The 271,820-nt window shown below is 41.6% G+C and overlaps 39 protein-coding genes, 1 long non-coding RNA gene and 1 pseudogene across 106 annotated transcripts in view; 20 read left to right on the top strand and 21 right to left on the bottom strand.

The window, feature by feature from the left end:
- The window catches only part of LOC100122665 (5-hydroxytryptamine receptor 1), a 128,018-nt gene extending 81,033 nt beyond the window's left edge, over window positions 1–46,985 (top strand). For both annotated transcript variants that reach the window (XM_001606225.6, XM_031920760.2), the window contains exons 2-6: window positions 919–1,397; window positions 1,729–2,024; window positions 7,033–7,276; window positions 8,688–8,891; window positions 44,812–46,985. In XM_001606225.6, coding sequence (XP_001606275.2) covers window positions 1,248–1,397; window positions 1,729–2,024; window positions 7,033–7,276; window positions 8,688–8,891; window positions 44,812–45,543 — 1,626 coding nt within the window. In that variant the 5' untranslated portion in view covers window positions 919–1,247 and the 3' untranslated portion in view covers window positions 45,544–46,985. The remainder of the gene's footprint in view (window positions 1–918; window positions 1,398–1,728; window positions 2,025–7,032; window positions 7,277–8,687; window positions 8,892–44,811) is intronic.
- On the top strand, window positions 319–817 carry LOC100114235 (cysteine-rich/TIL venom protein 2). Its single transcript, NM_001161550.1, has 3 exons — window positions 319–397; window positions 474–580; window positions 658–817. The coding sequence occupies exons 1-3, from the start codon at window positions 334–336 to the stop codon at window positions 736–738; spliced, it is 252 nt and encodes an 83-aa protein (NP_001155022.1). The 5' UTR covers window positions 319–333; the 3' UTR covers window positions 739–817.
- Window positions 46,986–56,262: 9,277 nt separating the features above from the next.
- On the top strand, window positions 56,263–60,485 carry LOC100122652 (U4/U6.U5 tri-snRNP-associated protein 1). 6 transcript variants are annotated; one of them, XM_016981334.3, is made up of 10 exons: window positions 56,312–56,599; window positions 56,688–56,921; window positions 57,007–57,092; window positions 57,178–57,687; window positions 57,764–57,895; window positions 57,968–58,520; window positions 58,588–58,865; window positions 58,941–59,221; window positions 59,318–59,659; window positions 59,740–60,485. In XM_016981334.3, the coding sequence occupies exons 2-10, from the start codon at window positions 56,756–56,758 to the stop codon at window positions 59,765–59,767; spliced, it is 2,376 nt and encodes a 791-aa protein (XP_016836823.1). In that variant the 5' UTR covers window positions 56,312–56,599; window positions 56,688–56,755; the 3' UTR covers window positions 59,768–60,485. The 6 variants fall into 6 exon arrangements, with proteins under 6 accessions (XP_032451904.1, XP_016836823.1, XP_032451906.1 ...); XM_032596015.1 differs by having other exon boundaries at window positions 56,338–56,599; window positions 56,692–56,921; window positions 57,183–57,687; window positions 59,740–60,476; XM_016981337.3 differs by having other exon boundaries at window positions 56,338–56,599; window positions 57,183–57,687; window positions 59,740–60,476.
- A 768-nt stretch (window positions 60,486–61,253) lies between these two features.
- Window positions 61,254–63,695, top strand: LOC100114193 (transcription factor BTF3 homolog 4). Its single transcript, XM_001607273.6, has 4 exons — window positions 61,254–61,909; window positions 62,433–62,804; window positions 62,921–63,047; window positions 63,136–63,695. The coding sequence occupies exons 1-3, from the start codon at window positions 61,832–61,834 to the stop codon at window positions 63,029–63,031; spliced, it is 561 nt and encodes a 186-aa protein (XP_001607323.1). The 5' UTR covers window positions 61,254–61,831; the 3' UTR covers window positions 63,032–63,047; window positions 63,136–63,695.
- Window positions 63,441–66,043, bottom strand: LOC100122640 (RING finger protein 37). Its single transcript, XM_001606200.6, has 2 exons — window positions 64,798–66,043; window positions 63,441–64,727 (listed from the first exon to the last, which is right to left on the bottom strand). The coding sequence occupies exons 1-2, from the start codon at window positions 65,436–65,438 to the stop codon at window positions 63,920–63,922; spliced, it is 1,449 nt and encodes a 482-aa protein (XP_001606250.2). The 5' UTR covers window positions 65,439–66,043; the 3' UTR covers window positions 63,441–63,919.
- A 466-nt stretch (window positions 66,044–66,509) lies between these two features.
- Window positions 66,510–73,261, bottom strand: LOC100114151 (CCHC-type zinc finger protein CG3800). Of its 5 annotated transcripts, none has more exons than XM_001607216.6 (3): window positions 71,802–71,958; window positions 70,729–70,978; window positions 66,510–70,433 (listed from the first exon to the last, which is right to left on the bottom strand). In XM_001607216.6, exons 2-3 carry the CDS (start codon window positions 70,969–70,971, stop codon window positions 70,209–70,211), a joined length of 468 nt encoding a protein of 155 aa, XP_001607266.1. In that variant the 5' UTR covers window positions 70,972–70,978; window positions 71,802–71,958; the 3' UTR covers window positions 66,510–70,208. The 5 variants fall into 5 exon arrangements, with proteins under 5 accessions (XP_001607266.1, XP_001607260.1, XP_003423940.1 ...); XM_001607210.6 differs by lacking the exon at window positions 71,802–71,958 and adding an exon at window positions 73,008–73,261 and having other exon boundaries at window positions 67,559–70,433; XM_003423892.5 differs by lacking the exon at window positions 71,802–71,958 and adding an exon at window positions 73,008–73,188 and having other exon boundaries at window positions 68,274–70,454.
- Window positions 73,262–73,992: 731 nt separating this feature from the next.
- Window positions 73,993–76,613, top strand: LOC100122629 (peptidylprolyl isomerase domain and WD repeat-containing protein 1). Its single transcript, XM_001606191.6, has 7 exons — window positions 73,993–74,336; window positions 74,408–74,510; window positions 74,590–74,786; window positions 74,865–75,058; window positions 75,130–75,467; window positions 75,548–76,310; window positions 76,389–76,613. The coding sequence occupies exons 1-7, from the start codon at window positions 74,237–74,239 to the stop codon at window positions 76,530–76,532; spliced, it is 1,839 nt and encodes a 612-aa protein (XP_001606241.1). The 5' UTR covers window positions 73,993–74,236; the 3' UTR covers window positions 76,533–76,613.
- On the bottom strand, window positions 76,554–78,038 carry LOC100122616 (mitochondrial pyruvate carrier 2-like). The gene is made up of 3 exons (XM_001606178.6): window positions 77,087–78,038; window positions 76,826–76,967; window positions 76,554–76,747 (listed from the first exon to the last, which is right to left on the bottom strand). The coding sequence occupies exons 1-3, from the start codon at window positions 77,181–77,183 to the stop codon at window positions 76,624–76,626; spliced, it is 363 nt and encodes a 120-aa protein (XP_001606228.1). The 5' UTR covers window positions 77,184–78,038; the 3' UTR covers window positions 76,554–76,623.
- A 690-nt stretch (window positions 78,039–78,728) lies between these two features.
- On the bottom strand, window positions 78,729–107,551 carry LOC100122604. Of its 3 annotated transcripts, none has more exons than XM_003423890.5 (9): window positions 107,281–107,551; window positions 105,114–105,418; window positions 101,550–101,810; window positions 100,162–100,411; window positions 91,289–91,515; window positions 90,137–90,318; window positions 86,089–86,180; window positions 84,751–84,943; window positions 78,729–83,691 (listed from the first exon to the last, which is right to left on the bottom strand). In XM_003423890.5, exons 2-9 carry the CDS (start codon window positions 105,305–105,307, stop codon window positions 83,456–83,458), a joined length of 1,635 nt encoding a protein of 544 aa, XP_003423938.1. In that variant the 5' UTR covers window positions 105,308–105,418; window positions 107,281–107,551; the 3' UTR covers window positions 78,729–83,455. The 3 variants fall into 3 exon arrangements, with proteins under 3 accessions (XP_003423938.1, XP_016845609.1, XP_008215332.1); XM_016990120.3 differs by having other exon boundaries at window positions 107,364–107,551; XM_008217110.4 differs by having other exon boundaries at window positions 107,373–107,537.
- Window positions 97,129–99,404, top strand: LOC100122593 (voltage-dependent anion-selective channel-like). Its single transcript, XM_001606155.6, has 4 exons — window positions 97,129–97,447; window positions 98,031–98,256; window positions 98,580–98,792; window positions 99,020–99,404. The coding sequence occupies exons 1-4, from the start codon at window positions 97,304–97,306 to the stop codon at window positions 99,283–99,285; spliced, it is 849 nt and encodes a 282-aa protein (XP_001606205.2). The 5' UTR covers window positions 97,129–97,303; the 3' UTR covers window positions 99,286–99,404.
- A 5,791-nt stretch (window positions 107,552–113,342) lies between the features above and the next one.
- LOC100680314 (uncharacterized oxidoreductase TM_0325-like) lies at window positions 113,343–116,754 on the bottom strand. The gene is made up of 8 exons (XM_003423889.4): window positions 116,516–116,754; window positions 116,236–116,428; window positions 115,816–115,945; window positions 115,598–115,719; window positions 115,347–115,523; window positions 114,608–114,747; window positions 113,877–114,021; window positions 113,343–113,764 (listed from the first exon to the last, which is right to left on the bottom strand). Exons 1-8 carry the CDS (start codon window positions 116,605–116,607, stop codon window positions 113,663–113,665), a joined length of 1,101 nt encoding a protein of 366 aa, XP_003423937.2. The 5' UTR covers window positions 116,608–116,754; the 3' UTR covers window positions 113,343–113,662.
- Window positions 116,755–121,206: 4,452 nt separating this feature from the next.
- LOC100122548 (15-hydroxyprostaglandin dehydrogenase [NAD(+)]) lies at window positions 121,207–126,744 on the bottom strand. Of its 7 annotated transcripts, none has more exons than XM_008217103.4 (7): window positions 126,539–126,744; window positions 124,567–124,713; window positions 124,372–124,495; window positions 124,184–124,290; window positions 123,939–124,112; window positions 123,506–123,660; window positions 121,207–123,429 (listed from the first exon to the last, which is right to left on the bottom strand). In XM_008217103.4, the coding sequence occupies exons 2-7, from the start codon at window positions 124,657–124,659 to the stop codon at window positions 123,315–123,317; spliced, it is 768 nt and encodes a 255-aa protein (XP_008215325.1). In that variant the 5' UTR covers window positions 124,660–124,713; window positions 126,539–126,744; the 3' UTR covers window positions 121,207–123,314. The 7 variants fall into 7 exon arrangements, with proteins under 7 accessions (XP_008215325.1, XP_016836538.1, XP_016836540.1 ...); XM_016981049.2 differs by lacking the exon at window positions 126,539–126,744 and adding an exon at window positions 125,481–125,597; XM_016981051.2 differs by lacking the exon at window positions 126,539–126,744 and adding an exon at window positions 125,481–125,572 and having other exon boundaries at window positions 124,567–124,708.
- On the top strand, window positions 126,459–129,234 carry LOC100122534 (succinyl-CoA:3-ketoacid-coenzyme A transferase, mitochondrial). The gene is made up of 9 exons (XM_001606092.6): window positions 126,459–126,643; window positions 126,786–126,982; window positions 127,057–127,501; window positions 127,583–127,944; window positions 128,040–128,148; window positions 128,228–128,444; window positions 128,523–128,734; window positions 128,833–129,007; window positions 129,092–129,234. Exons 2-9 carry the CDS (start codon window positions 126,896–126,898, stop codon window positions 129,108–129,110), a joined length of 1,626 nt encoding a protein of 541 aa, XP_001606142.2. The 5' UTR covers window positions 126,459–126,643; window positions 126,786–126,895; the 3' UTR covers window positions 129,111–129,234.
- LOC100122519 (ATP-binding cassette sub-family G member 5) lies at window positions 129,020–134,254 on the bottom strand. Its single transcript, XM_001606077.5, has 8 exons — window positions 134,166–134,254; window positions 132,459–132,916; window positions 131,969–132,362; window positions 131,695–131,879; window positions 130,636–130,906; window positions 130,340–130,554; window positions 129,919–130,246; window positions 129,020–129,843 (listed from the first exon to the last, which is right to left on the bottom strand). The coding sequence occupies exons 2-8, from the start codon at window positions 132,841–132,843 to the stop codon at window positions 129,507–129,509; spliced, it is 2,115 nt and encodes a 704-aa protein (XP_001606127.2). The 5' UTR covers window positions 132,844–132,916; window positions 134,166–134,254; the 3' UTR covers window positions 129,020–129,506.
- Window positions 134,255–134,492: 238 nt separating this feature from the next.
- Window positions 134,493–142,816, top strand: LOC100122508 (ATP-binding cassette sub-family G member 8). 2 transcript variants are annotated; one of them, XM_001606063.5, is made up of 8 exons: window positions 134,493–134,857; window positions 136,543–136,790; window positions 137,227–137,593; window positions 138,436–138,819; window positions 139,096–139,274; window positions 139,526–140,040; window positions 140,112–140,578; window positions 140,653–142,816. In XM_001606063.5, the coding sequence occupies exons 2-8, from the start codon at window positions 136,669–136,671 to the stop codon at window positions 141,289–141,291; spliced, it is 2,673 nt and encodes an 890-aa protein (XP_001606113.1). In that variant the 5' UTR covers window positions 134,493–134,857; window positions 136,543–136,668; the 3' UTR covers window positions 141,292–142,816. The 2 variants fall into 2 exon arrangements, with proteins under 2 accessions (XP_001606113.1, XP_031789467.1); XM_031933607.2 differs by having other exon boundaries at window positions 134,700–136,491.
- A 2,129-nt stretch (window positions 142,817–144,945) lies between these two features.
- On the top strand, window positions 144,946–156,436 carry LOC100680219 (dual specificity protein phosphatase Mpk3). Of its 2 annotated transcripts, none has more exons than XM_031921378.2 (4): window positions 144,946–145,197; window positions 150,814–150,999; window positions 151,092–151,334; window positions 152,273–156,436. In XM_031921378.2, the coding sequence occupies exons 1-4, from the start codon at window positions 144,984–144,986 to the stop codon at window positions 152,668–152,670; spliced, it is 1,041 nt and encodes a 346-aa protein (XP_031777238.1). In that variant the 5' UTR covers window positions 144,946–144,983; the 3' UTR covers window positions 152,671–156,436. The 2 variants fall into 2 exon arrangements, with proteins under 2 accessions (XP_031777238.1, XP_003423935.1); XM_003423887.4 differs by having other exon boundaries at window positions 144,949–146,561.
- A 1,193-nt stretch (window positions 156,437–157,629) lies between these two features.
- Window positions 157,630–159,701, top strand: Or180 (odorant receptor 180). 2 transcript variants are annotated; one of them, NM_001190775.1, is made up of 9 exons: window positions 157,654–157,797; window positions 157,876–157,998; window positions 158,072–158,189; window positions 158,254–158,512; window positions 158,597–158,719; window positions 158,795–158,885; window positions 158,966–159,102; window positions 159,178–159,310; window positions 159,394–159,453. In NM_001190775.1, the coding sequence occupies exons 1-9, from the start codon at window positions 157,654–157,656 to the stop codon at window positions 159,451–159,453; spliced, it is 1,188 nt and encodes a 395-aa protein (NP_001177704.1). The 2 variants fall into 2 exon arrangements, with proteins under 2 accessions (XP_031789389.1, NP_001177704.1); XM_031933529.2 differs by having other exon boundaries at window positions 157,630–157,998; window positions 159,394–159,701.
- On the bottom strand, window positions 158,027–166,909 carry LOC100122476 (phospholipase A-2-activating protein). Of its 4 annotated transcripts, XM_001606032.6 has the most exons (9): window positions 166,488–166,909; window positions 165,383–166,249; window positions 164,997–165,315; window positions 164,687–164,921; window positions 164,187–164,608; window positions 162,632–164,085; window positions 161,563–162,447; window positions 161,171–161,492; window positions 160,861–161,089 (listed from the first exon to the last, which is right to left on the bottom strand). In XM_001606032.6, exons 1-6 carry the CDS (start codon window positions 166,622–166,624, stop codon window positions 163,765–163,767), a joined length of 2,301 nt encoding a protein of 766 aa, XP_001606082.1. In that variant the 5' UTR covers window positions 166,625–166,909; the 3' UTR covers window positions 160,861–161,089; window positions 161,171–161,492; window positions 161,563–162,447; window positions 162,632–163,764. The 4 variants fall into 4 exon arrangements, with proteins under 4 accessions (XP_008215324.1, XP_001606091.3, XP_031777232.1 ...); XM_008217102.3 differs by lacking the exons at window positions 164,187–164,608; window positions 164,687–164,921; window positions 164,997–165,315; window positions 165,383–166,249; window positions 166,488–166,909 and adding exons at window positions 158,027–160,296; window positions 160,365–160,783 and having other exon boundaries at window positions 162,632–163,106; window positions 163,551–163,974; XM_001606041.5 differs by lacking the exons at window positions 164,187–164,608; window positions 164,687–164,921; window positions 164,997–165,315; window positions 165,383–166,249; window positions 166,488–166,909 and adding exons at window positions 158,027–160,296; window positions 160,365–160,783 and having other exon boundaries at window positions 162,632–163,106; window positions 163,390–163,913.
- On the top strand, window positions 166,701–168,927 carry LOC100122464 (exosome complex component MTR3). 5 transcript variants are annotated; one of them, XM_031921392.1, is made up of 5 exons: window positions 166,701–166,810; window positions 167,613–167,894; window positions 167,973–168,226; window positions 168,301–168,447; window positions 168,527–168,927. In XM_031921392.1, the coding sequence occupies exons 2-5, from the start codon at window positions 167,741–167,743 to the stop codon at window positions 168,824–168,826; spliced, it is 855 nt and encodes a 284-aa protein (XP_031777252.1). In that variant the 5' UTR covers window positions 166,701–166,810; window positions 167,613–167,740; the 3' UTR covers window positions 168,827–168,927. The 5 variants fall into 5 exon arrangements, with proteins under 5 accessions (XP_031777252.1, XP_008215319.1, XP_008215320.1 ...); XM_008217097.2 differs by lacking the exon at window positions 166,701–166,810 and adding an exon at window positions 166,877–167,019; XM_008217098.4 differs by lacking the exon at window positions 166,701–166,810 and adding an exon at window positions 166,888–167,119.
- Window positions 168,838–169,705, bottom strand: LOC100114118 (splicing factor 3B subunit 5). The gene is made up of 2 exons (XM_001607042.6): window positions 169,394–169,705; window positions 168,838–169,186 (listed from the first exon to the last, which is right to left on the bottom strand). The coding sequence occupies exon 2, from the start codon at window positions 169,183–169,185 to the stop codon at window positions 168,928–168,930; it is 258 nt and encodes an 85-aa protein (XP_001607092.1). The 5' UTR covers window position 169,186; window positions 169,394–169,705; the 3' UTR covers window positions 168,838–168,927.
- LOC100122451 (U4/U6.U5 tri-snRNP-associated protein 1) lies at window positions 169,566–173,300 on the top strand. 2 transcript variants are annotated; one of them, XM_001606005.6, is made up of 10 exons: window positions 169,566–170,128; window positions 170,213–170,298; window positions 170,379–170,993; window positions 171,078–171,209; window positions 171,302–171,854; window positions 171,926–172,203; window positions 172,291–172,571; window positions 172,664–172,850; window positions 172,934–173,088; window positions 173,168–173,300. In XM_001606005.6, exons 1-10 carry the CDS (start codon window positions 169,966–169,968, stop codon window positions 173,193–173,195), a joined length of 2,478 nt encoding a protein of 825 aa, XP_001606055.1. In that variant the 5' UTR covers window positions 169,566–169,965; the 3' UTR covers window positions 173,196–173,300. The 2 variants fall into 2 exon arrangements, with proteins under 2 accessions (XP_001606055.1, XP_031777234.1); XM_031921374.2 differs by having other exon boundaries at window positions 169,898–170,128; window positions 170,194–170,298.
- Window positions 173,301–173,385: 85 nt separating this feature from the next.
- On the bottom strand, window positions 173,386–176,621 carry LOC100114083 (peptidyl-prolyl cis-trans isomerase). 3 transcript variants are annotated; one of them, XM_001606988.6, is made up of 3 exons: window positions 176,244–176,621; window positions 173,864–174,289; window positions 173,386–173,770 (listed from the first exon to the last, which is right to left on the bottom strand). In XM_001606988.6, exons 2-3 carry the CDS (start codon window positions 174,264–174,266, stop codon window positions 173,676–173,678), a joined length of 498 nt encoding a protein of 165 aa, XP_001607038.1. In that variant the 5' UTR covers window positions 174,267–174,289; window positions 176,244–176,621; the 3' UTR covers window positions 173,386–173,675. The 3 variants fall into 3 exon arrangements, with proteins under 3 accessions (XP_001607038.1, XP_032451901.1, XP_032451900.1); XM_032596010.1 differs by having other exon boundaries at window positions 176,002–176,246; XM_032596009.1 differs by lacking the exon at window positions 176,244–176,621 and adding an exon at window positions 174,556–174,947.
- A 24-nt stretch (window positions 176,622–176,645) lies between these two features.
- On the top strand, window positions 176,646–181,010 carry LOC100122440. 4 transcript variants are annotated; one of them, XM_008217091.4, is made up of 12 exons: window positions 176,646–176,849; window positions 177,432–177,744; window positions 177,809–177,953; window positions 178,024–178,247; window positions 178,313–178,497; window positions 178,903–179,068; window positions 179,146–179,190; window positions 179,269–179,449; window positions 179,519–179,895; window positions 179,964–180,262; window positions 180,346–180,453; window positions 180,545–181,010. In XM_008217091.4, the coding sequence occupies exons 2-12, from the start codon at window positions 177,658–177,660 to the stop codon at window positions 180,636–180,638; spliced, it is 1,911 nt and encodes a 636-aa protein (XP_008215313.1). In that variant the 5' UTR covers window positions 176,646–176,849; window positions 177,432–177,657; the 3' UTR covers window positions 180,639–181,010. The 4 variants fall into 4 exon arrangements, with proteins under 4 accessions (XP_008215313.1, XP_008215315.1, XP_008215314.1 ...); XM_008217093.4 differs by having other exon boundaries at window positions 176,708–177,015; XM_008217092.4 differs by having other exon boundaries at window positions 176,709–177,346.
- Window positions 180,344–183,546, bottom strand: LOC100122413 (eukaryotic translation initiation factor 3 subunit G). Its single transcript, XM_001605970.6, has 4 exons — window positions 183,317–183,546; window positions 182,591–183,038; window positions 181,520–182,494; window positions 180,344–181,449 (listed from the first exon to the last, which is right to left on the bottom strand). Exons 2-3 carry the CDS (start codon window positions 183,036–183,038, stop codon window positions 182,067–182,069), a joined length of 876 nt encoding a protein of 291 aa, XP_001606020.2. The 5' UTR covers window positions 183,317–183,546; the 3' UTR covers window positions 180,344–181,449; window positions 181,520–182,066.
- LOC100122398 (acid phosphatase type 7) lies at window positions 183,523–186,333 on the top strand. Its single transcript, XM_001605954.6, has 6 exons — window positions 183,523–183,788; window positions 183,966–184,070; window positions 184,252–184,446; window positions 184,517–184,844; window positions 184,932–185,114; window positions 185,194–186,333. Exons 1-6 carry the CDS (start codon window positions 183,752–183,754, stop codon window positions 185,696–185,698), a joined length of 1,353 nt encoding a protein of 450 aa, XP_001606004.2. The 5' UTR covers window positions 183,523–183,751; the 3' UTR covers window positions 185,699–186,333.
- Window positions 185,969–191,640, bottom strand: LOC100122383 (RAC-alpha serine/threonine-protein kinase). 2 transcript variants are annotated; one of them, XM_003423881.5, is made up of 8 exons: window positions 191,200–191,640; window positions 190,787–190,922; window positions 189,518–189,785; window positions 189,205–189,436; window positions 188,935–189,132; window positions 188,594–188,864; window positions 188,272–188,508; window positions 185,969–188,198 (listed from the first exon to the last, which is right to left on the bottom strand). In XM_003423881.5, exons 2-8 carry the CDS (start codon window positions 190,863–190,865, stop codon window positions 187,861–187,863), a joined length of 1,623 nt encoding a protein of 540 aa, XP_003423929.1. In that variant the 5' UTR covers window positions 190,866–190,922; window positions 191,200–191,640; the 3' UTR covers window positions 185,969–187,860. The 2 variants fall into 2 exon arrangements, with proteins under 2 accessions (XP_003423929.1, XP_003423930.1); XM_003423882.5 differs by having other exon boundaries at window positions 191,319–191,502.
- Window positions 191,641–192,447: 807 nt separating this feature from the next.
- Window positions 192,448–195,446, bottom strand: LOC100122367 (eukaryotic translation initiation factor 3 subunit D). 2 transcript variants are annotated; one of them, XM_001605922.6, is made up of 4 exons: window positions 194,707–195,446; window positions 194,467–194,625; window positions 194,342–194,387; window positions 192,448–194,119 (listed from the first exon to the last, which is right to left on the bottom strand). In XM_001605922.6, the coding sequence occupies exons 1-4, from the start codon at window positions 194,722–194,724 to the stop codon at window positions 192,666–192,668; spliced, it is 1,677 nt and encodes a 558-aa protein (XP_001605972.1). In that variant the 5' UTR covers window positions 194,725–195,446; the 3' UTR covers window positions 192,448–192,665. The 2 variants fall into 2 exon arrangements, with proteins under 2 accessions (XP_001605972.1, XP_003423928.1); XM_003423880.5 differs by having other exon boundaries at window positions 194,900–195,064.
- A 197-nt stretch (window positions 195,447–195,643) lies between these two features.
- Window positions 195,644–198,594, bottom strand: LOC100114043 (eukaryotic translation initiation factor 3 subunit G). Of its 4 annotated transcripts, none has more exons than XM_001606822.6 (3): window positions 197,563–198,594; window positions 196,665–197,121; window positions 195,644–196,574 (listed from the first exon to the last, which is right to left on the bottom strand). In XM_001606822.6, exons 2-3 carry the CDS (start codon window positions 197,119–197,121, stop codon window positions 196,174–196,176), a joined length of 858 nt encoding a protein of 285 aa, XP_001606872.1. In that variant the 5' UTR covers window positions 197,563–198,594; the 3' UTR covers window positions 195,644–196,173. The 4 variants fall into 4 exon arrangements, with proteins under 4 accessions (XP_001606872.1, XP_016845208.1, XP_003423932.1 ...); XM_016989719.3 differs by lacking the exon at window positions 197,563–198,594 and adding an exon at window positions 197,400–197,554; XM_003423884.5 differs by lacking the exon at window positions 197,563–198,594 and adding an exon at window positions 197,436–197,540.
- LOC100114009 (phosphoglycerate kinase) lies at window positions 198,399–201,260 on the top strand. Its single transcript, XM_001606793.5, has 5 exons — window positions 198,399–199,201; window positions 199,581–199,929; window positions 200,008–200,346; window positions 200,423–200,642; window positions 200,806–201,260. The coding sequence occupies exons 1-5, from the start codon at window positions 198,981–198,983 to the stop codon at window positions 201,081–201,083; spliced, it is 1,407 nt and encodes a 468-aa protein (XP_001606843.2). The 5' UTR covers window positions 198,399–198,980; the 3' UTR covers window positions 201,084–201,260.
- LOC100122352 (peroxisomal biogenesis factor 19) lies at window positions 200,700–203,288 on the bottom strand. The gene is made up of 5 exons (XM_003423879.5): window positions 203,010–203,288; window positions 202,529–202,717; window positions 202,296–202,462; window positions 201,809–202,054; window positions 200,700–201,732 (listed from the first exon to the last, which is right to left on the bottom strand). The coding sequence occupies exons 1-5, from the start codon at window positions 203,071–203,073 to the stop codon at window positions 201,493–201,495; spliced, it is 906 nt and encodes a 301-aa protein (XP_003423927.1). The 5' UTR covers window positions 203,074–203,288; the 3' UTR covers window positions 200,700–201,492.
- Window positions 203,289–203,290: 2 nt separating this feature from the next.
- LOC100122338 (hsp70-binding protein 1) lies at window positions 203,291–205,776 on the bottom strand. Of its 3 annotated transcripts, none has more exons than XM_001605890.6 (6): window positions 205,467–205,776; window positions 205,312–205,342; window positions 205,006–205,234; window positions 204,432–204,834; window positions 203,996–204,233; window positions 203,296–203,904 (listed from the first exon to the last, which is right to left on the bottom strand). In XM_001605890.6, exons 2-6 carry the CDS (start codon window positions 205,317–205,319, stop codon window positions 203,694–203,696), a joined length of 1,089 nt encoding a protein of 362 aa, XP_001605940.1. In that variant the 5' UTR covers window positions 205,320–205,342; window positions 205,467–205,776; the 3' UTR covers window positions 203,296–203,693. The 3 variants fall into 3 exon arrangements, with proteins under 3 accessions (XP_016845187.1, XP_001605940.1, XP_016845193.1); XM_016989704.3 differs by having other exon boundaries at window positions 205,423–205,675; XM_016989698.2 differs by having other exon boundaries at window positions 203,291–203,904; window positions 205,312–205,675.
- Window positions 205,777–206,735, bottom strand: LOC100122321 (DNA-directed RNA polymerase II subunit RPB9). The gene is made up of 3 exons (XM_001605873.6): window positions 206,382–206,735; window positions 206,169–206,242; window positions 205,777–206,087 (listed from the first exon to the last, which is right to left on the bottom strand). The coding sequence occupies exons 1-3, from the start codon at window positions 206,511–206,513 to the stop codon at window positions 205,898–205,900; spliced, it is 396 nt and encodes a 131-aa protein (XP_001605923.1). The 5' UTR covers window positions 206,514–206,735; the 3' UTR covers window positions 205,777–205,897.
- An 830-nt stretch (window positions 206,736–207,565) lies between these two features.
- Window positions 207,566–220,890, top strand: LOC100122310 (broad-complex core protein isoforms 1/2/3/4/5). 14 transcript variants are annotated; one of them, XM_032596006.1, is made up of 5 exons: window positions 207,566–208,027; window positions 209,749–210,405; window positions 214,948–215,358; window positions 215,757–216,273; window positions 217,108–220,890. In XM_032596006.1, the coding sequence occupies exons 3-5, from the start codon at window positions 214,978–214,980 to the stop codon at window positions 217,386–217,388; spliced, it is 1,179 nt and encodes a 392-aa protein (XP_032451897.1). In that variant the 5' UTR covers window positions 207,566–208,027; window positions 209,749–210,405; window positions 214,948–214,977; the 3' UTR covers window positions 217,389–220,890. The 14 variants fall into 14 exon arrangements, with proteins under 14 accessions (XP_032451897.1, XP_032451899.1, XP_031777248.1 ...); XM_031921384.2 differs by having other exon boundaries at window positions 207,629–207,646; window positions 215,757–216,276; window positions 217,108–219,513; XM_031921387.2 differs by having other exon boundaries at window positions 207,638–208,027; window positions 209,777–210,405; window positions 215,757–216,276; window positions 217,108–219,513.
- On the bottom strand, window positions 219,248–229,088 carry LOC116415863. The gene is made up of 2 exons (XR_004226420.2): window positions 228,799–229,088; window positions 219,248–227,284 (listed from the first exon to the last, which is right to left on the bottom strand). It is a non-coding gene; the product is annotated as an uncharacterized LOC116415863 (long non-coding RNA).
- A 108-nt stretch (window positions 229,089–229,196) lies between these two features.
- LOC100122286 (ankyrin repeat and SOCS box protein 8) lies at window positions 229,197–236,243 on the top strand. Of its 4 annotated transcripts, XM_016990366.3 has the most exons (7): window positions 229,351–229,452; window positions 231,767–231,901; window positions 232,899–233,242; window positions 233,314–233,554; window positions 233,749–233,886; window positions 234,410–234,653; window positions 234,713–236,240. In XM_016990366.3, exons 3-7 carry the CDS (start codon window positions 232,899–232,901, stop codon window positions 235,264–235,266), a joined length of 1,521 nt encoding a protein of 506 aa, XP_016845855.1. In that variant the 5' UTR covers window positions 229,351–229,452; window positions 231,767–231,901; the 3' UTR covers window positions 235,267–236,240. The 4 variants fall into 4 exon arrangements, with proteins under 4 accessions (XP_016845854.1, XP_003423926.1, XP_016845855.1 ...); XM_016990365.3 differs by lacking the exon at window positions 231,767–231,901 and having other exon boundaries at window positions 229,197–229,452; XM_032596004.1 differs by lacking the exon at window positions 233,749–233,886 and having other exon boundaries at window positions 234,713–236,243.
- An 899-nt stretch (window positions 236,244–237,142) lies between these two features.
- Or158 (odorant receptor 158) lies at window positions 237,143–239,649 on the bottom strand. The gene is made up of 9 exons (NM_001190622.1): window positions 239,488–239,649; window positions 239,229–239,351; window positions 238,973–239,087; window positions 238,179–238,443; window positions 237,893–238,018; window positions 237,725–237,815; window positions 237,489–237,625; window positions 237,268–237,400; window positions 237,143–237,193 (listed from the first exon to the last, which is right to left on the bottom strand). The coding sequence occupies exons 1-9, from the start codon at window positions 239,647–239,649 to the stop codon at window positions 237,143–237,145; spliced, it is 1,203 nt and encodes a 400-aa protein (NP_001177551.1).
- Window positions 239,650–239,839: 190 nt separating this feature from the next.
- LOC107982226 lies at window positions 239,840–247,141 on the top strand. Of its 7 annotated transcripts, none has more exons than XM_031921389.2 (12): window positions 239,840–240,230; window positions 240,328–240,539; window positions 243,895–244,030; window positions 244,108–244,779; window positions 244,857–244,973; window positions 245,061–245,177; window positions 245,259–245,517; window positions 245,622–245,756; window positions 245,835–245,925; window positions 246,006–246,142; window positions 246,311–246,443; window positions 246,574–247,141. In XM_031921389.2, the coding sequence occupies exons 6-12, from the start codon at window positions 245,120–245,122 to the stop codon at window positions 246,661–246,663; spliced, it is 903 nt and encodes a 300-aa protein (XP_031777249.1). In that variant the 5' UTR covers window positions 239,840–240,230; window positions 240,328–240,539; window positions 243,895–244,030; window positions 244,108–244,779; window positions 244,857–244,973; window positions 245,061–245,119; the 3' UTR covers window positions 246,664–247,141. The 7 variants fall into 7 exon arrangements, 4 of the variants coding, with proteins under 4 accessions (XP_031777249.1, XP_016845850.1, XP_031777250.1 ...); XM_016990361.3 differs by having other exon boundaries at window positions 240,328–241,562; XM_031921390.2 differs by having other exon boundaries at window positions 240,328–241,562; window positions 246,311–246,405; window positions 246,574–247,052.
- On the bottom strand, window positions 244,621–246,663 carry Or184PSE (odorant receptor 184 pseudogene; annotated as a pseudogene).
- A 158-nt stretch (window positions 247,142–247,299) lies between the features above and the next one.
- Window positions 247,300–251,334, top strand: LOC100122257 (protein SMG8). The gene is made up of 14 exons (XM_001605809.6): window positions 247,300–247,487; window positions 247,607–247,751; window positions 247,829–248,103; window positions 248,186–248,416; window positions 248,490–248,683; window positions 248,761–248,864; window positions 248,937–249,130; window positions 249,210–249,449; window positions 249,529–249,732; window positions 249,803–249,906; window positions 249,981–250,353; window positions 250,425–250,736; window positions 250,806–250,985; window positions 251,095–251,334. Exons 1-14 carry the CDS (start codon window positions 247,447–247,449, stop codon window positions 251,213–251,215), a joined length of 2,718 nt encoding a protein of 905 aa, XP_001605859.2. The 5' UTR covers window positions 247,300–247,446; the 3' UTR covers window positions 251,216–251,334.
- Window positions 251,335–251,669: 335 nt separating this feature from the next.
- Window positions 251,670–255,722, top strand: LOC100122244 (protein brambleberry). Of its 4 annotated transcripts, none has more exons than XM_001605797.6 (9): window positions 251,670–251,871; window positions 252,208–252,617; window positions 253,160–253,345; window positions 253,425–253,572; window positions 253,652–253,948; window positions 254,024–254,236; window positions 254,314–254,556; window positions 254,640–254,991; window positions 255,065–255,722. In XM_001605797.6, the coding sequence occupies exons 2-9, from the start codon at window positions 252,231–252,233 to the stop codon at window positions 255,192–255,194; spliced, it is 1,956 nt and encodes a 651-aa protein (XP_001605847.1). In that variant the 5' UTR covers window positions 251,670–251,871; window positions 252,208–252,230; the 3' UTR covers window positions 255,195–255,722. The 4 variants fall into 4 exon arrangements, with proteins under 4 accessions (XP_001605847.1, XP_016845847.1, XP_032451894.1 ...); XM_016990358.3 differs by lacking the exon at window positions 251,670–251,871 and adding an exon at window positions 251,949–252,128 and having other exon boundaries at window positions 255,065–255,715; XM_032596003.1 differs by lacking the exon at window positions 251,670–251,871 and adding an exon at window positions 251,965–252,137 and having other exon boundaries at window positions 255,065–255,715.
- Window positions 255,284–256,972, bottom strand: LOC100679393. The gene is made up of 5 exons (XM_031921393.2): window positions 256,676–256,972; window positions 256,458–256,614; window positions 256,115–256,214; window positions 255,925–256,050; window positions 255,284–255,870 (listed from the first exon to the last, which is right to left on the bottom strand). Exons 1-5 carry the CDS (start codon window positions 256,809–256,811, stop codon window positions 255,706–255,708), a joined length of 684 nt encoding a protein of 227 aa, XP_031777253.1. The 5' UTR covers window positions 256,812–256,972; the 3' UTR covers window positions 255,284–255,705.
- Between the last annotated feature and the right edge of the window lie 14,848 nt (window positions 256,973–271,820).

Raw genomic sequence — 271,820 nt, 5'->3', positions numbered from 1 at the left:
TCAAAATATATTGGCAAACGCTTAGAACGATTTATATTTATACGAAAAATATTTGCTCGTTGAAGAAAAAAACGATAACTTCACGCAGCAAATTGAATTTTTCTGCGTTGTGTAGAAAAACAAGCTTTAAGACAAAGGAGGAAAAGTATCGAAGGAATACTTAGTGAACAGATTAAAAAACAACAGCGCTATCTTTACGATTGCATGTGTGCGTTATGGAATACTTTATCGGACGTGCCGTCATTGAATATGTTTCTTATGCCGAGTTTTTGTATATAAGCTCCTACTTTCTTTTGCTAAGGTCAGTCTCTTGCAAAAAATATTTGAAGCAAAATGTCCAAGCTCATCGTATTGTGTCTCCTCGTTCTGTGCATCAGCGCCAGTCTGATTGCCGTTGGTGGGTATAAATTCAATACTTTCGTATACATTATTAGTGACTAGATGTCTCATGGAAAAAAAATGTTTGAATACAGATGCTGAAAGTCGTCCTTATTGCTCTAAGCCTAATCAAGAATGGACATCTTGCGGTTCTGCTTGTCCGAGAAGGTGCAATCAGCCACCACCCCGAATCTGCACACTGGTAAGTTTATAACAATGATTTATCTGTAGAAAGCACAAGGAGCGTTTTAAACATATTGCGTTTATTTCTTTTTGCAGCAATGCGTGATTGGATGTCAGTGTAAGCGGGGATACCTTCTGAACAAGAAGGGTGATTGCGTGAAGCCAAGGCACTGTTGATTCCAATGCTCGATATTCGTGAATAAAGCGATACTATGTAATTTTAAACAGGTCTCAGAGGTCAATAAAAGCATTCAATAAAAACCAAATACACGTCTCAAAGCTTCATTCGCACCTGACCCAAATAAACTATGACAAGTTCAAAACATACAGACTAAAAGCTGAATTCTCTTGTTTCAGAATCAGCTAAGCTCCAGGACATCAGAGTAATCAAGTGCAGGATAGGTGGCTCGTCGTCACAACTGAGGAGGCTCTCGTCAGCCCTTGGTCGAGGCTGAGTATCATCAGCGAGAGATAGACAGTCTCGATGCTGCTTCCGAGCAGTCCGGTGATTATCCTGGGAAACGCCTGCGCAAAAGAGTCCCGCATCACTACGTGGTCATTGACGAGATGCCGCCGCAAGCGAGTCGCAGCTCGAAGCTGCCGCAGCTACTACTTGGAGGCCGATGAGGTTACTGGTGCTGGCTGGGCGCTTTGGGATGATGCTCCGGTCATCCGGTTAGAGTCGTATGGAGGGGCCAGACTTAATAAGCACAGAGAGCACCTGGCTTCTGAACCTGACGCCGCCGATCGCGGTTGCATCAGCCGCAGCCGAGCACAGCTCCGACAGCTTCTTCCGGGGATTCCCCGGCAAGAATTCGCCGTACACTACCACACGGGTTGGTATTATGCCTACGCTCACCCGTGACATACCTGCACATCCTTATCTTTTTCTGTTTTATTTGATGATTTCTTCGAGGAACGTTTTTGAGGTGAAATGCTCGCGAGTCGGCTTTGTTTGTTTTGAAAACGAGCGCTATATTTGTTCGCGTCTTCTAAGAAAGTTTTTGATAAAGATATTTAAGTAAGAAAACAGAATTCTCACTACAAGCACGACCTATACCGACGCAGTCTCAAACGTCATTCCTCTCAATTACAAAGCGTCATGAACTTGACATTGCGCTCGCGCGTATACACATCTGAACGACGGGGACATCCATCTGATTGCAGGCAATTCTACTAGCTCTGGTACTCGGAAGCATAATAATCGGCACGGTAATCGGCAACATACTCGTCTGCGTGGCTGTGTTCCTGGTGAAGAAGCTGCGCAAGCCCTGCAACTACCTGCTGGTCAGTCTGGCAGTGAGCGATATCTGCGTCGCTCTCCTCGTTATGCCAATGGCCATGCTCTTTGAGATAAAGGGCAGTTGGTCCTTCGGACCCACCATGTGCGAGATCTGGGTCAGCTTCGACGTGCTCAGCTGCACCGCCAGCATTCTCAATCTCTGCATGATATCCGTCGATCGGTGAGTCCATTCATTTAACTGCACTCTACTATATAGGTATATACCTGTGACTCATCTATTCGTTACGCGATGTCATTGAGAGTCTGCACGTCGCAAGCTCTCGTTATTAGTTCATTCGAAAATCGTTAAGGAATACTGATGATGTCATACTCGTTTCTTTTAAGCACCTCTTAAAAATGAGACATGTCCCGGAGCGATAAACGATAAAAAATGGCACATCGGAGCACACGTATCCTTGGAGAAGAACCTTCGTTTCATAGAAAAAAAAACGCCGAACAAAGACTGGAAAGATGGGTACGAAGCGTCATAACGCCGTGAAATTTGCATTTTACGCGCGGGACGCATCTGACCACGCAGTGAAAGCCAAAGTGTCGGACTGAGACTATAAAGTTTTATCGGGCGAAAGCTTCTCTTTATCCGACGGCTGCCTCATGGCCTTCAATCTTTGCCTTCGGAGATCTCTCCAATTCAATCCATCTACGAGATGTGTGTATAAAATAAATGTGATTCAGCGACTCTTTTGTACACAAGTTTATAACAACGATTTTACAAAAATACACGCATAAAAGCCAACTTTCCACATCCACTCAGTTCTCGAAACTTCTCTACACATGAGTCGCATCTCGGGCGAGCATCAGAAAATCCAAAAAAAAAATCTACTCGAAATCCCTCTCCTGAAACTCCACGCAAATCCGCGCAAACGTAGATCCGTATCACCAACAGAGCGGGAGAAAATAAAAAATCAGACGCGAGAAAAAGCTCCGAGAGCGTTTAAAAAATCACGACAAACTTTCGCCGAAAGATAAACTTTCCAAAGCTCCGAAGACGCGTCATTCGCAGCGTGTATGTACAAAAAGTAAACAATGCAATCCATCCCCCCTTTTTCCTCGAGTCCCCCGCATCTCAGCATAGGCAGTAGGCTGCGCGCAAGCCGCGAATTAAATACTTATTGGGCACAGAGCTATTCGGGTCAAACGGCAATTTGAGGCCGAGACTAGTCGCGCCGGTAATTGCCGGGCACGCGTCTGTTGTGCCGAAGCCGAGGTGTACCTATACACCGAGTCGTACACGCCGGTACCGACGATCCGCCTGGTCCCGTTTTTTGTTTGCTTTCTGTTATTCTTTACAGCCGCTGAATTATTATTCTTACAAAGAAGCTGTGTTACGTGATTGCTTTGAATTTCCGCGGAGCAGAAATAGACCGAGCGCACGCGGGACTGCAATTAGCCCAGAGCAACGAGTGCGATCTATTAATTAAATAAAAGGGGGGAGGAAAATGTTTGATCTTTGTTGCGAGGGAGAGAAAAAGCACCGGCACAGTGCAGAGAAAAAATTCGTCCCGCGAAATAATGGCGAAACCTCGAGTTTCAAACAACGTTGTTTATGCACCGTGCGCACACACGAGCGATATACACGCGGAGATACGCTTTTGGATTTTTTCTCGAGTTTCGCTTCAAAGAAATTGGAGCATACGCGAAATACACGTTTGTCGCGAGATATTGAGTTACAATGAAGGGGTGAGTTTTTTTTTTAATTTTATGTATTACATACAAAATTCTCTGCACAATGGAAGCTCAACTTTTCATATACTCTTATTTCCGTCTCCTCAGCGGTCTCTTTTTTCCACAAACTCCGGTATACATCAACGCGAGAAACTCGGCGAAAGAAAAAACGAAACTAGCCAAACAAGCTTCTCTCGCAGTCTAGCGCGAATATGTAGAGTCTCCGCATTGTGGAGGATGAAACAAAGCGCTGTAATATTACAATGACGAACGCGTTCAACAGTTGCCTCCTTGTAACACACACAGACAGAAGAATAGATCGTCGTCTGAATACAAGATAAGTGATGGCGCGAGGGGAAATGGAAGTTTAGTTGCAGCTCCAATCTTCGGTGCAACTTGCGCCGAATGAACAAAATATGAGAATACGACTCGACCCAGTTTCGCGAAATTTCTCTTATGCTCTCCGTATTGTCATTGCGCCGAGACGTCGCTATTAACGCTAGAAATATGACGTTCTTGCGCGTGAAATCGCTGCAATCATCCGAATGACAGAGTATAGTCTTTTGCGAGTGCGATAACAATGTTACGTCGCATTTAACGCGTTTGTATACATCGTCTTTTCGAGAAGCTTTAAAATTCGATTTCATCAAGTATACGCGTACACATCAGCCACTTGGACTAATTAACAGGAAAAGAACAGCAGCAGCAGAGTCTTGTTGGCTTAACGAGGGCCGACGAAGCGCCATGGAATAATATCTCCGACTTGACTGAGCGTATGAAAATTCCCCCTCGCACGGGGGGGGGGGGTTGGCAAATCACGTTGACGGTACACGTGTACGGTACACACACACACACACACGTGTATACGCCAGCTCGGTCGCTCGCTCGTTTGCTCGCGCGTTTAATTAACTCGATTTTAAAGCGTCGATGCCGTTGCCCGCGCTGCTGCTGCTGCTGCTGTTCTTCCTGACGCTCAATTCCAGACCATTCACCCTCGGTGTGTATAATACGCGTCCTTTCTTTGCGTTTGATTGGTTTTCAGTTGGCCGTGTACGAGAGCAGGTGCGGCTTGGGCTGTTAGCGGGGCTAATTGTTATTGAATAGATTGTGCTGGTTGAAATAGACAGTTTTGAGGGATTCGAATTGAGTCGATTTTAAGTAATCGATTACACTCTCGAAAAATTGTCCACTCGATCGATCAACAACAACGGCTATAATTATCCACACCGTCACCGTGTAAAAAACAAACAGGATAATCTCCAGTCAGTTTCGCTTAATTTTCGGCTCTCCTCACCCGAAAAATCCAGTTTGCTGCAGCTAGTCGTCACAGGTCCGCATCGTCGCATCTCCCTCTCGCTGCTGCTGCTGCTGGTGTGTCACGAGCACCACCAGCGAAACGTCAATGTCATCACGTCCGATATCGGTTTTAATTAACCCAAACTCAAGCGCGACGCTCCGCTGCGTCTCGCGTACATAACGCGCGTACGTCCATCTGTCAGCAGCCACGAATTACAATCGTCGTTCGCAAATGTCTGTATGGCTGCCCGAGCGCGCTCTATCGCTCCGGTTATTCGACGATCTCTCGCACTTTAATTTCTTAGAAACCTTTTCTCTTGACGACTCGAGTATTTTCCAATTTTAATCAAGGCGACACACGTCTGGGTACAAGTTTTATGGGCTTCCGAATTGAAACCTTCCCGTCTAACTTAGAGAGAGACAGAGAGGCGCATTTTTAAGAAAAGGCAATAAAGGATCTCGCGCAATTTCATCCAATCGAGCCGAAACCAAAGAAGGAAGGAGGAAAACAGAGATGAGTATGAAAAATACAGAGCGCGCGGGGGCGAAGCCGCATAATGTATTTAAGCGAGCGACGGAGGATCAGAGAAACAAGATATTCCGCGAAGCGTCGCGCATCTCGTCACTCGCGCTCGGCTATGAGTTCCGCCGAGAGAGAGAGAGAGAGAGAGAGGGAGGGAGAGGAAAGAGGATGAAAAACTCCTCGTCGTCTTCCTGCCGCGCTGACTCGAGTCGACGTGACGCTCGTCCGTCCCGGAATTTGACGGAATTCGGAAAAGTTCGATAAGACGAGAGTTGTTTCCTAGGAAGCTCCTCTTCGATTTTATAGCCGACGCTCGTCGCCACTCTCTCGGTTCTCTAGATTATAAAAGTACTTGTCGTTTGATTGCTCTGCTGCTGCTGCTGCTGCTGCGATGTCTACTCTGTCACGTCAGCCATACACGTATACGTTTCAACGCTGTATAGGCAGAGATATGGAGTTTATGTATGCTGGGCTTATACGACCCAAGTGAGTGATTTATCGCGACAATGCTGAAGTCGCTCGTAAAACGAATTTACACTCGCATTAGTTTGCGCGTTGATTTTCGCCTGTTAGAGAGATAAGTCGGCCCGATTTATCTCGGCTCTATACGTATGTATGCGTATGGATTGAAAAAGACAAGAAATTTTCATTTCCATCGCAGGCGTTCGACTTATTTTTTATCGCCTCGAGCTCGACGAGCTACACCGTCGTCCTCTTGAATGTTCAGCTACTCACCGGAATTCGTGATTTTTCAACAGCGAGCGAATATCGAGCGGACCCGCGGGACACGAAATTTTGTTTGCCGACATGCGCGTGATGCATTTTACGCGGCGCGAATATTCGTGTAATTTTTAGGTTCTTCTCGAGCTGCGTATTTTCGGGGTCGCTTGAATGTAACCGCGGATTTGCGCGTTCGGGAATTATCCGACGGATAAATATTGACGGGGGAAATATCGAACGTTGTTAAAATTTGAAAAGTGGCGCGCTTTTTAAATTTTATTGCGTGCTGTCGAAAAACCTCGTGAAATTCTCGCCACGGGTATAACGTTCGAGATTTTTATACGTAATATCGATGCACATTTTAAATTCGATAAATCTTCGGTATTCTCGCGTGTCACTTTTATGAGATCCACTCGAGTAAAAAATCGATCGTGATATTTATTAAAACGAATTTTACAAGAAAATGCAATAATCTAAGCGCGACGACGTGAAAGATAAAAATATCCCTCTCAAAATTAATTACCCCGGCAATCTGTCCTCGATTCACATTCTCTCGCGAGTACAGACTATACTCGTCCAAGTGAACAAGCATACTTTCGCTCGTTCGAATCGGACGACTCCGAGCACGGCGAGGCTATACGAGTGCGTAATTCTACCAATTAAGCTAGCACTCGTCGCAAGCCCTTTTCCGTCCCGCGCTCTCGGTAAAAGTGTCATACAGAGAGGCGCACTACGAGCTGCGCATATTGGATTTCGCGAATCAGTCCACCGTAGACGCATGAAATTTTTTCCCTTCGAGAGAGCCGCTTTTGCAAAGTTTTTTTTTCTCCCGAATTAGCGAATGAAATCCGATTTTAACAGCGCCGTATATATGCTCGTGTAACGGAAAACCCTGGAGGTTTCGAGTTCGATGCGGCTACACGATTCTCTGTTCTGTAATCATGAAACGATCGTTCACTCGTTGCAGGTACTACGCGATATCAAAGCCGTTGGACTACGGCGTGAAGAGGACGACGCGTAGGATGATCATCTACGTGGCCTTCGTGTGGCTGGGAGCGGCCTGTATCAGCTTGCCACCACTGCTCGTCCTCGGCAACGAGTACACCGAGACGGAGGACGGCTTGTCGCATTGCTCCGTCTGCCAGAACTTCGGATACCAGATCTACGCGACCCTCGGCAGTTTTTACATTCCCCTCTTCGTCATGATACTGGTGAGTAGTCTCAATAATGACGCCGCACGACGGCAGAACAAATAAACTCGAGTCACGTTTCGGCGACTTTTTTAATTAGAATTTCCGACGGTCTTCTGCGCGTAGGCGTCGATTGTCTTTCTTCTTCCACTAGTCTTCGGAGAGTAATTTGATCAGCGGATGTTTACCCTCGGGACGTTTTTTCACACTCCTTAATTACCGCGCAATTAAGCCGAGTGCAAACTTCCGAGCTCCGGACATCTGTCACGGGACTTAACGAAGATTACGCAAATTTTCACCCGCGAAATGTAGATCTCCTCCTTCTCCCATCTCTCTGTGGAAATCCACCGCAGGGAAAGTAGCGGAGAAAAATATCTGATTAAAGTAAATGCGGTCATCGCTCAAGCCAAATGTGCGGTGCGCGGCTCTCTCTCTCTCTCTCTCTCTCCGCGCGAGAGAAGCGCAACTCCGAGCGAATGTCCCGTGTAAATCAATCCAATTTTCCCGCGGGACGTAAGTTATGCGCTACTTCTTGAGTCACTTGCGCGGGCTGAAAGTGCTTCTGCGGAATATATCATAGAGATGATTCCGAAATTGTTTAACATGCGCGAAATGACGGCTCGCTTTGTTACGACAGATACGCGTGTCGGCCAATAACACGAAATGCTAAATCACAGCGAGGCTACGCGCATATCAATCTCGAAGGGCCTGTAAATTACCCCAACAATTCCGCGACTCGATTACGCGATTCTCGCTGTACTCTCCTATATAGAATATATCGGTCCACGCCTTATGAGCGGTGCAGCCTTCCTTCATTGTCCAGCCTCTGAACCCGAGATACGTATTGTTCGAAGCGCGCTGCACACGTGTACATCGAAGGTTCCGCGTCGCATGGCGGTCGATTTGAATTTCCTAATTGCTGTTGTTACTCTCACGACAGGGCTTTGCGACCCTTAAGCCTCATCCGGCTCCACTAGGGCTGAGTACCTTCAATGGGCCGTAGAACCGAATAAAAATCGAGAACGCGCACGAATATTCATTACGGTCAGCGAAGCGCGCACGGAAAGTTCCAGCTGGATATATACAACGTGTAAGCGAATTCACACAAGTGCGCGCGCGCGCGCGTCAGCGAGCCTCGCGCTCCGGCAAATACGGACAATGATATTTCGGCGACGCGTGCGTAAGCTTGCACTAATCCAATCTGATGGTCGTTCTATGCGATCTGCCAATCACGCGGGGACAGTGGCCTCTGCTCAACGCTCGGAAACATCTTTGCCCTTTGATTCGAGCACGCGATTCGATTATCGGCTTAGCACTCTGGAACGCGTGGGTGAATGAGTAAGAAGCGCCAGCCCTCGAAATCGGGAGATAAGCGCGTAATTGTGGGCGATTGATATGTTTTCAATTCGACGTTTTCTCCTCTCTTTTTAAGGTCTACTACAAGATCTTCTGTGCGGCTCGGAAGATCGTGCTGGAGGAGAAACGCGCCCAGAGCCACCTCGAGGCTTACTGTCACTTGGACATAGAGCAACAGCTCCCGGCACCAATTCTACATCCGAAGGCCAATTCCGACGGACAGACGAACCGCGTGACCTCGCCTACCGAGCATCACCGCAGTTCCAGCGCGTCAACCACGGTAAGGCAAATCTAATACTGTGGCTTTCACTGCGTTCGCTGTCTTTGGGTTTACAGTTGACAAGGAAAAATTGATTTTTGCTGTGAGGTGACTTATGTGCGAGTTTTGTAGAAGGTAACAATTAAACAGTAAAACTGAAGACTTGCGTACGGGAACCGAGCTTTTCCAATGCAGATGCAATAATTTAGAGTACTTCAATCGAACCATATCAATGTCAAAAAATAACATACATTATCACGTTATTGCTCTCTCCAAACCAAATCATTCTCCTTTAAGCTGATTTATATTTATTTATTTATTTATTTTTGGGAGAGTCTCAGTATATTATTGGGTTATTCAATTATTAAAGAAATATGCGGTACAATACGAGGCAATACTTCGACCCTTAGCAGCAACTGGCGGTAGTAGAGACCTATTTTTGCGTATTTTTGCGTCCCCTTTCAGCCTACGTAAGTTAGACTATCGAGAAAACGTGCAAACCTACCAAAAAAAGTACAGTGTGCAACAAGGGGGGGAGGACAATTTCTACCTTGAGTGAGATTGGAGCACTCGTCTCAAACGTGCTAGGTTCACAATATACTATTCTCCCCGCTTGACTAGTGGGGAGAAAAATGTTGTCTCCCCTCTGTTAATACCCGTTTTTCAATTCTCTCAAATTTCCTCAAATTTTTTAATTTTTTCAAATTTCTCAAAATTTTTTGCACGACTTGAAATGCACCATCTCCTACCCAACTTTCACGCATAAATAGTCCCTTTCATGCCCTTGTTGGAAAAAACACGGTGTGCAACACAGGAATAAGATCCTTCGGCGCCCTCGACTCCGACTCGTGCTTAACACCTCACCCACGCTTGACATAGCTGATTTTTCCCCTTGTTGCACAATGTACTATTTCCGGTTTTCAACTTACTCCACTCACGCTACGATCTTTTTCTTCTAGATTTTGGTTCGATGTCTCTTGCTATCTGATTCTTTCACTATGTGTTTTTATAATAATAATGAACTTTTTTTCGGGAATATTATCTTCTTATTTCTAACTACCTAAAATTCAGACTTCGTAACTATCCATTCAAATGACTCCTTTCGAAAGCTCTGGCGCGGATCCCTCAAAAGTACATTTCCGATGTCCCTTTGTTCCGGTGTCTGCTCTGTCTCGATGCAAGCAACCCTATACTCGACACTATCACTTTGCAAGCCACACTCGACAAACACGCAGCTTCTGATGCTGCGGATTCGGTATGAACGTTCCAAACAAAGGGAGTCCATATAGTCACTATCTCTCGGCACGTATAAGCTTGCGTGCGCGCCCGACAACGACAAGTGCGAATTCCAGCTGCTGCGAAACGTTATTATTGCAGGTTTAAAGGATAATTGGAGTGAAATCTTTGACAAACAGTTCGCTCTCGCGTTGCAGCTCTTTGTCCGGAGCTTATGGCGGCGTCTGTCGAGTTTACGAAGTCGCTGCGTCGAATTAACACCTGCGCTTATTTGCCCCAACTGCAGCAGCTGCTTGCATATGTATATCCACGGGATAAACGTAAATGCGCATCATTAACGACTTTAATCGCCGCGCCCTTTGCGAAAATGCTGATTGCGACTCCAATTTCGTCGAATTTGCATCCGTACTAGATTACTCCGCTCCAGAAAACTTATATGCCCCGCAAACTTCTTTCCGATATCAGAATGACAGTCCCAAGAAACCCTCCAAATAACCACAAAGGACGTTTGCGAAGAGAAAAAGCTATTACCTCGCAAGCTCGATTAAGGATTGCGCGCGATGTTTTAAAAGCCGCGCGCGCCGCTTATTGGATCAAGCGCACTATACGTTCTCTCGTCTCGACCAGTAGCCATCGAAAAATTCTATACGCTCTTCCGAATTCGAGCTTCTGCGCGACGTCTTTGTATAAAAATCTGCTGCGCGAGAGGCTCTCGCGCAATAGACGTTTACGAGCGATAAAGGTGAGTTCGTCCGAGGGCAGAAAAAAGGCGGGAGTGAGAGAGAGGGAAGCTTTCAAGCTTTATCGACACTCTGCGAGAGCATCGACGCGTTATAAAGTTTTCTTATCCTCCGCGCGCTGTGCCGCCCAGAGAGAAACAGTTTGACGGACGGACTAAGTGAGTCAGAGCGCGCGCCAGTTATGCCCAGTTGAATTCGCTTCTTATCCGACGGCTCTCTCGCTATATAGTGTAAGGCGACGAGACGTGACTCGATTCGACGAACGAATCGTAAAGATTTTCGCAGAGCCAGCTGCTTTCGGGGAATACTAAATTTTTTTACAGCTGCGCCGACCCGAGAGATAAGAACGACATGAAGCTGTTTACAAGTGGATTCTTCTATACTCGCTTTCTTAACTTGGAGAAGTATAGCCGGGGAAATGACGAGGTATGGTCAGAATATTCTGCTCGATACGGACTAGGTATTGTTATCGAGAGGCCGTGTGCATAGAGCGCGAACTTTGAAGCTCGGCCATTTCGATGATTGCTTCGGGCGACCTCTTCTCGATAAGATGCCGAGTTCGATAATTCCCCTATATAGGTGCAGATTCGCACGGCTGTTCGTTTGCGTGTGTCTTTCCAAGGCTCTCGACGCGATTTCGCTCGATCGTTTTAGTCGATATGATATTGTATTATCAATATACGCGAAAAGCCTGTTTTGAAATTAATTATACCCCGCGCATTATTTTCATTAGAGAAAATTGCGCCCTAATTACTGCACTGCGTCATTGCGCAGTACAACCGATCATCTGAATTCGGCATATCACATAGTATTAATATTTACATCGCAAATTTACATAATTCACCCGATTATCCGTGAGCATCGGGTTATTAATAATTCAACGGACGAAAGCCGTGTAATTTTAGCCCGATAAAACCTGTAACATTAATCCCCGACTAAAAGCCTAGAGAACTAATTAATCAAAGCAGCTGTACAGGCTAGGCTGCGCGTATGTGTACAGTCAACTAATTTCTAGGATTTCGGATTGTGCCGCCGTCGCTGTTTGACTTCGCTTCGTGCGACTCAGATTATTTACAGCTAGCAAACATAAATTCGAATCCGCTCGCTCGCTCGCCTCTGAATTACGCGTCCCTATGTGCGTGCGACGCAACTACGTTGTATAATATACTTTCTCGTCGATTAACTATCGCCACGGAGTTTGCGTGGGTACATGCGGGCTTCGTTAGGACTCGCTTATAAGTACGTAAAATCTTGTTGTGAATATCGTATCGAGAGAAACTTTTTGCTCGTTGAATGAAACAAAAAGTTTTGCTCGTTTACTCTTCGATATAAATATACGAAAGAGAGGACACAGTCTCTATAGGTGGATCTTTATTCTTTATACGGGATTGAAATCCAATCAATGGTCTGTAAGAAGCTATTTTATCGGAAGACAGGACGTCTACTGCATCGAATGCGACTCATGTAGAATATGAGCAAATGTAAAAGCTGCTTCGGCTCTCTCGCTCCGAGAGTTACAATTTTATCCCTTTTACGACTTTGATAGTAGTCCAATAAAGCGCAGCTCATAATGGTACGTTTCGAGTATATAGGACAGTGCGGATAAAGCTCCTCATCATATTTCTCTCTATCTCTCTCTCTCAGGAAGTTCGTTTTATTCGCGCGAAATTGAAAATATCACAGCAATAAATAATAATTCGTACGCCGCGCGCGAAAAGTGCTCAGTAGTAATTTTCCGAGCTCAAAGGATTAGGCAGCAGTACGCACCGCGCGGAATAAAAACAAGAGCTTAAGAAGAGTCTCTAAGACGCGAAGTAGCGCACAGCTGCCGCAGGTTCGTAAAGAAAATACCTGCCTCGGGCCTCAATAATAAATCTCCCGTTGGCTCTTTTCTCATCCCGCTGGCCCTTTCCACGCGCGCGGCTTTTGTGTACAGCTCTTTTTCTTGAAAAAAAAAAGGAAAAGAAGAAGCTAGACACTGGGATCGATGCGCCGACAATACGGCCATACGCTATACACAAAGCGACAAAGAACGTTACGAGGCATTTTTGTCGTTAACGGAACGGAAGGGGGGCGTGCATATAATTATAAAATAAGAAGAGACAAACCGGTGTATTCTGTGCAGAAAAAACGAGACTGTGAGAAAAAAAGCGGAGCATCGCTGTTGTCAGGCTCGAATAAGACACACTGAGAGAAAGATATCATTGCCGTAAACATGTACACACGTTAGGAGCAATGATTGTTAATATATTCGTGTACATCTTACAAATATTCTATACGAAACAAAAACAGTATATGTATACTATAGATTTCTATTGCGGGAAATATCTGTATGTTAATAGTTAACATATGAATTTCATGGCTATCGTACGTAGTGTTGCGTGCAGATGGCGTTTCTCTCGTACCGCCTAACCTCAAAATCCGTCATCCTCTTTCATACAAAAAATATTCTTGAGGGGTTATTTATCATGAATAATCAATAAATCATTAATAATAGAACAAAAGCAACTGAGTATACCTAAGAAAACATCCAAAGTGCCTTTGGAATGATACAAAATGAAAGACAAAATTTTGACGGAATTTGGAGTTTAGGCGGTACGAGAAAAACGCCATCTGCACGCAACACTATGCATGACAGCCATGAAATTCATATGTTAACTATTAACATACAGATATTTCTCGCAATATTTTGTACGTATACTATAGAAATCTATAGTATACATACAAAATAACTGGTTTTGTTTCGTATAGAATATTTGTAAGATGTGCACGAATATATTAGCAATCATTGCTCCTAACGTGTGTACATGTTTACGGCAATGATATCTTTCTCTCAGTGTATGAAAAATCGTAAAGGGCAGCCTAACTATTAACATACTCGGGCCGGAAAAGCCATAACCGTTTTCCAGATGCCGGACGTGATTGTAAAAGGACTAGGCTGAATTTTCCCGAAATTGCTCTGCTTGTGGATTATGGTCTTCTTAAAATTTTGTAAATGCCTTAAATAGACTCTTGTACTCGCAGTTTTCTCGAACCTTCCGGATACACTTCCCCATTTAGGAAAATTCTCGATCGACGCTACTGACTATCGCGGCAACACACCGCTACACTTTGCCATACCAAATGGCCAATTCAGGGTAGCTAATCAGCTTATCGAGCTCGGTGCCGATATTTATATAAAAAATTGCTTCGCCGAAACACCACTTCAAACGGCTGTGACGATCTTGGCTTCGAATGGAATGGGAAAGGCCAAGAACGCAAACTGCTTCGAAATTGTACAGATTCTTCTGTACGCCAGGGCCAATCCCAACACTACAAACATCCGCGGCTGCGCTCCGATCCACCAAGCAGTTGCGATGGGGCATTACGACCTGGTGGAAACACTTATTCATGCCGGTGCTGACATCGATTTGAAGTGCAATATCGGTAGAACCGCATTATTTTACGCTATTGAAGGCTGCAAAGAAGAAGTGATCATTTTGCTTCTGATGCACGGTGCCAGTGTTAATATCCAGACCTACAATGGCGTCACACCCCCCAGCTTAGCCGCAAAGTCGAACAACGACAACCGCTACGAGTCCATTATCAAGAAGTTACTGGAATACGGTAGCGATCTAAACTACGTGAACATAGAAGGCTGGACACCCTTTCACGACATGGTTGCCAAGTGCGAGTTTGATACCTTGAGTCTTTGCATAGATAAGGTCGACATCAATCGGCAGACTCTTGCCATCTCTATCCTTTTGCACAATGCTATTTATAACGAAGACAAGCGTGTCATACCTTTGATCCTAGATAAAGGAATCCCAGTGGATGTTAAGAACGATGAAAGTGGCGATACGCCGTTGTTTCTAGCTTGTAATAAAATTCAGCCAGAGTACGTTCGCCAGCCTATCGCCCGGGGTGCGGACGTGAACGTGAAAAACAAATTCGGCGTAACGCCACTTCTCGTGAGCCTACTATTCGGACTCATGGAAGCTGACAACGAACTTAAGAAAAGCACGATAAAGGTGGCGAAACTGCTTTTGGAGGCAGGCGCCGACCTCAACCAAAAGATCATCTATCGCGGTGAGCAGACAGTGCTCGAAGTGCTGATCGGGAGGAGACGAATCGATCAACATGATAATCGAACATGGCGCCATGCTCGAAGCTAGGAGGAACAAGCCAGTGTTCGATAAGTACAACTTGATGCTAATCAACGCTAATCCAGCTGTCGCAGCTTACTACGCAAGTTGCCGGGCCGAGCTGGAAGATATGAAGAATAAAAAAGTCGGCAACACGCTGATCAATCACTTGTCTGTATTAGTAAAGCCACTCGAGGTAGTGGCTCATTACATGCGAAACGAGGATATCGTGATAGAATTCATAATCGGCAAGTATCAAACGGCCTATCCGATTTATAGCCCGCAGTTGGAGATCAAATTTGAGGAGGTTAGGAACAAAAATCGTAGAAAGGAAGTGGTGTTGAAATTGTTGAGCGAAACCACGTAGTTGGCTGATCCGTCCAGTGACATATTTGAAAACATTTTCAAAAATTTAAGTCAAGCCGACGTGGACAATATTGTCGATAGTTATTAAGTTATTATGTGCTTTTAAATATATTGTAATTAAGATCATTTATTGTATTAAATTGTAAGTCGAATCTACGAATCTAGTCCGAATGGCTAGCCTACGTATATTTTTATACATAATTTTTGTACATTATAGGGTTTACCGAAGCCCGCAGATTTTAATTTAAATAAAAATTACATATTAAGAAAAATAAATATTTTTACCCTTTCTTTCCTCTTATGCTAAATCTTCGTAAACCCAATGCTGTTCAATAAAAATTGATTCGAGGCATTGATAATGGCAGTTCTAATGTAATCGCATGACATGCTCTATAACTGTCCAATAATACGCTCCTAGTAAGTAATAACACGTGCGATAAACATTATCCATCACGCGCGTCTCATCGAAAAGAAAATCACGGCGCATTGAATCTATAAATAAAAGCTCGTCCCTCCACAAAAAGCAAAGCGTGTATGTATATATGCAACCCTTATTATTGCGTAGGTGGACACTGATTTTTGACGATTCATCATCGGCCGAAGCGAGCCTAGAGCCTCTACGCGATCGGGATCATCCGTCAGGCGGAATCCGCGAGAACGCGCGGACATTAAATCAACGACATGAAATATTCATCAGTACTGTACGCTGCCACCGCCACTCTGATGCCGTCCGCCAATGCCGCGGAAGAGCAGCATCGATAATCCATGTCCCATTAGGCGCCTCTCGATGAAATTTCGTTCTCGCGCACGGCGACGACGCATACATTACACCGCGTGTATGATGGCGTTTAAAAATGTATAACGGCCGGGAAAAAAAAAACAAAGAATCTGCATTTTTCAATTAAACTGTCATCCGCGTCTACTTCCGATATATCAAAGTTAATCACAATCGTCGAGATTGGACCCACATGATCGAGTCGTTCAATAATAAACTCCCTGATAAATCTCGACAACGAGTCTTGTTCCCTCGCAATTCGTTAGTCCCTAATAAAACGTCCATCGAGGTATTCTCCGCGTATACGATATATCCGCGTCGCGCACGTACGCGCATACATCACACCCTCGAAAGCCTCGCAACTTTCCGCACATGAAAAATGCAAAGAAAGGTCGACGTCGTCGTCGCGCGTCACAGCAAAGCTTCTCGCGCGCGTGAGCGTCCTCGGAATGGCAAATTTTGCTTTTTTTGACACATACAGGCACGCCACCGCGAGAATTTGAAAACGAGATCCTCTTGAGCTTTTTTTACGAGCCGAGCGAGCGGAAATTTTTCTTCTCGCCAAAGATTCATGAGTCGCGATGACGAGGCTTCGGAGAATGGCTGGTATTTTCTCGGTCGCTTTATTTTTTTCGTCACACAAAGGCCTTGCTTCGATGTGCGTGTATATACATAAAGAATAAATTGTCGTAGCTGTTAACAAGGGAGAAAGAGGAGATCATTGGATTTGCATTTATATGGACCGGAGCGGAATGAAGTTCGTAAACTCGATTATTATAATCTTTATATAAGAAAACAGCGGCGAGCGCAGTTTCCCCGGTCAACGAAACAAATCGCTTTATTTTAATGCGATAATCGCCCCGCAGGCGCGCGTGGTCTCATTGGAAAGCCCGCCGTACAAAATGAATTCATCGCAAAAGTTTCGCTACTCCAGGAGAGAGAGAGAGAGAGAGAGAGAGCGAACGAATGAATAATTTCCAGCGGCTTTGAACTTTTATCCAGTGTGAAAGTGGAATGTAACAAGCGAGAATGAATTTGTTTAACGATGCGAAATGGAAATCAATTCTGACGCACGTTCCGGAGTATTGTCGGAAGATGTGAGATGATATAAATATTAAATCTGAAATTCGCCGAAAGTAATTGGATCGGTTGGCCTGTCTCGCTGCGGAGAAAAGCTCGCTCTCTTTCAAAACTCCGCAGTTATGACGCTAAGTGAATATAGAAGTACACGAGGCAGTCCTTTGCGTTTAGGATGCGACATTTTAGCTGAAACTGTCGAGTAGAATTTAATAGAATTTTAATTACAACGCAAATAACGTTTGTATAATGCAAAGCTCGCGTTCATTACTCTAGATCCCGAATACGCGACCTGTAAATATTGCGAGGGAAAAAAATTCCGTTAAAAGCGTCGCGTTAAAAGGTCTATTTCTGCACCCTATGCGCGGCAATTACAAAATTGATCGTACAATAGGAGCGTCTTCGTAATAAAAGCCGCTAATTGGAAGATGCGAGCGCGCGTCGCAATTAACATGTAGACGCGCGCTTTCTCCCGAAGCTCAAACGAAAGAATTCATTACGTTAACGAGTGTGCGTTATGCGCGCTAACGGTCCGATGGCAAACATTTCGCCCGGTCTATATTTCTTCAATTACGGACTAAATTCTAGATTTATATTTATTAATTTGTTTAGGACAGTCCGAATTTTCAAGTTATTTTTGAAGTAGCTAGAAATTCCGTAAAATATTTCAAATTCTTAAATTCACTCTATATCCCTGAGAAGCATCTCTCGCAGTGACAGTGAGAAATAAGAAAAATGAATTAAAGTAGAAGCATAATTCTCCGTGGAAAATGTTCTCTGAAAACTGGAAGTGAAATCAAGACGTTATATACGTCCGAAATTTCAAGTCGCCCGCATAAATAATAATAAATTCAAGAAAACTTTGGAAAATCCGCGACGGAAAAAAAATGTGATAAAAATTCCATTCCACGCGTCGCGGCAGCACTTTGGAAGACTTCCAAAAGCTCGTCCGAAAACTATCGCTCCGTTTTCCGTCGCATTAAAGCATTCACGGTTTAAAATAATATTTCACAGATATTTACAGCTGATGGCGCCGAGTGCTCGTTATTAAATATCCGCGGACGCTGTTCGAATTTTTCGAGTTAAATTTCGAGAATATTCGAATTTGAATCGATGGTCATCTGTTTGCTGTGTTTGGTTATACAGTACGATGATATTTCCAGGAAACGCGTCAATGGGGTATACCGTTAACTAAAACTTTACAGCGCCAGTTGTAATCCTGGTCGGCGCCTCGCCCATGCTGCACCTTCTACATACCGTTATGTCTGAGAACTTTTATGATATGGCAATATTGGTACTCACCAGGAAAGTACTCACCGATACAGTGAAAGTTTCATCTTTGACAACTGACCCCGGATTTCTCTGTCTCCGATTTTGATCGTAAAGACGACTTCTGTACCCTCAGTACACGGTATTTACGACGATTGCGAGAGTCGGGACAAACCGGTCTGCGGTGCCTGTTGACGACCCCCGCCGGCGCTCCGCACCTTCTGGATCCACATACCTGGAGGAGCCGGTTCCGTGAGATCTACACGGAGAGAAATGTATCACTAAAAATTACTATACAGAAAATTTAGTATGTTTGTGTGAAAATTTACTATACATTTATCAAAAATTGCTATACCAGTATAGTAAAAATTGCACTTCGCTCTGACTCGCTGTGTTCCGTCGGTAAAAAGTTATCGACAGAGCTCAAAAATTCGTCGTAAACTAACCCGACGACAGAAATTAGCCTGTTCACTTACTGCCGCTATGGGGTGTCTCGTAAACTGCACTCGCAAGTGACGAAAAACTGTTCGGTTAGTATATAAGGAACTTCCAGATCGGAACATAAATATAAATATAAACATAAATATAAATGCGATCAGTCTAGCGATGCGTTGTTAGGTTGCGACATGTGAAATGTGTAATAATTAGCTTGCGATATATGTAAATTAGGTTATCATATAAGAAATTCTATGCGATGCGACTTTCGTTCTTAAACTGCGAGATTGAATGTGACAAATAAATAATGAAAGAAGAAAGAAGAAACATTAACAGACGACAAAATGAGAGGGACACAAATATATTTTTAAAAAGATTTAGTATCCACAAAATTTGGTATGCGGTATAGTAAAAATTGCTATGTAGTATAGTAAAATTTGATGATTTGAAATTTTACTGTACCGTATACTAAAATTTACTATAAGTCGAGTTTGTGACCTCTTTACTATATTGGTATAGTAATTTTTGATTAAAATTGGACAAGACAGTGGCGTCTGCATTTTTATGGAACTGAGAAAATTTTAACTCAATAAATTATTTTAAGCAGAGCTTTTATGACGAGTCCAACGTTGCAAATATGCAGGGTAATTAAAGTACCCGCCCAAATTGCCCGACTTTGACCTGATACCGCAAAAGTTTCACTGATCCCGGCTTAAATGGATATTTTCACCCTCAGTCCTCGGTATAAATGGTGACTGCGAGTGTCAACAGAAAATTACCAAATATCATAAATTAGCCGCCCCCCGTGTGAATGATTCCGAGAATAGCCAGAGTTAACTGCACTAAATGGTGCAACGAGATCCGAATGGACGGATGAACGCGCATCCCTTAGTAACTCTCTCTTTTCTCTTTAAAAAATTGTGATTAATGCATTACATTTCGATTTTTCAACCGAAAACTATCCTTCCGTTGACCCTCACCTTAAAGCATTCACGGTTTAAAACTATCCGCGAGAAAAAAAGCAAACAATTAGTCGACAAGGCTGAAATATTTTCCACGAGCGAGATATTCGCCGAGGAATTTTAACGATCGCCCCCGGGCGTACAAGCGAAAACCGCACGCAGGAAAAATTATGCTCTTCGCCTATACATCCACTCTCGGAAAATTCTCTATATAAATTCGAGCGTCTTAGCGCGCAACGTAGTTCGTCCGCCGTTTTTACGAAGCGCTAGCGAATCAGCGAGTAGTGTCCGCGGGTCTGGGCGAAATTAATTACCAGCGCGCACAGGCTCTCTCTCTCTCGAAAAACTTTCCTCTCGGTTTTTCAATTCCCCGTTTCTTTATTCCGCGGCGCACTGCCGGCGTGTGGCGCCGGATGTGTATATGCAAATTTCGCGTTTGTAGCGCGTGTTCGCCGGCGGCGGAGGTACGAAAGCGGAAAAAACGCGGGCGTCTGTTTTGTCTTTGTGCGCCGCCGCTCGTTTTCCCGCCTTTTATTTTTCTTCCTCTCTCTCTCTCTCTCTCTCTCTCTCTCTCTCTCTCTCTCTCTCTCTCTCTCTCTCTCTCTCTCTCTCTCTCTCTCTCTCTCGAGGGGGGCAACCTGTTGTTATGCTAAAATTACAGGCGATATGTTCAGCTGTGTTGAAAAAGGTCCGTGCGCACGTGTGTGTTTACATTATACGGGAGGCTCTCTAGCTCTCCTCTCACTCTATTTAAAAGGGATAGTTGAGCTGAAAGGAGGCTACGAGATTTTCGCCCTTAATCATTTTATTAAGAAAAATAGCGCAAGAGACTCCATTGTACACGTGCGTCCAAAAGAATATTCTAGAGCAAAATATAGCAGCAAAACGCAGTCCGCCGCGGATTCACCTCTCTAAGCCCCGACAATTAGGCTTGCCGCTGCACGCGCGTACACCTAAATGCGGATTCAAGTGCATCGCCGAGGAAATTCAATTAATGGCTGTGCTGGCCCGCACTCGAGCCATTCGATTCGGCCCGAGTGGCGCTTAATCGCCGTGTATTTGTAGCGACGGACTGGGGGGTGGAAGAGAGAGAGAGAGAGGTATATTGGAGGACGTGCAGAGGGAAGGCAACGAGATAAGCCGTCCCTTCGAGCGAGCGCAGCCGAGTGGAATATCTGCGCGAAACGACGGGGATGCAGGCTTTTTCTGATATTTCTGCGTTTTAAATGTTTTATTCGCTCTCGTTGTTTTACGCTGCGCGGGCTGCGAGTGCAGCGTAGCATTAGTCGTGGGATTATTCCGTCAAACCGCGGTCGGCGGGCTTTTCGACGAGCGCGTTTTTTTTCTAAGTATCAAATATACTCGGTCGTGAATTAAAATATTAACGATGAAAAAAAATTCTTCACTCCAAAGAATCCTAAAGAGCAAACTCGTAGGAGCAAGTAGTAAAGCTCGATCTCGGGTCAGCCGCGCGCGCGGCTCGCTCCATTCACCGGGACAAATTACCCGCCATACAGCCCCGAGGTCGCGACCGATCGACGACTCGATCGTCTCCCTCCTGTTGTCTTTGCACACACAATCGGACTGCATATCGAGCTACACACGGCGCATCGGAAACGAATCTCGCACTCTTGACGTGTCCGATAAATTGTAATAAAGCCGCGCCGCGAGAAACGCGTACATTTCGCGTCGACGCAGATCACGCTTTCCTGGAATTTAATTAACCGACTGCGAGCCCGTCATGATCGCCTTCTCTATATGCTCTCTGTCGACTACTTTGAGGCGGCTGATGGACAGTCGCGCGCCATTCAAAAATCGCAATTTTAATACCGATTAAATCACGTTGAGAAGAGTTGATGTAAGGGCGACGTTTTTTACGAGCTCGCGAGAGAAAAATCAATTCTTCCTATATTTATACCTCCCGAAAGTTTTTTTTTAGTGCGGAGGCCGTAAAAAGCGCGAGATGAAATTTCAAAGAATAGCGCAGCTGCCGAAACTTATCTCAGCAGGTCGTCTAACGAGTTCACGTGCAGAGAGCCCTTACACGCGGCGTAAATCTCAATTCCTTAGAGCCGTGTATACATACACCAGTGCAGCAACACACGAGGATCTTAGGGAGCCACATGAATAGGCATGAGCCATTAAGCGAAAAATCCAGTAACACTTAAGAGATTAACAGACATTAAAATAGTCCGTAAATCTTGCAGGCTATACGTATACGCTACACCCCGTGTATAAAACTCGCTAGTTGCTTTTAAGCCGAATAATCGAGGCGCATTCGAATAGAGCCTAGGAGCTGCGCTGATTAAATTTAAATTTATGCCGCTTACACGCGCAAGCATAGACGGATCGGTGCGCAATAAAGGAGTGAGCATTAAATGCTTTGCCGAAGAACGAAGTTGGAGAAAGAGGAGAAGAAATGCCGAGCATTACGGGAACTCCTCGTCGACGTACACGAAGAGATATTGTAATAAAGTGCGAGAGTATAGCCGACGACCTTCTCTCTTTCTCTCTAGGCTCCATTGAGTTTAAGTAAATTATGCTCTTTCTTCGTCGCGATTTCTCCTGTTGTTGCAGAGTGGAAATGTGACCGAGTGTATAGCGGTAGCGCCTTCTCTCCGGGGATATTTCGCGCTGAAGTTTAATTGAAACGAAACTTTGCTCTCGTCATAATAAACCGATTCACTGTATCAAAACGCGGATGAATAAATTGTGCGATAAGCCACGCCACGTGTGTGTAATACGATGTATTCGAATTTCAGTCGATGTAACAGCTGCACGTATGTATGCGGGAAATTTATCTTCCGACGAGTGATAAAAGCTGTACACGGCTCGCGCTCCGATGATTTTCCGATAAATCGAGGGCATGTGTGTGCACAAAGGAAACGCGTCGATATTTTTCCATGCAGCCATTTATTTGCGGCGAGAGCTTACATTATGCGCGCGAAGACGGCTTTCTTACACAGAAACTTCGAAATCGGATGTATGCGTACACTTTTAGATCCAATTTCCTCATCTCCGGCTGTACACTCTAAATTATTCACGCGATCGATTACGATGTAATCCCGAAATATCATTCGACCTTACACTCGACTCGCATTGAAACTACCTGCGTCATATCGTCGAGTCTCCTTCGATGTGTACCCAACTGGCGCACGATACTCGAGCCGTAATTTTTCCGAAACTTCGGTTACATCGAGTTTGCGTGTGTGTGAAGAGCTGCATCAGTATAGCGTCGAAATCGATCGGCGCATGCGAGAGCTATTTTAAACCCATTTGTGCAGTGTGTCTCTCTCACCCTCGTTCTGCTCTTTTTTTTTCCGCTCGCGAAGTGTCGACGTTTTAATTAAAAAGCTCTCGAGCTGGAGCTTTGCCCCTTTCCTTATTTCCTACGTTGCTCCTTCGCGCGCTAAGATCTCTGATTTTTCGCGCGTGGCTTCTTTTGCCGGCGGCCTTTTCATCTTCCTCTTTGCACCGACTGCGCATATATAGATACGCGTCTTCCTGGGCCGATGCTTCGCGAGAGCGTGACTCTTTTACTCTTGGGAGTCGACGATCTGTTTTGTTTCGACTCATAGTGCTTACAGCGAGCAGTCGTGCGACTCCGCGAAGAAGATAGCGCTTTTGACGACTGGCAGCTTCTTTAATTAGAAGCGGATACCGAGGAAAAACTGCGACGAGGAGTCCTTATTTTTCAAAGAGAGCAGATAAAAACTTTCACAAAGTCTCTCCGCTATCTCGACGTTCCAGCTGCCGGAGCATTGTGTGCGCGAGAGTCGTGTGACTTTTCTTGAAAAACGAGGCCAGACAAAGGGTTGCGAGCTAGCGTTGTTTCTGAATTTGAAAAGAACGCACCGCCTTGGCGACTGATGACGTTTTCCCGAGCTGAGTCGCTCAGAAAACGCTCTGGCAGCGAAATGAGAGACGACGCGCGGATATTATTTCACTTGCTAATATAAAACGCGCAACCAGCCGTGTAACCAAAAATCGATACTAATGCACCTCGCTGCACACACGGAGAAGCTTGCCTTTCACAATGAGAGCCGCGAGGATAGTAAGCAGCGAACAAGAGCCATAGTGATGTAGGAGAAACGCGCAGACGTTGATTGAACGGCGAACGGATTGAGTTTGAGTCGGGAGATCTTGCAGTGATTTGCTTTGTTTGATCCGACGATTTCGAAGACGTATCGTAGATGCATTTGGGTGTATATAGTGGGAGAAATAAAGGGATGGCAGGATTCCGCGGTGCCCGCGACTGCAGCGCTTTTCGCTGAAATATTGAGAGAGCTTTAAGGTCCTTTGAGGATTTAAAATGCGAGCAGGTCGGCTTTGAGAGCTGTATAAGCGTTTTTTTTTATCCTGGAATTTTTTTTTCAACCCCTTGAATTTACTGAAGTAAATGCCGGCTTTGTGTGGAGTGTACAGTTTAAGGCTTCTTCTTTTATGGACGGAGCATTTAAGCGCTGGATTCAAGTGGTCCGTTTGAGAGACTGTGGTTTGGTTTTTTTGATTTTCGTGAGGAGGATGGAGGTCAGGAGAGTCAGCGGGAGGAATATACATGTCAATGTTGTAACATTTCACGTTATTACGAGACACACAGACGACGAAAGAAAAAGCTGACTAAAACCGGTCGAGGACGAAAAAATAAAAGTTAAGGGCATCCGGTTATATATAGATACGTATCCTTTTATTTTCATCGACCCTCATGCATAATACCGAAAGCTCTGCCGCCCAAGGAGATACACAGTTACGAGAGACAGCTGACGCTAGAGCGAAACTTCTTAATGGGCTATACGTGCGTGTGTGTGTATATGAAGCTTCCGTCCATCGAGGAGTGAAGTGTATACGTGCCGGCTTCGCGAATACGAAAATTGAAATTGTTTATAATGAATTTTCAACGCGTGTATATCGTTCTGATGCAGTAAACTTTCCAGTCTGCCTCTGTTACTATATCTCATCGAAAGTCAGCTCTCTCTCGGTACGGAAAATGAAAAATTTTTATAATTTTCTAATCAATCTGCAGAAAAGTTTCATAACGCCGGCGTAAAAGTGTATATACGCATCCAGTGCTGATTATGAGCCATGTTTACGAAATGCTTCTCTTTCTCTCTGCGCGTCGTATTCTCAAAATATATATATATACTTTTTTAAGCTTCGAGCTATATTTTAAGCTCGAAAGCTTGCGTATACCTGTACAGTAATTTTTGTTCACTCTTTGTACTGCCGGATCAAGCGCTTTGTGCCTTGGAGGACAAAGATTAAAAAAAAAGTCCGACGACAAATCCCTCGCCTCTTCCTTATATGAGCGCAGCGGCAAAAAGTCACATAGATTAACCTTCGATGTTGGTACATTATATGTACTTTTTAAAAGTTGACACGTTTTCGGCGAAATAGCTCAGCTCCCGGCGCGCTTCGCTTATACATAAGGTGGCCTACCTAAAAATTTTCGCACTATAATCATTACTCGAGAGTTCAATACATATTCGGATTTTCTAGGAACTACTCGCTGCTTTTCATTTCCGTTCGAAGTTGCGGACTACTTTGTAGCCCGGCTGCAAGGGGACACGAATAAAATTCGCTACCTCAACTTCTCATTTATACAGAAGAGGAGAAAAAAGAAAACTACACGATCGTGTGTCCGTTTTGCTTATTATGAAAGAAAAAATTTTTGGCTCTGAATTTTTCAGCGAATTTCTCCTGCCAGCCGTGCACCTCGTGTGTCGAGAGAGATGTTTCACAAAAGCGCATATTTAGCGTCAGCTCTCGATCGAAAATCTTTGATGACACTGCGTGCGCGATACCCGTTCGGGTGAAACTTCATTGGCGAAGCGCAAATTCACGCTTCGCCAGACGCGAAAAGCTAATAATAAGTAAGTCTGGAAATCGGGACTCGCGGAATCGAAGCTTCAAAGCAGTGCTTATAAATATCCCTACTCGCATTACGTTCCATTCGATCAACCTAGAGCCGCAAATTATCAATTCCACGAGTCGGTAGTCCCTCGAAAATTAAATCCTCAGCGATGAGATTAATTAGAGCAAGAGTGCGTATTTTTTTTACTCTCGAAAAAAAAAGTAATAAAAACCAGAGGAGCAAAACGCCAGGCGCACGAGAGGTCGGCTTGCATACTAAAACCAGCGGCGGTGGCGTCGAGAGAGCTAAATCTCCGGTAGAGATAAGGCTCTTTCTCCGGAGTTTTCGGCCGCGAGAGCGTTTAGAGGCCCGTAAAAGGCACCGCCGCGTGGCGAATTAAAGGATGAGAGAGAGAGAGAGAGAGAGAGCTGCCTGGTCGGGAAAATCTGGGTCACGAGAACCGACGCCGCGCACCTGCCTCCCCGCCTCTCTATGCATGTATATGTATAATACAGGTTGCGGCCCCTACAGTTGAGCGAATGGATGAGGACCGGGTCTCTAAGGAGCGAGCGATTGAGACAGATGGCTTTCGAATTTGCCGGAGGCGCATCGCGGCTGCAGTGTCTAATGCAGCGGAAGAATTTGGCAGGATTTTGATGAGAGAAGATCTCGAAGCGTATGACGAATTATGCTCCTGATGAGGAATCGATGAAAATTGTTTACACTTTTCATTACTCATGGCGAGATTCTTTGCGACGTCGCTTCCTCCCGTTTTCACTCACGATATCAGCCGATTCGATTTCACTCGGCAAAGGAAACGAGCGAAGAGTATATGGGGAGAAAAAAAGTACGGAGTATATAACGCAATTTCGACAGAGACGCGAAATTATTTTAGGTTTCTACGGTCGCGCGGAACTATGCTACACACACGCGCGCGCGCGCGCGAGTTACTCGAGAGGGGAAGGCTTTAATTCAATTTCGACTTTAATAGAGCTTTGTCGCCCGGTATTTATATTAATTTTTATTTGTCCCGTTTCTAAGAATTTCCTATACATTTTTTCGAGCCAATACACCGCTCGATTCGATATTTACAGATGGCGCGCGATGAGTGCTCGTTATTAAATATCCGCCTGTCGTCAATAAAATTTAGTCGTAAAGGTTTTTGTTTGTTTCTGTACCCTCAGTACACGGTATAAAAGGCGATTGCGAGCGAGACGAGACATAACGGTTTGCGGTGTCTGTTAACGACCCCCGCCGGTGCTCCGCCAATGCTTCGCACCTTCTACATACCTGGAGGAGCCGATTCCGTTAGGTCTGTGGACGAGACAATGAAGTCTGTAACGTTATGGAACTTTCCTTTATATTAGCATAGTATTGTCTCCATAAATTAAACAGAGCTTATGGTAAGTCCAATATGGCAATATGCAGGGTGTACTTATACTACCAAAGTATCCGTTTAAATTGCCCGATTATAAGTTTTACCTTTAGCAAATGATCCCGGTTTATTGTCTGTCGCCTGAAATGTTAATCTTACCCTCTGTATAAACGGTGACTGCGAGTGTCGGCAGAAAATTCCCAAAAATCATAAATTAGCCGCTCTCCGCGTGGACGATTCCGAGAATAGCAAAGCGAAAATTTTTAATTGCACTCTCAAAAATCTCTATTTCGAGCCACCATTATTGAGCGCGACCGATGCATTATATTCCGAGTTTTTCGATTAAAAAGCATCGGGGGTAATTCAGTTTCGGATTAATCAAGCTTTTTTTGCGCTCCGCTGATCGTGTCAATTGGGAAGGAGCCTTTTTTTACATCGCGCGCTTTTTGTCAATTAGGTATTTACGTTCGGCCAAACGCTTGATCCGATTAAGAGGTTCTCTCGCTTTTGTCCGGGTGTAATGCAGCAACGCAGTTTTATTGCGTTTCGGAGCGCGGTGCAATCAAATTCTCTTTTTTTTTTTCAAGAACTGAACGAGTGTCTTCTAATGAATTTTAATTATTTTATACGCTGAGCCATTAAATTTGCCACAATGGATGCGAGCGAATGTAGGTCATCCCTTAAAATTTCGTACCCAAATCATCCCCGCCATCTCATAATGCATGCCTGATCTCGTAGTTGAATTATCTATGATTAGTTCTGCATCCGAAGCCCTGATGCAACTCGATTGTATTATTCAAGAAATAAACTCGCTTAGTGAAATATTCCTTCGATCGCAGGATATGAATTAGAATATAACTTTATATATTTCCGCTATTAGTTTCACGACTCTTTTAAGATATAGGCGACTTCGAAATTGATTAAAGTTAGTACGCCTGACGTACTGAAGCAAATTTTAATTAACTCTAGTCTGCCAATTCTCTATTAAATTTTTAAGTTCCAGACTCTCTCGGGTCGCTTTTAATCGACCCTGTCAATGGCTTCAAAGCTTTCGATTAAAGCAAAACGTATAGACGCGCGCATTACCCCCGGCTTTTTCAGAAAACCTCTGTATACTCTTTAATACAACATAAATCGCCACTCAGCGCGCAGCCGCCGACAAAAGCTCTTTCTTCGCCCCGACGATATTTAAATTCTCATTTACACCGCCGGAGAATGGCTTCATTTTTCGGCTCTATACCGCATAGTCAACGGAGCGAATCCTCGAGAAAATTTAGCTCCGCTGCAGGTTCCAGCGCGTGTGAACCCCTGCGGGGATTTTCTGGAAAAGGAGTATAAATGTTGGGTTTACAGCTCCGCAGGTCCGCTTTTTACTCGCGCGAGACGATTAAGTGGAAGAGAAAAGGGATTTCGAGAGACGATGCGTGTTTTGTTTTTGCGAGATATATCGCGTATTAATATGCGATTTGGCGGATCGATATAGTCGACGACGACGGCTGTTTTATTTTAGAGCCGTGCGTGTAACCTCTCGATTTGCGCGCAATTCCACTTCAAAGAAATTCATTCTGGATGAGAAATCACGAATGCTAACTCGTTTTCGAGAGTATTGACAAAATATATAACGACCGCGTTCGAAAATTCAATTCAAAGTGCGTCTGTGTATTTCAAATTAAAAGAGCACTCGTGTAACACGCTCTGCGAGTTTTTAATTCGCGCGCGAAATGAATAAAGTCAAATAAAAGCATAGAAATTAGCATAGCTTTACATTACGCTCGTCGAGACTTTACGCCGCTTGTGCGCGCATTAAACCCGCAGCCATTAATTAGTACAAACACGCGCGACGAGGTGAATTTAATTGCGAAAGGGAATACCTATCTCGCTTCGAATTTTAGTGCGCAACGCGCGCGATGATTACCAAAATTTTCGTCGCGATGCATACGAAGCTTCTCTAAATTCTCCCAAAATATATAATAATAATAATAATAATAATAATAGTAAACATTTCTCTATATCGAAAAATCCTCCCTCGCGTTATCCAAACCCCGGCGGGAGAAATGTATAGAACATCCGATTCTAAAATTACTCCCACGTTCTCCCGACGTCACTCATCCATTTTTCATTTTTCGGCCAGCAGCAGCTGCACGCGAAAGCTCGCATCCGGATTAGAGCTTTTTTCCCGCGAGCAACTTTTGCGCTTACATCGAACTAAACATGATGGATCGTTGCTAGTTCTCGAGGTATCTTCTTCTTCTCCTTCTCCCGGCGAGGATATGCGCATGAATTTCTTGGCTTCTTTCGCGAGTACGGCTATACGGATTGCGAAGAAAACTAGAACTAGCTTCGCTAAATCATTCAGCCACGAGGATATTACTTTGCTTATTATACTCCGCGAGCGCGGATTCTCCTGCGAGCTGATGCTAAATTTTTGAGGGAAAAATTTGCCGCGAGAGGAATAAATTTGCGCTTGAGAAATTGCTGCGTTTTTTTTTTACGTACGTTTATATTAGCTAATGAACGGAATGAGATCGAGAAAAAGGAACAACAGCTGCGTGGAATAAAGTGTGGTAGAGAGTATATAAGCCCGAGGCGCAAAAAGAGTAACGTATGGTCGGACATAATGACTGTCTTAACGGATAGTTAAAAGGAACGTCGAGAGTATAGTTGCCGCTAAACTTCACTTCGGGATGATATATTATAGCTCTCATCCAGACGTATTCCGTTAATTCGACTGAGAATTTTTCCAGTTTTAAAGGATGGACTTTCCGCGTACAACGTCGAACGGACTGTGCGCGAGCGTTTTTTTTTTCCCTCAAAATATTCAACGCGAAAAATATATGCCCGCGAAAAAGGGAATGTCGCGTTCAATCTGCATAAATTTCCCGAATATGGAAATCTCGCCGCAAGAAATTAAAAATTCACCGATTCAAAATTTTTTCCTGCATCATAATTAATTCCTAAAAAAAAGTACATACCTTCACAAGCCCAAAACTATTTTTCAACCAAAAGCTCGCGCGTCGACGTTCTCGGTAATGTCCGAAGTAAAAGCAACGGCTGCAGCGAAAACCGTAAAACTAACCTAAGAGGAAGAAAGTGTCCGGCCATACAGCCGATAACTTTTTTCGCCGCCTGGGGCGTATGGACAAAGACGTAGGAAAGCTCGAAGCACAAAACGTCTGCTGCTGCTGCTCCGAGAGAAAATGATTTCCGAGTCGTCGCCGCTGCTGCTACGCGCAAAGAGTAAAACTCGAGGGGCGGAGAAACCTCTGTAATTTCGACAACCTGTTGGCGCAAATTACTCACCTCGCTGTCGCTCGCGCGCCTTTACAAAACGCGGCGGCTCGTCGTTAGCGAGCTAAAACAGAGAGAGAGAGAGAGAGAGAGAGAGAGAGAGAGAGAGAGAGGGAAAGCGTCGCGAAATTGGCTTTCCGGCGTAAGGATGGGAAATGGAAAACTTGCCCCTCAGGGATGAGAGCGCGCGAGAGAGAGACATCTGCAGCCGGAAACGTGTTTGATTGTCGTCGGCGCGAAAAACGTCACTGCGTGAAAGTTAAGGGGAACAATGCAATCGACTTTCAATTTGTCGACTCTACTCTCTCTCTCTCTCTCTCTCTCTCTCTCTCTCTCTCTCTCTCTCTCTCTCTCTCTCTCTCTCTCTCTCTCTCTGGCTTTCTTTTTCTTCCAGGCCGATGTGTTCTTTTTTCCTCCGCTACCGCGCGTATTATGTGTGTGCGCGGCATTAACTATGTAAGAGAGGGAACTGCGGAAGAAGTCGCTTTTTTATTCAGCGAGTTTGACGCCGATGCGGAATGGAAATTGAATCGATATGAATGGGCTGAATGGAATTTTCATAATTCAACGCCTCTAGCTTTTTCCCCCCTTTTTTCATATAACGCTCTCAGCTCTCGCGGAATTAATTCTAATTTAATTTTAATTATTAAATTATTGCCGCGAGAGAGAGAGAGAGAGAGAGAGAGAGAGAGAGAGAGAGAAAGCCGAGCGAATAATTCATCGCAGTTATAACGTATGTGCTTTATTGATCGATCGAAAGGAGCGAATCAACAAAGCCATCTGTGGGGCCAGTGTACTAGCGAGGGTCATTAGCGGTTAATGATCTCCGCCCCCGCGTGTCTTGTGAGAATTGCTCGTCTAATCGGTCCTCTCTCTCTCGCGGCTCAATTTGCGGAGAGATCACATATATATATATATATATATATATATATATATATATATATATATATATATATACAGTCTAGGCCGATTCCATCTCAGCTCGTGATGCGAGCTATCTCTATAGCGTGTATGTGCACTGGGTTATCCCAGGAGGAGGATGTAATTGAAGCGGAAAAGGTAAATGGTACCGAATGATTGGAATTTGTCACCTTTTGCCATTGTTCAACGGCATATACTCAGTAAATAGAAAAAACTTATCACTGGGCTGAAAGTACGCAAAAGAGCTTAGATAAAAACATATTTGCGAACGAATGCATCAGAATAAGAAAAAAATCTGTCCCACCGACGTAGCCCTTAAAATATCTTTAACATTTTGAACGCTCAAGCAGAATGTTTATGGTGGATTTCCTCGTGTCCCCTCCCCCCCCCCTCCCGACGACCCTTTCAGCTAAATCCGGCCTTAGCAGGGAAATCCCTTCGCCGAAATCCTGCGCGCACACCTGACGTGGAATACGAGATCGGGATTATATTGAACCTTATACCGTTTGATATACGCACACACAGACACATACTGACCTTAATTGAATTCGTGCGCGCGAGAAGCACCATAACGCCCGTCCTTCGCGTCAAAGTCGGTGCGTTGAACTTTGGGGACAGAAGCTTAATTCACTTTGCAATCCACTCGTACCCACTCCGAGCCTGAGTACATCATAGTGACGCTTATTATACTGTTCAGATTTTTCAACAAAAAAAATTTGCGTGCAAAACCTACGCAAAGGGCCTTTTTCCAAGACGAAGCACCCTTCACGCCTCGTGTGCGTTAACGAGGCAATTTGCTGAGAAATCACGAGGTGTTAACCTGCACACGAGGCGCGATATCGCGGCTGTCTCGTTAGCGTAGCGCCGGGGGAACGTTGATAAAACGCGGCATGACGATCGCCGCAATTTGGCAGATCTGATCTACGCTAAAATATACGCGATGAAGTTTTTATTCATGCTCGGAAAAATGAAAGCATCCCTTTTGCTTACACCAAGGACGAGCTCAATAACTATCGATACTCCATTCACGTATACAGGCGAAAACTTGCTTAACGCGGAGACACGTATATACTTGCGCTGTAAAAATAGCAAACAGCGGCGCCTTTGTAGACGATAATAAATGTCGTTATGCAAACGTGCGTCTCTTTTAACGCAGCACTATCTATACACCCTATAGAATATTTACTAAAAATATTTTTAACTCGGTTCGGAATAGCGAGCGTCTCGGTTAAAATTAGCTCCGAGCGAATCCCTTAAATTCTCGCACCGCAATAACGCAAGCGCGTCGAGTAATAACGTCTCTCCTTTTTCAATATAACGAGCGCGCGACTTCGAAATCCGCTTAAAGCCCGCGGTGCTGCGATGCGCGGGAATCACTGGTCGGCATGACAAAAGCTCGAAAGAAACAAATGCGCGAATAACCGGGGAAAATAGAAGCCGCAAATACGAGCGCGAGGGCGAGTGCATTCTCGTTGGGGAGAGGGAAAAAACAACGCTGGAAGCTAAAAACATTAAAAGCCGAAAAAGATTCCGGATAAAACTCGACCGAGGCCGTATACTCGCGGAATCTGATAAGTCGCGTCCTAAAATTCAATTTGCGAATCAAAAGCGCCTCCCTGGGTGTGTTGGTGTGTTTTTTGGGAGATATATTTCGTGCCTCTATGAGCAAAATGCATACAAAAAATAATAATGCAGTTGAATTCATTTATTCAAAAAACTGCCTACAAAACACAGTGCATCGCCCATATAATAAAACGCCTTGACATCGAAATTCATCATCAGTATGAATAACAAAAGTAAATATAATTCAAGTTCACAAGCGCGACAAACTCGACTTACACAGCATTTCTCAGCTAGCCAAAGTAAAACTCGCGTAAAGCCATAGAGCAACGTGTACACGCGACACACGCTTTGGAATAATTCAGTGCCGCGCACATACCTACAGAGAGCCACGGGAGAGTATAACGTACGACCGGCCGCGTAAACTGCCGGCAAGTAGAAAACGTCCGCGTACGGGGAGACGCGAGCGCGGGAGAAATATTATGATACGCGCGTACCTATAACCGCGTTTGTTTGGATTATGCGCCTCCGGATGTTGACGCTGCTGTTGTTATGCCGGGAGGAAGTTGGCCGGGCGCTGCGCAGTTTCGCGATTTACCAACTGCGGGATTAATCGTCGTGAATATCCGTTTGATTAAGAGACTGTTTGTTGCTTCGTATAGAGTTTCGAGAATTATTATATCGCCTCCTCTTAATGACTCGACCCGTAACAAACGCGTATTATAATCTTATATCGCGGCGACGGACTGATTTTCATTGAGCAATAAAGCCCTCGTAATCGTACACCTCGGCGAATCACCCTAATAAAGCGTTATCTCGGTACAGAGGGATTATCTCGCGCTTCGCCGCAGGAGTGACTCAGCTTCGGAAGAAAGAAAACCTTGAGGTACCGAAATCACAGACGTCCGTCGCTAGAGGCATAAATCATCGGGAAACAAAATCGCTTATCGAGCCGGCATTTAAAACGTCGGATCGGCCATTTCGATCTCTCGGCGCAGTGCTACCGATGGAAATAAAAAGTCGAGGAGGAGCAGAGCAGTGGCTCCAAAGTATAGCACGAACTAATTTAAAAGTCTGATATACTCGAGCGGGCGAAGGCACATAGAAATTCGATTATAGCAGCCCGGAATTTTTCGAGTGTCTGAAAGCCAGAGCAAACACTATCGCGACGGCTGGCTTTATTATAAGACCTTAAAGCGACTGATAAATCTGCGGAGAGGAAGGAAAGTCAGCTGAATTGCGTTTGTATCGTTGGCTTTTCGATTCTTTGATGGAGATGGTTGCCGCCTTTTTTTATAAATAGAAATAATCGAGTCGTGTTTTAATCGCTTATACGTATGATAATGATCGTAGAGGTCGCGAAGTCTTGATGATGAATAATCACCACCTTGAACTTCGCCGCTGGACACTATCGACTTTTCAATTCGAGTGAAATTATATTTAAAGACGTGACATGATATACGCGATAAATTTAGACGACTTTATTCACGATCGACGGAAGCAATCGTCTTTTCTTCCTACAAGCAATAATAGATATAATAGAGAACTGAAATACCATCAGAGCACTAAAAGCCAGAGCGCGCGTACTTCTGATTATACTTTATTGTCGTATAGCTATGCAAGCCCCATATACCCCCACATTTTATCGCGGTATACGTACGCGTTCGTATCTCCTTTGAATTCGAGTTTATATTCTCTTTGGACAAAATTATGAGTCGCCGGCAGCGAGTGACGTGGTTCTTACTGGTACAGATTCTATTCTATATAAATTTCTCGACTCTACTCTTTCTTTCTCCTTATCCTTTTATTTGCTCCCTTTATACGGCGGCTCTGGGTAGAAGCTGCGACGCGGACTTCCGTGTACTTCTGGACTACTAAATTGCTTTCGATAAATCGTCGAGTATGTTTGTTTCGGAAGGTGGGATTTGCACGCAGTATGGAAATATTATGCTTTTTGATTTTCATTTTCAAATAAATGTTTTTAGAGAAATTTTGATGAAAGACATTGCTAACTTCACTTATTGGTGGTCAAGGATGCATGGGATATTTCTGATCAAAATTAATTTGATCGTAATGTTTTTTTTTTTATAGAAAACGAAAAAAATATGATTTTTCAATTTTTATTAAAATTAATATGAAAATAGTCATAGTTATATATTCGGATTACATAAGCTTAGTCTAAAAAAAAGCGCACGCAAGATTTCACAATAAATCACTATTATAATGTATATAATTTATAATACCAGGTTTAATTTACCTACTTACCTGCATTACACGCACGCACGCACGCACGCACACTATATATATATATATATATATATATATATATATATATATATATATATATATATATATATATATATATATATATATATATATATATATATATATATATATATATATATAATCAAATATAAATTGTACAATTTATCAATAAATATGTCACATCTTTTCAAACTTTGATTCCTCAATAGCCGCACTACTAATAAGATAATTAACATCATCTTGGCTCAAATAACTACCAATCACATCAATAATATCACTACTTAGATCAGCAAATTTCGGCATATTGCTCAATATAGCTGACATTGTTTGTCTATCGTTTTGTCTACGAATAGCCTCTTCAACTTTTTTCGTCAACTTTTTGCCATAAATCGGAAATGCGGTTTTGTAATCGCTAGCTTGAACCTCTCTCACAAGTTCCTGGTTTCTCGCATAACAAATCACCACCTGCAATGGCTCCATTAATATGGAGAAGTATTTCACTAATGTGCCGTTGACCTTCCTTGCCTTCATGGCTTCCAGCTCAGCCTTACACCTAGAGTAGTAAATTCTTACATCCTGATTAGACTTGATCGTTGACAGGTGGTACTCGTCGAATAGTGGCTCGTTCGTCTTTGCTTCAAGCTTGACAACATAACGAATGATCAATTCGGTCAATTCGTGTAGTCTGTTGTCGATGGTCACATTAAGTAGCGATGCCTCTCCTTGATAAGTAATCTTAGCGGTTACGTCGCAACCAGCTTTCAATAGCTGTTTAATCACCTTTTTACTTTTCTGCACTAAATTTGGGTGATCCAGCGTATTGCGTCGGTACTTCATGAGCATTATAAGGCTCATAAAAACTGGTGTCAACCTTAATGAATTTTTTATGTTGATGTCGGCACCCCTGGCGATTAGCTGTCGAACGTACTCCACATTGAGGTAGTAACTGGCAAGGTGCAGCGGCGTCATCCCCAAATCACTGTCTTGTTGGTTAATTGGCAATCCTTTGTCAAGCACCAGATGCATCACGTTTACATCTTCGTTCCGGGCCACGCAGTGCAGGAAATTATAGGTTGATAAATTCTGTAGATCCATTTGCACACGATCGGTGTAGAGGTTTAACGTTTCAATGCTGCATGTCTCCAACATGAAGCTAAATGGCGTAAGATTCTTGTTATTCAAGCAGTTGATATTACTGCCAAAGTTCAACAAATTTCTTATGAGAAATTCGTGGCTGTGGTTCTTGTTGAGTCTAGCAGCCATATGCAACGGTGTATTGCCTGCCTCGGTTTGGACGTCTACATGAGCACCGCGGAACATCAGTAGAAGGGCCATATCCTCGTAGCAGCGATCGATGGCTATATGTAACGCAGCCGTTCCATTTTCATCCTGGATGTTGATGTCCAGGCCACCGTCGATGAGAGTTTTCACCAGTTCAATGTTGCCCGAACAAATTGCGTGATACATGACTGTATAATCGTCGCTGTCCGCGGTGTTAACTTCTAACTCTACGTTTGCAAGCATCTTCACGACACTTGATGCACGGGATATAAGACACGTGAGCAGAAAATTTCTTGTAAGTTAGTAGACTGAGCTCGGTGAGAGTTAACTCGAAAGTGAAATCTCTACGGCTACCGGCGCTAGACTCTCCCTTCTTCTAGGAATGGTCAGTCCTTTTTCGAGCTATAGGTGGCGCTCCTGCTGTTTGGGTTGGGCGCTCTTATTGGTCTCCCCCCTACAGCTACCGTTTTCCACTGACCTGACCCTTCCCCACCAACTGATTGGCCTAACGTCCACGCCCCTTGTTGCGTGCGCATTAGAGGTGGTCAGTTCCCTTTCTATTTTGCTGTTTTGTCCAGCTCTCTCATTCGTCCCTTTCTGCAGCTACTCGTCTACACTAACCTGACGACACATGACGTCCATCCACGCAAGGTTTTTCGTGTGAGTTTCGGGCCTGACGTCAAATTCACGGACACCTGTATCAGCTACTAAGAGCTCGGCTTTTATGAGAATATTTTACATACTTTGTTTAACTGTATATTGCGATAAATTAAGATTTCGGGAGTTTCTTCTTGGCTCTCTCAAGTAGTTTCTCACATGTGCGGTAGATGCGCATCAGATTGGCAGTATAAGGCTTCAAATGATGGTGACGGCCACGCCTCTTATCTATTGTATAACTATTATCTGACTTAATCTAGAATTGACCGTATAAGTTAGTACCTACGTAAGACAGTGACGTTTTCGGCAGTACTGCCAAATTCAGCTTTTGCTAGCAGGCTGCACCTAACCTCACAAGCCAAACTACATTGACAGCACTGCAGAAAATGCTACTGTATCCGCAGGCTGTAGAGTTTCATAATCTGAGGATTACGTACAGAAATGCAGTACAATTATTACGCAATAAGTCTGAGATGTAAACAAGTAAATTCCGGGAAAAATAAGAGGCGCGACCGGACGTCTATACATCAGACAGCGCCCGGGTTTTACCATCATAAACGAATACTTCAAGCCAGAGTGCGCGTTATTATGATTATACTTTATTGCCGTATAGCTATGCGAGCCCCATATACCCCTACATTTTATCGATGTATACGTAAGCGTTCGTATCTCCTTTGAATTCGAGTTTATATATTCTCTTTGGAGAAAAGTAAGAGTCGCCGGCAGCGAGTGACGTGGTTCTTACTGGCACAGATTCGATTCTATATGTATTCCTCGACTCTACTCTTTCTTTCTCTTTATTCTTTTATTTGCCCCTTTATACGACGGCTCTGGGTAGAAGCTGCGACACGGACTTCGACTCGACTCTCCGTGTACTTCTAGACTACTGAATTACTTTCGATAAATCGTCGAGTATGTTTGTTTCGGAAGGTGGGATTTGCACGCAGTATGGAAATATTATGATTTTTAGTTTTCGTTTTCAAACAAATGTTTTTAGAGAAATTTTGATGAAAGACATTGCTAACTTCACTTATTGGTTGTCAAGGATGCATGGGATATTTCTGATCAAAATTAATTTGATCGTAATGTTTTTTTGATAAAAAACGAAAAAAATATGATTTTTGAATTTTTATTAAAATTAATATGAAAATAGTCATAGTTATATATTCGGATTATATAAAAAAATACGCACGCAAGATTTCACTTTAAATCACTATTGATAAAAAACACTGCCCTCCAGCTGACGATCGAGCTATAATGTACAATTAATAATCGAAGCTGCAAACTAAAACGTGCGTCGACCACTTCAGTGCTTAAGACTCAATTTTTTTTAATAAAAAACGGAAAAATATGGTTTATAAATTTTTTTAAATGAATCTAAAATATACGCATAGTTATATTCGGATTACATAAGCTTAGTCTAGAAAAAAGTGCACGCAAGATTTCACAATATATTACTATTTGTAAAAAACACTGTCTAGCTAATGATCGAACTATAATATACAATGATTAATCGAAGCTGGAAACTAAAATGCGCGTTACCGTACATACAACAGAGTGGGATACGCCGTGTCCCATACAACATAAAAATCTGCAGCACATCCTGAAAAAGCTGCTTATCGCAAAAAAAATGTATAAAATTTGTAATATCAGGTTTAATTTACCTACTTACTTGCATTACACACACGCACGCACACTATATATATATATATATAATCAAATATAAATTGTACAATTTATCAATAAATATGTCACATCTTTTCAAACTTTGATTCCTCAATAGCCGCACTACTAATAAGATAATTAACATCATCTTGGCTCAAATAACTACCAATCACATCAATAATATCACTACTTAGATCAGCAAATTTCGGCATATTGCTCAATATAGCTGACATTGTTTGTCTATCGTTTTGTCTACGAATAGCCTCTTCAACTTTTTTCGTCAACTTTTTGCCATAAATCGGAAATGCGGTTTTGTAATCGCTAGCTTGAACCTCTCTCACAAGTTCCTGGTTTCTCGCATAACAAATCACCACCTGCAATGGCTCCATTAATATGGAGAAGTATTTCACTAATGTGCCGTTGACCTTCCTTGCCTTCATGGCTTCCAGCTCAGCCTTGCACCTAGAGTAGTAAATTCTTGCATCCTGATTAGACTTGATCGTTGACAGGTGGTACTCGTCGAATAGTAGCTCGTTCGTCTTTGCTTCAAGCTTGACAACATAACGAATGATCAATTCGGTCAATTTGTGTAGTCTGTTGTCAATGGTCACATTAAGTAGCGATCCCACTCCTTGATGAGTATTCTTAGCAGCTACGTCGCAACCAGCTTTCAATAGCTGTTTAATCACCTTTTTATTTTTCTGCACTAAATTTGGGTGATCCAGTGTATTGCGTCGGTACTTCATGAGCATTATAAGGCTCATATAAACTGGTGTCAACCCTGATGAATTTTTTATGTTGATGTCGGCACCTCTGGCGATTAGCTGTCGAACGTACTCCACATTGAGGTGGTAGCTGGCAAGGTGCAGCGGCGTCATTCCCGATTTCCTGTCCTGTTGGTTGATGGGCAATCCTTTGTCAAGCACCAGATGCATCACGTTTGCATCTTCGTTCCGGGCCACGCAGTGCAGGAAATTATAGGTTGATAAATTCTGTAGATCCATTTTCACACGATCGGTGTAGAGGTTTAACGTTTCAATGCTGCATGTCTCCAACATGAAGCTAAATGGCGTAAAATTCTTGTTATTCAAGCAGTTGATATCACTGCCAAAGTTTAACAAATTTCTTATGAGAAATTCGTGGCTGTGGTTCTTGTTGATTTTAGCAGCCATATGTAACGGTGTACTGCCAGCCACATTTTGGACGTCTACGTGAGCACCGCGGAACATCAGTAGAAGGGCAATATCCTCGTAGCAGCGATCGATGGCTATATGTAACGCAGCCGTTCCATTTTCATCCTGGATGTTGATGTCCAGGCCACCGTCGATGAGAGTTTTCACCAGTTCAATGTTGCCCGAACAAACTGCGTGATACATGACTGTATAATCGTCGCTGTCCGCGGTGTTAACTTTTAACTCTACGTTTGCGAGCATCTTCACGAACTTGATGCACGGGATATAAGACACGTGAGCAGAAAATTTCTTGTAAATTAGTAGACTGAGCCCGGTGAGAGTTAACTCGAAAGTGAAGTCTACGGCTACCGACGCTAGACTCTCCCTTCTTCTAGGAATGGTCAGTCCTTTTTCGAGCTATAGGTGGCGCTTCTGCTGTTTGGGTTGGGCGCTCTCATTGGTCTCCCCCCTACAGCTACCGTTTTCCACTGACCTGACCCTTCCCCACCAACTGATTGGCCTAACGTCCACGCCCCTTGTTGCGTGCGCATTAGAGGTGGTCAGTTCCCTTTCTATTTTGCGGTTTTGTCCAGCTCTCTCATTCGTCCCTTTCTGCAGCTACTCGTCTACACTAACCTGACGACACATGACGTCCATCCACGCAAGGTTTTTCGTGTGAGTTTCGGGCCTGACCTCAAATTCACGGACACCTGTATCAGCTACTAAGAGTTTGGCTTTTATGAGAATATTTTACATACTTTGTTTAACTGTATATTGCGATAAATTAAGATTTCGGAAGTTTCTTGTTGGCTCTCTCAAGTAGTTTCTCACATGTGCGGTAGATGCGCATTAGATTGACAGTATAAGGCTTCAAATGATGGTATACGGCCACGCCTCTTAGCTATTGTATAACCAACGAATATAGACTTAGTATAGAAGCACGGTCAGTATTGGCGCCGGGATCCCATTTTGAAATACACGTAGAGCCTATATTACACTATAGCTGTCCCCCAAGACTGCATAGGAGAGACCTATAACGCACTATACCTGTCCCCCAAGTTTTCGTCCCTTCAATTTAACCCGTGACCTTTCTTCTATACCAAGTCTATATTCGTTGGTATAACTATTATCTGGCTGCATCCAGAATTGATCGTATAAGTTAGTACCTACGTAAGACAGTGACGTTTTCGGCAGTACTGCCAAATTCAGCTTTTGCTAGCAGGCTGCACCTAACCTCACAAGCCAAACTACATTGGCAGCACTGTAGAAAATGCTACTGTATCCGCAGGCTGTAGAGTCTCATAATCTGAGGATTATGCGCAGAAACGCAGTACAATTATTGCGCCATAAGTCTGAGACGCAGACAGGTAAATTCCGGGAAAACTAAGTGACGCGACTGGACGTCTATACATCAGACAGCGCCCACGTTTTACCCTCATAAACGAATACGGAGAATATTCTTAACATATTACGTAGGTGCTAGCGTATACGGTCAATTCTATACGCAGCCTTATAGAACTCAAAATGTCAAAATCTGCAGAATCATTTGGAATAAAATTCCTTAGGTAATCATTCTGATTGCTTGATTTCAGATTTTGGCCCTAATTATACCGATGCCAAGCGAATTATGAAATTTTTATCTAATGTACACTTGACACGGCTAAACTTCAATATGGCTACGTTGCGAGTTTCCAATACGCCTTTCTCAGTTGGTGTCCACCTTGCGGCTGGATTCAGAACCATTGCGTCGCGCAGTTAAGTCTCACGCTTTTCAAGCCAAAACAGACAATAGAAAATTATTTACCAAATTAAACCTTTCTCCGAGGAGTCGAAATACACCATCACACAAAAAAAAATATTCGCATATTATCCTCGTCCTTCCGGACACAACGCCAGACTCGTTTGACCACTCGACGCTTTTCCCTCCCTCGAGACAGATTAAAAATAGAGAGTATTACCTCGCGCAGTTCTCTCCTAGTCCCTTTGGTCCTCGCCGAGACAAAGCGCGCGAAAAAGAGCGAAAAACTTCGTGCGCGCGCGCAGAACGAGATAAAGAGCCGCGCGCGTTCGCGTTCGCCAGCTGGGCTTTATTAACGCGCGGGTCGAAAAGACTTTCGTTTGTCTTCCTTTGTGCGAGCCAAACCGCGGCTTTTTTTTTTTTTTGCCCTTTGGCTCTTGCGGTGTTCACGCTATACGATATAGGATACTACTTCTCGAGTGGCAGCTTTAACTCCGCTCGACTGGGCGAATAGTTCGGCAAATTATTTCGCATCGCGCGAAGCGTCTTCGGACAGGGCGAGAAACGAGTAGAACGCAAATAGCTGCGGTGGGTGAAAAAAAAAAATATATAAACGACGTTGACGGCCTAACCGCAAGATAAGGGTCGTGTGCAGGGCTGTGTGTACAGTCGCTTTGACGCGAAATTAAAAATACCTCGAGTGTCTTGTAAGACCTTCGCTTTATGTGTCTCGTGGAGCTGATATAAAACAGGCGCCTTGTAAGATACCTGTTGAGCAGCCGTAAAACCAAGGGAAATCAGTGCAATAATACAAGGAGCTCCGCGCGTGTACGTATATAGAATTCAATCCTCTCTCTCCCGGATGTAAAAGTCGGAAGATAAAAGCTTCCGCTCGGTACAGAGTAAAAGCCCCTAGCCGCCGACTTTTAATCAAGCACATGATCCCGCGAGGCTCGGAATCCCAAGCCTGCTTCTCTCTCTCTCTCTCTCTCTCTCACTTCTAAGATGATTCCCCGTATCAAATGCAGAATTAGGCGAGTCGTGTATATATATATATATATATATATATATATCCGTCCATCCATCCTATAAGAGCGGCGCAGGTTGATGGTCTCTCGCACAAACGGCACGGGAAATACTGCTGCGCAGATAACTCGGGGGGAGGGCGCGCGCCATAAAGCTCGACGAAACGCAGCGCGCGAGGGAGAGAGTTTTTATCGCCGCAGTAAAATGCCGGCACGCTCTCTCTCTCTCTCTTCGGGTTTAATGATCCTCCGATATATATATTTGACCGATGACAGAGAGAGAGAGAGAGAGAGGCCGCGGAGAGGGCTTTGATCCCTTCGGTCTAAATAATTAAATCTTATCGTTGCTGTGCATCTGTACACCGCGCACATTCGTTAGAGTTTTGTGCGCATAAGATTGATGTGAAACGCGATGACATTTAATTTTGCCTATAATAATCCTCGGCGCGCTATTATCGCAACGCGATATATTTCGGTTATTCTCGGCATCGCGCACGGATCTTCGTGATGCAAATCGCGGGTGTGTAATATACACACAACGAATCTATCAATCAATCTGTCAGAGAGCTCGGCTTGTTTCTCCGAAATTCTATTTTTAGTTCTGATTAGCCTCAGCGCCTACGCGAAATCTAAAAAATCGCGGAACAATAGTTATACGCGCCGAGAGCAAGAGCAGTGTGGATATCGTGTATTATTTCGCGTATGATGACGATGTTATCGCGGCGCGAAATTTTATGGAATTCAGATAAAACAGCATTCAATCATGTATTTCGTATACGTATCTGGCAGTGTATACGCGGGCGAGTATATAGCAGAGGGAGAGAAAGTAAAGCAAGATTGATTGATTACCTTTATTATGCTCTGGCAGATAAGCCAAAAGGTAAAGCCGCGCGCAATGGTGCGAATGAAGATAGAGTAATTTTATGCAAACATGCGCGCAGCTCGCTCGGCCGAAATGTGAAAAAAATAACGTTTGTTTATTATCTATATTCGAATGATATTTTGAAACTCTAGTACATAATGCAAAAAGCAAAGCATTCCATCTCCCCCGAAAAAAGCTGAGTTATTTCGACGGAAACGGCTTCAAAGCCAACGAAAGCAAATTGCACCTGCCTGCAAATATTTACAAGTAAAAGCAAGCGTCGGCAGCTCGTGCACACACACACAGAGGGCCGAGCCTCTCGTCGTCGTCGTCGTCGTCGTCGTCGTCGAAAGTAGCAGTGCGGTAACTCGAGTACTCAGCCAGAGAGAAGGGCGTGAAGCATCGGAGAGTAGTACCCTCGTGACGGCACAGCGACTTAAGAAGCGAGAGGGAGAGAGACAGAGTATAGAGCGAAGTAAACATCGGTTGACTGACAAAAGGTCTACGTATATATACAGTCGGTAATGGGTAACCCACACTCGGCCGCGCGTAAATGGAGTAGTCGGCGCGCGCCGATCAATAAGACCGATGGTCCACAACGCATCAGCGTGGCATACTGCTTCCTCGAGTATTACTTGCTTCCGTCGTCTTGCCTGCTTTATCGTGTCCTTTCCCGACTTTTTCTCCAGATGCTTGACAGGTACTTTGCGCTAATTAACATTATTATCGATCTCGGCTCTTTTTGCTTGCAGCAGCCGCGCGAGTCACGGAGATAGAGAGAGTTGTAGGCTAATTATCCGAGCATCGGACGAGTCGTCGTCGCGTTTTCTCTCCATTAGCCTGCAAGCTCCCGCCTTTTTTTTCTGTCTAATTATGATTGATATACCGCTGCTGCTCCTCCGTCTTCTGAAAGGGAGAGATTCTGGACGATTTTTTTTTTTTTTTTGCTGTCTCGCGCGCTGCGCCGTTATTATTATTTTGCTCGGCTGTATAGAATATTTGCCGAGAAACGCGATGCGCCCCGGCTTTATTAGGTCGAAAGTCATCGTTTAATTGAAAATGGCAGCTTTCCCGGGGTCTGTGTGCTCTCCGCCGCGTTATGTAACGCCGCTGAGTACGGTGTTCATTACGCTTTTCAGTTATTGTACAGCGACTTTCCGAATAATTGTTACACATCCAGCAGCTCCCGCAGGGGCCAAAATTAGCGATTCGCTCGAACGAGCATTATTATCGTGTCAATTGCAGGCGAAATATTGGTCGATCGTACAATAACGACAGTTTAATTTTCTGCTTACAGTGCAGCGTGCACGCGGTCAAGTGCTTCGCGGGCGGTCCGCGCAAGAGCAACGAGTCCCAGTGTCCGATGCTCCAGCCCTGCCTGGAAAAGCAGCCGATCCTGGTATCGGCGACGACGGTCACGACGCCGCTGACCGGCAGCAGCGTTCCTCGTCAGCCGGCCAACAGCCGACAGCGCAAACACGCCAACAGCACGAGCAGCGAGGTGAACTCGCCCCACAAGCAGAAGCGACTGAGGCTCCAGCTGGCCAAGGAGCGCAAGGCGAGCACGACCCTGGGCATAATCATGAGCGCGTTCACCATCTGCTGGCTGCCTTTCTTCGTCCTCACCATGATCCGCATCTGTCTGAGCGATCCATCCCTCATACCCGCATCCCTGTCCAGCATGTTCCTCTGGCTCGGCTACTGCAACAGTCTCCTCAACCCGATAATCTACGCGACCTTGAACCGCGACTTCCGCAAGCCCTTCCGGGAGATCCTCTACTTCCGCTGCGGTAACCTGCAGCACATGATGCGCGAGGAGTTCTACCAGAGCCAATACGGCGACCCGGTTAACAACTACGTCGTCAGGTCGACCAACGAGACGGTCACGACCGGCGCGACCTCGGCCGCCACCGCCGCTGCTGTCAGCGCCGCAGCGGCGGCCGCCGCTAACGCCACGAGGATAGACCCCCACGAGATCGACGTCGTCGACCTCACCTCGGCCAATCCGCCCAGCGAGAGCTTTCTGTGATCGGGCTCCACGGACTCTACTTCTTACTCTTGCGACGCTCGCGCGGCGTCAGGTATACCTTAGGTTTTTTTAGGTTTAGTCGATACGAGCGCGCTCGCGACTCCCTGCGTCGAGGCTTCGAGAATTATACCGGTGGCGGATTTTTATTCGCGCTCGTTAACTGCTGATATAGAGGGTGTTCGTACGGAAGATCGTAATTAGTCGGGGCTAGTGTCATTGGAGATTTAATCTATGATAATGCGTTCACCTCCGGTATATTAGATATTCGTCATCATTATCGTCGCCGCCGCGGCTATATGCGTGCGCGTGGCGTGACTCTGGTGTATTTGCAACGCGCGCATGGATTACTTATTTCACCGGTTCTGATGAGGAGCCATTTATTAGCAGTTAACGAGTTTCGCGTTCTGTCCTCCGATGGGCGAAGAAGATGCTTCTCATTGCGTTTTCGAGATCGTCGCGAATGATGTGTTGTATACAAAGTGTAAAATAATTTATACGATATAACTTTGTTTCGTTTTTTCGTATATTAGTTGCGTCAATTATAGAAAAATATTAGGGTTGATCTATGTAAACTGTTGATTTGTTGAAGTAATAGGAGATATATTTTTATCGAGCTGAAGCTATGGTATATGCCGTTTGTTTGTACTATTATTTACGGGTACACGTATCTAGATTATATACTTGAATTCTATTCTCACTCCGTAGTACTGTAAGGTAATAGCTTTAAATACAACCACCGCCAGCAGACTGACAAAAAGTTTAAAACAGAGACGAGGGAGTCGAGATATTTGTAATTATGAACTGTAAACGAGCGTGTAATGCTGTAACAACTGAACTAGGCGAATTTAATCGAGAGAGTAAATATGCGAGAAATGTTTCGCTGTTAGCAAAAAATAAAAAAATTTTATGAGCAGACTTACGTTCTCATCCAGGATCGTCTATGATTTTCGATCGAAGCTACAAATTTTCTCGATATAAACAAGATAATCAACAACTCTTCAAAAAGCTCTTCGTGAACGTATTAAAGCTGTGAGAAAGTGGCGCGCGATTATCTGTGTCGTTTGACTGTGCTGAGTGAGTCGTTCCGCGGAACGATTATATCGTCTGGAAGAGCTGTCGAAAATTTCGATATTAATGATAATTCAGTGTCGACAACTTTTTTTACATAAGCAGACGTTATACACATATAAATATTATAAATATACGTATAAGTGAGAGGCGAGAGATCAGTGCATGCGGGATCCTCTTCTTCGTAGATAAATAATATAATATGAGCAGGCGCGGAGTAACAAAAAAAAAATAAACTTTTTCATGATGTACAAGCGCAAATACCGAAAAAAAAGTGAAAAAAAAAATCCCAAAAAAACTGTCGTAGTTAGCGCACGCAGCCTCCTTCTCACTCGTAATCGCAAGCTTCGCGCGGAAGTCTTGTAAAAAAAAAATAAAATAAAATAAAATAAAATAAAGTAAATTTAGCCCGCAGCGAGGGAAAACTGTTATTTATCGCTCTGCAATCGCGAGGGAGAGCGACGCGTTAAGCAAATTAAATAAGGTGTATAGAAATGTGTAACATGTTCACGCTTTCGAAGTCGGAGCTCGTATACGATTCGCGCGCTATATACGTATATACATACATACCGTCTTCGCTGTGTTGTAGCCTCGAGCTGTTTGCGCCCTCGTCGCTCTCACTTTGTCGCCGGCTCTTTACAGGCGTCTTCCTGCGTTGATAGCAATCGGCTTTTTGGTTCGATGTAAGCGAAATATATATATATATATATATATATATATATATATATATATATATATATATATATATATATATATATATATATATATATATATATATATATATATATATATATATATATATATATATATATATATATATATATATAAAATATACGTTTGAGATTCTGCAATGTACTTTGCGCGAGACCAAAAAAGATTATTTTATCAAAGAATGTACTCTACTGATATTTAAGTATGATATAGTTTATTTATAGTTCACAGGTTTGAAAATTTTATGAAATACGTTTTGTTTGATTACATAAATTTTGTTTTGCGCAATGTCTATATATTTGTTTGTATTAAAGAGAAAATAAAAAAAATTACAATTGTCCAGATTTATTCTTGTACACCATATGTATCGATTTTATTTTGAAATATGCTTTCTCTTTGCTTTAAAATATTGTTTATACAAGCGCTAATTTGGAAAATGCGTAGCATCGTCGCAGCGCGTGATTTTTTTATCATTTTCCCTCCTGTGTAGTTTCTCGATAAATCGTTTATCATGCACTGCCGCTCGTTAACAACGATAACCTTTCATCCTTTCGATTATTTATTTCTCTGTAAAAGTTCACCGAAGCACACCCCGAACTTTTTTCAACTTCCATCACAAGTCTCGCGTCTTTTACGTTTTTCTCCGCGCAACACTACTCGCTTCGTCGAGAAGAAAAAGAAAGAAAATTCGCAAAAAGTAGAATTACGAGAGTACTCGCTCTGGCAACGAGTTCGGTTTCGCAGTATTTCCCTTGAAATTTTCATCCCCCGCGATTCCGCCCACTCCTAGTTCCTTTTCTCCTCCTCCTCCTCCTGCTCGGCAGTCGTGATATAAATTCGAAATTCCTATTCACGGCTGGCAAAATTTCGAGCGCTTCCATATTTCGAACTTCTCGAACTTTGCCGCGCTTTTGAGTTCTCAGCGATGAATCGACGGGGGAAATTGTGCACGGGCTGCTTGACCGGTCGTAATATCTCTCGCTCGAAATTAACGCGTTCCACTAGCCGAGCGGAAACTTGGAATTTTCGAGTCATCGTTTGTAGGAAGACGTTCTCCCTCGGTGTAAATCTAACTTTTCTAATTTTTTAAATTACCGATCCCCTCGATTTACATAACGATTTGCTCGAGATGCAGCACGGAAAGGGCTGACTGGTTTTATTCGCTTTATCGATTGGTTCCTGCAGAAACGAAAAAAAAAAAATGTAAATGGAAGATCCGCGCGGGAAAATGAGAGGCGGAGTCGTTCACTAACCGCGACGGGGTTGTTATTGTAAATTTCGCTGGAGAGCCGCGGATACTGATGGTTATATCTTTCAAGTAAAGAGAATTCACATAATACAGCGAGAGATACAAGCGTTAGTTCATTAAATATTTCCATTTCAAGGTTCGCGTGCTTTGTGTTTTTCCACTCGGGAATTGAAAATATACCCGTCTGTACATAAATCGATGGGAACTTATACGTAACGATCTCGAGCGAAAGTAAAAAGTAGGTCAATTTTGTAATTCGGTTATAGATATATAGTTTCTCGAATAAGTGAATTAAATAAACGCGGCCGTGAGACACGCCAGAGCTGTTTGTTTTCGCAATCTGCCGAAGCGAGTTTCCGAAAGAAAAACTGTATCAATTAAAGCGAATATATAGAAGAAGTAAGTTGCACTGCTCGCGTGCGAGAGCTAGCTGCTCGTGCATAAAAGGGGTAAACAGGAGAACTCGATAAAACATCTCTCTCGCGCAAATCGCCAGCTCGCCATCTCGAATGTTGTCTTTGCAATGGATGCTGAAGTGTTGTATTTTTACAGGGAAAACTCTTCCGAGAGCGATAGTGCGTTGTACGGAGGGCGCTGATGCGCTGTTGCAGTTTTTCGGAACGCGAGAGTAGATCTGTGAAGAAACTGATACTGTGTGTGAGATAGAGATATTGACATTATATGAACTTTATCGTTTTATAGAAAACAAAAACGAAGGTTTAGAAATTTATTAACTCAAGAGGCAAACATAAATAGCTGTAAGATATAGTAGGTATATATATATATATATATATAACGAGCGGCTATAGAAGAAATGAACTAATATTCGAACGATCCATCCTGTGTGAGACAATCTGTGCAATAAAAAAAAAGAGAAAGACTATAATAGAAGAAAAAGGTGGGAAATAAAAATTATAAATTAGTATAAATATATGTGTCATAAAGAAAATATAAAAACGACTAGAAAACGAAAACTGGTATAAGTGTTAAGCAGTTCGTTATAAGGTGTATTAGCAGAAGCATTAAAAAAAAAACTGAAAAAAAACAGATTTTCCCAGCTGGACGATCTAAGCGTAAACCACACACTCGCATTTCCCAATAAATTTTATTACGCCCGTACACAGTCAAGTTTGTTTATCGCGCGACAGAAGAACTTATTGAACACTTCTAGAACTAGTGTATATAGCGTATACGCGACATTGTATTCGTTTCCTTCTGTATCAGCGACGGCTCATTTTTCTTCGTGAGTTCGCTTCTTCTTTTTTGCAAAAAAGACCGAGAGGCGTTATTACGTTGTCGCGTGGCTGCACACGCGCGATTCTCGATGTATCGCGAAAAATCGATGACGGGCTGCAGTCGCCGTCGCCGCCGCTGCTGCGGTCATTTTTTTTTTTCTGCCTTATTCGCCTCGACTGTATACAGGTAATGTACGATTGATGTGTAGGACATACCTTTGGGCTTTGTGATCGAACTGCGAGCTGTATAGCTGATTAATTTTTCTTTGATAAATTATCGAGGACGAAGTTGCGGAGAGACTGATTCGTCGGAAGAAGATTTATTGCTGTATAGATTATTTGTTTGTGTACGAGTTGAGTGGCGATGACGATGTGGATCTACATTTATGGATGTTGCAACTGTAAACGCGCGCGTAATATATACGTAAAATATGTGTAAATTGATTTCTCTGCTTTCATAAGCAACATTTGTAGGCTATTCCGTTGATTGCAGAAATTATTAAATATTTAAACATTCTATTAGATACGAACGGTTTCAGATGCGAACGTCGATAAATAAAGAAAAAATTTCTTTCAATTTAACGTCTCTCGTCAGTACTATCATACCTTCAATACGGACTTTTTTTAATTTTTAATTCTAATTGGACCCGATGATAACGAAATAGAAAAGTATCTTTGGGCTACCGCTGAAAGCTTGCGGCGAGTTTAAGCGGGCCAATTCAAAACTATGCTTTGCTCCTTTGTTTTACAGTCTACATACATAGCGGTCTACACGTGAGTACAGATCAAAATTACAAGTTCCATAATGTATTCGTACACTACACACACATAACCCATCGTGCGAAATTACGCGAGCTAAAAGTTCTCACACACACGCACACACACACACCCACTAAGCAAATTCGAAATTCCATTATAGGAATTCCCTCCTGAGCACTCGGTTAACTTGACCAAACATTTTGGCCGGCGAGCGTGCAAACATCTCTCGGCGAATTTGTACTTGAGAGAGCGAATACTTTAGTTTCATCAAACTTTGCCGCCAGCGACGTATAGCCGTCGCGCTGCCGAGCACTAAAATACCGACACACACACACACACACACCTTCGCGGGCTTTACAACTAGCGTGTAGGTGTGTACATGTATATATATATATATATATATATATACAACGCGATCGTAAAACGGGCCCTCGAGTCGCCTCGTAATTCTTATTTATGCGTTTAATACTACGGCGTAAACCGCGACGCTATAGCGTCGAAAATTAATCGTCCTCCGGCCGTATGGTCGCACGCGACAAATCCATCACTTTTCTCTACTCTATCTCCAGTACCTATACACGCGTCTTTTCCCCTTTTCTATACATAGAAGCAGCATTACACAGAGAGAAGTGAAGTGACTTCAATGTCGAGCGCAAAGAGAGAAAATCCTTGAGTTTCGAACGTGTCCTTGCCGCAAGCTCGTCGCGCGTGTTTTTCGAAAATCGCGCGAGAGCGCGAATAATTTTAGTCCCTGCGTAGCGGCACGGCCGTTGAGCGAATTCCGGATTCATACTTTGCCGCTTAAGGTCTTAAAGTAAGAAGCTCGCTCTTTATACTTTCCCGCGAGTTCGGGCCGACTAAAAGTGATTTTAAAACTTGCAGCGCGCAAGTCGTGAAAAATTGTTTATTCGCGGCCGCGAGCTTGCGAGCGCGGGGAATTTAAAACAGCAGTTTTCGGGATTAATAGTTCCAGCTCGTAACGCGCTCTTTATATACGCGGCGTTATTACAAGCGACGTCTATAGAGAGAAAGCAATTACCGGCTTGCCGGAAGTGCCAATATTTACCCGCAAACTTTTCGTCAACAGAAGCTCCGCCGAATAAATCATCGGAACGGATTGAAAGTGTCGCGGGTGTGCGTGTATCATCGAGAGCTTCTTCTTCTTCTTTTTTTTTTCGAGCATCATCTGTACGAGTATAGGCCGTGACGCGCATTAAACGGCTATCAGCGCGGGGTAATCCCGTGCGGCGCAGTCATGCAGAGAGGTCAAAACAAGCGACGCGTGCAATCGACTATCTCTACTCTTATATAGCTTCGTGTCCCAAATCAAAACTCCATCAATTAAAGTCCCCAATCTCTGCCTCCATGAGAATCAATCTCTCTCGCGTCTCTTCTTCCCCCTTCTTGTGCGGTCGACGCGAGGGACGAGTTGCGGGAAAAAAATCGAGCTCCTTTTTTGCCGCAACCGCGGCGGCCCTTTCGGTATAATTACTCGCTGCTTCATCCTATATACGCGCTTGCAGCGCACGTGCGGCTTCTCCGCGAAGTGGCCTCGAATTAGCACGCGGATTTCGATTAAAGAGGGAATTGATGGAAGATCGAATTTTTTTCTTTGAGCATAGACATTACGTTACACGCGGAGCACGCGTGGATCTAATTCCAGGCTCAATCCATAGCCGACGCCGCGGGCTGTCTCAGCTTGGATACTCTCGAAATTTGAAATATAGTGCGAGCGTATATGGAGCTCGGTATTTAATGCCCAGTGATTGGGGGATGTTAATTATCTCGATTGAAAAATAATTGCGGAAGCTGGGCTTGAATTTTCTCACTTCCCGGCGAATCTATATACATCTACAAGACAGCCTTGTTGAACCGCTCGTGCTATTACTGCGGCAGAAGCCTTTTTTCGATGTCGACAAATCAACAACTATATATTATCGATTATCGCGCAGCTCGTAAATCCAAACTGCCGTACGTATCGATGTAAGGCAGACTCGAATTCTGAATGGCAATCGACGTAGCTCCGCAGCAGTAGAAACTTACTCTCCGGAGAGTATGCGCAGCACAATCTTCGGATTCCCAGGACTAATGACGAGCTGAGAGAAGCTCGCGAGCGTACTAGTCGAAGGAGTCGCGAGTGCCTATATAGGTACCGTATAGATGTGATACATATATGTGTACCTGACGACGCGTATGCTTTTACCTGCAGATCTGTAACTCGAGAGAAACTCCATCTGGCAAAAAAATTGATCGAGAGATTTATTTACCTCGTCGGATGGCTTTTATCATCGGCAACTTTCGAGTATATAGCTATAACTACTACACTTTGGAGTTTTAGTTTGGAAGTAGTAGTAGTAGAAGAAGAAGAAGAAGAAGAAGAAGAAGTAGAAGCTTCATTATGACCCCCGCAGCTCCAGCGTGAACTTACTTACATAGGTATAATTATTTCGTAACTCGAGCTACTAATTTTCCAGAACGTCAACCTCTGCACTTTCGGCCCGTGTGCACTCTCGAAGAATTTTAAAGTTAAATTTTATACCGCGCGACTATATAATACAGAGCGGCGTTAGCCAAATTACCGATGAAATTTGCGTACGATTATCAAAGTCGAATTTTATATATATATATAAGTTTATATGCCTACATGAAATATGTAGTGCAAAAGGAGAAATAATAATTATCGAAATCGCAGAGCGATGTATGTCACCTGCTGCGCTTCGTACATACACACGCATAGAGTGGGCTGTATAATTAACGCCACGATAATCGCGATATCTCGTGCGCGACCTTTCGAAGAAAATTTATGCGCTTTTACACCGCCTCCACGCTTTTCTTGATTGTTTCCACTCTCGTGTCGCTGTTTTTTTCTCTCGTTTCTCGTTCCGCAGTCGCTTCTGGGAATTACGGAAATTGCTGCAGCCGGAGTTTTTCAGCGGTGCGGCATGGTGTAGCGACCGGAGGCGCGAGTAAAAGGAATAATTAATTGTTCGCGCGAAATTTAGGGGGAAAATTGTGAAAATTCTACAGTGACGAATATTTTAGGGCTGAATCAACCGCGTGTAAAACGCGAGGCACGAATTTCTCGGAGTCTGAATTCGCAATCTCGAAAACCAACATACGAGTTTGTTGAAAAAGAATAAATTATTCAAATAGTTTCCAGGATTTATAAATTATGCTGCAAGGTCTCTTTGAAAGTTTAGAGCCCGATGGTAATTACGACTCGCGATCCTGCTGTTTCGGTGTGTTGTAGAAAAAAAAAAAGCTCGAATAATTAATCGATCGAGATAGATCGCGCAGCTTCAAAGTCAAAGCGATTGAGAGGAAAAATTCTTATCTGAATAAAATATAGGTCACGATGATTAAAGTACAAAATAATAACAGAATAATTATATACAACTGCCGCGCGCGCACTCGATTTTTCTTTCAGGACACGCGCGCCGTTAAAGCTCGCGAGCTTATTAATAGCTCTGAGCTTTTAGAATCACATACGTGTCCGAAGAAGAGTAGCCGGCGCCGTAAATGAGTTATGATAAATCGGCCAGAACAAACATATCGTCAGTTTTATTTTCGTTCGGGTTTCCTTTTTCCTCCGCTGATGTGTGTACGCGTCGTTTGCTTTCAATTATAGTAAATATTTATAAGACACCGCGTGGAGTGTCTGCGTCTTCGAATATGAGTATATTAGAAGGTTGTGATTCCAGGGGTTGTGCCGAAGCGTCGCTAATGGAGTCGCGGTGTTTTTGTCTCGGATTGATAAATACCAAGGCTTTCAGATGAGGAAACAAATATTTTTATTACCGGGATTTCGGGCTTTTACGTCGTTATCGCTTAAAATAACCAAAATCACAGAAATACGTCGGGAGCACCTTAAACTTCGTCGAAAACTTAATGCAACGCAACTAACTTTGGAATACCTTGAAAATTCAATTTCAGATTTTCTACGCCAGTATACAAGTTACAAAACACAGTTATTACACCGGATGCTTCACACGCGGCGGGCGCGCGCACGCGCATGTAAGTTTTCAAAATAATTAGCAAACTCCGCGCGGTGTATCGACATCTTGATTAATTAAAATTTGATTAATTAAAAAACCCAATACGCTTGCGATTTTCGGTGGCGGAAAAAACGTCCTCCGCTTTCGATGAGCATCGCATAGGTACGACTCGCTTTCCCCTGCTATATACACATATATATATGCACTTCGGGAAAGCGAAAGATCGAAAGAAAATATTTGGGGAGCATCGCGTAAAAAAAATATGCCGTAGGTCAGAGAGGCCGTAGTGGGATGAGGTCGATATAGAAGTAGCTGTGCGGATAGGATAGGAGGTTGCGGCTGTTTACCTTGCGATGTTTGCGACTGATTAATGGATTCGACGTTGTACGCTGATTATGGATGAATTTTCGCGAGGTTGCTCGACGTTTCTTTGCCGGCTTAATCGATAATCGATGGGGAATAAAAACGGCTTCGATTTTGCGTTATTTCGCGCGGAATCGGCCTCTTGTGTACTTATACTCACCTGTACCGAACTGAGAGTATTATTACGAGTGTCGAAAGAGAAAAACGTACTTCGCGCGAATTAGTAAACCCATAGAAAAAGTGAGTGAGTCAAAGCGCGAGTTACGGTTATATACCATATTCAAAAGTCCCGCCGCGCTTTATCTTCATTCTTTCCTTCTTTCGTTTGTTCTCGCTTTTAAACTTCCTCTCTCTCTCTCTCTCTCTTTTACGTCTCGTCGTCGTTGACGTCGCTCTTTAAGCCTCATTCTCTGGCGGCCCGGCGTATTATTCGAACTTTTTATTTCGCGAGCTTTAATGCCTCCAAGGGGCAATTTCGCTGATCAATGAGAATGAATAATGCATGGCTAAGACCGTGATTGCTCGTAAAACGAGAAATTCCTTTTTTTTTTCGTTCGGCTTTTTGGCGAATTTATGATGCTACTCTCTCCTTGGTTGCGAGTTTGTTCGAAAGCTCCAACGTATTGGAAGATACTTCTTTGATAGTTGCGACGGTTGAAACAAGTTTTTGGGTTATTGGGCTCGATTTTATTAAGGATGGATGGTATATACCATTTTTTCGATGGAGAAAACACTTGATGCGGGATAAAATAATGAAAGTTTCCCACGAGTGTAACGTGTTATACAAGTCTATATTTTATTTTGGTAAAAAATGTACACATGTTGCAAAATATTTTCGCTGAGTTGAAGAATTATAGTATTTATAGTCTTTGACAAGCTATGGTTGTATAGGGATTCGCGAAAATATTTGTTCCCTTTGTGAAAGCTTTTCGTGTATTGAAAACGTTCTACACGTGCAATTCAAATGGCATTCTCGGAGTTGTTCATAGTTCAAATTTTCAATAAATTATCCTTGATAAATTGCTTTTTGCAGCGAGAAGTTTAAATGAGATTCAATTAATGTTTGTAATTTCATAAATAGCACTGTAAAGTTTATACTTAATATTAACGGTACACGCGCAGAACAAACTAGAGCTGCACGCGCATCATCTTTCATCAAAATTAAGGTATAAGAGTAGGCGTCATTTAAAACGCTGCTCATATCTTCTAGTTAGGAGTATAAGCATAAAAAATAGTTGTTTGTCCGCAGTGATATACCTAGTGCGAGTAAGTATTTGATGAGCACACAAGTGTAATAGCAGCCGAGAAAACAGTTTCGAATCTTACCGACGCGACTGCGAGCTTTTACCGACAAACGCTATACAGGACGTAAGTTACATGACATAGTTAGTGATAAATCTAGATTTATATAAAGAATTTTCTTAGTTTATTGAATTACGTCCGGTGGGTATTAGGCAAGTTTTGTGGGTGACGAGAGAAGCATTATACCGGCTTTAATATGCTGGTTCGAATGTTGAAAGCTCCCGCATGGTCGGTAATATCAAAACCTGCAGGAATAACTTGCAAATAAGACAACATAACATGAGACATAACCTTATTAGTTGACTTATGGTTTGTATGCCATCCGTAAATATGTTTGTAGTTTGTTTGTTGCTTCGAAATTTGAAATTATTTTGGTGAGATCACGTAAACCACTGAGTCCTGATTATTTGTTATTGCAAAATTTTTTATTTTCTAACCTCTCAAAATTGCATTTTAATAAAGCCAGTCTCATAGCTGAGTCTTGGAAACATTGATTCAGTTTTGCTAACACGATTTGGTAAATAACAAACATGGGATCAAGTAAACGCCACAAGTCCGAAAAAAGTCGGGAATCGAAAAAGAAGCGACACAGAAGTCGCTCCCGATCTGTATCGGTAGAACGCGAGAGAACGGAAAGACACTGCAAGCATCACAAGAAGCACAAGAAGAAAGATCGCAAGGATTATGACAGTGATGGTAAGTTACTTTGCTTTACATCCTTCACTTTGCAGCACCACAATTAACACTTACAGTTTTGTTAAGAAATTGTATTGATCTGCAGTGGAGATCGTTGGTGTTCCACCGCCACCAAAGATATCAAGGACAATACACCTGTCGACCCCACCACCACCTGAAATTTATCAAACTGTAAGTTACTATTTGTCATATGCTTCTGTAAATTTCTGATTGAAATAATGAATCATAAAATATTGTAATTTTTGTTTCGAATAAGTCCAGAGAAGAAAGAAGAGACTATAGCTTTGAAGACAGAGTTAGAGAAGAACGAGCTAGAGACAATAGACTTAGAGAGGATAGAGGGAGGGAACACAGGGAAGATAGAAGCAGAGAAGAAAGGTTGCCTAATAAGCGCAGATCCCCTTCACCACCAAAAAGTCGAAAATCCCACGAATCACTGTCTATCGAGGAAACAAATCGGATAAGAGCCAAGCTTGGATTAAAACCTCTGGAAGTCGATAGTGGTCCAAAAGAGGGTGGTCCTCCAAATCTTATAAAAGACGATTTAGGAGAATTCCTGCATAAACCAGCTGTTAATGCAGCTGAAAAAGTAAAGCAGGAAAAACTAAGAGAGAAGCTTGCCATAACTAAGCAAAAAAGAGAGATTCAATCATCGCTTGCTGCTGTTAAAACATTGGGTGAAGGTGACGATGATGATCTCAACACTGAGAAATGGGCTAGCAAGTTTGCTCAAATCCAAGAAGAAAAAAGAAAGGCAGCAGAAAGAGTATGTTAAAGATTACTTTGTATCCATGAAAAGAGGATATTATCTACATTTATTTCATTTATTTTTTAATTTTCAGGCAAAGATGTTGGACCAGATGGATGAAGCGTTTGGGGGAATTGGTGATTTAGTCAAGGAAGATATTCACAATGACTTGAAAAATGCTTACACAAACAAAGACTTGAAGGGTCTAAAAGTGGAGCACAGTTTGGTAAATACTTTTTTTAATAACTATAATTTCTACATTTTTTTGTACAAATTCAATAATATTTGTTTATTTTAGAATAATTTCAATGAAGGCGCTTCTGTCATATTGACTCTAAAAGATCAAGCTGTCCTAGCAGAAGAAGACGATGTTCTAGTAAATGTTAATATGATTGATGATGAACGTTATAAGAAGAACGTCCTAGTGAAATCCAAAAAGCCAGGATACGACGCTTACGACGAGAGTCATTACGATGAATACGGGATGCCTCTTGGTAAAGTTTTAGATAAATATGATGAAGAAATAGAAGGCGAAAAACGAGACAGTTTTGCTATTGGCATGGTTGATGCCAAAGAAATTAAAGAAAGACAAGTTGCTATGGTAAAAAATCGCCTAGCAAACAAGCGATTAGAAAGTTTGCAATTGGCTGAGCCAAAGATAGCTAGCGATTACTATAATGAATCGGAACTGGAGAAGTTTAAAAAACCAAAAAAGAAAATAAGAAAGTTCCGAACTAAAAAAACTTTAAAAGCCGATGATCTTTTAACTGGTACTAATGATTACTTAAGAGATTTAGGCAGTAGACGACGTCGGCACGCAAGTAATGTTATCGAGATTGATGATTTAGAAGGTAATTTACAAAAATATGTCTTATACCAAATGTTTCTTTATAAATTTATAATAATTCTAATTTATAGAACCCGCAGAAGATCTCAGCGGGGTAAAAATAGAGGAAGATGATCGCGACGTTGAACGAATAATTAAACAAAAATGGCAAAAAATAAAAGAGCCTGTCGTACCGATAAAGCCGGAACAAATCGCTTTAACATTGAAGCAAGAAGCAGATATGACCAGCGAAACAGACTCAGCAGGAAACATCATTCTTAATTCCACAGCCGAATTTTGTCGAACGCTGGGTGATATTCCGACTTATGGTCAGGCGGGTAATCGGGATGAAAATCATCAAGAATTAATGGTATGGTTTCGTTTAAAAAATATATGAAAAGAAAGATGTAAAACAAAATAAAAATATGATCAATTACTTTAATAGGATTTCGAAATGAGCGAGGTGAAGCAAGAATACATAGATGAGGAAATGAATGGTAAATGTGCTTGGAATTCGGTAGAAATGGATGATGACTCTGTCATACCTGTCGGAACGGAAGCGGCAATTTTGGATGCCGAACCATCCCTTGATCAAGGAGTTGGGGGAGCATTAAAATTGGCAATGAGTAAAGGATATCTTCAAAAAGAAGATAGTAATCGTCCCTCTGCATCAAGATTTGCTCACCTAAAAGCGCAGAATTATTCCATAGAAGATAAGACATACGGGTACGTTATTAATTCTTTTCAGTTTTCAGTTACTATGGGATTCTTGCAATTGCATGTTACAAAAACTGGATGAATCTTGAATCTATTTGATTTTAGTGATGATGACAAATTCGGGCGAAGAGACAGGTTTAGTGGACCAACGTCAGATTTCAAAGAAAAAGATGGATTCAGACCCAACGTGAAATTGGACTATATAGATGATGATGGCCATATTTTAAATGCTAAAGAAGCATTCCGGTATTTATCGCATAAATTTCATGGCAAAGGTCCGGGTAAAAATAAGGTTGAAAAGCGAATGAAAAAAGCAGAACAAGAGATATTAATGAAGAGAATGTCTTCAACGGATACACCATTAGGCACATTGAATCTTTTGCAAGCCAAACAGAAAGAAACACAATCACCCTTCATCCTCCTAAGTGGTAGTAAGCACATGCAAACGTACGTAAACACCTCTTAAATTCTAATTTGAATTGCTATTTTTGTAATAATATGTAACTAATACTTTATATTTGTTTCAGGGCTAGTATTTCGAAAAGTAAAAATTGAAAAAATTGTACATATTATATTTTTTGTTTACATGTATGATAAACTATATAAATAGTTTATTCTATCAATTATAATTTTGACGTATTTTCATTTATTGTTTGAAATTGCAATTCTACAGTCGGAAATGTGAAATATAAAAAAGTTCGGAATCTCCATAGAGTATTTAATCAAAAAAAAAAAAAATTGAACATGTAAATTGCAAGAAATACCGTTTGTTATGCCTTTGCAAGAGCTTTTGATTTGTTTGAAAGCTCTTACTTATTATAAAGCATACATATTTTCGATACTTGGTTAAATATCGACTGACGAAAAATGTAGAAAGAATTCATTATTGTTTCGATGTTATTAAGAAAATTTGATGGTAAATAAAGAGGTGTAATGTTTTAAACGACGCGGATAAAATTGTATATACGAAATGAAATAATGAATGAAAGGTTCCTATAAATGTAATGTGTTTTAGGTATATTTAACGCGCTCAACAAAAAATGTTATAATAATAATTCTAAAAAAACTTGTGGGCCTTATGATAATACAGAAAAAAAAGTATTGGTTTTAACCAAAAAAAGTAGAGTCATCCTGATATGACTCATATTTCCAGGTATGTTAGAAGCCTTAGGGCTATTACATCATTGAGGGACACTGGTGGAATATTTGAATATAAGTATAAAAACAATACATTATCAAGCGTAAAATTGATCTGATAATCGCATTCAAACAAGTGATTTGTTGATTTTTTATCATCACATTCCTTCCTTTATCTTTAACGTATCTTTTACATTAATTTTGATGGAAGAAGATATGTTAAAAAAAGGCGTGTATCAGTTTATTATACTTTAATGCGCGTCTTTATAAACTAACGCGTAATACCTACACAATGAAAATCAAATTTTTGAAAACTTGTTCCTATAATATAATAAATATATGCGTTCTAACGCATTAATCAAATTCAAATTTATTCAAATTCTGAACAGAAATTCTTCAAAAAATTAAAATTTAATTGATTTAATGATTAATGATAATATGACGATTGCCGCAAAGTCAGCACCGATGGATGAAAATTATGTTAAATTCATTAGCTAACAATTTTTATCATTTCCTTCAAAAGTATAAATTTTATGGTTTTGGGAATACGAAACCATTCAACCTTTTCCACATCCGGCATCTCAACGCACCATCGATATAACTTCCAAAAATGGTGTTATTATTCAGTGTGGTTTTTTCACTGTGGTTTACAAAGAGATACCTAGATAATTTAGATCCCCGACTCCCGTTGAGGAAATATAAATATAGAGAGCCCCGCCGAGACTGCACCGATCAAGCGAGAGACCAAAATTTTTTTTACACATTTCGGCGTTAAAACCGTTTTGAAGCATGTTTTCGCCGTAATTCTGCCCCAAAATTCGCCAAAGGATTAACGAACTCGAAACATCCCCAATTTATTCGAAAAAAGCGAATTTGCGCATTGTGATCTATCACGCTTCATTCGCGAATCTAACCTCTCAAAAATACACGATCACATTTCGAGGCCGTTTAAGGCGGCGTCACGTAGAAGCGACCACGTGACTTTGTTAACTCTATCGCGGGAATCCTCGAGTCATCGCGTTATCCATTATCAATATTTTTCCAATCAGTCTGCCAACTTATACAGACTTCGTAGATCAATATGCGATCGATTGCGGCAACTCGTCAACCATGGTAAATCGTTAAATTGAGTTTCCACGATCGAGTCACGCGACTCGAAAAAAAAACCACGCAACCGCGCCTTAAAAACCGGAAACTTTGACTCATCGCGACGACCTGCGCGGCCGAAGCATTGGTCTGCATGAGCGCGCATACGAATACTTCCATTTTCCTGTGTGTTCTCTCGGCGCTCTCTCGGCCCAACGACGGAGCACGTGTTTGGCTCTCTCTCTCTGATCGCCGGTGCCGCGCACATCGTACCGAGTCGCCCTTTATCCGCGCAACTGTGCTGCCTGCCTCCTTCTTCGTGCGTCTCGTCGCATCGTGTGCTTTTTCCTCGCGCTAGTCCAGTCGAAGCTTGTTCCTCGTCACCTAGACATCATCATGAATCCCGAGAAGCTGAAGAAGCTCCAGGCTCAAGTGCGAATTGGAGGCAAGGGTACACCCCGTCGTAAGAAGAAGGTGAGAGTGCGATACATACTCGTGAGACCGCGTAACGAATAGAACGAGCCTTGGCGTGCATCGCAGCCCGCGCCGCCCGCGTGTTTTTATCTCGCTTCCGTTTCGCACCATTTTAGGCCTGATTTGCCACGATTTTGCAACTTTTGCACTATGAGACGTCGTAAAATAGAACGCTTTTTTCGCTGTTTGTGCTTTCGTTCTTTATCGAACGGAAACGAGGCTCCGAATTCCCGATGGTCTGTACTTTGCACTCAGACCTATTATGAGAATCTATTTTTACTCCGACTTGTTTTAGAGCATTTTTTACCCTTTTTCTCGTGTTGTTAAAGTGTTATTATACAAATTTGATGCAAAACTGCGTATACAAATAAGGATTGTTGCGAAATATCTTTATTTATTCTGGTTAATTAGTTGTTAAATTTGCAACATTACGTAGAGTTACTTGTCAAAGTTATATTCGATAAACAATTTGCCTGTCAACACTGTATTTTGGTGGCTATAATCTCTTTTCGATGTTCCCAAGGTCGTGCACACCACCAACGCCACAGATGACAAGAAGCTCCAGAGCTGTCTGAAGAAACTGTCGGTGAACACTATTCCCGGCATCGAGGAGGTAAACATGATCAAGGATGATGGAACTGTCATCCACTTCAACAACCCCAAAGCACAAGCCAGTCTGTCGGCGAATACCTTTGCCATCACCGGCCATGGCGAAAACAAACAAATCACAGAAATGCTTCCTGGTATTCTGAGTCAACTTGGCCCTGAAGGTCTGACCCAGCTGAAGCGGTTGGCCAGCACTGTGGCTGGTAGCGGAGTCAGCAAGGCTGCCCTTGAGGAGGATGACGAAGTGCCTGACCTGGTGGAGAACTTCGACGAGGCTAGCAAAGAGGAGGTAAATATAGAATAAAATATCACACTGCTCTCAAATGTCTTTGAGTGCTTTGTCATTCGTGTGTTTCCTTGGGACTTAATCAAATTCTAAACTCTGCCTTACTTTCTATTCTCAAGGTTGCACTGAAGAAGGAAGCTGATGAGGCTCTTGTAGCTGAAGACAAGAAAGAGACTGCAAAAGTCACGGAGGAATCAAAAGACGCCCCGCTGGCCAAGCAAGAAGTTTAATAACAACAACCTGCAGGTGAGAGATTGTTGTTGTTATATAACATGTCAAAATTTCGTATCAATATAGTACGATATATAAACTGAGGATTTCTTTTTGATTACAGATTTTAAAAGGCGATACGGCTCTCGGCAATGAGCTAGGAGGTACACAGTAACACGCTAAAGGAAGGATTCGTTATAATCTACAAACGAAACAAAAAATCACATTTATATTGACATTACAAATGTTAAACACGATCGAGATAGCTTAAAACATTATATTATGAAGAATGATGGTTATAATAAAAATGCGAGAAAAGGATTGTTGATGGATGGCATTTCTACTGCAAATAATGTCCGTCATGGTCTTACTCGACATTATAATCATTTAAATACCTTTGTTGCATAAAACAAATTTCATTCCCTTCATGGCATTTTTTTTTTTTTTTTGATTCGCATATACTTGTAAAAACATATTCGAGGAAAGAGACAACAGAAGTCATTAGAGGTATAAAGTGAGCAAGAGAAATAAGCTTGCAAAAAACATGCGATTTTAGTCACAAACATAAATTAACTATAGAATGTGATAAAAATCTGATAACATACTTGGCCACCTGATCTTGTAGTAATTAATGTTATAAAAGTCTATTAGTAGTCAAAAGAAAGCAAAAAAATAGTTATCTAAGAATGTATTTTGAACATAATTTTAAAATCCCCAGTGACTACTAAAACATTTTTCTCTTTTGTTACTTTATTAACATAATTATGCTTAAAATATTGATTAAGAAAATGGATGATGTAATCACTGAAATATTAATTCACATTGCTGGTTTTTATGTAAAAAACGAAGTTTAATTTTAATAAATTACTTTCGATACATCAAATACAAAAATGAATTTTTTAATTATACTAATTACATAAATGAAACCTTTGTGGATCACTTGTTTTGAATTCTGACTGGCACATGGTACATTGATTTTTTTCTAGTGACAACAATGCTTTCCTACATATTATATGTTCACAAGGCAATTTATAAAATATTTTCTCAGAACAACATTTGCAAGTTGGCATAGCACCAACTTGAATATTCGAATTCAACTTTTCTTCAATGGCAGCATTTTGCTTAACAATTTCTTCTTTATTAACAGTTCTGCTTATTGAAACAGCTGAACTTGTAGTTTTTCCTGTAGATCTTTTAGCACATACACCAGAACTTCTAAGAGATACCAATGGCAATGAATGTCCATGAAATGCTCTCTTGACAGTAGTATTTGTACTATTTTCTTCTCTTGGCAAAGTTCTTTTCAGACCATTAGCATTATTTTTAACAGTATTTACAGTATTTATATTATTTACAAGATTTGCAGATATACAATTTATTACATTTACACTATTAGCCTGTTGCATAAATTTTGAACCCAATACTCTTGGTAGCTTCTTTATCGCCTCATCATTACTGTGCTCCAGCAAGAACATGTCTATCCTTGCTTTGAGGGGAACTGCAGCTAAAGGTTTGCGATTATCACTAAAGCGTATTCCTGTGAATGGATCCGAAACAGGTCTACCCCATATAGCTTCATTGTGTCCATGCCTCTCTAAAGTTTTTTGATCGATTATTTTGCCACTTGGAAGAATGATTGGCTGAGTCATTATTTCACAAGTTATAGGATCCAGGAAGTCCTCTGGCACTTTTAACAAATTTTTCTCTATGTTTGCTCTAAATCAGTGAATATACAAGTTGAGTAATTTTCAATTGCAAATAAGTAGATTAAATGTGAAATATTTACCTCCATTCTTCCTTAGATTCTTCCTGTTTCTTATTGTCGTCCACGGCGACTGCATCATCCGAAGAACTCGCAGTAGCAGGTTTACTATTAAACCGGTTCAGCCAAAGAGCATTGACGTTCATGGAAATATCTTTTGCACATTTTGAAGCCACTCTACCCCAAATTTCAATCTTGCCAAGTGCAGGTACTGAGTTTTCAGTCTTGAGAATGCTGAGCCGCAGCGTATTTGCATAATTTACAATATTCAATGCCTTTACGTAACGCTGAGCAAAATTTGGAGGTACATCAATGTCAGTGTGATAAGAGATATCCCTTCTGTAGAACAACACTCCTGACTGTTCTTTCTGCAAGAAAGCAGTTGAAACGTCTGTGAACGGCTGGTTCTTGACATCCGACGTTTTGACGGACAGCTGAAATCCACTTGATTTTTGCGCTCCGATTTGAGGCCACACGATGACGTGACTTATTTGTACGTTACAGATGAAGACAAAGTCTATGGTTACCGGAGGCTTGATGCAGGCGTACGCCAAAAAACCCTTATCCGAATTATTTACAAGATTTGTTACTTCATAACCTTCAGTGCTGACTGTGCTGCAAGTTACATCCGTTCTTAGGCATTTATCACAAAAATTGACGAGCATTATTTACAAAATTACTGAGTCAAGGCTTCGATCTCTTCATTAGATCCGTTTGTTTCGATAAATTTTCACGTTTATTCATTTACTCGTCATGTTTGGAATGTTCATTTTTTTTGTTTGTCCACGTCTGTGCTATCTTCCGTCTCTCTCTCTCTCTCTCTCACTTGCACGACTTGAGAGAGAACCATATGATGGTTAGCAGAGGTAATACGTTGGCGCAAATATCATCGGGAACGAAACCATCGTCCCCACCACGGATTTTTCGAAACTAAACTCATTTTTATCATAAATTTGAGATACGTCTAATCATATTTTTGATTATACGCGTACCTGTTGATATATGGAATGCTTAAAAAAAAAAAAAAAAAAACTGTTGATAATAGCTCGTCTGTGTTTACAAACGTATTTGATGAAAACATAGAGTCAATTAAGCTCTTTAGAAAATGGAAAACGGAAAACCTGAGTTCATAAATTAACAATATTGGACAATACAAAATCAAATGAAAAGAACTAAGGTTAAAACGAATAAAAACTATAAGAGTCGATAAATTGGGAAATAAGACACACAGAACAGTTAGAAAAGAATATTGAAAAAGATCTCCTCCTTTTCAAGCACAATTCGCAACGCGAAGGTGCCCTATTTATTATACCAATGTGTACTACGCTTCAATTTATACACGACAAAAGCTCACTGTCATAGACATCAGAATAACAAAGGTATAGAAACGAGTAAGTTTTTTCTTCTTCTCTCAAATTATAAAGAGGTGGTATGGGTATAATAAAGCCATGTTATAGAAATAAGACAAAGTCGAGTGTCTGCCTCATCGTACGCGTTATCTCTATTTCAAAAATTCAGTTTCAAAAACATAATAACTTTGAATAGTCCATCATCGTTATACTTGTAGATTACTTTTTCCTTCCTCTTCGTCCTCATTTTCTTCGTCATTCATTTATGTTATTTCTTTTTATTCCCTCAATTATTATATCAATAGATTTGGAGATCGAGTCGAGCGTCTCGACCGGCTGTGTTCATATACCGATCGCCAATTGATCAAATACACACCGTAGCAGTCGTAATTTTTTTCTCTTTTTTTTTTTTACAACATTCGTACTAAAGTCATGCAAAGTCGACAAAAGTACAGGAGCCCGTTGATGCGTGTGACATGCGTTAAAAGCTCGTATCTGGCTGTCGCGCTGTGTAAGCTAAATTTTTATACTGTATTCCTTCTCTGTCCTCTCGTAACAAAATCGACGCTAAAGTTCTATATTAGTTTTAAATGCAAGTCGCGCAATCCTCAGTTCTACAATAAATGAGATCAAGTGTGCATATTAGAAGCAGTGTTAGTGTGTGTGCGATTATTGGGCTTCCCGACTTTTGTACAATATACTATACGCATTGTCGCTGCTGGTTAAAACACTGACTTAGATTACCACGCACAAGTAACGTTACACATCGTCATCCTCCACGTTTCTTTTTTTTTTTCGTCGTCGTCGCTATTTTTTTTATCCATTTATCGTGTCTTTCTCGTTTAGATTAGAGGACTTATAAAAATGCACTCAACTTATGTGTGCATGCGAAACCCCATCATGCATAAACGCAGGACCATTATTTTATCAACTCTTTTGTTTTTTATAATCATCAGTCACGCACACTTATATGGTTGAGAGTCTATATGCAATAAACACACTCGTCGCGCGAAACTTTTACATCACAAGTGATTTCAGTCAAAAAAATAAGGCGGTTGCCCCATTATCGTCCTCATCGCGGTTCTTTCTCGCTTTCTGCTGCAGCTGCTTCCACCTTCTACCTGCTATTATTACTTCACTCCCCATTTCAACGAATCGTTATCTATTCTGTAAAAATATACCACACTGTACGCGCGCCTTTTCATCGTCGCGCATACGCATCATGTATTATCATCCTGATTGCATTTATAAGTAACATAGTTTTATCATAATCGTTAAGTATCTACAAATTTGATTCTCCTGTGCGACCGTCGATAAATAAGTAAATATTATTTTGTAAAAAATACAAAATATCACACGTCGTCACTATATAGCGAAAAGTTCATCGTCATGTTTCCTTTTTTATTCTTCATCTTTTATACTTATATCTTTCGTCGTTTTTTTTTTTTTTTTTTTGCGTTGGATGAAAACGAGTGCGGTACATCAGTCTGAATGAGAGAAAACGTAAGAGGAAAAATTGTTACCCTACAAAATAACATACAAAAGTGTACGGGAATCTATAGATGGCATTCCTTGTGTGATGTGGATCTATAAGTTTCTGTACAATTTTATACATGTAAAAAAAGGTGTACACAAATCGGCATCAGTCACCAGCAACGACCACAGTATATCTAACTTTTTACAATACAAAATACAGCTCCTGCATGTATATATGCACGTACTTAAATGCGATGTAGTAATAAGGAATTATTTACTCTCAACTGTAAAAATGTAATGAGAACTCGTCATCAGCGTCGTCGTCGTCGTCGTCGTCGTCGTCACATCGGCAATGGTATTTTATATCTTGTTTGCAAAACACACTGTCAAAATATAAGCCTGAAATGATGCATACACAGTAGATACTCACATTTATAGATCTAAGTAGTATAAGTATTACAGAGATGTGTCGATGGTATACACACACACACACACACACACACGAGACATATCTTCAGCGACTGCAATGAATTTGATCATGAGTATACACAGAATGTGAGAAATATGTACACAGTCATCATCTACATGCCATATATCATCACGATGAAAATCACAGAAATCGCCAAGAGTGAGTGAGATATAAGTAATAAGGAAACAAAAAACTATTGTCAGAGATGTTTTGTCGAAAAAATGGGATTTTAATGAAAAAAAAAATACACCTTCACTTCGATTGGACCCAACATTCAGCCTCACGACCATAATGTGGCTTCATTTACAAACACACTCGAGATATTGTTACACTGGATCTAATGACCTGCTAGCTCGCTTGCAGCAGCTAGAAAAAAATGCTTCCGCTCTCCATTACAGTACAATCTCATTACATTCTTACGAGCTTTCAACTGCGGACCCTTATTTTCTGTATATACCCTAACGTTTACATTAGCGCGCGTTTCTTTCTTCCACATCTATAGGGCCGACGCACAACTCGTGCGCTCTCGCATTATTTTCTTTTCTGTTTAATCATCTTATACTTCCGAATTTCGTCAGCTTTAAACAACTACTGAGCTTTATATAAGAGAAGAGATAGAGGGAAACTGGAACGACATTCTCTCTAGAACGAAGAGAGACATTATCTGATACAAGATGCATAGATATAATAATAATAATTATTAATTAATTAATTCTTTAATAAACGCGCGCCATCGAGCAATTAAAAGAAAAAAAGAAGAGGAAATTATCAGATTTCGCAAGTCACGTGTTATCTGTCATTTTGTACTAAATAAAAACAAAATTAAAACGAGCTCCATTACCGACAATGGACATAAGCTTTTTTGACTAAGTTATAATTCAAAAATTATAGCTCGTTCGACTTCGCTCACTTTCGTTGTCAATGTGTCATCATCTCGTGTCTTTCTCGTTTCCTAACTTAGCTATCCAAACACCTTGCATCGTACAAAAGAAAATATGATGGGGAATACAGAATAATTATTCCGTGGATAAGGTCACGGTATCAGGAGAAGGTATTGAGGGGGAAAGGTAAGGGGGCAATCCCAAGGACTTGGTTTTTTTCATTCTAAGCGCTACAGTTTTAAATCGAACGTTACAATATTATTACATCATTAATAATCCGAGTACGTGAAATTATTGCACGTACACGGTATGCCTTTACTTTTTTTTACTTTACTTATTATTATTTTTTTTTTTTAATTTCTTACTTAAGTGGCTCCCGGAGATTCACCTGTAAACATTGTATCATCATGCATTGCCAACGCCAGTGCTTACAGTTTACTCAAAAAAGAATATAATTATCAGTACATTAAAATAGAACAAATAATTATCTATTAGAAAAATGATTTTCTTTATTTCTCAGAACACACCTTACAATATTTTTCTTTGATTCCAAATTTTCGATATTTCTAGTCAAAGTTGTAAAAAATGATTTTCCTCCTAGATAATCATCGTTGCAACTGCAAGTCAACTGCAATCATCAGTCAAAAAAATTGACAGATCAACCGGCAAAGTAAACGACGAAAAATAACTAAAGACGTGTGAATAAAAAGATATAAGAGAAAGAGAGAGAGAGAGCTCCGGTATCCACTTAATCCTTTTAGATGTGTAAATGTATTGTGCGCGCGCACACGCATGAAGAGAAGGGGGCTACCTGCTTATCGGAAAAATCTCAAAGAAAGAGAATTAACAAAGATAAAAACTCGGACGCTCATTTATATATAGAGAACACGACTCGAGTGCACGAGTCGTGCGCGAACAAATTACAGGAATCGCATGAGGGTTCTGATGTTATTCTTTCTCTTGTTGCTGAAGAAAATATGAACTTGGGGAAATGGGATTTTGGACGAGGGCGGATTGGGGCGGGTGGGTGGGAATGGGCATTGAGAGAATAATGAGAGACGGAGGAACTGGTCCAGGAGTCTTGGGAGCATCGGAGAGAGATGGATTTTTGTTGCTGTTGTTGCTTCAAGATCATTCTCATAGCTTGTGTCTCGCATCCCTACCTAGCTACAAAATTCCTGGCAGTGGCGCGCGCGCGAGACACGGTAAACGACGACTGTCGTTATCGTTTAAGCGAGCGGCACGGATTCCAGCGGTCTCCTACTTCCTGTCGTCCTGGTCGCACTCCCGGCTTATGTGACCGGTCTTGTGGCAAATGTAGCAGGTCTTGCCGCCGCCCTCGGGACAGTTGCGCGCGATGTGTCCCGTTTTGTTGCAGGTGTAGCAGCTTTGCATGTTGAAGCGGCCCGAGTCGTTTCCGCTCTCTGGGCAACTGCGAGCCATGTGTCCGGTTTTGTTGCAGTTGTAACAGCTCATCTCGGGTCCCTGGTAACCAGTGTATTGGAACTACGTTTTATTTTAATTATTTTCAAGTACTACTATTTGGTGGGGGATGGATGCTTGCAGAAGGTTTTCAAACAAAATGTCTCAAATCAAAGAAAAGAAAAACCATGGCTCACCGCTGTCTCACGGACAACAGCAAGAACAAAAGTAAATAAAGGAAAAAATATGCATCAAAGAATAAGAGTAGAAAAGTTGTGTGGCTATTTAGTTATGGACATACTGAAATCTTTAGACATTTATGAGACTATTGTTACTACTAATTTGGATTGGTAATCACCTGTTGGCAGTCTTTTGCAATATGTCCAACTCCGTTGCAACGGTAGCAGAGATCCTGGTCCTCTTTGCACTCACGTGCGAAGTGTCCGTACTGGTTGCACTTGAAGCACTTTTCACGGCCCCTGCCAAAACCTCCATCGCGATCACGACGGTCTCCTCCTCGGCCACCAGTGGCACCACCCTGGGGACACTCCCTGGCGAAGTGACCCATTCGGTTACACTTGTAACACGCGCTGGAACTCATTTTTTATCTGGAAGCAAATACAACAAATTTATTACTCCATCGCAATCTCTCAACAGTTTCATTCCCTACTCGAAACCAAAATTGATCTTTGAACCCTGATACTCCAAAGTGATTGAATTTTCCAAGGACTACCCCCCGAGTGCTACTAAAAATACCCATGTCAAAAATTTGAGCGAATGTATGAGACAATCTAAAAAGGCAAAAAAAAAAAATCAATCCAGCTTTCGTAAAACAGCTGCCGCCGCATTCCGAACGCGTGCACGGGCAATAAAAGCCCAAAAGATAAGCCAGTGTAGAGAAGCGCATCAGTAGCAGCTCCCCAGAGAGAGACCGTGCCACAGAGTCGTCAAATACATATATACAGTCTCTCCTTGCTCACGCGTCCCGCTCAAAAGAGTCGGCCCGAGGCTTACGAGGAAAATTTTCAGAACACGTGCAGCCGCTCGCGCCGCGGCGTATTACACGGAGTACACACGAAGCATACTCTCTCTCTTTCTCTGTTGTACTACGCCGCGCGTCCGGCCGCTACGAATCAATACCCCGCGCGAGTTTTCGTCGCCGACAGAGAAAGAAAGGAAGAGGCAGCAGCAGCAGCAGCCATACACACACACGCATACGCTCGCTTGGACTATGAAGCCGCCTGTACTAGAATGACGAGCGTAAAGTGACGCGGACAGGGCCCACGCGGGGGAGGCGTCGCGAGCACGCGCACACAGACGCTTCTTCTCTTCCGCGCCGCTGAGAATAATCGCAAACCTTTCGCGCTTGTCTATCCGAGCCTCCCCCTTGACATACGATGTAAAATCTGTCGAGAGTATATCTCTCGTTACCTCTGTGCACAGCTTTCGACGAGTGAAGAGATCCGTGAGAGAGTGTGTCCGGCTGGCTGTGCAGGGCGCAACGGTGTGTACATATAAAATGGCACCGTGTGCATCTCTGGCGCGCGGCGGCAACGCGCGCGCACGAACCGAAGCGCGAGAGCCAGCCGAACTAAACGCGCGCGCGCGCGCTCTCTCTCCTCTCTCCCCGACAAGAAACATCTTCCCCGCAAGAGAGCCGCTGCTGAGCCGTGCACGGAAAAAAGAAACGTGCACGTGTTTTTTTCCCTGTAATTCTCGCCGCGGAAACAGGAGACTTTTTTTTCGGCCAAAGGGTAGACTGCCCGCGGACACGGAGCTTCTACGATTTCGGAGTACAATATGTATATAGTAAAATTGCAGCGGGGAGAGAGAGACGGGCGGTGCGTTGAAAGAGAGGGAGAGGCGAGCGAAAAAGCCGGATTCCAAGCAACGTGGCTGCACGCCGCCGCGCTGATCCTCCATCTCGGTCGCGCGCGCGCGCGCTCTCTCTCTCTCTCTCTCTCTCCTCCGTCTTGTACATTTTTCTCGAGCGGACAAAGGTGTTCCCCGAAATCCAAGCCCCGTGAAATGCCGTCGAACACGTGGAGATTCGACGAGCCAAGGCGAAGTCTCTTACTGCCTGCATCCGTACGCATCTCTCGAGCAGACTGAGAGAGAGAGAGAGAGGAGAGAGCCGAGCGAGGCGTCGCGTGCTAACATGGCATCCGTACACACGGCGCGGCGGAGTGACGCCGTAGTCCACGGCGTTCCGCGCGAAAAAAGCTTTCCGCCTGCCCGCGATCCCAACGTCCGGCTCCGAGTTCGAGTGCCGCGAAACCATCCGCGTATCGTCGTAACGACGGCCACGCATAAATACTACGCGACGATGTACGTGCCGTACGCGCGAGAGGGGGGTGAAGAGGGGAAGAGGCTGACTCGGACGCGTAATAACGCAGGCTAGCTAAATCGACGAGAGGATCGGATACCCACGCGGAGGACGATCGCCGCCACGAAAATACCGTCGACGCGTCCTCGCGACAGCGAAGACTCTACCCCCTTTCGGTACGTAGTGTGTATGTGTGTGTGTGTATGGCTGCGCATATCATCATATCACCCCGCGCGGCTGCCATGAGTATTCCACGATGTAATTTTTTCACGGGGATTTAGAGATGGATGGAGAGTGAAAAATCCGCTTACCTTTTCTCGAGCCCGTGGCGCGGAGAAGATGAGGACGAAGAGATGAGGTGAGTCGAAGCGACTCGAACGACTTCACGTTGCGGAGACAGACACACACCGCAACCACAAGAAGCAAAAGACCGGACCGGACGAGAACGACTGCGACGGGCTTTACCGGGGGCTGGCCACGGACTAGGACCTCAGACGTAGCCGAGGCGAAGCTCCTTCGCTTCGCGGGCAACCGCCCGTCACGTGGCGCCGTCTGACGGCCCGCCAAAACAGCGCCCAGGACACGCCTCCTTTCTTCCGGTTTTCGGCCCCGTTTCGGGCTGAGCTTGGGCCTGTTTTGGATCAGAAATCGGAATAAATTAACGACTCGCGCCGATGCATTTTTCAGACTGTCGAAAGACGGAGAATTAACGTTTTAAAGAACGTTTGTTCGAACGGGCGGCCATGTTGCTGTGCAGGTTGGCAGAAGTGCCCGGACGCCGAGCTTCCCCCTCGCTAGAAAACTCGGCGAGTCATGCGAGCCGCGCGTTCGATAAACACGCGCGTTCGTCGTTCACACGATAATACCCTTTTCGATTCTTCTCCCGTTGCATTCGATGGGAATAATCAAAGAGAGGGATATGACTATTTTTGCGATTATTGCTTGGGGCACAAGCGATGGCGTTTGGGAATTTTGGGACGAAAACGTGCGAGAATGCGTTTCTCTTTTGACCCCGGGCGCTTTGCGGTAGGGCTGCCAAACTTGGGAAAATTCGGCGCGACTTTACGAGCTTTAGGTGAATAAATTTTTAATCGACGTTTTACGACATTTTCTGCGAAAAATTTCAGTGTTTAAGCTGTTTGGGGTACTGTAGAATAGGTCTTGAGAAGATTTTGATGCTTCCGTAGATTCGTATATCCTTGAATTTGATGTACTTCCCTCGTCGATACTTTGTTAATGATTTACACGCGATTCCTTTTGAGCAGTTCATGTATCGCGATTTTTGCGATATGTAGAATCGCAATAATAGGTGGGTGACTGACATACACGTATTATTTAATAATAAACAATTGAAAAACAAGTAAAGAGCGAATAGCGGCCTCTGTTGTCAGCATTCCATAACCGAAGGTTTGTTGTGGCATCTATCGAACAGACGAACAGAACAGTTGATCAACGACTGTTATCAGTCAGTTGACAGTATAAGTCGGCGACCTAATGGTACTTTGATTTTGTTGTTAATAAAGTATTGTTCGTCTTTAATATGAGTGAAAAGAGGAAACACGAGGACTCGGATCCTGAAAATGATGAAGAGTGGATTGGTCCTTTGCCATCTGATGCAGCTGCTCCGAAAAAGCAGAGAGGTTAGTTTTTCGAGGTTAACTATGCATTGCATCGTCGATTATTTACAATGTTGAATTTTTCTGTATTACAGTTTTGGAGTATGAAAAAGTTTACCTGGATAACTTGCCCTCCTGCGAGTGCTATGAAAAATCTTACATGCATCGAGATGTCATTACTCATATTGTTGTAACAAAGTGAGTGTACATTTGTCCTATTTACATAAATTATGATTGCGAATAGTACTATCATTAATTGACAACTATTCTTTTTCAGGACAAATTTTATTATAACGGCAAGCTGCGACGGTCATGTTAAGTTTTGGAAAAAGCAAGAAGAACTTATTGAGTTTGTCAAACATTTTAGAGCACATCTCCAACCAATTCAAGCTCTGGCAGCCAGTTGCAATGGAGTTCATTGTTGTACAATCAGTGTAGATAAGTCGATTAAAGTGTTTGATGTTGTGAATTTTGGTACGTAGCAAAATGTTTAACCATTGAATGACATACAAGCATATTCAACTTTATACTAACAATCGTTTTCTATTGCAGACATGATCAATATGATGAAAGTTGACTATGTCCCTCAATGCGCTGAATGGGTGTATTCTGCTGGTGATGCGATAGCTGCTGTTGCTGTATCAGATCAAGATTCTAATAAAATTTATATCTATGATGGTCAAGGCACAGAAACTCCTCTTCACATATTTGAAACCCTTCACACCAAGCCTGTTGTAGCACTAAAGGTAAGAATCACAAGAATTTTTCACGAATGTCATTTTTCTCTGAATATTAAAAGTTATCCTTTGGTTTCCAGTACAATCCTGTATATGATACCTGCATATCAGTTGATAAACTAGGAATTTTGGAGTACTGGACAGGGCCAAGAAATGAGTACAAATTTCCCAAGAATGTTCTGTTTGAATCAAAGCTGGATACAGATTTATATGAATTTGCTAAAAATAAGACATATCCTTGTGGTCTTGCTATATCCAACGATGGTAAGAAGTTTGCATCTCTTAGCGGAGATAGAAAAGTGCGGGTGTTCAATTTTTTAACTGGCAAAATGTCTAGAGTGTATGACGAATCCCTGCAAAGGTTTTTGGAGCTGCAGCAAACAACGCAGCAACTTCCAAACATGGAGTTTGGTAGAAGGTATGGTTATGCAGGATAATTTTCACAACAGGTAAATGTTGAGATTTTGTTTAAACAACGATTTTTTTCTCTACTACTAGGATGGCAGTTGAAAAGGAAATGGACAAAACGGAAACGAATCTGGGTAACATCGTTTTTGACGAGTCTGGTCACATGATAATGTACAGCACAATGCTGGGAGTAAAGCTTGTCAACACCTACACAAATCGCTGTATAAAGATCTTGGCAAAACCCGAGAACATCAGACCTATGCAGTTGGCCCTGTTCCAAGGAAAGGCCAAAAAAACCGCCACCACCACCTTGGAAATGGAAGCATCGGAAAATCCGACGCTGGAAATGAATCGACCGGATCCAATACTCTTCTGTACGGCGCACAAGAAAAATCGTTTTTACATGTTCACGAGACGTGAGCCCGAAGACACGAAAGGTCCGGAATGCGACAGGGACGTCTTCAACGAAAAGCCATCGAAAGAGGATATTATCTCGTCGACGGAAACCTCCAATATGCAGAAGATCTTTGATACCGCCATCCTTCACACGGCTCTCGGTGATATCCACGTTAATCTTTTTGGCAAAGATGTGCCGAAGACAGTGGAGAATTTCTGCGTTCACGCGAAGAACGGCTATTACAACAGTCACATCTTTCATCGAGTCATCAAGGGCTTTATGATCCAAACCGGAGATCCGACTGGCACTGGCACCGGTGGTGAGAGTATTTGGGGTGGCGAGTTCGAGGACGAGTTCAGGAAAAATCTCAAGCACGACAGGCCTTACACGCTCAGTATGGCTAACGCTGGACCGAATAGTAACGGCAGTCAGTTCTTCATTACTTTGACTCCAACGGTGAGTTTATTCTTATGGCTGATTCGTTTTTTATTTAAATTCACATGACACTTACCTCTCCTATTCTTCGTTTCACAGCCGTGGCTCGACAACAAGCACACAGTCTTTGGTCGCGTAGTGAAAGGGATGGAAGTTGTACAAAATATTAGCCAAGTAAAAACAAATCCCAAGACTGACAAGCCATACGACGACATAAGAATCATCAGCGTGACGGTAAAGTAACCGGCGATATTTCTCACGGAATTGTACATAAAGCAGAAGAGATTTTTTATTGAAATAAAAGACGCGCAAAACGACAAGGTACTATACTCGATTACTTCTTGCCCTCGTTCATCTGGTGCGTGGCGCCCCTAGCAAAGTTGTACACGTTCGTCATGAACACGAAAGCGTTGACGCTCAGCAAATTGTAGTTTTTAGGTATTATCACGAGAGAGTATCTAGAAATCAAGAAAGTAGTTCGTGAAAAAAAAAATGTCATTAGCTTATTAGTTTTCACACACGAGAGAGGGGCTCACCTCGACCAAATGAGTCCAGTCAGCGCAAGGCTAGCTGTCTGACTCAAAGAAATAGTGTCGACCGGTCGATTTATATCTCCGATACCGGCTAAAACCAAACCCCACTTGAAAGTTGGCGCCCAAAAGAAGATCGTCGTTGGCCCTGTTTATAAAGTGCCCATGATATAAACTACTCTTTAGAACGACTCACCCTGACATGGTTTTCCAGAGAGTATGAGTATACGATTTTAGAATAATTCGTAAAATTACGCGTGTATGTACCTGCCGGATGTAAAAATACACCCCGAGCTTTTTCGGGCAGGACCTGCGCGATTCTCTGCATGAATTTTTGATACGCGGTTGGATTTTTCGGCACCATCGCGTTATCCGTAACTATAGCGTCTCATAGCCTCCAACGACTCTCCCGTTCCATGCCGCAGGGAATTGTTTTGTTCCGAAAACCATCCAACTTCACGATTTGAAAACTATGTCAACTCGATGCAAAACCGCGCGAGGGTAGAAGCTTCTCCGTTATATCGCGATGAGCGGCTGATAATCTAGAAGCAGAAAAAGCAGCCCCGAAAATATAACAAAAGGGAAGCTAAAGACAAGTGCTTGTTTTCCTCGATTATCCTGGCCAGCCCCGGATTCTCTCTCGTCGAGTTTCACCTCGGCCCCGCAGGCGCGCGCCGTCTCTCACTTATCCACGTACGACCCTTTTTTTGCCCTAAAAAGTCAGACCGTCAACGTCTTTCTCGCTTTCTCTCAACCCCAACTTGAGAAACTCTCCTCGTATGGATATATTATTCCCAGAGACATGCATGTATACATCTCTTCTGCTTCCTGGCTCTGATGTCGTCATTTGTCATTGCGGAGAGCGAGAGAGACCTGGTATACGTAAACGGCGTCGATGTAGGCGTGTACGTGTGTGCGTGTACCTTCATTAATTTTCGCGGAGCGATTTGATGCTGATGCGGCTTGGGGGGGTAGTCGACTGGAATGAAAGTCGGATTTTTCATAGCGTGATATGTTCTATTGAGCGAATGTTTTTTCGTTCGCCCTCTCGCGGGGTTGACATATTTACTCGTGCATTTGTCTTCGAAATTTAATTTAGATTGTATTGGATGCTCGAGTGGGTTTCATATTTATTCGGAGCGATTTTTCTGTATTCTAAAAATAGCTTGCTTTAGTAATTACTTAAAAAAAAAAAAAAAAAAAAAAAACAATTGCGTTAAAAATTGTATACTACGAGAGTAAAACTAACATTTACAAAGCCTCCTCCTCACCGCAAGCAATCACGCCGAGAATTTCTCCAATCAAGCCGCTCTCGAAAATGATTAAGAAGAACGTGTCTATACCCGCATCGAAGCAAGTTGAACTTCCAGGATCGAAGCCATAAGGGTTAATTCCTCGAGCTCGGGGCGGCTTCGCATAGCCCGAGGAATTTCGCCGCGTGCTCAACGCCTACGCAAATTTACGCCGAAATCGTTTCCTCGACTCTTTCAAACTATAACATCTATACATACACAAGTTCAATGCATAATTTCGCTTCGCCGACGAGAGGCAATTAAAACTGCGAAACGCGAGGGAAACCGTATAGAATAATGAGAGCCAAGCGCGCAAGAAAATTACATTAGCATGAATCCATCGAAAGTCGGGCGTAATTACAGTACGGCCAATGATTCAAATTAATTCAAGAAACGGCGCAATCTCGTCCACGTGCGCTGCAGTTCTGTGCTTCCTGCCGTTGAATAAAACAATAGCCGGATAATACGAACCCGCGAGAGAGAGAGAGAGAGAGGGAGTACTTAGCTCTAAGTATAGCATAAGAAGCTCGGGTATGGAAGGAGAGGGATAACAGGAAGCAAAACGTGCACGTAGACACGTACATCGTGTTTTGGGGGGAGATTAAAGTCAAAAACTCTCGAGTAGAAAATTCATGTATATTTCAGAATAATCTAGCCTCTAATGTCGCATGAATACATGGTATTTTTATATTGATTGTGTTGTAATTGTGGTAAAGGATAATTAAGCTAATGCGATATACATTTTATCTTAAATTCGCTGTTCTATAATTATATAGTAGATATATAGGAGTATAGTGACAACACGGTAAGTTACGGCAATCCAGAATAGCGACTGCTTACAATATTCCCGCGCAGTTTATACATTATACTATATATAATATACGAGGGACACGCGTATATACGTGTAGGTATAAAGATAAGCGAGAAAGAGTTTCTCCATTGGTCGAAAACTGCAGTGAAATCGCGTATACATATCTTCCATGTATATGGTATACATCTCGCGAGTAGAGAGCACCTAATATAGAAAGTGATATGCTGGGAGTCAGGCGATATACATTTCTCATCGCGTGTCCCAGCTTGTTCTCTCTTTTTCTCGCCGAGAGACCGAAAAAGTCGCGAGAGACGAGGAACTCTTAGGAGCATAGGTTATATATCTACTTCATACGCCGACGGTACCGAAAAAGAAGGGAAATCATTATTTCCGCTCTTCTGGAAAAGGCAGGAAAAATGTCGGGCAAAAACAAAGTCATAACGTCTTGTGTTGAAAAAAGAAGGTAAAAAATACAACAAGCTGCTCATCAAGCTCGGTGTAAAGAGAATTAGCCTCAGTGTATACGCTTATACGTGTGCATAGACGCAATTTTCGCCAGAGCGAGATAAGACGCGTCGTTGCATCGATTGCAAAAAAAAGAAGAAGGTTCTCTCATTAGGAGCTTTTTCTCATGTCATTACGACGCCTTAAACGTCTTCTTATACCGGGCTCGCTTTTTTTTTTCATGCAGCTTCTTATCCCTTTGGCCCCTTTTATCGTGCCGCCTCTCTTGAAGCTTTTTTCTGCTGCGCTGGCTCCACTCTTAGCCTACTTTACATTCGCGCTCCTTTTTCCGCGAGACCGATTCGCGGCGACTTTTATGTATTTTTCTTAATTCAAAAAAAAAAAAATTCCCATACATTCTCTCGTCGATGATCGCACACAGGAGAGGTGTTTATATCGTATCGGAGGGTCGTTCAAATGCAAAGTGTCTATAGAGAGGGGGAGTACATTACCGTAACGCTTATTTGCTAATGAAAGTTTAACGCGAGACGATCTTATATCTTTTAAAATTTAATCCCCCGACGCGCAGTTACGCGAAAAGAGTAGAGAAGAGACGTACAGCCTATATCAAGGTTTTTTTCCCTCGAGGCCGCATATCGGCCGGCGAAACACAATTCCGCGGTGACGCGGGGTCAAGTGCCGTCCCTTTTTTCGACAAAGGCCCCTTCAGAATATTCCGATACTAAGCGAGCTGTATGTACAAGTTCGTCTCGCTCTGCGAACCTACACTCACACGCACACACACACACACACATGTTTATTTATAAGCGAAGAGATATTCGCGTGAATTGTGGGCGTGTTTCGAAAAATTTACATGATTGAGAGAAGGGTCTGCTGTTCTCGAGCGGCAGTATCTATAATACATAGCATCGCCGTCGTGTTTCTCCGATAAATAGAGCGTTTTCGCGATATAAACAGAGCCGGGAAAGAAACGCGCTTGACCTACATTCGCGCGTGTAAACAAAGTCGCGATGTGTTTCCAGATGCATATATAATAGAAGACGCTGTATATAATAGACAATTTTCTTCGGAGTATAATGTGTATACCCGAGCTTTAGCGAGAGTCGAACAAAGCACAGAAAAAGGGAGCAACAGCTGCGCGCCCTGGAGAACCTCGAGTTTCTGATGACTTACGAAATCTCGCCCTTTGAACTCGCCGACGAGTTTCTCCGCTGAGGATCAAGAAGCATAACGTATATGCATATACTAGAGTTCACTTCTGCGCAGCATTATATATATATATATATATATATAACGTATTAACGAAATTCACCGGCTTTGTGTACACGCAGCAGCTGCAGCCCGACCCTGTACTGCGCAATTGGATCCGCGAGAGCTGAGAGAGAGAGAGAGAGAGAGAGAGAGAGAGAGAGAGAGAGAGCAGCGAATTGCAGATTTAGCGAGTAGCGCTGATTAAGACGCGGATTTATCGGTCACCCGAGAGAGAACTCAAGCTTTACTTTAATAAAATCAATTGCAGTAGTGTCTATAATTCGATCGAGTTAAAGCACACTTTTGCATACCATCACGTCTCGGAACGTCTTGACAGAACTTGCCATACCCGCAGAGCCCCCGGGATAAAGTTAGTTTACGTTTGTACACGCGCGCGGGGTGAGTTTTGTCGAGCGGAAATTCACAAAATCGCACCTACGCGCCAAAGGCAGGGTTTACATTGCTGATACAGATGTATATAGTATGTAGTCGTGCCCCGTGAGCTTTTTCGACGGGAGCGAATCAGGATAAAGAGATCGCGAAAGGTGACAAATTCTCTTCTCTCTCTCTCTCTCTCTCTCTCTGTTTACTATCGAAAAAGTGCACGTTTTGATGGAGGTTCTTGTTTATGCTCAAGTGCACAGCGATGACGTACTTTTATTTTGCGTGCACACGATATACGTGGAGAAATTTTTGATTACACGCTAAAAACATACCTACGCTTCGCTCGACAATAAACACAGCGAGGTTTCATACATTTATATATGCAAAAGTTTGTATCGTATACACGACCGGTTTATTTTTGGTGGCGTCCACAGTCGTTCCCACTTATTGTTCCTGCGTCGTTATAATAACTAAGAAAATTTCTGAAAGACTCGTTTTATAATCGCTATCCACGCATACAAGCGCACACTCGAATTCTTTCGCCTCATCATCAGCCACTCTCCCAAGTCTCTTCAGTAGTCGAGTCAGAATTACGTCAGCCGCAGCGCGAATTAACTTCCTCCATTGAATTCAGTGTTAGAGCGGTAATCACTGCACAACTCCGCCGAGCTAAACAACTCTCGAGCTAACTAGTCGCTCGTCTCTGTAATAAAGCATCAACCGCGAATTTTCGCCATATTACGCGTTGTATACGTATATTATGTATATAGGTATATACACGACGTCAGAGCGAATTTGGGCTCAAGTTTCGGGCGACTGCGAGAGAAGGGAATAACGGAACAAGATGCGAGAGTGTATAAGGAGAGGGGGGGGGAGGGATTTAGCTATAAATTAAGCCTCGCGAACCGCGAGAGTCGTCCCGAGGAAGATCGATCGCTTGCGTTGACATCAGGATGAGGCGCGTGACGGATGACCCCTTTTTTCGCGGAATCTTCACGCTGATTCGTCGTGTGTCGTATTTATTATTTTCTGCAGCGTACTTTTAGTATTATTATTATTTTTAGCATTATATTGGTTTTTCGTTGATTTGCGTTCTGAGAACCGTCGAGGGTTGGTATACACAAACAGCGTGAAAATAATAAGTATATAGTGTGATGGCTTATAATTTTTTTTTAATGCTATTTTGAAAATTGCGGGATTCACATGATCGTTATGCGCAACGTTTACCAAGTTTGGCAATAATGCGAGTTGTATTGGCCGCTTTGAATAAATCCGTTCTTTTGATTTCTCTAATAATACGCACCGACTATAATTATTATAATGTATAAGTTTATAACAATCATCGAATCGTAAAAATCGCATCGCCTCTCACGCTTAAAGTCTAAGAATTTCATACAACACTCGACTGCCTCTGTAATCCTTGATATACGAACGTGTTTAATTATTTTCCTCGACTATAATATAATATAAGTGTATTGAACGACACACTCGCATATATTATCGCATTGATGTGTGCATTTTACAATTCAGAAGATATAGAACACGATTGAACGTTACCTTTATAGTGTCAAGCGATAGCGCGTTTTATCCTTAAAATAAATCATGCTTTATAAAGAAATAATTTATAATCATATACTTTCAATCCCCGCAAGCGCAGATTCAACCACAGCAAATATTAAGCATCGCCTAGCATCATAATTATATATACAAACTATTAGTACCAGTCCCTATCAAAAAGCAACTACAATCAAAAATTAAAAATTAAAAAAAAAACATAAAAACGCAAAAGCTCCTTAACGGAGAAAAATTCCAAAAGAGCTGCAAAATATACCTATATACACAGCAAAAGAAGAGCCGCGCGCAAAATGTAAAAGCCTCTCAACAGCGGCGTGTCCGAGATATCGTAATTCTCCTCGCAAAGAAAACGCAACGGCGCGATGAAAAGAAGAAAAAGTACTCGCTCTCTTTCTCTCCATCGTCATATCGGCCGAAAATTCAATCTTCTATATCTTGTGCGCAGCCGTCGAAAGCACTCGAGCAAAGGGTCGAGCTCCCGAAAAACCGTCTCTGATGCTTTTATACCCATAGCTATACAATAACGCAAAAGTGAGGGATGTGTGCGAGTACCTTAGTTTCGCGCCTGGCTGGCTTTCAAAGGAACGACGACGTCCAGGTGTGACACATATCCTTTGGATATGAAATATGGAATTTTTTTTCGGGGCTATGCGATACATCATCGTGTTCTCCGATTCGAAATTTCTCAAAGACGCTTATACTCTGATGTGTATATTTTATATAGATGATTCGCGAAAATAGGTACTCGAGATCGTTGTATATCTGGTATATAGTCTCACACCCTTTGAAGATAGAACTAAAATCGCTCGGAGTATAATAATAGCATGTGATATAAAGAGTTATACTGTCGGAGGCATCTCAGAGAACGAAGAGGTTCTCGCAGCTCTTGGTTTTCCTCTTGAAGCCGAGCAGGTGTTTCAGGATCTTCCGACGTTGTTTGCTGCGTCTGCGACGCGTCACTTGGTCCCGGTCGCGCTGAGGGTTCAGCTTTATCTGGGCGAGGATACCCACGAGTAGCTCGTCCACGTGGTGGGCCAGACCCGAGGACGTCTCGATGAACTTGCAGCCGCAGCTGTTGGCCAGGCGACGACCCACTGCGCAGATACAGTTTTATTTTTCTTCTTCTTTTTGAGTTATTCATTAAAATACTATAGTATACACAGCAAGTTGGAAAAAGCGATATTCGACCTCGATTCTTCTCCCTCCTCCCCTCGGAAAAAAATCAATCTCCGTTTTACGGCCTCCCCTGATAGATAAACGCACAAACAGCGACCTCCTTTACTGATTTAGTATACAAGCCCTGCTGAATACTCTCCGGCTCTTAACGTCGTCCCCGTAAATCATACAGCCCTACTCCTCTACATTTTTATACACATCGCGTCCATTTAAAAATTAAAGGAAGCTCCCGACCGTCAAACGGCTCTAATCACGGCAGCAATTAAACTCAATCGTTAAAGTTCTCATCACGCTCTACTCGCTGCGCACATCCGAGCTTCTAACGGTCGGGCCGTTAAAACAAAGAACAGCACTTTCATCGTGATAATAACCGTGTGTGTATATATATATATATATATATATATATATATATATATATATATATATATATATATATATATATATAACGCGCACACGTCGTCCGCGTAAACTTGCTCCTCGTGTGTAACTCGAAAAAAGAAGCGTCTGCAACGGCCTCGTAAAAGTGCGCACATTCGTATGTTATACTGTGTATAATTATATATACTGTGTATGTACGCGAAGCAATTTGGGAATGATCGACGGAAAAAAAAAACACCGAGTAATTCCTTCTCTGTTTTTCTCCAAATCCTTCGTTATCGCGCGTAAACTCGGAAATAAAGAGAGAGAAAGAACGAGGTTGACGCGAAAAAAAGTCATCACTTCGCAGTTAATTAAAACTCTCGCGTCGCCGGGGCGCAAACTACTTTTTAATCGACTCGGCCATCGCGGGCTCTTTCTTTTTTTTGTCGAAATATTCAATTTTCAAAGTTTAAAATTCTCGAGTACAAGCGATTAAACAGTTTCGCGTCAACAGCTAAATCCCCCGGACGTGTGCGCAATAATTAGTTCGCCCGAACGAATTGCGCATCAGCAGCATCAAAACTAAACTTAAGTATATATATATATAGGTTACTCACTCATAGCGGGAACTTCTCGTTTGCGCTCGAGGTCGACTTTATTGCCGACGAGTATGACCCCGTGTCCGGCCATGTAGTCGCTCTTCCACAGATGCAGCAGCGTCTCCTCGGCGAACTTGAGGCTACGTCTGTCCACCACCGAGTACACGACCACGTACACGTCCACGTTGTAAGTCGAGCAGAACGCCTCGACCTGTGAGTGTAGCGGATATACTTTTCTAATTAGGCGATATTTATTGATCCCGCGAATCGGCTGTTGATCGGAGACTGTATGAGCGAATAATTTGCATTTCTCTTATTTCCTCGATGGCGAGCTCGAATCTCGACTAATTAATCAGGTTCGATTCGCAGGTTCTCGCGTAATTACGAGACGAGTTTTAATCGTGTAATCGTGCAAGCACCTATAAAAATGCAAATCTCGCCTCTCTCGTACACTAGATTCATCGAATATACGAGGGAATTATAATCCAATCCTCGGCATTGATCGGAACTCCGACTCGGAGAAAATTAACTCTTCGAACTGGCTGTATAAGCGACTCGAGATAAATTGAAGCCGATAAAAGCAATCCGCTCTCTTCGGGCACAAATTGATAAGGAAAGACGCGACGATTCTCGCGAGTATATACAATAGACCCATAGACACGCAGCGAAGGGTAGGTAGTGTCGATTTCATTGTCTTCGATTAGCTTCTATTAAGGCGATGCCGCAGCTTAACTGCGGCTAATCGTCGACGATTAATCGACGCGTGTAAGTGCAATTTGTCGCTCGCGGGAATCGATGATGATCGACCGGTGAGATTTAGCGATTAGTCGATGTAATTTTAGTGGTATTACAAAAGCGACTGATAATTAATTTATACCCACTTTTTTCTTTTTTTTTCTCGCCGAGATATCCGAGAGCTATACTGCGTCGCGGTGCAAGAGAGCGGTTGAGTATAGGAAATTCGCGGTTAGGCAAAAAGTGCGGTTTATTCGAGAGTCTGCGAATTTTCCCAGTGAACGTCGTGGTATCAAATTTTGATACTCCTTATCCGAAAAGATTACACTGCACGCGTCTCGAAACAATACAACACAAAGCCACGAGGCGCGTTCGCACCTCTCCTGCATCTCTTCGTTTGTTTACCCCCGCCGACGTTCGCGCACATAAAAGCACATAGCATCGCAGCCAAGGCTCCCGGCGCGTTATATTAGATTATTCTCGTACTGGGATTTGCGTGGGCTATATCCGCTCCTTTCTAAATATAGACCTCCGGAGCGTATATTAACGTAAACATCTGTATCTCTATGCGAGATACCCACAAGGTATACATAAATAGCCCGAGCATATAAGTTTACTCACCGACATCTCCGTCGCCGGATGATCGATGATCTCGAGTTCCGTTTCCTGCCCGTCGATCATCACCGACACGCTCTTCTGGCCGTACTCGTCGTCTGCAACGATAACCATACAGGGGATACATATTCATCTTGCTCTTTCGACTTCTGTTATGCTCGCGTGAGTGGATGCAGAGGTAAGTGCGGGGGCGGCGCACATCACTCGATATATCTGCGAATCGGCCGACGCTGTGTATGCCGAGCTCAACAAGTTATATTCGAAGTGAGCAGCGGCTCGCGTGACGTGCGATGTATGTACTTCGTTGAGTGGTAATTATACACTATAAAGTTCACCAAGTGAATTTATTTCACTGATCGTTAATAATCTACTAGTTTCGATGGATATTTCAAATTCATACAATACACGGCATCACTTCCCGGTTACCTAGAACGAAGCGAACCCCATTACCGCGCAGTCTATTGGCCTATACGATACAAAAGGACGCGCGCTGCTGCCGAGAGAAAAAAAAATTAGGAGAAAGAAGAAGCTCGCGCGCGCGCGGCCTGATCGCTTATTCATGGAAATGCGCAGCGAGCCGGTTTTGAAAAGGAATAAGGGAGAGCTTCCGCTGATGCTACTACCACCTCGTCGTCGTGCTCCGTATAAAAAAGCCGAGGGAGTATAAGTAGCTGCGACACTTCACGCACTCGTCCTCGGATCCTCGAATCTCTCGAAGGAATAGCGAAAAAGAAAGAGAGAGAGAGAGAGAGAGAGAGAGAGAGAGACTTGTCCGAAGGACAGCGCAGAGGGAGGAAAAAAAAAACATTTAGCGCGAGCTTCCACAACTCCTATTTTGCAACCACCCACGCTTCCGGTCTCTCTTAAACGCGCCCATACTCTCTTATTCTCCTGACCTTTATCCTTTCGCCGCGCATTTTTACGACGCTATAGCCCCTCCGCTGTGGGGCTCGTAAAATTTAAGAGCCTCCAGTTGCAGCTATTCGCCGCGCGCGAGTTTGAATAAGGAAACGACGAGCTGCTGTGCTGTGTGTTTAAGGGGCTGCTTTGCTTTCCTCGAGGATCTGCAGCGCTGGATAATTAACTGTCGACTTGCGCCGCTTTATTTACGACGAGAGCCATGGCACGCGGTAAGTAGTACGAGTCTGGCTGTGGTCGTACGCGCGGGCGATCGATTATTTTCAATCACTTAAATTATGTGTAAAAGCTCGGGTCGCGATGCATAAACTATACGTTTAGCGTGTGTATATGGATTGCCGTTCGATTTATAAAGGCTTCCGAGAGCGAACTCGACGTATTACGTTATATTGTGTAATAACGCGCGGATGGTGTGCTTAATTGCTATTAGAGCTTCAAGTTTGTAATTATTCGGAGAATTTCCATTTAGATTGGAAATATACGTGTAATTATATACGGGAACAAAGAGCGGCGGGTTTGATCGAGCGGAATATTCTCGTGAATTTTTGTCTCAATATGCGTTTACTTTGAAGCTATGTACACGTATACCCTGTTCTAGGAAAATTGCGATAACAATGAACGAATTATGTCGCCCGTTTTCAGAGCTGCTGCAAGTTAACTATACCTAACGATTTTCCCCATTACACACATCTGCACAACGTTGCCACAGCCATACTACACACACACGCACGCGCGCGCGCTACTCTCGAACTAAAAGTAATCTCGATTAAAAAGCGATAAAACCTGTCCGGCTCTAAAAATATACCCAGTTCCACACAGTCGGCTCACTGCACGTACACGAGCGCCAGCAAATGTTACGAGATCCTCTGCATTTTTCATTATTACACATCGCATCCTTCCTCCCTTACACACTGGACACATACACACTTCTTAATTGAAATTAAAAGCTCATCCGAGCCGATGCAATTACGTACTCGACTATCCTCGAAGCGCTACCCCATCAATCACTCCTCCTCCTCCGACAAACTTAGCATACCCGCATCAGCGGCAAACGATCCGAGCAAGCGCGCACGCATGACTTATTCATGCAGTTACCTCCGCATAAAAGCGCCGAGATACCAGATGCAGCCAAAAAGCCAGCGGTATTACAGCCGCGAAAGGAGGAGAAGATAAGAAGTATATACGCTGCAGTAGAGCGCAGTAGTAACAGCCGTGCAACGCGACGCTAGTTTCGCCCGTTTTCTCTCTTTTTCGCGCTTCCACTCACAGAGCTTATCGATCGGGGAGTCAAGCTCGATTATCGATTTGCAAACGAGTTTCCGGAAAAAGAGAGCTTTGAACTCCCGCGCTTTTTTGTGCGAGTTTTTCGATGCCTCGAGTGCGCGGGGATTCACGGAAAGGGGCTGGGTTTAGCACAAACATCATCCGAAGCGCAATACCGAGGATGCGCAAGCTCTTCATTAGTCATTTATTACACATCCATCGACGGCGTTCGGAATTTCAAATAGCCCGCGCGAAATCGTGCATTCGTAATTTACCTGTATACACGTATACATACACAGAGTACATAAACAGACGGGATTGCCACTTCTGCGGCTGTAAAAAAAAAAAAAAAAAAAACAGACGTACAAACAAATCGCAAGGGCGGTAAATCAAGCCGGGCGCGCTGTGCGTCTCATAAAGACTCGCCGGAGGCCGAATAAGACGACGCGTCACGTGTAGTATAACGGAGGGTGATAAAGCTCCTTTTATCACGGCGACGAGCAATCTGCGCGCGATTAACGCTTTTTTTTTCCTTCTCCACCAGCGTGACTGACGTATCTGACGCCGAGAATCTTTGGCCGCGAGACGAACGATTTATTCCGAAAGCGAGCGATTAGAACTTGAATATATATGCGTTACGTTGAAAATAAAAAGCTCAGCTTTTGCGCGGGAAAATTGAAATCGTCCTTTTCAAGCGCTCTCATATAATGCATCCGTGTGCGAGCTTGCGGCGATAAAAGCTCGCCCGCGTTTAATTATTAACGGCCGTGGCGGACTATACGCACTATATTTTATTAAAATTTCATCAAAACAGTGCGCGAATCGTGAGGTCGATATAAAACTCGTGCAAGAAACATCGTAGTGAGATGAAATCGCAACGAAGATCGTTATTTTGACAAATCGCGAAGCAATTATGTACGAGCGTTGCGCGCAGTCGACGATACACGTACAGCTATATACACGCCCGCGAGGTATTACACGCACCGCACGATATGCTGAACGATCGCATCAATCATCGTAATTGATTAGATGGTATTCAAGCTCGGGGTCATTATAAGAGTAGCTCAGCAATTTTGATCAGCCGCGCGCTTTGAATACTCCACCGGCGAGTGTATTTAGAATTTCTTTCAAATTTAGGGAATTCGCGCGATTCCCGCGTCAGAGAGAGAGAGAGAGAGAGACGGAAGTGGGGTATTTGCGAGGAATAATTTTAGAGCTGAATTGCCTTTCGATGATGAGAAATTTTTCAACTTTTTTTCACATCTCGAAGCGACTAATCCTCCTTTTAAATAAATAAAAAAAAAAAACAATTTCAATCACCAACAGCCGTGCACTTATCGATTCATAAAGCACATATCACTCGAGCCGTTCAGACACGCGCGTAAACAGACCCCGACGCGATAATAAATCGTTCGCGCGTGCGACGTCCACGCAACCCCATAATAGCAGCAGCGGCAGCAACAACAGCAGCAGATATATATATATATATATATGCACACGTTTACCCGGCCGCCTTTTCCGATGAAATGCAAATAATATGCGCGCACGAGCTTGCAGCAATGCGTGTAGTCGAATCGTCGCTAAGTAGAACCGATGCACTTATTCTAAAACCGCACAGGAACATACTACGTCGCAATACGCGCACATCAGAGGGGGGGGGGATGTCACGTATAGAAAGTTTACATCGATAAAATTCCATCCGCGCATACATCGTAAAAGCTCGCGCAATAAAGCAAGGATAATATAAGCGCGGACGCGGATGTATACGATCCTCGAGCCCGTAAAATAATAAAACGTCGCTCTCTGGCAATAAAAGCCAACATACACACATGAAAGAAGAATATAACAACGGTAGATATATATGAAAACTCACCGAGCGAAGCGTCGTAAGCGCAGATGTACTCGCTGGTGGTGAATTGGACGGTGAGAGCAGTCTTTCCAACGCCGGAGGCACCGAGCATGCCGACCTTGTAGCTGGCGACTCGAGAACCTCCATCCTCGGCCTGATGCTCGCCGTCGGCCCCGGTCTCGATACCCGACAGCTGAGACGCCGAGCTGACGCATCATATATTGCGCGTATCGATTACTCGAGTCTTTATAAAATAATTCGGAAGCCTTGCATGTGCTTCGCGGATACAGCTGTCGCGATACGCAAAGCTTCGTAAATAGGTTTATATACATGTAGGGCAATGATTAAGAGATGAATTATTCAGCCGATGCTAATGGCCACTGTCCGGAGAGTGAGCGGATTATGCGCGAGTGTTTTAATAATAAACCCGCGCGTGCAGTACCAACGCGACGTCTGACCACAGCCGGGCGTGTTCTACTTCGATCTAGCCGTCGCGATGCAGACGCGGCTCTATTTTTCACTTAAAATTCCGATCGTATTGTATACAGCATTTTGTTCTGCATATCCGACAAGCGAGTGGAGATCGAGTTGATGACGGAATGATCCGTTACGGAAATGACACACGGCTTAGTTACGCGAGTTTTCATACAGCAATTTTCCGGTTTTTCAACAAAAGCCGAGCGCGCTGAACTTTCATTAACGGATATATTCGAAATGGCCGGAATAACGGCTCTGGGGGAAAATCCGCGTTTATTTTGACAGATACGCGGCCGTCGATATTATAAATTGTTATTGCTCTCGCGAGCGAATGTTATATACATTCGCTCATGTAACGACGCGTGCGGTCTGAATTTCCGGTCGCGCGTGCCTTCTCTTTTTCGGCTAAACCAGCAGGGGCAAAAAGCTCGATTGAGTATACAGTGCGGCAGCGCGTGAATAATGTAGAACCCCAGTGAGCGCGCGAGAGAGAGAGAGAGAGAGCTGCTTCAATTATACAGCGCCATATGCGCGGTCTGTCAAAAAGTCAACTCCTGTAACGAGCGGCCGCTTTTTTTCAGGGATGAATAAAAAAGCTCCGAGAGCTTGCACACGATTCTGGGAAGCACTGAGGCGGTTTTTATAATTTAATAGAGCTTGCACAGCGCCGTGAATCATCGTCGGTAAGTAGAAAGTCACCTGAGCAGTCTGGCGTCCCTGGTACTGCTGCAGCTTGTGCCGGATGAGGTGACGCTGTTGATGCTGCGGCTGCGTCGACTCTTGAGAGAATCGCCGAGGTTGAAGACACCGTTGGCAGTAATGGAGAAGCTCCGGAGTCTGTAGTACTCGACGCCGTCCTCCGTGTCGTCGTCCCCGTGGGCGCCGTTGTTTCCGAGGCCGCCTCGTCTCGTTTCCGCAAGCATAGGCTGGAACACGGAAAAATACGCGGAGACACGTGTAATTTTGGGGGATGGAGAGTTGCTTGTTTTGGTTTGTTAGCTCGTGTGGGACGCGGCGGGAATTGAAATTTAAATTGAGAGCGGGAAGCTTCGAAAGGATTGAGTGGATCGTGAGTGTGTAGGGGTAGTAGTCTCTTGGGAGCGATGAGGCGTGTCTCCGAGGATTTGTAACGATGGAGATAATGCTGGGTATGATATGTTTGACCTGCTGTGTGGAAATGGCTGGTACTATAAAACACTTTGAATATTAACCATCAACGCTCGATGCAAAATACACGTTCGTCTTCGTGACACCGAACTCCACAGAAGCAATAGGTTGCATACTATATATACAGCGTGCAGGTAAACGCGATGCAGCGAAGCGGATAATCGTCCGTGAAGTTGTGGGTTATATTTTCTCGACGGCGTTCAAAGGGTCGATCGTCTCTGTGTACGATATATTATATACGTAGCTGAAACGTAACGCCAGTCGTTTGTCGTGGTTTTGGCTTTGCGGACACAGCGATTCTTCTCTCTCTCTCTCTCTCGGGCGATTTCAAAGGCTAATCGCTTCGGCGCAAATCGATTCGGTTGCATCGCAGATCAGCAGTGTTAGGGTGAGGGGATAAAGTCAGCTTTTTCTGGTTAGAACCACCTGAAAACTCATCAAACTTCTAATCCGTTCGACGAGCATAAGATTTCCTTATACCTTCGACTAAAGCTCGAAACAAACTATACGATAAGTTCAGCGATAATAATCGAAGGTCTCGTCCCCGCGAACAAAGGAAAACTTTTCCTCCCCGTAATTCATCAGCCGCATTATTAATCGTAAAGACGAGAGAAAACTACTACTTAAAAATTCATAGAAACTTGCCTCGCGCTCGCGCGCATCCTCGTAAATTCAACATGCAAATGCAGAGGCCGCGCATAAATTATATTCGATAAAGCTCGTTCGATTTTTACGCGCTGAAAGTTCGACGCGCGAGAAAAAAACAAAATCAAGTCCATGAATAATAAACAATCGACTCGTCCCGAGAAGCAATTAATCAGAGGCGCGATCGTCCTTGTATTACAATATAATACACACACACACATACACATATTCGTCCGATGTGCATCAGTCCGTAAAGCCATGCGTATACACGGGATTTCGCGCCACAACGCGTACCGCTAACGTCTCCTTTGTGTCTAGTCGAATCGATACACCAGCCTCCATTATAATCCGAGCGCAAGCAAAGAAAGACCCCCGTGCGTGTGTGTAAGTTGACGCGTCGTTATCGGTCTCTAGCGGTTATAATTCCGATAGCGTCCGAGGACGCGATAAAACTCCCGATTGACCGACAATATACTCGACGCGTAATCGAAAACTCGGCTACACTTGATTTTCTCCGATATTAGTCCGAACGTCCGCGGGACAATTGCAGCGGACATCAGGGGCAGGTCGACCGCAATTGCAAGCGTCGAAAAGGTGCGCTGCAGGATCGAAGAGTTTTCCGGGAGTAAATAACTGTCTTGAACACGTAAATGGGTGTAATTTGAATGTAATTATATCGCAGAGGCGAAAGTGGGGAAATGTACTCCCACACACGTATTAAAAAAAAAAAGGCCAAACGAGTAATAATAATCCTGAGCTACACGGGGCAAATTGCGCAGCCGGAATATCTTTGATAAAAGACGAAGGTACGACCGATGGGAATTTCGCGTGTGTTTTTTTTTTTTTTATATATAACGCGTGTTTCTGGATTTGCATACAGCTCGTGCTGGAAATTCCATTGGCTCGCGATATTATTCATCCTAGCCGGCTCATTAACGCTTAATCCACACTCCGCGAAGCTTAATCAGGCCGGGCGAAAGCTCCGCAGTTTTTTTTTTTTTGCAGATTATTCTTTTTCTGCGAAAGAAACGTATATATGTATATAACGATCCGGAGTCAAAAAAAAAAAAAGAGATACACGCGGGCGGGATAAGATAAAGCAATTTTCAGAGATATGAAGAAGCTATACCTACGCCCACGCGTTGTGTACACATACGAGGGTATCTCTGACTGTATAGTATCCTATACAGCTGTGTATTGTAACACGCCTCGACTCGAGCAAGAAAACGTGCACACAATGGAGACGTATCCGCACGCGTGAGCCTCGATTACGCTCCAGGCGTTCTAACGAGCTTTCGCCCGGCTCGAAGTGTATTTACGGACGTGTGTACACCGGGCAATTCGCTGGAAATTCCCGGGGAATTCGGACGATATACTATATGACATACCGGGGCGTGTTTTGAATTTGAATTTTCGACCTATTCGAGAACAATTCAACGCAATGCGTTCGCAATATAATAAGCAAAATTCATGGTATAATCCCACGTCGTTCCGATTAGCAGCGGCGCAGAACGGTGTATGGTTTATTGAGCGGAAACTCGTGCATAATACACACAGGGCAGAGCCGGAGAGACGTGAGAAAATCGACAGCCGCCGAAAGCTGCCGTGATAAAGGATAACCGACTTGACGAGCTATAGCTGAACCACAGCGTATTCGATCAGGAGCTTTGGCGAATTCCTTAGACCTGTTTTATTATTTAAAACGCCCGCAGCGAGCGTTTAACCGGATTCGCGTTTCCTTCCTCTTCGGCTCTTATACATATACCCACATAGCTGTATATGTATACACGCGGAGTATAAATCTATACGCCGATTCATTCGCGGCTAATTTCGATTAGGAAATTTAATTAAATCTACAGCCTATAATTTAATTATCCTATGGTCCGACCAAACCCCGACAGTTTCACAACTCGAGAAACACGTCTTCAACTCTCGACTGCGACTCGCTCTTTGTTCAGTTGACCGGATTTAAGTCGTCGGTGCTGACAACGGTGCGCCGCGCAGTTGCAATTAACTATCTCGTCGCTGAGAGCAGGAGACCCTGACAATTGGCCTTGTTCGATGGGTGTGTGTGTGTGTGTGTGTGTGTAATCCTTCGATAGTCCAGCCCAGATTTCAGCTTCAATTGCGAGCGGGTCAACTCCGGCTGATTATGATTCACGTAGTGAATTCAAGCAGTTTGCAGTTCGCACAGCCAAGTTTGCCTTCTTCTCTGTATAACTATATGTACACATTACAGCAGTAGCTAGACGTCGAGTTAGCCGGGAAAGTTAGGAGTGGCAGCAGTACGGCGACGCTTTATAATTATTCCTATAACTTTGTCGCGACCGGCTTCAGCTCTTTCCCGTCTTTTTGTTCCAGGCTCGAGCGAATAATGGAACGGAATATTCAGGAGAGCCGCAAATTGATAAAACGTCGTCCGCTACGGGGACGTACCTTATACTCTCTATCTCTCGCACGAATTCGATTCGGATATATATTCCAATCACGATAGCTGTTCGTCGGAAAGAGTATTTTCGCTCTTATTCCAGGCCCCGGATGCCCTTTGTACGGCTCACGCAGTAGTCGATATATCCCCGCGAAATCCTTTTCTCCTCTTCTCTGAACCTCGCAGTGCTATAACGCTCAGCTGTCTCGACTATGTGTTTTATACGCTACATTGATTCATACGTGGGACCTTGTATAACTATGGATATATAACTGGAAAAAGATGCAGGTTTTCGTTCTGTGTGCAGTCTTTTAATCGAGTTTCTATTTTTTTTTTTTTTTTTTTAAACCAGCGCGCGTGTGACGATAAATCTCTCCCTCGCGGCTTATACACGCAGAGAAAGAAGCTTTTATAATGGCTTTATAATACGCCTCTCGGCGTCGTTCGCGGGAACAATACATATAAGCGCGGTAACTGCTATAGGGCTGAAAAAGAGCGACGTTTTCAAGTTTAATGACTTTACTCTTTCTCTTCCTCCCTCTATAGAAGAGCCTTTCTATAAATTTCCGGAAAGCTTCGCATTTTTCGAGGGAAAATACACTCCTAGAGAGTAAAGAACCACAAGAATAAAACTCGAAATTTCAAAGGAGTCGGCGTAATAATTACGCCTGACACGATCGCTCATTGACGTGCGAGATGGCGTATAGCACGCGGCGCTCGTTAAAGGCGAAGATGAATAATTGAAAGGGCGACGGGAGTAGATTCGCGCGCAACAATGGCTCGACCAGTATAGTCGAGAGCTGGAATCGGGCTGCGCCTGCAACACTGTACACCTGGAATGGAGGGATCATTCCGGGGAGATCAGCTATAACTGTTACCAGCGGGATAAATTCGGCGATTGCCTGGAAGCCTGTTCCAATTTTGGAATAAAAAAAAATAAGCGTAAAAAATTTCGACGACAAATTTAATTTTCCCGCCGGTAAACACACACACACACACATCAGTAGAGCGCAGAGCGAGGAGCAAACGGCCCAGAGAACAAGCTCCGTGTGTGCGTTTTTCTTTCTCACGCGCGTGGAGGTCGTTCGACTTCATCCCCCGCTCTGGAAAATTCATAGTTCCCTACACCAAGCTGCACTGCGAGTGAGTGAAAGAGACTAGAACAAACGGCCTGTGAATTTTCGCGAAAATCGAGCGCGAGAAAAGTTTTCAATTTCGTATGTATGTGATAAATATATTTCAAGAAAAAAAAACACGGAGTCAAGGAGAAAAGTAGTCAAACGTGCGGTGGAGTCGTGCGCCGGGGAAATTAGCGGCTCTAAAGAGCCGAGAACGATATTGTACCACAGCAGCCGCCGAGCCGTGTAATATGATTTCCAGGCGTAATTACTCCTGCTTTAACGGATTTTATTGCGAATTTCGAGCGCGTAATTGTAAGCACACCTTTTTTTCGAAAAAAAAGGCGCGAATTTTAAAACCAACCTCGGAGTATTCTCGTGAGTGCAAAAGTCAAAGGGTTAATAACGTCGCGCGCGACGAATGTGATTTGACGCTGCAGCTAATGACGCTTATACCCCGACGTATCTCCGTCACAGAGCGCATCGGAGTAACCGATAAGAGCAACACGACGACAAAAGACAAGAGATTAGGGTCATAGATCGCGTTAGCGCTAATAATATTCACGACGACGGTAAAGGGCCAGTCGATCGCGAGTCTCGACTCTGTGTATGTGTGCTTCCCCTACCCGCTCGTGAGCAGTCCATTACGCGATTAGCGCACGCGAGAAATTGAATTCAGGCCGGATCTTTCACGCCACTGCTTTTCTCGATTATGTAAATGCGACGCGTCTGCGCTACATAGCTTTGACAAGCGACTAGACGCTCGTATGCACTCGATGTATTATGTTTTCGGCTCTTGCTTTATTGCGGCACAGTTTCGCGCTTGTCGGGCTTCCCGATCCTTATACGTCTGAGAGTTTGTTGTTGTGTTCCTAAAATACGAAGTTTTAACGCCTCGTTATTGGAATAACACAAAGAGAACAGCTTTTACATTCCTCGGTGCACTTGTATTTACCGCGCAAACATTACGCCTTTTGTAACGAGAAAATTGAGCATTTTACGCTATATAATAAATATTGAAATTTTCCAATCAAGCTCGAATAAAAAATCAAGCTCGAATCTCGCGCGTACACGCGCAGAACAGAGAGAGAGAGAGAGAGAGAGAGAGAGAGAGAGAGTTTCTCGCTGAAAAATCCCTTTCTTTCCACGGACGCGCAAGATCCCGGGGCCATCAGTGTTTTGTCCGCGGCGAGCTTCAGAGCGCAGAGTTATCCGGAGGCGCGCGCACTCGCGCGATAACGCTTTCTTTTTTATACTTTTATACACTAAAAAAACCAGTTATTATTATTATACACACGGAATCGGTAATTTCGATAGATTTCACATTTCTTAAGCCCGTACGAAGAGAAGACGAGGATGAGCGTACCGGATTACGGCGAGCTCGGCAAAAGCGCTCGCGACGTCTTTCGCGAGGGTTACGCTTACGACTTGGCCAAGCTCAAGCTCAGCGCCAAGCTCGGCGTCGAGGCGGACGTCGCTTTTGATCTCAGGAAGTCCGAGGTGACGATGAAAATTTTTCTTTTCTCCTACCCCTCTGTCTCGCTCACTCTCCGCAACACCCCCCCCCCGTTGTGTGTTTATTTTTATACCTTCACGCGTGTTTGTGTGTGTGTGTGTGATGGCCTTGCGTCGTGGCCGCGTCTGTGATGCTTGTTTACGAAACCTCTGTAATTGCGGGGGATTCACACACAAGCGCGCGTGCTGGGGTCAGGAGATTAGGGCAGCGAGAAATTAGAGACGTCGTTGTGTCGTACGTGACTCTACGTTTGTTTAACTCGTTTCTTTGAGCTTTTCTCTACTGCGGCGGTTGTGAAATTGATCAAGTGCCGTTTAAAGTTAAACTTTGCACGGGTGCGCATTTATTCTAAACGAAAAAGAAATGAACACTCACGTGGGCGTGTACGAAATATCGATTAGCATATATTTCTCGACGAACGACTATATTCGAATTATTCGAATGAAACTCGAGGTTGATTTTTCACTCGCCCGCGCGCGGAAACCGAATGGGACTCGAAGCCCCGCCAGATCAGTACCTATCCGCTTATATACACGATGCAGAAAAATGAAATCTGATTTTTCGCAGCTGACCGGCTCGTTCCTCGGCAAGTACAGCACCAACGGCTACGGCCAGTTCAGTGGAAAGCTCTCCAGACCCAGTCTTCTCACCGGCGAGTACAAACTCAACGGCTTCCTCTCGGAGAACGTGGACCTCGACGCCGGATACACGTTCAACTTGGCCGACAATTTTCAGACCTGTCGAGTCCGCGGAAAATTCCACAACTCTTTGTTACACGCGGACGGATCGATAAGTGAGCTTTCGCGCGGGAAATTTGAATCGATTAGAAACTCTCTGTATACGTCTAACGAACTTTGCTACGACGAGGGGAGAAAAAAAGGCTGTATAGGATCTCGTCGACAACTATGCAATATCCTCGTTCGATAACCGTTGCAGCAACAAACTTTTTCCCTCCCCTATACGTACCTCTCGGAAAGTCGGACGCGGTGGTACACAGCGAAACTCGATATATAAAAAGTACAGACAAAAAGCGGGGGGAACGAAATGAAGCTGGAGTTCTGTATATATATATATATATATATATATATATATATATATACACACGTGTGTGTGCAGCGAAAGACTTGGACGGAGACGCGGTGCTGCACGGCTCGGCCGTGCTGAAGTTGGGAAAGTTGCTGCTTGGCTATCAGGCCGAGTTCAAACCCAACGGCTCGAGGCTCAGCAAGAATGATCTGGCCCTCGGATGCGAGATCGGAAACTCGGCGGCGCTGCACTTGCGATGCTTGAGGATTCCCAAGGAGCTAGGACTATCCGGCTTCTACAGTGGTACGTGTTATATATATATATATAACTTTAGGATTTTATTGGAAAAATTTTCCTCGTTAAGTGCACCGGTTGCCAAGGGATTTTAATGGGGCGCAGAGGTCGACGGCTCTGTTGCTCGGATTCCTTGATTATTTTGCCGTTGGGGAAAGTTTCGGTTTCCGGATATCGAGTTAGCGCTAAGAGACGTTGATTAAACATTTAAGTGATCGCGCGTTTACTTTCTATAGTGAGCGACAAGCTGGACGTAGCGGTGGACGCAAAGCTGGGCCTCGGCGACGAGTCGAGGCCCTGGTACCTCGGCGCTGGTCTCGCTTACAAGCTCAACGAGCAGAGCAAGCTGCGATTGAAACTCGACAAGAATCTTCAGCTGGGCACGAGCTTGCAGATGCCACTGAACGAAGAGGCCAAAGTCACGCTCGCGATGAATCTCGACTTGGCCCAGCCTGCCTCGGGTCAACACAAGGTCGGGCTCGGCCTGGACCTTGAGGTTTAGAGACGCGTGTACACGCAAACGTAGATTTTAGACTTACTATAGTGAGCCTGTGAACAGTGTTTTTGTAAATCGTCCTCTATCGTGTCTCGTGAATTATATAAAGCTATTTTACGGATAAATCCGTGCGTTGGTGGATAAGACGCGAGTCGATGCATAGAGAGATCGGAAGATTCGCGAACGAGCCTCTTGGGAGCTGTACACGCGGCTCTTTTTCAACGAGCTTTAAAGCTATATACGTTCAATTTAAAATCTCGTATGCTCATCGAACGAATCGATCAGAGAATACATTCCGAACACTCGTCAGGATGACGATGATTCACATCCGCGGCTCTATTCGCCTTTAGAAATCAAGCCTAATAAAACAGAGAGGCATCGAGAGAATGAACCCGTAATTTTCCCTATTGAGCGGGATACGCATGTAATATTCAAATCGAGCTATTATTGCGACAGCCGCTGCGCTGAAAGCTATTGCGTCGTCGTCCCTCCTGTGTACGCTCAATATAACGCGTATAATCTATCGGCGCGTGTTTGATAAAATTACGGAACACGTCGTGGCCGCAACAAACTCCCGGTAATACCTCGCTGCGGAAATTGGTCCATTGAATTCCGTGTCAATGCGTCGCCGCTGCTGCATCGAACACAGCTCTGCGTAATTGGGATAAAAAATGGGATATTGTCTTTTGGAAAATTAAATGAAAAAAAAAATTATTTTTTCTTCTTTTGTTAAATTAAAAATTTTACCGTCGTAAAACTTTCCTCGAGCGGTAAGCAGATACGAGTCATAAAAAGCTCTAACTATGCAACTTAAAAATTCCGATCTCGTAAAAGCGGGCGCAGTCGTAAAAAAAAAAAAAAAAAAAAAAAAATCAAGCTTACCCTGTGTCTGGGAACGGCTGGCATACTGCTGGTCCTGCCTCGATGCCTCGACTGAGGTGGTAATCTCGAGCTACCACCAGCGGCAGCAGGTCCTCCGGGACTCGTCGGACTGGGCCCACCGGGACTCGCTCCTGGACTCAAGTGCTGGGACGTCTGCGACACGGCGCCTGGGCTCAACGCGGGCGTTCGCGTCGGACTTCGGGGCGACGGCGACAGGTGACCCCATGGACCCGCTTCTGCCTGCAGAAATCTGTAAGAGAGAGAGAGGAGGCGTTCGCGAGCTTGATTATTTGAATTTTAAATTTCCCGCGCTTTTGATAAAGTATTCAAATATTCCGCGTGGCTTGGAGAGGCGAAGAGCGGCGAAGGGGTTTGATGGTTCAATTTTCCCGCGATAACCGGGTTATGCATTTTTGACTGCGAAAGCTCGCTGAAAAGTGTGAAGTTACGAGGTTGGCACGGATACTAGAGGACTTATCTGAAATCAGTTCTCTATTTATGAGGCTATGTGGATGTTCGATGGAATTGGCTAAATCCATAATTTACACTTCATCGATGTATTTTGTTGAATGACAATTCTAAAAAATGAACTCTGATACTCAACTTTCCACTGCATTCAGCAAAAGCATTCAAAGTTCGTTAAAAGATTCACATAGACCGGAGGTAGAATCGAATTTTCAAAAGTAAAAAAGAGCAAAGAAAAAAGGCCGCATGCTCTTTTACCTCAAAACCACAAAATTGCTTTCGAACTCGCCGAACTGCGTGTACGCAGTTAGTTGCGCTCTCGTTCGATTTTTTTTTCTCCCCCAACTTCCTATAAAACGCGAGGACGTCGTAAACGTTTATACCGTCATTCATGAAAAAAAAAAAAAGAAAAACAAAAACAAAATGCAGCTCTCGTATAAAGGGTCGATAAAAAGTTGCCTCACTTATTAATTACAATCAATACACCTATCGCGAAAGCGCTTTATTTTACGAAGCGATAAAAAAGCTCTCCTTCCATAAATAAAAGACCATCTCTCGTCGCACCGGCTACAAATCACCTGCAGCAGCATAACAAGAAAAAAGAAAAAAAAATTTAGGACACGAGTTCGAACAAATGATATCAATCACGACGCTCGCGGTGCTCATCTATTAACGAGCTGCACACAAGTCGCATCGGAGAAAGGGAGCTACAGTCCAATTGATCCCCCGTAAGTGTATAGGCGATGGAAAAAAAGAAGATCATCAGTACTGCACCGTTAAAAATCCCTCGCGACCTGTCAGCGCTTTCTGATACTCGAGCCATAAAGTGCAGCCGAGGATATAGCCGGCGCTACGTGACTGCATGTCACCAGAGAAACGCTTCGCTCAGCGAAAGTAAGTGTATTACATATATGTATATCTACCTGTGAAGATCGGGAGTAGGTCGAGCAACGGCGATGCTGGAACTGCGTCTCCGGGATGGAGTCGGCGACTTGGGACCTTCGATCCCCATACCTTGAACATCGCTTTGCAAGCTGCCGTGTAATCGTACCTCAACCTCGCTGCTGCGCCGCTGGAAGGCTCGCTTGGACCAGCGCTGCTTGTTGTTGATGTTGATGATGTTGTTGTTGTTGTTGTTGTTGCTGCTGTTGCTCAGGACGTCCAGGTTCGAGTCGTCCTCTTTTCTATAATACGCACAGAACAATGTATACGAAGGGTTTCTTAATTGCCCCGACGCAACAGCTGTTTCGCGGCGTGTATAGAGGAAAGGGGATGGGGGGGGGGGGGTATTATATTCTGTTTATATTAAATTTTTAAGCCTCGGGCTCTAATCTTCAGATGCTAATGGAAATTGCCAGTTTGAACGACGCTTCCCGATGGAAAATATTACACCGCGAAAATTACGTATACGCTTCGTGTATAAGGTACTCCTTTGCAACAAGGTCACGACGGAACGTAATTAACGGTGAGTCTGATAGGTAGCATATTATCGATCCTCATACGCGTATGCATATATAATTAGGTCTAAAATTCGAGCCCGGCGATTTTTTCGCTCCGCCGACGATCGATTATTTAATTGAATGCAAACGAAAAAGCTCTCGTATACGTTCAAGCTCGAGTCGCGGCTATAATCTAGCTTCGAAACTTCACGAGAAAAATCATACAGAGATCGCGTCTCGAGAAGGGTCGGATTTTTTCACCCTCTCGTCTCAATTTCTATATATGGCCGAGAAAGGCGAACTGGAAATTGGGAGAGGCAGCTGATCGTCGGCCTTGTGTATCGATTAAATAAGTGTATATATATACAGCCGAGAGAGCATATCGTTTTAACGTTATTAAATTACCGTAATACCCGTATCGAGATTGAAGGTATATAAGGAATGGAAAAATCGATAGCTCAGCAGCAGGTGACAATAAAACAGCCTCGAGAGCGACGAATAATACCGCGGAGCCTCGAGAGGAGAGCTGAGCGCGCGAATAAGTAATTGGCTTCGTTTTGTCGGGATTTTTTTTACACATCGTATAGCAATCGATCATAAAAGACCCACCTTCGAATCTTACGTGTATAACTCGGAAAATCATCAAAGTTTCGCCCTTTCTATCGATAAAATCCAGCTTCTGATAGATCGCAGCTTCGCAAACAGATCCGATACTCCGACCTCGTTACTGCACACGTACCCACGTTATGATAAGCAATTATAGGCGGTATAAAATCACAGTTTGAACTCGCGCGCGGCTAATGAATAAATGCCCGGCTATTACACGGCCCTGGCAATCGAAATTAATGGCTTCTCGAGTGAGAAACTAATACTTTCCAACTGGTGCAGCGGCTCAAGAAGACGTGAAATTATGATGAATCGAGGAAAGTTTTTAGTTCGAGGAAAAATTCGACCGAGATTGCCTACCATTACCTACACATTCCGCCTCGGCTTCGTATAGCAGTAGAGCTTTTCTCGTTATATACGTAAAACGTATTTAGCCTTACACTTTATATTAGTTTGTAAGATTTTTTTTTTTTTTTTTTTTTTGGAGGGTAAAAGATATTTTTTACGACCTTCGCCTCTGCGCGCGCGGTTTTCGTACAGGCTGCGTAAAAATACAAAGTTTAAAAATAGAAGGGGGATGCATAGTGCGCGCAAGCTCTCTATTTTTAGTCGAACCTTTGAAAAATTCGCGTTTTTCTTCCGTTATATACAGCGTTATCGCGAGCGAGTTACGGAAAAGAAGATACAAGGCGGATTTTAGCGCGTAACGATGTAAAAGGGGCTTTCCGTGCTTCGTCGCACGGTTAGGAATTCATCGTATTTTGCAAGCGGCTTTGATTCTCGAATAAAGCTCGCTGATGCACTTCGACGGATAAGTATACGCGCAAGTATAATTCATTCGTTGGATCTCGAAGAGAATAAAATGCCTAATCCGACTGCAGAGACGCGTCGAATTACTCGGAAGCTCCTTCGCAAGCTCTCCGAGCGGGAAATTCGTTCGGACCTTAAGTGCCGCACTCGCTTAATCCGTCGCTCGCTCGGTTGAGCTTGAAATCGTTGCCAAGATTGCGAGGCTTTTTGGTGCGAGAATATTATAATGTTCACTTTTTGGAGATATAATATAGCAGTTCTGAAATACACGCCATCGTCGCGCTCGATACATAAATATTTCAAAGGCCAGCTGCATTCGAAATACATTTATAAAGCTCGGGACAGTATAGGTGAACGGAGGCAGCGAAGCGGATACGACCAGTTAAGTCGCGGATTATGTTCGCGACGGCTTTCAAAGGGTCGATGATATGTGTGGCTGGAACTTAACGACCCAGCCGTTTGTCGTCGTGGTTTCGCCTTTGCGGACACACACACACACGAGACTCGGGATTAAATTGACGATTCTTCCAGCTCTGTCGCGATTTGAAAGGCTAATCGCTTCGGCATAATACGATCCGGTTGCATTGCAGATCAGGAGTGTTTGCGTGGGGGGGGGGGGGGGATAAACTTTTTGTTTGAGCGATAGAGAGAGAGAGAGAGAGAAAGTTTGTTTAAGCCCTGCGGTGATTGTCATCGGTTTTTTATGCGCGACAGAGTCGACGCGATGTGCGATGTGGGATATTATTTGTAATTGTTAGAGCAGAGAGTACGACTATATTGGGTGTTCTTTTTATTCGTTTTATCAAAGCGTTATAAAAATCTTATCGAGAGAAAAATCTGAATGGATGATACATTTTCCTCTTCCGACTCTGGCTGACACGTGTTATATTCTCAACAGCCACGATGCTGCTCTTATTCGCGAATAAAAAAGCGATATTGTATAAGTTTAAACGCTACCGGATTCTAAAGTCCAGACACGTGTCCGCGATCTTCGCTTTTTTTTTATCTCAATGAGTAAACGATACTTGCGTATGGGTATACACATATAATAGTGGAGATAAAAAAGATACAAGCAAATACGCAGTAGAGATCTTTGTACTGTATACGTTTTGGTTTTCTGTTATCTACATCTACCAATTAGACATTGACGGATTACGACGACATCGCCGCAGGTGTTAAATTAAATATCACGATATTGCACTTTTGTAATTGTGATTTCAAAATCTCGCTTCATAAAAACGGGTGTCTGCCCTGCAAAAAAAAAAAATAATAATAATAATACACCCAACGCGCTCGAAAGAAAACGCGAGGAGCTTTTCCCGCTGATGCATTATGTAATGCACGTCCCGAGCTTTATACCTCTGACTCGATTTTTAATACCCGCTTTAATCTTTCCCTAAGTAGGCAACGTAAGCTTCCGTCGAGATTTCACAATCCTTGATTAATTCTAAATTTTTTCTCTCAATTGAAAACTACGATGTCACTCCTAATTAATTCACAAGTGTCGGGCACAGTATCGTCTTACAAACCGTACACCCAACGCTGCTAATAAACAAACGTGTAGAGCTTTACGAGCATAATACACGTTAAACTTCGCTATCATTGAAACAACGACACGCTAAAAGCTCTCACCTGGGTATGAGCTTGTCCTCGAGCATACTGGGAAGATCGTCGACGTCCTCGCTGAGGGCCGCGAAGAAATCTTGAAACTTGTCGGGAAAATTGCTGGGCGGACAGGTTGTCGTGGTGCTGCTGCTCATGGGCATCATCGTCGAGCTTCCGCGCTCATGGTTACTGTACCAGGGCACCGTAGACGTCGTCGCCATGGCTCCGAAGCTTCCGGCAACTCGACTCCGAAGCTTCGATCATTTAACGGTCGATGAAGCGCTACGTGTGTTCTGGAGCTTTTTCTTCTTCTTCTCTCTCGCGGAAGTTCACTACGGCAAACGGTTCTTTTTTTTACAAGAGCGATTTCTGCGCGAAACGACTGTGTTATACTCTACTCGCGATTTACGCGGCAAGTTTGAACGCGACGAGGGGGTGCTTTTCAACTTTCGCACAAAGGGCCGTAAAACTTTTCGCGATTCAATTACGCGTCGTCGGTACACATTCGTCAGACGGAAACAGCGATTTTTCTTATTTCTCTCTCACTCCTCTGTTATTATTATCATCGAACATTTTCCTCATCGGCAGTAGGTGTATATATACATATATACCTATATGCGGAAAGCCCTCTTCGCTCGAGGATATTTACCCCAACGATTCGCGTGTACAAACACGAGGCCTATATATGCACGCACGAACATCTATACTTCTCCTCCGAACACGAAATGGGGACGGTGATGTTAATCGCGAGATATTACAGTTTTCCCGAACGCCGAGCTTATACAGCCGAAGCCGGCTCTCTCTCTCTCTTATTCTTTTTACGGCTATTGCGACGTTTAACGCGATTGCAGTCCGATGGGCTGATGCTTTTTATTTATTATGCACTATATGTACACTTTAGATATATTGTACGTGGGGATGCGATGTTTGACTAGTGTGATTGTGTATTGACTCGTTTTTTTTTTTTCTATAAACGATTATTCATATTAAAGTAAGAGAGCTTTCGACGTCTATATCGATTTTCGAGCGATGCTTCGGAGAGATGAAAATACAAACCCATCGGTTTTGAGCTAGTTCAGCGTACGCCAGACGTCGCGTTGGCGTCAAAGGTGTCTATATGCTTGATGTTGTTTTGAGCGATTCGCATACGTGAATCTCGATGTATCAATTTATCGATTATTGCGGCTGATTAAAAAAAGGAAAGACGCTCGCGGCGACGTATTAACGAGTCGGTGACGTGAACGAGTGACGTCGATTATTATTTTATTCGAGGGAGGAAAAAATAGTTATCGCTTATGTAGACGAGTGGGCTGCATTGATAAAATTAGCTGCAGATCGAGTGTAGTGATTATATCGCTGAACTTTTATTCAGTATGGAGATATAATGTTTGGATTATTAAACGTTGAATGAAAATTCTGATTAAAAAAGCGAGTGAAAGAGGCAGGTTTTTCGACAGATGGTTAGGAAAGCCCGGGAAATTAGACGCGCATGTGTATACTTCACAAACACTCGTTATCTTCGGTACAGTGCGATAGTCGCTTCCGCTTTTTTTTTTTTTTTTTTTTTTTTTAATTAAAATCCCGCGGACACAAACGTTATCTCTATTTATCATCGGATTCATCATACGTATAATCGATATTCGTCGATGTTTACATTTCTCACGCGGCGCACTAAAGCCCCCGATACATTCGAAATATTACACCACTCGGCAGATTCCGTTTTATTTCGCATCCCAAATGACGCATTATCGCGATCAAAGTCATCGATAACAATCTCTCATAGTTTCGATTATAAACTCACAACCGCTGCGCACATTTGCCCCGTCTATTATATACGCGCTTGAAAAAAGCCGCTTCCAAACATCGAGCAAACGAAAATGCCGTCATCGTCATCGTGAAGAAGCAATTACAGAACAAACAAAGCAGTCGCAGCCCTCCGGTGTATAACATAATATACTCGCGCTCGCGGACCGAGAGAAAAAGCTATTACTCGAGCTGTCGGAGGCCAGTTCATCATCGGATTGAAAAGCCAAAGGGCAACTCTCTCGCCAGTCCATTTATTATAATATACTCAGCGAACTCGAGGCTACGCTTACACGCCAAGCGAAACAATCTCCCAACTCGAGCTTCGCCGGGCAAACGAAGCTTCTCTCTTTTATTTCCGTCCGTATAGAAGAGAGTGAAAGCAACGTACCTATACTACACCTATTCGCAAACACACTCGCGCTTTGTACACCTTCCTCGACTCGTTCATTAAAGCCCCCGCGCTGTATTTACATTGATTACCAGGTGAGATAATCGTCGACGGCTTTCGGACTTTCCTCGGCTACATCTTCCAGGCACACAGTCACAAACACGCACTATATCGGCACGCAGTATACAAGTGCAGAGCGCGAGCGCGTGAACGGCGAGCTTGCAAGCTCCGGCCTCGGGGAAAGCTCGACGGGTACTGAAGCCGCTGGCACGCGAGCGTCGTTGTCCTATCTTCTCCCTCCGTGTGTTCTGCCTCCCACTATATATATATATATAACACAACGCGCGCACGTTCCTCTGCGCGCGCGCAACCCCCAGACCGAGAGCTGCTCTTTCTATACACGCGAGCTTTGCGTGCATACGTATGCCGATGCGTCGCTTGTTTTTGTTCATTTGGATTCTAATGCTTCTTGGAGCCTGCAGCGCAGGATTTTGATGAATTTCTAGAAAGGGGGGAGGATTTCGCTGTATTAGGCCTGTTTACGAGGGGAAAGAGAGAGAGAGAGAGAGAGTAATTAGAGCTTCTTGTTTATCGCGAAGCTTTATTGTATATAAATCCGGAAGCTGGATATTCCACGCTCTAAACTCGTCTCCTCTACTTTTCCGTCTCTTAGGCGAAGATTTAAGCGGGATGTATAGTGGAAACTTACTGCGAACCGTAGGGGACGCGGCACAACGAGTGTCGGGCAAGAACCGGACGCTCCTTAAATTCCTCTAAAGGATTATTTACGCGCCTTTGAGATTTAGCCTAATTCACCGGGTTTTCCGTTTTAAACTTGTTTATATATAAGCGTGTCGTGTACTTACGTCCGAGCTATTTACGCTAAAAATGGCCGGTAGTAAAGAGCGTCTCGAAATACAGCTTAATATTATTCATAGGAGAAGCAATGATTTATTACTAACGCGTAAAACCGACGTATAGGCTTCGACAGCTTTCGTTGCTCCCGGACAACAACAAATGTTCAATATATATATATATATGTGTGTTATTTTTGGATTTCGCGAGTTATATTTATACGCGTTTATTTTGCGAATATTCAATTACACAATTCCGCCGTCGACGCGAAAGATTTCGCACAAATAACAAGAGAGAGGTCTGGGGGCACAGTCTCGCATTTGAATTTTCCAGGAAACGCACGACTGTTTGGACACGCTCGACTGTACAGCGAAAACAAATGAATCTCTCTCCGGTGGTTCGTGTCAACATCATTATTCAAAATCGATCCTATGCACGTGTTATATGTATATATAGTATAGACATACAACAATACGACTGCACAGTCGATGAAAGTTGAAACCGCTCTAATTGCAATTATTTGGCCCTATCCGAGAGTTGAATAACCACAGCGGACTGTTGTGCTATGTCGTATACTCGCGCGCACTCTATACTATATATGTGGGATTTGAGGTGTAGGAATATATGGTTTAGTGATGGAGATATAGGTTTAACATACAGCAGTTTATTAATAACAGAATAACTATAAAACAATGACGCTCTATCGAGTCTCAGACAGCACGACTCTCAAGCGTCCGCTCTCGCCCACGTCCCGAATCACACTCTCTGAGCCCGCTGGCCCAACTCGGAACTGCCCATCCGATCTCTCTCTCTCTCTCTCTCTTTCGCGCATCCCTCTAACCTTCTCTCTAAGGCCGCGCCTAGAGAGAAGCTAGCGAGTATTTTATATCTCTCTCATACTCACATTCCCACATATATAACTAGGTAACAATTCGAGCTGGTGAAATACCCTCCGAAATCGCGTGTATTTTATAAACTTTCGATGGTCGGCTCACTGCGCACTTAGTAGAAGCTTGTTCGAAATGCCAATTGTGTATCGATCCTATACATCCCAGTAGGGCTTCATAATTCACCGCACAAGACACGTCAGTGCAATGGACTGCCATCAGACATCCTGTTCGCTGTTATACGCAAAACATCATCAGCTCTTGTCGACTGTCTGTAGCGTCGCTACATATAGATGTGCAGATGCAAACTCGAGAATCAAGCCTGATACGCGACTCGTGCACTCGATGAGTAAGTTTGGGGCCGAATTTTCAGTAAGCATAACACAAATAGGAATCTTCAGCAGATGAACAGCTGTATTTGCTGTTTTATTAAAAATCGACTTACCATAATAAATCACGTGATGTAGGTGGCGCTTCGGTTCCGCAGCGAAGCTGCCGATCAACGGCTTTTTACTTCCATATATAAGGCTTTCTTCTCGTCCCCCACTCCCCCTTCCTGCGACGAAGATTTCAGTCATACTGTTGTAGCCCATTCGACTGACCATAACCTTAAATGTAGAGTCATTGTAACCGAAATATTTAACATTGTTTTCGACGCTTGACTTAAGATTTTCTCTGTGCGTTTCTTTACAAATTCACGATCAAGTATTACAAGTGCGTAAGTCGAGTGAACGTTCGAGAGTTCGATATCGCATTATTCATTGAAGGTACATGACGAACCACGATACATGACAATGATGAAATATCCGATCGTTCTGAATATGATATCTGATGAAATCAGTGCACTGGTAACCGGATGAAGTATGGCTTCAGAAATTGCTGGTGATATCAACCCTATTTCCTTGAAATTAAAATTTGAATGGGAAATTGATTACTTTCGAGCTAAAAGTCAAATAGTTGGAGACTATCTGGAATCTCCGAAATTCACGGTGAATTGCGGCGGTAGCAATATTCGATGGCGTATGCGTTTGCTCCGAGAAAAAGTTCAACCTAGACATAAAGAAGAATTTTTAATTTTTAATCTGTATTATGACCATCCTTATTCAAAAATATTCCCTGATTTTACGGTCATCAATACTGCAGGCGAATATATTTATAAGTTACATACATGCAGAGTAAGAAACTGTTCTTACCATGATATTCTAACTATACTTGAGAATAGTGTACAATATATACCGAGAGCTTATGTCGAAAACCCAAAAAACGGTAATCCTACTAAATACCACACTAAAATGTTTGTTTGAATTAAACATCAATAAGGAGATGAAGTGCAACGGAGACGATATTCTACTTCCGCTTGAAGCGATTAACAAATACGAAGCTCTTCTTATACCGACAGCAAGTTCGGTGACGTATCGCTCACTTCGGAAGGGAAGACCATGAATGTGCACAAATGCATACTTGGATTGAAAAACGCGTGCGAGAAGAGCCTTCTTGAAAATTTGGGCTCCGCTAAGGTCACCGAATGTCTACAACTTGCCGATAAACTCCGTATGGATAAGTCGAAGCAAAAAGTAATCGAATTCATCGTTGAGCACGCGAGTGATGTCGCTGACGAATCAGAGTTTCATTTCTTACCTAATTATATTCTGCGAGATGTATGTTATCGTTTAGCAAAGAAGAAATAATAATTTATGTAGCTTCATTTATTTATCTACTTCTGGACGTCTTCCTTGAATTTTTCACAGTATACTTGCTATGTTGTCAAATAACTTGATAAACCTCGTCTATTATGTGTTCTCGCACATTCTCTTATTATCTTTCTTAACCCAACAGAATCTTAATTAATCATTGTACCAGCATAAGCAATGAATTTTAAGAAACTTCATTCGAACGTTGAATTACATTATATTTCCAAGCTCATTCAAGCTGCTCGTTATATATCGATCCAAGCCAGAGCTCACGCAATCATTCATCGCAGGACACGTCAGTGCAATGGACTGCCATCAGATAACGCATCAGCCTATTTCGCCGACTATGTGCTAACTCGAAAATCAAGTCCGCGTATGGCTCTCGTACACTCGATAGAACGATCATCTCGCTTCGCGCGCAAATTGGCGCGAAATTTTCATCCCGACGACCTTGACCCCATGACGTACCTATATGTATGTATATATACATATCCGCAACGTCTAATAAGAGACTAATAAGAGACGGCTTGCGGGAAAGAGAAGATAAACACGAGAGGGTAGCCCTAGCTCTAAGTAGACACGAACGGGGCATCGACACCAGCATTGCTTTGTTTTTTCTCTCGCTAACACAGACGCCAACTGTTTCATTGCGTTATTTTTCGAAGCTTTGTTTTTACAATCTGCACCTACTCGAAGTGCGATGGATATAGGTACGAAACAGAAAGTTCCGAGCGGAGCTTTTTTCTTTCTAAGGGACTCGATGGTTCGGTATAGCATCTCGTACTACTAGAATCGTGCCAGTCATTCCTAAACGCGAGATTTAATACACATCCGGTACAATTGTTGATTTATATCGCGGCTTTCATTCTGATAAGAGCCTCTCGCGAATCCGACCTATATATATATAGCTTCTCTTCTCACAACATCTCACTGGATAAACGAGCGGCGACTTCTCCTCTATCGAATTCAACTCAAATTGCCGCGCAAAGGTTAACAGCACCACGTGGCTAAATAAAGCTCGCGTCCAATTAATCGGCATCTTCGCCTCGATTTCCCGCAGTTCATCATCGTATCCTCCCTCGTCAATTTATACCAGCCCATATATACACTGCAGCGCGCGCGTGTGTGTGTGTGTGTCGTCGCTCTGTACGACGACTCGCTTTCAATTAAAGCTAATTAAGCGTGGGCTTCCCCGACGCTCTCGTCTGTGTCTACACACCTACCCCCCCCCCCAGCGACGATCGGAGGACTTTTGCGGTTGAGCTTTTTTCATATATATATATAGGTGTATACTCGAGGCGTCTCGATTCTCCCGGAAGAAATGAAATTGCGGCAGCTGTGAGATATTCCAGTCCTTCTTCTCTTCTTCTTTCCATTGTTGCACTTCCGCGAAGAAGTGTATAACGAAACATTGTTTGGAAATAAAGAAAAGCTCGTCGGCAGCTTCTATTGTCATTCGAATACTTTCATTATTACGCGCCCTTTTTATCAGGGAGGTAAGATAAAATTCAATTTATCGAAAGTTTCTTCCTTAATCCTATATTCAAGGCTCTGTTCTCGAATACATATACATATTCATCTCTACTCGCGGGTCAGCGACGATTTCAATATTTGAAAACAGACAGAGCTTTGCAGGCGCGGGAAATTTGAAAGTTCAACCGGGCGTGACGCGAGACGCGCGGCAATATAATAAATCGTCGTTACGCTCAATACTGTACTGCAGGAGAAAAGCGCAAACTTTGCCGCCCCCGCGCCCGTTTCACAATAAAAGTCGTGAGCGCACGTGCCCCTCAGCCGACTATATATGTGTATATAAAATGCAGTCTCGTCGTTAAGCCTGCAGCACTATAGAGTCGGCTCTTTCTCTATAGACGATAGAGTCGTCGAGAGGACGTTCATCCCGGCGGGGGGTCGCGACGTCGACCTCTCTCGCGAGAGTATACTCATGACTAGAGTCGGGGAAAATTGTAGTTCCGAGCTTGCAAGCTGCGGGATCGATGCGCTGCGGCGCTCCTCTATTTTTGACGGATGGCGTGTCGGTGTACATGTAGCTTCTTATCACGTGGTGATTATACTCGTGAGGATGTGTACATTTTTTTTTTTTTTATACTTCGGAGCTTTAATTAAGGTCTTGTATAAACTCGGTATTAGTTTACTCGAATAGCTTTATTTCGATACACGGAAAGCGGATACATGCGCATCAGTTTTAAGAATTTAATTAAATTCGAACTGCACGCTAGCATTCCTTTAATCCACTTTCAATGGCAAATCGTATATATATATATATATATATATATATATTTCATTGCGTCGAGGTCTTCTCTCTCTCTCTCTCTCTCTCTCGTTTGTAAAAAATAAAAATTCTAGGATAATTTAATCCATTCGCAGGCGCAGCTCTGCGATGACGCAAGTCGAATAATACGCGTAGTGGCTCTTCAAAGCGCCGCGTTTTAAAGAGCAGCGACTCGACGGATGATCCGCGTCTTGAGTTGAAACAGTCGCGCGCGAGATTAAGCTCGTTTAATTAAGCGTACGGTACTCTGCTGCGCTCGACGGATACGCTCTCGAGCTTTGATCGAGTATACGTGCTGTGGAAAAATGGAAAAGAATAAATAAAAATTACACGAGGTCGTAGTTGGAGCTGTAACGAATTTATTTTAAACAAATACACCTTATACGTCTAACGGAAAGAGCATCTGGTGCGTAAAGAGGGAGCCGATGCTTTTCCAACCCTCTTCACTTTCTTTCATTTCGCCGGCTCTACTCTTCTCGCTTCTTCTTCTTCTTTTCTTTATCTCGGCGATGATCCCGGACGTTATCCCCCGCCGCCTCCGGTGATTTTTCATTTCGCTCAGGCTTTAGGCTTTGCTTTTGATTCGTTAAAAATAAATAGTCCCTCTTGTAATTTTCCGAGGCTAATTACTTTTAAACGAGATGGAGAGACGAGCATCAGCTGCACTTCTGGAGCTTCGTCGACTTGCAGTCGACGGAACAGTTCTCGGACGGCTGACGACTTGACGGGGCTTTAATCGATGTCGGACAGTCCTCCTCCTGTAGGAATGTAAATTAATCGCGGGCTTACATCGGTGCGACCTTGGCTGTCTCAATATTTTTAATCAGTGAGAGAGAGAGAGAGAATGTGTCAAGGTGAACGATCGCATACCTGCAGCCGGTCACTCGGTGCAAAACGAACCAGCCTCGGCGCCTCTCGCAGTGTGTAGGGGGGTTCCAAGATCCAGAAGCTTCCGGTTTCCGCTCGAGCCATCACGTGTACCAGTGCCCGGCCAATTCGACTCTTGTCTTTGCTCCTGAAACAACGAGGAATTCGAATCGATTCTGATGCTTTTCGAAGTCTCTCGGAAAATTGCTTTCAAAGCGCTGCTGCCGATACATGCCCGACGGATTCGCGTCGCGAAATGAAATTACGCTTATTTACGCTCGTCGATCATACGGTGATCGATGATTCGAGCAGTGTATCAATTTCGAGTTCGAGGGGAGAGAGAGAGAGAAACGCGCGTATATAGAGTTTTAAAGCTCTCGGAGAACGAGCGCTTTTGAAAGGAACGTAATTGAATTGTGCCGACGACGACCGTAATGAATATAATGTCGGCCGATTCGATCCCGACCTTTTCTACTGGATATAATACGTACAATCACAGCGCGGTGACCTTCTATGTATAAATATAATCGTCATACCATTGCGCGCAAACTGTTTAATTAACGCAACCGAAAGAACAATTATATATATATATAAGAAAAAGAAGCGCATTGTCTCTTCTGCATATAATCGAACATCGGCCGCTCTCGTCGAACAAAAGAATCCGCGAGACAAAAGGGGACCTCTGATCTCGACCCCTTATAACGCGATTATCGGCAAAAAATATATACACTCACGGATCAGGGGCGCAGGAGGTCCTTCCTTCGCAAGACTCGTTTTCCGTTGGCAGGTCCGGTAATCCGATAGAATCGAGGGCTCGATTAGCCGGACACAGGCAGACCAGCCTCACGCTCGTCTCCTCCACGGGAAAGCTTCTCTGTTGGCGGTGAAAAAAAAAAAAAATTGAAAGAACGAGGCTACGGTAATCGAGGGTGTGTATCTATTTTGTGGGCGACTGACTCCGATTGATCGGTGTGTGTGTGTGTGTACGTGAGGCGATCGGAAGACTTGGGTATAAGCCGCTGTAGGTTTACGCACGGATGATTGCGAGCTATATGTATTTTTGTAAGCATAACGCTATCGGCTTAGGGAATTAGCTTCTCGCAAGTAGACAAAATTATAAAAATAATATATTAAATTTATGCAACAAGACAGTTATAGCATAATCGGCCTTATAGGCGCGCAGATGCTGCACTCCTATAAATACGTTCTGCGCGCCGATTCTCACGAGGGAAGTGGAAAAATGTCTGTGCGCCACCTGGCGGTGAAAATATTATCATTCCATCGCAGGGTCGAGTTCTCGCCGCGTATTATCTTATAGGCCGCTTTGGAAGACCGCGAAGTGCTCGCTTTATACACTCGAAAAATACACTCTAAAAACAAGTACTGCGTAGCCTGTTTACTCGTGAATGCATGATACGTATAGAAGGAGAAGTAACGAGACAGTTTTATGTACAGAGTGGGAAATTGGCTCACCGCCATTCGAAGAGTCGTTTCGAGAACGGGCTCACCGGCGCAGTAGACCGGGACCGCGTCGTCGGCCAAAGGCCAGCCCATCAAACCGAGGATCGAGGCGCAATTGACGATTATTCCATGGCGACGCTGCTGCTGCATCAGCTCCACTCCCAGACGCGTCAGCCTCTGCGTATTGCTCTGCAAAGCGACGAGTATCCAAGTAAATCGTATGCACGGAAGCTTTTTACGGGATTTGCCGAGAGTAAACTCACGATTTTTATCGAATCCTTGCAGTAGTTCAGCCGAGAGTGCTCGGGAAGGCTCTGGACCGCGTCGAGATCGTTAAAGAGAATGCCGATCTTCTCGTCTCTGCAGTACGACGAGGTGAAGATGCCTTTGGGGGGGGGGGGGGGTATGCGTACGTATAGGATCCGTCAATTGACGTCGTATACCTCGTTTCTTTGCCTAGTCTAAACAAACGAGTACGTACCTTCGATCTGGCAGGAATTCCTCGCGTCGCAGGGGTAGAACTTGGCTCGATCCTTACCGTAAGCCTTGCAAAGCCTCTCGCAGGCGGACTCGCCTACCGACTCGTTTACGCCGTCCGCCAGGATGACTCGCTGAAAAATTGGACGGCAAAAAAGTTTAGAGAATCGATACGGCTTAAATTGCGGGGCTGATGTGTTGAAAATGTTCGAAGATTAAAAACGATGTACAGAGGTAAACTTTTTTCTATCCGCTTTCAATCTGACTCGGCCCTCTCTTGGCGTTTCACTCACAGCGCTGGGAGGAAAAACGTCCGCTTGTCGGGAAGTTTTAATTGTAAAATATTGTAGCGATTTATCGCTCTCTCTCTCGGAGTCCGCGTTATTTAATTAAGCTACATTTTTTGAAAATTCGATCGCTATACTTTGGCTCCGTGACGAAGCAGCTGCTCGGCAGCGAAGTATCCGTAGCCGCTGTTAGAGCCACCTATGACCACGGCTACTTTGCACTGGGGTGTGGATATCGGGGCTTTCGATGTCATGCAGTTGCCGGGAATTATGACTCTGGGAGCAGGGACTGGATTTGCTGTTGACTTTTTGCTGAAAGTGTTGCTAGTGCTGGATTTCGGAGAAGTCGAAGATAATTTCTTTATTACTGTCTACAATAGATGGAATGGAAAATATCTAAATATTTAGTTAGCGAACCTGAAATGTTTCCGAGCGATTTCCAAGGCATCCTTTGCATATTTTGACAGGAGTATATTTTTCTTGTTCACGATCCAAGCGAGTGGTTTCATTTTTATTTAAATAAATCCATTTATTTGATTGGCCAAGTTTTTTTAATGCGAATGCGGTGCGATAAAGTAAACTAGAATTTTGATTGTTTGGTTGCATGACATTTTTGGTTAGACCGAACTAAACATGCTGGATAAAACAAATGAAAAATTATAATACAAGTGCTATTACCGAGACATCTATAGGCCCGAGCAGTTATATAGTTTATAATTGCATGCATATTGTAATGAGAGAAAGAAATTTCCTACAGAAACAGTGCCTATGCGCCGCCTATCTTCGCCCGCCAGATACTACTGGAGACTATATACTATAGATAGAGGCACGACAGTTTTAAGCAGTGAGAAATGGAAAAGGTCAGTCCAAAACTGTTATATAGTAGACGCCTACAGACCTACTGCTTCCACTTTTTCAATCATCAATATATGCCATTAAGGCCACCTGGCTCGACGATAAATATACGGATATATAGTAGACTTTGTAGTATGTACCGTAAAAGAGGTAAAGGTGCTAGATCATTTTGAAATAAATCAATTTAAATAAATTTCATAGTTTTTTCAGACTGAGGATACGGTGTTGACTATGCCAATTTTAATAATGACATTTTTAATGACGTATTTGCAGTATTTATCGCTACATTACGTTTAACTTCCTGAATTTTCGTAAATTATTTTCGGCAAATCACTTATTATCATTTATTACGGAGAAAGAACTTATTTCAATTGGAACAGAGATAAAATAATTCATATCTAATGTATACAGTATAAACCTGTTTCTGGGTTCGGTTTGCACTTGAACCTCCATGAAACAAAAGTAAAAATGTATGGCGAATTTTTGTAAGTAGACTTTGGATTCTTAAAAATAGCTTCGTTTTTTTTAGATAAAAAAATATTCATTTCTTTTTTATTCTGAAACATGATTTAAAAATTGTGTATCCTATAATCTGTCGTAGGGTGTTTGCGATCTGCACTTATGCGGTTCACATTGAGGCCCATATTAAAACGATTGATGGACCAACAGGATGTTCTCAGTATGACTGCAAATATTTATGTACGTATTTTTTATCCATATATGGCCAGATAATCGTAGATCTGAATTATGTATAATGAATAATTTAATTAAATTTTAATTTGCAGATGATCACATTGTAAATTATGTCGATCGATGCAAAGATGTATGTAAAGATATTTATTCCTTTACTTGTAATGCAACAGATGAAGAAGGCATATTTAGCGAAAAATTAATGAGGTCGCAATATTTAATGAAGTTAATAGAGCGTGCAGAAGGTACTGTTCTTATTATGCCATGCATAAATTATTTTTTATACAACTTACATAATTTATGTATTATTCTATTTTAGTTGAATTAAATAATGATTCATACATGGCAGAATTTGAACCGGTCAAAAAAGAAAGGGAATTTTACAAACAATGCACGAGATACGAAAAAATCTCATAGATGATGAACAAGCAGCTCTTACAAGAGGTCACTTACGATTCTTACGAATTATGTATGACAATCTATCTTCAAAGTGGGAAATTATTGATCGACATTTATACCGTGGTGGATTTGGTTATGCATTTTTTAATATCAGAATTATTTCAGATCCGAGATATCGTACTCAGAAGATAATACTGGTAAAATTTTAACTGATACTGCTCTAAAGCATATAATCAATAAAAATATTTCAAATTTAAATCTTCAAAATCCGTGATTATATAAAACTATAATTCATCGAATTAAGCGCTTTACAAATATATTAGTTGGAGCCACCAAGGTTTGACCATTTTACGGAAGTTTACGAAACGCTAAAAGTGGTTAAACTGTTTTCCGAGGAGTACAAGGGATCGAAAAAAGATATTGAATTTCTATTGCACTATTACGTCAATTCCGATAGACCAAAATATGTGCAAAGATTGGTAGAATCTGTAACACAGGTAATTTGTTTTTCTATTCAAATGTATTAAATGTAACAATGAAAATACGCACCGTTTGTTAATAATGATAGGCTATTTTCGAATCAACTACCCACTTCGTTGATAATGGCAGCAAGGTGACGACGATCAACGCTTGGCGGAGTGACTTTAACAAAAGATATGAGTGAAGTAATGTTACCGATGTAAGTATCTTTCGATTTTCTAATAAATTTGTTAAATCGTTTATACATGCATGTTAAGTAAGCTTAGTTTCTATAAATAACTGTCGAGATAAAATGGCGATTTATTTGCAGATCACCTGGCTTGAAATGCTTACTGAAGCTTTTTCCGAAGTGGGAATACAAATTAATGGTAACACTTCTCTTCTTGTGAAGAATGAAATGTACTTATCCAAACTTTTCGACATACTATTTGAAACGCCGAATGAAGTAATAAGTAAGACGCATAAAATGATTGCGAATCTGAAACTTATACTTAACCGATAAAAACAAAACTACTACTTTATATTTTCCGTTTGTATAGTTACTTCAATTGTTATGAAAGCAATAACAGAAAACTTGAAATATATCGATTCGAATTTAGCTACTAAGATTAAAGTTATATCTAGCAGGCATAGGTATGTAAATGAGAAGATAAAATGTAGAATAAACAAGGAATATTACGTTTTTTTTTTTATTGCATTGCAGGTCAGAGTTTTGTTTACGTAGCACGAAATTATACGGTATTTCGTATGGAATTTTAAAAGAATTCGACGTTAGCATGACGTTTTCATCATGTTTACATAACAATATTTCTACGAACATTTGATATAATCGATGAATTTAATACAAATTGTAAATTTACAGAAACACCCAAGTTCTAAATTATATCGAGTAACTAACAAAATTATTAGTACTTCAGCCAATGAAATTGAAAAGACACCCTCGCTCTCCTGCAGTGATAAAAAATCTTATTTGAAGTCAGAATTGGATACCATTACTGCATACGTAGAAAAATCCAATGCATACTTCGCAAAGATGGTGGAAGATTTTTATGAGGGTGTACACGTGAGTAATTTTTGCTTAAAATTCTAAGCGCATATAAGATCATGTGATGCAGATTTTTGTTTTATATTTTAGTATGACGTTAAAGAAAGTTATCTAGGCAATATTCTTCAACTCCGAAAAATCATGAAACAAAATGAGCTTGGGAATTTAAAGCCAGAGCTGTAAGTTTCAACTTTGATTTCATAATCATCAAATTCGATGTATTTGTTGCCACAATAACGTGTTATCTTTTATTTTGCAGTGGAGAATCTGATGAAGCATACCTGCCTTTCGGTATTATAGATTTAGACCGACCAGCCAACCGTTTCGGTGAGATATTTAATCGTAAAAATAAATTCATATTATTACTAGATTTTTATACCTAAAAAGTTTTGTTAAAAATATATTTCAGCAATAAATGTGTACTTAGCAAGTCTCAAATTTAATCATAAGTTGGTAAAACGGTGCGTATTATTTCCATCTAAGTAAAATGTTGCATTCAGTAATATACCTAGTATAATTAAATAATGTAATATATAATTATAATTACTATAATTTTATTTAGAGAGATAATTTACGGAAGATACGGCGTTCAACTTGCTAGCGTTTTATATGTCTTATTGAATGAAAACAAATTAGAGGATTGTGAATATAAATATGCATTTTCATAAATACATTTGTTCGTATAAACTATTTTATCATAATGCTTTCGAAAAATTAATTTTTCTAGATCCGTTGCCCAGATACACTACATTACCTTCAAACAATCATATAAACGCACATCCCGACTATTCCCTCAATAAAATGTAATGTGTTTTTCCCGGCATACATCGGCGTAACGCGCGTATCAAATTATAGAATCTTCGGATTAAAAAATACATAATTAAACATATACTTATTATGTATATGATTTTTATTTTTATTTCAATAATTTCAGAAGATACAATACCTCGAAGCAATGTCAAACACATACGGTCTTCGGATCGCGCATAAAGCTTTACAGCCGAGTATAAACAATGTACAACTATTTCCCGAGATTGGCTTGAATCATATGAGGCAGTTTTTCATCTGGAATACGTAAAGGTAAATATATTCGTATAGTAGATTAGATATAATATGCAATAGATTACATATAATTATTTACACATAATGACACTATTTGAAAGTTTCCATACAGCTTTTCCAGAGTGTACAAATAGCAGCGTTAATTGCTCATGGACTGCATTCGATCACTTGAGTAAAAACATTTTTTTAATTTAAGTGAATGCACATTTTGATGAATAATATTTAAATATTTGATATGAATTAAAAATTACTTTCTCGGGATATCTATACTGCAAGTATGATTGTTTACAAATAACACGTACTATTCGAATATATAAAAAAAGTAATTTTTTTTACTATGTACAACTGCACAAAGGAAAAAAAAATTAACTTATCCCTCTCCATATTTCATCAAATCCATCAACCATATGCACCAAGTCGTAGTTGCTGCAATAAAGCAAAGTCCTCTCGTAGATCACGTCGCTTAAATCTAACAAATCTCAGAGCGTCGCTCAACAAAGCAGCTCGATGAGCCTTCGATGCTGGAGCGATCTAAGGTGATACGGGGATAAAAAATTATTGAAGAAAGATAAAAATGTTCAAGTAAAGCTAATGCGTTTTTATTCAAGGCTTGCAGTAATATCATACGAGCGCAGTAAAACATAATGGCATATTACATATATATAATATAGCTAAAACGAAAAGTCAACAATTCAATTATAAAACTCAACAATTTCAATTAAACATTTAGGCTTTGTTAAATATCTTTAATTCGCGTTAATTATTTTTCTTATTCTCAAACTTGAATTTTTTTCATGTCCCATGTCTTTTAGCACCTAACACTTTAGTATTTTTAATTTTCACAATGTAATCGTACTTGCACGAATAAATTGCTTAAACGAACTCATGCCAAAAAATACGTACGTGTCAACCAATCTTTATTTTTTTTACACATTTGCAACAGTCATATAAAACACTTATCGCGTGCGCCATTTGCATGGAAGCATCTACATTTTCCGTAAAATATAGAGATTCAATATAATAAGAGAAAAAAACGTTTCCCTTGTAAATATAAATTCGCTAAAAAATAATAGACATAGCCACAGCAGACAACAATTGGCCGCGTTGTAGACGGAAAATCGTCGCGTTTTTCTTATATCAATCTTTTGCTAGCTGAGAGGAACGGCAAATCATGATATACATATTTAATATACAGTACACAGCAGAGCTTATAAGCTTTGAAAGTAAGCTTCTTCTATAAAAAATATCTCGAATGAAAATACGCGATAAAAATAGTTATAGTTATATCTACTTCGTCGAGTACAGTATGATTGTTCAAAAACGTTTGTGCGTCCATTTTTCGAGTGAAACGATATAATTCTATAAAAAGAGTTTTTATGATTACGCTTGTTTTGATTTTAATATTTTTAGAGAAGCATTGTGCTGAGTTTCGAAATGGTTTACCAATATAGTTTCACGCAGAAATCGCTATGCATTTTGGCTCTGTAGATCGACTGATTATACAGTTGTGACTGTGCATACATTATGTAAATGCTTTTCTGCGTAAAACTCCGCTAAACCTCAAAGCAAATATTATTTCAGTTTCGGCAAATCGCAGTACAAAAGCAACTTATGAATAAAATCTGCAAAAAGCGACGTTAAAAACTATCTCGAAGACTCGATTGCTTATATATTTTCACTCTTGTGTTATACAAACTTGGCGCGATTAAAAAATTTTAAATCGGTTCCCACAAACGGGAATTTATCGTTACAAAATACATTATTACGTCCTGATTAATGGATGATTCGCTGTTACAATAATAATCGCAATGCACTACTCTTTATATTTTCATTGCGCACAAGGACGACGATGTAGTTATTATCGTTCGGTCGATCGTGCAATATGATAAAATATTTCTCATCCTGGCCTCACGTATATATGCGACCAACAGTTAAATATCAAATGTCACAAACGTTATGTGTGCGCGCACGTCTTTGTATCTCGAAAGCCGTGGACATACGCGATTTCAAATTGATGCGAAGGTTGAAAATCCTAATATACTGAATCATTACCTATAAATATATCGCACTGCATGTGTTTATTCCGTAAAATGCTTTCATTGAACACGTTATCCTTGACTTTCTAAATATAAGTATTTTTATAATATATAGCACTTCAATCACGTAAAGATATTTATAAGAATCAATAGAGCTACGGCTTTGGCTTATAGTATTGCAGTTGAAAATTTTATGATGAAATCATTTGCAAATTTTGCAAGTCTGGACAGCAATAATTTCGAATGGCTCGATAAATTTTATCAAAAACTTAATGAAAGATATGTGACGCTTTTTAACGATTTTCAACCCTGCACCTAACATTGTGTGGCAGTTATCATCATCACATGATTTTTATTCTCATACGAATCGCAGTTAAAATATTTCTTAAACGTTATATTATCTTCCTTGTAAATATATTATCAATATTCGTTACTACCGTTACTTTAATTAGCATAAAAAACGTGTATCATAGAGAAAATTTTTCCTGGTACGGCATAGTTGGGCTGATGCGAGGAAGCGTCCATGACGGTATAAAGATTTCAAAATTCTTTCTTGGTTCGGACGACTGCGGCGTAAACTTGTATGTGTACGTGTGTGTGAGTATAATATTGTATCTGTGGAGATTGGGCTGGCGCATACGTAAGCAACTCAATGTTTCGAGAAAGTTATCTCCCGAGCCGGCTGTCCGTGTTCCACGAGCCAGACACTGCCGCTTTTGCCGCTCGACAGTACGTGAATTAGCGACTTTGCTACATGCTCTGATCTGGACATAGAAATATATTTACATGCATTAGAGCTGGAAATCTTGGTGGATAGAAATGAATTTCAGGCGAACTTACGTCTGAGATCCAGAATTCGCAGTGTCTCGACGCCAAGCGTCCTCGTAACGAGGTGACAAAAGTTGCTTACTGACGTCGCGAACCAAATTGCTCTTCGTGGCTCCCATGCAAATTGCTATTACCCTTACCCCCGTCAGGCCGACGTGATACTGATCCTGAAATTCGAATTAGAGATCAAAATTAACGCTCATCATATAAACGCCGCACATGTGCGTATATACGGATAAACGTTATGTATCAACGTGTTTTTACAAAATTCAAAATTTTACTTTTAAATAAAACTTTCTTTATGATAAAGAGAATTTTCATAATAGTTCCATTTATTGAAAAGTGTTGAATGAATAAACTTTTCATTCTGTGTAAAAGCTTCTGTTGGTAAACACGAGAATTGCACCGGAGACGAGGGCAGAGTATAGGTATTGAGGAAACTTACTCCAAAAGCTCTTGTGAGACTGACAATTGCGGCTTTGGTAGCCGAGTAAATGGGAACGCTCACGTATGGATTGAAGCTGACGTTACTTCCGGTGTTTACGACCACACCGCCTCTTCCACCCTTGTCGATACCCAGAAAGCGCTGAGCCAATAGTGTGCCGCGGATTACGCCGTTCTGATTGAATAATGAATAAAAATTGTGACATTAGATTTCAGATCTTTTAAAAGGAGTAATTATAGACTTACAAGATTTATGTCAACTTCCAGCTCCCAAAATCTGTCGTTCATGATACCCGCGTTGTTAATAACAATGTCGATGTGACCAAATGTGGCGATCGTGGTTTTGAAAGCCTCTACAATCACACGATTGTATTATAAATTTTCAAATACCTGATTGCAAAACGAAATATTTTCTATTCAAGTAAAATAAAAACCTTCGAACTGAGGGTAGTCGGTGACATCGCATTGGCAAAACAAGACTCGGTCCTTTCCGTGTCGGGAAGCCAGGGTGTGATAGAGCTTCTCCCCCTCTTCCGCGTTTATATCACATATCGAGACCTGTATACCAATAATTTATTGAAAATTTCGAATATAACATCGAAAAAAAAATGTTATAGGTATATTTATACCTTTGCACCGTGGTTCATCAATTCCTCGGCATAGCTCCTGCCTATGCCGGTAGCTGCTCCTGTAACCAGGGCGACGCGTCCTTTTACATCCATCTTGCGTTACTATTAAACTGCACTTTCCTCAAAATTCAACTAACTGTAGCTGTCCTTTAACAAAATGCAAATTATTTCGTTATTAAAATTAAGATTGAATATTTTGCAACAACAACAACAATTGATCGGCGTCTCTACACAGCATCGTAAGACCAAGCGCTCGAACAGATCCGCGATAATAACTCTTATCGCGAGTATCAGTCGCGTAATCGCAAAATTGAATGATAAAACGATAAGAACTCTGACATCTCACTTCTCTCGATAAAATCTCATTATCGCAGGGTATAAACACTCGCGACGATGCACACCGCCCGCCTGACAATCACGCACAACTGACGAGTACAGAAAAAAAATTCAGCTTACAAAAAGACCGAATCCCCGACTACTATCGACCCGAGCATTCGCTCAGCACACTGTAATAAAGCCTGGCAAATCCCGGTGGACCGAAGCGTATCAATCGCTCATTCGCGTCAACGAGAGCAAAAACAAGAGCAACAAAAAGCAGCCCCCACAGCTCTGGAAATAAACGCACGAGATTATATCATGCGACCGGCACGAATCTACATACATGCATACGCGCAGCAGCCACAACAACAAAGTCAAGACTACTCTGTGTACACTCCGATTCCCCGAATGAGTCACTCTATATATATATATATATGTATATCTATACAGACAGGCACTATGCGCGGGAGACTCGCAACAGGCTCGGGAGGAAAAGAGCAGCCTCGCGACGTCAGCCCTTGAAATTCGCTGATCACGAGAGGACTACCTACTATACAGCTGTGACTGTATACGCTTGTAGGAAAAACAAAATAAACCTTGTATGCGTGAGGAGGTCCAGTGGTATGTATCGAAGAGACGACAAGCTCACGCACGCCCGGCCGGTAGCAGTAACTTTTTCCTCCCTCCGGGAGAGCAAGGCCAGTTGTGGTGGGGATAATGGAGGGCTGCGAGAGGGAGAGTTAAGGTGTGGTTAAGCAGGAGCAGCACCACGCGCGTATCGATTGCCGCCGGCGGATGGCTCGGCCAGACCCTTTTACGCTCTATATACTGGCTGGAATATGTAGGTCCGCCTTATATCTTGATGTCGGCGAGGAATTAAGGATTTCATTTCTTTGGCACGATTCTCGGTCACTTTCGTCGTGATGTTGACGTTTGAAAAATTGGATGAATTTTAAGTTGGACAGATATCAGCGATGCTTTCGCGCTATACGTCTTACCAGATATGGGGTTTATCTACTTGGACGCTTATTTCCAGCTGTATGCTTAGACCTTGGAGCTATGAATACTTAATTTGCAGGTTTTTCATGTAAGTATAGTAAATTAACTGTTTTTAAAAACACCGGTATACAAGCAATACTTTCTAAAGTCAGGAATTTCAAATCTTGCCGCCAAAACTCACGATTTCGACCTATCGAATCTGACGTTCTCTCGCGGGATATGGAAAATATATCGATTTTAAAAATGGCGGATATTCGAAATTTTCTATTCTGCGCTCGTTTGTGAATTTCGATGATGAAAGATTCCGCATGAATTACCATTAATTACCGGCCAAAAAACTCACGAATAAGATATTAACTCGGTATATTATAAACTATTTTGCTTACAGGCATCAACGCCATATATTGCGTATTTCCTCCTCATCTGTATAACTTGTCATCTCTTTAAAAAAAATACAAGATATAGATTACCACTAAAAATAGATAATAAAGCGCATATCAATGAGAGGTTTAGCAACAAACAAGCAAAACAGATTACGCAATCTCATATCTCCCCCGTTGAGAGGTTATAATATACAGCAGTAGAGAGAGAGAGAGAGAGCTGAGGCCTGAGAGGCGCACCGCTATATACACACATGCCTCTAAAATATACATACCGCAAAGTCGCCTGATGGAATGTAGAAGCGCGATTTGAATGTGAAAAACAAGTTTTGCGAATAGCGTTATTGCTGTTGGGAGAGCCGGTCGCCTTGATCACGCCGGTAAGTACGAGTGGAGGGGAATACGAGCCTCCGGTTATTCTACTTGTTTATGCAGATTTTATTTTTCAACCGCGAGCCTCTGCGCGCGTGCAAATCGTTGCGGGCTCTCGAACGAGCGAAAACTGATAAATAATTTTCGAAGGTGGGGAGCTGGAACAGATCTCGATAGAATACTGGATACTGCAGATTTTCGAGTCTTGGCAGTAGTGCTGCAGCTGTTAAGGTGTGTCCCGGAGAATTTTATTTCATAAAATGGCCTTTACGATAAGGAGAGTCGGGAGGTTACTCTTCCTGCGGACCACTGATTTGGAGTCCCACAAGCTGCACAAATTATCCAGGGTGAGCGTTGCTAACTGCATATATTGGCTGTTTTCTTTGTTCCATCATTGCTGACATAACCAAATAATCTCCAGGTCTTCACTGTAAATTTTTCTATCAAATCCGAAGTTCCCGAGGTTGAGAACGAGCTTGAAAAGCATCCAGCTCCAAAGGGCAATGGGAAGATATTCAAGTCGGCTGAGGAGGCGGTATCAGATATTCCAAATGGAGCAAAACTCCTGGTTGGAGGTTTTGGTCTGTGCGGTATTCCTGAAAAACTTATAGATGCCCTGCTGAAGCGGGGAACAAAAGACCTGGTGGTTGTGTCCAACAATGCAGGGGTTGATGATTTTGGCCTGGGAAAACTACTGAAGGAGCACAAAATTAAGAGGATAATCGCTTCTTATGTTGGGGAGAATGCAGAGTTTGAGAAGCAGTATCTGAATGGTGAACTGGAAGTTGAACTAACTCCACAAGGAACTCTAGCTGAACGTGTAAGAGCTGGTGGAGCTGGCATTCCAGCCTTTTACACACCTACAGGTAAAATATGCCTATCTCTGCATGCATGTAAATGTTGGTTAATCAAGCAACTAATGCAATGATTGATTTTTGTTTATTCAGCTTGTGGAACTATCATTCAAGAGGGCAATGTCGTTGTCAAATATGATAAAGATGGAGGTGCAGAAATTTCTGGAGATCCACGACCATCTCATCAATTCAATGGCAGAGACTATGTACTTGAAACTGCAATCACTGGAGACTTTGCATTGGTTAAGGCATGGAAAGCTGATACCTCTGGAAATTTAATATTCAGGAAATCAGCGAGAAATTTCAATCCTGCCATGTGTAAAGCTGCAAAAATCTCAATTGCAGAGGTTGAGGAAATAGTGCCTGTGGGTAAAATTGATCCCGATCAAGTACATGTGCCTGGTATATATGTAGACAGAATAATCAAAGGAACTGATTATGAGAAGCGCATCGAGGTTGGTATTTGTTTCTCCATTTCAAACGTAAATTAATTTTTTTTTCCAGCAATACATTAAACTAGTTATGTTAATCCTATCATTTATTTCCAAAGAAACGCTCAACCAAGCAAACAGTTAAACCAACCAAAGTGACACCAGCAAGTAAAATGAGAAACAGGATAATCAAGAGAGCAGCTCTCGAATTCAAAGATGGCATGTATGGTAAGCCTAAAACGTTTTTTACTATTTTTAGAAATTGAAAAAATGAAAGAAAAATAACTTTTATAAATTTGTTTGACAGCCAACTTGGGTATTGGCATGCCAATGCTGGCCAGCAACTACATTCCCAAAAATGTAAAGGTCACTTTGCAGTCTGAAAATGGAATCCTAGGGCTCGGTCCATTCCCTGACGAAGGTGAAGTTGACGCAGATTTGATTAATGCTGGAAAGGAAACCGTAACTGTTTTGCCAGGAGCTTCATACTTCGGTAGCGACGAGAGTTTTGCTATGATCAGAGGGTAATTTTACACAGAAGTCATTTTAGAATCTTTTGGTATTGCAATAGTCTATTAACGAGAATTTTTCTTGTTTTATAGCGGTCACATTGACTTGACTATTTTGGGAGCTATGCAAGTATCGCAGAAAGGAGATTTGGCCAACTGGATGATTCCCGGAACGCTAGTTAAGGGAATGGGAGGTGCCATGGATTTAGTTTCAGCTGCCACAACGAAAGTCATCATCACAATGGAACACAAGGCTCGCGACGGCAGTCCGAAAATTGTACCGGAATGTACTCTACCAGTAACTGGTACGTATACTTTATTTTGAGACATCGTCTCATGTTAATTAGATGATAAGCAAAAATTATACTTGAAAATGAACTTATCGATCGGGTTGACATTACAGGCCAGCAATGCGTTGACTTAATCATCACGGATTTGGGTGTATTCGAAGTTATAAAAGGTCAAGGACTGAGACTCATCGAAATCGCACCAAACGTCGACATTAGCGAAATCGTGAGCTCGACTGGCTGCGAATTCTCTGTTGCTGATGACTTAAAACAAATGGGACAGGTCGAAGAGTAAATAACGAAAAGGAATTATTTTCACGTAATAGATTCATAAGATTTTTTGTTATAACATTGTTTTTTTTTTTTCCTGTTAAGAGCGCGTCGTGGGATTTAATGTACATACACAGATATTGAGTGAAATTGTAAAATAAATGCAGAGTACGACTTTTTTACATGTACATATGTCGTGTGCATATGCGGTTTACAATAAATAAGCGCTATGCTATATTAACGTTTTATTCTATCTAAATTATTGATAATAGTCTCTATATAAAATATCCTTAAAAAATACACTTCATTAAAAATAAGCTTTATGCTTCAACATCCTTCGCCTAAAATATATCGTACTATCTAATTTGAAATATAAAATAAAATACATTCTAATAGATTTACATAAAAAGCACTGTATAGGCACCTTGGATTGAACTTAATTCCAAAAAACACGATATAGTTCATTCGTGTTTGATAAAGCATATTACCCGAAAATCACTTCAATTGCAACCATGATCATCTACTCTCGGAACTTGGCTTTGACAGTCGCGGGTAGCGGCAAAAGATAAAGAACGCTGTTTAAAATCACAAGACCCACCGAGAAAGCCAAGGTGATGATCAAATTTGAGTTGACAGCCAATGGCTCAGTTCTATCCGTTTCCCTCATAAATCGCTCCTTCAAAAAAGTGTCTCCATCTGGATACCTACAGAGCTCCTGAATTCCAGGACAAGTGATACTATCATTGTAGTTTAAATTTTTAAAACTACTCATCTGCATCGCCAATTGATTTAATCCTAACGATGCGTATCGCCCTGGCAAAGCTGTAGAAACTACTCCGAGCCACTCTGGCAAATTTCTAAAAATTAAGTCAAATCACGATCAAAATCTCGCGTGAATTTCGTCTAATTGTAACAATTCCAACTAAACTCACCTTATACTCCGCAAGCTACCGGACGCCACGACCAGGGTCACAAGCATGATGTACAGCACGGCGATAGCTGCGCTCATCGGCCGTTTTACGAGCATCAGTACAGCAACGGTCACCTGTTCCGTAGCGACGAACGAGGCCCAGAGTATAGCGCTCGCTTTGATCCACAGAAGCGCATCAAGGTCAATGATGTGCACCAAGATGCCGACGCTCATTATCGTCGAGAGAAAACTGAGCGGTAAAGTGAGCATGGTGTACGAGGTGATAAACATCGCTCCACCGTATAGCCCTTCACGCTTCTCTTGATAATAACGCGCACGGAATCCAGGAACTGAGAGAAACATATAATTTTTTTTTTTTTTTTGTTATAATTACAGAAAAATATTTGAAAAATTTCGAGAACAGCCGAGGATATTGAACTCACACAGCAGAGCGGTTACTGCAATACCAGCGAAGTAGAAGAGCGTGAGAACGTTGAACACGAGACCCGAAGTCTGCAAGAATACCATCGACTGCTGCTTCTTCGAGTGAGAGTAAAGAACGCTGAGAAGAGCGAGGATGAATGGCAGCAAGAAGATTCTCGAGCCAAAGTGACTCAAGCCAGACTTGTTGCAGGCGAACGTAGCGGCGAGACCCCTCCTGAAAGAGAGAAAAAAAAAATTTTTATAGCGTTAAAATCAATAGAGTGAAAATAAAAGAAATCGATAAAAATGAACTAACATGTAGAGCGCGAAGAGAGTGGAGAAGCAGCCAGGCTTGATGCCGCGGTTCTGCAGCGATTTGTGCGACATGCCAATAGGCGTAGGTGCCAGTGACGACGTCGGTGTCTGCATCTGCGTCTCCTTGGTCTGGCTGGTAGCTAGGGTTGACGCTGGCGCTTCTTTTAGAAAAATGCCGCCTTCGTCCTTGAACTTATCCACCAGTACCGATATCTGCTGATTCGACTCGAGGAAACGATCGCGCGAGCGCCGGTCGACCGTTGACAGGCAAACTGCAGAAGGAACGAATTATTGATTCGATTGAACATAAAGAGAATGACCATTGGAAATCTATTAGTTCTTTTATAATAATAGCTAGAGCCATCGCTACAGACGGAGTATTTTTAACCGAGTGCCGTAATCACGTCCGTGAGTTGAATCAAGCGTGAATAAAATAAACACTCTGCTAAATGCGAGCGCCATCGTTTATACTCTTTCGATAATTATATGTGCCAGACGAGAAACTTTAATCTCATGGCAAACGACAATATTTATAAAAGCTCGGATATAAAAAGCGCTATCCATGTGCACGTGGGGCACGTATAGGAATTCTCCATCTCGAGCGCAACTTTTATATAACCCAGATTTATATTTGTAAACAGAAAAAAAAAAAAAAAAAATTAGTACCTACTTCTAAGAGACAAATAGGAAAACTGAAAACTGCCAAGATCAAAGTTCACCCCGAGAACACGTGCAACTATCGTTTCCAAGTTCTCAAGTTGCGCGTCTAACCAGGTACGGTGCTTAACCACTGCAATATGACGCCTTGACGTTAATATTTCCGAGAACTCGGAAAATTTCTTCTCCTGCACTGTATATGAATCCACGAGCTGGGAAAACCGATCGTCGGTAGTGATCGGAAAAACGTAATTCCAAAAGTACAATACTAAAGTGTAAACATCGCGAGTCCTCTATATCAATAGAAGCGAGGTGGGCGACTATTCCACGCGCTGAATTTTCCGTTCGATCGGGAGCAAAGCTCGTTTAAAAGTGGACGCGATATTAAAAGCGCTTAACGTACGGTAGTACATGAGCGGATTCTCGAGCTCGGGACAGGGGAAGCCCACGTAAGTGAAGTAGTCGAGCATGCTTCTGGTGGGACCGGAGTAGACGACCGCCCCGAGGCACAGCAAGGTCACTCTTGCCACGAAGGGTAGCACGTCCGAGCGCGGAGTCTCCATTGTAAGCAGCACTATCGAGCCTCTCCTGTAGAATGGAGAAGAGATTTATGATGATATAGGAACATTTAGATTGTTAGAATAAAAGATTTACAAAAGCTAATACCGACGACTTACCTCGTAGCATAGGACCAGAGCATCGAGACGATGAGGTAAGTATTCAACGGATCCGTGTCCCAGGTCGGCTCGTCCAGCAGAAGCAGCAACGGATCCTTGGCGAACTGCACCCCGAGCATGAGCCTCCTGTACTCGGGCTTGGTGAGATCCGAGACTGGCCTGTTGGCCACTTGCGACAAGGCCAGATCAGCCAGAGTCTGTCGAACTCGAGCATCCCGACTGGCGAGGTTCCCGAGCCAGGTCGCGTAGGTCAGGGTCTGCCGGACCGTGAGACTGGGCAGCAGGTGGCATCGGTGAGAGACGTAGGCGCCGTGACGCTGGAACAGCTCGGGCGTCAGGAGGCTCCCGTTCAGGGTTATACGGCCGCGCGTCTCCCCGCGAGCTGTTCGCCCGGCTGCGGTTTGAAAATTCATCGTGTTATAGAGAGATACTCGCTGCGCGTGGTAACATCGCTCAGTCTCGACTGCGCGCGCATCGGGTCTTCCCTTACCGATGACGTCGAGCAGAGCACGTTTTCCAGATCCCTTGGAGCCGAGCACAGCGAGAACTTCGCCTCCGAATACCCTGGCCGAGACATCCCTCAGCACAGCGGTGGGTTCAGACCTGCTGGCGAAACAGCCGCAACTGGTGCCCTCGGACGAGAGAACAGCCGTCGAGTGATAGACCGAGGAGACGTCCAGGACGTTCTCGGCCATTGCTGGCATCGTCGAGTAAGCGATGACGGACGAGCTGGAAGACGCTGCCGCAGCTGTCGCCGCTGTCGCCGCTGCTGCTGCTGCCGCACGACGGCGACGTTCCCGTTGAATGAGACCCTCGCAGGTGCAATTGCCTACCACAGCACCGCCGCCTGCTCGACGCCTGCCCGCATTTGGCATCCGCGCTGCACCGGCATCTATCCGTCGTTACCGCAGGCCTTTCTTTACTTATGGGCTTGTATATTGTCCCGTGCTGATGTGAAATTCCAATAAAATAAATCTCCGGCTTATCCGAATGATGATCTGAGGCTACTTTAATGTATAATGGAATAAGGAAAGCAAAACTCTTTCCCTTTTTATAAAACTATTATATAGTGGGTAGAGACGAACGACTTACAGATGTTACCCGCCGACTAACAAACTTCTTTCGCGCGCCTGACGTCAATAATCCCTTGTACAGCGAAGCTTTTGTTACATTCGAAAGAGAGGAGAATAGAGGATGGAATATGTAGGTACGCGGTACATGACGTCGTCGGAATCGTGTGGATATCGTTTACTCATCGATTTACCGTAAATTCGCCCATTAAAAGCGCGGACGCGCGCACACGTACAACAATATATATATATTAACGCAACGGATTATGATAATCAGATAACGCGCCGAAATTTTATCACACCCGGCGGCCACATGACCGAGAGTAAATGTATAAATATACATGTATAAGGGACGCGTTTATTTGCGGACTTCTGCGGGAAAAAATCGATCCGGCAAAAATGCCTGCGTGCATCAGATGCCCTTTTAAAGTATACGTCCGCGTCAAAAGCTGTACACACACACATTGTATATACGCAAGCGGGTGACGAGTGACGTCAGTAGGTATCGTCGTAATTTATAAAGGCTTTTTCAATTAAATCGAGATCTAGCACAATGAGTTATTCGGAGGAGAGAGAGAGAGAGAGAGAAAAAAACACGATGTACATACACGATCAAGCAAGACAATGGGCGAAAAAAACGGTGTAAAAATACACCCGGCGAGAGAGAGAGAGACTTTCCTATGAATAGTCCTAGACGTAGTGAAAATAGAGCTTTGCTTATAACGATCTTTGAGAAAACTCTCGTTACGTTATACGTGTTATATAGCACATTTACACACACATACACACACACATCGGAAAATGCTGCCCGTTAGAGAGCAGCCTCTCAAATTACCCACAGCTTATACCAATGTAACCCTCCGTTTAAATGTTCGTTCACCTCTCGAAAAAAAAAAAAAAAATCCGCCGCGACGTCGGTATTACAAAGCGTGAATGAGCATCGCTATATGTAGTCGACCGACGCAATGTCAAGGTGAATCGCTCTCCTCGAAAAACTGATCACACCTGTGTACTGCACGTCTCCCCGACGCAAACACGCACTGCAAACTCGCGTATCAGTCTGTATCCAAAGGAAAAGTCGAATGTTCGAGAGAGAAATCAGGCAGTCGTAGCGAGAATAATCTTACCCACGAAGAAGAAGAAGAAGAAGACGAAGCAGCAGCAGGAGCAGCTTCTCTCGAGGTGGTGGCGTCGCTGCGAACGAGGTGAACGTTCTCTTTCCTACTGGCGCGCGAGAGCTGCTGCTGCTGCTGCTGGGCCCGCAGGCGGAAGCGTCCCGTGGAGAAAAAGCGTGGAGGTAAAAAAGCAAAAGCCGCCGCAGCAGCGACGGTGGCAAAGCGAGTGTATCTTATACAGCGAGTTGGTGGGGGGAGAGAAGCGAGCGAGCGCGAGTCATATAGGTATGCGCGAGGGGCCCTCCGAGGGGCCCGACTCGAGCGCGGCTTGCCAGTCGCGCGCGGCTCTCTTGTCACGGGTCACGGCCACGACGCGGCTACTTGTAGTGTCTGTGCGTGCGCGTTTGGCTCGTCTTTTATTTTAACGCGGATTGTTGTTAGGAGAGACCCTGGGCCCAGCGATTGCGTCGATATCACCGTGAGTGTTGTACGCGCATACCTGAAGAAGAAAAAACCATGTGAGGTTAGGAAAGAAGGGAAGGACGAGCGTTATAAGCTCATTTTCTCTCTCTCTCTCTTACTCGTCCGCTCCTCGGCTGTTGCCAGTACTCGCGCTGCTCGTTTTTTCATTCCTGCACGGATGATGGCTCGGGCATCGTCAGCGTCTTTCAATAATAAGCCCGAGCTCCTCCAGCACCGCTCAGGTAAGACACCGTCCTCTTCTTATTTTTATAACAGTCTCTCGCATGTATAGGACGGCAGCATCAGGGCATATGTATAGTGGTAGTCACGAGAATGTCAAGTTGAAGGAAAACGGGATGGGATAAGAGCGCGCGGGGAGGGAGGAGATGCTGCTGCTGCTGCTGCTGCTGCTGTCGCGTTGTGTAATGTATGCGAGAGAGAGAGAAAGAGATTCGCCGGGGGAATCCTTACGGTTCATTTCGGTCTACAGGTTCGCGGAGGCTATACTTACTCCCGGCGCGCACACGCGGAAAAACGGGCGTCTCGTGTAATACAGCTCTATATATATATATATATATATATATCGATAGCGATCCGCGCGAGCGATCCTTCGGCTTCCGAGCGCTGCAATATACCCCTCGAAATTGTTTTTCTCGGAAATTCCTCCGGAGAAATTTTTCGCGAACGCAGTGTACGGTTGCAGGAACCTTAAAAGTGTCGAATTTTTACGGCGCGTTGCTGCACAAAGAGACCGTTTGCGAAATCGAAGATTGCGCAAAAGGGTGGAAGCGAGTGTGTATACGCGGGCTTGGTTAATTAGCGCCGCTCTGTGTGTGTGTGTGTGTGTGTGTGTGTGTGTGTGTGTATATAGATCGCAATCGAGAGTAGCCTGGGAAATTTACGAGAGGAAAGCAAGAGGGGGGGCTGAGAGTTTCGTGAAAATTAATCGGAAAGGAATCTCCCTCGTACGCTTTTTTCTACTGTTTAATTGGACTATGGATTGAAACACTTATAGGTACACTTATAACGATGACAAACCTAGTGCTCTACCAATACGCTCGATTTAACCGAAAACAGTGTATGTATTTATATACTTATACCTGCACACGCACGAAGAAAGTTCCTAATGCGACGATCGCTCGGAATTCGCGCGGGCCGTAAAATTAGCATTCAAAGAGCCTCTAATATGCGTCTCGCGTTTTCTATCTTCTTTTTCCCTCCTCTACACATTGTGCGCGAGTAATAAACTCGCATACAGTGCAGCAAACTAACGAGACTCTTTCTCGTCTATCTCTACTGCCGCAATCATCGCCGTTTCCCAAGACGCTTTCTTCCATATCTAGCGCTGCACACACGAGAGCCTGATGCGTGTCTCGAATGTGAAATTCGCACGATGTCTATATATGTATATATATATATATATATATACAGGTATATACGCGGCATAGGTCACGGGATGCAGGTGCGATCGATGCGCGCGACGTTGATGCTTTTTTTTCCCAATGATAAAGCTATACATATTGTGAATACCCGCATTTACTCGGCGCGTTAATGCGTCAACTTTTCTTTTCCGTTATAATGCAGTCTCTCTCTCTCTCTCTCTCAGCGCGCGTATACGACGTCCGCTCGTAAACGAGATTTTGCGCTTCGGCTTTCGAACTGATATTCGCGAACCGTTTAATTTGTTGCAACTTGTTGAACGAACGTTCCCTTTTTTCTATATATTTAAACGCGAGAAAATTCCACATCAATAAGAAACGACGAAAAAATCATTCCGAGAAAATAAGGCCTTCCAGATTAAAAGCGCCAGTAGCTAAACGGCCGATGCATTATTCTCTCGCGGGTTATGTATCCTTAAAGCGCTGCTGGCATACAGGTGTGTATATATATATATATATATAACACGTGTACACGTAATATTTTTCAGGTCAGTAGGCCGTCGCAATCATCGGACGACGGATATCTCCGAAGCATGTGCACGACGACAGCTGGCTGAACCTTCAGTGAGTGAGAGCAGTGACATCCAGTAGAAGAGAGAGAGAGAGAGACAGCAATGGGTTCGGAAGCTTGGGAATTGGAGCGAAGGTACTCGGTGCCGGGGAATCTCGACACGAGGGGACTCGAGCCTGCCGGTGCACCTGCCAGCGAGGACCTGCACGCCTGGTCGATCTACAGGTATACACAGTACCGGCTTGGAATGCCTATATTAGATAACGTATGCTCAGGGCCTGAGGTATTTATGGGCAGTCGAGATCTCTCGCATCTTTAGATCTCTGCTGCCGCCGCTACCGATCGAAGAATGCGTGACTCCTCGCCGGTTTTCTTCTCTTGTAAACGCGAAAATTCTTGCTGCGAACCTTGGCACAATTGGCAAAAATTTCTCCCGATGCGAAAAAAACCTCCCGCGACACGTCTCGAATGAAAGTACATCCAGTCTTTTTTTTTCGTCGATATTTCGCATACATCAATCAACGGGTTCCGTCGGACTCTTCGCGAAGTGACGGTTACAATTTCTTATCAATTAAGACGATCGGCCCGAGATTTACATAGTTATATAACGTCGTTGCAGGAAATCCGATGAGCTTATCTAAAAACTTTTATTGTATTACAGGCAGAATCTCAACTCGGACTTCACGGACTCGGCGCTGGGTTCAGCGGAAAAGTCTCCCCTGCCCTACGGCAATTTTCAATTGCGCGACTCGACCGTCCAGAGCATACTGCGTCATCCGCGTTACGGACCACGTAGTCCGCTCGCCAGTAATTCCTATACTTACCTAAAGTTTGGTCTGCCTCGGGTACTACCGCCTTCGACGTCGAGAGGCGGCGGTGGTCGAGATGCCGGCAGCAGTGGATACGATTCCAGCGAAGAAGGCCGAATGCGAGCAGCGGCCAGTGGCAGACAATCGGCCTTTGCATGCGTTCCCGCAATGAGATCCGCCAGGAGCGATCCTGACTTTCGCAATGCCATGTCAGCGCAGGTCTGTTGTCCGGAGAAATTAATCATTCTATCGGTATTGGTTGAAGCGAGGAAAAATTGAACGAAGAACGCTCTCGTTTTCAAAATAATTAATTGCTCATCAATATGTACGGGAAGCCGGTATTTCGCGGTGCATTAATTTTATAACCGTAATCACCTGCCGTATCAAGTGCCGAAGCTGCAGCTGCACGTTTTTATTAATGGCAATATGCTAGAGAGATACTTCCTGCAATTTACTTAATACTGGTTATACTTTCATTTCCGAGCCGTGAGCTGCGGTGCAGCTTCTTTTTTTTTTTTTCAATACTGCTTTCAATCAGTTTTGTAATAAGTTTCATAATTGAATCGTGCAGTGGATTGGACTTTATCAAGGCGTGCCAGATATTACTCACTAAACACGCACTGCACATACACGCGTTGCGACATTTGCATAATTCCAATTTGTGCCTTTGCAAGAAACATTTTTTTTTTTTGGATAATTACGAAACGCTGAGAGAGTGCGAATACATTTCTCTCCCGTATATTCTCTCTCGTGACATAATGCATTATTCAATCGCGCCGGATAGGTTTATACTTTAACATACGATGTAGCTTGTTCTGCCGCGGATACATATCATAATCTTATGTGTATACATTTCTGCCTATGTCCCTTCTATACGTTCTAAGCGTATTTCGAGATCCCAATCCAGCAAGAAGCGAAAAAGCATCGTGTAAATAAAATACTACGAGAAACAGAGAGACGCGATAAGGTTGCAGCTGATACATTTTGCATGTAAAACGCGGGAACGCACGCGCCCATTGGAATTGTTCAACGTAACTAAAACCAAACTATTTTCCAAACAGGGCCGAGAGACGCATTCGCACATCGGGCTGCAACACCAGCCGCCTCACCACCAACACATGCATCATCATCCAGGAATGAAGCCGGTGACGCGAGAATCCAGGATGCGCAGTGCCAGTGAGGCAAATCTACTGCAGTCGGGAACGTCGGCGGTCTCGGCGACGACGATGACGTCGCGCGCGATGACGAACCGCAGACACAGTATCGCGCCCATCGATCCAGGCCTTGTCTACGACCGACATCCCGCCCACATGATCCATCCGCAGATACTCCAACAGCAGCAGCTGCAGCAACAATTCCAGCAGCAGCAGATGCAGATGCAACAGACGCCGCAGCACCCGCACCTGCAGTTGCGCGGAGTCGAAGCCGCTGGACGAGCGGTGAAGGTGGCAATTTCTTTTTAATCTTAATTTCGTCCACCTGTAAAACTATCTTTGTCGCGATGTATTCTTGGGGTTCTATTCGGAGAGTAGCAGAAAATAACAGTGGGGCGCCTAAATGTAACGATGCGAGATTCAATTATCTTAATTAAACCGTCAATATTGATACGGATACTGAAACTTTACGTGTATTATTAACGCCGCGCACGGTAAAACGAGCGCCGAATATATGTATGCATAAGAAAAACAAGGACTCACAGTGACAATTGATTTCATGTCAAGAACGGACCGGCTTATCTCAGGGGGATCAGCCTGGAGGCCGGGGCAGGAGATGTCCTGGCTGTCATGTCGACGAGCGAGCGCGAGGGTACTCTGATAATGGAGACGATATCCGGCAGGAGGAGGATCAGACGAGGAGACATTCTCCTCAACGGCAGGCCAGTCTCCGCCAGAACCCTCAGGTATATAATAAATATGCCTTGTAACGTAATGTTACGTCTCTTTTTGGGCAATTATTCGCATGAAAAATTGATGTACACGAGTGAATTGTTGTCAGGCAAATTATTTATACTCGACTTGTTTCGAGATCTGACTTTTAGAATTGAACGTTCTGAATAATGTAAAGAATTTTAATCGAATGCGCGCACGTGCGCGATCCACCTTTATTTCTCGCTGCCAGCTTCTAACTGACTTGCAATTCTTCTACTCCCAGATCAACTGTGGCGTATCTGTCAGCTGACACACCGGAAGCCGGCTTGAGCCCCGAGCTCACAGCGCTCCAATGCCTGAGCTTCTACCGTCTATTACGCGGTGCAGCCGGAGTATCGTCCCTTGAGGCTGAGGCGATTCTGCAGGAACTCGGTCTCGACGCCACCAAACACTGTCTCGTGTCCAGCCTCACGTGCTCCGAATCTCGCAGACTCGCACTAGCCTGTCGACTGATCGAGGGTACGCAGATTCTCAGTTTGGACAGGCCAACGCGAGGCTTGGATATTTTCGACGCCTTCTTCCTCGTCGAGTACCTCAGGCAGTGGGCTCTTAGAGCGCAAAGGCTGGTACTGCTGACGCTGCATCCGCCTACATATGAAATTCTCACTATGCTGTCGAGAGTCACGTTGACGTCGGGTGGACGAGTCATGTACTCCGGACCCAGGAGGGATATGCTGCCTTACTTTGCTTTGGCCGAATTCCCTTGCCCGCCGTTCAAGAATCCCTCCGACTACTATCGTGAGTAAAAGAATAAATTTTTAAATTTTGTTCCTATCCACATGGTCAAAGTACAAAGGTATCCGTTTCAGTCGATCTGGTGACGCTGGACGATCTCTCAGCCGAAGCAATGCTCGAGTCCTCTCAGCGCATCGACCACTTGGCCGAGTTGGCCCGAGCTCGACTGCCACCGCTGAGCGATCCTGGCCCACCAGGTCCGCTACCTTCGTCAAACGAGGGCGCCAATCTCTTCACCCAGACATATGCGCTGTTCTTGCGCAAGCTTGTCTACAGCCAGCCTTGGAGTCTGGCCACCCTCTTACGTAAGATTTTCATCGCGGCATCGCTGAGCATTCTCTTGGGTGCTGTTTTTCACGATGTCTCTGGCGATTCGAATCTGTACTTGAAAGATAGAATTGGTTTCCACTACGCTAGTTTGGGTGTGCTCTTTTGGCCGATCAGTCTGCTGGGCATGATGGAGATCATCAGGTGCAGACCTGGTATCGAGAGGGATGTCGGCGACGGACTGTACAACCGTTTTGTTTATATTATAGTTGAGGTGAGTATTTCAATTTGTTTTCTCCGCGAGTAAATTGTTTCCATAAATTCTTATATAAACATTTAAATTTACAGCTGGTTTGTACTCTGCCATCCTGGAGTTTGGTGTACTTGTCCTATCTCGCTCCCGCCTTCGCGATGACGGGTCTTCACTTGGGAGCCTCTCCCACGACTGAAACTCTCATGCCGACTGACGAGAATTTGGAAAGTCTCTGGCGGTATTTGAACGTCGGGCTCGCCTACCTCCTGTTTCAGCATTTTGTTTGCGTTCTCTTCGCGCGACTTTGCTCGAACTCTTGGTTTTTCTTGGCGCTTCTTCTCTCCGGCGTCGTCATCGGTGAGACGACAATAGGCGCCGGTTTTACCCTACATTTGGACAACCTGTATCCATGGTACCCGTGGACGAGTCCACTGCGATGGGCGTTCAGCTTGTTATTGCCGCCGTTGCATAGCCCCGAGGTATTGGGTCGATTGAAAAACTGCAAAAAACAGGTACATCGTCTGGACATCATCACGCAAAGTGCCTGCGAATCCCCGGATGGTGATCTGGCACTCAGAGAAATCGGACTGAGTGGCGGAGCGGACGCTATGTTCCGAGACTCGTGGATATGGAGTTGCGTTGGAGTCCTTATAGCTACAGTAATTCTAGCGTTTCTATTGATAAGACATTCGCCGGCCAAGAGCTCTCTCAAGAGCATGCCTAACAAGCCCTAGATGACATCGGTGCTGCTAAAAAGTTAAAAAGTGGTAGAATACGTGCATGCCCAAGGATAGACTTATAATGTGTTCACATATTGTTATTTGTAGTTTTTCATTAGATGGTGTCTAATTTGAGCTTTACATAAGCGTACAGGACATTATTTCTAAAAAGAAAATGAATCTTTTCTCAGCCCATTTTTAACGTGCAATAACAATAGTTCGATCGATCTATTCCACCTTGTGCAATTTATATATAGATATAGCATACAATATGTATTTGCATTATTCTTACAATACTTTCTGCATCAAAGACATATTGCGGTGCCATCTTATAGTTATTTTTGACAGCAATATTTTTCTTTGATGAAGCAGACTCGTGCGTTAATAATGAAAAACGCGCACCAACGAGAGGTATCTCTTTCAATTGAGTACAAAGGGATCTTTGTACGTCCCTGCCGATGTCTATATAAAGTAAAACTGAATTAGTGGTAATTTTAAAAGATTTTATAAAAATCGAAATCTGCAAAGAAATGCGTTAGTTTCGTAAAAATACCATTAATGGAAATTTTCACAATGTTACGTGAAACATTAACGAAGCTTATTATGCTTTGAATCGCGCGGTATTATATTTCACGAGAGTCGAGCGAAGGGTGGCATTTCAAAAAGCGTATACGTTGCATGCATCAAGAGCTCCGAAAGCCCGGTGTCATTAATTAAATTCGCAAAATTCATCCGTTATATCAATGATTTATCAAATATAATGAATCTTTCGACAGCTGAAAATATATATGGGATTATGTATTACTTAAAATATTCCGAACGTCCCGAATTCCACAAGCAATGGCATAACAGTATTTGCATTTCAGACTGCTTAAATACTAAGGTTTAACATACATTTTAAACGCAAGGAATTATTTCGAAATTCAAGAATTAAATATTTTTTCGATGCATAGTTCAGAGGCACGTGCCTTCGCAGCTCTATAAAAATGTCATGCGTAGTTTTATCATGCCATTCCTCGATCATGTTTTACACAGATGGAATATTAATTCAAAACTACATTAGTATGGCAAAAGCGTAACTTTGTAATATTTGCACACGAGTAATAATCGCGCCACTGAATAATGCATATATTCAATGGTTTAAAATGAATCATTTGTCGCCGTAATTTTCTCGATCAATATATTATACGTCGCAGCCAATTTTTTGGTGTAAGTGCAGTGCTTTGTTGTTCGAGTGATCGTAGTGGCACGTACGCAATTTGCGAATCACACGCGAACAGATATAATTAACGCGTGTGACATCGCGAACGATGCGTTCTACAATATTCTGTTTGTGTAATATGTTTTGAAACTAGTATATCTAAACGTTTTGCAATCCAACTATAGATCTTTATTTAATAATGTGTACATTAATCATATGTCAATTTTAAGTATAGAGATATATGCAAATCTTTACAAAAGAAAAACGCAATAAACGTACTTCGCTATAAGTCTTCATATGTACGATGAAAATTGTAAAAATAAGATATTGAAAAAATATACGAGGAAAAATTCTAATTCAAAGACTATATTCTGAAAAAACGACAAAGCTTAATTAACAACCTTGTCGGCGATAACACTTGATTAACCGACGTTCTCCAAAGCAAACAAATCGCCCAGCAAAAACATGCAGTTCAGCCGACCAAACGATCGGCAAACAAAGCTAAATCAGCAAAAAGCAAAGTCTCTCTATTTCTCTTTGAAAATCGACAAAAACTAATTAACTTATCCATCTCGCAAAAATTGTAAACGCAAAATAAATCAGTGTGTTCTCGCTCGAACGCGTTTTCGCAGCGCAGCGGAAAAACGTCTGAATGAAGAGAGAGGACGAGTAAAAAAAACACATCAGGAGTTCTCTCGCGAAGAGAGAGAAAAAGAAACCTGCTGTGCGCGCTAGCTGCGAAATAAAATCAATGAACCAGGCGATGACGACGAATCAGCAGACTCATTACGCATGAATGAAACAAAAGCGGTAGCTCTCGTACAACCGCGCGCGATCTCGAAAGCCGCTTAGGTTGCCGCTGCTGCTGCTCTATACACACACACACACACACACACGTAATGTACTCGAGCGCAAAAAACATATAATCCTCGCGGCTGCCAGTCGCGCGTATGAATGAATCATCAATCATGTAAGTCACCTGTTTGAATCACCTATAACACGAGCATCAGCGCTACGAGCCGTGTGTGTGTGTGCGTATGTATAGCTATACGTATAACAGCCGCGGGGGGGGGGGAAGAGGGGGTCGCGTTGTGTGCGTCCCTGAGAGTTGTATAAAGCGGCACGAGCGCTACTGCAACACCCCTCTTCCCCAAATATGAAATAGACTCGGCGGCTCTCGAGAGCCATTCATTCATCCGCTTCCGAGAAAGACGAGGGCCGCCGAGCTAATCCTTTTAGAGCGTGCACTTTTCGGAGTGGGATGTATGCGTGTGTTTTTCCTGTTAACGCGCCTGCGTGTGTGTATGTGTGTAGACAGCGAGAGCTGCGCAGAGCGGAAAGAGAGACGCATAGCTCGGCCGGTCGGGTGAAGGTAAAAGGAAACGAGCGAGACACAGCTATACGAAAGGGAGAGAGAGAGAGAGAGAGAGAGAGAGAGAGAGGGAGAGCGCGGAGAGTATCGAGTAGGCGCAGTACGTACGGCCCTGAATCGTGCCAGGTCATCCTTTTGACTTCCCCTCTCCATCGCGAATCGCGAGCGTCTCGTGGTCTCTCTACTACTAATGCTATAGGTATACACGAGACTGTGTATGTGCGACGTGTTCTCTTTCCTCGAGTTTCTTCCCAGACGAGCTATCAGTTTCTTTGATTCGACTCCCCTGCATGTGTGTGTGCGAGTGTGAACGCGTCGACTCATATCCGCGCTATATCGCGCATTCTTTCTCGGACGAGCTCACTGTATCATCGCATCGTCCGCCGAGTTCTACTCTTTTTCCCACCTTCTGCAATTACGCTTCGTATATAACTATACACACGGCATATATGTGAATCTCAAATTTTCCGTTACGTTATTACATTATACAACGATTTTCTCTCTCCCACTGGCATTTCCGCGCGCACGCTACGCTATCAGTTTCTTTCATACAGAGAGAAAGAGAGAGAGAGTCGTGCACCCACGCTCCCTCGCACACCCACAGCAGCCGAATCGCGCACTATCAGCTCCTTTCATTCTGCAGTCGAGAGCACCCACACGTATATACGCGTCTCTCTCTCTTGCTCACCCACGGCGTTCTTCGATCCACAAGCGAAAGAGAGAGAGAGAGACGGGCCATTTACCAGGGCTGCCCTCTCATCCTCCCCCGTTTCGCCGGAATTTCCCCTCCGAAGGAAGAGAGAACCGAGGACGCATCCATCCATCCTCGCAAACCCACACACACACACACACACACGGGGAGAGAGAAGAGAGACGCGAATGGGACAAGTGTACGGGGCCGTTAATGAAAAGAGCTTTTGTCAATGGAGTGACGTCAGGCTCGCGGCCGATTGGCCGAGCCCGAGCCGAACCACGTGATTCCCCGCCAATCCTCGGCCTCCCTCGCCTACGCGCATGTACTCTCCGTCTCTCTCCCCGACCCGTGTATTATATCACGAGCTCTAGCGTATATACGCTTCGACAAAAGACTCGTCGCAGTCTAGGCGCGTATATACCTGCTTCGTATACTTTTAAATGCCTGCCGCTGCAGCACGGAAAAACGTCTATCTGCGCTTATCGGCCGTGGAGTTTTTTAAAAGCCAAGAACCTCGTCTACGCGTGCAGCGGAGAGTCGAAAAATCTGCAGCTATAACGACGCGACACGAAAACGTCCGCGCGCGGAGACGAAAGGCGTGGCTCTGCCTCTGCGCAGAGAGGAAGCGCGAGTGTACGAGAGAGAAAGAGAAGCGTGAGTATGTGTAGGCGCGCGAGAGCGTCCATTCGTCGAAGCGAGACGGAGCTATAGCCCGTGTACAGAGCCGAGAGCTGCTGCTGCTGCTGCCTTCAGTCGCTCTACACTGGCTGCTCCTGAGTGTCGTGTGTCCGCGCGAGAACTGCTGCTCTGTGTGCGCACTGAACACTCGTCGTCGCGAACCTCGACAGGAGCAGCGGCTTTTTTCTTTTTTTTTTTTCGACTCTGACGTCGCAGTCGTTCTGCAGAGCCTCGCTCTGTTCGTTGTTGTGCGCGCTTGTACTGCACCTTTGTGTGACAGCTATAGACGATTGATAGAGACACGTATATATATATATGTGTGTGCGGAGTGCGTGTGCGCGTTCGCGGCGCCGATGAATGAAAAAGAAGAACGGACGCCGAGGAGAATCGCTTCGCCCGCGAGCTGCTGCTGTGCACTGCTGGCTTATCGGCGGAGTTGAGTCGGAAAAACGTGTCGCATAGCGGATCGATAAGCCTGTATCGCGGAGACTATGCCAAAATCATCGCTATCAGCAGCCTCGTCGTCGAAGAGTACAACAGGCAGCATCCGAGAGAGCTGAGGGAAAAAGAGAGAGAGAGAGAGGGACGGACGCTGCGGAGAAGAGAAGAAGCAGCAGCAGCAGCAGCGGAGGAAGAAGAGAGAGAGAGAGAGAGAGAGAAAGAGCGTAGGTAGAGAGCGAGCGAGTTGCACTGTCCTCCCCCTTCTCCCTCTCGATGCTGCAGCAGCAGCGCGCGTTAATGAGCACAGAGCAGCAGTAGCTACTCTCGGTACTGGATGGCAGCGTCGTGACTGACTGTGTGCGCGTTTCCCCCGAGATCGATCGGCTCCTCGCGCGCTACTTCACAGCGTGTACTATACACGCATACTCTCGTTCTTCGTGCATCCACACACACACACACACACACACGTACGTACAAGATGCCGGCTGACGAGGGACAAGAGTCTACTGGTCTCGTGAGCAGCGACTGGCTGTTCAAGGAGCTCCGCTGCCAGGGCCCGTCGCAGACGACCACGAGGCTCCTGGTGCTCGACTGTCGCGGTGGCGGCGAGTACGCCGAGAGCCACATCAGGGGCTCCGTAGCTCTGGCGATACCGAGCATCATGCTCAGGAGACTAGCCGCGGGCAAGGTCGAGCTGCTCTCGACCATCAAGTGCCTGGAGCTCAGGTCACGCGTCGAGATGCTGCTCGGGGTCAGCGAGGAGGAGAGCTGCGCCGACAAGAAGGGCTGCTTCGTCCTCGTGGGCGATTCCACCGAACCTGCCGGACACCAGGGAGAGACAATTCACGTACTCGCCAGGAGACTCAGGAGCTGCGGCGGATGCGTCGCTACGCTGCAAGGTCGGTATTTTCTCTCTCTCTCTCCCTCTATATATCTCTTATTTATCTGTGTACATCAGTGTCTGACCCGAATCACGTCCGATGATCAATCGTCTAATAATTACGTCGCAGAGAATTATTTGGTGCGTAAGTGTACACACGTCCTCGATTCCGGGTATACTTACGCGCGCCCATTCATTCCTCGAAAGAAATCGAGTCGCCTCCTTCGGAGTATTATAAACAATGAGGATTCATTCAATACACTGCGTGCTGTAATGAGAAGACACTGAGGAGCTCATTATCTCGTGTCCGGGCACTCGTAAATTTTCCACACGGGAGCTTCGTAGAAAAGCACTCGTGTGTGTGTGTGTGTGTAGTGTACCTCCGGCTTGCTGCACCTTCCGCAGCAGCGACAACAACAGAGAGTCCGAGAGCCACTCGAGCCCCTCAAAGAAGAAGGAGAAGAAGACAACGAGAAGAGAGAGAGAGAGAAAGAAGGCTCGATTGACGAGGAAAGTCGATTTTCCTGTAAACGAGCTTCTCTCTCTCTTTCAGCGGGAATTTTGACCATAAATCTCGCGTTATATATACCGAAGGGGGCCTGTGTGCCCGGATGCGCCTCTCTCGGGCTGCAGCACAGGTATAGGTATATACACTAGAGGACTCGTTCTTTCATCTCTTCCTTTTGTCAACGACGACGAAGCCGATTCATTTCGACTCTCCCTCTTACACGCTTCTCTCTCTCTCAGAATTGCCGTCGCTCTGATGCTATTGATTCATGAAAAGGGTTGTCTGTCCGCCTCTGTGTGTGTGTGTGTGTGTGTGTGTGTGTGTGTGTGTAGGATGTAGGCTAAAGCGGCCGGTGAATGAATAATTACATTCGAGCCGTTCGCTCGCTTGCTCGCTCGCGAGTATTATAAAAATGTAAACAGCGCTGCGAGGTCAGCCTCTCGTGTGTGTCACTGTATATACCGGAAGTCGCTTTTGTTTTTGTCGATGGAATATTCATGGCGCACAGCGATCATGTCGTGTGGGATTTTTCGATCGATACTCGCCCGATTTTAGCTATTTCCGCTGCTCGTATTCTTATACGGAATCTTGAGAGCGAGAGAGAAAGATACAGGTGGTTCGGCTGATGTAATCGGGGATCCATACATAGAAGCACCGAGCGAAGTTTCCCAAGATAACGCCGTTATTTTTAGAGGCCGAAGTGTAGTGAGTTAGAGTATATTATTAAGAGATCGAGAGAGGAGAGAGAGAGAGAGAATTAAAAATCCACGCGAATCTCATCGTAAATGTAGGTCAGCCCTTGCACACACACACACACACTGACGCGCGAGCAATCCTCACCCTTCATTGGGACAAAGGCTTCATTGTTTCTTCGAAAATTCGCCATATCTCTCTCTCTCTTTCTCTCCCTATTCCCATTGCGTTCATTCACCGCGACTATTCATTCTCGGCGTGCTTATGAATGACACCCGTAGAGCTACTGCACATAATGCTCGAGCGTCACGCGAAGAAGCCGATATTTCCTCGGCCTTCATTCAGCGCATAGAGAGAGGGAGAGAAAATTCGTTACACACGTGTGTGCAGCTCTCTCTCTAGGTTTTTTCCGGTTTCCGCTCGAGACTCTAGTGTTTCCGCTTCCGTTTCCGTTTTCTCTCTCTCTCTCTCTTCTTCTTCGCTCTCTGCGCGCACACACGCGCCTTTTCTCGGTAATAATCTTGTAACGTGTATTTCGGTCCGCGTTTACACGACTCTCTGGGTTTGTTTCTCTTGAGCTCGCGCGTTTCATCGTTTCCGGCGCCGCTGCTATGCTACACCGAGCGTCGATGTGGGAGTTTGCGAGAAACGTTGCGAATAACTCGACGCTTATTGTCTCCGATGTCCGTCTGTAAGTCGAAGAAGAAGAAGAAGAAAAAAATAAGCTGACGATTCCGACAAGTGTAAAAGGATATTCCTAAGCATTCCTTGCCGCCGCTTCCTCTACACCATCGCTAGAACGTCAACGCCACAAGCTGGAAAAAAAAATCGACGAGAATATCGCGTACACTGTCTGAGTGTTATATTATTTATAAACAGAGCCTGTCGGTACAAAGACGTTCGCGCCGCCGATCGTCGCGGACACATCCGCGTTCAATTAAAAAACAGGGGCACAGAGAGCACATCCCTTTTTTTGCTCGACCTTCGGCCGAAAGGGCGCCTACTCCTTGCTCTCATGTGTGTATATTATATATCCTTAACGCCATCGCACGCTCCAATTCATCCCGACGCTTTAAAAATAATACTCGACCGTTGTGCATCGTATATATAGTTATATACACACTGGGCCGATCGAGAGAAGGAAAAAAAAAAAAACAAGCGCTGAAAACAAAGACACTTTTGATGGCCGAACGCGCTTCGCGACACACTCGGGATCACACACGTTGTATAGGTCTGCATGGTGACGAGTGAAACGGGGCAGTATAGTGTGCAGCTCGATAATTACATCACTGATATGTGTATGCGCCTACGATGTATACATATATAAACGTAGACGATAAAACTCGGTATAACGTGGGGCGCAGAGAGCCGAGAGAGAGAGAGAGAGAGAGGGCTTCATCGATCGGCGCGGCGAAAGCGGAGCTCGGTCTGTATAGCCCCCCCCCCCCGCGTCTGTCTGTGTGCAAGGGCTTGGAGGAAATTTAGCACTTTTTCCTATACAGCTGCCCACGCTCCGAATCGCATCGCGAAAAACGGCCTATAATTAGCGAGCGGGTCGCTTTTATCGGCTTTCCTCGAAAGATCTCGGTATGTAGAGCTTCGATCCTTGTGTGTGTGTGTGTGTGTGTGTGGGCTGGCGCAACACGGACGCATACCTATACGTCTCTATATAACACTCCCGCGCAGTGGGTCGCGAATATACTATATAACGTTCTCTCTCTCTCTCTCTCTCACTCTCTCTCTCGCGGGGGCGGACTGGAAGGTCGGGGCTGTGGTAGTAGTAGTATATAGTATCAGTAGCATGGCGGAGACGCACCCACGCAGTGCGTGTGCGCGCGCGCGGCTCTTACGGCAGCTAATCCAGAGAGTTTTACATTGCGCGATGTGGGTATATATACCTTAACGGCGGAAATTTCAAGTATACGCTGTGCGTGTATATACCTATATAGGCATCTCGAATAAAGTACATGAGCGGCGAGGAGAGCGAAGGCAGCAGCAGCTGCGCGCGAGTACAGAGCGAGGAGAGAGAGAGAGAGGGGGGGGAGGGAGGGGGGAAGTTGTGAATGAAATATTGATTCGTGTGGGAAGGCGCCCGCGAGTTCCTGTCTGTCCTTCTCTTTCGCGATCTCCCACGCAGCTCTGGCTATATAGATCTCTCTCCCGCTCTATACACCCTCGCACTCTCTCTCTCTCTCTTTTCGCGGACAGCCTTGCAGCGTATTCGGCCCAGTCTGGGGATTAAACGCCTCCGTCTGTGTGGTTTCTGTGTAGGTTCGCGCGCGCACACACACAGAGCGATGATAATTAATCGGACATAAATTTTCGGCGGCTACTTCAGCGCGATTCCGAAGCTCTCTCAATGTGGGTGAAGGCTTTTTTTTCGCGCGCGTGGGATCCTCCCTTTTATTATACACGCGAACGAGCGAGGGGGCTGGGTGATATGCGCGCGATGAGAACGTGATGTTTGTTCTAATATATACGCTGAGCGGGAGTGGCTTCTCTCTTCTTTTTTTTTCTTTTTTGGCGAAATCTCCACGTGGGCGTCTTCTCTCTCTCTTTTTTTTGTCGCGGATCGAAAAATCAGCTGCGGAGAGCTGATTCGCCTCATTCAAATTTTCCTCCACGAGAGACTATGCGTGCGCGTGTGTATAATGGAGTATACTGGCCCTCCCACGTGTCGTCCTTTATCCTCTCTCTCTCTCTCTCTCTCTCTCTCTCTCGCCACCTTCGGATTCCGTCCAGGGACGCGTACACTCGCACGCATATACGTACGAGCCCATTCATTCGAGTGTGTGGAGAGAGTGAGAGAGAAAGAGAAAGAGCGTGTGCGTGCATAATACGCCGCGTATACTTGCGCTCACGGAACGCCTACGTCCGATGCGGTGCTGTTCCGCTATTTCGCGCGCTCTTTTGCATATATAGTGAACGGGACGCGCGAGATTCTTTGATCTAACCGAGAACTGTATATGTGTGTGTTTGCGTTTGTATAGTGGTTTTGCAACTTTATCATGGAATGTTCAATGGTTGCACTGATCTAAATTGATAATGGATGCTTTTTTTTTTATTATAGGTGGATTCGCGGCCTTCAGAGACAGATACCCGGAGTGGTGCGAAGGCAGTCAAAACTGTACCGAGGGACCGATAAACCCGGACACGAACGAGGGCGAACTCATGGGACTCAGGTCACTGCGGATATCCACGCCGCCCACGAGGGCCTATTCCGACTCGGATAGCGACAGCACCTGCGATTCCATTGGTGAGTGGGCAGGCTTTTTTTTGCTTTTTCGTTCTCGAATTAATTTTCAAAGCAAACAACTATCATATAAATCGCGCTCGTGTTGAATTTAGGCCCGGAGGAGGACAAGGACTTCCCAGTGGAGATCCTGCCGCACCTGTACCTCGGCAACGCGGCCAACAGCGAAGACAGCGAGGCGCTGGCCCGCCACAGGATACAGTACATCCTCAACGTCACGCCGGACCTGCCGAACGTCTTCGAGAGCGCCGGCTCAATCAAGTACATGCAGATACCCATAAGCGATCACTGGAGCCAGAACCTTGCGAGCTTCTTCCCACAAGCCATACAATTCATCGGTAAGGCTTCTCCTTCTTCGTCGTCTTGGCCCTTCTTCCGCCCAGCAGGAAATTGGCCGGAACGCTGATTTTTTTTTTTTTTTTTTCGTGGGAGACGACTCTTAAAAAGTCTGCACGTCGCCCACCGAGCAATTTCAATTAACGCGCAGGACGCGCTTGACGCACAGCCGACTTTCTCATGCGCGAGTCCTCTCCCACGTTGGAATGACGAAAACGCCGCACGCGCATTACGCTTCATTAATGAAATTGTGCGCGCGGCCCTCTCTCTCTGAAAGGACAATGAAATTGACTGCGCTAAGGGAAAGATATGGTGTATGTGTGTATGAGTGCGTACACCCGGGACACCGCGTATACAAACAGAGTGAAAGCGAACGATAATAAGCGGCTCGTCCTCGTCACCGTTTAAAAAGAAAGGCCCTCGTACGCGCGTTTATTATTACAATGGGCTGCGTAATGGCTGCCCGCTGCAGCTTTTTCCCACGTGTAGCATAAGCAAAGAGGGATAACGAGCGCTCGCACACGACGACGAGAGAGAGAGAGGGACAATTAAGCAGCGGACGTCCGGTGCGGCGCGCTCGTTCACGCGCCGGGAACTGCTAAACATCGGACGCCTACGTCGCTCCTTTCGCTTTCGAGAGCCCCGCGCGCGCTCTCCGTCAATGACTGACTTCTCCTCTTCTGCTTCGCTTCTTCGATCCGGTGCGTTGGTTGTTGTTTTTTTTTTCCCCCCCTCGTCGGCCGCTTCCGCCTTGACGTTTTTGTTACTTCTATACTCTTTGGCCCGAGCTTGATTTACGTGGGCTGGGAAGTGTGCCGAGAGGCTGCGACGAGTAACGGCTCCGTTTGTTTCTGTAATCGCTTTGAGATTGTCATCGCGTAAAATAGAGAAACGAGATAAACGAGTTAATGATGGTAAAAATGACTGATTATTCTTACAGAGGAGGCGCGCAACTCGGACAAAGGTGTGCTGGTGCACTGTCTCGCGGGCATATCACGCTCCGTGACCATAACCGTCGCCTACCTCATGCACAAGTGCAGCTTGAGCCTGAACGACGCGTTCAACCTGGTGCGCAGCCGCAAGTCCAACATAGCGCCCAACTTTCACTTTATGGAGCAGCTGCACAGCTTCGAGCGCGAGCTGAGGGATCACCGCGATCGCAGCGCCGGCAGCGCAAAAAGCTCGGCCGGCCCGGAGCAGCGCTGCATCGGCGCCTGCCGACCCGGTGGTCCATGCTCCTGTCCCGCGACGAGCTTCCTCAGTCCCATCGATTTAGGCCTCAGCCCCGACTCGGGCATCGAATTCGACAGGTGGGCCGCAAGCACTCCCGCCGAATGAGACGGGCCCGGGGGGACCCAGTACAAGTTCTAAACACGAGGTCACCCCCGCTCATCGTGCGACACTACACCGACACACACACACACACATAATATACTTATTATATTATACACAGAAACAAACACGTACGCGTATAAACGCTGTCATGCGATGTCCACGATGTATAACACGATTAATATTATATCAATATTATTATCATTATTGTTTTATCATAATACGTATATGAGAGGCTCAGACGCTTAGGATTTTCAAAAAAAAAAAAAAACGAGCTACATATGTACAGCACTGTGATTCGAATTTCGTTTTTCTCTCTTAGCTTTTACATTAGACTTTTGGAAGAGGCTCTTTAAGCGTACGCAGATGAGCTTCGATCGAAGAACTCGTCTCGTATTCGCGTATACGCTGGAGATTTCTCGTTAATGCTCTGCAACGTAGTGCTTTTTAGTTGATTTTAATACACAGATTGGTTTAGTTTTGAAACTGTGCTGGTGTTGTCGACGTTCTCCAATTGACAACGATTCCATAACTCACGAATGCACCAGAATGTGCGTCGTGAAAACTTCGTTTCGAATCATTTCAGGGTAACCCAGTCTAATTAAAACTTAGTTGGCTTAGGTTTAACGTACTTTTTTCATGTTTTAACCGCTTCGGAGTCTCCAGAGACGCATTTTTAACAATCTTAAATGAACAAACTACGGAAATTCGTGCAGTCATTTGAATCCGAATGATACCTATCCTCACTGGCAAAGAAAATTATTTTCTACGTATATACCTTAGCAGGTATGAATTTTCAGACAAAATTGTCAAGATTTTTTTACAGCTGTCCAAAACTTCGAAGAGTTTTCGCATTTTTTTTACATGAAAATTAAAATTTTTCCACACTTTTGAGAAATTTTTCACAATTTTTCACAAATTTTTCACAGAAGTATTTCCATGAATGTGTAGATGCTGTATTTTTGAATATTTGTTTTTAAATGATGAAAGTGCGTTGAGGATATAGGATATATAAAAATCGCCTCTCCATAAAATAATTTCTATCGCTCAAAGATTTTTTTAGCGCACGCGCAATTCGCACAAATACTTACAATTATTTGTTTCATTAAACTGTACATTTTGATCGCTCCAATTTCGATCGACCTGGTTTTAGCCATCTGATGCACAAACGATAATTAGAAGTTTATTTATTGTAACATTGGTTTTACAGCGCGTACAATTAATTGTTACAATCATGAAGGGTCGATAGTTTTCAATAATGATTCATGAATTATTATATGGAATTAATTATTTTTATCTTTAAGGTCAATCTATTATATCACGATGACGTCAACAATAAATTGACCTTGATGACTGAAATAGATAGATCAATTAATTTTATATACTAACGAGGTTAATAGATGATTTTTTTATTATATTAAAGGATTTTATGATTTCATCTATTACAAATTAACTAAAAATCATCGTGCTTTTAAAAATACGTAATAGAGTTTACACGAACTTGGAATGATTCTTCCACGAGAACTTGTGATATACCAACAGTTGTTTACAAACCAAGACGTTTAATTTGTTTTACTGAACGAAAATGTTTATGCAGGGGCGTTTTTTATTCTGATAGTTATATAATCGAAACTTAATTCGAGTATGAATTACTCTTAAGAACGGCATTCATACGTGTCAAATGTAACGCGAGTGTAAAGGGGCATCGTCCACAACATTTTTTTAATTGTGTCAAGTATAAATATAGAAGTAACGGAGAGAATAAGAAACGAGATTTTTGATGACTGAATCCAGTTTCGTCAAATGCAAGTACCTACATAAGCCTCCAGTTTTTCAGTCTTTCTCTATTGAGTTTATCTTCCTTTGCATTTCAAGTATGTAAGAATAATATGCGTACAAGTACAATAACTTTTCTTTTGGAGAGATTTAATGTATATAATATATATGTATAATGTACAATATCAAGAATGGTACATACACAAGAGATTAACGGCACGACGAGATATCCGCATTATCGCTTTGAGTTAATTGAACTACGCGTAGATTATTTTTCTTAAGTCGTGCGTTATTCGCGCGTTATTATACTTTGTACATCATACAGAAACTCAAAAACGCATCGCAATAATATTATTATATGTTGCGCGTGAAACCACAAGGAGAGAGTACATACGACTGTCGGTGTTCTACGAGAATTAGAAAATGTTATGATTAATGTTTATTTCGACAAATGACAAAAACGCAATTCAATGTCTCCACGTGTGCGCGGAAGGACGTCCTTAAGTTGTAATATCGTCGATTACATTAGTTCGATGTGCATAAAAATCACAAAATGATAAATGAGAAATTGCGGGTGTATCGTTGAAGTAGAGGCCGGTTCGACTGTTTTGCTTTACGGGATTGCGCACGTTAAATCGTGCGGAGTTACACTGTTCAGCGGTTACACGAGTTTTGATTGCCAATTAGTGTAATTACTCAATAATTACGAAGTCAACTATGTACGTAACTGTATAAAAAAAGCAACCTGTAAAAGTTGAATTTACTTTCCCGTCTAGCGAGTTGATTTTCCAAACTACTACTGTATTTACTACTGTTCTAATTTCAAGAAGTCTATACAAGAATTAGGTTTAGCACGAATCGCGAACTTTCCTGATTCAGCATTCCTGTTTTTATTGCATATCGTTCATTTATAACTGACAATATTTTTTGTTCTCGTGGAAAATTTTTTCTCAAACTCGAGATACCGCGAATCGATTCTTATCAAATTTTGGAAGATGTTTCAAAAGCAATTAGTAACGATATTTTAGAAGATTTAAGCGTTAATATAAAAATAAACTGTCCGCTTAAATAACGAAAATATATATACAATTTGCATATCTGTTCTTAAAAAAAGGCATGTTTTAAAAATCGAAAATTTTTCGACGATTTTTAGAAAAATCTTTCCACTATACTGATACTGCAGCTATTTAGAAATTAATTGCATATAAAGAACGTAAATTTAAGATGTATAACTGCAACTTTTGTAGATGCGATGAACAATTATACTTCATTCACAAGAGCTGTAACTGTATCAGACGCAAATTTCTGTCGCATTTGTGCTACGAAAATTTTCGCTCTTTTTTACTCTCATAATGATGCGAAACAAACCCTGTAAAGACAGTGAATTTAAAAAAATACGAAAGTGTGTCCAAGCCTTAGGTAGAAAAACCAAGAAGTTTTATTTTTCTACATGAAACGAAAGAATAAAAAAACTGAACGTCTTCACTGGCATTCGTTAATATAGTAAAGTCGAAGAATCTATTTTTTACAGTTTATTACCTAGTATTTTGTTCGTTGACTATATAGACGTGGTTAATGATGAAATTCGTAATCTCAAGTGCATAATACGCAGTTTTCTGGTAACCAATGAACACTATAATAATGTACCTTGTGATTCATTAGAGTCGCATCACTTTTTCAAACGTATTTTTAACCACGTGGTAATATCTTTTAGTCAATACGAAAATAATGAAAAAAAGCAAAGAAATTGTCCTATTTTATCTCACAAATATTTTTGTAAAACTGAGTAGCAGAGAAATAAAAAAAAAATAAGAAAAGAAACTGTGAGAGACGCTAGAAAAAAAATCGCCTTCAGGACATTCCGGTACAATCGGGCGAAAGCAGAGACGCCTTGTAAAACAGAATGATAAAATAAAGAGTAAAACAGATGAATAAGTAACTTTTGACGACACACGTATATCTTTCTTGGTGTACCGTGTATATTATATAAAAAAAAGAGAATATAGTTAAAGATAAAACGCAGTTTTAAGACGATTCCGTGAATGTAATATTGTTTCTTCGTGTAAAGGCAAACAAAGTTTATATATAGTAAAAAATGCGCATAACGAAAACAACAAATAAGACGCAACCCTATTTGTTAGCGAGCTCTCCCCTGGTTAGAAAACTTCACGGTGTAAAAACGAAGAAAAGATGGAAAATTTTAATCCCTTTTTTGGTCAAGGCAACAAACTTTGTCAACGAAAAAGATACGATTCGATAGAATTCGATTATTATACCCAAATGTGCGTATTATTGTTTTCTATCGAAACGCGATGCTCGTTTCGTTCAAAATACTTATAAAAAAAGAGACATGTTAATCTACTAGCCATGATAAATACAAGATTGAAAGACACTAATCTTTGTCTTTATAAACAGTGAACTATTCTAATCGGGGCTTTTCGAGGATAACTCGAAAGTAATGCACGGCGTATGTTTATGTAATAACAGATTTATGTATGTATAAGCGAGGCATATAAAGCGCGCGAACATGCGAGTGTGCAGTTCGGTGCACACAAACGAACGCCAATAATCGCGTGTATTCATCGTTACTGTAATAATAATATTCTACTGCTACACTGTTGTCTGTTGTATGTTCACTGAAAAAAGTCGCGTTTGCGGAAATTTAATCAAATACCAACTGTATTACTTAAATTATTATTTTATATATTCGTCGTTGTAAATATTTTAACCGACTTTCGTTAGAAATACAACTTTCTTTACCCAAAATATATGAATATACGTTGTATCTCTCAATTATCCTACACCAAAGGCACAACAAAAAACTACAGTATTGCATATCCACAAACAGACGCTCAGTTACAGCATGAGCGGTTTATTTAAAATAAAATTATTTTCACATTAGTGACGATTTCTCTATGAAAACAAACGTCTAGACAACCAACTTTACCTCCTATACAATACTATTGTGTGTTTACTTTTGACTACGAAAGTTTGACAAAGAACTTCTTAATCACTTTAGTAATGATTCAGAGTTAGAGCTAACACATGTATGTAAACAATGCCTTTTTGCCTTGATAATACACTTGTGCATTTCAAACAACAATGTCTTATACGACCTCAGGTATGGAATAGTACTGCGGGGAAAACCTCGAAAATATATTTGATCCATTGAGAAATGCGTAATACGCCAGTTTAAGTTTATCATCCGGTAAAATGGATTTATTTTACAATCAATATTTTAATATCAACAAGCACGTTTCGATGATCTGCGGCCTGTGGCCTTTTCAATCACAGTTTGGGAGAAGGATAAGCTACATGATTTTTGCGATGTCGACGTTTTCTATGATATTTTCTTTAGTAAGTATAGGTATTTTGAATTTTCAACTAACATTCTATTCACAGCAACTAAAATGTTCATATTTTATTCTCAAAAAGACAGCTGGCATTATATCGCAGCTAAATCCTGATCTTTTAAACATCTTAGAGACTTGCGTTGCGCTGTTTTTTTGCGTCTGTGGTTTCCTCGTGTGCACGATTCTTTATAATCAAAAAAATCAGGTATTACAAGTACAATTGAAAAATTAAATTACTTTAATACTGTTAATTTATATTATAAAAATGCTGTGTTTAGATAAAACGATTATACGAAAGAATCGCTGCTGATTGGGAAAATTTGACCGACGATTTGGAACGTGACGTATTGCGTACTTTTCTATTGGAAGGACGAAAATTGATCTTTATTACTCTGGGTGATTTTTCATTTTTTTTTTCTAAATTACATAAATACCCTATGAATCCTTACTATATTTTCAGTCTATTCTTTTCCCGCTTTCTCGTTATTTGCTTGCATAACATTTCTTCCACGAATGTTCAGCGAAGAATCCACAAAACTGTGTCTGCATAGCTTTCCTTATTACTTGGAATCCATGGTAATCGATAAAAACTTGTGCAATTTGCAAGTCTCCTTGCATTATAGCGTTGCTTTAGGATACGTGGGCTTGTCATTTTTGTCGGTCGGTGCTACGTATATATGCAGCGTCAAACATGTTTGCGCTTTGTATGAAATCGCACGGTAATTCGATAGATTTTATTATTACAAATATATAAGTTTCGAAATAGGACAAACATTAGTCGTTAAAAACTTTTCGTTCTACAGGCTACGATTAGAGAATGCAACAGTACGTTATGGAAACTATGATCCGTTGGGAGAGCTAACAGATGAGACGTCGATCATTCATAATTTGATTGAAGCTATTGATATGCATAAAAATGCCCTAAGGTCAAAAAGATAAAGAATTTTCAGCTTTCAATGTAATTTTGAATCTATATTTGACGATTTTTATTCCTGTTGCAGGGGTATACAGATAATAGAGCAAGTTTTCAGTACTGGATTCTTCATTATTCAAATATTTGGTTTAAGTCTTCTTGCCATTCTCATATGCGAAGTAATAAATATAATAGATTGTTTGGTAATGATATTCCTGGATTCACGTTACTAATTAAATTATGGTTTATTTTTTTCTAGTTAAAATATCACGAAGGAGAGATCACCGAAATGATACGATTTATGCTCGTACTGTCTGTATTTGTAATATATTTATTTTTCATGAATTGGTCTGGAGAACAAGTCATACAATCGTGCGACGATATTCAGAAAACGGCGTAAGTGCATCGATATAAATTTTTGATTCGACTTCGAAAGTAAATAGACTTCTGAAATATAGATTGCATGTTTAGATACGATATCGATTGGCACAGAATATCTTCAAGAACTCGAATTTTCGTACTCATGATCATGCAGCGTACCCTAAAACCCGTTCACTTGACAGCCGGAAACATGATGATTTTATCGATACAAAATTTTGGCACGGTAATATTTTATTAGAAAATTAAAAATACGTTAAATATAATATGATAAAACCATTAGTGAAAAATTTTATATCAATATTTAAGATTTTAAAGAGCGCATGGTCATTTGGAACGATACTGCTGACTACGCAAAAATCTGTGTAAAGCAAGGATGATCATCTCTTTGGATAATAATTACATTTGAATGTTAAAAGTCGTTATAATTTTGGCAAATATTTTTCAAATGTTAACTTATCTAAATAAAACATAGTATAACTGTTAAGTAGAACGATTAAAATTATGACTGTTTACCTTCATGATATTATGATATACATAACTAAAGGTTTGCCTATATAAAATGCCATATTTGGTGTGAAAATCGAATTGAAATACTGGTCGCAGTTTATGTGCAAGTGACATTGCAAAAAACTAGAAACTTTATTTCGGCAAAATATTGAGTATTTATTTCAGTTAAATAGTCAAATCAGTCGATTAACTCTTCGTATGTTTTGTTTTATTTGTACTATGATGTAAAAACTTCTTTTTTTATAGAAAATAGTTTATAGAAAAATCTTAAAATCTTAATACTACAATCTAGGCACTTCAAAAGAGCGAATAACGAACAATAAATAAATATAAAAACTTTTTAGCAATCGTAGCAAGCAAAGCATTAACGTTTTATGTTTTAATCAATTCAAGGATCTGCCTTGTTAAGCTGAGAAGTTTGTTAGGAACATTTGAAGAATCGACTCCATCTAATAGTATTCTTAAGGCTTTTAAAACTGGTCTAGACTGTTTTACAGACTTAACAAAGCCTTTGCGTTCAGTTGCACTTGAAGCATCCAGTATCAAAGATCCAAGTGCGACAAAGACCCTAAATAAGGCTTCGGTGTCCTTTAAAATTTCAAGGAGTCTAAAAATAACTCCAAGAACCTGCATCTTCCCAAAGGTGTCGTTCGTTTTGTTAAGAGCAATAACTAAATTTAGAATATACGTAGATATAGCGATCTGCAAAAAGAAATTCTTTATAAGATATAAGTTTTTTACAAGATGTAAAAAAATGTTTCAATAATTACCTCATTGCTTTTATTTCCAAGTGTGTTAAGATCACGTACCGCCGTAAGTACCTCGTTTTTCGATCGAATGCAAAATTGTTCACCTGTTTCGTGACTAAAAAGATTTGCCAATAAACGAAAAGTGAGCATTTGGTTCGATGTTACAGCGTCATTTTGTACATGGCGTTTCAGCACATCTAAAATCCCATTTGAACAAAACTGTTCGTTTACGCCTGCTCGTAATACGGCTAAACGAGCTATATCGAGAACAGGAAAAACTACGTTATCAGGCCAATTCAATAAAGCCTTCAAGACATTCATCTCTTCATCAATGGGTTTTTCATTTTCAGCTGTAACTAGATTTACTAAAGATTCTAGTTTCTCAGGTTCTATTCTTTGAATTCCATCTTCATTCTTTGAATTGAACTCTTTTAGTTTTTCTGTAAAAAAATATTATTTATCAGCATGTTTATAATAACATTTTTGACTTAACTTATTATAAGAATATTTATTTTACCATAAATGGCGGATATGTTGGCTTGTTCTAATTTTAAATATTGTCGTTGAGGGATGTAGTTAATTTGTCCTAAAGTACTCGGTGGAGATGATCTTGACGCTCCAGCTTGATCATTATTTTCGGGGGAATTGGAAACATAACGACCACCTTCTGCAAATGGATTGCTGTACTGTGCTTCTGCATTGAGAATCGGAGTGAGTTGTAAGTTGGTTGTTATGAAATTCGCTATCTGTAAAATGCAATTACAAAAAATGTGACGTATATATTTTTTTAATAGTGATTAAAACAAATTCTAAAAAATTTTAATTACCCTATCCAAATATGTTTGATCAAGATCATTGTCCTCTAGAAATTTTTGTGCTGCAAGGTATGGATCTTGTCCTTTATTATAAGGTAATTTTAAGAAAGGTTTACCCTCTTCAATATCGACGGAAAATACATAATCATATTGTACGCCATTTAAAGTGGGTTTTCCTTTAGTCCTTGTTTCATTCTCAACAACATCACCAATCAATTTCCACTCAAATTGTTCTTGATGCCACCTATAAGCTTTCACTTTATCACCATTTCTAACAATGATTGTATCTCCGTCTTTTTCTCCAGGTTGATGTAATTCACTTGTAAGCGGTATACTATTTCAAACAAAAAATATTAGATAATTCAAATTTTAATATTTAATTTGTCAGATTAAAAAAAACTTACTCTTCAACGTTGCCCACGTCCTTGGGTTTACTTTCTTTGGCATACTTTTCAATACTTTTTATAACAGCTTCTTTAAACTTTATCATAGACTCGCGATCTATGAATCTTTGTGGATTAACAGTGAATATCCTCACCACACCATCAGATGATCCACAGATGAGGTCTTTGTTAGGTAAGAGTCTAACACTTCTTACAGTTTCAGAAGGGATTCCTATAGTTTGTTGTACTCTGCCATTACGCCATACTCTGACAGTCCTATCATCCCCACATGACACAGCTAACGTACCTTCAAAAAGTGCTGAAATGCTATAAATATGGTTTGTATGTCCACCATAAGTACCCAAACAAACTCCACTAATGGCATGCCAATGTTTGGTTACAGCATCAGTGCCACATGTCAAGAACTCATTCACGTTGACTACAGCTATATCTCTGATGCAACCCTTATGCCCGATCAGTCTGTGCAAAATTGTTCCACTCCTTAAATAAACTATTGCGATCTTATCTGACCCACCAGTTACTACAGAACCATTAGGTAAATCTGCTATGCACCAAATGATAGCAGTTTGAGCATGACCTAAAAATGTTGCTTCAGGTTTTGTTAAATCATACAAATTCCACAATTTTCCAGTATGGTCAGATGAGCAGGTGAAGAAGGAGTCTTTCTCCAAAATACTAGCATTCAAGCCGTTTACTATACTTTCGTGTGCTTGAATTGTATGAACTGGATTTTCCTCTCCTGGATAATAAATGCAAATATTTTTGTCACTGCTACCGGTTACAATGAATCCAGTTGGATTTTTTGCAGTTGGCTCAATAATACACGCTGAACAGACAAAACCAGTGTGCCCTTTCATCAGAATACTCTCTTCATATACTCCTTCCCTGTTTATATAAATATATTTAAAAATAACGAGTTAGTTATGTCATATTGTGCCAATTATCTAAATACGTTTAAAATCGTAATTAAGAACAAACAAATTCCAAAAAGAGAACGTAAGATTTCAACGTTGTAAACAGAGATAATTTAATGTATAAAATATCTTGATGAAAAATTCGTAAAACTCACTCTTTCGGTTTCCAAAATCTCGCCGTGTTATCTTTCGAAGTCGATACAAAGCTACCATTTTTGAAGATCGCCAAACTTTGAACTTCATCCGTATGTCCAACGAGCTCATGGCTCAATTTGTACGAAGAAAATGAATTTGCAGATTTTGCCATTATATATAAGTATATATTTCTTCTCAAAGTTCTCGGACGCTGATCTTGAATTCTATAAATACAACACCTTCGATGCGCTCGCCACCGCAGCAGACGCAGAACTGATCCTACTGCGTTTGAGCAGGGTCGGCGTCGGCGTCGGCGTCGTCTTCTTTGTTTACAGTGTTCTGTCACATGTGCGTCGTAGCGCGTAAGTAGTACAACACAATGATCAACTGATGACTCTTGCCGAAAATTTGCCGAAAATTTCCAAGGTTTATTCTTTGTGCGTCGGAACTTCTCGGCGGTCCCGCGATATTTGCTTTGATGCCAGTGAGATGCTCCTAGAAAGAACCAAATCGTTTGAGTCGCTCTGGGTTTCAACGTGTTGAAACATGATCAATTCGAAATAAGGATTGCCAACACCTGGAAAAATGATTAGTCATTCTCATCTAAAACTTGTTAACAATATAAGTATGTGTATGCATATCTTTAATGGCTACATATATCGCTTTTCATTACCTCCGATTTATGAATTATATTCAGTATGAAAATAAAAAGTTATGTGGGAAGAAGCTAGCTCCAAGCAAAGTTTTTTAGATTTATGTTAAAGTTTATTTTACTAACCTGTGTTTATAAGTATCTTCTGTATGCATTGTATGTACATACATACATTATTGACGTTAGGGTTAAATTTAGAGATTAGTTATTTTGCTAATACGCTATTAACTCATTAATACGCAAATGTTTGTTACACATAATACTCAAAACATAAAAATACTTCTCACCTTTGAATTGTACGTATGCAAGAAAATAAAAAGTAGAAAACTCAGTTTTCAAAATCGAAATAGAAACACGAACCATACAATGAAAAAGATAATAAAACTCGACTAGACTCTCTTTATTCGAAGTTTTTCCTTTTTTTAGCGCAGTATTACTTTAGTATAAAAAAATAACGAGAAAATATTAACATGCTTAGTTTTTTGTATCTTAAACTGCTTTTCAAGCGATCAAACTGATAATTTCTTTAGAAACACAGGCGAGTTTGTTTTGAACACTGAGGTCCAAGCTTTCAGACGCTTGTTGCAAAACGTTCAAGGCGTTTTCGGACTGCCCCACAACTTTGACGAACTCGGCGCGCTCACTGCTACTGGACCCCGTCAGCAGAGTGCCGAGTGCGACCAGCGCTCGGAAGACCGCCTCCGTTTCTTTGAACAACGAGAGAAGATTGCAAATAACGCCCAGCACTTGCGTCTTTCCTGCTGAATCATTCGTTTTATTAACAGCCACCACTAAATTTAGAATGTACGTTGACACGGCAACCTGCGAAAAGTGGTAAACAAAGAAAGTTTGATGATTATCATGAGAACAAGGGAAGTACTTGTAAATTGTCTTAATAGCGCTTATTTTATATATATATGTACCTGATTGTTCTTGTTTCCAAGAGAAGGCAAGTCTAGGATGGCTTTTAACATATCAGTTCTGTGCTGAAGGCCAAGTTTTTCTCCTTTTTCGTGGCAAAACATATTTGCTAAAAGGCGAAAGGTGAGCATCTGATTCGATACTACTGCGTCAGTTTTTAAATGTCGTTTCACCAAATGTAAGAGATCTTCGGTGCAGAATTGGTCATTTACATTTTTTTGCAAAACGGCTAAACGAGCAATATCAAGAACTGGAAAAACTACGGGGTCGGGCCAACTCAGTAACGACGATAATAAACTGATTGATCCGGCTTGCACTGATTCCTGGTTCTGATTGGTAGCCAATTTTACAACTGATTCTATTTTACCCTCTGGTAAACTTTGTACCCCTGCTTGCTGCTTCGAATTAAATTCTTTAAGTTTATCTAAAAAAAGAAGAGAAGGTATTTGTTTAAATGAAATTTAAAAACACACAATACTTGTATACAGCGCAAAATAAATACCATGAATAGCATTTAAGCTTGCTTGCTCCAGTCTTAGATAATTGGTCATTGGCATATATGTAGATTTAAAAGGAGTTGCAGGTTTTACTGTAGGTGGTGTTGGTGTAGGTTGGGCTGGACTTTGAGCTGGGGCAGCAGGTATATACCGATTACCTCCTGTGAATGGATCATAAAATTGTGGCGCGCTGTTCACAACAGGAGCTGGTGTAGAATTTTTTATTATAAAGTTTGCTACCTGTAAAAGTTATATATTTAAAATTAGAAAAATGGTACTTAAATTTGTATTTAAATTTTAATTATTTCTACATACTTGTTCTAAGAACATCTGACTGAGCTGATTGTCATCAATGAACTTTTGTGCTGCATACCAAGGATCTTGTCCTTTATTATAAGGTAATTTTAAAGGAGGAACTCCATCTTGTATGTCAACAGAAAAAACGTAATCATATTCAATTCCATTATGCATATTTGAAGAATTGTTCGAATTGGCTCCCATAACATCCCCAATGAGATTCCACTTCAGATCTTTCTGAGACCAACTGTAAGCTTTAACACTACCATCTTCTTTAACTAATTTCGTTTCTCCATCTTTCTTTCCTGGCTGTTGCAGTACACTTGCATCAGGTAGACTGAAAAATTCATTTATGATTATTTTATGCTTAAATATATCCAGCAGTTATTTTAGTCAAAACTTACTCGCTCATTTTGATATCTCCTAGTTCCTGCTTAGCCTTTAGCTCAGTGTTCACAACAGACTCTTCAAACCTTTGAATGATTTCAGAATCAGCATATCTTTCTGGATGTGCAGTAAAGATTCTGACTAACCCATCAGAAGCCCCACAAACAATATCTCCATTGGGTAAAAGTTTAACGCTCCACACTGTTTGTGTGGGTAACGTAATTGTTTGATCTACTTCTCCATTACACCAAACTCTAACTGTTCTATCTTCTCCAGATGAAGCTACTAAACTTCCTCCAGGAAACGCTGATAAGCTGTATATATAATTTGTATGACCATAAAAATTACCTAGACAGTCACCAGTGACTGCAGTCCAATGTTTAATAACTGCATCATTGGCGCAAGTCAAAAATTCATTCTCATTAATTACAGCTATATCTCTTACACAATCTGTGTGTCCTTCTAGTTTGTGTAAAACTTTTCCATCCCTTAAATATACTATCACAAGTTTATCCGCAGATCCAGTCACAACTGAGCCGTTGGCTAAGTCTGACACACACCAAACAGCAGCAGAGTGGCCAAGATACGTCATCTGTGGTTTCTCCAAATCATCAAGACTCCACATTTTAGCGGAAAAATCCCAGGAACTACTTACAAATGCCGTTGGATCTAAACTGCTTGTTCTCAAACAGCATACTGTATTTTCATGTGCTTTAATTTTATGGACAGGCTGCTCTTCTCCAGGGTTGTAAATAAAGATGTGATTGTCATTACTACCGGTGATTATCAATCCTTTAGGATGCTTCTGAGTAGGATTGATGATGCACACGGAGCTGACGAAATTACTGTGACCCCTCATTACTACATTTCCAACGAAGTTTCCGCTGTTCCGACACAGCCATGAAAAAAAAGAGGTGAAATATATAATAATTTTATTAAAAAGCAGCATATCTTCAATTTTTTTCTGCAAAGTTTGCATCTGTATATCCGTGTACCGTCAGACCAAAAGAGAACGTTACGAGCCGTTAATTACCGCATCGTGAATCTCGATTACAGAGTTCGGGCGCACAGGAAAGGCAATACAGCTAAAAGTGTAGCACAAAGAAAATGAAAAATACTCACTCTTGAAACTTCCAGAATATAGCGGACTTGTCCCTGGAGGCGGAGACGATGCTACCGTCGCTGGCGACGGCCAAGGCGCGCACGTCCCCGGAGTGGCCGACGAGCTCGCGGCTCAACTTGTACAAGGATTTAGCCATAACTCCTTTGCTTCTTCTTGCGCAGATTATACGTTATTGTTATGCTTATCGCAAAAAGGACGCACTGATACTACTGCTGCTACCGTAAAAAGTCACAAGTCAGGGGGAAGCGACTCGGTATACTTATACTTGCACCTACTACACACCACCTTCTACACTACGATAAATAGGCCGCCGGTCGTATAGGTATATAAGTATTGCTGAAGCGATCTCGCGAATTTTCAAAGCTGTGTGCGTATATAAAGCCGTAAACTGTTCATGTCGCCGCGACGGGACGCTCGCGAAACAGCGCCTCCCGCGGTCGGGTTCTCGCGGACTTTTGCATATATAAATATTACATTATTACTTGGCAAAAGAAAGATCTTGTGCATTTTTTGAAAGAAGGATTAAACATGGTAATTACGTATTACGTAAAGCATCAGTACTTTATGATGATTATAAAGTTTAATCTAATTTTATAAGTATATTCATAGGAAATACAATGATAAAATCACTGTAAGTACTTTGATATATAGTGTTTTGTTATTTTGCAAATTCGGCCTTTGGAAGCAAAACACCAAGCCATAATATAAGTATGTAGTAATAATAAAACAAGATAATAACGCGTACTCATCAATTGTTCTCTAAAATTAGCTGAAAGTTGGCTTGACAGTTAATTAAATGTCGTAACTGTAATTTTTTAATTATTTTTCGTTTTCGAACTTGCATTTCGGCAGCACTAACGTCACAAAACCGTCAAGTGACATGTGGAACCGTGCAATATATAGATATATCTATATGCAGTATAGCACGTGTTTTGGTTTATACTTCAATTTTCGTGTATTTACGCGGTATCTATTGATGCTTCATTACGCATAACCTCCTTCGTAGGTAAATTTGTATTCTGTTTCTTTTTTTCTGTTCTGTAGCAAACTTGTAAAAAATATTACCTACGTTAGAATATTCATTATTTATTTTATGAGAAATGCAATAATGCAAATTTTTGCAGGTATCAACAAGCGGTATGTGTTTAAAAATTAACGGAAGTGTAAAATAAATAAGACAACCTGTGGAGTCGAAAGATTGAAACACATACTTAATTTTCAATTAACTATCCCGAAAAAAATTTTGAAAAAAATGCCACATGACCAGAGAAGAATTAATGGTCCTGAATCAACAGTTCCATACAGTATTTACGTGGATTTGAATGCCAAGCCTGCAAAGTCCTCCATCAAAAATGAACTTAAAACCAGAGTGGATTCTAGAAAGCACAAAGAACTTCGAAAAATGTGTAAGCTTTTTAAAAATTAGAATTACCTTAGTTATATTTTCTTCAAAATAGTTTAATTTTACATAACGCTTATTTCAGTCATAAAATTAGGAGTAGTCAGTCAAGCAAAGGGTTCAGCCTACATAGAAATGGGCCAGACAAAAGTTATTTGTTCAGCTTTCGATCCAAGAGAAATTCCAAATAAAACAAGTTACAGTACTCAGGGAGAAATATTCTGCGAATTTAAGTTTGCTTCATTTGCTACTTGCAAAAGAAAAGGCCATCAACAAGATACAGAAGAAAAGGAATACAGTTTAATTATGCAAAGGGCACTGGAGCCTGCAGTTTGCAGAGTAAGTATTGAACAATTCATTTACGCTTGAAGCATTACAAAAGCAACTTCCTAATGAAAAATAATTATTCTTAGCACGAGTTTCCTAACTTTCAAGTAGATGTTTATGCTTTAGTATTAGATAATGGCGGATCAGCTTTAGGAGCTGCAATTATGGGTGCAAGTTTAGCATTGGCAAATGCAAGTGTACCTATGTTTGGAATTGTGACCGCAGTGACAGCTGTAAATAATTCATTTTTATTTTATATTACACATTTGATCTATTGATAGATAAACATAAAAATATTTTCAATATTTATAGGGCATTTATGATGACCTGCTTTTACTGGATCCAACTGATAAAGAAGAAGCTCTCTGTTTATCTGTTGCTAAACAAAAGAAGTTAACAAATCATGGAATTATAATGCAAGCTATGCTCTTACAGCATGATCAAATATCGGAGTTCTTTCTAGTAGGCAGTATGGATGTTGATTGTGTAAATAATTCTATGGAACTTTTAAGTAAAACATGTAGTGATGTACATCCTATCCTACAGCAATCTCTCACAAAATTAGTCATGAAGATGCTTAAGAGGGAAAAAGAGGAGGAGGGAGACAATTGACATACATATAATTTTAAATAATTGATTTTTTTATTGATGCTTATGAATAAATTTTATCTTAATTAATGTAAGAAAGAATAAAAAGAACGTATGTACATAAATTAATCTTCTGGCTTTTCTGGTGGTGGACCACATGGTTGCAACATCTTTTCCATGAGATTAAAGCGTACTCTTGCTTTTGCTTCATTCTCAGCAATAGAAAAGAAATTTAAAAGATCGTAGTGACCCATATAAGAACTGCACGAATCTCGGTGCTGATTTACAAGCCACTCAAACTTGGTAGTATCAGCATGACCAGTTCCAATATATTTTGATTGGAGATGCTCCAACTGACTGTGAATATTGTATCTTTCTCCCATTCTGTACAAAAAAAAAAAATTTTCAAACAATGCAACAATAATTGCTTCTGTTATTAAAATGACAAGATGTTTCTATTGCTAAATACTTGATAGAAAATATTCATATAAAGAATTAGTTAGATTCTAACCTAATAAAAATCAAAATTAAGATCCAGAAAATGAAGGAAAGATTCACTATTACTACAAAATTCATAAAAATTTTACATACCTGAATGAGCTTTCTTCGGGAGAAAAAACAATTGATTTTGTTTATAACTTCAACAATCTATTTTATATGCTGCGACGAATGACGAGGATTCGGCTTTCGTGAAATGATGCTTTCAACATAAACAAATGCAGATGGTGCGTTCCAGTTCAAAGTACAACAGAACAGACTTGAGCGTCCACTGGCTGGATCACGGGCCACGGCTGATGTCATCAGAGTGATACGTATATATAGATAGATCGGGAGTTGGTCATTGGTGTGCTCCGAAAAGTGAAAACACACCTCAGCGCGGCAGTGACCGGCCCGTCGCCATCTAATCGAGTAGGCGTCTATAGGTATACAACGGGAAGGAAAATTGGTGTATATTTATGTATATAGTTTATACTTGTGCGTATGTATCGTAGTGTATTATCAAGTAAACTACTATGTGCTGATAAAAAGAAAAAAGTGACTTTATGGTTCTCAAATTCATTTTTAAACACGTCAGACCTTAAATAACATTTTTAGAGGTTAGGAAAGAGAGCTATTGGAAACATCAAACATTTTTAAGAGTAAACTGCACTTGTTTCGAGGAAATGGGATCAAATAAACGGCACAAGTCCGACAAGAGTCGGGAATCGAGAAAGAAACGACACAGAAGTCACTCCCGGTCTGAGTCGATAGAACGCGAGAGACCCGAAAAACACAGGCATCACAAGAAGCACAAGAAGAAAGATCGCAAGGATTACGATAGTGATGGTAAGTTTTTTTACTTTTACTGTTAATTTTGCAATACCAAAATTAACTCTTTCAGTTTTGTTAAGAAATTGTATTACTCTGCAGTGGAAATTGTCGGCGTCCCACCACCACCAAAGATTTCAAGGACTGTACATCTGTCAACTCCGTCACCACCTGAAATTTATGAAACTGTGAGTTTGATATTTCATTTATTTTTTTAACTGACGGACATAAAAAATAATTAAATATTGTAATTATATTTTCATTCTAGTCCAGGGAAGAAAGATACTCTTCAAGAGATTATGGCTTTGTTGGAGAAGACAGAGTCAGAGAAGATAGGACTAGAGTCAGAGAAGAAAGACCTAGGGAAGACAAAATCAGAGAAGATGTACGCAGAGATGATAGAGGCAGAGAAAACAGAGGATACCGAGAAGACAGAGGCAGGGAAGATAGAGGAAGAGAAGATAGAGGCAGAGAAGATAGAGGCAGAGAAGACAGGTTGCCTACTAAACGTAGATCTCCTTCACCACCAAAAAGTGGGAAATCTCACGAATCACTTTCGATTGAGGAAACAAATCGAATAAGAGCCAAGCTTGGGTTAAAACCTCTGGAAGTTGACAGTGGTCCTAAGGAAGGTGGTCCTCCAAATCTTATAAAAGATGATCTTGGAGAGTTTTTGCATAAGCCTGCTACTAATGCAGCTGAAAAAGCAAAACAGGAAAAATTAAGAGAAAGGCTTGCTACAACCAAGCAAAAGAGAGAAATCCAATCGTCTCTTGCTGCTATAAAAACATTAGGTGAAGGTGATGATGATGATCTTAATACTGAGAAATGGGCAAGCAAATTCACTCAAATACAAGATGAAAAAAGAAAGGCAGCAGAAAGAGTATGTTAAAGATTATTTTATATCATGAAAAGAGACGTAAATTTCTAGTATTTATATAATTTTATTATTTAATTTATTTTCTAGGCAAAGATGTTGGATCAGATGGATGAAGAGTTTGGCGGTATCGGTAATTTAGTCAAGGAAGACATTCGCAATGACTTAAAAAATGCTTACACAAATAAAGACCTGAGGGGTCTAAAAGTAGAGCACAGTTTGGTAAATATTCTTTTTAATGACTATACAAATTTCATGCTCAATAATCTCTCTACTTTTATTTGTAAGAATTTTAAAATATTTGTTTATTTCAGAATAATTTCAATGAAGGCTCTTCTGTCATATTGACTCTAAAAGATCAAGCTGTTCTAGCAGAAGAAGATGATGTTTTAGTAAATGTCAATATGATTGATGATGAGCGTTACAAGAAGAACGTTTTAGTGAAATCTAAAAAACCAGGATATGACGCTTACGACGAGAGTCATTATGATGAATACGGAATGCCTCTTGGTAAAGTTTTGGATAAATATGATGAAGAAATAGAAGGCGAAAAACGAGACAGCTTTGCTATCGGCATGGTTGATGCCAAAGAGATAAAAGAAAGGCAAGCCGCTATGGTAAAAAATCGCCTAGCAAACAAGCGATTAGAAAGTTTACAATTGGCTGAGCCAAAGATAGCTAGTGATTACTTCAATGAATCAGAATTGGAAAAATTCAAAAAAACAAAAAAGAAAGTAAGAAAGCTCAGAACGAAGAAAACTTTAAAGGCTGATGATCTTTTGAGTAGTGCTAATGATTACTTGAAAGATTTAGGAAGTAGAAGGCGTCGGCATGCAGGTGATATTTTGGACAATGACGATTTAGGAGGTAATGGCATTTTATCGAAGATTGATGTATTTCAAATTTTTTTTCAAAATTAAAATAATTCAAATTTATAGGACCCACAGAGGACCTCAGTGGCGTAAAAATTGAAGACGATGATCACGACCTTGATCGAAGAATGAAACAAAAATGGAAAAAAATAAAAGCACCTGCCCCATCGATAAAGCCAGAAGAAATAGCTTTAACAATAAAGCAAGAAGCAGATATGACCAACGAAACAGACTCAGCAGGGAACATTATTCTTAATTCCACAGCCGAATTTTGTCGAACGCTGGGTGATATTCCGACTTATGGTCAGGCGGGTAATCGGGATGAAAATCATCAAGAATTTATGGTACGATTTCATTTAATTCTTTATTTATATATTATATAAAATAATAACACATGATTGATTAAATTACCTGTTTTCTAATGTAAATAGGATTTCGAGGTGAACGAAGTAAAGCAAGAATGCGTGGATGAAGAAATGAACGGTAAAAGCGCTTGGAATACCGTAGAAGTAGATGATGTAACCGTTGTACCTTTCACCACTGAAGCGGCAATTCTGGATGCTGAACCATCCCTTGATCAGGGAGTTGGAGGAGCATTGAAATTGGCGATGAGTAAAGGATATCTTCAGAAAGAAGATAGTAATCGACCCTCTGCAAACCAATTGGCTCATCTTAGAGCACAGAATTATTCTATAGAAGATAAGACTTATGGGTATGGCATATAATTTAATTAATATTGAATTATGTAGTAATTTTGACGGCGTATGTTGCAAAAGAATTAATAAACCTTAACCATTTTTTTAGCGATGATGACAAATTCGGTCGAAGAGATAGGTATAACGGACCAACGTCAGAATTCACCGAAAAAATCGGATATAGACCTATCCTAAAATTGGAGCAGATTGGCGATGACGGTCGTGTTTTGACTACGAAAGAAGCTTTTCGATATTTGTCTCATAAATTTCACGGCAAAGGTCCGGGTAAAAATAAGGTAATATTCGACATTTCAATGTATACTTTTAAATATCTTCGAAGTATTATCTATATGACTCTAAAATCTTATTTTGTACGCAGGTTGAAAAACGAATGAAGAAGGCAGAGCAAGAGTTATTGATGAAGAGAATGTCCTCAACAGACACCCCTCTGGGTACATTAAATCTTCTTCAAGCTAAACAAAAGGAAACACAATCACCTTTCATTGTTCTAAGCGGCAGTAAGCACATGCAAACGTAAGTTATCATTTCTTGATTTTAATCTGGAAAGACTATCATTTTATTAATAATAAATAATCAATAATTTTTGTTTTAGGGCTAGTATTTCGAAAAGTAAAAATTGAACAACTTGTACATATTAAAACGTTAAGGTTTACTTGTAAATAAGCTGAATTAACTATATCTTGGTGAATAAAAAAATTTTCTTGAAATAAACATATTGGAAGCTATAATACCTGTTTCTTTTCTCCTACCTACCATTGCATATTTGAAATAAGCAAGGAAATGGCGATCAAAAAACGTCTAAAAAAAAAATGTAATTCTCACACATATCCATTTATTGGCTGAAACTACACAGTAGTTCTTGACACAATTCTTATACTTGGAAGATGTGAAATGTAAAAAAAAAGAAAGAAAAAAACATTTGAACCTTTCGATAAATTTTAAATGCTTCAGAATAGTATTTGTATACAGTGTTTAGTCGAAGGAATGAAAACATTGAATCTTCAAATGCTCATTTCTCGTTCTTCTTGAAATTCGCACGTTCCTTGGTTGATTGTAGCGCAAAAATTCTCTATGAAGATAAGCGGAAGATGGTAGATTGCTTAGCTTAGTTGACCACAGTCTGCGACGATGATCTTCTTGGTAGTCTTGCCGCTCTGGGAGCCGTAGCTTTCCAGCTTTTTGACGACGTCCATACCTGGCAAATGAAACAGTCATAAGTAATGATATTTTGCATACTCGTCGGCGAAGTCCAAGATTGAATAGTAAAATGGAAGAAATTGAAACTCACCATCAACGACGGCTCCGAAGACGACGTGCTTGCCGTCGAGCCAGGAGGTCTTGATGGTAGTGATGAAGAACTGGGAGCCGTTGGTGTTGGGTCCGGCGTTGGCCATGGACATGATACCGGGTCCGGTGTGCTTCAGCTGGAAGTTCTCGTCGTCGAACTTGCCACCGTAGATGGACTTGCCACCGGTACCGTTGTGGTTGGTGAAGTCACCACCTTGGCACATGAAGTTGGGGATGACACGGTGGAAGCTGCTGCCCTTGTAGCCGAAGCCCTTCTCTCCGGTGCAGAGGGCACGGAAGTTTTCAGCCGTCTTGGGGACGATGTCCGAGCGCAGCTCGATGACGATACGGCCCACTGGCGCGCCGTCGGCGGTCATGTCGAAGAATACTCGTGGCAGACCCATTGTTGAAGACTAGGTATCTTTACCTGCGAACAATCGGAAAAATCGATGCGTTATTAGAGCGAAATCAATGCCGTACACTAATATTATGCAATTCATCGAGCGCGTGCACGAGCGGCCTGGGAACGTAACGAACGCTTTATCGCGAAAAAATTCATTAAGATCTCCCGCGACAAATATAAATAACTCCCATTGTCGTCAACCAGCACATACACACAGGAGGCACGCTGCGTATCTAGGAAGCCCGAAGAGGCTATATTTGCAATCGCGATAAAATTGATTAAAATCCTACGTAATGAAATCGCAATTCAGCTTTGACCCGATCGGCGTGCCGAGCAAAAAGTTCACTCCGATTAGTGTAGATTGCAAAATCCCTTATGTGCGCGCATAGATGTATGTCATCTGACTGTTATTTTCGAGCGTCTGACGCAAGGTCAAATGACGAGCAACAAATTCTATCTTTTCCCTCTCCGGCATCAGGCACTGACTCACGAGACTGTTACACAGGTAAGTAAACGCGCAAAAAAGTCTCTGCATCTGCCTCTACATAGCTATACAAGGTAAGAAAGAAAAAAACAACGCTTCTTCGAGTTCGACCAATACAATGGACTGCTCCTCGCGGAAAATTACGCTCGCCCGCTCTGTAGCGCTAACTAACTCCGTCTTTTATACTGCAAAAAAAAAAAAAACCATTAAAATCCATCGATCGCTAAGTGGCTGTCTAACACGCCGCAAGTATCTATAAAGGCACATCCTAGAATAAGATGAAAAGCCCTTGCGCTCGATTAGCTTTTCGCGCTCCAGCGTACATGCGAAGTGTGTGTGTTTGTGTGTATACTCATAAATACACAGCCGAGATCACATGGAGCGTGGAAAGATGCAGCCTCGCGTCGAGGCGAAAAAGTTCCGGCGGCCAATCGCGAATTAATCAGCGGCGGCCACCTGCACGGAACCGATGCTAAAAATACTCGAGCCTCTGGTGCGAAGAGGGGCTGTTCGCTATAATATGAAAAGTCAAAAGCGGAAAATGTATATGTATACGAGGCGACGTCACGCGGACACGCACAAATCCGACAGAGAGAGAGAGAGAGCGCAACGAGGAGAGACGACGACACGTGAACGTTCCAGAATGCGAGAGAGAGAGAGAGAGACGGAGATATTGCCGGCCAATAAATTACAACTACGCTCGCGGCTGAGTAGCTGCGTGAGAAATCCGCCTTTGAAGATAGCTAATTTCCAGAGTGGCTTTTCGCTAAGTTTAACCGCTCTCGGCTCCGGCGTCGTCTATCCTTTTCCAGGGCCATATAGCCGAGGATGAAATTAGGCGGGAGCTGCTGCTCATGGGCCGCTTACGCCGCGTACTCACCTATATATACACATTTATAGGAATAAGTGCGTACACCTATTCCGGAGTCGAGAGCAGCACGGGACGACTAATAACGAGAGGCGAAAAATCGAAAAGCCGCCGCGGATCGATGCGCGAGTAGGAAAAGGGCGTGTGTGTGTGTGTGTATGTGTATGCCGGCGACGGGCAACAAAAAAACACACAACGCGCGCGGATTCCGCAATCGCGGCCAGCAACGGAAAGTTCCCAAGACGCGCTGCACGAGTCCGCGTATATCGGGCGGAGAGAGAGAGAGAGAGAGAGGGAGGACTCCCGCACTAATCTAAGCGCGGAGAAGCCGCCATTGTGATAGCCTTGAAAACGCGCAGGCACGCCGGAAGATTTTGTACATACTAGACTGGCTCTGCCTCGTGTACACCAGGTCCGTCCGTCTCTTTCTCACTCACTGCGCTCCGAAGCATTACGACTGTGTATATCGAGCGACCGCGTGTTGCGCTTGTTAAGCCGATGTGCCGTTGCACCGGAGGCTGAATATCGATAACTCCGCTTTCGCGAGGGTTTATTAATTAGCGCGGAGATGCGACGATTCTTTAGCTCGAGAGTATAGAGAGGGCGATAATGACGAGAGCTCTTACCTTGTGTTTAGCGGACTTTTTCCTAATGAGACTTGCCGTGTGAACTCGCCGGCGGTTTAGTAAAAAGTGCGCGAATGGCGGATTGTCGGCTCGGCGCATCCCCTCCGCCGCCGCCGCCGCCGCCGCGACGCCGGGTTCCGCGTTTCTCTCGTATTATACACGCCGTGCTCGCGTTCCGCTGTGTCTTGTGCCGCGAAATTTTCCTTCGTGGGAATTCAATTTTCTTGAAATCAAGCTTCAACTTTTTTTTCCTTTACGAATTTTATAGCCCGTCTGGATATCGCTTACTCGAGTAGGGAAAGGGGCAAAGTCGTCGGAAATTTTTGAAAAGAAGAAAACAATCGCGATAAATTTAAGACACGTTGAACATATATAATGCTGCTACAATGAAATTCTCAGAACGCGTGTGGCGTTCGACGCGCAGTTTAAACAAAAAGAATGGCGCGCATGCGCACCCCCGTGCTTTATTGTGTTTATAAGTTTATACGTCGCGGTTCTTGATAGTGCAAAATGTATTTGCCAATATAGTTACCGAGGAGAATCTCGCGAGAGAACTTTTCACTCAGTAGGCTCGCATGTGAGGGAAATAACGAGATTTTACATCGGGTAATTGTAAATTTTTAAAACTGGGATAAATGCGACCAGTTTTACACACGTGGTTTCATCGCTTTCTACGATCTACGACGTCCCTTTCATTGGGCTTCCATATGCAGAGTCCAGTATACATGCATACACGCTCAACTCATCTCATACATATACGAACACGAATTTGGTTTGTGTATTTGTATTGAGTCGCTGACATATATACTTATATATGTATATATACATAGAGTAGAGCCCGTACGACTTAGGAGTAATACCTTAACTTAGCCTGTATATATGCGCACTTATGAACGTACTATATTTATGTTTACGCATTGAAGCAAAACGTCATATGCAGTGTTTGTTTTCTTTTCGGCAAAGTAATCTTGTTTGTTCAGCAAAACTATGATAGTGTGCTTTCGTCATTTTTTTTTAAATTTAGTGCATTCAAAACTGTTTCCATGATTAAAAACAAAAATGAAGTGAGAACATCTTGGTCAATGTATACCTCGTTAAATATTGTACTCATCTTGAATAACCACAGCAATACAGAGTTTTCCACCTTACAGACTATTTAACCCTCCATGAATTTTATCCTTGTTTCAGTCTACGGCCAGTATTTTTGCCATCAGTCACAAGTTTACTGATTCAAATATGTTCACCTGCGAAGCCACACTTCTCGCCATTACAAGGCCTACTGAGAATTATTCTACTTTGCATTCGAGGAATTATTAATGATAACGAAGAAAAAGAGAAATGCATGAACAAAACTTTGATCCAAAAATAGTTATGTTGTGGTCATTTTTTTTGTTAATTTGACAATAGGAGAAAGATGTTTATATCCTACGTAGTTTTAGCAATCATGTGCTACTGCACATCCGTTTCTTCTTCTTCTCCTGATCTTCCTGAAATTTGCCATGTAAGTTGATTTTGATTAAATTTATTAAATTGAATTAGTGAGTAATAATTTCAAATTTTTACAGTACAATTTAGATTACACGTGTACCTTATCAACTGCAAAGCAAAATACAACTTCTATTGACCTGATAAAACATTGTACTGTAGAGGATATACCAAAAATTGTTACGCTTACTGTTATGGATGATGATAACAATTCTACTAGTCAAGGTAATTTCATATCAAATTCATCAAGTACGTAGAACTTAAACTTCTGATTTCATGATTTATTTTTGGCTAGGTGTCATTGCTGTATCTTTCAAGTCTCCTAGTGTAAAGTGCAGGTATAAAGTAGTCCTTTTTGTGAATCCTTATATTAATAACGTGGAGGATTGCATGAAGTATCAATTTGCGGAAAATCATCATGTAGAAATCCATAGCTCAGTGAAAAATGTTTGCCCTAACTATGACAAAGAAAGTGACGAAAGAGAACTGGAGACTGTTCAATCAGCATCAGATTGCAAAGTAAATATTCAGTTTAATCCTTCATATATGTCACTTTCTCGTTAATTAATGGAAATTATTTTTAGGACAACTTATTGACTATATGGTATGAATACATTTATACGGGATGTTACAGTCTTGCTTTTGAAATTAAAAGTAAATACATTTTTGTGAGCAATGATTATGTAATAACAGAGTATAAAAAAGTGGATGTAACAGAACCAAAACTACGATGTACTTATAAAGACAGTTTAAAAGGGGATGATTCAAGGTAATATGAAAAAGCATTAGTATGTACCAAGGGTAGAAAGATGACGACTACAAACAAATGTGAAAGAAGCAATCATACTTGTTTGGATCACCTTTTGTGCCCATGAGACATACCATATTTTTTGTCCAATTCGCACTGAAATTTTTGCTATTTCATGCATACAAATGCGAGTGGAAAGTATAACACAATTTTCTGCTTTTGGGCAAAGAGGATAAGGCTTAGGCAGACTATTAATACATTTTTGTACTATTCCGCCTATAAGCTTACTTTTAAAAGGCTCATTTTTCTACCATAGAGCAGAAAAGTGTTACTCTCCACCTATTTCAGTGCAGGTAGAGCCATAAAGAAACATTTCTTGTAAATTGTACACAACAAAATAAATATTGGGTTATTGGATGATTTCAGTGTTGACATGGTAACTCTTGCCGCCGATATTTCTTTACTAGCAGGACCCTTAGCCTTACGGCTTGAGGTAGTTACTAAATCTTTGTCTCTCAGAAAGAATAACGAGGACGATTTTTGTAGACTTATTCCCAATCCAGTAATAGACTTTTTAGTCTCAATTAATATGGTAATAGATTATTGCTAATTACTTGTTATAAATTAAAATATAAACAAAATAATAATATTTTCCTGTTTATTTTCAAGAAAAATAGCTCCGATTTAGCCAGTAATAATTGCAGTCTAACCACGGTATGTTGTAATAAATAATTCACAACTGGATTAAATGTTTAATTATTTAAGTTTGCTATTAATATCTTTTATTTTTAGACATCTTTACCTAATGGTGATGTTGGCAAAAGTATAGAGTGTAATTTTGTTATACAAAATTCCCGCAAAGATGTAGGATATTGCTTTGTTGTTCATCTAATAGATGATCGATGCCATATACATACCTCTTGGAAACCTCCACTTATAGATAGGACAGTCCACCCCTGTACTTGGTCACAATGTAAACATTTTTTGTATAAATTTGTGGCATAGATTTATATATTTATTTATATTTTATAAAATTTTATAGATTGTGGAAAGATTGAATCAAGTACAATAACTACTGAGGAAATAAACAATGAAAATGTAAATATATCAAAATTACCAAGGATTCTTTACCTCATTTTATTTGTAGCAATACTATTGATTGTACTTGCAGTATTAAGTACTATTTTTATTGCTTATCGAATACACATTCAGCGTAAAAAGAATTCCTCAAACACAAAAATAAAAAAAGACTTTGAAGATGATGGAAGCGCGGTTTTAGAACTGGGTACTTCAATATCACAAAAAGAAAAACTTGTTAAAGAATCAGGAATTGTTATTTTATACACAAGAGAATCGGACGAATTTATGGCTTTTATGGCGGAATTAAGGAAATGCTTAAAGCAGAACACAGATTGTGATGTAAGTAAAACGCTTTCATCATTAATTTAAATAGATCGAAATAAAATTCATCATTTAATTTTTCTTAGGTTTACGATTGGTGGGCTCCAGATTTGTGGAACGATGTAGCTCGTGTAGGAGGCTATGAGTGGGTTGTTAAGATGATCAGAAAAGATTGTCGCGTTATATGGATTGACACTTTAAAAGCTCGGACATTGTTTGCTGCCCAGCATAAAAATGGTTACGATAAGTTCAAACAATTAAAACATAATTGGCAAATCCAAGAAATAAGCGATTTTCGAGACAGTGTATTTCCAGCAATTGTTGATTTTGCTAAGCGCAACAATCAAGATATTGATCAAGAATATCAGAGGCATTTTGTTGTTAGGTAAGATACTTACTTTTGCTTGCATAAATAATAATTATTATATTTGATTTATTACAGGCTTATTATTATATTATTTATTACAGGCTAGAAACTTTTAGAAATGCAGATAGAACTATAGATCCATTTGCAGATCTTTCACCTCATGCAAGATTCTTACTTCCATGTCATCTTGATAAATTGTGTTCTCAACTGTAAGTATTTCTTAATAAAATAGATCATTGTCAAACTCAATACATTTAAAAAAAAAATCTGAATCTGAAACGAATTTTTTTAATTTTAAAGATCAGTGCATGAGCTTTATTTTGAAGATGGAATGAAAACAGACAAGATTCATCTTGGAAAATATTTACCAGAAGAGTCATTTGTCGATTTGTAAATATTTATAATAAATATTTAGTACATATATATTCTAAGTTTAATTTGTTTGCATACACATATTAAAGTGTATAAATTTTGTAAGTTACTACATAATACTATTATGTATGATATCAAAAGAATGCTGCCACCATAAAAGATACCGCATTGTTGAATTTTGTAAGAAATTTTTTACCATTTATACAATTATACAACATAAATATGTTATACATATTTTTATAAAATATTTTATACTGTTAAGTCCGTAGATTATAACTTTTAAATAAGTATATATATGTGTACATACTTATATAGGTATAGGTTTACAATGGATGATTTCAGGTATTTCAAATATAAATTATTGGGCACAAAATAAAAAGAATGATACAAAATATTTTTCTATTTAAATGGATTTAATAGAAAGTGAAAATATTAAATAATAAAAATATGTTTAAAAAAACAGTGCATACATCATTTTAAAATCTACCTATATTATTCATTATTTATTCATGCTTTGAGCTGGAGGATCAGACCAGTCCACACTCAAAATTAAGTTACCACACTTGTGCCCATTTAATACTTTAATAGCTTCAGCTGCTTGAGATCGTGTTTTAAAATGAACGAAAGCATATCCTCTGCAATCATTTGTATCTCTATATTTTGCTATAAAAATTTTTTTAATTTTGCCAAATGGTTTGGCAAGTTCTTGCAAATATTCAGTATTTGCAAATTTTGGCAATTAGATATTTTAATAGACGTTTCCTGATTACTTTTCACTTTAGGAACACATTTAGTGCTCTGATCGCCAGCCAATCCTGGTATTGTAGGTCCTACTGGTAAAGTTAATATACTTATAAATACTTTTTTACTTATTCAAAATCGAATTAAAAAATTAATACTTACTGTTTTTAGGTACTGTAGTTTGCTTTTTCAGTGGACATTTTGAGGTCCAGTGATCATCTACAATATAACAATTACTGCATTTCATGATTTTTTCATCCCATATTTTTAAATTTTCCAACTTTTGTTTCCATTTTATGTAAAGAAGCGCTTATTGTTTATACGTCAATTTGATTTCTATTAAAACTATAGAGAATCTATTTCTGGCACTAACATTATCAGCAAGCTGGTTACATTGTCCGACTGGTACATTCTAAGTAAGATTACAGGCTAAAGAAATGCATTCATCCTTTTAAAAGGATTATGATAGCATTGATAGCTCCAAGCTGTAAACTTATTGTCGTATTTTCAACCAATAAGTACTGACCAAAGACACTTATTTTGAATATAGATGGCACTGGTATAAGATTCTATTTGAATTTATATTATAGGAATGGAAAGAAAAAATTAATGTAATCTAGTTAAATATTTAGAAACAAAAAGTGAACAAATATTTAATAATAAAGACTTTTTAGAAGAAAAAATCTCGTATTTTTTCTGAAATCATACATTATACTTTAGATTCATTGCTTTGAGCTGGAGGCTTGGACCAGTCTACATTCAAAATCAAGTGATCGTATCCGTGACCATGTAATCTTTCAATAGCCTTAGCAGCTTCAGATCGCATTTTATAATGCACATAAGCAAACCCTTTGCAAGAATTTGTGTTCTTTTCTTTTGCCAAGTAGAGCTTTTGAATTGCTCCAAATGGCTTGACAAGTTCTTCTAAATCGGCATCGGTTGTACTTTCTGACAAATTAGATATCCTAATAGCTGCAAAATCGTCTCTACGCTGCATTTGCATAGAATCTCCGCGTTTGTTACCGCCGTCACGCATACTTGGGGGAACATACTTTGAACCTTGAGGTTTACCTATTTCTGGTAAACCAGGTGCTGCTGATGCGTTGGGAAGCTTTTTGTCTTCTGGCACTTTGCTTGCTAAAAAATTTAACATGAAATAATAGCCATAATAAATCATACAAGTATTATATCAATTATTTATTGTAAAAATGTAATTAACAAATAATTACTTACTGCCTCCAAGTACTGTATCTTTGAATGGACACTTTGAGGTCCAGTGCTCGCCACTACAATTACGGCACTTGACAGCTCCCTTTTCAACCAAGCTCTTCAATTTATCCAGCGCATCCTCTTCAACCTTGTTGTCTTCTTCCTTGCCTGAGAGGAACTGCATAAATACATCTTCAGCAATAACTGTTGTAGCTGGATTTGGTCCTGGACCATCATTTGTTGAATCTCCAAATTTGGCCCAATTCTTTCTGACCGCAATTGACTTAGAAACTGTACGCTTCTCCACTCTGTATGTACGAACAACCTTGACTTTCTTGTTATCCTCGTTCAGTTTGTACTCTGTCATAATTTTGAAGTCATTTTCATAAATTATAGATGGAGGAGGAAGAGTAATATTTCCCTCATCCTCCACTTCATCGGCCCAGCTGGATGATACTTCATAAGATGGCATCTGCAAATGAAAATCTTATGTACACTTCATATTTCTGTAAGTATAATATATTAACAGCATAGTGACTTCAATAAATATGAAACACTATTTCTTCGAATATAATAATAACCATTTATAATGTTTTTATCAATCACTATTCTAATCAAACTCAATCAACAATATACTAAGTATTTGACAGAAGCTAAAGTTTAGATTTTTATCAAAAAACATTATTAAAACTTCAATTTCTACGATAAATTAAAAAAAAAAAAGTTATCGATCCAAACAAGCATACTTACTGTGATAGTTACACAACTTATATTTGTCGTTATTTCACATTTAACAATGATAAGTAAACGTAAATGTATACGAAATCGCAAGCGGCCGGGTTTGCCGTAAAGGGTGAATTGTGAATACGACACCCCCACCGGCCACCGCCAACAAAACAAGGATGCAAGATACGCCCGTGAAGTTGCCGACAGCGCATGCCTAAAACGACCAACTTCAAGAAATTAGCTGTCAAAGTCAACACTCAACAGTCAAGACAGTGAACAGTCGCATATATTACACGCGCGCGTGTGTTTGTAATACTATACCTACGTTTCCCCACTTTTCCCTCGCGGAAATGCAGCTGTAAAGTAGTGGGAAAGTTGTTTTTGGAATGATAGGCTCCTTGTTGTCGTCACGTTTGATTATTTTTCATTCTAGCAACGACTGACGGCGTCGACGCATCCATGCGACAACAAAGGTCTCTCACCAGCATCATGCGACGTAAGTTTTGTGTACATATTCATATAGATATACTTATACATATATATATGCGAACAACGCGTTACTGGGTTAAGGTTACATTTTGCCAAAAAACATCCTTCGCATTTTTAGCTGTGACATTGAAAAACACTAGTTGTTGGTGATACAAACGTTACGATGCATTTTTTTTTGTTTCAGAGAATACAATGCGCCTTATCGCTGTTTTGGCGCTGCTGGGATTATTGAATTCCGTCGTCGGATTAGTCAAATATCAACCAGAAGCTGTACATATTGCTTACGGAGGTATATTTTTCGTTTTATTTAGATGCAATCGGGTAAATAATAGTTTGTTCGAAAATAGTACTGATTTCAAATTTATGTGCACTAAGATAAACGTTTTCGATCTTGCTCAATGCTGTGAAATTTTTTTTTCACAAAAATTCTTAGCACAAATTTTATTTATTGCTGAAATTTATTTTTATAGAGGACATTCATGACATTGTCGTAACTTGGAGCACAAGACAAGATACTCAAGAATCTATTGTTGAATATGGCATAAATGGCTATGCTTTGACTGCTTATGGCAATTCAACACTTTTCGTTGATGGCGGACCTAAGAAGCACCGACAGTATATTCATAGAGTTTGGTTGAAAAATCTCACACCCAACAGCAAATATGGTAAGATTGAAATTGAAAATTTAACCATAGAAAATCTTGTTCTAATGTTCTGACTCATCTATTTATTCAGTTTATCACTGCGGTAGTGGACTTGGATGGTCAGATGTTTTCTACTTCAATACTGCACCAGATGATTCTGAAAATTGGTCTCCCAGAGTTGTGATATTCGGTGATATGGGAAATGAAAATGCTCAGAGTTTATCAAGGCTCCAAGAAGAGACACAAAGGGGTTTATATGATGCTGCCATTCATGTAGGAGATTTTGCCTATGATATGAATACTCATGAAGCTAGAGTCGGTGATGAATTTATGAAACAAATTCAATCAGTGGCTGCATATTTGCCATATATGACGGTGCCTGGTAATCATGAGGAAAAATATAATTTCAGCAACTATAGGTAAACAGAATAAAATATTTCTTGATTGATTCCTTAATACTTATTTTGTCTTAACTTATCTTATCTGTAATATTAACATGTCATTAGAGCACGGTTTACAATGCCAGGAGATTCAGAGGGATTATGGTACAGTTTCAATATGGGACCTGTACATTTTGTAGCTATTGAAACTGAAGCATATTATTTCATGAATTATGGAATAAAGCAACTTGTCAAGCAATTCGAATGGCTTGATAGAGATCTCACAGAAGCTAACAGACCTGAAAACAGGTAAAATAAAGCTAAATATGCCATTTTATATATTGTAAATTACCAAAACGAAACTTGACGATTTTCGGTTATGTTTTAGGGCTAAAAGACCATGGGTTGTTACATATGGCCACAGACCTATGTACTGTAGTAACTTAAATTCCGACGATTGCACAAACCACCAGTCATTAGTAAGAGTTGGACTGCCATTCCTCAATTGGTTTGGTTTAGAAGATTTATTCTTTAAGCACAAAGTAGATCTAGAACTTTGGGCACATGAACACAGCTATGAGCGTTTATGGCCTATATACGATTTTAAAGTTTACAATGGAAGCTACTCTGCGCCATACACAAATTACAAAGCACCAGTACATATAATCACTGGTTCTGCAGGCTGTAAAGAGGGAAGAGAGAAATTCGTTCCACAAAGGCCACCGTGGTCATCGTTCCGTAGCTCCGATTACGGATTTACGAGAATGACAGCACACAATAAGACGCATTTGTACTTGGAACAAGTTTCAGATGATAAAGAGGGTGAAGTTATTGATAGGGTTTGGTTAATTAAAGATAATTTTTTGCCGAATTACGTTGTACCTGATATGTAATGTAAACTGTTACTACAGTTTTATTGTTTTTATAAACGATGATGATCTTCAAATAAGAATGAACAAATCAAATGTATTGTAAATTTTATATTAAGATTAAGAACTGTGATTACTGTTTTAAGAACACGTCTTTTTATTTTTATGCAATAATCTCGACTTACCTTTATTAGTTCTTATTATACTAATATTTAGAAAACTTGTATCCATTTGTATAGATAAAAAAACATTTTTTTAATTGGGATAGTTTACAATAAATAAGTCAGATTTGAATAATAATAATAATAATAATATTTACTTATAAATGTCATTTGTAAAAGGCGATTTCACGCAAGTTTTTTTAATGTACAAATTACTTGATTGCAGCCATGGCCCTTTGCGCAAGCAGTTGTAGAATGAAACACAAATCATGCCTTCGTTGATTAGAGAGAAAAGATGATTTTCAAATGGACTACTTATATCTTACAATTAAGAAAAAATAGAGGTCTTAAAATTTCAAAAAATCAAATAAGGTAAAAGGCCCAGTACATGGACAGATTTTGAGGAAATTTTAGAAGCTCATTTATTTCGCACGGATAAATTGCGAAGTATCAAAATGATTTTAACACTAACGTTTAGCCGACATAATTAACTTTCAATCTAAAAAAACCTAACCTCAAACAATCAGATTTTACAATAAAAATAAATATTGAAGATTGGCATAAAAACACGGTATAGTTGAACATCATTTGACACGGTTGAACCAGTACTTGGACGCGGTCTTAGCCCCAGTAGTTGGACGTTTAAATTAAACGTATTCAACTACTGCTTTATGGAAATCGCGTTTTCGGTAAAGTTGGACGATACTGAACAAAATTGCTCTTATGGGACTTGAGCGCAGTCTTTCAAATCATCCTTGAGAATTGACTTTTGTTAAAACGTTATCAAAATCATTAGTATATTATTAGTAATGATGTTTACAATGCTGATCCAGTTTACTTTTTGAGGTTACGGTTTTTATTTTATCGCAATAGCAAATATTCGAGTGTCCAAGTATAGATCGAAATTTTCATTTTGTCCAAGTATTGGGCATTTTACCTTATTTTAAAAAATATTTGTATATGTATGTATAGATTACAATTAACACTGAAATAATACTTAGATCTCTCGTAAAACAATCATTCAGTGATATAAAAATTACTGTACCTAGGTCATAAAAGTTTAATTTAATTCATAACATTGTTAAAAAAAATCATAGTACCACTAATGTTAATTGATCAGTATCTCTTTCAATCAAACAACATATATATCAACTAAAACCGACACAATTATTCAACATATAACTAACGAAATTACGCATAATAAATTATATATATATATAATAAACTACTTGAACTGACAAGCGCATTGATTTAAAAAAATTTCAGGACAACTCTGCTGCTATAAGAATTAGCACAGGGTGATCGTATAATTAGCCTGCCACTCGGAGGATATGTTTTTAAAAATATCTAATGATGAAAAATATCTAATGAGCTTCAAAGCATCACAGACCTATAAAAGGCGACACTAGTTGATAATTATTCCTGATTAGAAAATTTCATTGAAGATCCACATTTATAATCAATAAAATAACACTCTGAAAGTATCTTATATCTATCGCAATTTTCGTCAAGGTTAATACACATATCTGCCCATGATTGATGAATTTTGACTTACAATTGCTTCCAATTGCTTCACATTTCATCAATTATGGTAAAGCCAAAATTGATGAGATTAATGACAGGGGTTCAGTAATAGCCAATTATTTACAACAGTAGTATGCATTAAAAAGATCAGCTAAAACCTATAAAAAAAAAAATTACAAAAAAAGGGATAACAGTACGAATACATTTTTTTTTAAGATTGACAAATTGTTGCCGTAAGATTATATTAACCTTGACAAAAAGAAGAAAAAAAAACAAGTGCTACAGTCTTCAAGATCACTTTCTAGCCAGGAAGCACGCGAGACGATCGTCAGTAAACACCGTGGATACACCATCGTAGTCGAAATATACAAGTCGGAGTTGTCACACTCTCACTTCGCTCGCTTCATTTCCACTAGTTCGTCGCCACCGAGTCCGAGGCAACTATCCGATTTATCCGATCACATGTACCAAAGCACAAGCCGGAGATAAGTGACTACCGTGTCAGTGATTGATGGAAATTGAGGATGTGGCCGCCGAGTGACTTTCTTGGTAGGAGAACTGAGGGAAGTGTTCTTGTTCCTCGACAATCGAGTTGAGGCCGCCGGCACTGCCCAGGATGCCCTGATCGGGAGGCGTAAGCTCGACACTCTCACCCGTGAATTCGCTGTCAAAGTAACGAGTGTCTGTATCCGAAGTCACCTGAGGCTTGAAAGGTGGTGGTATCTTCTTCTGATAAAGATCATTCCAGTCTATCGACGAGAAGAACATGTGATCCATTATGTCCTTGGCATCGTTAGGGCCACCGCCCAGTCTCTTAGTTGGATCCTTATTTAACAGTCCTGTGAATATAACGGTATCGAATTAGTCAGCAATTAAGTCAGCCAAACTTAGGGATTCATGAGAACAACTTACCTCCTAACATATCCTTAGCTTCATTACTGAGAGTCTTAGGAAATCTTACAGCTTCTAAGAGGATAAGCGTAAAGAGCTTTTCGTGATCTTTGTTATAAAATGGAAGTCTTCCACAAATCATTTCGTACATAACTACTCCTACGCCCCACCAATCTACGGCTCTTCCGTAATCGTTGTCCTCCAATACTTCTGGAGCTAAATATTCTGGCGTGCCGCAGAATGTTTTTGTCGTTCTTCCTATATAAATTACACAGTACTTTGATGAATTTTGAAATTGGTTGAAACAATTTGCATCTATAAATTAAATTATGCAAGGTCATACCGTATGTTATATCTTCTTTGCATAGGCCAAAATCAGCTATTTTTATGTGGCCGTCCTTATCGAGCAAAAGATTTTCGAGTTTCAGATCTCGATATATAATTCCCTGTGAATGCAAATAACCAAGCGCCGAAATAATTTCAGCTCCGTAAAACCTAGTTCGATCTTCGCCGAAAACGCGCGATCGGCTTAAATGAAAGAAAAGCTCTCCACCGTTAACGTATTCCATTACGAAACACAGTCTATCAGCGGTTTGAAAACTATATTTTAAGGACTGCAAGAGAAACGATAGTTGATTAGTATCAATAAAAATTCGAATCATTAGATTGAAAATTATGCCTTACTATTAAAAATGGATGATTGGTGGTTCTTAAAACTCTGTTTTCTGTTAATGTGTGCGCTACTTCGTCTTTTCGTATTATAACTTCTTTTCTGAGAATTTTGATGGCATATAAATGTCCAGTCGCTTTCTCTCTACATAGGATAACTTTACCAAATGTGCCTTTTCCCAAAACTTTCAAAAATTCAAAGTTTTCCAGGGTCTGCAAGTGAATGTTTAAACATTGATAAGCATTCTCAAATGACAATTTCTCTCTTCCATTAATACTACTTACAACTTTCTTTTTCCCTGTTGATTTACTACTCGATGTTCCTTGAACACTGAATTTTGCTGAAAGTTCATCAATGTTGCCATCACCCGTTCCAAGTCCAAGAGAACTAATTGAATCAGATCTTCCACCTCCTGTCGATTCCATATCAACATCTTCTGAGGAGGAAGATTGTTGCATTTGAGAATGAAGATGTTGTTGAGAGGTTTCTTCATTAGCAAGTCTATCCGCCACATATCTGCGAACATTAATTTATTTCATTACCACTGGGTAACATTAGCTTAACACGTTTGTGCTGCATCTAAATAAAATGCACTACCTGATGGCTGTGACCCAATCTTCTCTTTCTTTATCCGTTTCAACATGAAACGTTCTTTCAATAACTGTTGTCCACTGTAAGCCTCTGATCACAAATGTGTAAGGCTTAGGTCTGTCAACAGACATAATTTGACATCCCCGAACTGTAAAATTATTCAGAGGCTGTGCAGCAGCTGCCATTTGTTGGTCAGGCTTAGTCTTGAAGCCAACCAAAGTGCCATCGTCTCTCAGTACAAAATATCGCGACCTCCAGTTTTTTATATGTTCACCTGAAATGGTCAATAATAGTATATTACGGTACAAGTTACATAAATAGTCCATTACGGCACAGCATTAGCACCCGAGCGTAGCAAGGGAGCTAAAAGCCGTGCCGTATTGGACTATTTATGCCACGAGTATCGTACGCTATTTTATAGCACTGACTAGCATAAATCCACTATCACGCCTATCCGTGGCAGTGGATAAACAGTCCATTTTTGCACGGTGCAGATAGCGCCCGAGCTATGCTCGGGTGATCAGCACGGTGCAATAATGGACTATTTATGCCATGGATAGGCGTAACATAGATGCAGATTTATGCTACCCCGTGCTATAAAGAAATGTATGAATTATGAGTTCATGTTGGATATTTCCGTGTCAACAATACAATTCAACAGTATTACATAAGAAATTTCAATTATTAAAAACAAATTGAAGATGACAGAGCAAGATACTTATCTCAATTGGTAGCTAAATGTAAACAAATCACCAATAATGAAAACAGACATATTGTATCTAAGAATATCATCCATAAAGTTCAGTTTCAGTTTCTCTCATAGGATGCGTAAATGTAAGCAATGTAACCAAAATGAACATTTACATAATCCAGAGTCAACTGATCCACAATTGAGTAAAAGTAAATAAACAATCAATCATAATTTTTTGGAGCAAGACACCTTCTTTACTCTAATCATCTGCTCCAAAAAAAAAATTTTCATTTTTCGGAGCGACAATTCCATTTTACTTTTATGCTAATACTTTCTATTCCCCCTCTATTTACTTTCTATTTTCGAATGTGTATTACTTGTGCTTATCTGCACACTCGAGTAAACATCATGAAATTTCTGCTCCGAAATCAAGAAAAAGCATTTGTCAACTGTAATCATCAGCCTTCTCGAGCAGCTCTTCCAGCAGGAGCATAACCCAATCTCCAAAAATTAAGTATATATACAACACCACAAATAGAGAGCAAAGATGAGATAGGGCATTACAGATAGAAATGATGGCTTACCGCGTTTGAAAAGCCAGCCCTCCTTGACTACACGCTGACTGGCGCCCGACGCGGTGACGCTCATCGATGCGTCCCCCATGGCCCAGCTGCGGCGGGCGACTCGTTCTGCGGCTGCGACGACGACGACGACGACGTCCTAGATGAGCAGTAGTGACGCAGTATATAATAGGCCGTTGGACAGGTGGAGGACCTACTAATAGGCTGCCGCGAGATCAACAGCGCAGCACAGCGAAGACTGCCTCGTTATTATGTACTATGTGAATGTTTTCCCGAGCTTTTTCCGTATATAGACGTGAAGAGAAAAGAGGCGAACTTCGGAGACGAGCAGCCCACTGTGATTTGCGAAGCAGCAGAGAAAGAGAGAGAGAGAGAGAGAGAGAGAGAGAGAGAGAGATACACGAAAACACACGCACAGAAAGCTGATGCTCGCTCTCGACGGGACACGATGTCGCTGCGCGTACTTATGTCGCGGCGTGTGTTGGTGCTTGGTCAACCAGCAGCGCAGCAGAGCCGCCAGACAGCGAAGACAAACCTTTTTACGCTGATGCTTCGCAGCTGCTGACGCGAAGTCAAAATCGTCCGCTTGTTTATTTCCCGATTCTAGACGAACAATTGCCTCTCCCACACTACGTCTGTCATGCTCGGCTTCTGATAATCTGATGCCCGTTGTTTACGAGTATTAAATATGTATAGCGCGGAGCGTAGGTCGTTGACTTATCGAGGGGGGACATATATAAAGGCCCGAGAAAAGTTTCGAAGGACGCGCTAGTGTGGGAGGGGCGAAGTCGAGCAAACACACGATCGTCGGAGCAGGAAAAGCGCCGTTCAAGTAGAAGTTGCGAGAGTGAGTGAGAGAAAGATAGAGAAACGACGCCACGGCGATGGCGCGAGTCAGGGACGCATCGGAGGGGAAGAGAGACGTGAGGAATATATATATAAGTATATATATATATATAACGTGCGCCATGCGAGCGCCGCGTGAAGCGGAGAAGATGCGTATAGGCAGTTGTATATGCGCGTATGTCTTTCTCCCTCTTCCCTTTATTGCCGACGTTTGTTTTTGATGGTATATGAGAAAAAAAAAAACGTCGACAACTCATTTCTCTTTCGTATAGGGTTAACATTTTCTTTGTATATTTTTTTCATGTATTGCAGGTTTTGATTATTTTGACTCCAAAGCCATGATATATAGGTACTACTTGATTAATTCTTTTACGATGACAACAAACATTATTATAACTACTTATCCCGCACGAACGAGTTTTCATCGTTTTTCATATTATACGGTTAGTCCGTGATTAGAGCGATTGAGATTGAGATGCGAGCGATTCGAATGGGAGATTTAAACGAGAGGGGGAGGGGCTTTGTTTACATACGTACTTGTACAGTGGATTTTGTTTACAATTTGGCGAAACTCGAAAATAAGACGATTACCGTTAGTCTATTGTATGTTATCTATTGTAGCTTTTGACGAAAAATCAGTGTCGTTTATTCTTAATTTGAAACTAATATCAATATTTTGTTAACGAAATTCATATAAGCTTATAGATTTCGGAGCAGACACTTCTTTACTAATTTAAAGAGTGAAATTTTCCGGATATTCGTGAACTTAGGATTGATCAAGAATCGATTTTATAGTATTTTCACAATAAAAGAAATCCTTTTATGCAGTACTGCATTTATTATTTTATTTATTTCTTTACACAGATATCTCGTCTTGAACTCTGTTTGTATAATAATGCTATGTAATAAGAAAGTTTGGATTATAAAAATTGTATTGTTTCATTCATTCACCATTTATTAGTAATCAGAATTCACAATGAACATATTCATTCTAGCTAATAATTGATGAATTGGACAGTAATCCTGCTGATTTCCATTAACGCTGGAAAGCGTCTTTAACTTGCTCCTCCTCGTCACTGTCCTCCTCTTCTCCTTCACTCTCAAAAGTATTGTCCGGGATATCGTACAATCGGATCATGGGCTTGTTGGGATCCTTCATGATCAAGTATTTTCCATCCTTCTGGTTCATGCAGATGTCAATGATACAGCGCAGGATACCCCAGGCGTTGTCCATATTCAAATTAATTTGAGTCGCGAACTCATTTGGCTTGTATTGCTGAGTTTCCAGAATGACGTGCTTACTAGAGTCCCTCACGCTGGCTCGGGACACGTATCCGAACTTGAGCTGATCGGAGCCGGCCAGCAATGCTTGGACGGTCCATTTGGCGAGCTTGCAAGCGTTATTTCTCAACTCGTTAGCGAGAACGGCACCTCGTTGGGTGTCCAATTTTCGGCGCCATTCAACTCCGTTAGCCAACTTGGAGTCCCATTCATTTAGAGCCTTGATAGTCAAGAACTGCGTCTCGTTGTTTGGACCTTGCATCACAGCGTCGTGCTCGCATCTGGCAATCAAAGTTATTCCATTGTTCAAATCCCATTTTCTGTATCTGTAGGCGACACTGGCGACTTCACCTTCTTCCTCTTCGGAAATGAAGGGATTAGGCTCGTCAAACTTGTATCTCGGCTCATTAGACTTGAGCACTTGCTGAGAAAAGTTATGGTTGATAAATGTCGCCTCCAAGGCCAAATTTCTCGGGGAGTTCAGCGAGTTTCCATCATCCTGAGGCGGCTCAACGCTGGTCTCATTGACAGTGAGCAAATCGAACTCGGTGTTGTCGCGCTTGTCAAAGAAGAGCTTGTTTCCAATCTTTTCAATGACAATATCCCAAGAGTAGTTACTGCGGGTGCAGCACATGATGGTGGCCAGAATAGCGTCGGTAGCATAAACATTACCCTCGGTCTTGGACAGCTTACGAATCACCGGATCGTCAGTAGTGGTGACGGTATGGAAGATGCGATCGATTCTCTGCAGAGGCTTCTCATTCTTGACATTAACTCTATCATAAGATTTATCATAATACTCCACTGCACCGCAGCAGAGAACATCTTCTCCTTCCTTGACACCAGGAAGGGTGAGCTTGCTTAGCCTGGGGAAGTCCATCTCTTCAATGGTAACCCAATCGGGTCTCACAGTGACAGAAGCGTCACGCATCTTAATGGGAGCTTGGTTTCTGCGTGTCCAGCGCTTGTTTTGTCCCCTGCGGTCCCTCTCGTGAATCTTCAGCTTACCAAGAGCTTGCATTTGGCTCATACCACCTCGCTGACCACCACGTCCACGCATACGTTGGTTTCGTTGTCCAAACCTTCCACGCTGGTATGGAGGCTTCTGAACTCTGGTCGTGTCAACCAAGTGGAAAGTCGTTTCATCCTCGTCATGCTCGTATGCATAGGCTTTCATGCCACTGCCTCCAAACTGCGAATTATACTTATCTGGAAGAGAAAAGATGTCAAACATTATGGAAAACCAGTCGAGTATGCTTAGTCATTAGTAAATTAGAAGAAAACAATCTGCAAACAAGTGGTTATAGCAAGCCTATTTACAGATAATTTTGACTAAATGTTTTCTACAACTAATAGCAGATTTTTATGTCAATTTGTATTCTATCTGTTCATTTTATTGAAATATAACAGGAAAAAAGGCATGGTACTAACTTTGGAATTTCTTATCTTGGTAGGCCGTGCCAGTCCAGTCGGAGATCTGTTAGGCAATGAAAAAATGTTTGTTAATCATCGAAAATCTTCACCACTTCAGATGAAGTAAAACAAGACAAGCTTACTTTTCCAAGACGGTCACTCTTGGAGAAAGGCTGGTATGGAATATCCTTGAATTGATCAGGGAGCTCGCACGGACCCCAGCCATCTGGGTTGTTCTGCACCATAGGTCTAATAAATTCGCACATCTTTTCCATCTTTTCGCTCTTGTTTACGCCGTCAGTCTAAAAAAAAGAGCCACACCTTGCATGAGACATCTCTGCCAATTTAGTATTATTATTCTTTTTAATACAATAAATATATACATTTTCATCGTTCGCCATTGTAAGTTAGTTGATGACCCAAGCTTACGACTGAGTAATTCACGTCCAATAGACATACGGTCTCGGAGCGCATGAATTTTTAGGTTACTTCCGAGATTTTTCACAACCGGTCTACTTGTAATATTAACAAATCGACGGTAAAGAATACGAACGAATGACCGGGATCTTTACTTACTGAATTATTCGCTTGATATCAACATTTATACGACTGACAAGGGAAAGGAAACTATTTTGGTGACTAGTGACGTGCCAAGCAACAGAGTCTTTCGGACTCCGGAGTTCGAAAGAGAACGTGCGGTGTGTGCGGTGCGGCAATGCGGCATCAGCGTGCGACACCTATATCCCGAGTGGAAATTTGGTCAGGCACGCCTGACTTGATTATTTGGTCCTGATCCGGGCAAGGGAATTATGGAAATGCGCACACGCGCGCGTACTTTTAATTTATTCATTGCTTAAATATTATCAAAAAACACACACACACACATATATATACTGTTTTTCAACAATAAAAAATATCCATAGGTTTCATTCAAGTCAAAAAATAGTTTTTAAATTATAGCAAAGTGCGGGAATAACATCCAATCCGAATTTGCGTATCATTACAATCCTGAAAATCTGCGTTTAATTCGCTTTAACGGTCCGTATTTGCAAATCAGGCAAATTGTCCGGCTCTTGCTTTATCCGTTGGCTTGATATTTCTAGTCGGCTGTGAGCTATCTATATCATTACGGATCGATATATATATATATATATGTGTGTGTGTGTGTTGTTGCGAGCCGTCGCACGCGAGACCTCATGAGGTGGCCAAAACTGGAACTATCCTATTGGTGGCAAATACAATACTTACATTTTGGTTTCACGGGCGTGGCTCGTTATTGGGTTATATGTATAATAGGAGATATAAATAACGATCATATTATGCGGTGAATTCAAAACTTTATTTATGTAACAGATTTACAAATATTTACAAATTTTACAATAAAATTCACAAGGTGGCAGAGTATTTTTTATGAAAAGGGTATTTAAATTTTGACAGAACAAAATTAATTAATTTTTTATAGAAATTAATCTATTCAAGTTGTTTTTGTAGGAAGCAATAATTATAAAAATTAAATTTGAATAATAATACAGAGACTTGTTACTCTTGGGCATATTATAAGGTATCCAACTTATTTCAGTACTGCAAAAATTACTGTAACAGTTCTGAGTCAAATCATCGAACTCTTATTTGCTCATATAGAAAATAGATAGCAGCAATTTAAGATTTGGTTTGAAAGTTTTCAAAAAGTACTACGGTAGGATATAAAGGAATACAAAGAGGAGAGGACAAAAAAATGAATGAATAAGTAAAAATGCTAAATATTTGAAAATAAGGTGTGACCAAGTATTTAATAATAAAAGCTTTGAAAAAACCTGTATTTTTCTGAATTTTTCACATTATACTTTGTATTAATTGCTTTGAACTGGAGGCTTGGACCAGTCTACATTCAAAATCAAGTGATCGTATCCGTAACCATGTAATCTTTCAATAGCCTTAGCAGCTTCAGATCGCGTTCTATAATGAATGTAAGCAAATCCTTTGCAATCGTTTGTACCCGGCTCTTTCGCCAAATAGATTTTCTGAACTGCTCCAAATGGCTTGACAAGTTCTTCCAAATCGGCATCGGTTGTACTTTCTGACAAATTAGATATCCTAATAGCAGTGAAATCGTCTCTACGCGGCATTTGCATAGAATCTCCCCGTTTGTTGCCGCCGTCACGCATACTTGGCGGAACATACTTTGAACCTTGAGGTTTACCAACTTCTGGTACAGCGTCTGCTGCTTGTGAAGTGAGAGGTTTCTTATCAGCTGGAACAAAATTGATATGTGATTAGTAAAATTACCTAGTAATTGTATAATTAAATTACTGGAAAAATTGAATTAACAATGAATACTTACTGCCAAGACCACCAGCAAGTACAGTATCTTTGAATGGACACCTTGTGGTCCAGTGCTCGCCACTACAATTACGGCACTTGACAGCTCCCTTTTCAACCATGCTCTTCAATTTGTCCAGCGCGTCCTCATCAATCTTGTCTTCTTCCTTGCCTGAGAGGAACTGCATAAATACATCTTCAGCAATGACTGTTGTAGCTGGGTTTGGTCCTGGACCATCATTTTTTGAATCTCCAAATTTGGCCCAATTCTTTCTAACCGCAATTGACTTAGAAACTGTACGCTTCTCCACTCTGTATGTACGAACAACCTTGACTTTCTTGTTATCCTCGTTCAGTTTGTACTCTGTCATTATCTTAAAACCATTTTCATAGACAACTGTTGGAGGAGGAAGGGTAACATTTCCCTCATCCTCGACTTCATCAGCCCAGCTTGATGATACCTTGAAATTGGATGGCATCTGCAAATAAAAAATGATACATTATGCTATGATGCTACTAAGCTCGCTTACACTAAGATTTTAATAGCTGATAAACGCGAAATTTGCAAAGCAATAGTACATTTCATTTTTTTTCCTAAGTTAACAGCAGTGGCTAATTTTTATGAAACACCAATTTCGTGACGTATAGCGACAACCCCATAATGTTTTTCGCATTTTAGGTTAGAAAATCACGTGTACCTTTAAAGACCGATAATTCGGCTAAAACAACGACTTGTTTGTTGTAATCGAATACTTACGAATTCATGTGTTTCAAGCACTAAAACAACACTCACTTTGGCTATAGCTATAAACGCCAAACAAAGACAATGCAAGATCGGACATATGAAGGAGGTTGATGTTCGGAATACCGTAACATGCGGAGCTACACTCTCGCAAGAGACTCGAAAGCAAAATACTAACCTTGTGTTCTTCGTAGTTTTGTTTGTATAGAGATCTAAAAAAACCACTTGTTGAACACTTTGGAAAAAATAAAACCTGGAAGTTACTCTCCTAGAAACGTCGCCAAAACACGACGTTCATTCGGGAGCAAATCAGGCAGGGAAAAAGACAGCTGCCGGTCGAGGTCTTGACTCGACGGATGCCCACATACACGCACACACACACTTGCTTATTCAGTCCAGTCGTGCACCAATCGCCGCGTAGCATATAGCGAATCCATGAAAATATATAAGACTTTTTAATTATATTGATAGACCCTTTCTGCAATATCGCAAAAGTACCTTTTTTTTTAAGAAAAAGGCTTAAATATTTTTTTTGTTAAATCAAGTATGCATGAATTTTTTTATTTCAAGTTTTCGTTGCGTTTCTTGAAAATTTTGCTTCGAAAAATTGGCAATACATTATATGTGCGAAGTCGCGAATCAAAATTATTTTTTATAATTACTCTATTTGCTGCTATGCTTCGTATCTGCTAGTAAATTTTTACAATTGAAAAAGATACCATGCACATGAACAGCACAGTAATTATCAATTTTTAAAATCGCGTTATACGTCTCGCTACACCGGAAAATGTTTCGCGTACGCTATACATATATTTGACTTGTGGGGACAGAGTGATTATTATGCTTTAGCACAATGATAGTTGTGCGAACACTTTTATAGATTTACACCGTGTTTTAAAAATCACTAAATTCTATAATAGATACAGATATATACAGTAGTGGAACATAAAAAAATGTATACGTGTCAATAGACCTTGGTAGAGATAAGCTGCATGCTTTAGGTAGATTCAAAAGTGCTCTTCATTGCCCGGTACTAAAGAATTAAGAAAGTCCTATTACACCTAATCGAACTAATATCACACAATCGCTTAAGTGAAGATATATAAACATAAGTCATGGTGTATGTATAAAAGTGTCCGCACAATTGCCATTGTGCTAAAGCAATAATCACAACAGCTCTCTGTCCACACAAGTCAAAATAATAAAACTTAACCTCTACTTCTTTTCGCTTATACATCAGTACGTACAGATCTTGTGCTACTAAGTATACGCTCTTTTTGTAGCGCACGCAAAGTCCTTCGGATACACCTAATATAATATAAGTTTTAATCGCATCCGCGAAAATATATGTAGCGTAAGCGAAACATTTTCCGGAAAATTATTTTCCGCCGTAGCTCAGTCTCATTTTTAAATAGACAAGGGCAAGCTTTTCGGCACGTCCTTTTTCAAATACTCCCACGATTATTGAACGCATGCGCAAAATGCCCTCAGTCGGTTTACAGACCCCCCTGGTGCCGCAAAATCCATTTAGATTTGCGAATTATTCCGCTTGCGCCCGCGCAGGTCATCGGAATATTCTCAATTCGCGACCTTCTTATGACATTCGTCGTTGCTCGTCGATTAGCTCAGCACTGGTCAACGTCGAACATCCTAATCCTCGGCGCCGCTTATTGCCGCTCAACGTCATTCACCTCGTCTTCCTCTATTGGAGTTCCAAGTTTTTTCCGGACACCAGTCAGCAACAATAACAAAATCATGGCGCTGAACAAGCTCAGCATCGATAAAGTCGACCTTGCCGGCAAAAGGGTTCTGATAAGGTGAATATTTTTTTTTTATAGATTTATGCTTGCGGGGATATGAACGAAAGTTTTTGTGATGCATATGTGGCTCACGTAAAGTTAAGAAGTAGTATTTATTGTCACAACATTGTCAACAATTGAGCGAGACAAAGTTGCTCCGAAATCAGTATTAGATTCGCGATTACGGTGCGGAGTTCGTTCGAAGGGTTGCTACGGTTATTTTTGTACCTGTCAACGGTTATTTATATTTCGGTTTTCTATTAGCAAAGTACAGTTAGAGGTCTAGGTTCTATTATAGAATTTTATATTTGAATATGCATAAGTGAACTACATTTCGGAGTTAAACTGCTGTATGCATGATTGAAAATCTAAAGTAATGAAATGCTTCTTTACTCAGAGTGGACTTCAACGTACCCCTCAAGGATGGAAAAATCACCAACAACCAGAGAATTACTGCAGCCCTTGACACTGTCAAATATGCATTGGAAAAGAAGGCAAAGTCTGTTGTCTTGATGTCCCATCTGGGCAGGCCCGATGGATCAAAAAATCTGAAATACACTTTGAAGCCAGTTGCTGATGAGTTGAAAACTCTGCTTGGCAAAGACATTCAATTTTTGGATGACTGTGTGGGACCTGCAGTTGAGGCTGCTTGTGCTGATCCAGCACCTGGATCTATCATTCTTTTAGAGAACTTGAGATTCCATGTTGAAGAGGAGGGCAAGGGTGTTGGTCCTGACGGAAGCAAAGTAAGTACATTATCCTTGAATCCCATTTATGCATGTTTAATTCGGCTTCAATCATGAATATGTTTCCTTTCTATTCAGATCAAAGCCGATAAGGACAAAGTCACAGAGTTCAGAGCTTCTCTGAGGAAGCTTGGAGATGTATACATTAATGATGCCTTTGGTACTGCTCACCGTGCCCACAGTTCTATGATGGGTGATGGTTTTGACATCAGAGCCAGTGGTTTCTTGCTTAAGAAGGAACTGCAATACTTTGCCAAAGCTCTGGATAATCCAGAAAAACCATTCCTTGCCATCCTTGGAGGAGCTAAAGTTGCTGACAAAATTCAGCTTATCAACAACTTGTTGGACAAAGTCAATGAAATGATCATTGGTGGTGGCATGGCTTACACATTCTTGAAAGTCACTAAGAATATGAAGGTACCTTTTACAAATGAAAAAATGACTTATTCAATTTTTGTGACAAAACACTGTTTATCACGATTTTGTGTTTCAGATTGGCAATTCGTTATTCGACGAGGAAGGAGCTAAAATTATTAATGACCTCATGAGCAAAGCTGAGAAGAACAAAGTTCAAATTCACCTGCCAGTGGACTTTGTAACAGCAGACAAGTTTGCTGAAAATGCGGCAGTTGGAGCTGCTGACGTCGAAAATGGAATTCCTGATGGATGGATGGGCCTTGACGTCGGACCGAAATCCAGAGACTTGTTTGCAGGTAAATTGTGTTATTTTTTTTTATTTGTAAGAAGAATAGAAAATTTTTAAATGTGAATAATTTTTAATATAAAATTTAATTTATTTAAAATTAACATTATAATTTTATAAAAACAACAAAATAGCTGAAAAGCACATCAATAAAAGTGAATACATGATTTCAGAGCCAATCAAAAGGGCTAAAGTTATTGTTTGGAATGGACCAGCTGGTGTGTTTGAATTTGACAACTTCTCCAAAGGAACTAAGAGTCTGATGGATAACGTTGTTGAAGCGACAAAGCGAGGTGCGACGACAATTATCGGAGGTGGTGATACCGCTACTTGCGCTGCCAAATGGAAAACTGAGGACCAAGTTAGCCACGTTAGTACAGGCGGCGGTGCAAGCTTAGAGCTTTTAGAAGGAAAGGTTTTGCCTGGCGTGGCTGCACTTTCGCCAGCGTAAAAATTTTGTTAACTCGTATTCAACGGCTAAAAGTTAGCCCGCGTTAAAGTGATGTATAATAACGTTTATCAAATACATTCTGCGTATTGTAAAATTTTGATTTAATCGTTTTCTTTTTTGTAAATTTAGTAGTTTATAATCAATGAAAATAAATAAATACGTCAAAGTTGCCAGTTACACTAAGTATTTTCAAACAGTTTCCCAAATCATCCAATTGCCTAATCTTTATCAAACTACGTTTAACAACGTAGGATAAAAATCGCATGTGTCAAAATGCACACAACGCTTTCTTGTGCAAAACAGCGAAATATAGATTTTCGACACATTCAATGTCAGCTAATAATGTGTCCATGCACAAAATTCTTTTCCTTATGTTATAAAAACTGACTTTCAAGCACGAATTTTTTTTTCACATAACAACACAATTTTGGCCTTCATCCATCCCAGGTAAAACTCCAGGTAAAGCAGGTGGTGCTGTAGGATTGCCTTCCCCATCAAGCTGCAGAACTGATTGCTGTTCAGTGATCAAATCATCTGGAGGTTGTCCACAGCCCTGCATTTCTTGCATGAGAGATAATGTGCTTTCAAATCGCTTTTTCTTGACTTCTTCTGAATCGTCTTCTTTTTCCGATTCTAATTCATGGCATACCTGGAACATTAACAATGCATTTACATGATCCAAATATTAGAGTTAATGATCAAAATTATATTAATTATTCATTTACTTTTGTCATGAGATCCAACTGCTTTTCATATCTAGTTAAATCTGCAGGTGGTAGAGTTGATCTTTTCTCATCAAGCCATGCTGGATATCTATCAACAAGATCTTTTAGAGATGGATAAAGAACATCTTTAGATAACAAAGATTGCATCATTCCTTGCATGAACGGTAAAAAATCTGATCCTCCATCTTCCAGCGATGCTTGTCCAAACATAGCTGCTAAGTCAGCTTCACTAATATTTGGCACATTCTAAAGCAATAATACAAAGTAATTTAGTTCCATTAGCACATGTGTTGCAATGTTACTTCATGTTAATTAGCAAGTTTTACATTAAAAAATCTTGCTTTTTAGCATTATGAGTAAGAACTATTAATATAAATAACTTTTTTCACTTATGCAACAGTTTAAAACACAAAAAATTTGGAAATGACATTAATATTTTTTGCATGATGTAACATGTAAGAATAAATAGCAATCATCAATAATATACCTGTAAATTTTCCGATGTCGCTGATAAATCTTTTAACGCTTGACTTATAGCTGATTGAAAATCTGGAACTGGAGCACTATCTTCACCTCCACTAGAATCAGCAGACATTGCTCCAGCGACTGTTTGGGCCATTTTTTTAAATGACTCTCCCAAATCATTGTTTCCTCCTGCAAGACATAAAAAATGTAGAATATGGAACGATGATGTACATTTTGAATTAGTGCTAAACATACCATTTTGCATCAGTTCTTCCAAATTTCGTTGAAACTGATCAGCCGCTTGCTTGAGGAAATCTTCTGTCCACACTTCCTCAACCGTGGTTCCTTCTTTAGGTTCTTCTGTGGTCGCCACTGTGGTTGTTGATGCATCTTCTTTTTGCGCTGCTGCAGTTTTTGCCGGCTTGTCAAAATCTTTCAGTGCACCTTGAATTTGTTTTAAAATAATTAGCACAAACTTATGTAACTCATGATACTATTCATAGTAAATGTTTCATAATAACACAAATTCAAGAGCGAAATTTGTAAAAAATCTAGTTCGAATCATATGTAGAGCATAGTAAACAAAGATTTTGACGGTTGTCATGCTTAAAATAAAAAAGTATTTTTTATGATTTACTAAGCGAGGTTATGTTTGACAAGCATTGCACGTTATCGCTTGGCAGTTTTAAGTCTCACGATGTGAATATTTATCTCAATTTGGCGAGTTCATACGTACTATCTAAGAGTTCGTTCAATTCCGAATCCTCCGCTTGGTCCGTCACTTTTTTCTCGTCCGACATTCTAGTTAAAATGTTTTTTGGAGCAATCAGCTGATCGTCCCGTACGCGATGTGTACGGAGAACCCGTGTTGAATAACTAATCTAGTGAAACTCGCCGTGATACAGACCACTGGTATATATAAGTAAGTATATATATATGTGCACACGCACTGCACTGTTTTTTTTTCGCACGCGAATTCAGGGGGGAAACTTTTCGATACATTCATGAAAACTACAATTTTAGTATTGGAATATTTTCATTTAATAATTAATTATTCATAAAAATGTAATATTTTTTTATAATGGTCAATATATATAGATATAGTTAATATAGCCGCAATATTTATCCATTATTATTTACATAAACGATAAAATACAATTATATGTTTCGTTTTAATCTTGTTTGTGTGAAAATTTATCGTGTATGAGATGTTAAATCACAATAAATATAACTACTAACAATAATTTACAATGAGCTCATGCGGGAATTGGCAGTGGTTCTAACCAAATCCAATTCCTTGGATATAAATTTAGTAGTATGTAGATGAGTTCTAAAACCAAAATTAATCAAAATTAATTGAGTTTTTATCGAGCATTAGTAGTATTTAATCATATTATTTCAGGTAGCTTTGCATTATAATCTATCGTTCTTGCTCTGCATCTTGGTCAGCAAAAATTTTATCTAAAAGTTCTTTACATATATCTTCTCTGTCTATACTCTCTTCTTCTTTTGATTCTTTCAAATGTCTTTCCAAAGTTTGTTTTAAACATAGTTCAGGACGTCTGCATTCTTTCAGAGCAGGGAAATAATTGTCATTTGTTAGTCCATTAAGTACACTGAGGAGTTGTTCCCTAATTTAAAATGCCCATGGTTAGTACTCACAACGTAGAAGCATGAAAAATGTTTAAAGTACAAAAAAAGGATGTATAAAAGATTCAATACCTTGTCTCTGGAAGTAAACTTCCCATTGCAAGCAAGCCAGCAGCTTGTTCAATCAATCCCATTTTTATTAATGTTAATTTCAAATCGTTTCCTTTGTCTTTGTTGCATAAAGCTGACAATAAAAATGCAGATTTAATCTGCAACTTTTCCACTGGGCTTTGTATAGCTCTCATCAAAACGGAGTAACCGTCATTTATTTCCATATACCTCAATGCAAGAGCATGGCCTCTGACAATACCTACAAAAATAACAAAGAAAATTAATATTCTTATATTTACATTATTTTCGTCCAATTAAAATATATAATTAATTGAAACACTCATTCAAAAAAAATTTCTTAGAATTTCATTTACACTTGAATACAAAACTAATGAATTATGTAACACTTTCTGCAATCAGATTTTTTAAAGTTGCATTAATATTAAAAGTTATTTACATGAAACCGCATAAAGTGCTTTGATTCTTGCCATATCAGAAGGATCGGTGTCCACCATACTTAGTAGTATAGGCATAAAACCAGCTTCCAGAACTTTTTCTTGACAGAATGGATTATTTTGTGTTAATTCAGCTATGACATTAGCCACTCTCCAGCGAATACCACTATGTGGAGAATTCAAACAAGGTCCAAAAACAGAGAAGCCTCCAATTTTGTAAAAGTCGTTTGCCACATCCATGCTGTCGGCAAGATCTGCAATTCTGTCTAGCGCAGCCTCGTACTGTGAGGGATCATCTTCTACTCTTACATCCATTACATTATGTAATAATTTTACATCTTTTTGCAATTCTTCAATTACATTAACTGCCATCGAAGACAGTGCTTCATTAAGAAAGTTTTTCCGCTGAAATTATTAATATTTAATGGATTAACATTCATCTGTACAAAGTATATTTTACATAATTGATAAATCCTTGTTTTTTAAATAACATTAATAGGAGAAAAAAAATTATATTTTCTATTTCTCATGGAATTAGTTTCAAAATTTGTCAATTTCGTTCAAAATTTAAATTACCTCCTCATCCATGGGACAAAACCTGGAATCACTTGGAGCATCTTCAGCTTTTGTTGCTTCTGCAGCAAATCTCAACAAACCCTGCAGATTCCTAGGTTGTCTTGGTTGATTGGGCAGTATTTCAACATTATTAGGGTTCTGGTTTGTTCTAGGCGCTTCTATTGATAAAGGCCGCGCGTTACTGCCTGCACTGTCTTGCCCTGTATTTTGATTTTGTGAATTTGGATTTCTGTAACCATAAGGCAGAGAAAACACAGGTTATTAATTTTATCGCGTTATAATTTCAAGAAAAATTAGATTCATTACCTGTCCATGTTTGACGTTTTTCGTGATTCTCCTGAATGCGATGAGCCCATTAAGAAAAAAATAAATAAAATTGTTAGTGCACGAAATCGTTGATATACTGTTAAGGCATACCTAGTTTATAGCAAAGAGGACAAGAAACTAATGAGTAATCACACCTGTTTTCGGAACCAAATTTGGAACAGTCCGCCCAACCTCTTAGATATTTTGTCAGCTTTCCTGCTCTCCAATAGGCTAACCGCAAGATCAACTTTTGGCAACTTATTTACGATATTACATACGCATTAGAGACGCACGTTCTAGGTTAAGTTGCGTCAGTAAGAAACCAGGGCCGTAACGGAACGGAAAATCTCCCTAGGCTTAATGAAGATTGTTAGTTTCAAGTAAATGAGTAAGTAATGAATAAAGACATTAAATTTCGACTAAAGAAGGAATGTACAAGAAGGATTTAGATTAATGACAAAAATGTTTTTGATTAAAAATAGTCTTTTATTATGATAGTTTTTTGTTATAAAGTAGAGAGTTTTTTATAAAATTACATTAATAGTTAAATCTGTCTTAATCCCTATAATAACATAATACTATAATTTTATTCTGTCCATCTATGCGTGCAGTGTGCATTTGTGCATACATAATAAAGTCTCATCTCTTCTTCAGCGCGTCGAGTTTGGGCTTGAAAGAATACAGACTCACGATGATTGCACTTTGGACATGGATGTTCTTCAGTTCTTGGTAAAGTTGGATCCGATATGACGTCTGCCACAATGTGAGTCAGTTCGCTGAAAATTAAAAGCAATTACATTAAAGATCAATTCAGAAAATTATCAAATGCAATGAAGTAGTAACAACAAATCCCTTACTCAATTTCGTGCATAATTTTGTTGACATAAATGCAGCTGCTGTCGGCAAGTGTCTTGAAATCGCAATTTCTGCACTGAAATAGAAAGACAAGAATGAAATTATTACGGAGTTTTCGGAAAATACGTAAACACAAAAACGTAAATATAACCTAAAAGAGCATGAATTTGCTCCGAAACAACGGAGGACTCGCTCACAGCGAAGTTTCGACTTACCGCGTACATCAAGACTTTGTTCTCCTTGTCTTCCTTGGGATACAACATGTTGTTGCATTCTTGACAAAACTTTATTCCGACAAAACCAGGTCCGTCGTCGTGCGCAACATCGTAATTTCCCATCTTCGACATCTTAAAGACTTATTACGTACAGTCTCTCTTGTTCCTCTTGAAAATCGAATTATTTACAGCAGCTGGATATATCCCTCTCTCTTTGTCCGAAAAGCAGACAGATGTTCGGATATAGGGCTTTAGAAAAACAAAAATCCACTCGAGTATTCCAAGAATACAATCAACACCTGCTGCTCTGAACCTTCTCGGTTCTCCGTCTGATGCTTCTCCGAACTAACACGAGCATCAGCGACGCCACGAAAAGTCGTATTCTCAATTGAGCGAAAGCGTCAACAAGGCGCGTTTGCAAACGCATCACGGAAGGCGGAAACGCGCGAATAGGCCTCGTTTTGCTTTGAAAAAAAAACTTCGGCAGCGTGCGAATTTAATTACTTGTACAAAAAATCACCGCCAAATTACGAGCTACAAGAGTCTCAAACCGAATTTCAGGCGACAAAAAGGGACTCGGAGAACGTCGTGCTCCGAAACGACGACGCGAATTTTGCTGCTACTTTTCCTGCTTCTAGTCGACAATCAAAGTAGCAAAACTAGCGTTCTCCAAAAATCCCGAGTCATTTACAGGAACGATTAAAAAAAAAAAAATGGTAGCCCTCAGTCACAGCGCAACAACAAGGCGTCGGCGCTGCGGCCAATAGCGACGTCTTATATACAGGGGCTAACGCCTAGACAGCCGCGCCTTGCGCGCGTTATAAACTTTATCGCTTTTGCATAAAGTATTGATTATACATTTGATTCTCAAGTGTTCGTCTATTGTATTGATTTTCCTATTAAGTTTGCAAAGAGCCGCGATTCCGGGGCTTCGTGCGAGCCCTCCTGGCAATTCTCGAGCCAGGGCTTAATGGCTTATTTTTAGCCGCGATATTTTCCATTACAAGCCAACGTACCCAGCGCTTACAACGTTCGAATTACAGCGTGGTGTTTCTTGTAAAAGTGGAGGAGGCGAGTTTCGTAGAGTCGCGCATGCGCGACTCACGCACACATACACACACAATCTGACACGACTCACCGCGCGAGTCACACACGTTGATGCGTGCGCGTGCATCTCGAGAATCAGTTCGACGCGCAGACTCGGTCCCTCCTCCCTCGCGCACCACCACTACTAAGAACGCGAGAACTCTAGCTCATTTCTCCAGGTAAAAACTCTCCGCCGTCTACTCGCCGTTTCCTTACCTCGCGCCTTACTCTCTCTCTCTCCCTCGATCTGTCTTGAGAGAATCGTTTCCCGAGGATTTTCGGGAAGTTGACGCTGCCGACTTGACGGGAGAGTCGTGACAGTTGTTTTCAGTGCGGCGCTTGAAACTGGCGTTGGATTTTCGGGTTAATATAAGCGCGATATATCGCACGCGGTTAAACGTGCTGCCAGGCTCGCGGTGTGTGCGCGCTTGTATCGCGCCAGCATGGGTGTATGAAAATAAAGGAAAACAACATCGCTATTTTTGAGTATTATGGAATGTCACGGCCTATTTTTTTGATTCCTACGGATTTCCTGTCGGCCTGATCTCGTTTCTCGGCAGGTTTGTATACGACTTTTTATTTCTCTCTCTCTCTCTCTCTCTCTCTCTCTCTCTCTCTCTCTCTCTCTCACCCTATGTTTTGTATATGGCTCGCAGTCGCGTTAGTTTTAGACGCGTTTGTTATAATTTTGAGGTTCAACACTGGCCGACGCCGCGGCGATTGGACGGAAAATAACGGAACGCTCGTTATAATTATTATTTTTAGATGGAATGCTCGGCTCTCACATCTTTCTGACTCATCGGTTCAATTATGTGAAGTAATAATTGCTTGAACCGATGTTTTTCATTTTCAGTTCGCTCCGTGTGTATAGATATACACATTAGCGCTATACTGTACAAATACATGCACATACATCAAGCATAATATAAGAGATAGAGAGAGAGAGAGAGAGAGAGAGAGAGCATGTTCTCGCTGATGTAATAAAACGAAAGGAAAATAAAATATCTCACGCGGCGAATTGTAATAAAAGCGTGATTGGGGCGCTCGTATAATTTATTGTTACATAAATAAATTATCGCCCCGAGGAGCACGCGTAGGCGCATGACGATGACAGCTGTCCTATAATCATTGTCAAGCTGTTTGATAAAAATAATCAATAGTTGCGCAAGAGAAACTGAAAGTTTTATCAACTATAAAAATAAGAACCAAATAAACACTGCGATCGTAGGCGGTGTTCACAGTGTGTCTGTGTTATGATGCTCATGCCCGCCTCGCTCTCTCCCTCGCATCGCTATATAGGTACATGTGTGCCTATATACATTCAAGCATAAAGCGCAGAGATGAGGCGTCGCGCTAATCTATTAATATGCGCACCGGATCGCCTATATGAATATAGATCGAAGAGCTGAAAAATGAGAAAAACCGAGAGAGACTGCGAGAGCGCTCGGCGGCGCGAAAGTCTCGGAAAAACACATGGTGTATAGTCCTGCGCGAATAGGGAAACACGATACTGGCGGCTATCAGTATAGGTACCTATATAGCGCAGCAGCTCGCGAACCACTCCCCCGGCCGATATGAATATTCGAAAAAGCCGCGCTCGCTGCTCCAGATGGCGCTGGTCGCCCAGTCAATTTCCTCTTTCGCGTTCGCGTCGTCGTTGATGCGCTCTAGGCTCTGCGCAGCCGGCGAAGAATATTTCACGTCCCCTCGTGGTGTAGTGCGCGTGCGCGACGGCTGCGCCGCTACCCCTACCACGGCGTGCCCCGGCTTCTCCGTCTCTGTCCGACCAGTGCTGTGTGTGCCCGAGTCTAATAGTTTGGCCGCCGAAAAACGCGTTTGTGCGCCGCCGCCGCCGCCGCCGACTCCGTCGTCTCGTCTCTGTTCTCTCTATCGCGTAGTCCTCGCACACTCGCTCACGGGGAAACGTGTACGAGAGTCGACGTATATATACATACACGTATATATATATATATACACTCGACAACGCGCGCGCCGCTCCGAGTTCGACCATCAAGGTGTGCACGTTATACACATGTACGTATAGTCATCAGCACGCATACAGAGATACAGCAGCGCAGACAGGCAGACAGACAGAGAGAGAGAGGAAGAGAGATCCGCCGTGTATAGGAGTAGCTCCGTCTCTCTTCTTCCCGCTTGTGTTTATCTCCGTCTCGCTCTATTCTTTATTCGCTCTCGTGTGCGCGCGTGTGCGTGCGTGTGAGTTTTCTACACCTATACAGCTCTCCTTCTATTTTTTTTTTTATTTTCTCTTTCTCCCCAGATCTTACTCTCTCTCCGTGTGCCTGTAGCTAATGCCCATCACACGGACACATACACACATCAACAGTCATCGCCGTCATCGTATACTAAACGCTGCTGTCGTGGAGAGAAAGACGGAGACAGCGGAGTATAGGCATTTGCCCCCGCAGCAGCAGCAGCAGCGCGCACGGAGCACGGTGTATTCAAGCCTCTGCTAGTAGTGCGCGAAGCATCAGCAGCAGCCGAGAGAAGAGAGCAGAGCAGCAGCACTACTAACGCGCCTCTAAGCGGCGGCGACGGCGGATGTGGTGCGTGTTTTTACCGTCGTGTGGGACACTACGACTACTACCGCTGCTACGGCACTGACTGCGGATTTTAACGAGCTTCCCACCCCAACTCTCAGCGCTCTCTCTCTCTCTACGTACATACGTCCAGTGCGTTTCTCCCTGCCGAACGAGGAGGAGCATAATATATCGGAGTCGCGTGCTGTCGCCGAAAAGTAAGTGTCGAATAGCTCTCTAGACAACAGAGACACGCGCGTGCCGTCGCACGAGTTCGAGAGAGTGAGCAGAGAAGGCAGCAGAGGAAGCGGATAGTGGAGTTTTAGTGCTGCTTCGTATACAAACTCCGTTTTCATCCCCAAGATTGTGCTAAGGGAAACACAGCCAAACTGGACGCCGTAAGTACAGACAATTGTTACACAGCCAAAGTGAGAGTGAACGCGTGCGTGCGTGTTTGTTCGTTCGTTCGTTCGTTCGTTCGTTCGTTCGTTCGTTCGTTAGAAACTCCAAACCTGCGCCGACCAGTAAGCATCGTAGAATCGACAACGACGCGTTGTTAGTTAGTCGGCCAATCGAGAGAACGCGTGCTCCTTTTCCGTATTTCGGAGCGTGCAGTGTGCCATTGCCCGTGAGAGAAGCGAAGAAAGGCGCGCGCGCGCGTGCTTTATTAATAATGTCGGTCTGCGCGTCATAAGGAGCTTGTGCTGCCGTAGCATCAGGAGCGTCCCTCTCTTTCTTCGGTTAAAAGTTGCTTCTTCTTCTTCCGTCGAATGAACAAAAACGGCAGCGGTGCCGCGAGCAAGGAAGAGAGCGGTGTAGCGGCGCGTGGCAGCACACACGCGAAATCGAGTGAGAGAGAGAATAACATATATATATATATATATATACGTGTGCGCGGCGGCGGCGGCGGCGGCGGCGAAAAGTGCGTGTGGCCCTTCTACAGTACAGACACATCACGTCACATACACACATACATATACATCAGCCGCCCGCTATATAATACAGCAAGAGTGAGGCGAAGGCGTTCTTCGGTAGCAGCGGCATCAGCGGCTGAGCGCTGTGTACATTCGGTTCTCTGTATGAGTGAGAGCAGCCTGTATAGGTGTATGCGAGTGTATAGGCTTTGGGGGGGTGATGGCCCCTCGTGCGAGCGCAGTCGCGGCAGCGGCGGCGGCGTCTCCGAGATCTATTCTGTCTCTTTCTCGCTCGCACTCTCTTTTTCCGCACGCGCGTGTACGCCTTGTTTATACGCCTGTATATACGTATGTGTGTGAGTGCGCGCGTGTATACGTGCGCGCTCGCTCTCTCGCTGGCGTACTTGAAGTTCTGTACAGATTCTGTCTTTCTCTCGGCGGCGGCGGCGGCAATTTCTTGCTCCGTCTTTTTATATTCGACGCGGACTGAGTGAGCGAGACAGAGAGAGAGAGAGAGAGAGAGAGAGAGAGACTCCCCTTTTGTGTATATATATGCGCGGTCGCCGCCGCCGACATGTTCTCTCCCCCAGATGTATGCTATATATACAGGTACTGTCTGTGACTGACTGTCGACGAGTAGTCGCCCTCTCTCCGGAAAAGGCGATTTTCCTCCTTTTTCGCGCTCGCGCGCTCTCCCTTTTACCGCGCGCTCGCGCTTCAATCAACCGCGGCCGTCTATACATATAGGTGTATACAGTATGTACCCAATACACACACGCGTGCAATATATAGTGTGTAAGCCGTATCGGAAAGAGGAGCACGCACATGCGGCGTCCGCTGCCGAAACACGTGATTTTTTCGGACCCCGCGAGCGCGCGCGCGCACGCTCTCTCTCTCTCTCTCTCTCTCTCTCTCTCTCTCTCTCTCTCTCTGTCTCTCAGCGCGCACATTACATTAAACGCTCGGCGTCCGGTTTCGTCTCGATCGTTCGTTCGTTCGCTCCTTCGTAATTTTTATTATTTCTCTCTCCGGCCGTATAGCCAGCGTTCTCTCTCTCCTCTAAAGAGAAGAGACGCGCTCGGTTCTCTCTCTCTCTCCTTCTTCTCCGTACCTCTCTTCTGAATAAGAAAATAAGGGAGAGGGAGACGGCAATTGTAGAAACGTAGGTATACCTACGGCTGGAAAGACGAAAAGAGAGGTAGACGGAAACAGGTATACGTATATATATATCCTACGGGATGAGTGAGAGAAAAGAAGGCGTTAGGTAGCCGCAGAGAGCGGCGGAAAGGCAAGGTGCCGAAGAGATTTAGCCGTCTCTCGATGCGGGGGGAAGTGCGCGCTTTTCCGCTTTTCGGGGAATTTCCAAGGATAGCTTAATAATGTCCCTCGGCGACTAATGCGACGTCGCACTGCGAGAGAGAGAGAGAAAGCGCACGTTTCTTTATTTATCCCGTTATAAACCATCCGACTGTCCTATCCTTCCAGTGTCTTAAGACGCAAAGAGGAAAAGGTGGAGGAGGAGGACAGCCTATGGGTTTTATATATACAATAAACCGTTAGCGTCTCTCTAGCGCTTTTCGAAGAAAGAAAGAGCGATCGTCGGGTCCCTCTCCTCTCCTCTCTCTCTCTCTCTCTCTCTCTATATCCACCGCCGCCGCGGCGTCGATGTGTATAATACGCAAACGTATATTCGCACTATCCTTCTCTCGCTTTCTGGTCGGCAATGCGAGCGAGCGAGAGAGGGAGAGCGGGGCAATTTTGACGCACGGAATCGATTTCTTTGTCGAGTCTTGAAAGCGCGCGCGAGAGACAGAGACAGAGAAGGAGTAGAGCGGCGCGCGGGTATATAAGAGCAGTTCGCGCGCCGAGTAGGTGGGAGTATAGAGCGCTGGCGGTGGCGGCGGTGGCGGCGGCGTCGGCAGCGGAGCTCACGAGTGAAAGAGGGAATTTAAAGATTCCTCGTGTACGTGTATGACGTATGAATGTGTCCGTGAGTATCGCACGCCGTAGGGATAAAGAAGTAGGTACCCATAGGAAAAGGAAGGCTTTTTCCCGCACACACACACATACAGTCGCTCATCAAGCGCTCGAATTTATGACACATCATGTGCGAAGGGATAGAGAGAGAGAGAGAGAGAGAGAGAGAGAGAGTAGTAGGTGTATAACACGAGCGGACCACAGCTGTGTGGGGTATATACATACGCTGCAAGCCGAGCAGCCAAGCGAATATCCCGGAATACGGGAGAGAGAGGAGCACACAAGTGTGGATGCAGCCTAAGCAGGGCGAGAGAGAGAGCGGATAGACGGATCAAGTACGTGTGCGTGTGTGCGCGCACTCGTTCACATACACACACGAGAGCGCTCAGCTGCGGAGCCGCTCTTATATTCTATATAAAGGGGCGGGGGACGACGGAGAGAAGAGAGAGAGAGAGAGAGAGAGAAGCGGAGAACTCGGAAATACGTATAAATACGCGAGGTAGAAATGTGGAGAGCGCCATATTGCTCTCTTGGAGCCGGATTTTTCGGTACGAACGGGTATAAATTTATACGCTCTCGCTACACGGCTCCAGCCTAGCGTATACACACTCTCGTGTAGGGAGAGTTTTAACCCCGCGTCTTGCATCCGCGTATACTCTCCTGGACGTTTTTGCGCATATTTTCTCTCCCCTCTCTCTCTCTCTCTCTTTCGCGAGAAGAGGAGTCGGCGGGAGGGATATAGCGCGCGAAAACAAACGCGCCGCGGTTTCGCACTGCGAGCGCCTTTTCTCTTCCTTTATTGCGTCGCGTCGCGTAAAAAGACGTTGAGTGCCGATCGATCTCGTCTCGCAGAGCCACTATGCTCTCTCTCTCTCTCTGCCTGGTGTGCCTCTTCTCTCTCTCTCTCTCTCTCTCTCTCTCTTACTCGCCACCACCACTCCTCTCGCTCTGCGCCCCTATGCATACGTTCGCGCACACCTATACTTATGCACACACACACACAGACACACGTATATATGCGGCGAGAGAGGAGGGATTTTTGTTTGTTTCCTTTGTTTACCTCGAAAATCGGAGCGAGGCTGCTCCTTTTACCAAGCGCGCGAGGGGAGAGAGAGAGAGAGAGAGAGTTTTAACTGCTTTCGAGGCCTGCGCGCGCTTGCGCTTCGCGGAAGTCCCTTTTATTTATTTCAACGAAGCCCTCCGCTCGGTTTATTTATCCGTAGCAATTTTTTCCGTTTTCGCTCTCTCTCTCTCTTTCGGTAGGTATACGAGGAATTATTGTGTTCTCTGCAGGTTAATATTCGCCGCGTGAGACTTTTGTACGGCGTATCGAGTACAGGATCGACAAATCGTTGCGTCGATTCGTCCGTGTAATGCTAGTACACGTATACGAGGGGGACCTCCTCTCGTGCGCATTTACAGGAATGCCACAAGCCAACTCTTGATTTTCCCAAAGAAAACACACTGGTAGAGGAGTGGGAGGGGGACGTCGTGCTGTGGTAACCTGTCCGTGGGGTGGCTCGCGACGTCACCAGCGCGGCACCTTATCCGAATCTCTCTCGACTCCTGTGTGTGTGTGTGTGTGCGAGTTCTGGCTCACTGCGTCTCTCTCTCTCTCTCTCGCTCAAGCGTTATTACCCATCCGTGGCACTGTATACAGATAGGATTTAATGTGTGCATATGTACGCGTGCGTATGCGAGGAGAGTGGACGGGCTGGATTTTTGTCGGGTCCGACCGTTAAAAACCATTGACGACGCGCGCGAGCGTCGGCAGTTTCTCTTTCCTTCAGCGCCGTCTGCTTTTTTCTTATATACCTTTTTATATGACAAACCAGCGCCCGCGCTGTGTCTCTCGATCCCGCGACGCGTGGCTATAACGAGGAAACTTTCCTCGATTGCGCGCTATATGACTTATACCGTCTTTGATCTCTGATGCCTCTCGCGGGATGTAGATTTTACGTTAGATTCTCCGCAGAGCTGCCAAGAGCCGTTCTTTAACATTGAAAATAGCTTTCCTCTGTATACTAAAGTCCAAATTTGTTTTTTCAGTTAAACTCCGACTCGTTCATCGAGGACCAGATGATGGATTCGTCCGGGACGACGCCACCGGCTGCGCCGTCCTATCCGGGCGGTGATCGGCAGCAGTTCTGTGTGTCATGGAACTCGCACCAGTCCAACATGCACAACGCCTTCCCGAAACTGCTCAGCAGCGAGCAGTTCGTCGATGTGACCCTCGCTTGCGACGGGGGTTCCATCAAGTGTCACAAGGTCGTATTGTCGGCCTGTAGTGACTATCTCGAGCGTCTGCTCCTCGAGATTCCCTGCAGCCACCCGATCATCTTCCTCAGGGACATGCGCATGTGGGAACTGCAGGCCCTCGTCGAGTTCATGTACCGAGGCGAGGTTTACGTCGAGCAACAGCAACTCGCCAAGCTCATGCAGGCGGCTGAGGCTCTACAGGTTCGTTGATCTCTTTAAATTTTCCTTCAGCTGTTTCTAATAATATATTATACGCGTCGTCGCGTCGCCTCGAGTTCTTATATTACTGTTTAAACAAAATGGAGTTGTCTCGATCATTTTGGTTATCTATTCGAGTCGGGTATATTTATTCGGAAAAAGATAAGAACATTTTATTTCAGTTCATTTGGAATACATCGATTGTTTGAACATTTTTTTTAATAGTCTTCGTGTTTTCCTCGAGAGTCAATAAAGCCTGGACTTTATTTAAAAGTCAGGCGTGAAATTAAAATTGAGAAAAAATAATTTGTTCTTGCATCACTCGTGTCGAGTCATGCTTGTTTGAGATATAAATTACAAAGCAAATTTATTTAATTTTTTTTTTTTTTTTTGGAAAACAGGTCCGTGGTTTGTCGACCCAAGGTCGGGACAGCAACAGCGGCTCGTCGGACAACGTGTCGTCGCACATGAACAGCAACTCTACCCCAGCAAAGCCATCGCCACCAAAACCCACAACCGCTACCTCGTCGACAGCCTCATCCGCGGGTGCGCCCGACTATCCTGGCTGCGACGACAACCAATCCAATGACGACGGATCTGAATCTGACTTCCTCAGCAGCAGCGCACTGGCGAGCACTCTCCCCGCTGGCCTGGCACCCACCTCTGGACCCCAAGATCCCAATGCAGTAAACAACCCTCTTAGCGCCACTAACTTCATGAACATGGAGCACAGCGAGGCGCTCCAGCACCTCGAGAAGGCTCTTAGCGCGTGCGAGGCTACTCTCACCGAAACCCCGGGCATGGTCAAGATGGAGCCTGATGAGCACCAGTTGCTCCAGCAGCAGGAGAAACCTTACTCCATCAGCGCCGTACCAGTCGGGAATTGCGCACCAGGAAGCCCGTTCCCGGCTATAGAAGGTAGTAGTGTCTCGCCATATTTTGCTTTTTCCTCCTTTTGCACGTTCGTTGCTTTGTACTGAGTTCGAGAGTCACTGGGATTCTCGTTGAGTGTCAATATTGTTTGCATGTCAGGACATTAGTTAGTGAGAGAACCTTTGATTGTTCTCACTTTGTCAATATTGTTTGCATGCAGGTTAAATCGCTTGGAGGGCAAACTGTCCTACTGTTACTGGTAAAATCGCGTGACATCTTTATTTACTCAACGCTCAGCGTATAAATGTGACTTTTAACAATATCAAGTGTTGTAGAACGTATACGTTTTAAAGATACATTTTTTTGTTTTGATTAGCTCGCTTTTGCTCCGCTGAAAATTCTAGAAGTGTATAAGTTTCTCGTACATTTCAAACTTGGGACAAACATTGTTTGTCTCTAAAATTATATTATTTTATTAAAAGAAACTCAATTACCTCAGCTGTGAGAAATTAGTCTTAATGCTAGTTCAAAATTAGCGCGGATGAACTAAATTTTACGAGCGTTATTAATGTCAGCGAAAATTAATTGTTATATAATAAAAGTTATTTCTTACTTGTTAATAAATAGTTGTTGAAATTTCTCAGCGGAAACCTAAGACTGGCACGTTAAATTAGATTACCTATTCCATGCCAAGAAAAATCCATCTAAATCAAATTACCATTAGTTTTATTATGTAATCGTAAAGTCAACAGTATATTCTTAGCGATCCAGTGTATTGTACGTAGCGACACTTGAAGTATTTTAGTGATTCCTACGAGATAGTGCATGCTCTGAAAGTGCTCGTAAACTAATAATCTATTTGTGAAATCGCGTTCGCAGGTTATCAAAGACGACAGCGACGATCTGAAGCCGAACTCAAGCAAGCTTCGGATCTGGTCGCGCGTGGCATGACCTTCCAAGTGGCCTCGGAAAAATACAACATCCCCATCAGCACAATTCGGTTCTACATGGCACGCAAGGGCATCTTGCAGAGGCGAAAGCGCGGCCGCGGCTCCAGCCAGGTCGGCGGTACCAATAGCCAGCCTAGCAGCCCCGCGTCGCCGCCCTTCCACATGATGAACTTCCGCCTCCCGGAGAGCCTCAACTCCAGCCTACAGTAGTGTAACGCGGCGCAGTAGTAAGTTTTGTAGAGCCAGAGAGCAGAGCCCGAGGGATTATATTGACAGAATTAACGGATAACAAACAAAAAAAAAAATTAATGAATAATGTGTAAGTGTCGCCCACAACACTAGAGCTGTTTCGAAGACGCGCTTCCGATCCCTCAATTTTCTTCCGTAAGATTAGGACCTCTTCTTCCACGAGAATGTGTGACACTTATTATAGAGCCTGTTGAGGAAACAAAAATGTTCGAGAGAAACAAAAACTACCGATATTCCTGTTATGATTTTTACTATACCGTTACTACTGCTGGAACTGCTATTACTGCTACTACAATTACCGCTACTTTATCCACTTTATTTTTTTAACGTATTTTTTAAGCGTACGCGTAGGACACAGCTCCTATTATTATTATTATCTTTATGATTATTATTACGGAAACGCGATTATTATCGAGTAAACTCATGACTTTTCATATACAGTTTTACGAGTCTAGAACAGCTCTATGCCGTGTATATATAAATGAATATTGTATGAAACAAAAAAGTAAAGACAAATTGTATGAAAAATACGTCAAGCGGCACAGCACGAGGCAATCAATGCTCGTATTTAAGACACAATACACTAAAGAGACCACCGATGAGAAGTTTACGCGCATCTCTCGGGTCTTGGATTGATGTAGAGGCTAATGCTTACGTATTCTTTTTTTTTATATATTTCGTTATTTTATACTTTTATCAGTAATTGATAAACACTCATATATACTCGCGTCAACGTACGTACGTATTATTGACCTTCCTGACACGAATACACGTATAGGCCACGTTAGTAGACTTATATTTTATTTATTGCTCATACTTGCGCTAATCATCATCACGTATTATAACAAATACATACCCGCCATCACTCGGATCTCGCGACGCGATCTAACTTTCTCACTCAACAGAAGAGAGAATGAAGCTCATAGGCGACGATAATAAGTAAGGGATTGATTCCCTCGTGCTGAATGTTCCGTAGGGACGAGAACCTATAACGTTAGGCACCGTATATTATATTTTTTCTTCTGTTGCGCTCTTTACCTAGTGACAGATTACGAATGAGGAACCGAGAGAGGAAAAGAGTAAAAAAATAATAAGGGAAATAATAATAATAATAATAATAACTTGTATGAACGTATGGCGATAGATACTGTAGGTATTGAGTCTGAAACTCTAAATTTCGTGACGCGCGAGTTTTTATAAACGTGCATCAAATCTTTATTATTAATTTAGTTACACTATTATAATTATTATTATTATATTATAATCATTTTGTAAGATATATAAACGTTCTTATATTGTGTGTCCACTGGTACAATGCGCGTGACCTTGCAGTGGGCCGCTTTTTCGATTCAACGTTCTCAAGTTCCTGCTCGACTCGAGGCTCTCGCATTTTGTCACGATGGACGGGTTCTTGTCTTATGTATTTACTCTTTTTTTGTATTTTTTTCGTTTTTTTTTTTAGCAACGAATGACAGTCACTATGTACAAGATTGAGAAACACTCGGTGTCACCCGCGCGCCCGTGTAATCTTGTAATAATTGTAATAACTTTAGCGGAACGAACGGCAAAATCCTAACTCTCTGTTTGCACCGCGTCTACTCTCCCCATGTTCTCTCTAGCATAGATATTTTTGTAGCAGTACGTATACAATACAATGTATACAAACACGAAATATTAAAATTGAAATATCGAGGCGCAAATTTTGTAACCAACGTTGACTACGTATATGTAAAAGTAAAGCCAGACCGAGTGTTTCCAAGTGATGTAAGATTCCCCGTCATTTTTTTTAAACGCGGATAAGGACATTTTTGTTAATATACAAACACTACTTTCGTTGATCATCGCGACTGTTTTGAGATTTGTATACAGGATTAGAAAACAAAATGATAGCTCGCTTAGGGGTTAGGCATGCGAACTATATGCGTGTAAGATATCCTACAGCGAAACAATTTTTTGCGTTTTTGTAGTGTGTGAAAGAAAAAGATAAAGATACAATGTAATGTCGAAAGCAAATCTTGCAAGAAACTCTTTGTTAAATTTTTACACAGAATCAAAGTCACTGAATGCAAAAAAGTCTAACAACAAAGGTCTAAAAGTTATTCCTCTAAACAAATACATAAGTTTTTAAAAAAGAAATAATAAAGAAATGAATTAAAGGCGAAGCACGAGAACTAGAGTTTGGCGTTTATTCGCGAAGAAAACTCGGAGTCTGCCTATAATATACAGCTTCGGATCAAGCATCACGCGCGCGCGCGATTAAGAAAATAAAAAATACACGAGAAATGCAGAGAAAATTATTATTACCGATGCTTTTATCGTATTTAGTGTACAAAACAGAATAAAAAAGAAAGAAGTAACGAAAGAAAAATAATAATAAAATAGTTAAATAATAATGCGGGAGAGATAGAGAAAAAGCGGAGAAAGGGGGAGTTATTTGACAAAAAATAAAACACAGTATAACGAAGCTGATCTTAGAGACACGTTTGCCGCGCGAACGGCGACGACTCGGTTAGCAGCGGCGATTATCCTCGGCTCTGCTTCCCGAGCCTTCGTCGTTTTGTTTGAAAATCGCGGCGCACTGCCTTTTCTTTGATGATTCTCATGATATATACAAAAAAAATAATAATAATAATATTAAACATGACAAGAGCAGCAGCAGAAGCAGCAGCGCGACGATGCCGGTATGATGCATTGCCAACGATGCTACCCTCCCCCCTTGTTATAAACGTAAAATAGCCTCGTTCAAAACATAGCCATATTTTTCCATAATCGATGCAATAATCAAGCAGAGTACACTGATTAAAATAAATAAAGAGAAAAATGATGCCGTAAACCGTGTGAAGATGACAAAAGTAGCTGTTGGAAAGAGTGCCGAATACACACAAGACATAATTAAGCATACACTGTAACTGTAGTTACTGAGTATATAAGAATGTATCCTCGTCTTTTTTATACTTCCTTCTTATCGTAGTAGAAGATATTTTTTTAACTACAAAAATTTATAACTTTCGCTTGTACGAGAGTATCACATAAATAGACAGTTTTTTATTTTGTCGCCAATGTAGGACCATTTCATTTTAGCGTGTAATCATTATTGCTATACTATTATATTACTAGTTACTATGTCCTATTTTACTATTATAACTTTTATCATTATCATTATTATTATTAGTAGTAACAATCGTCATGAATCATTATTAGTTTATCTTTGTCACGAATTGCGCATAGAATATCGTCGTCGCTATAACATAACTTGCATAATGATATTTATGACTCGCCGTATTTTTTTTATCGCTCAGCTGCTCGTCAGCACTAGTACCGATAGTATACGTAGCCCTTTATCGCCGGGTGTCAACAGTGAAACCTCGCGCGCGATCCGGAACAAGTATTCTTTTTTTAGTTTTCGTCCGACTGTATCTGTAACCATCGCCTATAACAAAAAATAAATGAACAAAACAAGTAATCCCCATCCGTGAACTACTCATTGTATATAGCACTCTTTCCGTACGCCCTAAGGTAAATAAATCATTGTTCTTAAGAGTTCCAGTTGACAAAAGATTTTATACAGAATCTATATCTAAACCAGTATTTCAAACCAATGAGAAGAGATAAAGAAAGAATAAAAAGAAAGAAGTAATTAGTTTTCTAACAGCACCAGTGGCGCGTTTTACGTGAAGATAAATTAAAGAATGAATTTAAAAAAAATAAATAAAAATGTGCGAGAGAGAGAGAGAGAGAGAGAGAGAAAAGGAGAGTTGTAGGGAGGACGAAGACGATTGAAGTTTAAAAAGAACTTGGCTCAGAGTGCTTAAGCCAGTATAATGCTCAGTGTTATCTAACGTTATATTTTTAGTGAAACTCCGTGTCATACTCATGTACTATAATATTATATATTATTATATAATCCAAGACGAGAGAGAGAGAGAGAGAGAGCGCGAGCGAGTGGAAAAAGAAATATACACAGTACAGTACGCGCAGTTTTTAAGTGTCTTGGGTGCAAAACGCAGCGTATATATAAATATAAATAAATATACAGACAAAAATAGAAAAGTATAAAATAAACTAATGCAAACGGACAGGCATATTATAGGCGCGATGAAAGATCGTTTAAGTTTGTTGTACAAGCAGAGAAATGAAAGGAAACGAATAATAACAAATGCAAACAAAATCGAAAGAAATAGAACGGTTTTACAAAGTAAAGCAAATAAATGAGCGACTAGAGTGGAATTAAAAAAAATATACGAACAACAATCAAAGATGAACGAAGTAAAGAAAACAAGACGATACTTAAGTAGCTTCTACCTTAGCGACTCGATCTTAGTGGTACGTAAATCATTGTAGGGTTAGCCACTTTGAGGCAGATTACGATAATCTTTAATTTTACTTCTCTCAGATCTTCTTTTTCGTCCTCCTCCCGCAACTCCCCTTCCCTCCTCGACATTGCGAACAAGACCAAGCCAATCCGTTATTCTCTTCTCTCTTATAACACCATTATCATCATGATCACCCAAAATCTCCTCCTCCTCCTCCCCTATTTTTCTATTAACTCGTAATTTTTTTTATAATTAAATCTTACCTATACTTTAGCATTGATTATCGGTGGTATTATTAATTTGTAGATAGAATTGAATTTGTTGTGCCGGGTGCGCGCTCTCTTCTCGAAATCCGCGTTCGAGCGCGCCCAAGCTCTCTCTCATATATATACGCAGCCCCTTTGTATTTTTCCTCCTGATATGCGAAAAACGACGACGACGACGACGACGACGACGACGACGATTATCTGTACGAGCGAGCGCTGGCGTGTCTCGGGGAAGAAAAATTGTACACTGCGATTTTGTACGCACTACACTCGCGCGCGCGCGCCGAGAAAAGGGAAAAAATATCTGATGGACGTAACAGGCCGCGAGCGACGACAGTTATTTATTGCAAGTCGTCCTCCGCGCGTTGGTCTCTTTTGCTTTTCTCGGCGGTGCTGGTTCATTTTTCGATCGACACGACGATCTGCGTATGCGGAGGAGCGAACAAAGTACACACTTGTAATAACTGTAAAAAGGAATGTAGCGGAATATATTACGTTATACAAATTTTGCAGCTGGCGACGACGCACACTGTAACGATTTATATATTATACGATGTAAACCGCGTGCGCTTCTTACAATTATTTTCCTATGAAATCTGTATAAGGTGATATGCCTGACTATATAGCATTTCGTCTCTCAGGGCATGTATACATATACATAACTATAAATAAATAAATACTCGAGTACACGTACGATCTCATCGACGTATGTTTATCATTTAACACGAGAAAAACAAATCATATTCGCACAGTAATCAAATCATTGTTGTGTATAAGCTAGAACAAAAAATAAGCGAGCAGCTCCTCCGCAATCGTGCGGTCGAAATCTACCCTGTATTGAGCCTATGTATAAAGAGAGCGTGAACGATTTTCGCCATATAGTCCCCGAGACGCGCAGCTTTTCGCGACGAGAACTGTAATGAAAAGCAAGAAACAAATTGACGACGATGATAAGATGCAAAAGTTACCGCGAGTCCGAGGCGTCGACGCGGATTCCGGTATAGTCGGGAGAGCGAGACCCCGGCACGGAATTTTTTTTTACATGTTTAATTTAATTTATGCATATATTATATATAAACAAAAATATATATATATTATGTATGTCAGCGGTATATAAGAGAGCGCAGCTTGTCGGCTGGATGTTTGTATATTGATCTGAGTTCTTTCGTATATATACTATTTACGAATAATAAATAAAATGATTGAAAACAAAAAAAAAACATTGTCAAAAATAAACAAAATCTTTGTACAATTGGAAACGAAAAAAAAATCGCGTTCACCATGTTTGTACCCGTTGGGTATCTATTTTTTACTTTTCATTTTTATTCGGAAAAGGAGAAAAAAAGAATCGCGAGAGTTTCTTCTCGCTTGCAGAGTACAAGGGAATGGCAATTTGCTCTACCCGAAAGAAATTCTTACCGAACCCTTCCATAATTTGTGTCGTTTACGATCGAGGCCGCGTGAAATCGTAAAAGGAGAAAGAAAGAAAGAAAGAAAAATCAATCGCGCGAGAGACGAGAATCGAGAGAGGTGCTGAGAGAGGAAAAGCCGAGCGAGATGACTATTATATACGACGACTATAAACGAGAACAAAGGAAAAAAAATATGCGCGCGGCACTTTTAAGCGTTCGATATAATAATTCTCCAGGTCCTAAACAAAAAGAAAATAAGCGAGTGCGAGTGAGTGAGATCGAATGACGAATGAGTGATTAGGCCGAGAGGGTGTATACGTTAAAAGAAAAATATTTAAAAAAAGTAGGCTGAGAAGGAGGCAGCAAGCCTCTTCTTTTCGCTCTGTATTTCCGGGGGAGGCGCTCTCCCTCGAGACTTGGAATTTTAACAAAACAAAAATGTTGCTTCCACGAGGTAACGACAGAACTTGTGTATAAATATAAGAGAAACAAAACATTGAATGAAAAAGACGGTGGTGCGATGTGGGCAAACGAAGAAAGGGCGAGTAATTATTCAGAGTTTCACGTTGTAAACACGTAACGATAATATGAAAATAAATAAAGGATTCAATAGCCAGACGATATGTAAGTTGCCTTAATCGGTGAATCATTCCACGACGCTGTAACAATATTATACGATGCGAAAAAAAAGATTAAAATAATAAAGCTTTTCCCTATAGAGAGAGAATGAAAGAGAGAGAGAGAGAGAGAGAGAGAGAGAGAGAGAGAGAGAGAGAGAGAGATTGATGTAGTGGTGAAACTCGTGAAATCAAATTGCAAAGAAATCATGTTTTACGCGCGACCTTTTTAAAGATTGAGAGAAAGGGAGAGCCCCTACTGTGTTGTCTTCGAAGCGAAATGAGAGGTGATTAAACGTGAGAGCGAGAGAGAAATGAAAAAAAAGAAATGTTGAATAATTTTCCTCTGTGAACGAACAATCTCGCGGTCCTCTGTAATAGTATTTTTTGTTCTAAAAACTAGAAGCATAAGAGAATCGTGCGTTTTAAGGATAAAAAGCGACGGCGTTGAGTGTGAAGAATAAGAGAATGAGAAGAGCGAGAAAGAGAGAGAGAGAGAGAGAGTTATGTAGCAAAGAAACAAAACTGTATAACGACGAGAAAGAAATGAAGCTCGAGACAGAGCAAGAGGCAAAGAGTTTGCCCGAGAGACGGAAAAAGAGAAGCGGTATGAGTAAGGAGGGAGAGATGAATACAAGTAAAATTACGTTTTTAATTTTAAGCTCGTCTAAGATGTGTTTAGTGAAGCATGCTTCTAGGTAGAGACTTAGGGAGAAACAACCACGCTATAAACAATAATTACTCTAATTACCAATTAATTACGTGCGTAAGGCATTTAACTGAATGCAAAGTATTTCTTAATAAAAAGTACTTCGGAAACCAAAACACCGAGAGTCCGGAGAGGGCTCGAGTTGTCTTCATTTTTTTTTCTCAATCATTTTATCATAATACTCGTGAAATGAATAAATAACGACGGAATCCCACACAACGATCAAAGAAAGTACACTGCTAACTTCCTCGTCTACAGTTCCTTCAGAAGCGACTTTTATTATTATTATTATTATTTTTTTTTTCATTACAATTATTATCATAAGATGTGTACGTTTGTATTTTTCGTAAAAGAAGTGACGGCCAGACAAGAGGAAATGCGATTACAAATTTTTCGTAACTCATCCCTGCAGTAGATATAGCTATGCGGTACATAGTTATGCAAAATTTTATTTATTTAAAACAACGATGAAACTCTTTCTTTTGACGATCGCATTTCGTTTCAATGGATATTGTAATCTTTTAAACGAGGTCTCACTGAAATAAATTACTTTATTTACATCAACGTTTTTGCTTTTTTCTTTTTCTTTTAATTTCTCACTGATTTTCCGTCGTGTACATACAATCCAGAATTAACTCGAACGTTCCACAAAGAGCCGTAAATAAAATTCCGCAGGTAAGTCCGCGAACACAGAGAGCGAGTTGCGGATGCGTAAAAAATTTCGAAAAACAATCTCGCTCTCGCATAATTACAAAGTTATAGCTCTCGTATAATTCTCCGGGCAATTATATCGCGCAGCCGCCGTTAATCGCACCTATGTGTACCGAATCTCGACTCTTTCTTATATGCGTACCTTTATACATTCTATTCCTGCGTATACATCCATAACACGCGTCCTCTCGTTCGATTATCAAGCCGAATCGCAAAAAGAGAGGCATAAGAGAGACAATAAAGGAGCAATTGCCGCGCGCTCTTGGCTGCGCTATAAGAAGAAGCACACTGTACGGCTGCACAGCTGCGAAAGAGAGAGAGAGAGAGAGAGACAAGACGACCTTGGTGGCCTTGGAACCTCGCAGCGCGGACTTTGGCTTCTCTTCTTAGTCTCCACCGCTTCTTCTATAAGTACACGAGTAAAAGCGAGCGACGCGCACCACGTGTTGCGCTCGTCGCTTCGTTAAATTCGCGCCTCTCGAAACAATGAACTATACGGCGCGTTGATGATGATATATTATTTTTTTTTTTTTACACAGCGACAAATGGCTTGCAAAAAACTTGATTGCAAGCGCGCGCATTATAAGGATTTGCGGTGCATCTCATTGCCATTAGCGCGAGCTGAAGTATATAGGCATATCCACTTTGATGCGCGTACTGCGCGATTGAGGCGATTTTTAACGTTGTTTCAAAGCGATCATTACCGAATATTATAATATGATAAATAGCGACTCTGTACGAGCGTATTTATATTCACTCGTGTAAAGCTTACAACGATAATCATTTGAAAAAAAAAGAAAAAAAATGACGCAAGTAATACTGCGCAAAACACACTACAGGCGACAAAATACTTCGCACATCAAATCATTCGATAACGACTTGAATTCCGGTTTGTCGCACACATCACACGCTTTTTCAACCATAAATTCGATTGCTTTCGTCTTCAATTTATCCATACGATAACAATCAGCGAGTTGGTGAAAGCCGATGACATTGTCGAAGTTGAAATTCTTTTCATCGCCTTCTCGCACGCATTCTTCAGTTCATTTAGTTCATATTTGTCCGCTGCAATAGCCAGATCGCTATCGAGTGCACCGATGTTGTTGACCTTTCCGGTATAAATAAAACGAATTGTTTCCATGAGAACGTCGTATTTTATATCGTCAATCTTCACAGTATTCTCCTTCATCTCGGCATCAAACATGGCGGCAAAAACTGAACTGCTCTTTGCGAGTACGCACTTGTGCACATTCACTGTTTTACCTTCCGAAATGTGGGAGAGGTCACTGAATTTGCTGTCGTTCAACAGAGCCTCGTTATACTTTTCTTGGAGATGTGGTAAAACATCATTCACGAAATTATCTTCGGTTACTCGTCTCGTTGATTTGATGTATTTTACTTCACACGCAATTATCGATTTATCGTCATTTAATATGCCATTAGCTGGGTTCACGACGAAATCTCGTTATACGAATTTTGTGTTAGTCCCCGTACTGTGCAACATGTATATTTAATACATAAATCAGCGATATGATCATACATCAGTTTACCGTCATTATTCAAATTAACGTCAGTCTCTACATTAGTAGATGCAAGAAAAAGCGTCAAATAATTTTGGCATTCTGCTGATAATCCTTTTGGGTACATAACTAGATGCCTTGCAAAATTGCTAGTGCCAGTGTTCGAGTTTGTCGTTGCCGCTTTACTAAAGTCATCAATTTCCCACATGAACTTCGATGACGAAGTTCACTCATCTCAAGTACTCCTATGGCTGTCAAATGTCAACGGGTCTTCTCGCGCGGCAACAGGATAGCCCTTCAAGGTAACGGCTTCAACAAAAAATCGAAGACAATGAATATATGCTGGAAACAAAAATGGACAAGCTGATTGGGTCTCTCAGCTCTACCGAAGTGCCATCTAACGCGTGTTCACAAGCGCGGCGCAACCTATTCGTTTCCAATGGCGTCATCGTGGCGCCACTTTCCACGTCGTATATGCGGTAAAATAGGTTATGCAATCGTTTAGTTCATAATTTTCCATGGTAAATTCTTTCCGAAACGCTTGCGATGATTTCTTCGTTTCGAAAGCTGTAGATACAGCACTTGGGACTTGCTTTTTCGGTCAAAATAAGACGGGTTGAGGGAGGAGGAGGGGGGGGGGGGTAAACACTTAGCAAACCGCAATGATTCTACTGTAACGGTTCTACTGTATTAGGTTTGAATTTATTTCTGTTAGCTGTTCGTGAAACTTCGTCAGACTTTTCTTCACCTTCGACAATCGCACGACTCGAATCATATATTATTCTCAAACAACAAACTTCTATCGCTACAATGAAACTAAATATAAGCGAGATAACACAGTCTTCTGCGAATACGGGACATTCCTTTACGCGATCGTCTACTATTAAGTACGACAAAAGGGCGAATTTATATTGAATGAACGATGAGGCTTCGAGTGAACAGGGCAGTGAACTCCTCGCACGTGCGAGTTCAAATTGTTGAATACATATATCGTTCGATTTTGCTCTCTTTGAAACGCCGTAAACAAATCCGCCGAGTACAAATATTATGAAAAAAGTATTCGTCGGCAAACGTCTCGTTATATATATACAGCGAACGACGAAGGTTTTCCGCGCCACTTCTCCAAAGTTATTTTGCTATATTAACTAGCATATATATATATACCTCGCGTAGAATTACCAATTTCGCATTACCGAGAAATCCACCGAGATTCAAGAATAAACTACCGAAGAATTGGCCTCCTCTCCTTTCTTTAAATTATCCATATATTTAAGTGCAAGCGCAGCTGCGCGCCAGAGTGCGATGCCCGAGGAATCCGGCTCTCGCATTGCACTTATTTTATTCCCTCTCCTGTACGCTCTCGTCGCGTGTCGTTACTCTCCCTTTACTTATACAGGCGCTAAGTAGAGAGAACACTTATTTTACACTATTTTAACACTCTATTTTAACCTTGAATTCCGTATTAACGACATTTCCCCGACGACGAGCATCGGGAGTAGTACCTATGGACGATGCGTCGCTCTCTTTGATACGCCGATGGTTCGAGAGAGAAGCTTCCCGAAGACACGGGCTGTGTGTATAGCGTCAAGGTTATTTAAAATGCGCTGGATTTGGGGGGTATATTTCGGATATGTTCCTCGGCGGTTCTCTGCATCGTATAGCTTGAATCTTTGCCGTAAACAAATGAACCGAAAATAATTTAAAAAATCAAAGAATTCGATCAATGCATCAATCGAGCAATGTCAACAGCCGCATGCCTCTCGCACGACCCGGAACACTATCTATATCGGTTATCTAAGTATACGTCTGCATATCTCTCTTACCAATAAGATATGCGCCTCTGCACTCCTGCCAGTATCTCTGTGCGCGACGCTTTGTTTTGACTCGTATGTACGCAGGCGAGCAATGCACACCGGCTAATTTATAATGCTTATACTATTTTAACGATAACGATTTTCCCAAGGCATCGAGTAGTGCTCTTCGACTCAAAAGCCCATCGAAACAACGATCTCCTATCTACGCCTCGCACAAAGTGACAATATATTTAGTGACAAAGTGTCACTAAAAAGCACAAAGAGGAGACGCATAAGCGCCGCGGTCGCTCGAAGGAAGTAAATCGCGCCGAAGTCGCCTCGTGTCTCTTTGTGTCACCGACTTCTTCTTCTTTCTCACAAACGCAGCGCAAGTTCTTCTTCTTCTTCGTTCGTCTCTTTATTACTCCTCGTGCGCCGTCGACGCGATGCGCACGCAGTTGGACTAGCAGAGAGAGTGCCGGCGGTGCGCATGATCCCCTTTGTGTTATTTTCGGCGAAATATCGCTCGCGAGAGAGGAGGACAGGCAATAGAGAGAGAGAGAGAGAGAAGGAGTGCGCACGAGTGAAGCTTTAAATAGGACCGGGCCGGGTGACGAGGAAGCCAGTTCGTTTAAACGATTCCGTTACTTTGCACGCATGTTGGAGCACCGCACTATCTTCGACGTGAGTAATTGCCGATCGCGTACATAGATCGGCTGTCCAGTGCTCGGCGTGTGTGTGTGTGTGCGCGTGTCGATCGCGAGAGAAAATCGGCAGTGATTTCTGTGAGCGGCTGCAGTGAGACGTTCTCTGTGGGGTTTTTTGAGGGAGATCGGTTGGCATTATTGAGATGTCATGTGTCAGAGGGAAGAAATCGGTTACGTCGACTTGTAGCTTATATAGCGAAGCTCGAGAATATTTATAATATTCATAGAAACGTCGAACGAGAACTGTGTCGTCTATTTCGAAATGTTGACAGAACGTTCAAGAAAGCCACATCCTCATATCGACGGTTCAACAAACTTTTGCCTTTTCCTAACGGCTCGCGACGCGCGCTTCGATATCGAGCGCAGCTATAGTGAAAATTCATTGCCCGATCTGCACATAGAGCATAACCCAGTGCGGGTCTAAATTTAATATGTCTCTGATTGGCTTTTAGGCCACGCGTTATTACACGTCGTCAGAGCCAATTTATCGGGCGATAGAACGGAAAGCTCGTCGCGCGTGTAAATTACGCGAGACTTTATTCTCTTTCGTTTGAATGTTCAGAGACGATCGCGATCTTTCCATTGACGCACTGACGAGTGCGCTGCTCATCTCGGCGTAGCATCGCACGTTCTAATAAAGCGCTCAAGTGATCCCATTTGTTGGAGCGGCTTTGTTGGGAGCTGCGAATCGCAACGAAGCCACGCCTTTGTTGCGCCGATTGTATTTTGATCGCTCGAGTCGCGATTTCCGGCTATATAATCCGGCTGTTTTCTAAGAATCGACTTTTGCTTATACGGCACAACGACAAGCCCACGTGGTCGGGCGATCTGTATAGGTAGAAATCGATAACAAAAACAAATGCCCAGCTTGATAATGTACCCGTGAGCGAGAGCTTCGAAATTAAACTCGAAAATATCTATAACGACAACCTGACGCAGATGCGTGAATCGGCCCCGAGATACTACTCTCTTTCTTCCGGCATCATCGCCGAAATTGCGCCGGTTCTTTTGGCAAATCTTCCAAGACTTATAACTCGGACGAAAAGATCGAGCTTTTTCATACGAATTTCCAAATTGTCGCGCTACGTCTACTCGGACTGATGCGCGTTTCACGCTTTGATTCGGTTATTTGCTATAGGGGGATTATTTTTGGAAAAAAGCCGAAATTATGCTTACGACTTATCTCAAGCGTGTATTTTCAACGATTTTTCACTATAATATATACTCGTATATAAAACTTTGCGATAAACAAAAATACACCCCGACGGAAAAGCCCAAAGTCGATGAAAAGCGCGCCTACGAGTGAGAATTATCGCCGGTAAATAATAACATCGAAGCTCATCATCTCGCGCTGCACTCCAGAATTTATACCTCTGGCTAAAAAGCGGCGCAAACTGCGTCGTTCTCGGGGGCAGTTACTTTTGGCAAGCCGAGCGTCCATTTTTCAAACTATTGAATTATAAATACAATATTTCTCACAGACACGTTTAAAGCGGCGGAGATTCATACATACACTGAAAAGCTGTGCCAAAAAATCTCTCTCTCTCTCTCAAAATTTCGGAAATATACTTATAAGTTTCTTTGTTTACCTCCGGCCGCGCGTCAGCGTCTCTATATACGCTCGAGAGCTTTCGGATTATTGGCCTTTATTGTATATGTGCGCCGTAGCTATTGCAGCTGATTTTTCAGCTGAATTTTGGGTGTTAAGTATTAAGTAAATAGAAGTATCAATAATGGATGATTAAAGTTTCGCTCGAATATGCAGTTTTCGATATATTCTAGACTCTGTATAGACACACTTGGGAGAATGTCGTTATGTATTCGTTGGACAGTTGTAACCTACTTCGAACATCGAAAGAAAAAAAAAATATTATTGTTCAATCCTGGTTAAATTGACGTCGTTGGATTATAGTTATTGATTAATTTTTTTTTTTATAAAGCACAGTATAACAATTTTTACACCAGCGTAGCTCATCGCTTATATTCGAGGAAAATCTGGAATCTATTTTTAAAGCTTTTGTGAATGAAAGTCGTGCAATATTGCGCATTAAGAAAGCTTTCCTCGGGGATACAGCGTTCACGCCGGAGACAAGCAGATGCATTAGACTAAAAATACCTCGATTCCGAATCTAGCGAACGACGATGCGCGAATATACGGGTATAATAGAGAAAGCTAACGCGCCGGAGTAGAAGCTATAAAGTTCTATGCAATAATAACGTTCGTTTTTCTTTTCTTTCGAAACTATAATATTATATCATCTTTAGAATAATTATTCCATAATGCATTTCAGTTGAGTATTGAGAAGAGAATCGCAGTTGATACGCTCGAGAATAAATCGCGCTGATCGTGTGCAGAGATTTTCCGAAGTCTTCCCATATATACTTCTAAGCCTCTATAAGGAGATCCTAGAGTGACACAACACAAAGTGCGTATTTTCACCTGTACATCGTAATTGTACTCGCACATCATGACATTGCATGCTTCGCTAGCATTCATAGCCATGTGCAGTTTGCATTTGTCCGACGATATCCATTATCCAACTTTTGCAACGCACATCATCCCGATCACGTAAAACTTGATCTCTGATAATGAAAAAAAACGCAAAAAGCTCTCCCAGTGTCCAGCATCTATTTCTGTAACTCTCGCGTGCTGAAAAGCGTCTTCGCAACAATAATATACCCTCCTCTCGTCATCTCATATAACGTCGATGATCGAAGGCGCCAAAAGCGTCTACGTAATAGCCAGTCCCAATAAAGCTCTCTCATAATTCTCGTCCGATCGAATTCCCAGATATAAGACACATTACAGGTATAACAAAAGACGCGCGCGTATGGGCATCGCGTCGGTTTATTTTCAATCGTATATGCGCTAATCCGTCTATCGGTAGCGCAAGCTCCTCCGAGGGAGTATATAATTGCGAAGCTTGCGCAAACGTAGATAACGAGGAAGAGCTGCTGCTGATGCATCGCCTGCATCACCTGGCGCAACTCGTTCGGCTTATATATGCAGAGGCATATATTATGCTTCTGCGCAAGACCGAGAGTTAATCCGTATTGCGAGCTGTCGACGCGCTCGGAGAGCTTTTAACGAGCTTGCGGCTGTTTGTCACAGGGTAAAGGCTGTGCTGAGGGATTTGGGTCGAATATGTTTTACCCGTTCTTTCGGTAAAGTTATATATATATATATATATTTGCAGTTTGTATTATCTAACTCCCCTAAACAATGCGTATATAGCTATAGTATATAAATAAAGACACTGCGGGCGACGTCGCTGCGATGTCGAAAGCTCTGTATAAACCCCGCACAAACCTGCTCATACCGTAAGAAGCCAAGCCGATCATAATCCGCCAGCTCGAGCTCTTTACAACAGACCAGCTATGGAATTAAATTAAAAAAAAATAAATAAACAAATAATAATTTAGATGCCGGCCGAGTGCATCGCCAATCCGCTCCAGCGGGAACTGGCAGACTCGATAATCCGCATGCAGCCGCTGGACGAGATCCGCATCCTGTTGGCCTGCGGCGCCAAGCCGAACGAGCCGGTGACCCAGGGCCTGAGGCCGCTGCATTACGCGGTCTGGCAGCGCTACACCGACGCCGCTCAGCTACTGCTCGTACGTGGAGCGGACATTGACGCGACCGACGAGTGCGGCTATTCGGCCTTGCATCTCGCCGCCGAACACGGCTATCACGAGCTGGTCAAGCTGCTGCTCAAGTGCGGCGCTAAGGTCGAGCATAGGGAGGATACGCCCGAACCCTTTCCCAGGTATAGAATATAGTGAATTGCCAATTAGGTTTGTAGGTGGGATAATTGGATGATAAAATGAAAATTTGCAGAACGATGCTGTGCGACGAGCCACTTCGACTGGCCCTCCGCAACCACCACATCGACGTGGCGAAGACGCTGTTGGAGGCTGGGGCCAATCCCAACAAGCGCTACTTCTTCGGCTCCGAGATCAATCTCGTCTCGCCTCTCGATCTCGAGTGTATGGAATTGCTGCTGGCTTTCGGTGCCCATCCCAATACCAGGGATCGCGCGGGACTCACGCCGCTCATGAAAGCTGCCCGATTACCACAGGTACGCATTAATTTTTCATCAAATTATCGGACTAGCGTTTCATTTCCTCGGCAACATATCGACATCGCAATCGCGCATAAAATTATATATATATATATATGACGTTGGAATAACGATTTTCTCTGTTCTTGTCGTTTCTCTTTTCTTTTTCTTTTTTTATCTACAAAAATTCCCACACCGCACGTCCCCTGCAGAAAGTGTTAGCTTTCGAAAAGTGGTACAACAATGCCTTCTCGATGTTCAGCGGACCGGCCGAACTTTTACTTGGCTCCACTCGCGAGGTCGCTAGGCGTCGTGCCGCCGGCGGTGCAGAAGGTCACGCCACGGAATTAGGAAGTGTTTTTATTATTTATACATCAGCTCTTTCTCTCTCTCATATCACTTATGCCACCGCCCGTGTGTCTATATGCGCACGGCTTCTACTCTATAGGATATAGCTATATAGATGTGTACACATACACGAGTGGTGCAGCCTTGTAGTACATATATATAGATCGAGAGAAGCGACTCGAAAGCCGGAAGGGCGTGACCCTCGATATCGCGTATATATATTGCGTAAGATTTTCCGTAAGATTTCGTTCGACGCCCTTCCGGCTCTCTGTAAGCTTACATAAATGTATTTCACCTGAGTTATTGGTTTTTCATTGTACACACGACATAATGTGTATAGTTATGAAAAAAAAAAGGAAAGAGATCCTTCGATAAACCTATAGACACACAACGTTTTTGGCTTGACCTAATTGTGCATGCGATTGTTGGCCTGATTATTCCAAGCGAGAACTACATCGCATCCCCTATACGTATATATATAAAGCACCGGTTTACAGCGATTCGTGAACATTTCCGCATCCACAGGGCATATCGTCGGTTCTGCTGCTGCTCAGTTACGGAGCGGACGTGAACGCGATGGCTGACGCTCGTCACGACTACCGCACGGTTCTCCACTACGCTATACTCGGCGGCGACCCCCAGGTCATCAACCTCTTGCTGAAACAGGGCGCCAGCCTGGATCTCGGAGCCGATTATCAGAAACCCACCGCACTCGATCTCGCCATACTCAAGGGCGATCCGTCGATCGTTGAGATGCTGCTCGAAGCTGGTTAGTAGCACCTTAGTGGATATACCTGAAAGTGTTTGACATAACACCGACAATTCCAGGCGCCGACGTGAACGCCACGTCGCCGATAATCGGTTCGCCCCTCCACGTCGCCTGCGCCGACAACATCCCTAACCGGCTGGAGATCCTGAACATGTTGCTGGAACGAGGCGCCGATCCGAACCTCGTGATCCGCAGCGAAGAGGGTCTCTCCCTTCGTCCAGTCCTCGCGGAGTACGTGGCCTCGAACGAGAATCCCGCGGTCGAGGTTGTCTCGCTCCTCCTGAAGTACGGCGCCAGAGTCGTGATAAAAACGCAGTTCCGCGACCCACACGGGATCCTCAATTCGCTACAGAACACCGCGGACAAACCGAGACTCCTGCAAGCTCTGCTCGACGCTGCGGAGAGCTTTGACCCCTGTATGATCCGCAGATCGTCAAGTCTGACCGACGCTCAGAAGGCTCTGGTCATGGAAGCCGCCAGGACACCTTTGCCCCTGACTCATCAAGCTCGGCTCATCGTGCGCAAGATGTGCGGTCCAAAGCTCACCAAAGTCGTCACCAGGCTTCAGCTGCCGCAGAGCCTTCATCGATACCTGCTCTATGACTTTTACTGAGACCTCCGTTGGAATATTACACGTGTAACTATATATACCGCACTGATTATCCTTATCTTATTCACGTATGTATAACACGCACTTTTTCTATATATATGATGATGATGATGACGATGACGAGGATCGTTTCGATCGTCCGTTTTTCGTATACTCTTTGTCAGCTCGTGCGCGTCTATTATGTACTTTTATCGATGCCAAAAAAACATCCGTCTCATTTGCTTTTAGATATTGTGATACCCGAGCGAATTATTTACGCGCATAGAGCGAATTAGCGAGATATATAATTATGTAGCGAGTATACACTGAAAAAAAAAACAAAAAAAAAACACAGTCGTTTCTGCTGTAAAGTCCGGTAGTTTTAACCGTTCTGCCACCGTAACGACTGTTCAGCAAGAACAACGGTGAGCCACTGGTAGTTTTGGCGAGTCGCGACTCGTAAAATTGGTCGCTTACGCGGGACACACCAGCAAAAACGACCGAACTGATTCTTTAAAACTGCTGAACACTACGGTAATCTTGGCGAGTCTTCGTACAATGACGGATTACTGGTGCGAGTTCAGTTAAAATGACTGTGTCTTTTTTTTTCAGTGTATGCAAAGTTGATACGGCGCCTGACGCGATTGTGTGATTTGTTCGGTTTCGTGCAGCGTCGTCAAAAGCGTCGTTCTGTACTGACCCTAGTATTATATACTATATACGATATATTGTTATTATTATTATTATCATTATTTATATTATTCGTATTGTATTCGGCATTATACATATTTAACGAGTAGTTTTACGACTTTTCCAAAGACCAGAGCTTTGTCGAAATTGTGCGTTATTTCGTGTAACGCCAAGTCGAGACAAAATATTGACGCATATATGTAACAGTCATTTTGTACCTATTTGTATGTACAATAAACATGTATTGAATACGTTCGTACTACAAGACAAACAACAGTATTTGAAGAATAAAAATAATCGTGAACCCAGTCTGTTTTGAAGTTTATATTCCTCTCACTGTTGAAATAGTATTTTTATATAGCTTAACATGTTAAAAAAATAATGGTGTTATTTCATATGCTGAATTTATTATACTTTCATTATTATATTACGTTTTCATATTACCTGCGTAATATAAACATCACCCTATAATAGATCAAATTTTGTGGTGTATTGAGGAAATAAGAAAAAAAAAACTCGCCCACAATGGAAGCAATTTTCATATTCAATTTAAAGTGCAGTATATAGATTTTTCTTTCATGCACGAATAATCTCGCTTTTATATTATTGTTCAGGAAAATTCTTTTGTATGCCTTTTGTACGTCTGGGGGATATAGATTTTTTATTTAAGGATATACAAAATTATTGTGCGTTCGTCATCAAAAACGTATATGAGAAATCGAAGACAATGGAAAATTCTTTAAAGCTATGGAAATTAAATGACGTTGTGACAATGAAAAGACCTATAGAAGAAATCTGACAGGATGATGGTAGATTATAGATGGAGTAAGCACATGGCAGGACCGGACAGTATGCGATTTATGAAAAAAAAAATAATAATAAATTAGGAAAATGGTTGATTTTTATGCTATCTGCAAATAACGTATGTTTGAGAGCCTTTTTTTGTTATTTTAACAAACTTGCAAACCTCTTTGAATAATCATAGGGGTTTTCCCATTCTTATGCACAATGGTTCAGACTTTTTCACTGTTATTATTTTTTTTCGAAACAACATGTAAAATACGTAGGACACGTGTTTTCGATCTGGTATAGTTCCGACTGGAGCTTCAACCATGGAAGTTTCGACAGACTAAAAAGTCAGGATGCAGATATAGGTTATTCTTCTAAATGCGTTTTAAAACCATGTAAAAATTATGTCAGTTGTTTTATTTTATCTTATTGATGATAAAAGAGTTATGTAGGACAATGTAGACTTCATTATCTTAAAAAATGTGATTGTGTAAATAAAAAACGCAAAAAATTAGAATATTAAATAAATTTGTTAGGGATACTTACAACTATAAAATTTTCAACATTCAGTACAACTATACCTCCAGCTGTAAATTTACAAGGAATTGAGCTTCTGTGTATTATTATTTGAATTAATTTTTTCGCTTCAAGTGGCAAATTATACCATTCAGAAAAATATCTAGAAAAATATTGGATTTTAAATTGAAATTTCTCATAACGATACTTCATAAAAAGTGTGATTGAATAAGTGAAAATATCATACTTACGCTGAGTTCATAATGCTGACACTTTTATCGTGTATTTTTTGCCCCGGAACACAGTTAAAAAACACATGGAATGAAAAAGCAAAGTATAAAATGGACAATCTTATGATTTGATTCATATCACCTAGGTTTATAACTATCTGTAATTTGTAAAAATTAGTAGTAAAACTGTATGCTGATCTACAAATGTTGCAATTTGAAACTATTTTTTGTCATTTTTTCAAGCTGAACAAACTTACATCAACAGCGACAATTACAATACTAGTTAAGTATAAGCCCAATACCGGTAGGAAGCAAGAAGCATATGTATTTTCAATAAACAAAGCAAATCTATAAAAAAAATATGTCATTTAAATTATCTTACATGATTTTTAGTTGGAGATAAAAAATACATTTGACTACTTTACTCCAAAGAATCTTGATGTAAGACTATAGCTTCATTAAGTAATTTATATATATTTTTATCATTGCCATTGAGGTCTAGGTTTACATTCATTTTGCTATCAGTTTTCGATGCTTTTTCAAGCCGATATCTACAATGGAGTATTTTATATACATAATAACAAATTGAGAATAAGTATATTCATACGCTTTATAACGTTCAGATATTATTCCGTATGAGCAAGCTTAAGGCCAAAGCAATCCGTTGTAAATTAAGTTATCAGTGATATTTTCAAAAGTTCAATAACTTACTCAACAACATCAAAAAGACTGCAGAGATGTTGAGAGCACGTAGCATACATGGTGTCAATGCTAACATAAACTAGTGCGGAAATAGTAAAGCAAAGCGTTCCATGTGCCATTAACTGATAATAGTACACCTCTGTATCAATAAAGTACTCGATAAAATAAGGAAACGTCTTTGCACGAGATTCATTAAGAGGTATTACGACGTCCAAAACATTTGGTACGATTATAGGTGTGGAAACGTACACTATTAAAGCACCATAAGCAGCGCCTTTGGTAAAATTATTAAAAATTAATTTTTTGTAAAGTAGTTTTTTCCTTATCATGCATTATCAAAAATATGCTATGCAACAAGAGAGCGTAGTGTGTTTTTTTTTGACCGAGTGTGGAGTTTGTACCTGACTTCGAATAGAGCTGACCGTGTTGCAAACTTCGCATTTGGTTTAAAAAAAAATCACTTCACGCTTCTGATACATAATATACTATTATAGCACAGTGTGGCTAAAATCCGCTGTTGAGTCACGCCTATCTGTGACTAAAGTAGTCCTTTTCTGCACCGTGAGGTTATCGTACTCGCTACACTCGTGCGATAACCTCACGGTGCAAATAAGGACTACTTTAGTCACGAATAGACGAGACTTGCGGACTTTAACAGTCTGTGCTATAACATTTTATACGATACTCTTGGCTTAAATGGTTCAGTTTTACACGGCGCAGTTAGCACCCGAGCGTAGCGAAAAAGAACCATTTAAGTCACATGTATCGTAATGTACTATTATGATCAATGAATATTCTTTTACCCATGTAGAGTTTAGTAAAAAACTGACTGTCGTTTGCCGACTGTTCTAATATTCGGCGTTCTCGGTTCGTAACTATTTCCCAATGACTCTGAATTTGTTCGTATAAAAATTGAAACTGTAAGAAAGCAAATATTTTTTTTATTAAAAGCAATAAATGATTTAATTTAGTATACAATCAGTGCTTATAATTACATGCATTTCATATAAGACTGTACAGTAATTTTCATATTTTCTTAAAATTCTAAAAAATACTTACCATTGATTGTGTTTGTATCGTTACAATATATTTAAGAATGCAGCCTATGAAGAATGTAATAGAACCTATGAGCTCTAAAACTATGTCTAAATTTTGACCGAATTCCTCGTAAAGACGTATACCCTAGAAAATAATATCATTCAAATGTTCAGCTTTTCCGGATATTTTTTATATTTTTGACAGTTCGCTTAACTCTCTTGCTTTATATCTATTAAAAAAAATTACTTGAAGAATTCTTTCTCACGCAACCAATGCTTACTTGCAGAATCGTGAAAGTTATTAAAAGGATGATAATAAAAAAACGTATGATTCTTTGCCGGTATGTGCATTCAAAAGGCCACAATCCTATGAGTCTCAATGCATTTGTATACATTCTATAATAATCACTTTCAAAGATTTCCAACCTTTTGCTTTCCGACATTTTATCGAAATAAACTTATTCACGAGATAAAAATTAGAAAAAAAGTGATTTTATGTCTTCTGGAACATCCGTGTTGTGTAAGCACAAAAATACGTGGTGCATAGGGAAAAAATAAATTGGTCGGGGCGGAAGCAATTTTCATACACAATCGTAAGCGAGTTCAACGTCATTTATAATGTAAATGCGCCTATTCAAGGTCTATAGATTTCTTTTTGGTCTTACATATTTATTCGAATCAATAGACTTTATTTATCTTTTATTTACGGCTTGCAAAAAGAAAGCGTACGCATATCATTGTGGGTAGTCAAGATGCATACGACTCTATATGGTAGAGATAACGATCGTATATATAAACTTGGAAAATCTGAGAAAATGTTGAAAAAAATTAAATTCACGAAATATATTTATACGTTTAGAACAGAAATACGTTGTGAAGACATTTGCAGATAAAAGTGGACAGGAGTTAAGGTCCAGGTATATCTTGAAAAATATGCATACCTTCTTTCGCAATGAACGGATGGTTAAAACGAAAATGTCAACGACAACATTTCTTTACTTTTGAAAAGCCAAATCATAACATGGTAAGCAAACAACTTTAAATAATATCTTGAATGTCATCGTTTAATATATTTATGCTTTTTCTCGCATAGTTATCTAAATATTCTTTTATATTCTCAGTTTTTCATACTTCCTAGCTTGATTAAAAAATAATAAAATAATATTAATGGTTGACATCCGCGCCGAAATCAAGCACCAGCCTCGCGGAAAAGCTATAGTTGTCAACGTTGCCGTTACTGATGTGAGGATAAGTTTATATGAGGAGCGTGACCATAAACTAAAATTTAAAACTTAAATTGAAATCAGGTATTCCTGCTTGCTCGATAGAAGTGGTATGTATGATTATTTTTTATTACATTGACGTCGGACCCATCTTTCCGAAGCAGTTATATTTTTTATGAAAGCAAGCCTTACCTTGAACAGCCAAATAGCTTCTCACCGTAGAGTGTATAGCGAGGCATTAGGTTTAGGCATTTCACACAGAATAAATTAAAAGATACCACGACATGTACTTACGCGGTAAGACTGGCAAAGAAAAACTGCTGCAACTGTTTACTGAAAGAGTCGTGAAAGCGGGTGTATAAAATGGAGCTCCCCTACTCTCTAGACCTTTACAGAAGCGACTTCTTCTTGGAAGTAAAACGCTCCCCGACTTTCTGTCATCGATCGACATCAAGAAACCAAGAAACCAAGATACCAAATGTTCGTAGGGTTGCACAAAGCTAATTCATATGAAGAATAAAATAGTTTAGAAATCAGTAGATTTCAGTATAGATCGGATGAACCAAGCTCTCGATGGAACCGCACGGAAAAACTTTTGGTACCCTGGGAGCTCTAAAAATTATTCACATAATTTATTTGGAGTCCTCACGATGCGGTTTTGACTCTACGCTATATTATTTTGGAAGCTCTGTACATCCGAGATTCTTGGATGTACAGAGACTCCAACTTGGAACCCTGGGGCGCCTAATTCCCGAATGTAAGCCATTCCCCCACCACGCGAGCGTGTTTACGCACGCGAAGAAAACGGTGGTGGGGGAAGCTTGCATCTCGGCCCGTCTCGGCCTGCATGCCAGAATGGGGGCCCCAGAGGTCCAAAAGTTTTTCCGTGCGGATGGCACCTGATCCGCGCCTTATCACTCGAGGAGGTGATTAGAGGCTAATTATCGCAATAAAGCATCTTAACCTCGAAAGTTTTCTTCATGCTTCCCTTCGACACCTTTCTTCGCATCTCTGATCTACTGGACTCTAGTCCCTGATAGCACAGTTCTTTCCTACCGTAGAAAGATATGCAGTAAACGAGAAAAATAGGAGTGCTTCAAAGGCCAACCTCTGATTAAATATAAGTAAATATGGTAAGAAAAATATTATTAATCAATTTATAAAAAGGGGATTGTTAGAACATCCATATTATATGAAAAATCGTAAAGGGCAGCCATATGTTAACTATTAACATACAGCTATTTGACATATAACATAGTTACGTTAACTATTAACATACGTATTATTGGCTCAAATCGAACATGCCTACGTTAACAGTTAACATATACGTTTGCTGCAATGTTATTTTTCTCTCAGTGCGTCGTTGCAGAATGCGCGCTATGAGATTTTACTCGGGCCGGAAAAGCGATAACCGTTTTCCAGATGCCGGACGTGATTGTAAAAGGACTAGGCTGAATTTTCCCGAAATTGCTCTGCTTGTGGATTATCGTCTTCTTAAAATTTTGTAAATGCTTTAAATAGACTCTTGTGCTCGCAGTTTTCTCGAACCTTCCGGATACACTTCCCCATTTAAGAAAATTACGAAGTACAGTTGCGTAATACGCAATGCGAACTCAGGTATTCAGGTATATAATTATAGGTGAACTTTCTTAGTACGCATAGTGGTATGATCGCAAGAATGTTACTTAGCATGAGCTCTTCCATATTTTCGGTAGCACGCGTTATTTCGGCGCTTAAAACTCGTTTTTTGACGTACTAGAGCTTGAACAGCGTGCTTCACGCACCCTAACCTAAAAGACGTTTAGACTTCCTGACTCAGACGCATGCGCACTACATGAGCCAATCACAAAACGTCTATCTTCATAAATGTAAAGCTAGCCCTCCTCTCCAACGACGCGCTCACAACCAATAGGGCCCACCCAATCAGAAATCGGTGCTCCCCTCCTCGTATAAATTTTGCCATACTGAGAATACTCAGTCGTACCTGCACCAGTCAGAGAATTGCATCGCACAGAGTTATTATGAACTTCAGTGTCAGCAAAGAGTGTCTCCACTGAGAAATACTCATCAGTCATAGTTACGCATCGCACAGAGAAAAAATCCACACTTATGTCTTAATAATGGCCAACAAAAAGCATTTAATCATGGACATCGACGAAGACGTGTGTACAAATCTGTTCAGAGCCGTCGAGGAGCGTTCCGTCGCTCTGGTTACACGCATGCTGAACACGGAAGATCTAGATCTCGACGCTGTTGAACCGGACATCAATTTGACTTTGTTGCAAGTGAATGCCATCAATGGCAACACTTCTATCACTCGACTTCTAGTAAAAGCTGGATGCTCGATCGACGCTACTGACTATCGCGGCAACACACCGCTACACTTTGCCATACCAAATGGCCAATTCAGGGTAGCTAATCAACTTATTGAGCTCGGAGCCGATATTTATATAAAAAATTACCTCGCCGAAACACCACTTCAAACAGCTGTGACGACCTTGGCTTCGAATGGAATGGGAAAGGCCAAGAACGCAAACTGCTTCGAAATTGTACAGATTTTTCTGTACGCCAGGGCCAATCCCAACACTACAAACATCCGCGGCTGCGCTCCGATCCACCAAGCAGCTGCGATGGGGCATTACGACCTGGTGGAAACACTTATTCATGCCGGTGCTGACATCGATTTGAAGTGCAATATCGGTAGAACCGCATTATTTTTCGCTATTGAAGGCTGCAAAGAAGAAGTGATCATTTTGCTTCTGATGCACGGTGCCAGTGTTAATATCCAGACCTACAATGGTGTCACACCCCTCAGCTTAGCCGCAAAGTTGAACAACGACAACCGCTACAAGTCCATTATCAAGAAGTTACTGGAATACGGTAGCGATCTAAACTACGTGAACATAGAAGGCTGGACACCCTTTTACGACATGGTTGCCAAGTGCGAGTTTGACACCTTGAGTCTTTGCATAGATAAGGTCAACATCAATCGGCAGACTCTTGCCGCCTCTAGTCTTTTGCACAATGCTATTTATAACGAAGACAAGCGTGTCATACCTTTGATCCTGGATAAGATGTGCACGAATATATTAGCAATCATTGCTCCTAACGTGTGTACATGTTTACGGCAATGATATCTTTCTCTCAGTGTAGATGAGACTATTTTTATGGAGAACGTTTTGTCACCTAGAAAGCTTTTAATATAAATACATAAAACCAACAACTATTCAGCATCTCTAATGATCATTATTGTGCTCGATTTCAATTGAGAAAGTTTGACCAGAATTTCCTGCTCTTAAGAATATAATTAGTGTTTGTAGAACCTTTTGAGGTCATATATCGATTGCGTACTCCCAAAACAATGTATTTTTCGACTATACCGTCAGTTATTATGTTTCCTTGTTACTATATTTCTATGAACTGCAATTGCTGATTAATTTTTAACACACCCTATTATTTTTTTAGATATAATATCAATTGGTATGGAATATCTTCATCAAGAGTTCGTATTTTCGTCCTCATGATTATGCAAAAGACCGCAAAACCTGCTCATTTAACAGCAGGGACCGTTATGTTATTATCTATACAAAATTTTGTGACGGTAAATAATATTGTGGATTATAAGTTTAATTCACGATTTCTATTACACAAGCAAATATACCATTTTTTAAATTCAAGATATTAAGGACTGCGTGGTCATTTGGGATGTTGCTATTAACTACGCAAAAGCAAGGTAGAAACAAAGATACAAACTTCATAGGATTTTAACCAGATTTAATTAAATAAAAAATACTTGTTTGATGCTTAAACTGTAATATTTGTCTAATTTACTTTAATCTTAACATCTACTATTCTCCTATCCCTGATGTTGTGAATGCTTTAAAAATACGATTTTATCGTGATAATTATGGCTAAACATTCGTCTGAATGGTGGCTAAATTAGAGGTGGTTTTAATGTAATGGGGTTATTCAAATTTCCTTTTTGTTTTTCTTTTCTAAAATATATATTGCATTTAGATTGATGAAGTTTGGTAAGAAACTTTTTACTTACTCCAAACTATAATTGCTGGTTGGGGCACTTTTTGAAGTAATATATTGATGCATATTGAATGCGTACTTCCAACACGATGCATTCTTTGACTATACCTATCAGCTTCGTTTTCACGATGATAGCCCATCTGATTGAAGTATTTAGAAGTCTTTGATATTAACTGCAGTTCAAGTATATATTATCCGACAAAATGGATTTCTTTGATAGTCAATATTTTATGGCCTTATCAATCGACTTTAAGGAGTATAAGTAATTATGTAATATTTACAGTGACGTTAGTTTCTATGGTTATTGCTATGGTGAGCAAAGCTTACTTCATTCGATATATCTTCATTTATATAGAAGATAATAATTAATGCGTATTGCTTCGAATTAGGTAGCTGGAATTTACTCAGAGACAAAACTTTTGAATATTTTAAAGGGTTCTCTTCCAATTATTTTCTGTAGCGGCGCCCTTGTTGCATATATGCTTCTTTATAGCAGGAAAAAAGAGGTTCGTAAATGTACGTATTTAGTTGTTTTTTTTTTATGTATAATGCATTTACTAATACAATTTATGCACATGATTTTTAATCTGTAGATAAAAGAAAGAACCGAACTAATGGCAACTGATTGGATGGAATTGGCTGACGATTCGGAATGCAAAATAATGGGAACTTCTTTTTGGAAGCTCGCAGTGCTATTAATATTACTATTGGTGATGACTTATACAATTATTTTGTAATAATTACCTGCTAATACGCTAATGAAGTTAGTTAGTAAATTTTAATATCTACAGGTTACGGCATTCCAGTTTACGGATTATTTTTCGGCGTCACATTTATGCCAAGAATATTTAACAAAAAGTCCTTAGAACAGTGTCTACGCAGCTTTCCTTACTACTTCAAACTTATAGTAATCGATGAAAACACATGCGATTTGCAGGTCTGTGTGCATTTCGCTCTTGCCATACTGTTTTCCAGCTTTGCATTTTTAACAATCAGTTCTACTTACATAATCAGCGTCAAGCATATTTGCGGTCTTTACGGCATTGCATGGTAGTTATATATTGCATATCGTTTCTAATGAATTCTTTGAATTTCCACTTTATAGATATGGATTTTTTAGCCATTTCCGTTAATTTTTAAATGTTTTATTCTAGCCACCGATTGCGGAATGCAGAATTAGTATTAGACAATAAAAGTCTGGATGCGTTAAAAAAATCATCCGAAGATTACGATACAACAGTTATTCATAGCTTGATAAAAGTTATTGATGTACATAAAGAAGCTCTAAGGTTTAATGTAGACACATGTAAAAATTCCATTTTGTTAGATCAAATTGAAATATATATGCATAATTTTTTTCTGTGCAGAGGTATACAGATAATAGAGAAGCATTACAGTTTTGGCTTCTTCTTTCTCGAGATTGGTGCATTCGTTGTTCTTGCTATTCTTATGTTTGAAGTAAGCTATAAAAATTACATATGATATTATATTTGATGTGTTTATGTTATATTATTGAATTGAGTTAGAACATTTTTCAGATTAATTACCATAAAGAACATATTAGCGAATTGCTACGATTCTTACCATTGTTATTACTTTTTACAACATATGTATTCTTTATGAATTGGTGTGGAGAACAAGTTATTCAATCATGTGATGATCCGCGTATATCAGTGTAAGTGTTGTTTTAATAAATATTATTATAGCAATGGCATCTCGGTAGTATAATAAAAAACAGTAAGATAATTTTTAGCTATATCTTTTAGCTATTTTATTTCCAGGCAAAAAGGTTCTTTGCAGTTACTATTATACTAATTATTTTTGACCTTATCTTTTTTTTCAGCTATAATATGGATTGGTATAGAACATCTTCAAGAATTCGTATTTTTGTCCTCATGATTATGCAAAGAACTACCAAACCTGTTCATTTAACAGCGGGTACCGTTATGTTGTTATCTATAAAAAATTTTGCGACGGTAAATTCGTTAACCCTTATTTAATTTTAAAAAAGCAATAACGGGCATTAAAATGATAACATATAATTTTAAATATTATTGTTGATAAAAAGTTTTAATCCACGATTGCCATAATTTTTCTTTATTTTAGATATTAAAGACTGCATCGTCGTTTGGTATGTTACTGTTAACTACGCAAAAACCGGGGAAAAACAAAGATGCAGACTACTTAGGATATTAATCACATTTAATCGTTACAATTAATTATAATAAAGATATTTCGATAAAAGTATTCAAGTTAATCAATATTTGTTTTAGTTACGCGAACAATTGCTAGGTATAATATGGTTTACTTTCAGCAAGAGAAAGTTTCTCATGAAAATTATTTTCAACTCTCCCTATACATTCCCATGAAAAGGGCTTAAGTAAATTTTTGAACTCACGAATTGATGTATGCACATACTTTTTGGCCTACTTACCCGTCATTATATGTTTTCGCCTAACAATGTTGTACAATTGATCTACAAATGTAAATAACAGAGTTGGAATCACTTGTACAGTGGTTGTTACAACAGTGCATTAAGAAATCTTTAATAATTATTATTTGTGGCCTCAACAAGCGACGAAACCGTATAGAAACTGCCTATAATTAATTTTGTGATATTATGGTTTGTATTTACAACATACTCATCAAATAGAATTATTCCGACACTAAATAAATATAAAGTTTGACATTTTTTAAAAATCATTATGCTTAAACAATTCGTCAACGCGCGCTTTTGCAAAACACTACGTTGGACGTGTTGTCGAGTAAAATTTCGCGTCGGCTGCTATATTATGAGTTCGTTGTACTTATATACGAACGCACCTTCACATATGCACTGACGGCAGACAGAAAAATGGTCAACAGCTGATAAACATAACCTTTTAAAAACAAAAATTGAAAAAACGGTCAAATTTAGCTTTTCTATAATTAATAGTACAAATTTCGTGGCCATTCCTATAAGGAATGTAAAAATCTACGATGCGACCGCAAAAGTTTGTGATTCCGTGTAATAGTGAGAGGTAAGTCGAGTCTAAAATCACAAACATGTTGAGGATTTCGTTTGTCCTTTTTATCCTTTGAAAGATGCTATTAACAGCCTAATATTTCAATAAATTGAATTCGTAATTCTTATTTTCAGCTTTGCAAATTTAGACAGAAAAGTTATAATAGTTTCGGTTTTTGGCAAAAGCCAATATCGAGCGAAAGGATGCAAGGCAGAAATGTTCAGTTCTGTTCTACAAATGGATTTATTGGATGAGCCAGGTGTTGATAAAGGATCTTTGGTAAATTATCGTTGATTATTTTTAACAATGCTTTTTTATAAATATCAATTTAACAATTTTTATTTTATTTGCAACAGTGTGAAATCGAAGGTTACCATGACTCAAAAACTAGGACAGTATATTTGCACTTGAGAGGATTATTAGATGCACATACACTTATCAACGAGTATGATCAATTCATTGAGAAACAAGATCGTAAGGATTTTCTCAGTGCTTGGGCTCACATGAGAAATAAATACTCAAGAGCACTACTTGTATTATTTCACTTGTCTCATGTAGTCATTCTAAGTCATCCAACTCATACGTTTGATCATAGTTACGTGCATTTATTCAGAGCTCTTGAAATAGTCAGGTAAATAAATATGATTTTTTTTAGCAAGAACTTGAAACATCTTTTCAAAATGTATTGATGGTTTCTGCTTTTATTCTTGTAGGCAAAAAACCTCAGCCCAGTTATCTGATTTTTTGAGCTCAGTACCAGGTGTACCAAAGGATTGGATTTCTAATGGTAGGCCATGTTCTCCAAGGGTATTATTTTATTTTGAGTCTTGTCCACCTGTTTTTAGAGATGTGGAAAGTGAGGCAAACATTAAGAAACTTGAACATTCTTTAGAAGATAGAATATATCAAGTTTTAAGAAAAAATAGAATAGTTACAAATATTAGGTAAATTTGTTCATTCAGTGCTTATGTTGGACAACTGTTATCAGATAAATAACCCTTCTTTTGTTGATTGCAGTTCAAATTCTCTATTTGCCATTCCTGCGAATCAGGAATTCGTTTTTGTACATACCGGTGATACAGAAACTCGAGATATCCTGGCCTATATGACTAGACAATTAGTGAAAAGCTGTACATTAACCCCTGGAGGGACAAACGTAAAACCTTATTCAAATATTGATCCAGTTGTAAATAGCGACGACACAGAAGAGGGTAATTTTAAGTTAATCCTATATAAATTCACATCCTTATACATTGTACACTAATAATATTTCATCATAATATTTCAGAACCACATACATTTAAAAGATTTCTGCAACAACATATCAATTTAGCGTTTTCAAAAGGCTTTGATGACAACGTAGGTCGTCATCCAGCTCCATCGCATTTTGAGGTATTTTCAAGATTAAATTTTTTTAACTGAAGTACTAAGGACTAAAGTATTTATTTAAAATTTCGTTTTCAGATACCAACGTTATCATTATTCTTTAATGTAGCCAACAAAGTATATGAATTTTTTATACAAGGCCCAGACAAAGAACTCCTAAGTCTTCATGGACTTTTAGATACTGATGTTAAGTTCAGTAGAAGCCGTTGTACAAAAGTTCTGCCTAGAGCATTACAAGCTTATCAAGAAAATCTTCCTCAACACTACACAAGGTAATGCTCGCTGACAAGAATACGATTTGATCAAACATTTTCAAATTAAAAAGAATCTTTTCTTTTTCTTATCACAAAGGACTTATCACGAATCAAAATTAGCTCATGCAATGGCTGTATTCGAAATGCACGCACGAGGTCCACTTTTTGACGAATTTAGCGAAAAGCTGCAAGAGGAATGTGACAAGCACTGGCGCGCTGGTCGACAAATGTGCCAAGTTCTCTCACTTACTGGAAATCCATGCACAAATCCGATTCACAAAGGAGGTGGTGAAGGTGCCGGTGGAGGAGAGCAACTTGACACTCGCGAGGATTACAAGTAAGCTTTCTTGTTAAAAAAAATATCGAAATCAAATGAGATGAATGATGATTAATAATCGCGTACATTATTTTTTTAGTGACTTGCCTATCATGGAACACTGCAGCGGCGTTCGCTATATATGCGCGTGCAATTGCGGCCGGTGTCAAGGATCTCGCGAGGATCCTTTCAATCTTAAACAAGCTAACTATGACTATTTTCAAATGTTGGCCATACAATGTGGTTGCAACCAGCTAGAAAGTATTCAATTTCCGGTCTTTCAACCTAGCACTCACAATTATCGGTAATTTGATTCTAAAATTTCTTTATACTTTAGCCAAACTTTATTTTCTATAACTTGTACGAATTTTAAGAGCGGCGCAACTGTTTTCTACGACCAATCGCAAGGATTCATTGATACGTACAGAAATCGCTACACCACAAGGTCACACGCAAATTTGCAGTCTAGGAGTGAACGGTAATAAGGATTTTATCTCACTGCATGCACAAGTCTATTAAAAAATGGAAATGTATAACATTTTTTTTTTTTAGATGAAATCACAGCTTATGGCAGTGGAGGTCAATCACCTCCAGCTCAAAGTGATCTAATAGAAGAAGATACACAAAGATTGAGCGACAAAACTAGCTTTACTCCAGGGGATGAGAACAAAGTTGTCATTGCAGTCACTGATGTTGACTCGGAAAATTCCAAGGAAAAATCACTCATAAGACAACCTTCCACCACAGAGTATCTTCCTGGGATGCTGCACACAGAATCTCCTGCTGGCTTACTCCCACAATTTTCTAGCTGGTCTTTGGTTTGTCTTGGCTCAAGCAGCATTTATTCTCATAATCTGGGTTTGCAACACCAGACAGGTGTGCTTGCTAACTCTGCTTTCTTACTGCCATGGGATGTGACTGTCAGGTGAATATTACCTATCATATCTTTGACAAAATTATCTTGTCATGGTTATTGATTTTTCTAATGGTTTGCAGGCTTGAGCATCAAAAAGAAAGAGGTTCCCTTTGGCCAACTGTAAATGATAATAACCAGCACAACTTTTGTCAACGTGGAAAAAATTTCCAAAACTTAAGTGCAATACGGTGTAGAAAATCAAAAAGAGGCAAAGAACTGCTGGTAAAAATATTTGTTGGAGTTGAATACGAATGTCCCAGGGGGCACAGATTTATGGCTTCAACTCCAGATAAAGTTCTGAAGGCAACTGGTATTGGAACTGTTAAAGACAATGGAAATAAAGTCACTTCCAGTACAACTGACATGCCACTGTATTTCCCGTGCCCTTGCAGGTGTGATTTTTACTTCTAAAGCTATAATTTAATAATTTAATAGTTCAAATTATTTCGTTTGAATTGCAGGCAACCAAAACCTTTGATTGCACAATTGATGAGGATACATGTTGTAACACCAAAAGCACCAGTTCATGTTACACTGAATCCACGTATTCAACCTGGACCACCTCCCTGTCCAATCTTTGTCACAGGCTGTGAAGAGCCTATAAAACTTTCTCAAAGCGCTTATTGGATTCTTAGGCTACCGTATCCTTTTTTAAGCATTATCACTAAATTAATCAATGACAAAATAAATAAAATTTATAAAACCGTTCATTTACCCATTACCTACACTTTTTCCTTATAAAAATATTAGTTATGTTTACATGGGAGATAAGGGTCCGTACTTACCACCAAAAGAACCTGTTCCAATATCGCATGGCAGGCTACTTGCAGGAATGTACGGCATCAGCGAAGTGGTGGGTGATAAAAAGTAAGAGGAGTAAATATGAAAGAGATGAAAATGACTGATAAAACTGTATATTTACTGTTACTTTTTTGGACGATAAGAAAAATGTATATATAGCGAATAAAATAATTTGACTAGTTTTGAAAATTACAGTGATTTCTTTTGATCCTTTATACCACTTCAGACACTTTGTACAACACTTCAGTTCAAAATCTCGCGGTCAAAACAGAGGAACCAATCTATAAATTTGTAAACCCTTGTATTCAAAATGCATCCCAACGATTGGTCCATATCCTCTCCCTCGCAAATTCTAACCTCCCTGCACATCGTCCACAGACAAACTTCTTTTTGAACAACAACGCGATATGTAGAACAATTGACTACCGGAAAATTATTCAAGAATTTTTTCGTCTTTGAAAGTTCACTCGCGTCAATAATTTATAAACATCGAGTCACTCGCTGCAACATTAGCAAAGTCACGTGACTCTCGCGAAAAGACCGGCGCATGCAGGAACCAACTTGCACAGCCGATAAACACACTTGTCATTGCCGTTTGAATATGTTTTGAATTTTTTGTTCGGAGCTCGTTTTTTGTGTTCGATTGTGATTACTTATTCTTCGCGAATGAAAAGAGTTGGTGTGACCGAGGCATGTCGTAGGATCTATAAGATTATTTAGTAGTAGGTGAGTAACGCCGTTTTATTGAGTGTGTGTTAAAAAAATCGATGCAGACGCTCGACGAAAATACGTTACGAAATGACTACACGCAGCACACGTTATATATTTGCATGTTTTATTTTTACACAAATCACTTCGCGCGTTACGCTTACAAACTTGCGGAAAAGTCATTGCCAATGCCAACTAAAATTGTCTCACTGAGATCATGTAGCTGAATTATTTTATCTGCGCATTCTTTGAATATATAATTGAATTGTATACAAGTAATCAATGTATTACAGAAAAACTAATGATATTAGTTATGTCCGTTTACTAATTAATTTTGTTATTTATTGCTTACAGATTTTCTTAGAATTTTGTAAAAAATGAAGGGGAATCGATTACCAATGGCTCGTCTATTTATTATTCTTTTGACTCTGACTTCGATCCAAGTCAATGCTGAGTCGGTTCTAAATTGGCTATGGGGTAGCAAAGAAGAGTCAAATGTTGTTATTTCTGATGGAGTACCACTGATTAACATCCCTTATGAAATGCTGACGGAAGATGAAAAGTTCTTAAAGGAAGCAGCCAAACTTGTCACTGACATACAAATTTCTTCGCCGCTGGAAATATGTCAGCACAAAGTAGTTATGAAAATTAAAACATCTTGTAGCAGTATGACAGAGGAGCAACTTGCTAAACTAAGCGTTAATTTGCTCAATTGTCAGTCAGCTACCGAAGGCCGTAAAGTTTTTCCTTGCGATGAGGATATGGTAATGTTGAATTTTAAATATGTAATAACTTTTCTAAACTTTGCATGCTTGTAATTAAAAAAAATGGATTGAATAGTTTGCATATCAACAAATTTTCAAATATACTTATAAACTTGATCTAAATTTTCCAATGAAAAAAAAAATTTGTCCTAATAAAATATAAATAATTTGAATTTATAATTATAAATTTTTTAAATAAAAGACAATGTACTCTTGCTTACAAGCATCTAAGATTCGCATCACTGCAATGACGTCATAGACTCCCTGTTCCCACAGGGTAGGCTCAATTTCAAAGGGATATTTTTTGAACAAGTTTGGACTTGCAACATCTCTCCCCTTTGCACAACCCCCTCTGCACAGTAGTCAGTAGAGTGCTTCCGTAGCTACCAGTTGGTTTTATAGTTGTTCCCTGTGCAAGAGCAAATAATGCTTTGTTTTTCAACCATTGACGAAATTAAGTTTTATTTTTATTTATTATACTAATTTTGTACAACTAGTGCTAATTTTGAAAATGCCGTATACTAAAATCAACACTTTTTCAGACCATAAAACAATGTACTTCAAGTATGGATGCTGACACCTGGAATGCTTACCATTTGATGAGCAATCGAGCAAGAGCTGTGTGTTATGCAGCAAGAAGTCATCAATTTCGTGCTCTCACTGAATTGACTGTTAACAAATTAATGCAATCTGCTCATTCGCAAATACAAACTTTATCATCATTGAAGGTAAGCTATATTGGTTTTTCATATGCACAATGTGTGTAAGCTCTATTACATTATCTGTGAACTTTTCTTTGTTGTTTAGGAAAGTCAAGACAGATTAGAGGAACAATCTGTAGCTGCTCATAAAATAATAGAATCAAATATTGAAGATCTAACTAACGAAAAAGCTTTAATCAAAGCGGGTCACGCTCAACTTGCCAACATGACGGAAGAAATAAAAAGAAAATTAGGTAAGAATTGTATTAAAACTTAAATTTAAAAAGTAAAAATTGAAACAAAGTAAGTGACACGCAATTTCAAATTATCTAGACAAAGCGAGCCAGGAGCTTATGGAACAGGCTTCTGAGCGTGGTGAAAACCACCAGGAAATACTAAAAGATCTAGAAAACATCAAAATTCATGCTCAAATTCTTTGGGACAAAATTGAAAGTAGCACTAATCGTATAATTGAGCAAAATCAAGAAGCTGCTCTGCAGTATGAAGAGACCTTGATGAAGCTTGAAAAAATAAACCAAACTATTATTTTCATATGGGATCTAACAAACAGCATGCGTAATGAAGTTGATAAAAAATTAGGATGGATCACTGAATATATAGGCACAACAGGTAAACTTTATTCCAGTTTTATACACCAAATTAATTTGTAATAATAATAATAACAATGTCCCTTGTATGCTTTAGGAGAAAGTATTGATAAGGTTTATCGCATCGTATTGCATGTCGTGTATTTGCTTGGGGCAATGATTGCAGCTGCATTCCTTCATGCGCCGTTTTTAACTAGATCAGCAATTTTGGGAGTTGTTCCACTGAATCTTGCTTCCTATTTGAAACATGGATTAAGCGCCTGCTTAGATTTTGTGTCTCTCTCTGTATTAATACTATTGATTACAGCAAGTTAGTATTTTTTATTTTAAACTTGATAGTTATCGGTTATTTTTTGATATTTAACAATTTCAAATATAATTTTATAGTGCATTATGTCATGAATGGTATTCAATATTTGCTGCGTCCCAGAGGTGAAACTAATTCAGAAAAAAGAAAAGGGCGTGATATGCCGGCACCGCATACCAATGTCAATGGGTATGCTAATTCCAATGGAAATGCAAATACGCACGATGTAAAGGCAAAACAGCAGCCATCATTGGTGCTAAGAATCGTGTATGGCATATCGAACTTCTGGAATTCTGCTAACGATCAAATTCATCAGAGTTCAGGTATAACATACATTTTTAATATTCATTACTTGTTATTCTACTCTAACGTTTAACTAATCGACGTTCTATTCAACGTGCTACAGACAATTTAAAAGCTACTTATTCCTCAATGAAATCTTGGATTTGGCAAAAATTGGTTCCTACAGAAGAACTTTCTTGTTCGTATATACCATCTAAAAAGTATTACGATCGCATTGTATCCAGCAGAATATATCCAAGCATGTCGGACGAGAGCAGCGATTATAATGATACCCGCGAATCTCCCAAATTTGTGCTAAGTGATGATCACAGCGTCACTGGTGCTGTACTGAGACGAAAAACGCTCGACAGGGGTATATCGCCATTGACTGCTTTCTTCAAGGGACCGCATGAGCCATTAATACGCGAAACGATGCACGCTCCGCTAAAAAGATCCGTAACTCCGTCATCTCAAAAGTATGCTTCCAAAAATTAAACTAGATCGTCCTTTGTAATAGCGTTTTTGTTAACTCGTTTATTTTTGTTTTAGCATAACTCCAATTACAAGACCTATATGTGGCGCGAGGACTAGAAGTGGAAATCCTTGTCGATTGACAGCGTCAAGAGGACAAAATTTCTGCCACAGGCATGCAACAGGATCGTCTACTATGGGTGATTAAACTCAATGAGCCCAAGATTCCAGAATCGTCATGCTACAAGATATCGAAGCATGTGCGTATCATTATTTTTAAATTTCATAGCCTAATTATTTTTCTATAAAAATGACTTGTATATGAGCAAGATTCATTCTAGCTAGCGTTATACTATTTATTCAATTTATGACTTGTATATAATATGATTTTATATATTGAAAACTTATGACAGTATTTTTTAAGTTAAAACACTAATCTAGTGCATAAGCCAACTGTTAAAACACACATTACAAAAGTTGCGTGTAAAAAAGCACAACTGAAACCTTCATAATTTGTGTTTCTACCTGCGCAGTTGTTAGAAGTTAGAATCTCAGCTGTTATTTTATACTAACTTTTCACGATTATATACACAAGCTTATATAGTAAGCTAAGTAATGTTAAGAAATGGAATGTCAAATCTCGAGCGTATTGTAAAAGAAATTGTTTATGTTATCAAAAATAAGACGCATGGATAAATTTGTAAAAAAATTAATAAAAATCAATCACAATAAGCCATATCGTACTGAGTACAGATTGTATTGCTGGTAAATTCTAAAAAATCTCTGTCTTCGTCGTATCCCGCTCCAGTAATCAGATCGCGCAGGTTGCAGTAGTTTCTCCCGTCGTCGAACAGACTGTACCAATCTTTCGATCTTGACTTTGCCTAAGAATCGCATTGACGATCATTTTCTTCAAAATCACTATACTTTACACTTACCAAAGCAGTGCAGCTGTGGTGAGTCGAGTCAGCGAAGACGATATCGATTTCATCGACGCTACTGCGTTGCGGAAACTCACGAATCGCCTGAATCGTGTTATTCTCGTAAGCGAACGCTTCCCTCATCTGAAAAACCCAATCTCGATCATCCTAGCGCGTCCCCGAGCGATCACACAGCGCAATGACTCACCTTGTACAAGCATTTGAATCCGCAATACTTGTAGTTGGACCACTCGATGATCTGACTCCTCAGTCTCTGTGCGACAAAGACACAGGGCTCTCCGAACTGCCTGTATCGAGAAGAAATGTTTATCCTGAATTTTTATTATCGCTTCAAAAAAAAAAAAAAATAATAAAAAAAAACGATATTTTTTCTTAAAAACGAGCCGCGAGTTGTTTTGAAAAGAGACGGGTTAAAAAGGCGCGCCGCCGGCGTTTTGTATGTTTTCCCAAGCGCTACACTGTCTCCGGCCGCCTACGAAGCTATAAACAAACCGCTAGACCGCTTTGGGAGTTTATTCGATTTTTTGTACCATTTTACCAGGCAGGACGCGTGCGACGGATAAGGGAATGTCAGTTTCGCGATGTAACTGCATAGAGTTACAGCGAGAGCGAGGAGGGCAAGTGTCACAATGGATAGTTTCTTCTTCCTACGCTCTGCCGTCCGCTGTAGCTTTCCACCTGTTGTCACTGGAAATTCTCGGATCATTGGTATATTCGAATCTTTCAAAATCGAGCTTACAAAGCTCACCCGGATGTATGGTGAACTCGTGCTTCCTGAGGCAAATTTGAACGTCGTTCTTCACTAGCCTCTTCTCGGGGTCCAATTGCAATCTCTCCAATCTCAAAACCGAATGAATCGAACCGCGCAGTAAGGTCGTCATCATCCTATACTCCCATCTCCTATTTTAAAATCCTCCCGATCGCAACACGAATGAAGTTGTCTGATCAACAAAGGCAAGAAGCTTCCTGTTGTTTTTGTTTTTTTGTTTTTCCCGCGCATCGCTCAAAATAAAACCATACCTATATGTATATGTGTGTACGATTACGAGCGAGAAAAAACAAGAGACGTCACCTCGTCACGCGCGCGCGCGCAACCCCTTTAATATAAGCCCCTCAAAGCGCGCCTTCTCTCACCGCGAGGCTAATTGAAAAAGATCGAGAAAAAAAAAAAAATGCGCGCGTCTATCCTTTCGAGAGAGAGAGACGTACGACTGCAGCATATATAGCGACTGTCAGTCGTCTCGTGCGCGTGTAAACGTGCGCGGCGACGGGACTGAAGTCGGTATACGCGTCCCTGCTCGTTTTGCCCCTTTTATTTCGTGCGTCTATTTTTGAAACGCTTAGTGGGTTATAGCTTTGTTTCCCATAGACACTGGTTAATGATTACGCGTATTCGTATCGGTTGGTGTTTCGAAAAAAAAAAAAGTAAGATACTCGACTTTGTGCTCTTACCGCGAGGCGGAGCCATGTATACAGGCGAGTATTAGTTCCGCGAATGTGGGTCAGCGTAACGCGGAATGAATGACCATAGTGTCTTAACCTTCCTCCTTTCGACTCCTCTGCCGCCGCTCTGCGATTGATGCGACCACTGCCTTCTTTTTTTCCTATATTTTATATTATTTCTACACATGTGGATGTGTGAATTATTATTCGCAAAAATGCATATATATATATATAAGCGAATTGTAACGACGCGTTATTCGAGCGTTGAGCTATAGTGAAATCGGCAGAGTCAACAAAAAGCGCCGTAACGTATTTCGGGCCGTCGGTTATATACATCTAAACGTATACGAGCAAAAGGAAGAAGACGAAGACGAAGAAGAAGAAGAAGAAGCGCTTGGGGAGTCGCTTCGTCGTCGGGTCCGTGTGAACCGGATTTCACTCGCTCTCGGCGACGGCAGCTGCAGCAGCGGCTCTGAAAGTGAGACGGTTTTTAGAGAAAGAGACGTTATTATATATGCTACATATATCCCTTTTGTCGCTGTTATGAACGCACGAGGATCGAGTGAATCCTTTGATATCGCTATTACGTTATTAATTATCGAAATTTCGATGAAACGATCATTTGTCAGACTGAGCAGCGTGTCTCGGAAAGCCGAGTCCATTAGCGAGTAGCCGTGAAGCTCGACGGTTTCGTTTAATTTTCTCCTTTCCAAAAATCGACAAAATGGACCCCTAGAGCGTGGGTGGACCCCTTTTTTTTTCGAGTCCGAGTGAATTTGCCGCCTTCCCTCTCTCGCTCTTCATCGATCAAAAGCACTACTCTCGCATCGCAGCTGTTGTGTTACGAGGTGTGCGTATGTGTGTGTGTGTCTTCTCACTCGCGCTAGAAATGGGCGGAGTCCGTCATTTCCATTAACGCGAGGAGAGAAAGTATTGCGCGATTTATAACGAAACCGGTTGTATTTCTGGATAGTATACAAGGCGGCGGTGAGGTCTTTCATGTTACACGCGATAAGAGGCTATACTCTCGAGTGGTTATATACGTACTTGTGAAAATGCGCTCGACATGATCGGCGGCAACGAATTCGAATCGGAAGTACTGAACAATCGTGAATATTACTCACTCACACAGGCGAGGGTGTACAAGGGGAGAAGAGCAAATATTGTTTTTTTTTCCATACACGAAAGCCACACCGCCGACTCCCGAAAAAACACCGCAAAGGGAAGTACTAAATTTCCTCGGGCTCATCTCTCGCCCCTACACATAGACACGACGCTGCACCTACTGCAGGATCATCGTCGGGATCGTTGGATTTAACGGGCGTAACGGTCTTTCCAAAATATCGGAAAAGCTAGCGTGGGAATGACACTGTATACGGCGATGCTGCACTTGGCTTTTTGTTTTTGACGGATTACCCATCAGTCTTTTCCTCAACCGGCGGCTCTTGAGCTACTCTGAGCTATATACGCTTCTCGAAGTAAAAACTCGTTAAGGCAACCGATTGATTCGTCCTTCTTCGTTTTTTTTTTTTTCCACTGACTTTGATGACGGTTGACGCTGCCGCTGCTGGATTGTGTTACAGGATAGTGGAGAGGCCGGCGCTCATTTTTCAAACTCGTACGGGGGGCTGGACACGCAAGTGGACTGGATTTTTCTGAAAAATTGTGAAAATTTAACAATAGTAAAAATAATGTAAAACTGTCATCGCGTAAACAAAAAAATCGTCCAAAATTAGGCCCCTCTATATATACATGTATAAATAATCTGACGCTCTCGGCACCGATCCACTTCCTGAGCTTTGAAATTTTTTGGCGCGAGCGACAATGAGGATTTTCGGGAGGGCCACGACCATACATGCCGGCGCCAGATTATAAGACACAAGTATATATACACTCATATAATCAGCCGTGTCTCCCGCGCGCGTCACTTTGAAGCTCCCTCGGATCTCCGCCTCTTTTTACCGTCTCTGCGCGCGACGGACATCGGAGAAGCTCTCGGGATGAGGAATAAAAAGCGGGCAGGAAGAGCTGAGACGATTTCAAAGCGACTTTAGCGATCCCGACTGTTTTGCGTAATCCGCGCGATGCTTGTATTTATAGCGGCGTTATATATTTACCCGATGAAAAAATATGACGGGACAAGCCGTGTTGCTCGATCGGTTGTCACAGCCGCTTTATTATTCTTGAAGCCACTTTTCTCACCGGTTCTTATACACACCTAATGTTTTTCTTCGATCAGCGAAGATTGAATTTTCACGAACGCTTCCGGCCGGAAATCCCCCCCTTTCTCTCTCTCTCTCTCTCTCTCTCTTTCTCATTCTCAAAAGACTCATACCCAGGACGACGTCGCAGCAGTTAATCATTTCGAGCTATATTCACTCGCGCAGCTCGCTTTGGCTCTTCGCGGCTCATTAATCTCCCGTGCGCGCGTGTGCGATAAATATCAAATAATTAGCGGACTCTCTCGCGACTTTTTCTCCATTTTCAGCGGCGTAATTGCTCGAGGAATTGACGCGGCCTGAGGCTTATACACTTGTTACGCGTATTTGCCGGTGTGGAGCGACCTTTATACGCCTGCGTGGGTGTACCGAGGATTATACCTATATACTTTTGGGACTGACGTTACCGTTTGGGCCGCTTCACAACAACAGATGCACAACGAGTTTGCGCAGTACAGAGGCAGATGCGATGATGATGGGAAGGTGGAGCGCACCCGAGTCTCACCTGCGCTACTCTGCAGAGGCTGACCAATGGGGAGAGGAGCGCTTTCTCTCTCGACGGCGAATGAGCCCCCGACTTTCGGCTCTCTGTTGCTTGAAAATGGCGGGACATCCCGAGATGCTATAGGGAGTGCGGTGTTTTTCAAATGCTCTATTTACGATTAATTTATTCGGCAGGTGTCTTGTACTGTAGTTGTAATTGCCAATCTGATAATCCATACGTTACAATTTATTCAAATTGAAGGAGGCAATAATATATATATATACATATAGAACACACTCGCACTACTCGATATCCTCTCTCGATGCACTTGGCTACCGAGAATCGTCTCGTATATATCAGACATACCACCACAGGAGCTTTTTCCCTCTCACCATCTCGAAGATTCACACAGAGCTTACCTACTCCTCGGGGGATCTATCCGTGAACTCGAGCTAATTTATTGAAGCGAGAAGAGCCGTATAGAGCGTCGCGTGTCGCGCAACCGCGCGTTATACTCTCTCCGTTTTCTCTCACAAGTTATGCCTGCACCCTACCGAGAGCCTGCCTTTCTCTGACCTTGGGCGCATCTTTCTCTTTTGGATCTATAAATAATGCGCCTTTTTTTTACGCGCGCGCGCGTCTGTGTGTGTGTGTATATATATATATATATACACTCGCGAAGCGATTTATGCCGACTTAAACAACGTCTCTTTCTCTCGCGCTTAAAAAAGTGTTACGCGCGCCAATGAGAGTTCGGCGATTGAAATCTCCAAAATTCATAACCGTGAGAGCCGCGTCGTCGAAAGCGTGAAAAGCTCTCGTATAATTAACGAACTACGCGTAAACACACACAGAACCTCCCCCGGATCGTAATGCGCGTTTTTTTTCCCCTCCGCGCAGCACTCGGCAGAGGGGGTGAGTGCACATAACGTATTAAGCGCGAGCGAAGAAGAAAGAAAAAAAAAAAAAAAAAAAACGCCCTCACGGATCGCTCAGCTCGTCGTCGAGGATGACTCGAGTTCGTCTCGGCAGGGGAATACGCGTAAATCTATATGTGTGTAGAGCGCGTATAAAGTGGCTGCATCGCGTCTCTTTAATCCTTCCGACGCGGGGGCGAGTCAGGTTTCCTTATGTGACTGTGTGCAGGATTTCTCGAGGTTGTTTGAACGGTTCTTAGTTTAGGAGAGAAATAGACAGGCGAGAGTTTCGTATATATCTGTTTAGTTGCGTGTAAGGTATTGTTTAAAATAAAAAAATTAAGCGATTCCTAGAACACAGCTACTAGAAGCTTCCTTGCGGGCGAGGGATGGTACCGCAGCCGACTGCACACGTGTTGCCTCGTTGTTTTCACGACCTTGGCGCAGCGTCTGCTGCTATGCACACTTCCAGACCTTTTTCGCCCATATATACTGCCATATATATTCTTCTTCGCTTTCGGAAAGCTCCTCGTTTATTTTTCCCTACACGCGCCAGCGAACGTAAATACCGCGCGAGATAAGAATTTTTTAAAAATATTCTACATCTCCTGCTGAATTTCAGCATCGCCACCGCTTCGTCTGTCCGCGCGTTAAAGTCGAAAAGTGTCGCGCGAGGAGGAGGAGAAAAAAAAATACGGGCGGGCAGGTTGATTTGCGCTTCCCTCGCGCGACTTTTTCGCTCTTCGATGTCATTAATCACTCCACTCGCGACGCTATTCCGTAGCGGAGCGTTGCGGGAGAATCAAGGTCGATTCTAAAAACCGAGCGGCGCTATTTTTACGCGCTCAGAGCGCCTTGGACAGCAACTATTCCACTCGGTATCGCGCTTAATAATTTTTTCTTTTTCATCTCCTATAGCGTTAAGGATCGCGCGATCGATATTATTATTCGCAGAGTCGGCGAAAAAGAGAAACCGAGAGAATGGAAAGTTGCGCCAGTCGGCGTGTGATGTCACGCGGCTCCGGCGAAGGGCGTAGCTTCTTAATGGACAACACTATAGGAGAGAAAGAGAAAGATCCACTACTATAGGACAGCGGACATGTGTTCGCCAGACGTCGCAGCTCGTTCGTTTTTTTTCTTCTTCTTCTTCTTCTCCCTCTCTACTCCGTGTACTCTCACGCCCAAGGTGCATGGGAGAGTGAATTACGCGCTTTATTGCCGTCACGTATGAATATTCGCGAAGCCTCCTCCTGTCACTGCCAACTTCTGCGAAATCCCGTGGATTTTTTTGTTTTTATTCCTCTCTTAAAAAAATGATGGACTTGGTTGTGAAGCCTTTAATACGTGATTCTGATTGGTTGCTATGGTCGGTTGCCTAGGTAACAGATGAGAACCCGCACGCTTTAAATTCATAACCCTCATAACAGTCATAACCCTGGTAGAAATTTTTCAGGTGTTTAAAATAAAATGAAATGAGGTTAAATAGTATGAAATCTGAATAGCGGATTAAGAAAAAAATATATGCAATATTACCAACAAGAAATCTTGATAAATTAATCATTACCAAAAGTGTAGTATTGAAACATGTGCATTGAAAAGTGTCACCCTAACCCTATTTGAAGTAGGTAATAATGTGTGTGTGTGTGTGTATGTTATTTAGTTTTTTTTTAAATATAAGTGAGAAGTGCAATTAAAAGAATAAAAAGTATAAAGATATGTTGTGTCTCCGTGCCCAAAGTCGCCCACGGTGAGGTTTAAGAAGTGAATTTAAAGAAAAGTTCAGTATCCGAGTCAGTGAATTTGAGTTTATCACTACAATGCCCTTTAAATTTTAAAATATGTAATCTAGATAATTGAACTGTTTTCATTCATATTTTCACACCAACGGCAATGTGAATTTTTTAATTTAGCGGCTCACATTTTGCTTATAGACAGTCACGCAGTAACTACTATCTCTAGCACATTGTATTTCCGGTTTCCAGTGTATTTTTACCTGGAGAAAATGATAAATATTTTGGCTTTTTTGTTAAGGCATTAATGAGAATATTTACTTTTAATAGTTGTGAGAGATTTTGAGATTTTTCCATTGCATTGCATTTGCTCTCATTTAAAAACTAATTTCTAGAGAGCTCATTTTTTGCATATATATTTCTGTTTTGGTTGTGAAAATATTTAAAGTTGAATTGACCTTAACTGAAATACTTTTGATTTCGACTTCAACACCCATGATAATTATTTAGTCGTATAAGTTATTGACATCAGTGTCGGAATCGAAATAAAAAGTATTTCAGTTAAGGTTAATTGAACTTTGTATATTGTTTCATTGACACAAAATAAATGTATATGTAAAATATGTGCTCTCTAGACCCGTTAGTTTTCGAATGAGAGCAAATGCAAAAATAGAGAAATAGGCATCGATCTCAAAATCTCTCACGACTGTTAAGAGTTAAAATTCTTATTAATGTCTTGACAAGAAAGGCAAAATATTTATCACTTTCTTCATGTAAAAATACTGAAAACACTGAAAACCAAAAATACAATGTGCTAGAGATAGTATTTACTGCGTAATTGCCTATAAGCAAAATGTGACCCGCCAAATTAAAAAATTCACATGTGCCTCAATGTGAAAATATGAATGAAAACAGTTAAATTAAAATCATCTGGATTACATGTTTTTATAGGTAGCATATCAAGTATCTGTGTAAAATTTCAATTGCCTAGCTTTTTTACAATGCAAATGAATAGGGTTGTAATAATAGGCTTATACTCACTGACTCTTCTACTGAACTTTTCTTCAAATTCACTTCTCAGACCTTAACGACAACGACTTTGGGCGTTGTTAATATATTTATATTAAAAGTATTACAGAATATGGTAACATATGGTAGGTAATATGGTAAAAATATTAGCAGAAATTAGTGTACTCAAAACTTATGTTGTTTTTTCTACCAGGGTTATTAGACATAGATAGAATAAGGAGCGCGCGAAGCGCGCCTTCATTCCTAGTATATATAAAAGGTTCAGTGTCGGATGCAGACGACCAGGAACTCGCCTCGGCCTGCTCAGCATCACCGTCTCGACGGATCGCGAGGAGAGTGTCGCGAGTCCTTCTGTGCTCGGCTCATTTACGATTGGAAGCAACGGTTTTAGCTCGTGCAGAACAATGACAGTTTAATAATTTATGCTGAGAGAACCTTCGGGCTTCGTCTGGCTTCGGAACATTTATTCACTCAAAATAACAATATGTGTGTTTGGGTGTTGCGCGTCGATATACACTAGACTGTACTCGCTCGTCTGCTTTAATTTGGCTATTCGCCGACACACAGGACAGACTCACGGGGGTTTGCCGATGAACGTCGCGTCGCCGCTGCTGGTTGCTCAGAGTTCCGCACCTCGTCAGCGCCGTTTTGTCTCCTCCTCGTGGCGTTGGCGAGAGCTGCAGACACTGGGTTGCCTTAGAGCCTGGGCACGATGTCGTGGCTCTCGGCCTGACGGTCTGGTCTATAGAGCCGCTTAAAGATGAGCGGCTCCGACGGCTCCTGGACACGTGTGCTCGCTACGAGAGTCGGGAGTCGATAGTCCTTCTTCGATCGATTCGGGGCGGCCCTTCGGATTGCTTCGTGCGAATCCGGCTCTGCTATCTCGTTCTCTCTTGTTGCCTGTTTATTGCGTTTTGCCCCCCCCCCTTCTCTCTCTCCCTCTCTCCTATTCTACTTCTATGCTTCGCGCGCGGCTCCTGACGCCTTGATAGTCGTCGCAATGCGTGTGTGTGTATTGCGAGGGCATACGCACTGTCAGAATACGCGGAATTGATTGTTTTCGTTTCGTCCTCCGCCGTCGGTGTTGTATACGCGTGCAGGATTATTTATTGGTATTCGGTCCTTCGCAGAAGACGCAGTGTATTTTGTCATTTTTGCATTTCGATGATTAACAAAGCTTATAATAAATCAGCGAACGGCTAGTCCAATACGCAGGCTACCATCAAAATCAATTGCGCTCTCACAAAAGTCTCATTACAAGTTTTGGGAAAAACCACTTTTTCTCTCTCTCTCTCTCCGGTCACGCACCTTCGCGCGCTGAATTACGGCCGTAGACGCTGCACTCGGTTGAGCCTACGCTGCCTGCGCGCGGATTAGGTGCCGAAATTTTATTGTACGCGAGCGCAGAGCAGGTATATGAACGTGCGCACCAGTGCCTGTACAAGGTATATATATATATATATATATATATATATATATATATATATATATACCAGAGGTACACGGCTATAATCCAGCGAGCCGTGGGGGAGGTGAGAGCTGGGGAATTCCCCAATTTTACTGGTACCAGCAATCTTAATAATCGGACCGCTTATTTATTCCGCAATAACGCACGTGTTCTGATGAAACGTCGCACTGGCCATGTCTCTCCCTCTATCCTCCGTCTGCTTGTGCGTGCAGTGTATATACGTACGTGACGGTATTATAGGCGCTTTTCGGATGCGCAGTCTCGATCGGTCGAGCTGGTGGTACCAGTCGTCGGCTTTTCAGATGTTGATGACTTTATGTGCGAGACCGTTGTTCGCGATTTATATGCCTGTATACAAGCGGTACGTGCTTTTTCCGGATTTACCTGCGAGCGTATATTAATATTTTATTGTGCTCGTATATACGAAGCAGGAGACCGATTTGTGCTTTCGACTTAGGATGGTATTTTCGTGTATATATAGTGTATAAGTGTGCAGACTCGGCGGAAGTCGGCGATCAAACATCGAGAGACGGCGAACTTCCGCTGTGTGTCGCTTTTTCGATTATGTATATAGTGTATATATATATACACTTCGGGACTGATGGGTGTCTGTGGTCTAAGTAGACCTTAGCGGCTGGTCTCGATTTTTTTGCCGATGAAACAAGTAGAGATCGGTTTGTATAACGATTCGTTGAGATTGTTACTTTCGAAAAATCGTTTCGGCTTACTTTGTAGATTTTCAAATGATCGGTAGCTCCCCATCAGATAAACGCCGGCTATCGTACACATGGGATAAAACAACAGTCGCGCACATATACCTGTCCCCGCTTATATACGTACTGACAACAGAAAAAGTCGCACGAACAAGCTATACATCGATACCGATTTGTTTGTCCAACGCCAAAATCGTCTTAGCCGCGCGAGCTCGCAATAATATCCGATCGTAATCGCATTATGCACTTGTGCCAAGAAAACGCGTGGTATAACAACCGACAGTATATAAGCCATAATACCTGTCAGAGCCGGTGTTCCCCGACTATATAGCACTACTGCTGTCGAGCATATGCTCGCGACATGTCGTCGCTTCGCTGTAGTTCAAGTTCATATAGTTATATACACGGAGCCGTAATATTTGGCAGGAAGAAGCGCCGTGTGCTCAGAGGGCCTTGACCGCAAGCTCCGCATCAAGTGCAGCAACAGCAGCAGTTGGTTTTCCGACAAGTGTGTGGATTATATTGCGGGGGATCGAGTCGTTCTGGTGCGGCGCGAGCATCTTGGCGACATATGAACGCTGCATGGGTGAGATTGCTCGGGATTATTGGCCGCTGTAAACGTTGCGGTTTGACTTTTCGTGCACTTGATGCTCGTTTAAAGGGACGCTGGTTTTTTTTTTTTAATTTGTCAAGCGGTGTATGTAGGTTTTTTAATTTTTCATCGCGTTCGCTTCTTTTTTTTTATTTTCGGATTGATCTGCATTCGTAAGGTATAACAATAGTATAATACTCTGTTGTAACGATTCGTTCGTTATCACGTATACGCAAAATGTACGATCGGTAAAAATAATGCTCCTAATGACAGAATCAACATTCGATATAATACTTCTGTTGTTACAGCTACTAAAGGCGCAGCATGTGAGATAGTAAGAGAGACTTAGAGAGATTTAAATTCAGCAACGTACAACGTTGCCACCTGCTCGGACACTGCTGTCAAGAGTTGACAACAGTGTGTCAGAGGGCATAGGTAAATCTGAGCCATTCCGAGTCTGTCTTCGCTCCGCTTCGTTTCGCGAATAGACACTCTGTGTCGGCCACGTACATCTGTAAGTACTAGTTCTTATCAACTCTCGCTTACTCGGGCGACTTTAAGCCTCCTCTCTCTCTCTCACCTCGATTACATGCCGGTAAGCCAAGCACCAATAAACAGTTAGTCTAATTTTTACAATAATCCGCGAGTGTTCATTGACTTTTCCTCCTTTTGAATCCACGTTCTGAGTACTACTATCACCGCCGCGTGTTCACAAGGCTAGTGCCTTCTGCACAGCCGACGGAAACGGTGAATATAGTAGCATAAACAACAAACAACTTAAAATAATAATGACGGCCGAGCTATACCGTCATATAGTCCGTTTTATTTCGTATACGCGAAATTCGCATAACCGGCAAGTTCTTGCGTCCGAATTAATTTCTACCAGGGATACGATCTATAAATTAACGTTCACAAATAACAAAGCAAAACATTGACGAAAACTCATTCCACCTACACCGCTCACCTCTACAGGCCCCTGATGTCCCCAAGCCTCTACCTCAATATAACAGCCGTAACAGCACCAACAGAAAAAAAGAAAAAAAATCGTCCTCTCCTGCAATAGAGGAAAAGCCGAACAACCGGTCCGTATAAATCGCGGGGAATTCCACGAGCCGTCCTTAATACCGGTATAATAAACCACCAGTCCTCGGCGAAGCTTATGGCATAAACTCTCTCTCTCTCTCTCTGAGCACATCTCTGAGCACATCTCCCCTTACAGGTGGGAGCTGCAGTGGCTAACCACTGCCGGACGCAGGAAGTGCTTCACAGTCGCATACGTACAGGCCTTTTTTTGAGGGTCGAGGTGACACCTCTGGAAATACCTGCCTTCGCGACTTATGGAATAGCTTGCCATCTTACATCAGAAACATCTCATCTACTGTCACCTTCAGAAAACTTGCTAAGGATTACTACTTTCAACTCGAAAACACATAGCTCATACGCTGCACTCATGCACACGCACACACCTATACTCATTCTCGCGCTATTCATTTACACTATACATATATAATCTAAACACGCCTCAACTTACTGCATTCTACTTTCACCTCATAATGCTGAATCTTGCTATTGTACAGCACAATGTACGCAAATAAAAACTATCTAATCTAATCTAATCTATCTCTCTCTCTCTCTACTCCCCCCCTCTCAGGGCCCGCAAGCTCGAGGGAAGAAGCTGCAATCGAGCCACCAGTTAAGCAATTAGCAGCGCCTCTCTCGTAGCAGAAGGTATAGGTATATGGTGAATTCTACGGGAAAAATGCCATTTCCCGGTTGGAGCACACGCCCGCAACTTTTTTTCTTCCTACTGTACATGTTTAGAACTATGCAAAACCACGTTCCAACATCGAAGAAGTGCCGAAAATTCGCAAATTCGTCGAAAAATAGCCATTGTTCAAGGGCACGCAGCTTGCATAAAAAGATTTCACGCTTAGTATTTATTTATCAAAATGACATTTTTCCCGTACAATTTTCCATACGTACGTGCAAAGCGCTGGCGAGTAAGTATAAAGTACACGTCACCGGCCCGCAGGTAAGTATAGCCGAAGCGTTGAGGGTCGACCGATGCTGGGTCTATATACATGCTATAGGCCGAGAACAGCAGGGGGTACGGGTGGTTACTTTATGTTCCTGGGGAATCCCCGGATTTTTATATGCCCCTTTGTATCTTCTCGTTGAGGACCGCCGAGGCCTATATACTATACTCGCGGCCACCATAGGCAGAGAGGACTTTCATACGACGAGTACCGGCTTTATTGTGAGCTACGCTGCACAGCGCACTTATCTTTCAGCGCGCGTACCGAAAATTGAACTAATAATTCATTATACACGTATATACATAATCTTCCAAACTCGCAACCCTTGCATCTCTCGCCAAAAAGCGGCCAAATAAACAGCTCGCCGTAGAAGCGCGTATATCCGTGAGAAAAAAAGCTCTTTCTCGAAAGGCTCGTCGACGTAGTCCTCTCTCTCTCTCTCGAGTCATAAAAGTTGATCGCCGCATCTCACGAAAGACCTTCGCCGCTACTCTCACGGGGCCTCATCCCGAACATGTGTCGCGCCCGGTCGTAATTCGAAAATTTCGCGCGCGCGCGCACTCTCTCTCCTGTAGCTCTCGACGCACATGTTCGACACACGGCGGCTTCGACGCGCAGGGCCTCTAGCTCTCTTAGTGCAGCTCGTAAATGCAAATTCAAGAGCACTCGAAAACACATGGGCGCCTCTGCAGTACGCCAGTATACTACTGCTGGTGGTCGTATAGTACTAGGGGAGGGGGGGGGCCCATAATGAAGCGAGCGACGGAAGGAAGGAAATTGCCCCTGCGCATTGGGCCCGCGCGCGGCGCAGCCGCCGTTGTTTTCTCGCAGTGCCGACTGCTGTTTGCCGTGTGTCGAACACATGGGACGAACGTGCCTCAAATTCTATTATTTTCCGATTGTTCGGGATTATACTGCGTGAGGCCCGCCGTCTCGAGAGTATAGTCTATACCTCTGGGCCCTGCAATCGCCGTCGCTTCACGCGCCTCTCTATATATATATATATATAGTCGCCAGATGCCCAGTATATACTTATATACCTGCGCGCGCTCATTTTTTTCTTCTTTTTTTCTGCCTTCACGGATTAGGCGAGTCGACGTTATATAAATTGCGATAGCATCGGGGGAGGGGGGGTAGCTGGTATCATAGTTTTGCCGAAGGCTTACAGTGCAGGTTATATATACGCAGGATGTTGTACATGTGCTGTTTACGACGTTCAGCTGCTGGTGCTTGTATTGCCCGCGGATATATTATGCTGCACCTTATTTCACTTGTGCGTTTACGAGGCGGTTACGCTGCGATTATCGAGTTATGAAATTTATCTATTTTGTGACATATATATATATATATATATAATTGCGCGTCGATTGGATTACGTATATATAAAGTAGCAGAGCGAGCGCAGGGAAAAGGGGGCGTTGAGTTGACGGCGATATCGAATGGCTTGAATGGCGACAGGTGCCCACCTCCAACATGGCTGACGCTTGGCGCTTGCTTTCCCATTGTTCCCTTTCTCGGCTTTATGGCCGCTGCGCTAATGGCTGCCGTATAATACTGCTAGGTCGTATTTTTTCAACAAATCGAACTTAATTTATTTTATAGGAGAGTAAAAATTATTCATTCTATATAGAATACGTCCAAAGCCTATATAATTGACGACGCTCCTGACCATCTGTCCTAACTCCTTGACTTTCGCCGATTCCGGGCTGCGACAATATTTTGGAAAAACATCGAAATCCAGTCGAGAAGCTACACTTTCCGGCTATACCATAACCGCTGCTGTCGTATATATAGAGAGATGACTTTACGACCGTAGCGCGCAGGTCTGTACACTCTGCGAACAATGTCTCAGCGCTGCGCACGTACCGCGTGTGTGCCTATCTCCGCCCTATGAATTTCAAGTGCAAATATTTTCAAGGGTCCGGCAAATCCTCGGCTTCTTCAGTAGGTACATGCTCTGACTTACGCTCGGCTTATCGTCGTCGTTCAGCCGATAAGCTTGTATTTCTCTTGTAAGCCATACTTACGTCGCTTTTGACTTTTAAAGCTGATTTATCTATATATATCCTCTGCGGTATAGACGGATTTTTTTAGGAATACGTTTACTCGCACTCCTCACAATCCGGAATGCGTTATAATTGCACGTTATGATCTTGCATGAAAAACAAATCCCTATACACCTTTATTATATCTCGCGTACGGTTGAGCTGCTTCTCGCGAGAATAATTTGGCCGATATCCAGGCGATGCATATGTCGGTTCATTGTAACTCGAATAAGTTGGTCCTAATTACGTCTACGTTGAATAATACGTCGGGTCGATCTCGAGAATAAATTTTTCGCGCCTTTTATTTAGTAGAGCTTTATATACGCTAATTTCAAGTATAGGAAGGAATGCATATAGTTATAATATACTGAGCGACTCTCCCCTTCACTATTTTCATATAACGATTATGCTAAAGCGTTTGAAAATAGCGAGACTCGATTTTTGAAATTCCATCGAATTTTTATCATTTTCCCGCGCATATGTAATAATTTTCAAAAAAAAAAACACCTCGCAAATCAGGCTTCCCTCGAGAAAAAGCGGCGAGAAGTTCGCCACCACAGGGCTCGTAAAAGTCTCTCGTCGCGCGCGGCGCTGAAATTTATATCCGCGAAGTGCTCTCTCCCGACTGTCATAACAAACGCGCGTTCGCAATCTTACCTAATCGATCAAGCGCAATCTTTTTTTTCTTTCTTTATACTTTTTTACACGCATATGCACACGCGATATTTCCGCTCTATTTATAGCGAAGAAGCGTGAAAAGCTGCAAGCTCCCAAAGGCGCGTCTTTCAAACTGTCGATTATACGAAGCTGACTTTTTTCTCTCTCTCTCTCTCTCTGTCTCTCTATATACTCTCTCGGCGCTCCTTTGTATGCCATAAGGCTGTAGACTGCGGCGCAGGAGGAATTTCGTTCTTTATGCCCCGCGCTCGCGGAGAGTGTGAGTTCCCGGTCGCCTCGCCTATTTTTGGCGCGCTATGCCGCACCGTAACTCATCGCCGATTTTTCTCCCCCGGCGGTATTGCTTACCGCGAGAGATGCTGGAATTTTAGGCGCGCGCGGTAATCTCCAAGCTTTTCAAGCTTTTTTTTTTTCTCTTCTCCTGTACACACACACACGTACGCGATGCTTTCGGAGATGAATAGGCCTATTAGTTTCACGCCGATGCTTTTTCTCCGCGTCGTCTATACGTACGAGTTTTCTATGCTTCGCTGACGGGT

The sequence above is a fragment of the Nasonia vitripennis genome, chromosome 1 (assembly GCF_009193385.2).
Source record: "Nasonia vitripennis strain AsymCx chromosome 1, Nvit_psr_1.1, whole genome shotgun sequence".
Classification (NCBI taxonomy): domain Eukaryota; kingdom Metazoa; phylum Arthropoda; class Insecta; order Hymenoptera; family Pteromalidae; genus Nasonia; species Nasonia vitripennis.
The sequence above is the reverse complement of the archived record's forward strand: the minus strand, read 5'-3'. Positions and strand labels throughout refer to the sequence as shown.

Coding starts and splice junctions, on each gene's coding strand:
- LOC100114235 (NM_001161550.1), top strand. CDS start 334: ATGTCCAAGCTCATCGTATTGTGTCTCCTCGTTCTGTGCATCAGCGCC. Junction 398..473: donor CGCCAGTCTGATTGCCGTTG/GTGGGTATAAAT, acceptor GTTTGAATACAG/ATGCTGAAAGTCGTCCTTAT. Junction 581..657: donor CACCCCGAATCTGCACACTG/GTAAGTTTATAA, acceptor TTCTTTTTGCAG/CAATGCGTGATTGGATGTCA.
- LOC100122652 (XM_016981334.3), top strand. CDS start 56,756: ATGGGATCAAGTAAACGCCACAAGTCCGAAAAAAGTCGGGAATCGAAA. Junction 56,922..57,006: donor CAAGGATTATGACAGTGATG/GTAAGTTACTTT, acceptor ATTGATCTGCAG/TGGAGATCGTTGGTGTTCCA. Junction 59,222..59,317: donor ATAGAAGATAAGACATACGG/GTACGTTATTAA, acceptor ATTTGATTTTAG/TGATGATGACAAATTCGGGC.
- LOC100114193 (XM_001607273.6), top strand. CDS start 61,832: ATGAATCCCGAGAAGCTGAAGAAGCTCCAGGCTCAAGTGCGAATTGGA. Junction 61,910..62,432: donor CACCCCGTCGTAAGAAGAAG/GTGAGAGTGCGA, acceptor GATGTTCCCAAG/GTCGTGCACACCACCAACGC. Junction 62,805..62,920: donor ACGAGGCTAGCAAAGAGGAG/GTAAATATAGAA, acceptor TCTATTCTCAAG/GTTGCACTGAAGAAGGAAGC.
- LOC100122640 (XM_001606200.6), bottom strand. CDS start 65,438: ATGCTCGTCAATTTTTGTGATAAATGCCTAAGAACGGATGTAACTTGC. Junction 64,728..64,797: donor GAATCTAAGGAAGAATGGAG/GTAAATATTTCA, acceptor TCACTGATTTAG/AGCAAACATAGAGAAAAATT.
- LOC100114151 (XM_003423892.5), bottom strand. CDS start 70,971: ATGAGTTCCAGCGCGTGTTACAAGTGTAACCGAATGGGTCACTTCGCC. Junction 70,455..70,728: donor TTGCAAAAGACTGCCAACAG/GTGATTACCAAT, acceptor AATAAAACGTAG/TTCCAATACACTGGTTACCA.
- LOC100122629 (XM_001606191.6), top strand. CDS start 74,237: ATGAGTGAAAAGAGGAAACACGAGGACTCGGATCCTGAAAATGATGAA. Junction 74,511..74,589: donor ACTCATATTGTTGTAACAAA/GTGAGTGTACAT, acceptor ATTCTTTTTCAG/GACAAATTTTATTATAACGG. Junction 74,787..74,864: donor GTTTGATGTTGTGAATTTTG/GTACGTAGCAAA, acceptor TTTCTATTGCAG/ACATGATCAATATGATGAAA.
- LOC100122616 (XM_001606178.6), bottom strand. CDS start 77,183: ATGGTGCCGAAAAATCCAACCGCGTATCAAAAATTCATGCAGAGAATC. Junction 76,968..77,086: donor TGTATTTTTACATCCGGCAG/GTACATACACGC, acceptor CTTTATAAACAG/GGCCAACGACGATCTTCTTT. Junction 76,748..76,825: donor ACTGGACTCATTTGGTCGAG/GTGAGCCCCTCT, acceptor CTTGATTTCTAG/ATACTCTCTCGTGATAATAC.
- LOC100122593 (XM_001606155.6), top strand. CDS start 97,304: ATGAGCGTACCGGATTACGGCGAGCTCGGCAAAAGCGCTCGCGACGTC. Junction 98,257..98,579: donor ACACGCGGACGGATCGATAA/GTGAGCTTTCGC, acceptor GTGTGTGTGCAG/CGAAAGACTTGGACGGAGAC. Junction 98,793..99,019: donor ACTATCCGGCTTCTACAGTG/GTACGTGTTATA, acceptor TACTTTCTATAG/TGAGCGACAAGCTGGACGTA.
- LOC100122604 (XM_003423890.5), bottom strand. CDS start 105,307: ATGGCGACGACGTCTACGGTGCCCTGGTACAGTAACCATGAGCGCGGA. Junction 91,516..100,161: donor CAGCCGTTCCCAGACACAGG/GTAAGCTTGATT, acceptor TCCGTGTTCCAG/CCTATGCTTGCGGAAACGAG. Junction 90,319..91,288: donor AGGGACGCCAGACTGCTCAG/GTGACTTTCTAC, acceptor ATGATGCGTCAG/CTCGGCGTCTCAGCTGTCGG.
- LOC100680314 (XM_003423889.4), bottom strand. CDS start 116,607: ATGAAACCACTCGCTTGGATCGTGAACAAGAAAAATATACTCCTGTCA. Junction 116,429..116,515: donor ATCGCTCGGAAACATTTCAG/GTTCGCTAACTA, acceptor TCCGAAATCCAG/CACTAGCAACACTTTCAGCA. Junction 114,748..115,346: donor AAACGACTCTTCGAATGGCG/GTGAGCCAATTT, acceptor CACCGCCAACAG/AGAAGCTTTCCCGTGGAGGA.
- LOC100122548 (XM_008217103.4), bottom strand. CDS start 124,659: ATGGATGTAAAAGGACGCGTCGCCCTGGTTACAGGAGCAGCTACCGGC. Junction 124,291..124,371: donor CGACTACCCTCAGTTCGAAG/GTTTTTATTTTA, acceptor GTGTGATTGTAG/AGGCTTTCAAAACCACGATC. Junction 124,113..124,183: donor TGGAAGTTGACATAAATCTT/GTAAGTCTATAA, acceptor TTATTCAATCAG/AACGGCGTAATCCGCGGCAC.
- LOC100122534 (XM_001606092.6), top strand. CDS start 126,896: ATGGCCTTTACGATAAGGAGAGTCGGGAGGTTACTCTTCCTGCGGACC. Junction 127,502..127,582: donor AGCCTTTTACACACCTACAG/GTAAAATATGCC, acceptor TTGTTTATTCAG/CTTGTGGAACTATCATTCAA. Junction 128,149..128,227: donor ATTCAAAGATGGCATGTATG/GTAAGCCTAAAA, acceptor TTTGTTTGACAG/CCAACTTGGGTATTGGCATG.
- LOC100122519 (XM_001606077.5), bottom strand. CDS start 132,843: ATGCCAAATGCGGGCAGGCGTCGAGCAGGCGGCGGTGCTGTGGTAGGC. Junction 132,363..132,458: donor TGCTCTGCTCGACGTCATCG/GTAAGGGAAGAC, acceptor TTCAAACCGCAG/CCGGGCGAACAGCTCGCGGG. Junction 130,555..130,635: donor ACTCTCTTCGCGCTCTACAT/GTTAGTTCATTT, acceptor TCTCTCTTTCAG/GAGGGGTCTCGCCGCTACGT.
- LOC100122508 (XM_001606063.5), top strand. CDS start 136,669: ATGGGTTCGGAAGCTTGGGAATTGGAGCGAAGGTACTCGGTGCCGGGG. Junction 136,791..137,226: donor CACGCCTGGTCGATCTACAG/GTATACACAGTA, acceptor ATTGTATTACAG/GCAGAATCTCAACTCGGACT. Junction 140,041..140,111: donor GAATCCCTCCGACTACTATC/GTGAGTAAAAGA, acceptor TATCCGTTTCAG/TCGATCTGGTGACGCTGGAC.
- LOC100680219 (XM_003423887.4), top strand. CDS start 146,141: ATGCCGGCTGACGAGGGACAAGAGTCTACTGGTCTCGTGAGCAGCGAC. Junction 151,000..151,091: donor CAGCACCTGCGATTCCATTG/GTGAGTGGGCAG, acceptor TGTTGAATTTAG/GCCCGGAGGAGGACAAGGAC. Junction 151,335..152,272: donor ACAAGCCATACAATTCATCG/GTAAGGCTTCTC, acceptor TTATTCTTACAG/AGGAGGCGCGCAACTCGGAC.
- Or180 (XM_031933529.2), top strand. CDS start 157,654: ATGGATTTATTTTACAATCAATATTTTAATATCAACAAGCACGTTTCG. Junction 158,513..158,596: donor GCTTTGTATGAAATCGCACG/GTAATTCGATAG, acceptor TTCGTTCTACAG/GCTACGATTAGAGAATGCAA. Junction 158,720..158,794: donor ATGCATAAAAATGCCCTAAG/GTCAAAAAGATA, acceptor TTCCTGTTGCAG/GGGTATACAGATAATAGAGC.
- LOC100122476 (XM_008217102.3), bottom strand. CDS start 163,626: ATGGTTCGTGTTTCTATTTCGATTTTGAAAACTGAGTTTTCTACTTTT. Junction 163,107..163,550: donor TGCATACGTACAATTCAAAG/GTGAGAAGTATT, acceptor GGTTCTTTCTAG/GAGCATCTCACTGGCATCAA. Junction 161,493..161,562: donor GACGTGGGCAACGTTGAAGA/GTAAGTTTTTTT, acceptor TGTTTGAAATAG/TATACCGCTTACAAGTGAAT.
- LOC100122464 (XM_031921392.1), top strand. CDS start 167,741: ATGCCACATGACCAGAGAAGAATTAATGGTCCTGAATCAACAGTTCCA. Junction 167,895..167,972: donor CAAAGAACTTCGAAAAATGT/GTAAGCTTTTTA, acceptor CGCTTATTTCAG/TCATAAAATTAGGAGTAGTC. Junction 168,448..168,526: donor TTGTGACCGCAGTGACAGCT/GTAAATAATTCA, acceptor CAATATTTATAG/GGCATTTATGATGACCTGCT.
- LOC100114118 (XM_001607042.6), bottom strand. CDS start 169,185: ATGGGAGAAAGATACAATATTCACAGTCAGTTGGAGCATCTCCAATCA.
- LOC100122451 (XM_001606005.6), top strand. CDS start 169,966: ATGGGATCAAATAAACGGCACAAGTCCGACAAGAGTCGGGAATCGAGA. Junction 170,129..170,212: donor CAAGGATTACGATAGTGATG/GTAAGTTTTTTT, acceptor ATTACTCTGCAG/TGGAAATTGTCGGCGTCCCA. Junction 172,851..172,933: donor AAGGTCCGGGTAAAAATAAG/GTAATATTCGAC, acceptor TTTTGTACGCAG/GTTGAAAAACGAATGAAGAA.
- LOC100114083 (XM_001606988.6), bottom strand. CDS start 174,266: ATGGGTCTGCCACGAGTATTCTTCGACATGACCGCCGACGGCGCGCCA. Junction 173,771..173,863: donor CTTCGGAGCCGTCGTTGATG/GTGAGTTTCAAT, acceptor TTCATTTGCCAG/GTATGGACGTCGTCAAAAAG.
- LOC100122440 (XM_008217091.4), top strand. CDS start 177,658: ATGTTTATATCCTACGTAGTTTTAGCAATCATGTGCTACTGCACATCC. Junction 179,069..179,145: donor TTTTAGTCTCAATTAATATG/GTAATAGATTAT, acceptor TTTATTTTCAAG/AAAAATAGCTCCGATTTAGC. Junction 180,263..180,345: donor CAGAGGCATTTTGTTGTTAG/GTAAGATACTTA, acceptor TATTTATTACAG/GCTAGAAACTTTTAGAAATG.
- LOC100122413 (XM_001605970.6), bottom strand. CDS start 183,038: ATGCCATCTTATGAAGTATCATCCAGCTGGGCCGATGAAGTGGAGGAT. Junction 182,495..182,590: donor AGATACAGTACTTGGAGGCA/GTAAGTAATTAT, acceptor TAAATTTTTTAG/CAAGCAAAGTGCCAGAAGAC.
- LOC100122398 (XM_001605954.6), top strand. CDS start 183,752: ATGCGACAACAAAGGTCTCTCACCAGCATCATGCGAC. Junction 184,447..184,516: donor CACACCCAACAGCAAATATG/GTAAGATTGAAA, acceptor CTATTTATTCAG/TTTATCACTGCGGTAGTGGA. Junction 184,845..184,931: donor TATAATTTCAGCAACTATAG/GTAAACAGAATA, acceptor ACATGTCATTAG/AGCACGGTTTACAATGCCAG.
- LOC100122383 (XM_003423881.5), bottom strand. CDS start 190,865: ATGGGGGACGCATCGATGAGCGTCACCGCGTCGGGCGCCAGTCAGCGT. Junction 188,865..188,934: donor CCAATCATCCATTTTTAATA/GTAAGGCATAAT, acceptor TTTCTCTTGCAG/TCCTTAAAATATAGTTTTCA. Junction 188,199..188,271: donor AGCTAAGGATATGTTAGGAG/GTAAGTTGTTCT, acceptor TTATATTCACAG/GACTGTTAAATAAGGATCCA.
- LOC100122367 (XM_001605922.6), bottom strand. Junction 194,388..194,466: donor AGAGTGACCGTCTTGGAAAA/GTAAGCTTGTCT, acceptor ATTGCCTAACAG/ATCTCCGACTGGACTGGCAC. Junction 194,120..194,341: donor CCAAGATAAGAAATTCCAAA/GTTAGTACCATG, acceptor TTTCTCTTCCAG/ATAAGTATAATTCGCAGTTT.
- LOC100114043 (XM_001606822.6), bottom strand. CDS start 197,121: ATGCCATCCAATTTCAAGGTATCATCAAGCTGGGCTGATGAAGTCGAG. Junction 196,575..196,664: donor ACTTGCTGGTGGTCTTGGCA/GTAAGTATTCAT, acceptor ATTTTGTTCCAG/CTGATAAGAAACCTCTCACT.
- LOC100114009 (XM_001606793.5), top strand. CDS start 198,981: ATGACATTCGTCGTTGCTCGTCGATTAGCTCAGCACTGGTCAACGTCG. Junction 199,202..199,580: donor GGCAAAAGGGTTCTGATAAG/GTGAATATTTTT, acceptor TTCTTTACTCAG/AGTGGACTTCAACGTACCCC. Junction 199,930..200,007: donor TTGGTCCTGACGGAAGCAAA/GTAAGTACATTA, acceptor CTTTCTATTCAG/ATCAAAGCCGATAAGGACAA.
- LOC100122352 (XM_003423879.5), bottom strand. CDS start 203,073: ATGTCGGACGAGAAAAAAGTGACGGACCAAGCGGAGGATTCGGAATTG. Junction 202,718..203,009: donor ATTGAACGAACTCTTAGATA/GTACGTATGAAC, acceptor AACAAATTCAAG/GTGCACTGAAAGATTTTGAC. Junction 202,463..202,528: donor GGAAGAACTGATGCAAAATG/GTATGTTTAGCA, acceptor TATGTCTTGCAG/GAGGAAACAATGATTTGGGA.
- LOC100122338 (XM_016989698.2), bottom strand. CDS start 205,361: ATGGGCTCATCGCATTCAGGAGAATCACGAAAAACGTCAAACATGGAC. Junction 204,234..204,431: donor AGCACTTTATGCGGTTTCAT/GTAAATAACTTT, acceptor TTATTTTTGTAG/GTATTGTCAGAGGCCATGCT. Junction 203,905..203,995: donor AGTTTACTTCCAGAGACAAG/GTATTGAATCTT, acceptor ATTTTAAATTAG/GGAACAACTCCTCAGTGTAC.
- LOC100122321 (XM_001605873.6), bottom strand. CDS start 206,513: ATGTCGAAGATGGGAAATTACGATGTTGCGCACGACGACGGACCTGGT. Junction 206,243..206,381: donor ACAAAGTCTTGATGTACGCG/GTAAGTCGAAAC, acceptor TTTCTATTTCAG/TGCAGAAATTGCGATTTCAA. Junction 206,088..206,168: donor AAAATTATGCACGAAATTGA/GTAAGGGATTTG, acceptor TTTAATTTTCAG/CGAACTGACTCACATTGTGG.
- LOC100122310 (XM_031921379.2), top strand. Junction 215,359..215,756: donor AGGCGGCTGAGGCTCTACAG/GTTCGTTGATCT, acceptor TTTGGAAAACAG/GTCCGTGGTTTGTCGACCCA. Junction 216,277..217,107: donor GTTCCCGGCTATAGAAGGTA/GTAGTGTCTCGC, acceptor TCGCGTTCGCAG/GTTATCAAAGACGACAGCGA.
- LOC100122286 (XM_016990365.3), top strand. CDS start 229,426: ATGTTGGAGCACCGCACTATCTTCGAC. Junction 233,243..233,313: donor ACGCCCGAACCCTTTCCCAG/GTATAGAATATA, acceptor GAAAATTTGCAG/AACGATGCTGTGCGACGAGC. Junction 234,654..234,712: donor TGAGATGCTGCTCGAAGCTG/GTTAGTAGCACC, acceptor CGACAATTCCAG/GCGCCGACGTGAACGCCACG.
- Or158 (NM_001190622.1), bottom strand. CDS start 239,649: ATGTCGGAAAGCAAAAGGTTGGAAATCTTTGAAAGTGATTATTATAGA. Junction 239,352..239,487: donor TAACTTTCACGATTCTGCAA/GTAAGCATTGGT, acceptor ATTATTTTCTAG/GGTATACGTCTTTACGAGGA. Junction 237,194..237,267: donor ATGTTGAAAATTTTATAGTT/GTAAGTATCCCT, acceptor ACATTTTTTAAG/ATAATGAAGTCTACATTGTC.
- LOC107982226 (XM_031921389.2), top strand. CDS start 245,120: ATGCAAAATAATGGGAACTTCTTTTTGGAAGCTCGCAGTGCTATTAAT. Junction 246,143..246,310: donor GATGATCCGCGTATATCAGT/GTAAGTGTTGTT, acceptor CTTTTTTTTCAG/CTATAATATGGATTGGTATA. Junction 246,444..246,573: donor CTATAAAAAATTTTGCGACG/GTAAATTCGTTA, acceptor TCTTTATTTTAG/ATATTAAAGACTGCATCGTC.
- LOC100122257 (XM_001605809.6), top strand. CDS start 247,447: ATGCGACCGCAAAAGTTTGTGATTCCGTGTAATAGTGAGAG. Junction 248,865..248,936: donor CAGCTCCATCGCATTTTGAG/GTATTTTCAAGA, acceptor TTTCGTTTTCAG/ATACCAACGTTATCATTATT. Junction 249,450..249,528: donor GACACTCGCGAGGATTACAA/GTAAGCTTTCTT, acceptor TTATTTTTTTAG/TGACTTGCCTATCATGGAAC.
- LOC100122244 (XM_001605797.6), top strand. CDS start 252,231: ATGAAGGGGAATCGATTACCAATGGCTCGTCTATTTATTATTCTTTTG. Junction 253,346..253,424: donor AAACTTTATCATCATTGAAG/GTAAGCTATATT, acceptor TTTGTTGTTTAG/GAAAGTCAAGACAGATTAGA. Junction 253,949..254,023: donor TGAATATATAGGCACAACAG/GTAAACTTTATT, acceptor TGTATGCTTTAG/GAGAAAGTATTGATAAGGTT.
- LOC100679393 (XM_031921393.2), bottom strand. CDS start 256,811: ATGATGACGACCTTACTGCGCGGTTCGATTCATTCGGTTTTGAGATTG. Junction 256,051..256,114: donor GATTCAAATGCTTGTACAAG/GTGAGTCATTGC, acceptor TGGGTTTTTCAG/ATGAGGGAAGCGTTCGCTTA. Junction 255,871..255,924: donor ACCACAGCTGCACTGCTTTG/GTAAGTGTAAAG, acceptor TGCGATTCTTAG/GCAAAGTCAAGATCGAAAGA.